Source organism: Ixodes scapularis, unplaced genomic scaffold (assembly GCF_016920785.2).
Source record: "Ixodes scapularis isolate PalLabHiFi unplaced genomic scaffold, ASM1692078v2 PGA_scaffold12__126_contigs__length_90152505, whole genome shotgun sequence".
In the NCBI taxonomy this organism is placed as follows: domain Eukaryota; kingdom Metazoa; phylum Arthropoda; class Arachnida; order Ixodida; family Ixodidae; genus Ixodes; species Ixodes scapularis.
The window spans coordinates 31,442,483-31,649,962 of NW_024609838.1; the positions used below are offsets into that span (position 1 = coordinate 31,442,483).

Genomic DNA, 207,480 nt, shown 5'->3' on the forward strand with positions numbered 1-207,480 from the left:
CGACTACTGTTACGACGTGGCAGAACCCGTCGCGAGTAAGACAGGCGTCCGGTGGTGGCTGAACGACTCCGAGGTTTATGGGTGCTCTGAAGACAAAAAACGAGGATCGAATGCCACGTGCCAAAGCGAAAAACCACACGATGTAAAGAAAAAGAAAATATACACACGTGCTTTGGCACGTGATGAACATGATTACAAAATACACAAGGAAAACTTTCGTAGAAAACAATAACATGGGGCTGCGTTTTCTACAACAAACAATGTTGTCGGGCAAGTCGTTCCAGTCAGCAATGGCGGATGGAAAAAACGAGCTGAAAAACAAGGATGACTTACAAGAAATAAGTTTAATCTTACGTGAGTTATCGGTGCGGGCTGAAACATAAAACGGTTGAGAGAGAAGTGATGAGTGAAGTGATGGCGAGTAGTAAATTTTATGCAGAAGACATAGCTTTGATACCCTGCGGCGTATCTCAAGTGAATGAAGGTCAGCACGAGTTTTAAGGTTAGTTACACTGGTATGACGTGAGTAATCAGAAAAAAATGAAACGAACGGCTCGATTTTGAAGTGCTTCCAGTGAGGCAGCTAAGTAATGATAATGAGGGTTCCAAATGCTGCAAGCATATTCTAGTATCGGTCAAACAAACGTGACGTATGTTAGTCGTTTAAGAGAAGATGGGGCAGAATTAAGGTTACGTTTTAAATAACCGAGGCTACGGTTAGCTTTTGAAATAATGTAATTAATATGCATGTTCCATGATAGATCCGAGGTTAGGTAAACTCCTAGGTATTTGTAAGATTGGACTAATTCCAACTGGGTATTTTGAATGTGATATTGACTGGGGTACGAACAAGAATTATTAGGACGAATGAAACGAACGTGCTTGCATTTAGAAGAGTTTAAAAACATGAGCCAGTTAGTACACCATGAGGTGATATTTAGTGAGTCGTCTTGAAAGGCAGTAGAATCTAATGGGTTACTGATCCGACGATAAATAACGCAGTCATCGGCGAAAAGACGAATTTGTGAGGTCAAGGAGTTAGGCAAATCGTTAATATAGATAGAAAAAAGAAGCGAACCCAGCACACTACCCTGAGGAATACCGGAGGTGACGGTAACAGTATTTGAGCAATGGTTGTTAGCGATAGTGTACTGGGTCCTGTTAGGTAAAAAGTCTTTAATCCATTTGAATACATCCGGGTCAATAGTTAGTGCAGATAATTTCGAGAGCAAACGCTGATGAGGAACGCGATCAAATGCCTTAGAAAAGTCGAGAAAAATAGCATCAGTAACCTCATTGCAGTCCAAATTAGTGTGAATATGATGCAAGAAACCAGCTAGGTGTGTCTCACAAGACAGTCCTTTTCTAAAACCATGTTGATGAGGTGAAAAGAAATGATTGTTCTCAAGAAAAGTAACGAGGTTAGTATAGATTATATGTTCAAATAATTTACATGACACACGGGTTATAGATATTGGCCTGTAGTCATTAGCAGATAATTTATCACCACCCTTGAAGACAAGAACGACCCGCCCGATTTTCCAATCATTGGGCAGCCTACCTTCTAGCAATGACTGGGAAAATATTTCAGATAGTAAGACACAGCTAATGTCCCTAGTACACTTCAGTAATTTTGAGCTAATGCCGTCTTCACCAGCGGATGTAGAAAGTTTAGAGCTGTTAATAAGGTTAAGAACACCGTCCGGTGTAATGTTTACGTTAGGCATGTTATTGCTTAAATACGAAGGAAAGGAGGGGATTGCCCCCAGTGGTTCCTGAGTAAACACGGCACCAAAAGTCATATTCAACAGCGAAGCACACCCTTCATCAGATACAATGTTTCCGTTACCAGTTAGGTGAAGTGCGGCATTAGCTTTTGGATTCACCACCTTCCAAAATTTTCTTGGGTTATTCAAGAGAAGTGACGGCAAATCTTGAATAAAATATTTTCTACGGGCTTTCCGACTCTTCCCCTTGTACAAACGATGGCACTCCCTATAACTCGCCCAGTCAGAACCGGAGCGGCTTCGCTTGGCTTTCCTGAAGCGACGCCTTTTTTTACTAAGATATTGAGGTGGGCTAGTTGGATATGCATGATGTAAAAATTAAATAGCGCAAAGGTTAGACAAAGGACAAAGGACAGAACATGTAGACGCCTTTTTTATTTAGTATTAGCTTCAGGTCCCGGTTAAACCAGGGCGCAGAATGGTTTGTTCTAATGCTGATTACGGGAACAAATTTTTCAACTAGGTCAAGCATTGTATTTTAAACAGTAGCCAGTTCTGTTCCACAGTATGAGAAGAAAAATCGAAAAAAAAATCTTGAGCGAACACTGTCAGATTAGCATTAATTGCATCATAGTTACCCTTTGCGTAATTTCTTATAACTTTTCGTGAAGTTACATTAGCAGGCACCGGGAACATGGCATGAATGTGAATAAGCTTATGGTCGCTTAAGCCATCGAGGCATGATATATCTGAAAGCACGTCGGGAAGGGTAGTCAAAAGGAGGTCTAAAATAGCGCTACAATCCGTGGTAATTCTGGTAGGACTTTTAATGAGTTGGGTAAGATTAAATTCAAGGCACAACTCAAGAAACCGTCCCGGTTCTGATCTTTGTAGCAGAGGAGGATTAGTCCAGTCAATTGTAGGAAAATTAAAGTCACCGAAAAGTGTGATGGATGCATTGGGATAATTGGCAACCAGCCCGGCAAGCGCATCATGCAGCGCATCAACGAAAAAGGCATCGCAATTCGGCGGGCGGTAGCACACTCCGACAAGATGGCGCGACTCTTTGGTATTTATACATATAAAAAGTGAAAGCCGTTTACAAATCCCTGTAACGCCGAATTGGAGCGCAGCTCTTGAGGAGGAGGAGTGAAGGGTACTGAGGAGAGGGTAGACCCCCCCTTCTCCTCCTCCCCTCATTCTTTAATATGCTCCGGGGGGGGGGGGGGTCACGTGACCTCGGGAAAGGGGGTGTCACGTGACTTCGGGGAGGGGAGTCACGTGACCTCGGGGAGGCGTGACCTGGGGGTCACGTGACCTTGGGTGTCACATGGGGGTCACCTCAAGGTGACGTGACCCCCAAGGTGACCCCCACGTGATTTCAGGGGGTCACGTGACCTCAGAGGGGTCACGTGACCTGGGGGTCACGTGGGGACCTTGGGGTCACGTGACCTTGAGATGACCTTGGGAGGGGTCACATGACCTAGAGGGTCACGTGACCTCGGGGGCCACGTGACCTTGGGGGAGACCACGTGACCTCGGGGGTCACGTGACCTCAGAGGGGTCACGTGACCTCAGATGGGTCACGTGACCTTCAAAGGGTCACGTGGGGTCATCTTGGGGTCACGTGACCTTGAGATGACCTTGGGAGGGGTCACGTGACCTCGAGGGGTCCCGTGACCTTGTGGGTCACGTGGGCTCACGTGACCTTGAGATGACCTTGGGAGGGGTCACGTGACCTTGAGTTCACGTGACCTTGGGATGACCTTGGTTACGGCGACGTCTAAAAGCAATTCGAGGTTAGTGGCTGGCTATGTTAACTAAAGCAGATGCGATGGTCTTTCTGATTCCTATCATGACGCCTCCTCCGCGCGGACCAATCCTATCGCAACGATAAATGTTAAAAGATGGAACGCAGTCAAAAAGTTCTCTGTCGTCAATAGAATCATGTAGCCATGTTTCCGTGATAACAATCATATCAGCACTGGTGGAATCAATAAAACTTTGTAATTCATCGCGCTTGTGCATGAGGCTTCTTATGTTAGTAAATAAAACAGAAATGGGTTTTTCAGGTATACGTGAAGGTGCTACGCATTGTTATTCAATCTCGGGCACAACCGTTTTGCTCACAGGATCATAAACGAAAGCGTTATTACCAAGGGAAAGTTTATTATAACGGAGCTTAAATCTTTCACTTTGAGCTTTCGCAAAGGTGAGCAAAACTCGTCGCGCTTCACGCACTGCTGAGGAAAAATCTTCATTTACAGAGTATGCCGTACCTTTTAACTTGCGGCCATTGTTAAGAATCAAATCCTTGTGCTTAGTAGACAACATTTTTACTATTACTGGGCGGCTTTTGTTCGGACCAAAACGACCCAATCTGTGGGCACGTTCAATCCAGCTCTGATATAAACTAAGGCCAAGCTTCTCTGAACACATTTTTAGGACCACTTGTTCGGTGATCGGCCACGTTTCATTATCTGTATCAGGTAAGCCATGAATAATCAAGTTGTTACGCCTTTGTCTATTTTCGGCATCTTCGCAACGAGCCTCAAGAACAGAAAGACGCCCCGTCACCCCAGATAACACTGTCCCAGATGTCACAATCTCTCCACGCAAATCGTTTAGTGTTGAAGCGCTAGCGGACGCTTGCGTTTCAATAACTGTAACTCTAGAGGACAGCTCGGTAACCGATTTATTTGTACTTTGCAGATCTTTTTGGAGTGTCTTTAATTCTTCGATTACGTTCTTTTGCCCTATTTGCAGCTGCTGGGCTATAGCGAAAACGGAAACCAACTGTTCCGCCTGTTCCTTAGTCATTGGACCCGGATTGCATTCAATATCACCGCTAACGAGAAGCAGGAGGCGCATGTACATGGAACAGACATAGGTACGAAGCCTATGGCACAAAAAACGCAAATGGGTTGGGCACGACATCGTGATCAAGAACAGGTCATCACTTTTGAAACATGCATGTGAATGTAAGCCTACCGGTATCAGAGGTACACGTATGAACATCGTTCCAGACCCGGTGTCGTGCCCCAAGTGGCGTAGCGAAGACAGCTGTTTAAATAGTCCCGAGTGCGTCAGTGCTGCGATGTTGCCAGACGAGCCACGTTGAAGTGTCCGAAGTTGACGGTGCAGTAATGTTCGCGCCCTGCGTAATCACATTCGGCAGCAGGGAGAAGGCGGGAAACGAATCCAGGCGCCCGTGTTCCACCGAAGACGTTGAACGCGGTAGGCGCAGGTCCACGGGCAGTAGGGACATCGAAAGGCCCAGCAACACCTGTATCAGAGGTACACGTATGAACATCGTTCCGGACCCGGTGTCGCGCCCCAAGTGGCGTAGCGAAGACAGCTGTTTAAATAGTCCCGAGTGGGTCACAGTGCTGCGATGTTGCCAGACGAGCCACGTTGAAGTGTGTATGTTCAAAACGGCGGCAAGTCAGCCATCCTCAATGGGCATCTGCTGTTTCCTCTGCTTATGAGACATTTGGCGAGTGCATGCAACAATTAGCCTGGGGTTGTTAACGTGCATCACGCAGAAAACACACGGCAGCACTATGCGCATCCAAACTGAAACGAGCAGGGGTGGGATCATGAACCCAAGATCCCTGGGTTCAGCAGCGCGAGCTTTCGCGCCATGTGCACCGAACTGCTGTTCACTCGCGAACGTCTAACCAAAACAAATGCATGATATCGCTTTAATGAGGTTACGTGTCAATGGGACGCCGCACTGCTTACTGGAATCTTTATAAATAAATATGAGTGGAACGTGATGGCTAAACTTATAAGCTCCCGCTCGTTCCCAAGCCGTGTAAGCCTGTCTGCGAGGCCTAGACGCTAGCGTGTCTGGCTCGCAACCGAAGGCTGTCGCCGGTGCCGCAACAGTCGCGGCTAGTTTTTTTTTTTTTTTTTTTTTGGCGAAAGTGAGTCGCCGTCAGTTGAGAATTTGAGATACTAGCTGCGTTCAATTTACCTGCATTTCCTGCACTGGTGCAGAAAAGTGTAGGGCAGTGTACTTAAGGAATGTGTATTCAAATACGACCGGAAGCACACCGCCCTACACTTTCCTGCACCGGTGCAGGAGGTGTAGGCAAACCGAACGCAGCTAATGTCTGACCGGCGCCACAGACGACGCTGCTACTTGTCAACTTGCCCCAACGTTACTAAAACACTCAGTTGGGAAACTCGCGCTTGAAATGTGGGCCGCTGGCGTCCACCGAGACTGAGCTAAATACGACAACAGCGCCACTCTTAATCTTTTGTCTTTACTGTGGTCACCTTAAGCTTTTAGAAAGCATGTTTCTGCGTGAAAACCAGCGGAAAAAAAACTTTTTGTAGTAAGTGTTATTGGAGTTTAGTACATAATGAAGGGCGCGTGATGATTTCTAAAATATTTAGTTTGCAAGGTTTTGCGGCTCAATTATTATTATTTTTATACAACATGCCTCAGCGGGGATTTCAGGTAGCGCGTCCCGACCTATAGGCGCATCCTGACTTCGGCTGTGATTCGCAGCGCGTCCGCTTGGGAGACGGGGGTGGCGCCCCCGTCTCCCAAGACGGGGCGGCGTCAAAATGGCCGATTAAAGCCAAAATAAAAGTCACGTGCAGTTCCTCGGGTGGCCGCTGCGGGAGAAATGGCGGCATTGCGATCACCAATAGCTCGGTTCTCGAGTACGGTTCGGCGCCACTTTTTTAGAGCAGTCTCTATGGCAGTTTCCCAACTGAGTGGTTCTAGACTTCTAGTAACGTTGCCTTCCCCTCTGCCAGGGGCTCTGAGCCCGTCATCCACGGTCAAGTATTTTGTTCTACGTTGCATTAGAAGACATAAAAAAAATTCTCCTGAACTGAAGAGCGTGTTGGTAACAATGACTGGCAACAGGAAGAATAAAACAAACTCCGGACAAGGGACAACGAACATTTCTTTCAATCGTTGCCCGGAGTTTGTTTTATTTTTTCTGTTGCCAGTCAGAATTCTCCGTAATGCCGAATCAGAGCGCAGCTCTTGAGGAGGATGAGGGGAAGGTACGGAGGAGGGGGGCGGAGGGCATGCCCCTGTTCCCCTTCCGTACCCTTCCCTACTCCTCTCCTGCTCCCCTACCATTTAGCGGGAAATTTTAACTAAATTTCCGCTAAATGAAGCGAAAATTTGCCCGCTGGATTTAGCAGGACAATATTCTCGCTAAATTTAGCGGGAAATTTACCAACGTTTCCCCGCTAAATTTAGTGGGGAAACTGAATTGGTGTTGAGGTCACGTGACGTCAATTTCCCCGCTAAATTTAGCGAAACTATTTCTAAGCTAAACTTAGCGGAAAAATTTCTTCGCTAAATTTCGCGGAAAATATTCCCTGTTAAATTTAGCGGGGAAATTTCCCCGTTACATTGAGCGGAAAAATTTCCCCGCTCAATTTAGCGGGAAAATTTCCAGCCAAATTTAGCGAAACATTTTTCTGCTAAATTTAGCGGGAAAATTTCGCCCTCGCGACGTCACCTGTGACGTCATTATGGGAAACGTTCCATAATGCAACGCGCGGTTACGCCGACGCCGACGCCGACGCCGCTCAACCTGGAAACAAACGCCTAAGAGCTGCGCTGCAAAAGAAAAGCGAAACGCATTCCGAGACGACTTTCTCTTGTCTCTGTTCGCTTCTATCCTTTCCTTGTTTGATACTAACGGTCGTGTCTACGTTATTCAGTTCCAAAAATAGTTTAGCCATCCGCTTCACTCCCTATTTTTGTAATGTACCCGTCTGTTCATCAGCATCTTCCTCTCCTGTCAGCTGAGAAAGGGGAACAAGAGAGCTCTTAAAGGAAGGGAAAGAAGAAAAATAGTTGGATTGTGATTAACCGTTAATTATGGCTCAAACACGGAGCTGTCATGAGTGACGAACGGCAGGTGTTACCGTGGCCCGGCTATGAACTGCACTATGACCTTGTCGAATATTAGCCCCGAGAAGTTCGCGTGGCGCCCCCTTACGGCGAACCGGGGTGACGTCACGGCGAGGAGAGAATTTTTCCCCGACTCGGCCCGCTCGCCCTGTGGAGGCTGTGACGACGCTAGCTGTCGGCGCGCTCGTTTCTATTTCACTTTTTTTTTTTGGCGTGTTTTTCCTAGGAAGTATAAATTTTTATATGAACCTTTATTGAGGTACGGCCTGCAGCTACAGGCGAAGCTTCAACCAACATTTTAAATATGGTTGACAGGGCAGGCAACGCATAAATCACAGCTGGTATATGAAAATAAAGAAATATGGCCAAAATTGCAGGAGCGTCACTATAGATTTACATCTCGCACAATAAATGCTGCTGATGGTCTGAATGAATTGGCAGGTTATGTATACAATTTTTTTTTGTATCTCTGTTTTTAAACAAGATCGCCGAAGCAGAAAAGCTGCATGCTGCTCGAGTAACATGCTAAATACAGTCTGGGCTATCAAGAAAAAATCACAAGTAAGACAACCCAAGTGCAAAGCCAAAAAGTAAAAAAAAAACAAAAAAAAAAAACAAGAAACAAGGAACATTTATTATATACAGTGCTTGCATTTAACCTTTGCTGAATTCGGATAGTATTTCAATGGACTACACGGGTGGTATCTGTGGACTTGTTTATATCAACCCTCAAGTAATGTATAACAAACGTAAGCGAAGGTTTCTAGCTTGTTATTAGCCCCTTAAGCCCTAAAATTGTTATTTTACTTAAATCGAATGGTCCTGAAGCTAAAATACCAGAAGGTTTTCTCACGCAGACTGTCGCCCTTCACAGGTTCCACATTTTCTGCTACTAGTGCTGCATCTACCACTGGACAGACGTTCGAATGCTTGCTTTTACTCCTGTTTTCCTCTGTTGTCAGAGAGTCCAGCTGTAGGGAGTTTGGAGGCTGAGGAAGCTTTTGGGGACCTGCAGCAGTGTCTCTTTTAATTGGAAATAACAATTCAAACTAAACGGTGTATTTTCGGAATAGGCTGGAATAAAGAATGTCAGGAAAAATTATAAACATTCCATATTACGGCACTATTGTCGTGCATGGTTTGGCAGTTCAATACATATCATATAGACAACTGGGGGCAATTCGGCCGTTTTCGCTGCTACCATACAAACTAATTTCCAGTAAGTGTGCAGCTTCTAAGAAATATGCCTGCATACGTGTATAAACTATTAATTCACGAAGAAGCTACATTTATGTAAAAGAACCCTGTTCCACGAGCACTTCAAAGAAAACATCTGCGAACCAGCGCATGCAGAGTGGCAGCGCAGAGTCAGGGTCGCGAGCTAATTTGCCGACCACCCAAAAGCCCATGATATAAATGCCACTTCAAATGCCTTGAAAGCGGGATGTAATATCGTCTTAAATCATAAAAGTGCAAGGAACAGAATTCCAGCGTCTGAAACGCTTGCGCCATCGCTTCACCGACCTCTCGCAAGATTGCCTTGTGTCGTGTGGACGGACGAGGAGGTTCATCGGCGGAATTGCCTCCGCCGATAGCTTTCGGGATTTGTAACGCAATTTTGAAGGTAAAAGGGACAAGCAGGCTTATAAAATGTACGGAAGCACGTCAATATTAGCCTAACTCAACGTCTTGTACACCGGGTAAACGAAGTCCAGCTTTTCGAAGAGCTTGCGGCACACAACGCCAAACCAGGAAACGGGTGCTGGGAAGCGAGCCGATGCGAGATCGCGGAGCGGAGTACTCGCCCTGACGTCACGGTTCACCTCACCCAATCCGGGCGCGGCGACCGCAGCGACGCCTGTGCTCGCTCTCGGGGCTAATAGTGGCGATACCTTCACTGCTCGCTGCAAACACTGACAAAAAGTATACGCAGCCGTAAAGTCCTCTTCCTCCAACCTTCGCAAGCACCTCGGGGAGAGTTTGGACTTCCTCATTTCTGGACACCAACGATGGAAGCCTGAAACCTCGACAGCGCTCTCCAGCCTCAACGGTTTTCCCACCACTAGGAAAGTTTTCTGTATGAAGGTCTCCCAATCGAATCCTTAGATCTGAATACTGCACTACCGTCCAGCGCACCCATTGAGCGCATCTTTAGCAAGGGGCGGGATATGTTCAGCATCGAAAGTTGAAAGTAAACTGATATCTGAAAAACAGTTTCTGCTACATTACAACATTAACTAAATAATTTATTTAGTCAACCTTGTATCTAAGGAGGAGACGCTTTGATTCAATAAAGTCGTACGACGGTAATATATATCTTAAAAAGTGAAATGAGAGTTTTCTGAGAGTTTCAAAGAAAATATAAATCGTAGTCATTGTGTGTTGTCATAAATGTCTTAACGGCAAAATTAAAAAAAAAAAGAAAAGAAAAACGAATGTATCTTGAATGCAACTGAAGGTTTAACATTTTAGATAGAACCCCGAGACTAGGGTGAAGGACACAGCACGAAGTCTCAAACACAGTGAGCTGTGTTTGAGACTTCGTGTTGTGTCGTCCTTCCTTCCCTCCAGTCTCGGGGTGTTGTCTAAAATGTTATACCCAAAACTAGTCGAGGGTTCGAATTCCACCTCTGCCTAAACGTCTTAAAGTGTATTCTTTAAGGAAAAATAGTTAATTTGTAGAGTACGGGGACATTTAATTTGCATTACCCATGTCATGTTTTAATCACTTTCATTCCACCCCTGACGTCACGTTTCAAGTGAGCGTTCGGGGTTGTTTGAAATCCCCACCCCCCACCTCCAGGTCACGAGGCCGTGACGTCACGGCCCTATCGACCAATTCCCGTCCCACCGACACCAACGCCGCCACGAGCTCGTTAACGCTATCAGGTTAAAACTGCAGTCACCATCGTTTTGAACAGCGGTTTAATGGTTGCCTAAGCAACACTGGAAAAGCACGCTGCGCTATGACGTGAATATCGTATACACTGCGATTGGTTTTCTTGTGCCTTTCGCTGCTGCTTGACTCTACCCGTGATTGGTGCTTCTTTTCGCACTTCCTGCATTTCTGTGATGTTCTAGCAATTCTTGTGAACCTCTGACATACCTTCTTCAATATGTATTTCTTTTTGTAAGATATTTTGTACGATTTACAAAATCACGCAAAGCTGAAGATGTGGGTCGATGCCGTTCAAATGGAGGCGGGCGAATGTGAGGACGCGAGAAATACACCGGTTGAAGAAGCCCTCCAGGTACCATATGGTAACTGTAACGCGGCTTAATTCTGAACCCCTAAAGCCACGGTCCCTCCTCTAATAGATCGTACAAGGGACAGTCTGCTGACATTAGGGAGTTTTGGGGAACCGTTCGCCCTTCGCTACGAACTGCGCGTGTGCTACCGGAGAAGATTCGCACGTGAGAAGTTTGTATACCGGAGTGCCCCTCGCACCTTATCGGACGTGCAAACACGGTTCCCTAAAACATCATACTCTCTGATGCGTGTTTCTTTTTCGTGTGGCGGTCCTCTCACGAGGGTTACAAAAACTGCCTGCCGACATGATGGAAGCATACATATTGTGGTTCTCCTTTGGGCCACTGCCTTTGGGAGTACCACGTTCGCGGCGAGACGCTCTACCGCGAAGCGGGTTCGTACTCGCGTGGCATGCTGCTCGTCGAGCGCAATGAGACACCAGTCACGTTGGTAACGGTGATAAACTGTTTATTTACAATGAAACAAAATAACAACAACACAGCGGCTATAAGCTGGTGAACGCCGTCGGTGTGGAGATCGCCCACGGCCGAACGGTCGTTCACAAATGTACAAAGGACGGGGTAAACGCTCACCGGTGCGGCGGAAGGTTACCCGTTGTCGCCGCCGCCGAATCCCAGGAAGAAAAGGAAGCGAGACTGCTGTCCGCTGGTTTTAAGATAACGGCGGGGGCGAAGTGGCCAATCAAGGAGCGACACGTCGATCTCCTTTGTGCGGGGGTTCGTTACGGAAATCGCCCCAAGGGGGAGAGGAGGAAGCCACTCACAGTGGTAAGTAGCGCCACCTCTCGCTACGCCAGCGCGGCCGCCACGGCGCGCCAAAACGCTGACGCGACAGAATGTTGAGGGATCACAATCCCCACAATATGTATGCATGAAGCAAACTTGATTCAAACATACTCGGGGAGGGTCCGCAGAAAATTCCGTCATCATGACTATAGAGCGAGGAACGGCGTGTCTTGTGGAAGGTGCACAGAAGCCCTGTGCTGCTGCGGCTCGAAGCCTGCAACCAAAATGGACGAGTAAATTTTTGCCCGTCATTAGGGACCGACGACGATATATAGACAACTTGCAATGCTGTTTGGTTTGGCGCCATCTGGCGACTGAAGCAAGAAGCATTGGGTGTGCCTGGAAGTGGCGGCCACTGCATTGTTCTAACCTGAACTTTGGTGGCGTCGCTTAGCCTAGTGTTCGTAGCAAGAAATGCTGGGTTGGTCAGGAAGCCGTGGTAGTATAAAGTGCAAGTACGGCAGAAGCTATGGCCCTTGCGGGCCAGTCGGAACAAAGGCGGGAGGCACGTGAATCTATCGCCGGAGTGCACCTATACTGCGAAGAAGTGTCAGGCATTTCGCTGCGTCATGCTCCAATATGTGGGCGTTGCGCTCGTCTACGTAGCGCATGTCGAAGCCGTCGCCACGCAAAGTAGAGCGTAGCGTTAACTCTTTGCCAAGTTACAATGAGACAGGGTTATAACTTGGTGAACTCTCACTCTGCCGGCGCCGCCTAGCCGTTGCCGACTGAATACTGCTCGGTCACCGCCAATCAGGCACGTAGCGAGGGGGGAGGCCCATAAGGCCCGGCCAGCGCCCCCCCCCCCCCCCCCCCCCTTTCCCGAAACAAAATCCTGACTAGGTGCCTGCCGCCAATGCTCAATATTTTTTTTTCCAAGCTCCAGAAAAAAAAAGTAACAGAAAACGTCAAATACCACCGAACTATTCGCGCACAGAAGACAATATAATTAACAACGAACAAAGAGAAGACACGCTGAGCCGTTAACCGGACGTCACAGACGTCACCGCATGCGTACCGGGGGCAAAGCGGAGCGCTATCTTTCAATGTGGCAATGGTCCGTTGGCTGCATCAGAGCTCGCTCAGGCGGCAGCTGAGAGTTTTCACTTAAACGGGTTCGTCCGCCTTATTTCTTCTTGGTTCTGCCATGTTTTAGCGTCTCTTCCGGCTTCACTTCACGAGTTCGAGCGAGAAGAACGCCATCCCGGGGGGGAACATCGGGCCGCCGTGAAAACGGAACGGCACAATTCAAAACGACGAGCTCTATTGTCCGTGGTCGTGGCCGCATCTTGCCTCTCGAAGCACGCTCTGGAAACGGGAAGCTGCGGCGATGGCCCGGACCGAGCGCGCGGTTTCATTATGGTGGCGCCCGGAAGAAAAATATACAGCCTTTCGTCGAGAAGATCTTTGTGTGTTTGCATCCTGAGTACGTAAACAGGAAGACTTCTTAAAGCGATGGCTTCATAAGGGAGCCCTCCAGGAACACTTCACGCTCGCGTTGGTCTCACCGCGTGACGTCATGTGTTGCGTGTTGGTCTCACAATGTTACGTTACGTCATAGCGTCACGCGACATCCCAGTGTTACACGATGTCACAATGTCGCGTGACATGACGTGACGTCACGATGTCGCGTCACAGTGCCAGTTACGACATCACACGGCGGTGTCTGTCATGCCATTTGCTGTCGCAATCGGGGACCACGGTCGATATACATCGTTCCAAAGAGGCAGCTATAAAAAAAAAATCGTGGCTTAGTTTACGACGTTTAGCCGCGAGTTTCTCCAAGTCAAACAGTCCAATCTTGTCCCAGAGAACTCGTTCCAGACCACGAATACTTGAGCCCCTTGAACTCGCGCGGCAGCGCGCACACGTATACGCCGTAGGGGTTACTGACACACGCGTGCCCACGCACCCCACCGCGAGGGCAAACACGAAAGTACGAAAGTAGAAAAAGAAAGGTGTTGGTGTAGATAGCGCCTAGTAGTACTAACCCCCACCGGTCGAACACACCGTAAAACAGGCGCCGACCGACCGGCCGCGGCGGTCGCAGCTATTCTCCGTTTCAACCTACGATGGACCGCAGTGGTCGTTAACGATCCACTCCTGCCAATCAGACCCTGTGAACGCATCACGTGACTGTACGCCCCCCCCCCCCCCCCCCACACACACACGCACGTTGCTGCGTTCCTTCCAAATATCACGTGACACTCACAAATAGCTTGATTGGCTCAGATTGCTCGTAGGAGCGTTCTCCGTTGTCCATGTAAGGTGATGTAACAAAGTGTGCATAACACGACGTACGAACATATCCCGGACTTTGTCAGCGGGTTACGAGGAGGGGGGGTTGGATTCGGAAGTTTTATTAGAGCTCGTGACCCGTCCATAGTAGCGGCGCGTGCATCGCGCGCCATAGCAAGAACATTGCCTCCCTTGGATTGCCGCTGCGCGCAATCTTTCCGGCAGTTGGGTAAAAAAGAAAAAACAAGAGAATAAAAAACCAAAGCTCAGGGGGTAAGCAACTTTGTCGGAGTACCTATAGGCGTGTACACTGGTTCGCTGCTGTAGGTAAATGGTGGTCGTTGCCGCCGCCGCCGCGTGTAGGAAGACTCATGTTCGGTAAATAAATAAAAAAAAAAAATAACAGAAAAACACACTTTTTTTTTTAGCCGAATGCGCGCGGCATTTGATGCGGTTACTAGTCTCTTTCTTGTCGAGAGATAGGGACCGGTGTACTCATTCGTTTTCTGGAGGAAGGATTTGCGATGTTGTCCACGTGCGTCTGTGTGGTCAACCGATACCACGTGCATGCAGCGTTCATCGGTTCATTGCTTCCTTTCCCTCTCATCCCCTTTCGCGTTTAGCATGCATCGGCCTCACATTTGGTCTTGTAAGAGGCTATTTGATTTTCTTGTTTTTTTCTTGTGTACTGTTAAGCTGCAGTCGCCTAGCTAATAAATAGTATAACAGACAGCAGGCACGTAGCCAGAATTTTGTTTCGGGGAGGGGGGGGGGGGGGGGGGGGGGAGGGGCCGCCCCAGACAAAATGCTGTATGAGGGGGACGGGGGAGAAGAGGCCCCAGCAAAATAGAAGATTTCGGGGGGGGGGGCCCATGGGCACCCTCCCCCTGGACACTTTCTGAGGTGTGGTTCTTCCTCGTGTCCTATTGGTCATTCAAAAACTGTGTGGTGAAATGTTGGAAGCAGAGATACGTACGAGCGCAATTTCGGTACGAATCGTGCAGGAAAAAAATGGGTCATATGTCTCAAAATCTTATGAAAAAAAAAAAAAAAACCATCCAGCAACGCTTGTTAGGTTACATTTTATGACTTAAGTTACATATAAAATGAAAGCAGAAACAAACATCTATTCAAGAACTACACCGTGGTTGGCGTCAAATAAGGTTATCCTAATAAAAACAGCCGTTCAATAAGAGTAGAAACTAAAATTACCGATTTCTATATGTTTTTTTTTTCAAAACGATATGGTTAGATATGCTTTTTTTTTTGTATGAAGAACCTTCTGTATGGTTTAAAGCATCAATAAAAAACAGATGTAATATATGGGTTGGGGATATAAATACGTATATTTGAAAAATACAAAATGTTTCAAGTTCCTGCTTGGGATGCGAAGATGGTCCTCCTCATTTGTACGCCTATTAATTCATGCCCCGTATCAAATGATTATGCTTCAATTCAAGACGCAATCGAAAAAAGTAATGCTGATGCGTACACGAGATGTTGGGTTTAATACATGACGGATTTCATCCAGATTTCCAATTAAATTTCTTATTGAAATAAAAATCGAAATTTATACTTTTTGTATTGATTTATGAGAAATAAATGCTTCTAAATATTTCCCGCCCAATTCCTTTTTTTTCCCCCGAATGATAGAGTTTTTGGAGGAAACAAAATATTTTCTGTGTGCCGACAGCCCTAGTATGAAACTTCAACTTTTTCCAACTGTCTCTTCTCCACTTACACTGACCCTTTTAAGAAGTTAAAATCTACCGATATTAGTTTTCTTTTTTTTTTTTTAAGAAAGCTTGCATATACCGTAGAAAAGTACAGGGTGTCACAAAAAAAAAAAAATTACAGGGTTTTTTTTACCGCAAAAATAAACTTCGGCATCGCCGAACGTTCATTCTCCGCCCAAAGGTAGCGCTAGAGATCACAATCAGATGCCAAGGTTTCAGCCCGATCTGATACCTTGTTCAAAAGTTATAAATGATTTTCTTAAACGTTCAATGGGAAAATGAAGGCCGAGCCGACAGAGCTTTCGAATACATGGGGCTCTATGGGCACCAGAAACCGAAAACGGGCAAAAATGGGCTCCATTTTCCCATTGAAATTTTCAGAAAATCACTTATAACTTTTGAAAAAGGTATCGGATCGGGCTGAAACTTTGGCATCTGGATGTGACCTCTAGCGCTACCTTTGGGCGAAGAATGAGCGTTCGGCAACGCCTAATTTATTTTTGCGGTAAAAAAAAAATATGTGAATTTTTGTTTGTGAAGCGTGTGCATACAGTTGTATAGATATCTAGTAACTCAAGTTAACGAGAACCCACATGCCCGAAGAGCACGGTAACGGCAGGTTCTCACACGCAGTGAAGCGCTGAATTAGCGCTGCTCCCGTGTCGTCAGCTATACTTATCGTCTGCCATGAGCAACAGTTTTTACGGTGCGACACAAAGCTGGTGAACGCTCCCGTCAGCACGCGCTGCATGTGTGAACAGGCCTTTACAGTCGATGTTTAGCTATTTGTTTATCGTAACATTGAGGAAGTTCCGTCCTTGATTTGAGCTTTCATTCACAGATGGCATGACCGAATGCTCTTGCCTGAACTTACAGCATTCCGTTTTTTTTTTGTTTTTTTTCTTGGCATGGAGGTAGTGGGTTTAACGTGCGGTAATGGCATGCGGGGAATGCTAGGTGCGTGCCACGGTGTGCGAAGACCACATCAAGCCTCCTTAAACAACGTCAGGTTACCAAAACTTGAAACAACTGGACGTGTTGATGACTTTTTTCGGCTGTCGCCCTTGAAGCGCCTGAAATCATTCTTTCGAAAAGTAGTGACGGCCTGGAGCTGAGCCGGTTGGTTAGACATGTTTACTTGAATACCAGCTGCACAGCTGAACGTTAGGAAAAGCGACGGAGAGAAGAGAACAAAGAACCGCACTGCTGGACTATCAATCTTTTAATAAAACTTCCTTTTCCTCAACCTTATCCTAAAGGGTATCTTCTCTTCATCAGTCAGAGCTTAGATCTTAGACAGAAACTTCCCTTTTCTCCACACTAACCGTGGAGTTTACCTCTTTTTCAGCTGTCGGATCTTACAAAACTTCCTTTTTTTCTCCCCTATACTTCCGGCAGCGTCAACTTCTTTTTACTCTGTCGGATCTTGGAGTCAAATAGTCCCGACTTGGTTGCCTCCGAGGGGCCGCTCTCCTCAGATACATTTTTTCTTTGGGCAAGAGCGCAATGGAGGCAACACTTACGCATTCTCCCTCCCTCTCCTCAATGGCCAGCGACTCGAGGATCTCCCTTCCAAGCTGCTTCCGGTGTCGTGCGACGACAGTAATGTTTGTGAAATCAGGAGCACATTTGCAGTCCCGACAATGTGCCGAAAGGTGGCCCGCCGACGTTAGTGCGGCCACAGAGGCTGCATGTTCTCTGGTGCGATAGTTTATGCACCTCCCTGTTTGCCGTATGTAGCTTTTGCCACATGACATAGGGATCTTGTATACGACTCCTTTTTCGCATGGGGCGTAGGGTGTTCGATGCGCAGTGCCGCAGGTCGTCGTCACGTTGTGGTCGGTTTCCCGGTTCACCCTACGGCACATGGCGTACGCCTTGTTGGGGGCGGAGCACAAAACGTAGATGCCTTGTCGGCCGGCGATCTTTTTTAAACGATGAGTGATGCCGTGTATATATGGTACCACTACGAAAGGCTTTGGGGGTTTCTTTTTCGTTGTTTGATTTTTATCAGGATTATGTCGCACATGCTTACAAAGCTTCTCGCATATCGGTACGAGGAGGGTACTCGAGTACCCGGAATCCTGGAGTCTACAAAGCTGTCTTTGAAAGCTGCGGCTCACCTTATGAGAGCAGGACTTCTGTAGCGCCGAGACGAGAGCTTTGGTGGCCAGCCCCCGTTTTACATTTTTTGGAATGCTCCGAGTTACTCGGAAGGAACCCCTTACATGAACGGGGTTCGTAAATCCAGCACACGTGGGAAGGTTGAAACTCCATTGAGAGATCCAGAAGACGTATGGATTGGTTTACGGGAAGTTCATGGGTAAAAGACAATCCATCGCAGCTTTGTTCGAAGTTGCGCATGAGCACTTCTAAGCACCCGTTACTCTCCTCATCTGCATCAAAATTGCATAGTGTGAGGAAGTCGTCAACATACCGAAAGATGGCCTCGACGCGTTGATCCTTTAACTGGTCTTAAATGTTCCTCCGCGCGCTGCTAGGTACAAACCGCTCAAGCATGGGGCCACTCGCGAACCGATGCGCACCCCACTTTTCTGTAAGAATAGCTGTTCCTGGTGTGACACCACCGTCGCAGAAAGATAAGCCGTCAAGAGCTCCAAGAAGCTGTCGAGGCTCATTCCTGTCAAATTTTGAAAGCTTTGAAGACCTTGCTCCTCAATAGTTTCTCGGAGGATCTTGAGGAGAGCCGCATGGGGAATTGAATAGCAAAGGTCTTGGATGTCCAAGAAAAAACCTGATACAACATCAGTTGTTGTTGTTGTTGTTGTTGAAAACATCTTTATTGCACAAAGGCAGGAGAGGGGGAAGGGGGTTAGGGGTAAAAAGAGATAGAGAAAAAGTAGGAGTTAGCTGTGTGACCCTATTCCAGGACTCCACTTGCTTGCGCCGCCTTGGCCCGCCGGATTAGCAGCTGTTGCTTAACCGGGTCCTCGCTTGCGAGCGCCGCATACCACTCCTCTTCGCTTGCTTCACACTGTGAAGTTTCTTCATTCTTCTCGCAGGCCCACACCATGTGGTATGTGTCTGCCTTTTGCTATCCGCACCACGGGCACGCTGCCGACGCGTATCTGTCCGGGTTCCAGGTGTGTAGCTTGTCTGGGGTGAGAAATGTATCCGTCTGTAGCCGTCGAAAGATGTGTTCCCCTTCCTTGCTCAAGGACTTATGCGGTGCTGGAAATTTCTTACGTGCAAGTCGGATGTCCAGTAGACATTTGGAGAACGACCACCGCTCCTCCGTGCCTGAGGCAGGAATAGAGTCCCGGCTCGGAAGAGAATCTCGGGCTGTGGCGTGAGCCACCTCATTTCCTGGATGCCCCATATGGCCTGGAGACCAGACGATCTGAGCCGCCTGCGGGGGGTGTCTTCTCAGTAGCCCGGCCGCCACCTCCCCCACGCAACCCGCGGTGAAGTTGCGAACGGCGCCTTGAGAGTCCGATATTATAGTTGCTTTTGGGTTGCAAGTGATAGCCAGTGCGATGGCCACCTCTTCGGCTTCCGTAGCACAAGACACTCTGAAGGAGGCTTTCGTGACGATCTTGCTCCCGTCTGAGGTAGCCACGGCTGCCGTGGCTACCCCACTAACAGGCCCCGCGGCGTCAACGTAGAGGGTGCCTGGTCGGCTATCCCAGGTCCGAGCGAGGGCCTCGGACCTTGCCATACGCCTTTCCGCGTCCCGTGACGGGTTCATGTTCCTTGGGATTCTGCTTGTTCGAACACCGGCTCGAATATGGTCATCCAGCTTGATCTGTTGTTGTAAAAAGGCGGCGTTCGGGTTCGCCAACTCCAGCTTGTCGAGCAGCCAGCGACCGCTGTCTGTTCCTCCGAGTCTTCTGATTTGCGCTCCAATCTGGGCGTTGGCCAGCTCCTCGAAGGTGTTGTGAACTCCCAACTGAAGTAGCCTTTTAGTGGCTGCATATTGCGGCAGTCCCAGGGCATTCTTGTATGCTTTGCGAAGCAGCACGTCGAGCTTCTCTACCTCCTTCTTGGTGAGGTTTAAATGTGGGGGTCCATACATCACCCTCGACACTACAAACGCGTGCACGAGCTGCATGGCCTCCCTTTCTTTAAGTCCGTGTTGCTGGTTGCGAATTCTTCGCAACATGCCGTTGATCTGTACCGTCGCCTTTGTGAGCTTGTCAAGCGTGCTCTTGTTGTTCCTTCCCTGTGGGATAAGCTGTCCCAGGATTCGCACCTCCTGCGGCTTGGGAACCTCTTGTCAGTCCATATTGACATTAATGTGAGTTATGAGTCCTTCCCGTGGGTTCCTCAGGACCAGCAACTCCGATTTCTCCGGCGTGCACTGAAGCCCTCGGCTCCGCGCGTACTCTGCCGTAATATCGGCCACTGCCTGTAGCCTCTCCTCCGCTTGACCATCGCTCCCGGACTTGCACCAGATCGTAATATCATCGGCATATATCGCGTGCTCCACCTCTGGGATATTCTTCAGCTTGTCTGGCAAATTTATCATTGCCAAGTTGAAAAGTAGGGGGGAGAGCACCGCCCCCCGCGGCGTGCCTCGTGATCCCAGTGTTAGGGGGTCCGATCTATAATCCCCCAGTGAGAGAACCACTTGACGTTTCGAAAGAAAACTTCGTATGTAGTTATACGTTCTTTCCCCGCAGTTAATTTGACTAAGTCCTTCTAGTATACTACCATGTGTAACATTATCGAATGCCCCTTTGAGATCAAGCGCTAAAATGCACCTTGTTTGCGCCCGCGCCGGGCTCTCGAGTAAGTCCTTATACAGCCACAACAACACATCTTGCGTCGACATGTGCGAGCGGAATCCAAACTGTGTATGAGCCAGTAACGAATTGTCGTCAATGTGCTTGGTTAGTCTCGCATTGATTATCCGTTCAAACACCTTTCCCAGGGATGATGTTAAAGAAATTGGTCTGAGGTTCCCGAGACTTAAGTCTTTTCGTGGTTTTGGAATAAATCGTACCTCAGCTTTCTTCCAGCTCTCCGGGGTGGTACCCGTCCTCCAATATTCCTCGTTGAAGTGGCGCACAAGCTCCCGCAACGATCCTTCATCCAGATTGTATAACTGCCTCGCTGTGATCATGTCCGGCCCAGGCGCCGAATTCTTCTTCATCGCCGCCAGTGCAGCCTCGAGTTCCCTCAGCGTTAATGGCCTATCGAGCACCTTGTTCGGTTTTCCCTTATAGTCTGGTTGGTCAAGCGGGGGGTCCCGGCACAGATATTTCCTAGCCAGACGCTCCATAATTTCGTCGCCTTCAGCCCCCTCCTTATGTATGAAGGAAGTGATCTTGTTCTGTGCCACCGTTCTTGTACCCTCCGGATCCACCAGGGCCCGAAGAAGTTTCCAGGTTTGTGCGAGACCGAAGCTGCCTTGCATCCCGTCACACAGAGAGTACCAGTTTTGCCTTGAAAGTCGCAATGCATAATCCTCCGCCTCCTCATTCAGTTCCGCAATCTTCTTTTGCAGCTTTCTGTTGCCTCTCTGTCTTTTCCACCTCTTCGTTAATGACCTTCGCGCCTCCCACAGGTGCAGCAGATGTGAGTCCACTTCCGGGTTTTTCTCAGTTGTGTCCACCACCGTTGTATACCGCTCGAGGCTTTGGACTAATTCCGCTGTCCATTCCTCGATATTTTCAATGGTCGCACCGCTTCGCCCTCTTTGCTCGCGCCACTTGTCCCACTGTACAATCCTTGCTTTACCGATCTTCTTTCTGCCAAAGTCCCCGGTCTCCCAGCTCGTACACAGAATGTAATGGTCACTTCCGAGATTTTCTCCGGTGTTCACCCATCTTGGATTCCGGATGCCTCTCACCATCGTCAGGTCAGGGCACGTGTCCCGGCACCTGCTCGTCCCGATCCGTGTTGGCGTCTCCGGGTCCGTAAGCAGGGAGAGTCGCTCCCGGTCAAGCACCTCCGCGATTCTTCTGCCTTTGGCGGTAAGGTGGCGGTACCCCCACGCCGGATGCGCTGCGTTGAAATGACCTGTTATGACGAGCGGTTCCCTTCCTGCTTTGCCAGCGAAACTCGTGAGCAGTTGCTTGAGGTCCGATCGAGTGTCTCTAGGGTTACTGTACACACACAGCACATGGAGTCTGTTGTTCGTTCTTCCCGAGGGGATTAAGGTCACATACACATGCGGAATGCCCGTTATCAACGGTTCTTGTACCTCCACCGGATATTTTTTATGGACTAACACTGCCACATACTGGTCCGCATAGTGAGTAACGTAGCCCTTAATTCTGACATTCGTACACTTTCCAAGTTCTTGAAGAGTGATAACCGCAGGGGGTTCAGCCGCTTGCGCCGCCAACAGGTTGAGGCCAGCCCTTTTCCGGCCGATTCCCCTGCAGTTCCACTGCCACACACTCAGTTTCGGTTGAATCCGCATCTTGAGTCCGTGTCCGAACAGCCCGTTTCAGAGGGGGTTGGTGTACTCCCTCTTGGCCGTCTTCGCTTAAGTTCCTGGCTGTTTCTCATCTCCAGTCTCTCAAGCCTCTTGTTAGACTTGCTCTCCAGAGTCTGCATTCCCGTCAGGAACATCTGCATCTGCTGTTGCATCTGCTGAATTGTCTCCTTCAGCTGCGCGACTTCCGTGCGGACTTCCCGGATTAGTTTGAAGTACACGTCTCCCAGTGTGGTTTGCGGCGGCGGGATCGCCTGCTGTTTAGGAGTATCCGTTTTCCCCGCTTTCTTGCGAAGTCGAGTGTTCTCCTCCATCAGCGCTTGAACTTGTTTTTCTAGCTTCTGCTCCGCTTGCGACTTCGGTAGGGAAGGCCATTTGATTGGGTTGGCCAGATCCCTACCCTCTGTTGACGCTTGCGTCCTTCCATTCTTCATATTTGCCGCGCCTCTTTCCTGGAGGTAGTTCCTCGATCTGCTTCTCCTTCTGTTTGGCGTCACTTGTTTACGCGTCTGACTCCGTGACTTCGATCTGGGGTGGCGTGCTTTTGGGTTGAGTGACGCAGCACCTCTGGCCCACCGATGTGCTGCGTGTTATTTTACATAACATGCTTAATTATGCTCAATTGAAGCCAACCAACACTATGGGCGGGAACCAACAAATAATTATCATATGTAAGAAAGAAATGGATACGAGCTAGCTTCACACCTTAAAATCGAGCTCCAACTATATCACCTTTTCGAATATACAGATTTATATATCCAAGCCATATATGACATCTGATTTTTAATAAGTGTATAGCACTTATTAAAAATCAGATAGAATATATAAACTCTTCATAAAAAACAAAATAAAAAAAGCTTTTTGAAGAAAATTTGCTAAAACTTGTACTTTTAGAGGCACTTTCGCTAACATAACTCGGTTTTACTACGACATTGCACGTGTTGAATTGGTATTTGTTCAGATTTTCATTTGATATATAATCCAAGTCATAAAACTGAATGTAACAAAAGTTACCATCATCCAAGGTAGGTAAATTATTGTCAAAGAAGCCAGAATCCGAAGTTTTTTTTTTTTTTTTTTTTTTTACAAAAGTAAATAAATTCAACAGCACAATTTAGGAACATTAGGCGTTTTCTATGTACATTAAAAAACCACGAAAAATCCTTATCTGTTGTGTTAAAGGAATATATAACACCCGGCGAAGCTGACAAGTGCGCCACCCGTGATGATCGCCCAAAATCCGCCTTTGGGATTTTGGAAATCTAGAACTCCAGAACTTTTCTGACGGAGCGCTTAGTGAACTTAGCCGAACGCTCAAGCAGCACTGGTATCCAATCTGTTTGCCACGCATAATGGAGGAAGAATCCAGTCAACAGGACGTGCGTCTGCGAACAAGGATCCTCGCTGAAAACTAGCTGAACAAAGCGTCCCCTATAGTTTGATCCTCCCGCCAACACGCGCATGCTGCCACGGTTGAAAGGAAGTTCACTCTTGATAACGTTGTTATGTCATGAAATCGAGGGGAAGCGATTGACTGGCGGAGTAATGTGAATTCCTGCGAGCGTCGGACGTCATTGAATTCTGAAGCTGACACCGTGGCTGCAGTGGCTGGAGCAGAGAATAATCGAGACGGGTTTTGCTCGCCGATGCGCGCGAAGGAGCGCGCACGAAATATTTACACCGCCCGCCGGCCAAAACACAAATTCGTGAAAGCTGGTTTGAAAGAAAAAAAACAACAACAACAAAAAACGCGCTCAAAATCGCTATATGTTTGCTCCTAGACGTCATGTTGTTTAACCTGGGAAGCGGAGTGATCGCACCACAACCGAAAGAAATCAAACAAGTATACAAAAAAAGAAACTCCGTGGACTTCGCAGCGGCAGCTTTTGCCCTTGGCGGATTGTCAAAGGTTCGCCGAAGTTGACAATGTCGGCTCCTTTTAAGAGTCACGAAAAAAAAAAAAAATAGACAAACAACAAAAGTCGGGGTTTGGCTGAGGAAACGAAAAAAAAAAGTAAACTAAATCTTTGAGGGCCATTAGTTGCGATTCAAACGCAAATCGCCGAGAGTCAACCGCATTCAATAAATACCTTTGGTCGGCCATCACTCAAGCCTACCCGAGTATTCGCTGTGAGACGTTTGCAGTATCGCCGCCTGGTGTAATTTTTTCGCAACCCAGAGTGAGGGTAATTTAACTTCCTCTGCTGGTTCAAGCACCTGCAATGTCAAGTTTCTATGCACTATAAAAAATTAAAACATAACCGTGTGGGTAGCACGTCCCCTACCCATAGTGAGGAAAACAGAAGTGCCCCTGGTAAGCTTCATACCGCGAAAGGCAGTTTTCGCTACCGCTCGTAATGCGCCAAAAATGTTTTATTGTGATTTTTTTCTGTGTGTGTGTGGATGGTATTAGGATCTTGAGAAACACGGGGCGTGACAAGTTCCTGGCATCCGATTCTCGCTCCACAGGCGAACCAATCCCAAAGCAATGGACATAATACGCTACACCTGGCGTTCCTTAAACATCCAGTTACTATGTAGTGACTAAAAGTTTAAGAAAAACAGGGCGTGGATTTTTTATGTTCATACTTTCTACTTCGTGATTCAGTTTTTTTTTATACTTTTATCGGCCAATGGCGCAATATGATTGGTCGTAAAGCAATAATAAGGAGGTGCTTGGGGACCCGCCACTCGTTACACTCTAAGAAAAAAGCGTGCCAACTAGCACCTTTTAGGGTTCTTTCGCTTGTCCAATGGGCGGCACCCTTAAAGGTGCAGAAAAGAACCCACAAAAAGGGTTCTTTCTAATGAACCCTATTTCGGGGTTCTTTTCGGATCGTTTATTGGTTCTTCTTAATGAACCCTATTTTTGGTTCTTTTCAGAACGCTTCTGGGTTCTATTTAACGAACCCTATTTAGGGGTTCTTCTAGGATCCTTTTTTGGTTCTTCCTAATCAACCCTATTTCGGGTTCTTTCCCGAACCCTTTTTGGTGCTCTTGATGAACCCCATTTCGGGTTCTTTCTAGAACCGTTTCTGGTGCTCTTAATGAACCCTATTTCAGGTTCTTTCCAGAACCGTTTCTGGTGCTCTAAATAAACCCTATTTCAGGGTTCTTTTCGTATCCTTTATTGGTTCTTCTTATTGAACCCCATTTGGGTTCTTTCCAGAACCCTCTTTCGTGCTCTTAATGAACCTTATTTCGAGGTTCTTTACGGTTCCTTCCTTGGTTTTTCTTTATGAACCCTATTTCATGTTTTATTTGGAACCCTCCTTGGTTCTTTTAATAAATCCCGAGTTCTTTAGATTATGTTGGCGTTATTTTAGTAAACCATATTTTGTACTTCTAACCCTCTCTTATGACAAATGAGTTTTTTTTTACATTCCTAGTTAGTTTTTAGTAAATCGTATTTCGTATTTCTTGCTTTACAAGGTGCATTTTTTTCTACCAACCAAAGTGTCTTTAGATTGTTCATTAATCGGTAGCACTGGGCCTTTTCGACAGGTTGACAAACATCAGTCTGGCCAGAGTCAACACACTTCATTCCTGTACGTAATTAACTAGATGGCAGGCAGAACAGTAAACATCATGTCCAATCATATACTTTATTGGAGTAGCAAAAATTGATTCTTCTGTTCGCAGTAAAAAAGCTAACAAAATTCGAAACAGTTTCAAGACGAGACGGGTATCACTGCCAGCAATGTGCACACAGCTTCTACTGTCGTTCTGATGTCGCTCACTGTCAGGACACCGTCCAAAAAGTTGTCAAATTCATTTTCCTGGAGATGGATGAGTGGCATCAGTGTCCGGACTTCCTACAACAAGAAAGCAAGAATATGAACACATGTATTTTCCTCTGTATTATTATGCTGCGAGTTGCTCATTCGCCGCGCTTTCAGATCAATTATAATTGTATAGGTTTCACTAAGCATTTTATTTCTCGTTTAGCCTTACGCTCTAAAACATACCCGCAGATATGATTTCCTTCAAAACATTTAGTGGGTCAATCAGTGCGATCTAGAGAGCGCGACCAGCGGATGACGAAGCGTCCCCTTCGAAGCCCCCTTCGCTACAACAATGTGTAAAAGCGAAAAATGGTACGCAGCATCAAGCGTTCCCTTTCCATCCAAGAAGTAGTAAAGGAAGAAGATCGGAGGTCAATGAATTACAATATATGTGCAGTACACACGTAAAACAATGCCCAACGTGCCACCGAATTTTCTCTGCTTTTAAAAATGCCCGTGCGTCCACTCGAGGGGCCGATCAATGCAATCTACGAAGAAAACTCGGCCAATGGAGAAGCTGAAAATATGTTTGACTTAAAAATGAAGTCTGTAACGTGACACTGAGCATGAAGTCAGTACGTGAACCGCCATGCTCAGTGACATCTCTCGCTTCATTCATATGTCTAAACATGCTTTGGCCTTTTTATTCGCCGAGCTCTCTTCGTGGATTGGTGTGATTGGCTTCTCGAGTGTTCTGCGGGAAGTAGATGCACAGGAATTTTAAGCATGTTTCTAGAAACGTTGGTTCTACCCATATTTAATCCTTCTTGCCCTACAGTCAGTAACAGGTTAAGAAAAAATCTACGAGCTGGAGAGGAGGAAGCGGACAGAAGCTTGTAGGGGAGAGGAGAAACCTTCTCTCCATTTCAAGCGTCCATCGGCTTTCTTCTTTTAGATTTTTCTTAACCTGTCATTGACTTTAGTCGCTTATATTTCCTCTATATTATTTTTAGAAAATAAAGCAAGGATATGTTTTATATTACTAGCTCGTATATTGAAGATATAACCCTGACAAGTTTGCATTACCATCTGTGACAATGCACTATACTCGGGGGTGACTTGGCAACTTTTTTGGCAATGTGTAGTCGAAGTTAAAAACGCCCGCGTATCTTAAGCAATCAAGGCTATGCACATGCACTCTTCACTTCAGAAACGCCGCAGAAGTTGTTTCTGAGTATAAGTTAACCCTGTCTTAAACGAATGGCCCCGATAAGCGGTCATCAGTTCGTAATGATGTAGTAAGTTAACCCAGCATATTTATGGTGGACGAAGGTAAACCTCTGCGTCGTCGCAGTCTGAAACTTGTGCTAGATTACAAAAACACCAACTAAAGTATACCTTCAAGCAGCTCTTCGAGGTTCAGAGTGACGTTCTTTTCCTTTGAGGAGCACCTGTGTAGAAGCTGTAAATGCCTCAATCTTGGCTCCCATGTCCTCCGGATGTCTTTGCCGAACGGCAGTTTAACGTCTTGTAGTAACTGAAAAATAAACAACGAATGGACAGTGTTGCTGGTTTACAAAAGTACATTTATGCGCTATGAATTTGTACACAATGATTGTTTACACACACACACACACACACACACATATATATATATATATATATATATATATATATATATATATATATATATATATATATATTAACTAAACGACCACTTACTGTCACTATAGTGGAGTAGGGCTTGGCGTCAATTAAAATAATTTCGATTTACGTTTTCTTTTATATTGACTAGTTGATCAATTTATAGGTCGCGCTGATCTCGAGGAAAGATATTGTGTCCAGAAAAGGCCTAGAACAACCGATTTTTTCTTTGACAAGTTTTTACTACGTCTTATAAGGCTTAGTACATAACAACTTGTCATTGTGCCTCATACAGAAGTAAGGCATGGCTAACATTTCAAATAAAATATATGTACATATTTGTACAATAACAAGTTCAAATATCAACTTGCCGTTGTGCTCATACACAAGAAAAGCATGGAAAACATTTAAAATAAAATATTTGTACGTTATTATTTAAACTTCAAAACCACTCTAGATAATAATCATATAAAACACTTAAGTAGCCATGAGAGACAATTGTGTTATAAACACAAAAAAAGAATTAAATGAATATTCTTTTTACTTTTTTGTTTATAAGACTTTTCGTAACTCTAAATCCAACCAATATGCCTGTTAAACTCACTTGATTCAGAGTAAAACAATAGTTAATTAATCGGAATGTTAACTAATTGATTGCCTAGCCTTATTACGAGGTAAAATTATTTAATTTAGCACGTATCAAAAGCCCTTATCTCATTCACAGGCGATAAAACGGGTAGTAAGAAACTTTTGAAGTCCTGATGATCTGTAAAAATCTCGAAACTTTAAGACTAAATATAAAGAAGATAATATTGAGTTACCATTCCGGGAATCGTCATTGCCAGAAATTCCTCAAGGACTGTGAGGGCTCCAGCATCGCTGAGGATCCATTCTTGGCAAGACTGAAACGTCCGCATCATGCGGTCTTGTATCAAGTCGACGTTCAGGGGCGCTTTAGTTATCTCTTCGTTCATGAGCAAAACATGACGGCGAGCACTCACAGCGTCTTCACATTTGTGAGTATCAACGAATCCCTAAAACAAAAACAATTTGTTACGTTGATGCGCCGTTTACGCATGTAAGCTATTTACATAATAGTTGCAGCACTGAATATAGGACCAAATATAACAGTTATTTTTATCAAACATACATCCACATTTGTGCAAACACAAAATGCACAAAAAGTTCGCGCCTGTCGATTTCCGCACAACACTCCGAGAGCCAATCGTTGCAACCTGCGAAGTCCTCTCAGCGAATGACGACGCGGAACATACGTTTAGACCAAGAAATGCAATCTGCGCTGTTACATTAAGCAAAGCAAGCGGGACGTTTTGCATTCCCTGATGTCGCAGACAGCATCTTTGGGTCTAACCAAATGTTCGGCAGCCTCATTAGTTGAGCGGTGCCGTAAATTGCAGTGATTGGCTCTCAGAGTGCCATGTCCCTGGCCGGTCAAAAAACAAAACGTTTACAGCACCTATTCGCTCACGTTTATTGGGGCAATAAATACGGATACATTAGCTAATTAAAGCCCGGTAACATACGTTGTTACATTTACGAAGAGATATCATTGCTCATTTCATTCGCGCTGTAAATTCGAAGTTCTGTTCTTGAGATCTTTCTGGCGGAAAGCTTGAACTCAGCATTTTGTCATATTATATATAGTCAGTATTGTAGTAATGAAATCAGTGTTCGCTTCAAAAACGTTTTTTTCTTGTGTAGTTCAACATACAAGACTGTAAAATAATGTTTTTTTTTTTTGCAACGTGCTTGTTTGGACAACTCCAAGTTAAAATAGCATAAAAACAAATTTCAAACGACAAGTAGCTTAATTAATAAGAAGCCGCCCCCTGTCCTACTTATTCTGCCTATGCATCAAACAATTTCCGGCCATTTTGAGCACTACTGTACTTATAGCAATTTTCAAGATAAATTATAAATATTGCCTGATTAGAAGAAGTTTTACCTTGAAATGATGAACAGGCCGATTGCAGTTCGTTTTCAAAAAGCCACCAGCAGATGTCTCCAATCGTCCATGTGCTCATGTCCGCTGACATGTTGCAAGTGATGGCTAAGAGGAAAGGGAGGAAGGTACTTCCTTCTAGAGCTTCAAACCCAAAGGGAGAGGAGGTCAAACATTGTTCCGATCCGCCACTCGTACGAGCGAGTGTGGCACTCCCTCGAGCAACGAAACTAGATCCTACCGAAGAAAGGGTAAAAGCACAGGCGAGCTGGTGAAGAACTTCCATCGTAAACCGGCGGAGACACGGAAAAATAAAAAAACGGACAAAACAACAACAACTAGATCCTGTTGGCTCCAGTGACCTTCAGCGACCCATTCCTGTTCACCGCTAAGCTGACAGCGCGGTGGAAGCTACGTGCTTGCCGGACCAATTAGTCGCCTGGTTTTTATCACCTGACACCTTTCTCTGCGGTTGTGATCACATGGTGCAAGGCAGAAGGTTCACTGGTCAAACGAGCATGACGTTCCCAACGAACTGTCAGCCTAGTGGTGAGCAGATTAGCCCCCGAAACGTCGCTTTTGAACACATTACGGCTTATCTTCTGGGGTGCCGTTGAGCTGCCTGAACCATGGTTCGCTGGCGAAGATAATATGCAGATGTCATCGCTTTTCCGTCCTTGTCTGCCAGGAAACACGGCGATCACGTCACCAAGCATGTCCGTCAGCCGCCGGTAAAATTGTTGGCAGTTCACTCTCTTGCCAAAAATAAACACAAAATAAACAAGAGCGAAATTCTCGATTCGGCGTGACACCTTCCGGCAACGGAAACAATCAACACACTGTGTTGAGCAACGCGTGTTGGCCTATTTGGTGGCTGAGCGACTTTTGTGCCGGCAGTACGACAACGCACCTAGATTCGATGATTCAGTGTCCGGTCAGTGACGTGTTTTTTATAGGAATTTATCAAAATAGAGGGCTTGGAAACAAGATTGAATGATAATCGAGCCTATTTTGGAACTCGAAGGAGAAGTGATAATAAATCAATCAGAGAGAGCGAATTGATGTCGCTGACAAAGAATTTTTCTTCCAATCGGAGCCACCTCCGAACCGTCGATTGCCATTTCTGAACAAATATTCGCTCAGTTAAGCGCCACGTCACGGAAACGCTGGGCGTGCAGGCGCCGCTTATCCCTTTTACACTAGAAATGGGAATCGAAAACATAGAACCAGCCCAAAAACCGGAAAAATGGCCCCGGACAAAATTTTTCGAATAGAAAACTCGGACAAAATGGTTCAAATAAATTTTTTTCGTATTTTTTCTCGCTCCTTATTTTTATTAGCTTTAATTGGTACAATCCCAACATATAAAAAGATAAATATTCGTATAATGCAATACATTTTTTTGTGAAATAAACATTTCATTACACAAAGAAACTAGTTGTAAATGTGTGCTACGTTTGGCTTCACTCAAAACGTCTTCTTGTAGCTCTTTTCAACAGAGCTAGAAGAGGGAACTCCTTTAAAGTAAAACATCAAGTTCACAAAATGTAACTGTGCGGCATCAATTTAAAGCTTCGAGCGGGAGATCGGAAAGAGTTGTATCAAACAGTAAAATAGATTGTTGGGCTAGTTGGTTGATCGGCATAATGAAAAAGAATGCAAAATAAACGGTACAAAGTCGAAGAAAAACACGCACGAGACAGGTGCCTGCCCTGTGTGTGTGTTTCTACAACATTGTCGCGTCTATATTGAGCTTCTTTTTTTATAGTCTCTACAAAAGTTGCATTATAAGATCATTGAATGTACTTAAAGGACCCATGAAACGAATTTTGGGCTAAAGTAAATCAATTTATATTGGGATTTTACTAATAGCACATCGTTCAGTGGGCCAAAAGAACAAAGGTAGAAAGTCAGAAGCCTGACTTTCGCTACAAAAATTTGCAAAACATAGCGGACTATTTCGTACCTCCTTCCCTTCGTAAACTCTCCGCCTTCTCACTGTGATACATCCGCGGACCCCGCAGCGCGTCATCGGGCTACTAGCCACCATAACCGGGCCCCCGCAGCGCGTCACCAGGGCCCAAGCGCACGTCACACGACAGCGGACCTCACTTAATCCCTTTACCCCTAAGCTGACATTGTGGTGGAAGCTACGCGCTTGCCGGACCAATCAGCCGCCTCCCTTTCATCACCTGACCTCATTTTCTGCGGGTCGGTATGCGCGAGAGAGCGTGATCACGAGGAAAATGTGTGGCTGGCCCAACGAGCACGTAGCTTCCACAGCACTGTCAGCTTCGGGGTGAACGGGGTGGGGAAAGCAACTAGTCGGATTTTTGAGCGACGGGCTAATCTTCTAGGGGGACAATGGCTGTGTCCGGCTAGTCAAGCGAGATTCCGAGCAAGACGGGACTCCCCCCTTTCCGACCTCTTGGACTGTTTGGTACAATGCGCGATTTATGAGTTGAGGAGGAAAGCTAAACAGAAAAAAGTTGAAAAAGCGTTTCATGACTCCTTTAACAGAACTTCAGAGTAGCACCTTATTAAAAGATGAGTGTCTAAAAATCACTTGGGACCATTCTCTCCGGGATTGCACTTGGGACCATTTTGTCCGGGGCCGTTTCGTCCAGGGCCATTTCGTCCGAGGCCATTTGTTCTGCATCCTATCATGCCATATTGCTCGCGAAAACTACGAGAACAGCAACGACCACGTTTCTGTGTTGTTGTTTTTTCCTCATGCCATCCCATTCTCCTAACTCTTGGTGGGCGACCTCAAAGTAGCGAGCGGGGTTCAACGGCGGACGGAGCACTCATTTCTTACACTGCACATAAATTTGAACGCACAGCATATCGAAGTTTAGTTTTGCTTCACTCAAAACGCACTTATAGAATATGCCTATGGGATTATTTCGGGGGTATCCTTCTAGACATAACTGCTCCTTGAAATCGAAAAACCACCATTTACAGACTGATTTATTTTTGAAGATAAAGATGACTGCAACACATCACTTGAACCTTCCGCGCAGCAGGATTTTTGATGCCCCTCGCGGATGGGTCCCAACTCTATTTTTGCGGCTCGACGCGTGCCGCGAAACAATCAGAGGCGCCGTATTGGGAGACGGGTGGTGTCATGACTCATGACCACAAGCTAGTACAACTGCATTCTATACTAAAACAAAAAAACCAAAAAACGTTCCTCTGTTCTATTTTTTTTTTCATTCACACGCGCAGTTATACGTATATTGTTTAAACACGAAAGCAAGTTAAAAAATAGCTTTTGTTACAAAAAAAACACGACGCCGCTTAATCACCGTATCACTCATTCATCGCAACATGCACTTTTTTGTGTGTGTTGCTCATTCATCGAAGTTTTGCACCTTTGAAAATTTGTATGCATTTTTTGGGGGTTGGGGGAAATAAACTACACAATCGATTTCCGGAGGTACAGATTTCTTCAAATAAACTTTAATTCAATGACCCGTTTGGTTTATACAAATGAGTACCTAAGAGTAGCTTTATACTGACATTTCTTACTAAATAAAACACGGCGAGCAGTTACGCTTGCAAACGAACGCCAGTGTTCAAACCGCTGAAGCAGGTGGCCCGGGAGTCAAAGGCATCGAAGCCTGTTTCATCTGTGGTCCGAGGCGAAGATTATCTCGGTGTGGTAAACAACACAACGCGACTTGGTAAATAACTACGACATTCCACCTCTGTAAGCTTTCAAGGACTTGACAGTTCGCACGGGCAGCTTTGTTTCCACAGAATGGCGCACCCAATTTCTCGCGTGCGAAGCCTTTCGAGCCTGGTCATTGTGTCCCTCTATCCGGTAGAAGACTTAAGTGACCTCCTTTTTCCAAAGATCGCTTTATCTCTTTCCTGGCTGCAACAAGAACCCTTTTCGCTCTCTCCAGGCCGGAAACTAGCTCTGCATTTCTTTTTTTACTTTGCGAGGGGTGCTTTTGGTTGAGAAAGCACGCTTCTAAAGGATCTTCCCCGAAATCGGTTCTAGTTTAGCGAAAAGAACCCTTTTTTGCTCATTTGGCTCCTTTTTTTCTGAGAGTGTACTTAATTTGTTGTGGCCATAGCGAGTTTTAGAATTGCGAAAGCTTTCCGTGCCCCCCCCCCCCCCCCCCCCCCCTCTCTTGAAAAAAAAAAGAAAAAAATCGTCGTCGTTATTTCGCATGAGCGGAGCGCGAACCGCGTTTTGGATTGGCGCATGTCGACGACGCACTTTCTTTGCATACGCTACATTCTAAAACTCGCTTTGATAAAAACAAGAAAAAACTTAGGCTGTGCGCTTGATCGATTAACTTACCGATGAATCAATTAATGATTTAATCACAATTAATTTTTTTAGCCGGTCAATCGGTAAAGTCTTGACCCCCAACCCCCACCCATTTTTCAAAAAAAAATAAAAAAATACCGCTTTTATTATTTAGATATGTGGACGAGTACACACACCTGTATGATGGTAAGCTTTGGGTGAAATTTTTGACCTACAGCTACTGTGAACAATGAAAGGAGTTCGCTATCGCCGGAGAATATCTAATCAACGCACCCATTTGCCTCTGCGGCTGAAGTAATCATTTGGGAGCGCGGGTGTCTTTTGACTGAGTCAACTACGCACCATGGTTGATTTAAAATCCGAAATCGTACCTTCCGCCGTTTATCACATGCGTATTCAGCAAAGACACAATATGGAATTTAGCCCTTTGTTTTTAACTATTATGTATGAAGATGAATAAAACCGATTAATCGATTAATTAATCGATTAAAAAGTGGCAATTCATCGGGTTAAAATATTTCAGCGACGTCCAGCCCTAAAAAAAAAAAAAAAAAAAAAAAAACGATAGCGTCGGGATGTAATTTTGTTTCTTGCACCATTGCGCTGTAAACTAACATAATGGCATGCATTTTGTGGGCACGGCGGAATAGTATAATATAGTACTCGTTTTCAATATTTGTATGTGTGTGTGCGTTTTGTGTGTATGGGATGGGGGGGATGAGTGATACATAACAGCTATTGATGTATTACTTTTATCCATAACATGTATAGTCACGTGAATACATTTTTTATGGTTGCTATAAATAGCTGCGCGAATTTTTAGAGCCATTTTAACAATAGTCACGAGTGATATAGAGAAAGTAGTGCGGACACGTTTCCTCCTAGCGAAACGGACGCTCTTCACAATCCAAAAGGGCGTTCATAACAAGACATATGAAACGCTCTTTAATTTTCAAGTGGAAAAAAAAAAAAGCCAAAAACGGAAGCCCAACACACAAAACTCCAGCCGTCGTCAGTAAAGCGGCAGTCTATACTCGTACGTCGTATATACACAATACACGTTTTTTGACTGCATGAATATGATGACATAATTATCTGTTGCACACGCCTCAATTATGATCGAAGTATGTTTTGCTTCGTGCACACGCGTGCTCCGAACATGTTTGGAGACAGCTTTTTTGTGAGGCACCTTTGCTTTGCACTTGCTTCGCGAGCACCACCGAGAGACCGCAAGCCTACCAAAGGTACATGCCATCGCGTGCATATGCTGCACGTGGTTTGAAGCTTGTCCGTGTCGGTTGCTTCTGTTTGTCGCTTTAGTAGAACTCGGGCAAGATACGCGTGACCGCGGCTTGAAAAACAAATCTTTGTCCGCTTAAAAAAGGAAGAAAAAAAAAACATAAAAAAAACAATATGAAAAACGATCGGCCAAGAAGAAGAAAAGCATGGACAGACGCCGTCAGCTACTCAACCGTGGTTGAATAAAACAACGTTCCGCGAAGCAAAAACAAATGTCGATACAAACGCCAAATCTTGATGTTTTGAATTCTTACTGGGGTTGCTGCCTTTCCCGTTTATTTTTTCCGAGGAAGACGCGTTCCTCCGTGCGTGACGTCGCCGCGCGATTAGAAAAGCCATCGAAACACACTCATCGTACACCGTTTAGACCGCAACCCTAATCCAAGTTATAGAGGACAATATCTCCTCCAGTGCGAAAGACTAAGACGGCTCGGACTTAAGCTTTTGAATAAAGTGCGCCCCCTCATTTTCAGAAGGGCGCTTCATCTAGTAGCTGCGTTGCCAGTTATCCGAATGGGTCCATCTGTCATTCTTCAGGAACGCAACATCTCTGAGCGTGTAATTGGACACGAGTGTGACGTCAGCGTTCGGCGAGGACTCGGAACCATTCACACGCTTCGTGCCCAATGGATGGATGGATGGATGTTAATAGCTACACCTTTTGTAACGGGCGGTAGCTTGCGCCACCTAGCCTAAGTCTAAAATGCAATGGCAGCCACGAATGTTGCTTGACGGAGTTTTGAAAGGGGCTATCGAGAAAAAAGTCGCGTGTTCGTCCCTTCAAAGGGACGAGATTCCTGAGGTCGTTCAGCACGTACACCTATCTATAATACGGTAAGAAACCAAAGGGACGTCTGACCCACATATTTTTCTTGCTTTGTCAGATTCTAAAAACAATTAAAAAATTAACTCGACAGCGAAAAAGGCCGAATAATAATAATTGCTTTGGAAGCACGCCATTAAGATGGCAGAGAGTAAAAATATGTGCCGGGGAAGGTGAAATGATATCAATGACGGATTTAACAGGTTTAATCTGCAAGCCATTTGAGTCAAAACAATTAGTTTTATTTCTTCTTCTTTCTTTAAATGCATGAAAGACAGATATTACTTCTGTATCAATAACCGGGTTTAAAAAGCCTAAATGCACTGTTTCGAAAATGTATAAATATGCAAGCATCGGGCTCAATCGTCTATTTGACCAGAAAAACAAAATACGAATGGAGCGCGTCTGCTCATGATTGTCCTGTCTTTCCCTGACCCTTATAGTTAATCCTTTTTACGCTTTTTGAGGCTCCAGTGTGATGTAAAACAGAATTTAACCTTTTCAGTTCAGCTCAGTTTATTATACCTCAAAGATATTTAAACGAAACGCATTATAAGAGGGGGGATCAAATGACATATACAGATAGCAGAAGGGTGACGACAAGATAAATAATAGGAAAACGCAAAAAAACTACCAACTAATAGGACATATATTAAAACATAACACACAGAAAAAGTGATTAACAGATAAACATGTTAAAGATCAACACTTTTAAGGTATGCCTTGCAGAGTTCACGGAATGTCTTAGGGTTAGACTCACGTACTATGGTCTCAGGAAGAGAATTCCAGTTAATAATAGCGAGAGAAAGCGGGGAATTTTGGAATTTATTAGTTCTGGCGAATAGAGGTTTAATTTTTAGGCTGTGGTCGTGACGCGAGGAGATGTGAGGTTTTCCATACTACAATCAGTTCTATTTACACAGGTCAGGAAAAAATCACAGATATATTTCACCCAAGAATTGCTAACTTCTTCGTTAAGTTTGCGATAACGTTTAAGAATGTCAAGTTTTCAGCCTCTTTTGTAAGGATAACTAAGAATAACAAAGGATAACAAAGGATCTAATTTACTATAGGGTGCTCGGGAACCGTCACAAGTCGCGTTTTTTAAATTGTCGGTGACTATGGTACAGACCACGCCGACAGGTCAAGGGGAATACGCGAGAACGTCTTTTCGCGTCGTGATTGAATGCCCTTTCGGTGGTGGTCGGTGCACAGCGCCGCTGAAAACACCTCGCAACAGGCGCCGAGTGGGAAGCGATGAGAGAGATAGCTGGGAAGCAAGATTGCTTCCCAGCATTGCACGAAATGTAATAAACAACATGCAAAGGTGTGAAATAGGTTTTATAAGCTTCAATAGAAAATATATTACATCTCTCTTTCTCTGGTATTTAGCTTTGTTTCTTTGAATAGGATCATCCTCGTGCAGAGGAATATTTTATAATCTATGGTCAGTGCAGTTATTTTATGGTTGCGTATTGATGGCGTAAACTTCATTGCCGCAAATGCTATTTTCTCTCATGCTGGTGGGGAGGAGAACCATGTCAAACAACAATGAACTCTCTGCTTTTTTTTTCTCCCTCCCCCACTCCAATGGAGAGATACAATAAAGTTGCAAGTTCAGAGACTTGACGTACATTTTCAGTGGGCGCTCTGCTCCAGCCCACCGCCAAAAAGATTTCTCGGCAAATGAACACGTTTTTTTTTTCCTCTAAAGAATTTTGCTTGTAAAACAAACTTCTCGCCCAAACTCGCCAATTAAGAAGGGAATGGCATTTCGGCTTATGCGGCGCAAGCGGCGCAAGCGTGCGATGTATTGATCTGAAACAGGGATTTATAGGTATTTCAAATACAAGTATTTAAAATACGTATTTCAAATACTTTGTGTATTTTGCATTTATATCTAATTACGAATTGGGTAATGTATTTGAGGCGGGTATTTAAATACTAAAACAAGGGTATTTCAAATACAATTGTAATTAAATTCAATTTTGTGGACGAAAATACATCCCTCAAATTTATTGTCACTGTCCAGAGCAGGAAGAAAACTACGTTCCGCACCGAATGCAGTGTCTCTCAATCAAGCTCAAGCATTTAGTGACTTTGTGATTACGGTGCTAGTCCAGGGCAAGAATAGCGACGAAATCGACGTTCATAGGCAGACTGGCTAAATAAGTGCCTGTGACAACTTGCGGTGCTTTCCAGCCTGATTTCCATCCATATTTTTGCCTGGAACATTATGAATGTGCGGGTCGTCCAGATTTTCGTAACTGTTGCGAGTTGCAACAATAAAACATTCTCTAGCTAGTGCTGCGGGTTTTGGTCGTCTCGGTTCTTTGTTGGTGTATACCAAAATGTAATCTGCAAAAAAAGCCGCTTGAAGGTCTGTACTTTTTCACCTATTACGTCCAAGCTGATTACATTTTTTTTGTGATTATATTTCTATTACGTTACTAGAGCCTCGCACGCTAACTCCCGATTGTACGATGCAAAATCAAAATGAGGTACCCAGAAACCTGTTGCAGGTGTCCTGAAGTCGCTGACGCAAATCTTGAAGAATGTATTTGGAAAAGTATTTGTAGGGAGACCAAATACATTTGGTTGTATTTGTATCTTGTACTTGTATGCTTTTTTGGAAATGTAATTAGATTTGTAATTAAATACATTTTTGACGGAGTATTTTGTATTTGTATTTTGATACATAGTTGCATGTATCTTGCCCATCCCTGATCCGAAACTGCACGTGGTCGCGCCTCCGTCAGGAACGTCAGGGGTTAGAGACAACTGGCGCCCTCTCGGGGCTAAGCAAAGAACTGAGGCTTGCGAACTTTTCAGGGGGAACATCAGGTGTCTCTCCTTGCATACACGTTTACAAGTTTCGCACCGGGGTGTTCGCACTTTGAAAAAAAAAGACAAAAAAAAAAAAAACGTGATTATTATTTTTTTTTTCTTGTAGAGCGTCAGTTGTTATGGGGTTTTCCCACCAGGTGGAAATTATCTCCGTTTTTTTATGTTGTTGTTGTAGTTGTTGATGTAGTTGATGTTCTAGTTATCAATGTAAGGCGTTCGTCGTCCATGCTGCAAAATCCTAAAAAAAATCGCCCACCGCCCGCGGGAGTGGAACCTGGGTCCGCGGCGTGCGAAGCGGAGGCGTGACCACAGATCTATGCCGCAGAGTTAAAAGGACACTGACACCTCCCAAATTTGTTTTAAATTTTTTTTTGCCAGGCAATTCATTATGGTTTCAACAAATTATAGCCAACCAATATTAGGCTACAGCGTCACGTATATTTTTAATAAAACCAAAATGCACAATTGCTCGACACTCAAACTAAAAGTGGACCGGGGAGGAAGAAGAAATATAGAGAAAGCTACCGAAAATCACGTTACCATGCAACATTTTTTTTTTTCATTCAGCGTTTTTTCAGTTTTTTAGAAGCCACAAAAATTAGGTATGATATTTTCTGTTAATTTCTAGTACTGTGTGTGTGCATTCGACGACCCACGACTTTGATTATCTTCGGTGGTTGTGTCGAAACCAGAGCCATTGAATGAGCTGCGCTTAGGGTATCGGCACTCCGTTCCCCGAGATTGTTGTGGGCGCCGCCATTTTGGGGCTTGTGCAGAGCAGACGCAACTGCCGATCAGGGGCGGACGCAGGTATTTCTTGAGAGGGGAGAAGGGGGGGGGGGGGGGGTCACGTATCATACGTTTAAGACCCCCCTCCCCTTTTTCCGTTTTACGCCCTAAATTTTTACACATGCAGAATTCAAGAAGGCGGGTTGAAAATATATCTTTCTACGCACCCTATATTAACTCTCATATTACCATTTTATTGCGTTCACTTCAGTACTTATCGTAATGCCAGGCATTTCCTGGTTAGATGCGATCTACAAAGCGTGTATACATATAGAAAGTAAAAAAACAAACAAAAAAACGCAGGCAAGCTGGTGAAGGATATTCTACTACCCAAGACAATGTAGAAATGAAGTAACGGACATAACCAAGCACATCGTCTTAAATTGATACGGTGTATGTGTTGTGTCTGTCCGTTTTTTTTTTTGCCTCGTCTTAGGTAGTTGTAGTACGGACACCATATCTGTATAATTGGCAGCACTTCTACGATTATTCGTGTCCTCAACTAGGAAGTCGTTCAAAAGCTATATACTCGAACGAACTTTCTCAAAACTCGTAAATGGAAAGGTAGGCTCACCGTGGCAGGCCAGAGTTTATAGTCCCCGCTACGACGTCAGTATCCAACACGTTCGGTTTTTAACTAAACCCATTTTGTGTTGCCCGGTCTGTTCGTTTCCCAGTTGTTCAACGGGTCGTCTTTTTGTTTCGGCGGTGAATGGTGTCAGTCCGAATCCACTGCGAGCGTCTAGTTTTGTTTTTCATTATTATTTTACTTCTTATTTTAGGGGCACATTTAAAGTATAGAGCCAGAAAATGTAGACACTATTGCGTCTTTGAACAAGTTATCAATTTCTGCTTGTTCACTCATAGGCCGTCGTTTGCTATCGCTGATGCCTTTCTCCCTTGCCGATGAAGCAGGGCTGGTTTGACGGAATGATAATCGTGTTATGATGCCTATCGCGCGTTTTACGATGAAAAGTGAAGAAATGGCACGCATACACGCGTCTTATATCGTTAGTGACTCTAGTTATCGAAATCAGTGAACTGCCGCAATCGACAGGCAGCTTGTCAAGCCCGGGGGAAATTCCCTGCGCTATCAGACTTCTTTTTGTTTTTTTAAACCTTAGAACATGGCCGCACAGAAGGGGGAGAAGTAGAAGTGGGCGAGTCGGACAATATTCAAGAGTGATCGTTTGCCTACAAACCTTCGATCGAAGCGAAGCAAATCGATAGTTACTGCGTTCAATCCTAATCCGGTGGATATGAAACAATGATCCAGTTTGGAAATAGACATATATACGTCTGCTCCTATCAAACATTCCTCATTCGCTGCTATCAGTAGCCGGAAACCGAAATCCTCGGCCACGACAGCGGTCTGTTCGGGAAGGCACAACAGGCCATTATGAATCTCTTTAGTCAACGCAGTCTTCGTGTTGTCATTTGTTTCCCTTTAATTTTCGTGTGGTACGATTTTTTTCCTGCCGTAACATTGTTCACCGCTTCTACAGTACGTAAACACGATTCATTTAACCCAATTTAAGGTCTCTTGGCGCTCGCTCTGCAGGAAGAATGCCAATTTTGAGATCGAAGCGGCGCAAGCAAGAAGGGACTGACGGCACGTCTTTTGGAAAGGATACCGGATCTCGCTTCGACCACATCGGAGAATTAATCAGTTCCCTCCAAGCCGGGATCACACTACTTATACATCATATTCAAAAGAAAGTCTGCAAGCACGAGGCACCGCACTATCGGTGCTTCGAATGCCGCGCGTGCCAAGTTTCCTCCTTGAACCAATCACCATGTGACATTCGAATCACGAATCTTGCGGTGACTGCTTTCGAATTTGCATGCAGACTGACTTTTTGTACGATTTATAATACATCATACAAACGACAGGTTGCAAACACTATCAGTGGTTCGATTGCCGCTTGCCAAGTTTTCTCTTTGAACTCATTGCCATGCGGAATTCGAAGCACGGATCTCGCGGGGACTCGAGTTCGAATCTGCATGCAGACTGTCTCTTTGCACGATGTGTTAGCAGTGTGACCCCGGCTTTAAGTCGCACTGGCAATACGTCGTACAAAAGACAGTCTGCAGATACTGTCTGTAACGTGTTTCTTTCTTGTACGATGGTCATCTGCAGCGAACAAAGTGTCATTTATGTGATGTATATGAGCAGTGTGACTTGGGACTTCAAACTGTCTATAACTTCGTATCGTCTTACGATAAACCGGAGAGGACGCTTAACGAGCCATCAAAACCAGTCCGATGTCGTACGAATGTCGCGTGATGTTCGGGTTGGGACGCAGCTCACGTGATGTTTTCACAGCGCTGGATTGGCTGGGGTAAGTGGTATGCGCAGCGCGAGTTCGTCTGCTTCTTTTGCAGGCGTTGTGCTAACGTCAGAAAGATGCCGAGCTCTGATTGGCTCTGATTGAAGGATAGTGGGGAGACCTCAAAGCAAGCTGCCTTGAAGTCTACCCGCCATCCCTCCATCAGAGCCAATCACAGCTCGGTGTCGTTCTGACGTCACAAGAAGCGGACGAACTTGCGCTCCGCATTGGCTTGCCACTTCGGAACCACTTGGCAACATTCGAAGACGCGTTCCTACATTTCGTTTCACCTTGCGTCCGGAAAACCAGACTTGGGAAGTAGTGCGCTACTCTGGCGGAGGTAGACGCCGCTACTGAGCATGCGCACCGCTAGCTTTGTCTGCAGGATTCCAGGGATCATTTTCGGTCGCCGTAAGCTAGCGGGATGGCGGGTGTGGCTTGTCAGACTACAGGTGAACGAAGTGCACCTACATTCTTTCTCTTAAATACTATACTGTATTTTTTTTTTACAAAGACTACCATACTGCGGGCGTACGAGAAATGAAAATTAGTGTTGCCGCGCATTTTTGGAAACATCAAAATTGTTTTTGTTTTTTTTAATAAGTGTGAGGGAGCAGTGAAGTGAAAGTAATTTGTAACGTAACGAGTAAAATAATCCGTTACTTTTCAGCGAAAGTAATTTGTAACGGTAATCCCTTACATTTAGGCTCAATCATTTGTAATCGTGATCTATTACATTTTTCATGTAACGGGTACAAGTCTGGTCCGGACGCAGCCGACACTAATACCGCGTTTACCCTGCAGAAGCGTATCCGCAACCGCGAAGCGGATCCGCGCGTTCTCAACCGCAAAGCGGCTGGGATCGAGCGGTCGGGGCCCGTTTTTGCCAACCGCTTCGAGACCGATTTCTCTCAACCGCTTTCGGCAACCGCGAAGCGGTAACCAATCGTGACGTCGGTTACTTTCGAAACAAGATAATATCAGTCGCTTGTAAGGCGTCCCGTGGCAGTAGTCCTAGTGTTGCAGCAGACAAATCAACGAAGAAACCTGATGTTCGCGCCCGTCACTTGAATGCGCCGCGAAAATAACTGACTCGTAATTTTAACGGGTTTCGCTCCGGTGCTATTAGGGAGTTTTCGTAGATCGTTTTCGCCGCCCCGCAAGGCCCTCCGCAACCCGCTACGATAGCGGGAACTCCACAGTCAAGGCTATCGGCGCGCAGGCGCAGTAGCAACTTCTTCGTTGCGGAATGCTTAGCGGAGGAGGCAGCGCGGTCTACGAAAACTCCCTATTGTTCGGGTAAGCTAGCGTGTTTATTATTGGGGGTTTCAAAGCTCGTCGCTGCGCTGTCTTGTTAGTCTTTGCCCGTAGAACACCAGAGCCAGCCCCCGATCGACCGATATGACAGCTTTGGTACCCACTAAGGCAGTCACGTGAATTACTGAAAGCTTTTGACACTGCGTATGACCAACAGAAGGCCGATAGAGACGTCGTGAGCCTTACCGCATAGCCAACGCACTACCGCGAAGCTGTCAGGGTACCTGCGCTAGCTCGCCCCGTAACGTCTCTACTACCGAAAGGAATAAAGGGAAGCTATTCAAGAAATAAAGTGCACGTACCAGACGATGCACAGGTAGTCGAAACGGTATTTATTTTAGCTTAATATGTCAAACAAATAGCAGACTCGTTCGACGAAGACACGACCGGCTAGCACTGAACACATTCCCCGGCCTACGGTGCGCTAGTGCCGCTCACTACTTTGAGAATGATAAGAAACAACAACAGGGGGGAAAGGGGGGGGGGGGGGGGGGGAGGCTGGACTTTGATTTTGAAAACAAGGTCAGCTATTCATGCGGGAAGGATCCACCTCGAAGAAAGGGTCGGGGGCCTCCTCCTCTGAGTCACCAGGGCGCTCCTAGCCGAGCTTTGCTTGTTTGCGAATTCGTGGGAAACGCAAGCGGGTTTTGTGTGTCCATGTCTCTTTTTTCGCTGCCTGAAGTCGTGATGCGTGAGAACATCCTGAAGAAAAACCTTTAGTATCAATATTCTACACGTTGGCTTTCGATCGTGGATTAAACTGAATTTTAAATTGTAAAACAAGGTTGCCAAAAGCAAGTCTCAAGAGATCAAGCGTGATCGCCAAGAAAACGCCAACCGCGTCTTGGAGTGCCTGAACGGGACTTGTCGCGAACCGCATCCGCAAACGCTTCGCCATTGCAGCTCTATTAACAGCCAGTGTGAATGCGCTATAAGAGATGAGACCAATCGGTAAGAGCGTCAAAAACGCACCAACATGGTGCTCGTCGTGTTTCTGTGCGTGTTCTATCATCGCTGAACTAATCATCTGCAGGGAAGGCCCAGCGACATGCGCTTCCGACACCGCTTGATTGATTCCATCAGCTCACACCATCGGCCTGCCTCCGTAGCTTATATACTTAATTTGAAACGATGTATAAGGTTGTCTGAAACTTCCTAGCACTTTAGTGTATATTTTTCTATTGCCGCCGCGACTGTTTTTGTAAGGTGGTCGAGGACCATGTCAAGCTGATTTACTAGCTTTTTTATTCGGCGTGCCCCCCTTTTTTGTTGAATGAGAAAATAAACTATTTGATATTTAAGTATAGGGTGTCCCAAAAAACAAGGCTCGATCTAAAATGGACTGTAAACGGACAAAAGTAAGAATATTGAAGCATGTACGCTGTGCTCGGAGGCGAGTATTTTATGGTGTGCTGCAATCCTTATGTCGGGTGTTTGGAGATCGAATCGGTATTTGTCAAATGTTCGAACGCCGATTAAAAAAATCAAACCTACCGGAGCACCTACGGCTGAGCTGGCAAGCTTGCTCTCGTAGTGGAGTAAATAAAGGAACTTGACGTCAGTAACACCGTCCTCGAAGAAGCCCAGAACTTGATGAATAACAAAGAAGTTCCATCTCGACAGCGGATTTCCGGGAGTGAGTCGATTCCGCGTAGCAAAGCGTTCGAGCTTGTCGTCTGCTAAACCCAACTCAACAAAATCGGCACCGACTCCGCGGTAACTCTAGGTAACTCTCGCCTTGCACTACAGCGGAGCCACTCTCGACCACAAAATATATATTTATAAGAACTGCGAGGGTTGCCAGCTTTAATGTTTGTACGCAGGCTATTTGACGGGCTTATCGAAAAGCACCCAAAAAGTTTCAGTGCCAACAACAGCTTAGAAACTGGGGAAGCGGCACTTTTTCTCCTTTTTCCCATAGAGTCCCATGCATTGGCTGGTGTCAATCAATGGCCACCGGTGGCGACACTCGGCCCCAGCTGCCGAGGCCGCGGTCCGCGATCCAGGCTACTACAATAGAGATCAGTGAGCTCAGCCCCCGAAACAAGTTTGCATGTATCGTCAGCAAAGACAAACTTCCTAGACAGCATACAAGCTGCACAACAGGCACATAAGAAAACTATACTGCAATATATAACGTTCAGCCTTTTTACTCTGATGAAGAAGGAAGAGGCAGCGGAGGCTGCTGCTGCGTACGTCGCCGCTTCTTCCACACCCGGTCTTCTTTCCCCGAAAGGGCACGCGGCCGACCCATCCTGAGTCCAAACCGAAACTGATAAGAGCCTAGGGAACAGCGCGCAAAACAGACGAGGACGAAGAAGAAACAGACGTGACAAGCGCTGCGCTTTTTTTTTATTTTTTTTATTTGATGTAGAAAAAGGAAATCAGAGATGAGCTCGTCACGTCTGTTTCTTCTTTGTCCTCGTCTGTTTTTCGCGCCGCTTCCTTCCCTGAATTCTCACTAACGCGCCCAACTATTCCTTCTTCTATGATAGCTGGAAAGGTTACCGCCGGCTATGAGTGACGGCGGCAACGACACTGGTTGTCTGATCGCCGCCGTCGCTTATAGATGGCGGTAGCTGTCCAGAGGTTTGTGTATATATACCTATAGGTTTGTGCCGACATTTCTTTGGTACCGGACACAATCCTGGGAAACCTAGCCCTTAACAGCTCCGCTGTAAAAAAACGCCAAATATATAGAAAAGAATCGACAACATTGCCATTGTTTGTCCCAGGCCGTGTGCCAACAGACAACATGTCTTGACGATGTCTGTCTTCGTTGGCTGCCGGCCCTCTCACTTCCAGCTTTATGGTGTTTCGATAGATCGATCTCATCAGCTAGTTTGAGCGTACTAATGGTGTCACCATATGCGTGGTGGGAACTGTAGTCTTTAGTGATGGCGGCGCCGCGCATGCGTGGAAGGCTCAATGAGAGCGGTCAATATCATCGTGCTTATAAACACACGCCCTACCACTCAGCACACCTTACGAGATGGACCACATCGGACCGATAAGAGCCATTCCATCCAACCAAACACTGAGAAAGTATCACGTGACTTTACACGTACTCGCGTGACGAGCTCACGTGACACTGACACGTTATTTGATGCTATTAAATGATTCGTAGCGTCCTCCGGGTTTCATTATAATGTAAAACGGAGTGTAGGGGATATGGCTGGCCGTTTTTGTTGTCGGGCAAACACTTCAACAACCAAAAAGAAAGCGAATTCAATGTTTTTTTTTCCAACGGCCGACTTTAGCCGGAGGAAGATTAAGTAAACAAAGGCCAAGAAAGTTCACGTTCTGCCGAGTGTTTATTTAGGAAGCATTCGGCCACCCCATTTGGCGAAGGAAACGAAAACAGCAATACCTTTGAGAGCCTGGTGGTAGGTGTATACACACCACGCTGCGTCGATCCGCTCGCATAGACGGCTAAGAAGAGAGAGAGAAAGAGGTGGTGCAAAAACCTGCCTCTTTCAACGGGAGTGTTTTGTGCAGAGTTTGTGGACGGAGTCAGTCGTGTTGTGGTCTAGGTTTGCTTTTGGGGGCGCTAGACTACGTTTTAGTCTGGCTTTGTTCCGAGAAGATTCGACCTAAATTAAATGTCAATGTCCACCGAGCGTTATGGTGCTTTGTGTGAAAGAGAACATATGTGCATCAGTTTCACGAGATATATTGATATCACATCGTAGATGTGATGCCGACAAAGAATGTTTTTTTCCCGGCTGCGATAACGCGATATTCTAATTTACATCTGTTGTGAAGACACCTGTTATTCTCCCCTCTTTTGGGGAGCCCAATGAGTGAGGTAGACGGCATCGACTTTCATTTCAACCAGAAAGTGTAAATTCCCCCCCCCCCCCCCCCCCCCCAACAACAACAACAAAAAAGTATACATACGAAGAGGTCACACTCGGATGCCGTTAGCAATGCGCACATACCAACGTTGTTGTAATTCCTCCAGAATTTTGTCAACAACCGGTGTCACCAAATTCCGCTTCGTGAGCAAGCGTTTTGTTTTAGTCTGGCCACAACAAAGTGCGAACGAATTCTCAGTACCAAAAGATCCGGGTCATTGGACTTCAAAACATGCCTCAGAATTACGTCCGAAACAACATTTCATATGCTCGGCTGTCAGTGTTTATGGGAGGTAATTAGCAACAGATTCGCAGCAGACCTCGGGCACTTCTCCCGGTGTGGTCAGAAACGTGAGTTGTCTTCTACCCGATCAATGCTTATATGTTCTCTTTCACACTAAAGACAATCAATGCTAAGTGCGAAGGGTGGTGCCAAAACCTGAATAGTCATATCCCATCACTAAAGAGATACTTGTCCTAAGGTGCGTAAATGATCAAGACATGCTCTCAACTCCAATATAGTATTTTTATATCTAAAATTGGTTTCTAATGTTTTCTTTTTGGCCCTTCCATGAAACATGTGTGTGGTGCAAGTGTTTTTGCCCGTTCATGTCGAACTCTACGAGGTGGAAAAATTAATACTTCTAAGATACGCTATTCGCGAAACATTTGTCTACCATAGTAGAGATGTTGCCTGTTTTGACAACTCGTGTAAGATCGGTAAACAAAAAAAAAAATTACAGACGCCGTATAAACAGAAGGACAAGTAAGTTTCAAGACTGCCCGCCTCGCCACAAATTACAATTGCAAAAGACGCCATCTGGTCTACAGAAAAATACAACGTAATGTAATGACCCCTCACCACGAGAAAACGAGAACCCCTTCACCACCGGAACATCGCGTAAATGCTTCATCTAATACACTTGTTGCTTTTAAACACAAGAATGTCCAGCACCTTGTGCTAGCAAAACGCGCCAGTATAATATACGTAACACTGCAGTAACGGGAGTCCTTTGTGCGCTATGAGCCTACACCTGCTAGTAAAGATGTATCAAATCTAACTAGATTTGTTCTTTCCATGTGCTTGGTAGAATGCGTGAGAGGTAGGATGTCCAAACCAATAATTTCATTCTAAACGTAGGTGGAAGAAACATACTGTATGTGCTCTTTTTCAAGATTTCTATGCGGGCTGGACCTTTGTAGATGTTGAAAATTTCCAAATTGAGCCACATTGCAACTGTTTTCGTCGGCTTAAATAGTTAATGATCGTTTGAATCAGTTTTAAGTACACAGACATCCACTTGCCAAAGCTTTTTTTTTTAAATAATTGTCTCGTTTGCTTTGCACGTCCCCCTGCTATTTGTGCCGTTTTCGCAAAAAAGAGGCTTTTGCGTTACATTGCATTCAATGTGTGAAATTGAGTGTTGATTCCTTACACTACTCCAGCCCTGCACATATGGTGCTTGGAAAAGAGCCTAGTCTGAATTTCCGCTGGGAAAAGAGGTTAACTGGTTACATAAGTAGGCTTAGAGTGCACCAAGGAACTCTGCGATGTGACATCAAACTAAAACCACTTGCATCGTAAGGGACGCCGAGAAAACGATCGCGCGTAATGTCGAAAGTGGAGAAGAAGGTTGTAGCAGCGGTCGGTCCCGCCCAGGAAACAGCACTGGATGGTTTGAGAAGACGATCCTGCCGAGGTTGACCCTGTCCGAAGTGTCCACGTCCATAAGGGCATGACGGAGGATGGAAGTCTAGAAGTCGGAAACACCATTGTCCGACACCAGTTTCTGGATAAGTAGTACGCACGTTGGATTGTTCGAGACGTTGAAGACCTAAGTGAGAACCTTGCCCATCCACAGTTCGATGAGTGCTGTTGCTTGCGGAGCACAGAAGAGGACGCGTAGACTTCGCTGTGCGTTCAAAAGAAAGTCCTCAGGCACAGGACAATGCCGGCAGAGACTTACTCAAAGTTTCGCATACAATTTACGTTCATTGTCCTCATCAAGAAGTCAGGGTATATCTGAGTTACCGTACTCAATTTTGAATGGAAATAAATAGGGCTTAAAAAAAGCAGAATTTGTGATGACATGACAGTCTGCAATCAATCCTGTTAAAGCCAATGTTTCCAAAACGGATTAAGCTCCTTGATTTTGATCGTGTCACGTATACGTATCCATAAGAAACAACGTGCTGTGCTGTGTCTTCAGAAGTCACCGACACTTGGATGTGACTTTACGAGGCGCTCAGTAAGGGGCTGATGATGGGAAGTCCGTGGATCCTTCGATACTGTTGTCGTAACAGATGGGTTCGTCCTTAGTGCTGTCTTTGCGCCTGCGAAGGGCGAACACAAGACACGTGCTGAAGCCGAACACCTCCAGGAACAACGCCAGACCTCCGATGACGGCCGATGTGGTCGGTTCGAAGCAGACCACACCCAGCTGCTCGGCTATGAGGTCCTCCATGCTGGACGTTTTCCCTGCACAATTTAAAAAAGAAAGTGAACGCAAAAAAAAAAGAAAAACTGTTCTTGATTGCACTTTCAATATTGCTATACTCTAATTAGCATGGTCCAAAGGAAGCGAGTCCTTTGTGCACAGAGTCCGCCTTCTCAATCATCCCCTTATGAAACCGAGACGACAAGAAAGGTGACAAACAACAGAACCCGTGCATAGATGATGTGGAAGGGCGCAACCACGAAGGCTCTGTTCAATAACACAGGCTCTGCTATGGGTATTTTCCCAGGAAACGTTGACTATACCAATCTGGTATTGACAAAAGGCTTTCTTAATTATCAGTGAATTCATGCTATAACAAACTGTCTTTACCTATGGTATTATCGTTTAGTAGTAAAACTACCGACTATATATGTATATACAAGGTGTTTAATTTCAATTTGAATAGATTGTCGGTGAGTTGTACAATTAGGGGGACACAATATAGGGGCTAATCGCCATGACTAATTGGATAATTAACTAAAATTTGTTAAATGACGTTTTAATTAGCGAAAATAAACACATGGTGGCAATTGGAAAATTGCTAAGCGTAATAAAAACCAATAAATCTGCCAATTAAAAAAAAAAAAGATTTGAAGCGCGGGGGGAGCGCTGAAGTTTACTCTCGTGCAACAGGCGCAAGGGTGGGGATCAGTAAACGGGGTTGATAATATTTTCATTCGTGTTTTCGGACCGCCAATCTACCTTCCACTGCTTTTTTTCTACTAAATGCGTTCTAATTAAAATCAAACAGCCTACATACTATAACCCGGGTCATGTTTATCATCTTATGTGGTCTCTAAAGAAGAAATAATTAAAATATGCAGATGAATGAGCCGTAATGATCATGTTAAATAAATGCTACGAAGCAGCCAAAATACTATAGCTCTTGGGCTGCGTTGACCTGTCGTTGTAGAAGAAACTTTGCGTTTTTTTCTCTCTCTCAGAAACAGAACAACATCTAAGGCCAATATCTAAAATAACAATTGCAAAGGAAATATCTTTAGGCTAGGTGCAGGCGTCGATGTTTAGAGCTCACTTTACACCGGTCGAAATGTTTAGGTTGTGCAATATAAAGTGAAGCTTCCAAATGTACAATTAGGTGCTTTGAATCAAGGCCGTTCACATCGGAATCATCAAAGTGACAAAGATGCGAATCCAAATGTGATGTCAAAGTCAACAAGTACAGCAGATATTTTTGAACCGATCATTAGATGCGTCGTTTTACACGCATACCAACTAACACAGAAAGGGTGAACCCTGAATTTCGTTTTTTCAAATCCCGGAGCGTGCGAAGAAAGCGCGTGCACCATGAACAGCTTCATGAAGCACTTTGTCATCTACACGACGCATAAATCATGCATGCTCTCATTAATAAATATTTCTTATTCAACAACTTCCGGTCATACACCCTGAAACAAAACGACAGGCGCCTGTTTCCCAAAAGCCACAAATTAAACGCGACGAACAAACGGCAGTTCCGGCTTGGAGCGAGAAGGACAATTCATACTTCCTGTAGAATTCTGCTTTTGGCTTTAACCGACTTTTCTTTCGCGTAGATAAGTGCTGTCATGTCGCCTACCCCCTTCAAAAACAAACCCGAAAGTGCCAAGAACGGAAGTAAGTAAACTTTTGATCATTTCTGAGTAGACACTCTTATTACCCGACAGCTGCTCGCAAACTTTCAGACTGGTCGGCCTTCGTCCCATCCTAGTAAATCAAAACGCGTCAAGAAACCACTCCTCGCCAAGACCGGAAGTCTACGGTCTACTTTTCCTTCCCTTTACGGCCACCCAGGGGAGCTAAAAGACGAATCCGCTCAAAGAGTCCTCTTTTCCTTTTCCTCCTTTCGGAGATCCTCACCGACAAGCATATAAGCACTGCTCCGAAAATCGCCAGCGGCTTCTGTTTATTCGGGGCAGAGTCTATGCACACTTACAGCAGGAGGGGCGCACCCTGCGGACTTGACCGTATACGAATTCAGTCGCAGGAATCCCCATAAGGGCAGTCCCCATACTCCCCGGCACGGAGCGTCACCACCAACTGACGCCGCCGCTCCGGAAGACAGGCTTCGATCAGAGGAACCATTTCGGAGAGACCCGCTGAGACCAGCGAATCGTTATTCGAAGACTCCATCCGTTTTTACTGCCCGCCGGACCCGCTTCTTTCTGCCATCGGCCATCCAGGAGAGCGAACGGTCATCAAATCGAGACCTTCGCTCAAGTGCCGTCCCGTTCTTCTTCTTGCACTTTTTTCTAATGGCATCCAATGTCGGAATCGTGTCTCCTCTACTTCAAACGAGACCCGAGCTACATATCTCGGATGTCGTGCACGTCTCAAGAGGATGCAAATTCTGCCGTGCGTGTGCCCATACACTGTGGATATTCCTTTGTGTTGCGGCATATCGCAGCTGTTCAGAAGGTCGCAGTCGCGGCCGATGGATGGAATATCAAAAGCCGCCTCGGGGAAATCGAAACTATCATGCAGGTCGATGTCGCGGGCTCTTCTTCTCGAGTGCAAAAGAGCATCAAGAAAAAGCAGAGGTTGCCGAGGAAAAAAACAGAGGTCCACTAAATAAAACCAAGCGGTTCTTCGGAGCACGGTTTTACGGCTCCGTGACGGCAGTCTTGCCATGGAAAGACACTAGCAACAATATACAATAGAATGGCGAAGGACTAAAGGAGAGGGGAGGCCTATCGACTGGAAACAAAAGAAGACGACACAACTCTGAAGGGCCTTTTCGTGTAACGACGAGTACGCCGTACAGAAAATATATGCTCAAAATAGAACGAGGAAAAATAGATCCTCGGTTTACTAGGAGATGTCTTGGTAATAACTGATTATTAGACAAAATATTCAGAGGGACCTTTAAGGTTCTGGCAATCGTCCGTTCAAAGAACGCATCAGTAACTAAATTATAACTACCCCACTCCCCCCCCCCCCCCCCAAAAAAAAAAAAAAAGTTTTTACGGAGTAGTTTAGACGCATTGATCGTTTTACTAATTTTGTACCAGAACGTTTGTTTTTAGAAAGGGCACGGTTATAGACTTCTGCATGTTTGTATGTAGTGCGTGTGTGTTGATTCAATTTAACTATAGACGATTGCAAGCTGGGCGACTGGCCGCCGCCATGTCTCTGCTCGAGCAGGCACGCCCGTGCAATTACGAGCTCGTCAAAGCTTCGTTCACCCGCGCCTTGCACGCGCTTGCACGCATGGGGCACCACTTGTGGCGCCATGCTTGCAATTGTCTATATGGTATAAAATCAATAGAATAACCTTAGATCATTAAAAGCAGAGTTATGGATGTGCGCGATATTTGACCAGTTCAACATGAAGCCTGTCGTGTGGCTAAAACGTTAGTTTGTTTAAACGCCTCGGTTTAGCTGAAAGTTCCTGTTTCGCTGAAAGTTTTTGTTTTACTCAAAACTTCACTTGAGCTGAGTGTCTCAGTTTGGATTCAAACATCAAACAGCTTGAGATGAACATTTAGTCGTAATAGCTATTTCCGTCAAAGTTAATCTGCTTGATTCAGACTTCAGCCGAACTGAGCTACACTACCTCCCATAGCATGGGGTCAATAAACAGGTGATTTATTAATGGTATGACCAATCCCACGAAACAAGAAAAAGCTATAAATATAATGCACACATGGCACAGAGTAGACTGACTTACTGCGGAAAGTGACGCTAGTACACGCAGGAATGTCACTCGAGGCTGGCGATCAATTGGTTTCTCTCAAAAACAATTTCTACTGTGAAAGCGAAAGCCCCAATTGTTTCATGGAGTGTTGTCTGTAACCGTCTGTAGCAGAAAAACGGCACCCAAAAGTGAAATTTCCATTGTCTGCGACGCGTCATATCAGATGCTTCGTCACAGAAGCCGGTCGGGCGTTTAAGGTCAAAGCGGACGCGCCTCAGAAATAAAACACGAAGAAAAGCACAGCAACGCAGATGCATCGTCACAGAAGCCGTGGAGCCGGAGGGAGCGTCATGTCACCGCCGGCGCGCCGTGCGAAAAAGAAAAACGTGGCGCGCTGCTTCTAGAAATGCGCTGCCGAGTAGGAATGCTTTCGCATTCCTACACGTAAGCAGTCTTAGGCGTCTCTGGCAAATTTTTTTCATTGTTTTCGAAGTGAAGCAGTCAATTTCGGGCTTTTCCATTGTTAGAAGATGAACGAGCTTCTTGGGATAGCCTAAGCATCAGGGCGAGTTTCTTAATGTTTTTTCTCCTTCTTAGACAATTTGTGTCGCTACTTTAACGTACAAGGGTTCCCGTTACAACATCGAGGCTCAGGTGCAGCTGAGGTACACCCGAAAGCTTGTGGGAGCCGGGGGTGAAAGACGAGGCAGAGGGCACGTGACAGGCGGCCGGCGGAGAAGGCACGAGCTGGGCGAGACATTGCGAGCTGAGCGAGGCTGGAAGCTGGACAAGAACGACGGAGCCGGGGCTGCCTAGCCTGGCCCATAACGAACCCCGGAGCGGTCCACCAGCAAGGTCTGGAGCAAGACCCTTGGAAACGGCAAGCCCGGGCCATATGACCTGGGCTATGACGATCCCGGGGTGGTTCAGCAGCGAGACTCGGGCATTGATAGCCCGGGACAGCCAGCCTACGCAGCGCTGGCGTGGAAAAGGCGATCCGCAGGCCTGGACACGGACCCCGACTGTGAGCTCTGATCGACGGGCGACAACAAGGGTCGGCGGGCCGGGACTACCGGCTCTCGACGACGGGCAACCGGGAGGTACAGTAAACCCATTCGCTGTCTTCTCGTTGCAGTGTGTATCTCCCTGGGTGACGGGCGGAGCGCATACCGATAGGGCAGGATTATTAGTACAGAGGGACCTCCCCCACAAGGAAACCCACATTAAAATGGCGCCCAACGTGGGGCCCGTTCGGTACGCCTCTGCTTCTAGTCGTCCCCAGAGAGTCCCATGGATTCGTTGAGCGGGTTGTTCACTAACGCTAACGATGCCCGTTGAGACAAAGTATGTTGGAATTATGGTGACTTGTCTCAAAGCAGAGCTCAGCAGGTGTCTCCTCGAATCGAGTACTTAAAGGTCTCGAAGGACGAGGTTGCGGACGCGCGTTCTCGGGTACCCCAGAATAGTGGTTGGCAGGAGGTGACCCAACCGGGGGGAACACGAGGAGCGCGGTTAAGATGTAAGAAAGTCGTCTTCGGAGGCAGAGGAGAGCCACGGCATGTTCGCTGGAAGGCAGGATAGCGACTGGCAGGAGGGAACACAGCCAGGACTTATTCCATATTTAGGATTTAGGCTTGGAGTGATGCGGTAGGCAAGCAAGCGCTTGTCTAGGCCCGGGGTGCAGATGGGGTTTTCTCAGTGGGTGTCGGAAAGATTGCGGGAATTGCAGTCGACACCGGGAACACTGGCGGTCGAGATTGTCAGCGGGTGTTGGGTAAACTGACGTAAATCGCAGTTGACACCGGGAACGCTGGCAGGCGAGTTAAGGAGCAGTATGATTCGTAACCGCTGGGCCAAGACGGCTAGTTGCTTCGCGTCACTCCAACAACCGACGAAGGGCAGAGGGACGACTCTCCCTTGAGGGGGGTCGTTCCGAGAAAGCTACGAAATGTTTTATAGGATAATTTCTCGACTTCACTCTGGCCGGTCGTGGCAGTGACAGCAAGACTTTTAATAAGTTATGTCGCGTCATGACCTGGCCGGGGATGAGGCGGTAGACATTTAGGTGGCTTGTAGTTGTCCAGCTTGCCTTGAGGCGTGAACGGTTTAAGCGGGCTTGCTCGCTGAGCTACCGCCCCCTCCGAGGACCGAGCAGTCCCTAGAGCTCGTATGCACGTGGACGGAATGGGACGCTGACGTTTACATCGAGTAGCACATGGTATATGTAGCCGTTGCGGAATTGCGGGTATGGTATTTGGTCATCCCGCCACAGGCTTTGGATCCCTTCGCTTGCGCAAAAGATGGACTAGGTTTACGCCATCGTTACCTGTTCTGAAGGAAACTCACGCTTTGAGCAACGCAGCTAGTGGTTTTGCCGCATCGCTTGCTCCGAGGTGAGAAGGGCACCCGAGGTAAAAAGACGCGAGCGTCGTGTCTTACGTCTAGGCTTACTCGGCGAGATACAAACGAGGAGGCTTGCCCGGTTCACATCGCTGACTTGAAAGGATACTACTGTTGTCGCGATGGGGAACACGTGTAACATGAGGTTGCGGTAGGACACAAGAAATCCCCTGTTCTTGGCGACCCAGGAGCGAGCTCTGGAATGCAGACTTGCTGAGTTTGCCGCATGGTACATGAACCCGTCGGCAAGCTATGTGGCGGAAGAGGCTATGGCCACTGCCACAATCTGCGACAGAGTATTTGTTCGCTGTGTGTTGTTTTAACAGTTTGTTCTGCGCAGAATAGCTTCTTGGAAAGACGGCCGTATACAGACGGCGTAACCCAGGAAGCCCACCGGGAGGGAAGACGGGACCATTTGTTTTCTTAAGTGCTCAGGGTGGCTGACAGTTGTTCGGCCTGACGAACGGTTCAGGCGGGCAGTTCTAAGCCCGCTTTGACCTCTAAGCGGAACGGGGCAAGTCCGTCTGCGTCGGCCGGACCAGCTTAGAGCAAGCCCCCTGCTGCATCGCGGTGAGTGGGACAGCGAGCGACAGACAGGTCGGCATTGTCTGCCGGCTTCGCTAGCCACCACCACCTACGCCGCTTTCGGACGCTGCAACGTGGCCACTCCGGCAACAGCAACCGCGGCCGCCCATGAAACCCAGCGGCTCCCTGAGGCCCATGAAGTCCCCCGAAGTCCGGGCCTTGAGGGGGGGAGAGTGTGGGAGCCGGGGGTGAAAGACGAGGCAGAGGGCACGTGACAGGCGGCCGGCGGAGAAGGCACGAGCTGGGCGAGACATTGCGAGCTGAGCGAGGCTGGAAGCTGGACAAGAACGACGGAGCCGGGGCTGCCTAGCCTGGCCCATAACGAACCCCGGAGCGGTCCACCAGCAAGGTCTGGAGCAAGACCCTTGGAAACGGCAAGCCCGGGCCATATGACCTGGGCTATGACGATCCCGGGGTGGTTCAGCAGCGAGACTCGGGCATTGATAGCCCGGGACAGCCAGCCTACGCAGCGCTGGCGTGGAAAAGGCGATCCGCAGGCCTGGACACGGACCCCGACTGTGAGCTCTGATCGACGGGCGACAACAAGGGTCGGCGGGCCGGGACTACCGGCTCTCGACGACGGGCAACCGGGAGGTACAGTAAACCCATTCGCTGTCTTCTCGTTGCAGTGTGTAACTCCAAGGGTGACGGGCGGAACGCATACCGATCGGGCGGGATTATTAGTAGTGCACCTCCGTAAAAGAAACCCCACAAGCTACACATTTGCCTTTGAGGTCAGGTACCCACAAGGTGCATTTTTCAGCCTGCCCTCTACATTCCGCTTCAGCATAACTGGACAAAGGGCGAGAGCTGAGGCCGCCGAGAGCCAATTGAAGCGACATCGCTCCGCAGAGGAGGGACTGCGCACATCCACCGTAGGTTGTTCAAGGCCCCTAGCTCCCACACTTTCATTGGCTCGCCGTGACTGCGGTGTTCAATCTTTGTCAAGATACAATAAGATAAGGTACAGCATAGACAATTCGAGTTACAAAATAGTCACGCAAAAAGAGCTAGAAAGTTCGACACTTCACCTTCTACTCTATATAAAAAAAACTTTTGGATTCGTTCTTTGTTTTTGTTTTTGTTCTTATTTAGACCTCTGCTTGCAAAGCATTCACTCAACTATTCTATAATGTAAACCGTTCACAGCCTCCGACGCTGCATTTTTGAAACATACAAAAGCTTTCTGAATGCAGAAAGCCAAATAACAAATCGGGAGCATATATATTTTTTGTTTTGTTTTTGTTTGAGTAAGCCACGGGTAAGGAAACTTCATACCGGACGTTGTCGGTGCTGTTACCGGAAAGGCGTAGCTGATGTCCTGCGTCTGCCTGCCCACCCCGAACTCGTTGGCCACGATGGACACCTTCTTGGACAGCGTGGTTCTGGTCAGCTCTTCCTCTTCGGACAAGTGGTCGTCGTCCGCGCTCCTCCGGCGTCGCCCGAACGACGTCACCGTCTCGATGTCGTCCTCCCGCCGTCCGGTCGGAATCTGGCACAGCACCTGCGAGACAGTCGGAAGATTGTGGTGAAAATATTGCATTGAGGTTTCACAAAACACCATTCCACTTCCGACGAGCCGCCTGATGTCATACACAATGCTGCAGCGAGCAATTTTTCATGTTTATTTGTGCGTAAGCGATTCTTCTTTAGGGTCGTTTTTTACAGCGGAGCTGTTAAGGTCTAGTTTCCCCAGGATCGTGTCCGCCGGATTAGAAATGATGACACCGAACTCTGGACACCTACCGCCATCTATGAGCGACGGTGGCAATCAGACAGCTGGTTGCCGCCGTTGCTTATAGATGGCACTGGAGCAACCTTACTTCGGAGGAAGAAGAGCGGGAGCGGAACGAGCGGCGATGTGCGCAGCAGCGCGAATGATTCCGCAACCGCCGCGAAGCCGCTATTGCCTAAAGTTCCACTGCGCCAAGCGCTTAAGATTCCCTTGCGAAAGAAGGGCAGATCGCTCGCCTGGAAAGCGACCGCCGTGAACAGAAGGTACAGCTTTGCTGCTCTTCCTTCATCACCAGAATGGAAAAGCTGAAAGTTTCTTTTTTTTTTTTTTTATGTTCCCAGATCTCAGAAACACGGCAGTAGGTGGCTGCGCCGCGGTAACCTTCAAAAATTACGCAGTCGCGAACATAGTTGAGTCTCGAAAACTGTGTCTTCAGACCTATTTCGCTTCTTTTTTAGTAGGGTGGAGCACGAGCTCGGAGGATCGGTGGCCGAGTGGGCTAGCGCACACCAGCTCGGAGGACGTGGAGCGAAATCTCGTGCTGTAGAACCCAAGGTTCCAGGGTTTGATCCCCTCTCCTGCCCGTTTCGATCCGGATGAGCATCGTGCCGGCGTGCATTCCTGTATCACTACTGAGTGATGCACATTAAAGACCCCAGGCTAGCGGTTGTACTGCACTGACTAAACTTCTCATCTACAGCTGGGAGACGCGTCGCCCGTTGGGGCAGAGCAAGTTCTTGGCTGCATTAACTTACACACAACTCAATGTTTTTTTTTTTCGAATGGGCGGGCAAAGTAGGTTAAACGCGCCCCAGTGATACACTCGTGACGTAGTAACCGTCTCCCACTGTAACGTGTATTAGCAGTCTGAACGCAGCTTTACGCGAGCTCTATACTTTTTTTTTAGTTTGAAATGCAAAAAAAAAAAAAAAAAAAAAACTTGTATATATATATATATATATATAACCTTTTACCACTCGGGATTGACGCTAAAGAATGCAAAACGAGCCCCAATGCTAAAGAACTGACTGGATAAATGTCCGTAGACTCGGTCAATATGACCGTTTAATCACAATAGCACGCCTGTAAGCAGACCTAAAGACAGGCGCAAAGGAAATCCAAACCATAAAAGAAAAACGCAGACAAACTTACTTAAAACTTAGAAAGAAAAAAAGAAAGAAAAGAAAGAGAAACGCAATCATTTTAAACACGCCTGCATGTGATGTTCCTCCTGCGGACCTCCTGCCAGAACGGCTCTCTTATTTTGAAATGGGCGCAAGGAACATTTTCTTCAACGTCTGCTACCCTCCCCTTTGCGCATAGCGATCATTTTTTGAGGCCTACAGAACAAAGCCGAACACATGAACAAGTCCGAAGAATAACACACACAAAAAAAAAACAGCAATAACGAAAACTTCATTAAATTCTTTTTTTTTCTATCATCATCATCTTTCTTTTCTGAAACTGGCTCAGCAGCTGCCTCTAATCGGCTATGGATTTTCCCGTCCTGACTCAACAAAAAAATTGAGAAGAATAGGAAATGAGTAGTTAGAAAAGACAAGCCTTTGACAGCTTGTACGGTACAAGAATAAGCTCTTCTTTTCTTGGAAGGACACGTCCATCCCCGCGGAAGGGCGAATGAATGCTCGCGATAAATTCGAGCTGGAATAGGATGAGCTTAAAGCTTCGCGCTCAATCTCCACGCCGGAAAAACTCTCCCTCTCTCTCTCAAAAAAAAAAAAGATGATCGAAGTTGGATTTCTTATGTGGAGGAGTTAGACAGCGAAAGTTTAGTCTGCCTTGAATTGCTAAAAAGTAATCGAAGTGCAGGCTAGCTGGTGGGTATTAATCATAGTGGAAAACAACCTTGAGTTAAAGATAAATTAGAAGGGTCAGAAGAGACAACGCTTTTATATCCCTCTCACAATGCACTATATATATATATATATATATAAAGCAAGGAAGCAATCGTCGTTTTTAAGGTGACCCCCAAATTTTAAGCCGTTTCGTTTCGAACACACCATGGCAGAAAACAATAACAGGTCCAGGAGGAAACCGATCGAAACAGGTTGTTTTTGTGCTAAAGCCCTGTTTTGTTAAACCACATATCAACGAACGTCATTCCTCGGAGAGCCAAGAAAAAGATAACCAAGACATACCGCGAAGGAGTGTGTTGGTGATCTTTTTCTTTGGATGATTCAACAGCCGCGCGATGTGTATGACAGACTGTGGGACTTGCTGCTGGTCGAGGACATCAAGCAGCGGAAATAGTTCTATCACTGGCAAAACCTCAACAAGGCACATATTTATCATATCTGGCATGTGAAAAGGACACATACATTGAATTCCGTCATGCAAATGAAAGCACAGAAAGAGGGTATCTTTTAAATTAGTGGCGTCGTGGGCAAGAAGGCGCGATTGCACAGTCGTGTGTAGTGAATCCTCGTAATGAAATACTATCGTCGCAGTATAGAGAGTTTGTGTCAGTTACTCAGTCTTGCAACATTACCCAAATTGTCTTAAATCCTACACGAGGTGGTTCCGTTCCTGATCTGTTCTTTTCATCTCACCCCGACTGTATTTCCGCTTGTCATAACCTAGAATATATTTTTGACCACTGGGCTGTCTTTGTCGAGTCAACATTTTCTCCGGCTTAGCGCAGTGTCACTAGAAAAAAAAAAGAAGCTTTTTCTAAAAAAAAATATTCTAAGGTCGAAACCAACAATAAACTGCTGTGCTCTTTTGATCTCTTCTCAAACGATCGAATACCTGACCCTTTTTGACACACGTTCTGTGGCTGAGAACTGGGCTCTGCTTAGGGATAAAATCAGCGAAATTGTTAAGGAGTGCGTCTCCCTATTTTCTATTAAAAAGAACCTAAAACGCCCTTGGTTTAATAACCATCATAAAAAAAAAAAGCTGAACAAAAAGAAACTGCTATTTCACTAAGCCAGGTAAACAAATACTCCTGAAGTATTGTCCAAATACAAGGATAGTGAAAAAAACCTGCAAATTAGAAATTATAGCACAAGTAAGTTTACGTTTCTTAATCACGACCTTTCTAAGATGTTATTAACCAACGCTCGAAAGTTCTGGTTGGCAGTCCGGCCTAGTAATCTAAATCCCTCACCCATTATCCGGGACAATAGTGGAACCATAGTGTCACCTCATGACTCATCATCCATATTTAACTCGTTCTTTAGTTCGGTGTTCACGAACGAGTCATTTCCACTGCCATTGATGCCATGTCCTACCATAACGGGTATAGATAACGTGGCATCGACATCATGCGGAATTGCTAACGTCATCGAACGCTTGCGTGCTAACTGGGCTTGCGGAGACAATAACGCCACAACCTTTGTTGGAATGACTAAGTGTAAAATTGCCATTCCCTTCTGCCACCTTTTTCATGCATCACTCGATTCATCCGAATTACCTAACGACTGGAAATTTGCAAAAGTACTCAAGGTGTATAGAACTTTTCATTTCAGTAGTTGCCTGACCGGCGGGTAGAGGGCGCTGGTGCACTCGCCGCCATTAGGGTGCTTCAATTTGGTCGGTTTCGGTTTCAACGAGCAAGCGATTGTGATGCAGTTTCATGTTACTTTCGACTGATTTTGCGATATAAATTTCTTTCTTGTAGCACACAGCGAATGAAACAATAGTGTTGAGCCACTTGGCAGACCACGAAGGATTTTCGAGCCTAAATTGCGATCTTTCTTTAGAAACATGATGTGCGTCTGATTCCGTCCATCTTTAATTTCGGCCAGGTTCGGCGGTGAAACAACTGCGCTGATGCACAGGGAGGAGTCACATTGTCCACGCCGTACCCAAGGACACTAATTTCCAGAAAAAAAAAAAAAAAAAGAGCAGGACAAGCTCCGCCTGCAGAGTGCGCTCGTTGCCTGCAGCCGTGCCTTGGCTCTGCGTGCACCGAGCGGTACGGAAGGTAGATAGCTCGCGCTCAAGTCAGATATTGGACTGATCATCTTACATTGCAACAGACTATATTGCATCAGTGCTTAGTGAAAAAGTAGGTCGACAACATGATCAACAATCTGCTGAATCACCAAAAACAGATGAACTGACGAGTTTACTGTTCGATATCTGGTTACCGTACACCAACCTTTTCTAACTTCGAGACTGGAAAGGTCTTTTATAATGACTAGAAAAGTTTCATATAATCAGGTAGATAATATAAAAAAAGTGATATTGTCCCTGCCTGTTTTATTTAAAAAAATTAAGCGCTCGAGAAATATTTTGACAGACCAGCGTAGGCTGACTAGAAAATTTCTTTAACTAAAGTACTCATTAACAGCATTTCAAAATATTGGCCTTATGAAATAAACTTTTTGCTATATGGACATTTGCTTACGATGTTCTCAAGGTATGAGAATGGTGAGATAAGTGAATGCCAGACTTTAAATAAAGTCTGATATTCATCTTCCATAAAATTTGCCAAATGAAATTGAAGAGCGCAAAAGAAATTATCTCCGATCATTTCTTTTGCGCTCCTCAATAAGTACGATAAGTTTGGATGAATTCGAACGCCAGGCGCCACCCAATGTACCTGTGTAGAAAGCTGTTCACTTATTTGAAACGATGCGCTTCGCACATTTGGACGTCGCCAGCTGCTGAAAGTAACTGCCTGTTCGCCGTCGACAACCGGCTGCACTCAGGTGATTTTCATGCAGAAGGATTCTTTTCAGCGTCACATTTTGTGAATCATAGGCACTATCAAGTTGTCTGTGACAGTTTCTTACGCGGGGAGTCCAAATATTTGTGGTGAAATAAATTAATTCAAACTGCATGGTTATATTAAAAAATGACTTAAGCAATTGAAAGACTATGGACATGGGACCAAGCACGATATACAATTCCGTGGAATTCATAGATATACCGATAAAGCGAATGCATATTTCACACATGCGATTAAGAACGTAAAACAGATATAGGTGTGATATTGCGAACAGACAAGTTGCCTAATGTTAACGTACCGTTATTTATAGCATAAAAAGTAATTCAAACTAAACGTTTGTTCCCGCGTCTTGTCCACAAGTTCCCTAGTGTAATAAAAAAAAAAAAACTTTTCGATTTGTTGTAACTGCAAAACACCATGCTTTCAGGAAAAACACGTGGCTAATTACGCTGGGTGTTTTTGTTTCCTCCCCTGACACCAATGCGCACTCATATATATAATAGCATCGGGCTTCCAATTGCCAATGTTCCGCCCTTATTAGTAACCAAACCTCAGTTCTCGTAAGTTATTGGTATTTGAACCCTCGAGGCTCTCTTCAAGTCATATATGTAGTCAATGTGCGCAAGTGCTAACGCTGATTCCTGTTCCTATAAAGCCTTTTCACGCGTATCCCGCACGCCGACGGTAAAAAAATATTCAAAACGTGTTACAAAATTAACTACAGAAGTTGCGCGCACAATGATGTAATGCGATTGCATGGTAAGGATGAGTATCGGACGACACTTTACGGAGTAAGGCAAGAGACGCGGTGAAGCGCGACGAAAAACACGAATTCAACGCATCCGCCAAGGCGCGGACTGGAGAGCGGAGCAACAAGTTGAAGCAACCTAATGGCGGCCGCATCACGTGATTCCAAGATGGCAGCGCCCATGCGGCGGAGGGTGAAAAGGTCTATAAATCTAGAGACCGCAATGATCCGTCTAATTACAGACCCATTTCTGTTACAACCATCCGATGTAAATTATTCGACCACGTCATTTACTCGCAAGTAAGGAACTACCTTAATAACCTCAAGTATCTTCACCCTCACCAACACGGATTTCGAAACACCTTCCTTGTGAAACTTAGTTATTCGAATTTGTAATAGATGTGCGTAATTCCTTTAATGACTCGTACTGTGTATGCCACGTTCATTGATTACGCTAAAACACTTGATACTGTCCCTCATCTCATCAACGTATACTCCTGAAACTTTCTCAACTAAACATTAATAGCCACGTTATCAGTTGGATTTTATAATTTCACACTCATCGCAAGCGGTCTGTTTTTATAGATGACACCTTACCCTCTTCCATTACGGTGAAGTCCGCAGTTCCCCAGGGAAGCGTCCTAAAACCACTTTTGTTTCTCATTTGCATAAATAACATACCTTCACTAACGTCGTCATCCATGAGGCTTTTCGGCGACGATTGAGTTCTGTACCGCGGAATTTCCCATTCTAACGACTCAGAGATTCTTCAACGGGACATCGGCATCTTGGGTGCATGGAGCTTAGCGTGGCAAATGAATATCAGTGTTGCTAAAACGAAGCCAATTTGTTTTAATTGTTCTAAACACCACGTTCCTTTCTACTTTATTTTTTCTTCTCCTATAACATGGGTGCCCTCATATAAGTACCTAGGTAATACTTTCACCAAAAATCGGACTTGGGATGGTCACATTGATAACATAGTTAACAAAGCATCAACAACACTTGGATTTCTTCGACGATATTTGTATTTAGCACGGCAGGACGTAATAATTACTGCATAAACACTCTTCCGGTCAGAATTAGAATATGCCAGATCAATACGGTCCCCTCATTAGCAATGCCCATGAACAGATTAGAGTGCATACAAAACAAAGCTGCCCGCTTCAATCATCGTAACTTTCCCCAAGAACCAGCATATGTAAACTCAAGGCTATTTTTAACCTGCCTCTCCTTGATTCACGCCGCGAACTACCTTGTCTCACTCTTCTTCAGAAGTTATATCACAACATGCCATCGTTCATGCCCCCTTCCCCCCCCCCCCCCCCCCCCCCCCCCCCCCCCACTGCAAATCTGACGCATATATTTCACTGCGTCACGATCACTCCTTAAAAATTGCACCTCTGTTCGGTAGCACCAATAGATTCCAATATTCTCCTTCCATTATCTATTGAAAACTGGAACTACCTCCCTAACAATATAGCCACGTAAACAAACGAAGTAATATTTTGCGAAAAGTGCTTGGCTTCGATGTTATAATGCCTTTTGTTTTAAACCCATTATTTGTTCACATTATCTAGTAATTGCGGTTATTGGAAATTTTTTTCTTCAAATAATGAGTGTTGTCCTGTATAGTCTGTTATAAGTTTGTTGTCTAAACGTTTTGTTTTTCTTGCCAATGTATTCAGTGCTTTTGAAATTGAGTTGTTTTCTCTCCCCCCCTCCCCCCTCCCCCTTCTCATGTAATACGTTTGAACAAACGTTTTTGAAGGGAATAAACTTGAACTTTAATGATAATATCAAAAAAAGAACGGAGGGCCTCTTGGCCAAATGGCCTAAGCATTTCATTAATGTTAAGCCCTCAAGGTTAGATCTGTTGTCGTCTGTACAGAGGGTAGCGAGATTGGTCAATCAAGATGAAAAAGCTGCCTTTATTGATAAAACTTTAGGTAAAAAAAGAAAAACACCATGAAAAAGGACTCTTTTGCGAAGGTGAGGTAGTAATTGAGATACCGGTGGCGTTTTGGTTTAAGTATGTAAACCATGCGTCCATATGCATAAATAATAGACTAACCGAGCACAAACGTAACGTGAAAAAACAAATGTCGAATTTGGAACTAGCTACACACCTTCAGGAATGTAAAAATTGTACGGTTTATCGGTAAGGAACAGAAGTGGTTTGCAGGGAGTCTAACGACATGAAACGCGTAAAGAAAGAAACGGTTCGGATAGATATGTCAAGCAATTGCACCAGTCAAACTTCAATGCATGCAACTCGGAAACCAGTCTAAAATGTTTTTGAAATTGTAACTGGAATTGTATTATTCAACATTTTTTCGGCGGTTTGCTGTATTTGTTCTACAATTAAAACGCACTTAAACATCTTTGTGTGTGTGTGTGTGTGTGCGGGGGGGGGGGGGGGGGTTGCAACGTCCGTATTTGGAAAACCCGGCTATCTCAAGTGGCATTGTTATTCTATTCTTTTGTGTATGTATGTGTCGAAAGACTTAGTTTTGTTGAATTGTTCCGGATTGCGGTCGGATTTCCTCCTGGATCTGTTGTTATTGTTTGCTGCCCCAATAGAACAAGGATTACGTGTTTTTTTTTTGCTTTTTTTTTACGTTGTGCACGACCTTGCGAGAGGGATATAAAAGCGTTGAATAAAATGAATTTTGTCAGCACCTTGTATTTTCGTCGTTCTTTACTTTTTTTTTCGCTTTAAGCACGTAATAAATTAACTAGCCCAACTCACGACTTTTTTAACTGAGTTTGAGACGCGTGTCTGTCACCGTTCTCCTGTCCCTTCTAATTTAACTTCAAGTTTCCTTCCCAGTTTCAGAGTTTAAACATCACGATTTAATTTCTGTCTGGTTTCTCCGCTATAAAGGTACATTTTTTTTCCAGTGCCGTACGGCTTCTATATCTAGGATATTTAACGAGCCACAGGCACTAGAGATAACCAGTTTTGGGTAAGTTACAGTTAAAAGAAAATTAGTTACAGTTACAGGTAGTTTGTCAAGAATGTATTTAAGTTACAGTTGCAATTACTTAAACGATAAAAGTAACGCATTACAGTTACAGTTACTTCGTCATAGTAACTTGGTTTCTTTCAAGATGCTTTTTTCTTCAAAATTTAACTACGAAGACATTGATGACAGCACACAATATGACTACGGTTTATGTTTATTTTGAACTCTCAGAAAACTCTGATTTCACTTTTTGAGATATAGTATTACCTTCGCACGACTTTGTTGAATCAAAGCGTTTGCTGCTTCGTTACAAAATAGACTAAATAATAAATTATTTAGTTTACGCATCGCAGCAGCAACTGCTTTCCAAAGTGGTCATCACTTAACTTTCTCCTTTTGATGCAGATTCCTGTTTGTTACTAAATAAAGATGCGCTCAACGGGTGCGCTGGATGGCAATGCCCTATTCAAACGTTAAAATTGTTTTTTTTTCTAATGTAGGAAAGTTGTTGAGGTTGAAGAGCGTTGGTCAAGGTTTCATCCTTCCATCGTTCCGTCTCCATCCCTAGCGGCAGTGTCCAGAAATGAGAAAGTTGAGACTCCCCCAGAGGTTCTTGCAAGGGTTGGAGGAAGAGGATCTCCCGGCTGCGTGTAATCTTTTGCAGTGTTTGGAGAGAGCATTGAAGTTATTGCCATTATATTCGACAAGGTCATAGTGCAGTTCATAGCCAGGCCACTGTAACACCTGCCGTTTGTCACTCACGACAGCCTCTCGTTTGAACGAAAACGGTCAGTTACCATTCACTATTTTCCCTCTTTCTTGCCACGTTCGCTCTCCCTTCCTATTTCTCTTAAGAGCTCCCTTATTCCCCTTTCTCAGCTTCCAGGAGAGGGAGATACCGATGAGCAGACGGGTCCACTACAACAGTAGAGAGGGGAGCAGATAGCTGAACCATTTGGAACTGAATGAAGTGGAAAATACCGTAGTATCAAACAAGGTAAAGAAAGGAGTGCACCAAAACAGCGCAAACTCGTCTCGGAATGTGTTCCGCCTTTTAAATTATTGTATGCAACAAAGAACAAAAGACTTGAGCACGGAATCATGGGACCTGAGTCGGCCAGTAGATAGATCGTCTGCGGACCAGGTTAGACTGTGTCTTCGGGTGGCGACGCGCTTTCGCAAAGAACGCTATCGCCGTGATTGCTGCGGAACCGTCGACATAGGTCCTCGTTCGGCATTAAACAGTTCATCCGTCAGGTGTCTATGTGTTGCGTATTTCCGTGAGGTGGCTTTGTCGCTTGGCTGAACAAGTGGGTGTGTTCGATGAGGCCGGAAAGGAAGACGGGGCGAGAGAGCCACGCACGAAAAGGTTGAAATAAAGCAAATACTAAGTGGTATTTTCCGCGCGATGAAAGAAGAAAAACAGAAGTAGAAAATCGTCTGCCCTCTTCTCTGGCACTTTGCTACGACGGAAAACGTTTGGAGTTCTTGTTTTATTTTTCACGTCTTTTGTGGGGCCCAAACTCCGCGCATGATCGAACCTGCTGTAGCGTTCACAAAATAGGGTAATTTTTTTATTGTTTTCGTGAAAGGCATGTATATCTTTGCAGATACTTTTAATGCGAAAGAAGTAACTGTCCCATCGAGCGGAGCCGGCGTTGTCCGTAACCGCGAAAAACGGCAGAGAAATTCCCTCCGCGCCGTAACGGCTCTTAAAATGGTTGCGACGCGGCCCGCGCGCCAGATAGTTCCAAGGAACGCCACCCCACACTCCTGGCGCTCCTCCCACGCGCCGCTGCAGCAGCGCACACCCGCCGCTAGGCCGGCCGGACGGCGTCCGCAGAGGCTGCCCGGCCAGCCTGTGGAGATGATAGCGGGGCGCGCAGCTTGTAGGAATACGCTCCGTATACGAATGTTTTCACATTCCTACACGTAAGCAGTCTTAAGTGCCCTTCTGTAACTGTTTAGTGACTAAAAAAAGTATTTAAAGAGGAACACTGCTGATTTTCTGAGCTACCTAATCCAAAGACCTCACCTGAATGCGCATGGCTTCCTGATTCCGAAATGATATCTCGTTCCCGTAGATTCACTCTAGTTAATTAAAAAAAAATATTTTGTTCGGTACCAAAATTGTAAAATCGTTCTGCCTAGTTTTTCCCCAATTTTTCCCGCCACCCAAACGTGACATCACTGGCGGGCAGCGAGGCGCGCTGCCGGCAATCGGGTACGCCCGCTTTTCTGGCGTCTAACGGCGAGAAAACCTGTGCGTTCGTGATATTTGAAGTTGAGAATAATCTCTATTTGCACAGAGTATGACATTGGCATACGTGCTGAACTATAAAAAGGTAAAAAAACAAGACAAAACAAAAAAAGAACAGAAGCAATAGGAATTTTGAAAAAAAAAAAAAAAAAAACGTTTTTGCAACTCGGTACGTTCAAGCCGCGGCTCGCTAGTTCCGTGAAATTGCTAGCAAACGCGTTCCCCTTCAATGAGAAGCTGGCAGTTACACTGGCGAAGAAAAGTCGACAAGTCAAGCAAATATTTTTTTTTTTACAAATTGCTTAAGCACCACGAAGAATGCTGAAAGTGTGGATGCAAGCGCCAAACACGCTCCTCTTATACCTGAAGAAACGTGCCATTTGTTATAGAATTTCTTTAGAAAAATCACTGTTGCAGACGTTAGTGCGAGTAACAACTTTCGTAGCATGCATATGCTCCTTGGTGCTTAAGTAATTTACCAAGAACATTTATAGACCATAACAGAAAACCGCTTCTGGAGCTAAAATTTTCAGAAGTAGCAAGATTTAAAGCTGAAATTCCTAAACTAACTAGATTGGGAGCTCGACTTAAAAAAGAAAAAAAAAAGAACAATTTATTTTGGGGGCGGTCACAAATTGGCCACTCCCAAAACTCTTCTGCCCTATACGCAGCTGCCTACTATGCCTATATACCTTTTCCACAAGGGCGCAGCCATCTTGAATGTCGTTACTTATGCTGCGCGTCAGAACATCGTTTTGGTCTCTCCACGCCGCTGGAGGTGTTCACAGAAAAATGCGAGATTGTCACACATTCTTGTTTCGGCTCACCTATATTTTTTTTCGCGTATTCCAGGTTGAAATGTTTGATTATTTCTTCGTCCCGCATACCAGATACGAAACCCACGTGACTGAGAACGAAAGGAAACAAAAACAGGGAGCATTCACTGGTGGCCATAGTTGTGTGCGCGAGTGCTGAGCGCTTGCTGACAGTGAGCCTCCACAGTTCTTTTGCAACTTGCATTCCGCACCATCAAGATTTCCGGTCTTAGCAGCCTAGTAATACGAGCTCGTTCTGAGCATGTCCCCTAAGCATCGCTCTCAAATATGGCGTCCAGTGAATGCCCTCTGTTGGTAAGTCTGCCTGTACTCGTGCAGCCGGTTCGATGCGAAAACGCTGAATATATTTTTATAATTCGGGCTCGCTGCAGAAGGGGTAACTTTAGCGCACACTCGCGTTTCACACTTAGTTTAAGTCTTCCTAAAACTGACTGACTTGGGGAGATTTTGATGACGCTCAACAGGTTTTTAAATGGAACCATAATTTCATTCTACCTAATTAAAACTATCAGTAGTAAATTTTGGTTAATTATTGAAATAATTAGTGAATTTATCACAATCCTTGTCGTCCGTTGTGGCCGGCAGTTTGTTCCTAATAAAAGTCTTTTGTGTTTGTTTTTTTGTTTTAGGAAGTTTGGAAAGTTTTTGCTGAAACACCCTTGGTGTCACGTGACGTCAAGTTGCACCTCCGCTTCGCACCCCGTGTCAGATAAACTGGCGTGGCCTGACCCACTGTGGCATCCACTATACGTGACCCCGATACTCAGAGTGGTGGTCCGCCGAATTTAGCCGGGAGTTAGCCAGCTACATTTAGCTGGTGACGGAACAGAGCGGCTACGGCTATGACGATGCGGCGTAAATTCCCAGCTTCACTTCTGTTAAAACGCATTCTGCATAAAACAACAACAAAGAACTATCCTCGATGCTGTGCGTTCATAAATATTTTGTGTAACTCTGACCGGCTCTTTCCATAAATGAAACTAAACCTATGGGCGGAGTGTTACGCGTCAGTGATTTCACAATTCCGTGAGGTATTTATTCCCGCTGTCTGGGCCGAACGCAACAAAGGACAAGCTACAATAAAAAAAAAAAAAGAAGTCTGTGCTTTTATTTTTTGCAAAGTCCTTGGGGGAACGCATCGCTGCAATCTCGGCGAATGACAAGACTGTAAGATGTGTTCAGAGATAAAAAAACAAACAAACAAAACAAAAACCAGTCTGCGCTTTGACACTATGAGCATGATGTTGTGCGTGCCTACGTGATGCTGAATTCCACTCTGGAGACTGTTTTTATGGGTCTAAACATAAGCCCAGCCCAGTCTGATACATGTTACTCTAAAATAAATAAATAAAAGGATTTTTTTTATTTAGGATCACTTTTAGGATTAGGATCACTTTTAATTAAAAAGTATTCGACTAGATTACTTGATTACTTGACGGCAAAAGCAACTGACCATTACTCTAAAAAGGTAATCGTTACTTTTTCGATTGATTTTCAAAACGTCAGATTTCGGAAACATCTTTAAAAACGCGCCTTTTCATTTTAATCATTATTGCATTATACTCGGTAAATTACAAGCTAGTTATCTTCTCTATTCACCAATTTTGGTAGACCTTCCTTTTGTCGGAGGCGTGGTTCGAAGATTCCATGGTGTAAAAAAAAGGACGCCATTAAAAAAAAAAAAAAAAAAGGGGGGGGGGGGGGGAGGGAAGATATATACAGTCCTGGTTACAAGTAATCTTGGTACTTCCAAAGGTGATGAGACTGCCCGAGTGATTACATTGTAACAAATGTAATTGAACGATTACAAAAACTGATCGGTTACAAGTAATTTGATTACATGTATTGAACACCGTACACGTCCGATTGAGATTCGTCTTTCGTAAAGCTCCCTTAGTAGGATGGAGGTATTGACTTTCTCGAAGTGCGCTGCGGAAATGTGTCTAACACTCGCCACTCGAATTCAAACCAAACCCCGCAAGACCGGGAAGAAAAAAAAAAAATCAAACCGAACGCATGGTGGAAGATGATTGCCAACTTCGCTCCACATCCAAGCACGAATCTTTTAAACGAAATAACACTGTCAAGAAGAAAATACACACATAACAGATTCGCCTCACTTAGGAAGTACAGCACAGCGTATTTGCTTTTTCAATCAAAAAAAAAAAAGTTTCGTGTTTCTTTTTTCAACGAGAACCTTTATTAAACTCTGTTCCCTACATATCCTCCCCTTTCTCTGGCACGTTGATGAAAGGACGAGACGTGAGACGGAAAGAAACAAGCGGATTCCAGCTGCCCCCAAATTTCCGGCCGAGTTCGGGGCGGTGCAGGGAAAACGGCTCTCTGCCCGGACACGCCCAGCGCTCAAGAACAGTGCGTAATGGAGAAGAAAAGGTGCTCCTTCCGAGTTATCGAACTCGAACCAACGAGCTCGAACCCCCGAGAACCGACACCGCTATGGATTATTTCACTTCTTGTCGTGAGGCTATTGCAAGACGTCAATATTTTGGGAAAAAAAAGGAAAAAAGAAGAGAGAAATACGGGTAAAGGTACTAAATTAACAATAAAAAAAGAGGCAAAAGAAACGCAAAGTATATATATATATATATATATATATATATATATATATATATATATATATATATATATATATATCAAAAAAAGGAAATACAAGGCAGGATTGAAGGGTGGCGGATTCGTGGCGAGGGTAACCGTAAATCGACAGCTCGTTTTTGTGTCTGTGTGTGTTTTTGCGCCGAAGGATGATGGGTTTCGATCTAAAACCCGGAACACGACGAGAAAAAAAGAGATAGTCCAGTTAAAAGCCAAACAGTGCTTTTCATCTTGTTCTTTTCCGGATGCAGAAAGTGTCCCTCAAGATAGAGGCACGCGTTAATACTCTACACGCACACACACACACAAACGCATATATATACATATATACAGGGTGTCACAAAAGAAAATTTACACGGTCTTTTTTACAGCAAAAATAAACTAGGCATCGCCGAACGCTCATTCTCCGCCCAAAGGTAGAGCTAGAGGTCACAACCAGATGCCAAAGTTTCAGCCCGATCCGATTACTTAATCAAAAGTTATAAGTGATTTTCTAAAAATTTCAATGGGGAAAATTGAGCCCATTTTTGCCCGTTTTCGGTTTCTGGTGCCATAGAGCCCCATGTGTTTGAAAACTTTGTCGGCCGCAATTTTCCCATGAAAATTTTCAGAAAATCACTTAAAACTTTTGATTAAGTTATCGAAACGGGCTGAAACTTTGGCATTTGGTTGTGACCTCTAGCTCTACCTTTGGGTAGAGAATGAGCGTTCGGCGATGTCTAGTTTATTTTTGCAGTAAAAACGACAGTGTAAATTTTATTTTGTGACACCCTGTATATCGTGAGAATGGGACACCGCCACGGATCGAGCGCCACGGCACCCGACGATCACAGCGCCGCAGTAGCGTCGAGAGAGAGAGCCGCGGTATCAGGAGAGAAGAGGAAGAAGATATGGAACTGGAGCAAGGGTCGAGTGTCTTTCGGTGGCTAAATCGTGGTTATCGGTGGCTAAAAATGATTATTTGTATCCGGATTCGCCAGTCGACTGCGGATATCCTCGGATGATTTACAGGTAAATCGCGGATATGCATGGTTCTGGTTATAATAAGTAAAAGGTTTTTCAAAGTCGACGGCGAACTTCTCATCCTGAAAACACTGGAAAACCCTCCCTCTAGTTATGCAAACATTGGAAGTGTTCCGGAGCTAGATGAAAGCCCGTATTCCAGTCTCTACCCCCGTCGCAAGCGGCCACCAACGGTTCCAACACATTCGATCACGCTCAAACGTTAATGCGGGAAGAATTTGTAGTTGGGTGAGTTCATCACAAGCACCAAAGAACAAAGACATCGTGAACAATTGGAAGAAACGAGCGCATATAGTTTCCTCCAATTTTCCCAGTTGTCCTTATTTTCTGGCGCTTTCCGAATCGAAAGCATGGGAACCAGCCGTAGCACTGCCCCGTCCGAATAAGGGCACGCAAGTTTCTTCCCATATATCCTCTAAGCTCGGATGCGGATTTCCACCCAAAAGAAACGTAAAATTCAACTAGCATTCGTGTCGCAGTAAAATTTAACACGCTAATAAGGACCTGCGGTCGCATACAGAACGCTCCAAATAATCATTTAAAAACAACACATAAACGTCAAAGAGCGAACATGGGGAAAGGGGAAGGGCGTAGAAATCCGGGAATCTCACACTCGTCAGAGCGCGGGAGACTGGAGCAAGGTAAACCAATTAATCGTCATCCGGGATCGTCGCAACGGCAACAAGCGCAAAAATAAAAATAGAGAAGAAAAAAAGGAAGACGAGCAAACGCTGGAGATAACATAATTACCCGAAAGCCAATTAAGGGCAGTGAAAATGGTGATGCCTGCTTACCCGCCGTCGCCCTTTCGCCCCCCCCCCCCCCCTCCCCCAATTTATAAATGAATTTGGTTCACGCTACACTGAAGAGCCACGAGTCGTGAAGGAATGAAGAGGAAACAAGAAAGATACGAGAAGAAAGCTGGTGATCTTCTATAAACGGGGTTGGGTTGGGGGGGGGGGGGGGGGGGGTGTTAAGGGGAAGGAAGCGGGTGAGAATGGGTAGACACCTCTCCCGACGCCTTAATTGAAGCCGTCTCTCATTTTGTCACTTGCTAAATTTTGCAACTTGCTTTTCTGTTTTTTATTTTTCTGTCGTTGTCTCGACCTTTGAATGCCTCGAGTTATTATGCCGGCATTTAGTAGCTTCCTCTGACCCCTTTAATTAAATAATGCAGGACTCTCTTCCTCGTTTCTCTTCGCCTTCCCCTTTTCGATATCCTCCTTTGCCAGTTAGGGTTATCGGTGGCTAGAGAGAAGTTTTTCTTTTTCTGTTCGTACCCCTTTTCCATTTTTGTTATCCATTTTTTATTCTTTGGAAACGGGGGGCGAGTTGTGCGTTCATCTTCTGTGCCATTTTTGCTTCTCGTTCTTCTGCCGAACGTTCTGCCACTTACACTCACCGTGGAGATTTCTCGCCTTCCTATATAGTTCCGGCTTCTCTCGATTTCCCGGATGTTTGAACAAGCGAACGCTCATCTTTTTTGCCGGCGCGGTTCAAAACGGCGTTCAATAAAACTTTATCGACGCGGAGAGGTCCACAGTCACCGACATCTTAAAAAGCGCGGAATGTGGCGGCCTGAGTCCCGGGCATCTCATTACCGCTCCTCGGCTAATCAGACTGCAGCATTAGCCGATAAAAACGCCGAAGAACCAATCAGGAAGCAAGGACCGGGAACAGCGTACGCCACACTTTGCCTTTCTTGTGCTGTCAGGGACTCTAGAATTTGTCTCGAACGGAAACTGAACTTCCAGCAAATGGCTCAGCCGGGTGAGATTAGGGCAACCTTGGCACAATTTCATCTTCCTGAACCTAGGAATGTGGGAAATAATTGCCTGTCGAGCCCGCACGGCGGCGTCGAGCAGCGACGCCGCTGTGCTTGTCAAGGACCTGCAGTCCACGTGATCGTTGACCAGAGGCGTCGCTTGTTTTGGGAGAAAAAAGACATGGTAGAAACTAAAACATCTGACACCGCGCCCCTTCGAACAGAAAATGGCGAAGTTTTTCGTTTGTTATCGTAAAGGTCGAAACCGAAGTCACGATTTTCTCATGCTTGTTTCTATAATATCAAACAATATGGTGAAAAAAAAGGGAAATAAAAAAAAAAAACACGAAAATCAGTAAGGAACTTTAGAGCTCATAAAAAGCTTCCGAAAGAGCACATGCACCACGTGACTAGTGGCCACTCACGTGACAGCTAGTTGCCACTTTTCCGCGGGCTCCCGCGGGCACTAATTACAAATTAGTTCCGCGTCATAAATATAGCTGTAAAAATATTTTATTTTTGTTGTAAATTTGTTTTATGACATCCTTTTTACATCCCAAGTATTGAAAAAATAATATTTCATTTGTGTATGTTTTTAAGTCTTGGGAAGAATTACGAAGTAACGTAACTATGTTACCCACTACTAGAAATATGGAACGTATAAGTACGTTATTCAAAACAGTAACGAGTACGGTATTGCGTTGCAAAAAGTAACGCGTTACCAATAAAGCCGTTACTTGTAACACGTCATCGCCAACACTAAAAAAACTCCATATTAGCTCAAAACTGGAGCAGAAAAAAAAAACTTTTCTACGTTAGTTTTTGTTTTTAAGTTCTTACTGCCCCTGTCTTTGTTTAATGTTATGATGGTAAACAAGAACACACATCCTTAATAATTCCGCCCAAAACCAGAAAAAAATGCCAGTGGAGTAAAATGTGTAACATCTGACCCCAATTTACGTGGCGACACTCTTGTTCGCCACAAAAGCTCTGCCGTGAAAAATATGCGAGAAACGCTGCTGTAATGTTCGCGCTACCTGCGTCACGCAGTGAACGAGAAATTTACACAATAAGCATATATTCTGAAAAGTTATTGTCAAACGACAAAGACGTCTCCCTTGTGTAGATCCACGGAGTGTTTAAGTGCAACGAAAAAGATAAATAAATAAGAAATATACTACAACCCATAGAATACAAAAAGAAGCCCACACATCGTGACGAAACCTTCTCCCAACTGACGCAACTAGGACTGCTCCAGAATCGACGACTTGCACAAACCAAACTGGTCTGGCGCGAATCTACTTGGGGTCCGTAAAGAAGACTCAGCACCGGCCCATAATAAAATACCGTCCAGCTAAAGGGCTCTAATGGACTAGTTGGCAGGACACTGGAAACGGGAATAGTGCCAAAAGGAGCAGACAGGATGAGCGCCTCTCCTTTCTTCTTCTTCTGTGTGTTCCCGTCCCTCGTACCATCCGTGTTTTCGATACAAGGCGCCATAGGAGCGCGCCAAATGTAGCACACACGCAGAAATAAAAAACAAAAGGCGCAATGCCCTGTTCGTCTCTCATACACCTATTTTCAGTACAAGACACCGCAGAAGCCGACCGAACGTACCAAACATGCAAAAAGAAGAACAAAATCCCTGTGCCTTACCGTGTCGTGCAAACGAACTGCAATGTCCCAGACCACGATCTGAACAATTAAGGCCAGCCAATACGGCAAATGTCCGCTCGGGTTTTGCGCATCTCCGTCAGTTAGGCGCAGTCATGCGGTCTTGAACGCCTGTGTGCGCGAATAAGGACGGATCCTCGAATGGCTCGTATCCTACTACCCTAGGCGTGCGGCGCCATCCCACGGCGTTTGTCAGAAATGCGAGTGAACCTTTAACACACTTGTTCCATGGCAAGGCGGTGCCGTTCAGATGCCTCCCCTTTTCGCCACCGTGGCCGAGACCTTGCACACTACTGCACAGAGGCATACACTGCCGTGTTTAAGTCTAGCAGACGGTGTTCACGTGACACGGCGACGTCACGTAACGGCATCGCATGAAGCGACAGTCTGACGTCATGGGACACTAAATTTCCGCTAAATTTAGCTTACAGATTTTACCGCTGCATGTGGCGGAGAAATTTACCCGCTAAATTAAGCCAAGAAATTCCGACATCATGTGGCATGTCACCTGACACTGTGACATTACAATGTAACGACATCGTAATAGACCATATGCGAAATTGTTCGAACGTCTGGCAACACTCTGTGCGCTGCCATCTTTGTTGCGTCGAGATTCCTCCGCTGTCTGTCAATTTCGTAGCGTTGTCGGTAACACTCGAGGCCTACTGCTCTCATGCCATCGAGCCTTACCCCCACCTGCTAAGGGTTAGTATGTTTTTTGCGCTCTTCTTGCGCACATGCACGTGCTCGTCGCCCTGCCGGTCGCTGGATTCTCGATGCAACCAACATGGTGGACGTGCACTTCAGCTCGAAATTTTGCTTCGAGTGCCGGCAAGGGCACTGGCGCGGGCGCCTGGTTTTCAAAAGCGCTTTTTCTGCGCGAGTGCTTGTGCGAGCGAAGGATTTTTGAGAACATACGCTTTCGCGCCCCGGCTTTTGCCAGCGCCGAAGACAACTGGTGAGATGGAGCATGTTCTTCGGCGCCGCCATAGATGGCGCCGGGCATTGCGCATATGGTCTTTTCCCCGATAAATATGGCATATAAATTTTCCCGCTAAATTTAGCGTACCACGACGTAGACGTAACCATAGCCTCCTCTATACTCACAAAGCCATGGCGGTGTGACAACGGAGCCATAGAGTGCCCGGTCGCAGATTTGGAGCACGAGGATTTGGTAGGACAGAGCGTCAAAGAGCGATTTCTCGAAGAACCTGGACGTCAGCGCAAAGCTTTTGCAGCGGCGAGGACCCGTAAAACTTGTTCGCTCGGGAGAAGTGTGTTTCGGCATCTCGCCGCAGCGGGGCGCCAGTCACGTGGCTCTCCCCTCATCCGCTGTCTGCCGCTCCGCCTTTTCCATTTTGGCGGCCGCTTCTCGTGGCGATCTGCCAGGCTTTCCCAGTATATAGGAGGCTATGAAGTAACACACGCAGTCCACTGCAAAGACTCGCGCAGCTGAAAGTTTTAGCAGATTGTTTCTGTTCCTCCAATAAAGATACCCGATGATAACCATATGATCCATGCGCAAAAACGTTGGCGGGGTATCGGGTATCGTTATCGAAGTCATCTGAACAATCTTCTGAAAGTTCCTAATAACGGCTACCGCCGTAAAAGAAAAGGGGGAGAGGGCGCACGAAAAATGGCGACTCACGGGTTTGCAGCGTTCCAGACACGTCACCACTTCAGCCTCCAGCTCGAGGGTGCTGCTGCCGGTGAAAGCGAAGGCTTCCAGGTAGCTCTCCAGGGACTTGCTCTGGGAATCGATCGTGCGTATCTCGCGCATCATCTTCGCCTCCACGGGGCAGCTGCGTGGGGGCGACGCGGGAGAGGGAGAAAAAAAAACTATTGTCCGCAAACTGATTCGATCCACAAACAAGGCTAGAAAGAAGGTCAATGACACCCTTCCCCCTCTTTCTTCTGTTGCCTGAAGCAAATAAGGCATCAATGAAAGAGGCGTTATAAAGGCCTATCGCACCGGTCCTTGAATCGGAAGGTATCATCAAAACTATCTTTTGAGTCCTTCAGCGCGCACGATTTTGTTTCAGTGCTGTATGTACAGGGCGTTCCTGAGAAAAGAGAACCGTGTTTTTCGGTACGCATAAATGAACTTTACACTACAGAAAGCTCGATCTCCGTGGGAATGTGACTCTAGCGGATGGAATTAGAATCCGAAAGTTCGGGAACATGACACTGCCTGGATAAAAAGGTAATCAAGGAGGAATTCGCGTACCGCCGCCGATACGCCAGATCCCACGTGGTCCGTCAACAACCCGAGTCCAGCCTGGTTCTTTCATGGGAGCGGGATTCCGCTCCCCGTTTATAGGTACAATAATACACAACGCTACAAAACACTCAATTTAATCTACAAATACACGCGACATTACCCAAACATTTACAAACGCACGTTACGCCAAAGCTAAACACAAAGAGGGCCCCCGGGCCTCGTGTCCCGCGATTACCCTAGATCCGGTCGCCCTACACTTGCCTGGGCTCGGTAGCGTCCGAAGTTCTAAGAGACCCTTCGCCCCCTCTCTACCGGGTATATCTCAATCGATGGGCGAGGAGGTTTCTCCTCGCCCGCCATGGGGCGCCTGCAGCTCCATCCAGTGGCTAGGAAAGAAAGCGGCCCGTCGGGAGCCGAATTCGAGATCCCGATCGACCCCGCGGCGACACGACCATGTGATCATGTCTGAAGCGAGGCAACTGCGTGGCTGCCTCGCGGCCGAGATAGCAGAGTGGTTTGATGGGCGCTCTCGTGAATGCACGGTGCGCCATACAAGAAAGATGAAATTTCTCTGAGCCATTGTCCAGCTAAGCCTAACGTCGCCAAAACAAGCGCTGACTTTGTCGGCGAATGTGAAATTTCTACAGCCATGTCTCTGTTAATATAGACCCCGTTAATATAAATACCCCACTATATGGACAACATTTTTAGGGACAAACTGGAAAAATACATGCATCTTTCTGTCATTATTATAAACAACTCACATTATGGACGACATTTTGGGGAGAACGGAGGTGTCCGTATGAACGAGACATCACTGCACCAGTGAAAAACACCCGTCAGCAAGAAATATGATATCGTTTTCTTTCTTTCTGTCAAGTTTTTCCTTTATTTTGTTAAATGAAATAGATGCGACAGGCGCTTACATTGCCATTTCTTGTTTTGACGATATGAAAGTTAGGTTGACGTCGGCCCATAAAAAAAAATTAACTTTCGCGTCTTATTCCAACCACTAGCGTCACATTTTAGCCTAGATTGACCTTCCCGTAATGCATAGTTTTATTTACGGAGCCTGAAAAGAAGCTGGGCTTTCTTTCCTAAGGAACGGCCGCGGCATAACCGTCACAGTGCTAAATTTGATTAAATCCCCGCCCTCCCCCCCCCCCCCCCCCCCCCCCCCCCCGCGCTCCTCTCCCTTGAGTTGCTTGAAGTCAATAAATATAACATGAATGAAATCTGCACTATAAGGACATAACATACCAATTTTTTAATCGCAAACGCCTGTCAAAAGTATTTATGCGAATTCTAGTGACAGGCAATAAATTCAGTACAAGCTCTGCCTCTAACGCTTGCCTGGTGCCTTTCCCCGAGCTTTTGCTGAGTTTACACTATAGGCTATTAAACATTATGAAGGACAGAACGCTAGCGCTGGAGGCGGAGCTTCTACTGCATTTTTATTCTGCTTCTAACTACAATTGGAATGGGTATAGCACGTTGAGCGCACCACGAGAAATGTACGGAAACAAACAAAACTGAATGAAGATGAACGAGATTACTCCGCTTTGTTTACATTTCTAATTTGATTAGCAGGTTCCTTTTCCAAAATGGAAGAGATTGATCGTTTTTCGGCTACAGGAGAATACCAGCTGATTTGATGATAGTTCTAAGGAGCCCGGCTATTTTTTTTATGGATGCCACTGAGCGTTGAACGTCCATTACATCAGTGGATTTAAAGGATAAACTCGCTCGTTTTTGTTCAATTCTGGTTTTACCTTGCTTAGCTTATTGACTTGGCAGTGACTATTTCGACGTCCACCGTCGAAATATTTCAAAATTCATTTCGACGTCTGTGACGTAAGTTTCGTAAAACTTCAAAATAGTGGTTTTCTTATTTCAGTGTCCTCCTTCGATGTAGCAGCCATAGCAGCAGTAGCCGTTTTGTGGTTTCGTTTTCTTTAGTTTCTGATGGTGCCGTAGGTGTTCTGTTGGCGTTTTGACGAATAGTTTCGGTTCTAGTTGGCAGTGGAAACGTCTTATTCACCACGTGTATGGGATTGGCTCGACAGTTGACCCTTTCGGACGTGGGACGCCCGGTGGCGATGTTCTGAGCGTTCTGAGCTCGCATCACAGCACGCGTGTCACTTAAAATTTTGAATTTACAACACAGGCGAGTTGGATATTCCTCTGCCTTCCCTGCACGTCACAATTGTAAGTGCGTACATTGGGAACGCTTTTTGTACCTTTATATCGTGCGAGTGCGTCTTCGTGTGGTTGCAGTCTCGCTCCGGCCTTGTTTTTAACCGGGTCTCATGAGCTCGCTGTGTAGTTCAGATTTTCTGTTTGTTTCGTGCATAACGAGCGGGTTAACTACGAAACGATACTGATATGTTAAATGAAAGGTTGTGAATGCAAGTATTGCCTCTGATGTTTCTTGACCGGTGCGAACGAACAAAGGTTCTGGCGCGGTTGTACGAGACAGCATTTTCCAATTAACTGCAGATTTTATGACACGGCGTTCGTTCCTTTGTTTATATAAATCATGAAAAGCAGCGATGCCGAATTTTGTAATGTTTGGCGTAACCAAGCAAATGTTACTTTCGGCCAGATAGCTGATGTACCTTGGGAAGGTCTTTTTGCATTTCGCATCACTTAAAAGGTCATAAAAACAGCAGTCGACTATTTGACATATGTTTTTGGAAAACCCGTGTCGAACTGCGACGCTGCCTGCAAGGAAGAGGATATTTTATTGATCACCACCTTTGATGTCTCCCCAGTCCGAACTCTAAATCTCAAAAGTTCTAAGTTGGGGACGTCAAAATATTGACGAGAATATTTTGACGGGAGATGCCAAAATGGCTTTAAAGATATTTTCACGTCTTCAGGAAGTGGCACCACGAAGGTCAAAATGATATTCAGCTTTTATTTTTAAAGTGGTCGTCGAAATAGTCGCTGCCTATTGATTTTCTGTGCATCATTGTCGCTTGGCATCAATGTTTCGAATATAAATACAGTTTCGAGCTCACCCAGTCTTGTCAATGAGCGTTAAGTTCGTCGATCCGGTGCCGTCACGAGCGATAAGGTTCTTGACAAATATCCCATACGTATCTGAAGAGATAACAAAAACAGAAAATCAAGAACGTTTCCAATATTTGTCTAAATGTCGAAGGAGGAAGTTCAGTACAGCAACGTATCAGAATAATACTCTTTTAACCCAGACTTTATGCAATCATCTGATTTCCATTTTCCTCAAGTCGCATTGCAGTATCTTTCGAAACTTTCCTTGCTCTTACAGTGTTTGAATGTCTAAAACAAAGAGAGCATTCAGATCTATTCAAAGCGATTGTAGACAGTTGAACACCAAGTTGCAGAAAAACCGAATATTTTAAATTAAATACACAAAACAAGTTAGGAATTCATGTCCCCAAATGTATACAAGCTGATTACGTTTGCGATTCACCAGCTCGCCCGCTCACCGAGTTTTGTATAGGTTCAGTAACCTCTGAAACGTATCCAGATAGTTCTTGCGACACTTCTAACGGAAACACCCGTCGATATTTCCGAAGGCCGGTCGATAAATACCGTTGCGACATATCGCACAAGTCAAAGAAGCACTCCTTTGTTGCGACATCTAAACTAAGATTTAAAAAAAAAAAAACATTCCCTCCCAGCGTGTGCTCGAGTCAGTATTTTCGGAGCCATTTTACTTGTTTCACAGTGGGCGCTGAACTGCGATCAGCATCTAGCCAGTGCTACCGAGACGCAGCGGATATTTTTCTCCCGTCACACCACCTTGTTTCATCGTCTTACTTTTACAACAAGAAAGTTATCGGGCCTCAAGAAACTCCACATTGTCTGGAGCACAAAAATTCGGTCACCTCCATGAATCGACTGTACCAAAATCATTTTTCTCCTAAAAAAAAAAAAAAAATGTGTATGACTTATTTACAAAAAAAGAAAAAAAAAAAGAAACACGTAATTACTGACTAGTTCTTGACTTGCAAATGTCTATACCCTGCCTGAGTAAAATGAGAAAAAGAAACTGCTATGTCATCCATTTCGTCGTTTACCCTGAGACTGGGGGTTGTTTTGAAGAGCAGAAGTAACAGAAAAACAGACAGGTCTCAAACTCAGTTTGAGAGTTTGAGTTTGAGACCTGTCTGTTTTTCTGTTACTTCTGCTCTTCTAAAAAAAACCCAGTCTCAGGGTAAACGACGAAATGGTTGACTTCCACCAGCTAGCCTGTACTTTGACTCTTTTCTTGCTATGTCATGCAGTTTTTTTAGTGGAGACAAAGGCAGCTAGCATTAGGTCTACCCACTATATCATTCCAACCAGAGCTCGGCGTTCCGACGTTCCCGCACGCTCTCGTCTCCTCCTTTTTCTCACTTTCTCGTCTTATCCACCTTTTTCGCGTAGTCGTCGCCATCTTGAATCGCCGAATTATTGGTGCGAGAGAAAACATCGTTTTGTCGTTGCAGAGCAACTAGGAGGTGTTCACGTTTTGATCACGGTTGTCACACTCTCTTGTTTTGGCTCCTCTATATACTTTTTTTTTTTTTTCTAACGCCATTTTGTAATGTTTTAAATTTTTTTTTTCGTCACCGGTAACGGATGCGTGAACTGCGTGGCTGGAGACGAGAGTTAATTGAAGATGTTTGTATTTGTCATCGTTAACAAAATCTCGTGTTTTAACGCGTTCTTTCAGTGATAACTGTGACTATATGACATACCTAGTGCGCACATCGTTTTGTGATCTATCTAGCGATTTCAAGTCGAGCAAATTACAGCCGCCAGTTGGGATGAGAACTATAGGTTTGGAAGTTGCGTTGCAGACGTTTCCCTCTAGTACTAAATAGCAGAACTGGCTACTTCATCGAAAAGGAGTGAAAACCGGTTACTTGTTCCTTCTCGTAAAAGGTAACCCTGTCATTACATCGTTACCGAAAAAAAAAGACTAAGTACAAGTAACGCGTTACTTGTAACTAGGCAGTATATTTTCCGGTTTTAACTGAAAAAATCGGTTGAAACCGATAAATACCGGATTTTAAATATCTTTGCACAATCCGCAGTTTTTGCTGCCGTTTTTTACCGAAAAAGTTTTTAGTAAACGTTCGACAGGCTCGTTTTTTTTAAGGCTGTTTTTTTTGCGGTTGGCCGTTAGCATAGGTCTCCCGATAATCCTTAGTAATCGTGATGTTTTTTTTTTTTGTCATGTCAGTGCTGGTTACTCTGACCTTCCGTTTATGTCCCCAAAACTTCGGCCTTACTGTGCCCTTTTTAAGATTGCACCGTTGAAGATTGCCTTCCTTTTTTGCGGACCCTAGTTGGGTGGTTTGAAGAGTCTTTCATATTATTTTGGTGGAAGCCTATCTGGACTTAAGCTCAAACGAAGTATAGATTGAAATAATGAAGTAAAGTAATAATGAAGAAATTTTAACCGTTTCTAGTCTTGATTGTTAGTTTATATTCGCGATTTTTTTCCGTCGATAAAAGCCGCTTTAATCACAAAACATATCACCAAAATGCACCGGTATTCTGGAAATAAATAAACACCGAAAAGCATCCGCCGAATTTCGACATAAATAAACACCGAAAAGTATACGGACGTCTTGAAACGCATTACGTCTGATGCAGAGTTTGAGCGAACTGCGTCGCACAGTATAGTCTCTCGCTGAGTTCGGCGATCGAGACCTTACCTTCCTCGGACATGCGGACTTGGACCCGCACCAGCTCGCCCAGCGACACGGAGTCACGCTCGTTGCCTCGCATGTCCAGGATGTGCAGGGAGAGTTCGGGCAGCGGCGGCTTGCCTCGGCTCCGGTCCGTCTGCTTGGGATCCCTGCAGAAGGGGACGGCACACGAGAAGGTCTCGGTACCGCGGGGAAGGTCGACCCTCTTCCACACTTAACAGAAACGCCGTGTCACGATGTTCTTAAGTGGAAATCACGTGACGAGAGTACGCCGGTGAGACATTTATGTTATGTCTATTGAGTCACGCTCCCATCGCTGATACACCGCACAAAAAACAGTCAGCAGACACTTTCCGTGGCGTGTTTCTTCCATGTACATGACGTCACATTGGTGGTACAAGCATTCGAGTTTGCCTATTGTCGTCGTCACCATCATCATCCTCATCATCATCATCAACATTTAAAGAACCTTGAAGGCCGGTAGGCCATTACACGAGGGGCGAGGAAATCGGTTAATCGTTTTATAAAAGCAAATCCTATACTTTGTCTCACCTTAACTTTAGAGCGCGATGTCACGACGTCACGACGCAACGCAACGTCACAACAACGCAACGTCAGGACATTATACATAAGTCTGCGTTTGTTGGAATCCTCACTAAACCAATCGAGCACGGTGAAGGGGTTCGTGACCTTCCAGTTTTACTACATATGTGTATGTTTGTCTGCCTTCTATATATTTCACCGCACCGCTACTTATGACGAAATGTCTTTGGTTGGCATCTATATAGTTTGGTAAGCAACTTTCAGCAAAAACGAATCGCAACGGGATGCGGAATTCTGTTTTGTACTCTAATGACGTAGATCACAAAAGTTCTTACACATAAGTGAAGGTATTCGTTTAGCACTCACTTTTAGCCACATAAAAGAAAAAAAAAAAGTCAGCGACTTTTGTTTTTAGTTATTAAACGTATGGAATGCACTACCTAAAGAGCGATCGTTTAAATTTGTTGAGAAGAAATGAAGCAGCCGTTTCGTGGGACGGACAAGACAGTACTGTTTCACAATCCCTCCGCTAAATTTAGCGGGGCAATTGAGATTACGGTGTAAAGTCGTGTTGTCACGTTATGCATTCGCATTAGACAACGTCAATTTTCCCGCTATATTTAGGGGGAAACTGCACGCAGTGGTTCATCCTAACGTGCGCATGCTTATCTGATCCAGGACCGAGAGTCTGGGAGAGGGCGAGGGGGGGGGGGGGGGGGGGGGGTTAGGGGTATAGTATAGCCAATAGCTTTGTGTACGTTGTATGGGAAATCTTAGGGGAGGGTGGGATGTTGGAATGAGCCTGAGGGTAGGCTACAGGGAGTTATGCATAAGTCACTGTGTGCACGGACGGCCAGAGGAAAAATGTATGGGATTAGGGGTAGCGTTCAACAACATTGGGCTCTTTAAAAAGAACAGCATCCTGTCAGCGCTCTGTCAGAGGCAGAACAACGTAGTACTCACGAGACCTTGGCTGCGGCAAACTCGGTCTTGTTCCCGACATCGAAGGTGCAAGAGACCCCGATGGCTTTGTCCATGGCCGTCACCACCTGGTCGTTGCTCTGGATGACTAGCACGTTTGAGAAGTGGCCCTCCGTCTGGAACCATGCGCGCATTTCCTTGTAGCTTGCGACGAGGGGCAAGGTTACACTTTGTAGACGGTGAATTATCGACAGTAAAGACAGTGCGGAGAAACGAAGGTGAAGAACAAAAGCGAGAACTTCGTGAGTGTAAGCGTCGTAAAGCAGGCGAAGGCGAGGGAGCACGTGTAGCAGGTATTGTTTAAAATATTTTTGTCCGGAACTCATCAGTCGTCATTCAGTCGTCTTCAATTAGCCGGTATATCTGGTTCCTCATGGTCATTGACAAATGACCAGATTAATTTAACACACGTTCCGATGCGGACAGAAATATATATGTTTCAAGAAAAGTTGACTTAATGATGTTAATTTTGTTAAGACTCGATTAATTTGTTTGTAAATTATCTTATTAATTTGGTTTTGTTGTACTTTTTACATGTTCATCTTCCCTTATGCATTATTTGCTGGGTGTTTAGAGGTATAATGTACAATGAATTAGAAAGAAATATAGTACTTAGTCTCCAATTTGTATGTTAGCCGTTCTTGATTAAAGGGCAGCTCCGCTTCATTTTTGACGTTTAGAAAACTATGTAGCCCTCTTCAGTATCATATAGGAAGACCCCCATGTCAAATATTACGATCTGATTCCGTCTATATATTTAATAAACTGGCCAGCAAACCTTCAAGTGAGCCAAGTCGCCAAAATCTGCCAACCCTAGCGTGCGACGTGAGGCGCAATCGTCAGCGCAGTCAATGCGACGGAGTTGGAGCGGCCAACGTTGAGCCAGTACGTCAGAGGCATGACTACGTCATTCTCACGTTTTGTTTGTTTTTACTTCTCAGAGCGAAACTGAACGATGACATCATGAGTTTCTCCTCCCGGTGTTGGCTGAACGGCGTCCACGTGATCACCGTAACGTGGATGCGCTTATCGGTCTGTTTCTCCGCTCCCCTTCTCCTCTTTCGTCTTCTCCCCTTCCCCCTCTCCCTCGGGCCATCACCGTCCACGCCATGCGAAGCGATTTGCCCGCATCGCGTGTCCTGTCCCTCGTCCCCCCTCCCCCCCGAACGTCACAAGACCGCGTGGTTCGACGTGACGTGGTCATGACTCTGACGACGCGAGACCAATTCCGTTTCGGTATCAGCTGATGTTCAAATTAGGATTACACAAATAATATTCCACATTTCGCAAATCCGAAGACGTAGAGCTGTTTAGTACTGCTTTGGGAAATTGAATCACATGTAAGCCTAATTTTTTTGGAATTGAGCGGAGTTGCCCTTTAATTTGATTAATCCTGTATATGGGTTATTTTAATGTGGGAAGCCCGGACTTTGATACAAACGGCAGACTATACTACAAAAAAAAAAAAAAAGAAAGAAAAAACGTCTTCGCAAGTTGACACGGTTGCTCGAGGAACCTACAGGCGGCTGCCATTATGAGTACTAAATACTTGGTTAGATCATTCGCATGTTTGGGGGGGCATTAGTATGTAAGTTAGCTGCCCACCTGAAGATGAGCCATCTATTGAACTAAAAGCAACATTCTAGACTCTAGCAACACGATGAAAGACTATACGCGAATGGAACTACAAATCCTGCATTGTGAATTGGCGAAAAACAAATACCTCGCAGTTCATCGCAAGGACAAATAGGCTTCCCTCTGACGTGATCCGTACGCGCCACCGGGCTGTTTACACACAAGCCCGCGTATGCATATATACCAGATGCAGCGAACGTGCGCAGACACAAAATTCGCACCAAGTGAAGCATTCGCGTATATGCACCGAGTGTACACCAGCGCCACCGCAGCGCGTGATGTCGAAGCTGCGCGTTGGACTACAGACGGGGCTGTTTCATCCCAAGTGCTCCATCAAAACCTAATCGCAATACTGCGAAACGCCTATGAAACTGTATAGATGGCACGCTAAGCTTGGCATTAAAAGGGGGGCTATCAGCGTATTCTGTTCTCAAACTCCACAACGCATTTCCTAGGGCCGGATCCGTCACGGAACTCATTTAAAGTTTTGCTCATATCTCTTTTTTTCTTTTACATTATACACGCAACAAGGAGAAACCGAACGCGAGAAAATGGGGAGATCGTCGGGGCTTGAACTCTCCTACCCGACACACCTCTCGTACAAACCCTCCTCCCAACGAAGCCTCCCGACAAACCAAATGAAAACAGATTCTCCGCTGCGCTCCGACTGAACCGCACTGGAGATCCGTCTTCGTTTGAATAGCAAGCAGTCCCGGAGCAAGACAAACATCGAAGAAGCACGTACGCGAGCGCATATATTTCAGGAGAGGCCACGAGCGAAGAAAAAGAAAAGAAAAACATGGCTCCCAAATCAGCGCACCGACAAACTGGGTGCAGTAGTGAGAAAGAGACAGGGGGTGGTATCAACAAACGAAGCATGGGGGAGGGGGGCAGCAGCAGCCGAGAAAGTATATCGTACATTCGGTTCTTTAGCTGATGCTGGTCGTTATTGTTGTTGTTCTTGTGGTGGTGATGGATGACAACAGGGAGATGCAATTTGCGAGTTCGTGCCCGTGTTTTCTCGTCCGCACGCTGGCCGGTGACCTTTTGTGATCGTGAATGTGAAATGGTGGTATGTGGTATGGGAGAGATTTCGTGCGGCGCGTTTCACAATGATGTACCGGGGAGTCGTGGAGTAGGCGCCGCCTGCAATGTGGATTCGCATGTGTGGGACATAGATCAATGCTTTTTCTGGAGTGGATTTTGTGCACATGCCGACGTGGACTTCATATTTTGTACGCATCTTTGTTTTTCGTGATATCCATGTCGCGAAAAGTATTTGTAATGGTAGTTCGCACCGAGTCAATTGTTGGACGGCAATTGAAGTGACATACCATGTGCAACAACAACAAAAAAAAGTGATGAACGACAAAGATTTGTCGATTGCCCCAAAAATATTTCGCACGGTTCCGCACGAAAAATGTTCTTCGATCATGTTGATTACCCTTGAGGTTGGTACACCATCACTTTACCCCCGTTTGTTTACAGGTTTACCCCTGTTTGTTTATGTGTTTTATTTTCTACACGATGCGCGAAACGACTACTATATTAGCCCAGATGCGTTCCATCAAAAAATTACTAAATTGAATAAAGGTTTCTTGCTTAAAGATTGCGGTTGCTGTTCAAATTAATACCCCTTCAGAAAAAAAAAATCGCTCACCCTTTATTTGATAAAAACATATCTATTTCGACATTTGTTGTTTCCGTATTTCGTGGAATTAAACCGTATAAAGTGATCTGTTCCCACAATGCGCTCGAGATGAGATCATAGGCAATAAGAGTACACTGACACTAGTGCTCCAGTGCAAGCGCGAACCTGTTTGCATTTGCAGCTAAGCTTGCAGCAGAGCGAAGTTCGTGGGCACCATATCAAATTAATTAATTAACCTAATTGTTCGATGATACCGGGGACGTGGAAACACATCCAGGAGCAACGAGTTCAAATTTCTAGCTCTTCCAGCGCGATATATTGCGAGAATTGCCTCGTGTTGTTAGCCTCGTGCTCGATCACGTAGGCATTACCCCAACGGAGACGTAAGATGTACAGTGGTCAAACAAAGTCGTTCGACTTTGTTTGACCACTGTACATCTTACGCGACCATCCAAACCATCCAAAGCTTTGGATGCTTTGGATGGTCGCGAACGCTCGTATGTCACGAGACGCCAAAGCGTTATCAAAGGTAGGAAAATCGGGCTGGAGGCGGGACAACCGAAGGACCTCCCTGCCGTTCTAACTCTTTCAGTGACTCAAGTTGCAGTCATACCGCCTGTAATTATGCGGAAGGCACGGTGTTCGTTACAGATATAATGGGGAGTTTTAGTGAACCATCAACGTGTTCCGGGTATACCCCACCATACCGGAGTGCGGTACGCGGAACACGGTAACGGTTTGCTAAAACGCCCCCAATGACAGGATTATCTGCGAACGTATGCTTCTAGCATTTTTGCTTCATACGTGTGCATGTTTCGAACATGTTTGCAGACTGTTTTTTTTTTATATCCAGGGTAAGAGGACCTTTGGACAACGCACCTTGCTGATGGTGCCGCAGTCGGAGCCGGACAGCTGGATGGGAAGGGTGAAGTCCATGCTGCTGCTGATGTCCTGCGAGCAGGTCGTAGGTCGTCCACGGGCGTACACCTTGCCTTTGAAGACCATGTTGCTCTTGACGCGGGCCTTCATCACTTGAGGCTCGCAGTCGACGAACACTACAGACAGTGGACAGAGAGGGTGTCTGAGTCTTTTAGCTAAACGCTCACCATTAAGGCAACTTGGACAGGGTTGTCGAAGCGCGGTTACTAAATGGAAAATGAAGGTGCGTTTCCATTGTGTACACTGCGTATAACCAGACTGTAGATTTGACAGTATTTGCGCGACCAAGTCTCTACACTGTCCATGAAAATAACGATTGCTCGTAACATTGGCAAAAGCATTTGAAGTCCGCAGTTAAAGTGTAATACATAAAAGTAAATTAAAAAATTTACGTAGATTGCAGGCACCCCGATAAGGGGCCAGTGAGGTCTTTCGTTGTGAGCTGTCATAAGCGATTGCGACGCGCTCGGTAACACTCATACGCAAATGTGTGGACAGGCCGCAAGTGTGGTGTTTACGCAGTCGCAGGTTAGAAACGTAAAAATTAACGTTCGCGGCCCATCACGCAGTAACAAGAACATGTCTCGGGCTCTAAGCCTAAGGCACAAGCCCGCTCCACCTCAGGCAGACATATTAACCCGGAGAGCAAGTCGTCCGCTTCTTGCGCAACGGCTGCGTTGACGTCAGAGCGACGCCGAACTCTGATTGGTTTCGGTTGGAAGGATAGTGGGTAGACCTCAACATTACATGACTTGAGGTCTACCCACTGCTTTTTTTTTTTTTAATCGGCCAATAAGAGCTCGGCGTTCTGACATCATCGCAGACGAACTTGCACTCGCAAGAAGCAGACGAACTTGCACTTCGTATTGGTAGACAAGGCAGCTGCCAAGGGCGACCAAATTTATGGGCCGGCAAATTTTGAAGGACGGCTATAGTGGCCTCAACCCTTGTCGAGCTAAGCCCGTGACCCACTGCATCACGAAGGAAGCCCATGACACACTCTTAAAAGCGACTAAGGAATGGTGTGTGCACGTTTGTTACCGATGACCGGGGGAAAGCGGGGCACTTTAATGATCGTCTAGGGCGGCCAAACGCTAAATCTCTCTGGCGCCCTAAGCCAAAGCTTTCCAACCAATCCCATTGTCCGCAAGCCTATTTTCACGCAGTTTGTTATTTATTCATGATGTCGGCCTTTTGAGGACAGCTACAGGAGTGTGAAGGTTCACAAGATAACAAAAAGAAAAACATCGCCTCGCATGTTCCACACAAAAAAAGATATATATATATAAATTGCAGTAAATGTGCATTCTCGTCGTCCGTGATTATTAAAACGCTAATGGATAGCACCGAGAGAATTTCGCTTATTTCTTAAAATCAAAAATTAAGTTTTTTCTTTCTTGTTTTACAGTAAGAATGACACTACGAATAATCCTTAGGTAGCTAGCTACTCTTCTCATATCATTTTTGCTCGAGACCACTCAATTTCCAAATGCATAAACCCACTGCAAAAAAAACAAAAAAAGAAAGAAAAAAAAACGAAGGTACAAATTGAAGTCTAACATGTTAAACATGATAGACTCGGTGTTAAACCCAACATAACACTTCTGCGACTATCGCCACTGCCAGCTTGAGGAAGGCAGGGCGTGGTGAGCCCCGAATGTCTTAGCGTTTCTTCGCAGCCAATCAGATCGCTGCATTAGCCGATAAGAAGGTCGAACAACCAGTCACGAAGCAAGACGCATGAACCTCCATGGGCCATACCCTGCGTTTCGTATGCGGTCGGTGACCACAGAATCAGACACGTCACGCGACGCCCCATTAGGCACCCTCACTTGACCACCATTTTCGGGTGTTCCCTTTTACGGCGCACTTCGTGGTTTCGCGTCGTCGACCGCGCTCTATATCGACGTGGGCCATTTTTGGCACTCCTCCAAAACCATTCCACGGGATATCAAGCTAGCAAGTAAGTAATATAGCATGCATGGCCATGCATGGTATACAGGGTAGAGTGCATGGTCAGTAGAGACAGTCACTCGCCGGGCAACCTGGCAGTGCACTGGGATAGCTGTCTATGCGACCCAGAATTAGCACAAACAACATTTCTCGAAACATACGCACATAAAACTGCCTTAGAATTTTACGATTCATTCTGTATCAGAAGGCAAGGGGAAAACAAGTGCGTTAGCGCCCCGTCAATGCACCTCACAGATAAGAGTTTCATCTTCTAAACAAATAGCCAGAAAGATGGTATGAATATTGCGTGTTTGTTTCAATAAACCTTTATTTGAGAGTGCACTTCGTCTTGTCTGCTTCCTTGTCCCTGTTTATTCGCCGCTTTTCGTTTAGCACGTGCGACTCTTTTTACCGAAGTGAGGTACGAAAACACGCCGCCATATTACGTGTACTGCTAAAATGCTCTCGACTGAATACACCCCAAATGGTTCCCAAACGCTACAAAATTCAGGTCCGGTGTGTACTCAGTTTAATATGAAACGCTTATGCGGAATCTAGGTTGCGCGCTCAAACCTTTACCATTCATTCAGTCCATCTGCTCCGAAATGACTCCTTAGCGGCTCCGACGTCGCACCTCGGCTTTCGCTGTTTCATCTTAGGGGTTGCGTCTTTACAATTTTCTTGAACGCTCGACACGTAGAAATTGAAATGTAATTTCTCATCTACAGCTGGGAGACTCGTCGCCCCTGTGAGGCAGACCAAGTTCTAGGCTGTATAAACACACACACAACCCAATTATTATGAAATGTAATCATTCCCTGAGATTAAAGTTTGAAAGGAGAAAAAAGAATTCAAATTTATGGAAGCATAGTGCCCCGTGAGCTGTCAAATTTTCTCTCATGTAGTGCTGCGTTAAATGTTTGGTTACGTTATTAAAAATAAGATATAAAAGAAGGTGATCAAGAATACAGATTCAAAAGATTGTAGTCATACCTATACGGACACGTAAAAAGACACACTAGGGCGAATGTCACAGCTTCACTAGTTATTAAAATATACAGCGGTTTAGTGCACTTCCTTTTAATTTTTGTTGGCAGATTAATCTTCTTTTAGACACATAAGAAATAGAAAAAAAAAGAAGAGAAGGTTGGCATGTTGATTAAGGTCTCCATTTTGTGTATGCTGTCTGCCTTCGCGTTATACAAATAAAAAAAAGAAAACAATCATACCATCTGTTGCCGGGCCATTTTACAAGAAAGAAAAAAAAAAGTTCCTACATCGTTTTTACGAACTGAACCAATCTCAGTTTTCGACCATACAACAGGCTAACAAAGCACTCCAGCAATTTTTGTACCGTATATTTTTCTTTCGTTCAGTTTTTACTTACAAGAAATTACACGAAAAATAGCACCGCGTACCGAATCCACCAGCGGAAACGTAGCATTAGCGTTCTCATTACAGGACAACAATAGATAATAAAGGAGTTGTACTGGAGTCACCCTTGAAATAAAGTTTGCGACAAATTCCTGTTCCAAAAAAAAAAAAAGAAAGAAGCAAGTGCAATCTATATATATATATATATTAAATCTAATCATGTAGCAAAAAAAAAAAAAAGAGTTAGATTTTTTCTTTTATTTTTTAGTACGAACACGACGTGGAGGGTCCAGCGAAAGGGAACAAAAGGTATTCAGGAGAAAGACAATGGTACTAGAATTTTGCTTTCTCGTTCATCGCGCACGCGGCCTGACAAAGCGCTTCGAGGCACGAGGGCGAACAAAGGATTCCTCAAATTAGCTAAATGTGCCGCCACTCGACCGTAAGATGGGGAGATAACGTCCGTCCCGCCTTTGTCCCCCCGCGGACCCCCCAAAAAAAGCGCGGGATGAGGAATGTACGTGACGCCGACATGCCGTGGACACAGCGAGTAGCTCTCTCTAGCCATGCACTCTCCAATCGAGTCACGAAAATACCGCGTGCATAATTAATAAAACTTGGAAAGAGATACAAAACACGCAGTCAGTCTGGTTATTGCTTTTAGAGGTAGCTGAAGAATGTTTCGCATTAAAAACATCGAACAAACAGTTCACAACAATATCGCGTCGACACGTGTTTCAAGAAGGCTACCTCATTCTTATGTAAACAAATCAAAATTTGACTTACGCATGTTGCGTCTTCCTTTACTATCTCAAACGCTTCCAGCAGTTCTCTCGCTGTTTTGTCAGCCTCTTTTGATACAGTCACAGTTTGGTTTACATTTGCAAGTCACACAGTGTAAGGGCAGGTGTCCTCGCACAGTTAATCTCAGTGACAGCGCGTGCTCACGTTTTGGCGCAACGGCCCGTCTTTCCTTTCCTATCAGATAGGAAAGGAAGGCAAAACATGCCACAGTCAAATTTTGGTTTGTTTACACGAGAATTAGGTAGCCTTTTTGAAGCTCGTGTCGACGCGATAGTGACGGGTAAAATTTGTTGAATTTTTTAAATTAAATAATCAGTTGAAGTCCAGCGTTTATCTCAAGTCACGTCTTCATCATATTTGTTATTTGTTTGCTGTTTTCAGTTGAATCTGAAGCATGATACGACTGGTAAACATGTGAATGCAGCAGCTCGAATGGCTGCTAAAAAGTTCTGCTTTTTTGTCCAGGTTTGTTCTGCTCCTCCTCTTTATTTAAAAAAAAGCCTAAGAATGTCTGCTTGCTGCTATAGTCATGCCCACATGCCTCGGTGTCTTCCTTTGTCATCCGTTCTTATGCGTTGCCGAGCACATTTCTGTGTTTATTCTCGCGGCATAGAAGTGTTCACGATGCGAAAAGGATTCTTTTTGATTGAAAAGTAGAGCGAAATTCAGGTGCTCCAAAGGAATATATGATTAAACAGCATAACGATTAGCCGCCATTAGGGGCCTATCAGTGGATCTAAACGAGAGACACGACGCAGTATTGAAATCTGAATCGATGAAGCAAAAGAAGACCAGAAATTGTTAGATTGGAAAGCGTCCGATTGAACCACTAGATTAGCCGCCCTTGAAGAAAACGTCAGCTCTTTCGAAGGCCTGAGTGACGAATCCAATCTGGAAGACATGGTGATGACGATATTCCGAATTTAAAATGCCGCCCTAATATCACAATTAGACGACTACGAAGGCCGGTCTCCGAAGGGACAAGTTTGTGTTCTACGGCATTACTCATAGAAACACGGAAACGTGGGCCATCATCGAAGAAAAAGCGCGGACAGACATTTTTAATTCATTCAGTATCCAGCTACCTGATGATGGAATTTCTCAAGTTCACAGGCTTAGAACGTTCAACGTTTGTAGCTAACAAATGTCGCCCAGTGATTTTGCACTTTACGTAATTCAAGATCAGAGACACTATTCTCTCCCAAAAAAGCTAAACGGCTTTTCTGTCAACGACGACTTCCTTAAAGCAATACGTGCGACTCAGAAAGAGCTTCTGGACGTTGCTAAAATCAGCGGGCAATCTTTCTCCTTCAAGTACAACAGGGCGGAAAATTTGCCAGGATACAGTTCTCCCATTCTTTCGTATACAACGGAGGGTGCACACGAAAGAATGGGAGAATAGTATCCTTGCAAATTTTCCGCCCCCCAAAAACGGAGTTCTGGATCCGCCCCTGCTACTTATAGTGAACTTATCGTTCCGAGAGAGAGTTGGAGTGTTTTAAATTATGCCTTTTCATCTTTTTTTTTTTTCTGGCGTTGCATTGCTTGCGTTTTTAATACTTCTGCCTGTGATTTTTTCCCAGTGAATTCCATAGTTATTGACTGGTATGGGATACGTAAACTTATTCAAACCTTGAAGCTTTCTTTGTGTCCTGGTGATGAAATTTCTAAAAAATACACTCAAGTTTGTTCCTCAATATTAGTGTCAGAGATTTTTAACGCAGTCATTTGAATCATCTCTGCTTCAGGACATCTGGAGTATGGAAAAAGTAGTTCTCCTGCACAATTGTGGTAGCACGCATTGTCCCAATAATTATCGTTTCATTTACCTAACCAGTATACCGTGCAAACTTCTGGAACATGTAACGTACTGTCATATCGTACAGTTCCTCGAATGAAATTATTTTTTTTTTTGTGTTCATCGACATGACTTCTGGAAAAAATACCCATGCGAGACTCATCTTCTATCTTTTACTAATGACTAATTCTCTGCTATAGATAGTTCACCAACTGTTCACTGCATTTTCATTGACGTCTTCAAAGCTTTTGACACTGTCTACCATATATTGCTTTTGTACAAACTAAGTAAACTTAATCCGGATCCTATCGTTTTAAAATCGATTGAATGCTTTTTTGTCTAACAGCACGCGATTTGTAGTTGCTAATTAATTTAACTCCTCTCCGTTCTCTGTATTGTCTGGCGTACAACAGACGTCAATGCAAGGACCCCTACTGTTTCTCATCTACATTAACGACTTAACTGTTTGCATTTCCTAGTTAATAAAATTGTTTGCTGATGGTTGTGTAATATATCGAAACATTACGAGTACATCTCACCATACCATCCTTCAATCTGAACTAGATAACACATCTTCTTGGTGCGACACTCGAGTCATTAAACCGAACACTAGTAAATACAAATTCATGAATTTCACGTCATGCCTCCGCAGCTCATAAAAATATCTCGGCGTTAACATAACTGATAACCTTTCGTGGCGAACTCAGATTGACTACGTAGCAAGTAACGCAAACCGTACTCTCGGGTACTCATGGCGAAACTTTTCTTAGCCTCCTATCGGTGGAACCTTCTGCGTTATAAAACTTTGGCTAGACCGAACCTTCAATACGCGTCATCGATTTGGGACCCCCATTTAAACTCGCTGATTCTTAACATAGAAGCCATCCGAAATCGCTCTGTGCATTTTATTTTTTATAACAACTTTCGCACAGCTAGCGCCGCAGAAATTTCGACCTCGCTTTACGCCGTACAATATTTCGACTTTGCCTTTTTCACAAAATCTACTATTTTAACCCGCTTCTCAATGACTCACTTTCCGGCCGCCTTCATACATCTCAGCCCGCAAGGACCATCATTTCAAGGTTGGCGTGCCTACGAGACGAACCAATTTGCATTTATGTTCTTTCATTCCCACCATATGCAGGGACTGGAACCACCTCTCCGCCTCCATCGCTTCCGTTACACACAGCAACCTGTTCAAATCTGCCATTTATATTGTTATATAGTAACCTTGCCTATTTGTGTGTTTAGTTACGTTGTTATACCTTTTTACCCACCCTCTCTTAATGCTTCGGACCTTGAGAGTAAATAAGTAAATAAAGAAACTTGCTCGCGTCGCCACCTTGGCTTTCGTATTTAGGAAAAGTATCGAGTACTGAGAATGTTTTATGTCCTGGTGCTCAAACAACGCAACACGCCCCCTTTTCGGAGATATATCAAACAAAGGGGCGTGCCGCGATGTTTCGTCGCCTGTTTATGGGCGAAAAAAGGCAAGCCAGATCGTAATTTTGGGTTTTATAGGATACCTAGCGTTTGTAGATGGAGTTCGCGTCATAAAAAGATGATCTGCAAATCCACCTTAGTGCCCCTAATATGAGAGGACACATTAAAATACAAAACAAATAAAATCAGCAGTAAACAAATCAGACAAGATGGTCTAGTTTCGTTATCTCGCTTCAGACAATTCTGCTTTTGTAAAAGATGTTGACAACGTAACACCTTTTTTTTTATAAGACTTCCTATATTTGTGTTTTCTTTTCTTGCTGAGTATGCAATTCCTCAAGGAAGGAAACCTTGGGTCGGTTTTGCTTGCTTTTCCCATTTTTTGTTCAATTCAATTCTTTTTTTAAAATTGCTTTTTAAAGGTTTGATGCGTAGTTCATTTTGACAGGAAGGTTAGAGCATTGTTTTTTCGTGAACAAATAGACACTCTTTTAACCCGAAAGCGTCAAGTGGTATACTATTCTTCTGAAAACAGTGACATTTCTACACCTCTCGATTATGTGGGGTCTTAGGGTGCGCACTGACAGAGCAATCGATTTTGACCTTTGCATGTCTGCTTTAACAAACTCTGTTTTAAGTAATATATTCGCTGTCTTGTGGCACTTAATTCGGTGCCAAAGTAATTTCGTTTCTTTTTTTTTCTCTTGAAATACACTGCAGGATAGAATTATAATCATCAGTTGAAGCCACCCAGCAAGCGGATGGTCGCACTAGATGAAAGGTATTCAAATATATTTATGCATTCGTATTCCCACATCGACGATCGCTTCTCCTCACACACTCTGCAAGGTTGCAAGGGACTGTGAAAACGGTTGCAAGGGCGACCTGTTTTTAGGAGCGGATGGATAGTGACACGATTCTTGTCCACGTCTGTAAATGCCAGTTTTATGTACTCATATTACTAAGCCCTGCGTGCCTTCGTACTAGTCAGAGGTTGTGTCGATTGTCATCTGTATTTTAATTTCCACTGCATACTCCATATCTTCACTTTAAATTCACTTGGAACAGTGTTTCAACCTCTCGAAACTACGGACTTTCTTCTTCAAAGGCTAACAGTAACGATTTCGAGGGGCTCATTTTCTAAATTTAATTATTTTATGCGTAGCTTCTTCTTTTGTGCAGCAAGCGTTTTACCGTCGGTATGTATGCGCAAATAGAAAGATGTACTCAATTTCGTTTTGTCCCTCTTTGTTCCGGTCGCATAGTTTTGTTAGTTCATAATCAGAGCGAGTACGGCCTCTTACCGTGGAACAGTTACAGAGATAAATTCTTGAACGAGCAACAAATCTCCATGCCAATCCTGATATAAAAAAAAAACCTGATACGATTTGTTTATAAGGCAAATAGAAGTACTCTTACCATTTTATATGAGCTTATATATTTGTTTATTGAATAAATTCGTGTACCTTTCTTTTTTCACTAGTGTTCGAACATTTGTGTTCCAAGTTTGTAGGCTCACACCCACACTTATGAACGAGAACTAAACAAGACACGCGGCTAAAAGCTTCAAAAATCATGTCTTCACAAAAAAAAAAAAAAAAAAAATACGCAGACAAGCATGTTTTATGTGCCCACCACTTTTCGTCTGTCTAATATACTGTCGGGTTAATGCCACGATAGTTCTCTTCCCATAAGACACAGTTTTACGTTTAGGCCTATTTACTTTTCTGAAATAGTGAGAGTCATCGCTACCATTAAAGAATCATCCTCAAGTTAAAAGAACGAGACAGTCGCAGAATAGCAGGCTATTTATCAACGATACCGGGGCCCAAAAAAAATTATTTCCTAAAAAAAAAGGGGGAAAAAAAAAGCCACGAACTTTACAGTATGTTGCCTCCAAAACGAAACGTCTGTCAAAATTGCATTCCAAACGAAACCCGCCCTTCCGCAACCCCCCCTTTTTCCAACACACACACAAACAAAAAAAATAAAAAAGAAGAAACTTAAAATTTAAAGTCAAATCTAGAAAAGAGAAAATACCGAAACCTATCTATAGATAACTAAAGTAAAAGGGATTAAAAAATGACCCTATACAGGCGGCACCTTGTCCCACCAAAATGTCGAACTCAACGACAGGTTTTTCAGCTCCATGGCCCGCGGGAGGAGGGTGGGTGCTAGCAAGGGCTTCTGCGATCTTCCAGTCCGTTAAGCAGGGAAACGGCCATCCGCTTTCCTGTAAAACAGAAACCAACAGCTTCTTTCCCATAATTCAAGAGTGAAAAAGGGGAAAGGGACCTCTAGCACTCTTCCCGAGTTTATTTATTATTATTATTTTCTTTTTGCTAGCTCGCGTGCATGGAGCGTGTTGGTTTCTCTTCGACCTTTTTAAAGGAATTGTCATTTTTACTCCCTGACACATGATAAATTCTTTTTATTTACCTTTACGTTTTACCTTTTTTTCTTTTTTTACCACATTTCTTTTTTTTTTTTTTTTTTGTCAAAAAGGCGGCTCCATTGTTCGCACCTCGTCAGTTTTCTTCATCCATCCGAGTAATAGCGTGTCTTTATTTTTTTGTACATTCGAAGCGTATCTTTTACAAAGCTTTTTTTTATCTCTGTTTTTGTTGTACAGCCAGCTCGTTACGGTTTGACACAGGGTGCTGTCAACCCCCATCACCCCCTTCTCCCCTTGCTCTCTTAATGCCACGCTTGTCAGCGCGCTTACGCGCTAGTATGCGAGCGTGCCTTTCTGTTATTTGATACGGTGGAATATTTAGAGGAGCTAAATAGTACCATTCGCGAGCAGGATAAAACAAGAAGAAGAAGAATCAACAACACCAGAGACAAGCGCAAAAACACGAAAACAAACATAAAAAAAAAAAAAAAAAAGAAAGAGCGTTCTTTTAAACACGTCGTAACTCTCGACTTCCGACGTCTAGGCGTCCGAGTATGAAGCGACAGGATGACGCGAGCAGCAAGCTTCAAAAACTAAAAAAGAAAAAAAAAAAGTGACTAGGGTGTTGCGTTCATATCACGCGCATACACGGCGTCGGAAACTTTGTCGGGCGGGCGCTGTCTAGGAGAAAAACTTTCCAGATTTCCCTTTTTCTTTTTTACTTTGTCTTTACGTTCCTTTTTCTTTCCGTTATATTCCCGTTTTCGAACACTGACACAAGGACACGTCCCGAAGAAACGAAGCATCTTGCGCGCAGACTCGCGGAAACTAAAAATAAAGAATAACGAAGAAAATGTTTGAGGGCGGTCCCGAATTCTGAAAGTGCGAACCGACGTTTTTAGACCTAGCTATTCCCCGCGGGGTGGTGGTCTCTTTTTTTGTCCCCACTGTCCATTTGGAAAATTGCGTTTGGGACAGAGCGCGCAAAAAATAAGAAGCCCACGTTTTCTTCCTGCGGAAAATAAAACAACAATCGTTGTGGGACAAATAAAAACTAAACGTTTTGCCAAGGAACAGTCGCAACTGCGAATTTTTATTCAGTCATTGAAAGCTATGAACTGTCTCCCGAACGCCGGATCTTTTATGTATTTAGCATTTGTCAAGTTTTCGCCGCAACTTTATTGTTATCCGACCAAGGCGCGTTTGGCTCGAGAAAGTTACAAACAACACGTAAATAGTCCAGGCGTGCCAAGTTAAGTGGTACGACTTTTTTTTTTTTTTTTCTTTACCATCACCACGGTTCTTACGTGTCTTTTGTAGAAGGTTCTCCGTCACGTTATTAAAAAAAAGAGAAAAAAAAAAGAAAAAACTTTTCATCGTAAGAACAAACTGAACCACAGATGTGTTTTCGCCGCCTGCTATACAGCGCTCCACAAAAGGGTTTATGGTAGCTGCTTTTCTAGATGTTGATGTGTTTAGCAGGTAACACCATTTTCTCCCCAAAATAAAAAGGTTCCGTACTAATTTTTTTTTTTAATTGAAGGCTGAGGGTCCCTATTGTTTCATTGAAACTCGTTTCGTGGAATTACGTTTCATGGACAACTTTTTATGGACACACTTTTCATCGGCACTTGTTACGCGAATTGCACGCTGGAGGGACATTTCGCCACGCGTGTATCACTGGGGTGCGCGCGCGACGTTAAAAACTCCCCGACTTTTAAAATGTGTGACAATAAAACTTAACAAAATGTGTGGCGAATAGAGACTGCATCAAACCGTTTCTCTACATTTTTAAATAAAATATCACGAATTTCTATGGGTTCTTAATGACGTGCCAATAACCTTTCTGGCACCCAGAAGGCTGGAGTAGTATTTAGAATTGTGCTTTAAGGAATGACATACTCAACGACAAGACGGACCTCATTTCTGAAGCACTCCGTCTACCCGAACGTCAAGACAGGCGGTGATTTGCAGTCTTTGCACTTTCGCTATGTAGTTTTCCGGAGGATGTTCGCCTTTATGGCCTAAGTTGCGTTGCTATACTTCGTTTCAGCTTCCGTCCAAGCGCACCCAAAGCTACGTGTGGCCGAAGCCAATCCCACGCCAGCAATAGGTCACGCGATCTCACCTGCACTTTTGTATCACTCCGCTGCGCCGCCGGTCGGCTGCGCCGCCGGTCGGCCGCGCCGTCCGCGCTCACGGAGTATTTCGTCGGCTACGGGTGTATCAACGATATCGTCTGCTACAGGTTTAGAACTTGCCCTTTCACGTTCTGAAACTTACTCACAGGGGATGTCAGTACGTAGGCTGGCCGCTGGCATCTGTGTCCGAGCTTTCCACCTGTTCGGCATAGCTTCGAGTTGTAAGTGCACGTTGCAAGGTCCCCGATGACCCGGCCGTTGATGTTTCCTTGTAATGTTTGGATATACCAGGGCGCGAGGCGCAGTCCTTTCCATCAGCTTCTCGGCGTTCAATGTGATCGGCAGGTAAAGGGGTGTCCTGATTTCGCCGCGTATCTGCATTGTAGTGGCCCGGACGCTTTGCTTGTTTACAACGCATTCGCGGTACGACGCGGCCGGAGTCTCCTGCCGAATTGGAAAGTAGACATTCATCACGACTTCTCGCGCCTGACACCCAAACGTGCCTTTGCGAAAGGACGTTTTGAAGCGACTCGGTGAGGAAAGCAGCGAAGCACATGATTCGGTGGTTACGGGAACGAAATCACACAGAAAAACCGAGTGCTGCCGCCATGTTGCGAGCGGATATACATGTTTTAACCAAACCACATGCATTTACGTATTAATAGAAACATAAACTTCAAAGATTTGATTCCCTTAGTTGCAAATCATTCTCAGCAGTACACATCTGGAACATTGTGCAGTTTTTACGCACAAAACAGTTATTTTAAAAGAAATTACTTTTGTGAACTACTTTGTGGTGCGTAGGAATGCTCTTCTCGAAGTTGCGAACCGTCCCTCAGCCTTTGGCTGCGCTCGGACGGAAGCTGAAACGAAGTATAGTGTATTTTACCTCCTGGGCGCTTTAGTTGGATGAGGCGGTCGAATCGTTAATTTCCTTTCACTCATGGTAAAGTTTTGAGTGTGGTTCAGGACCCGGCATCTGGTTTATCAAAACATCAAATGGCGAACCAACCTCAATACCAGTTTATAAAGAAAGGGTAAAGGGTCCCATGAGACCTCGCGGCAATTGTGAATTGTGAATGCACGCTATAGAAAAATGCACGTAATTCATTTAACAAAAGCAGGACTTATAAAGCAAGACAAACATCTTGATGTGATCGTCAGTACGTTGTCAGACCAGAATACTTAATGACCCATATCGGTATTGTTTTACTCGAGGTAGAAATTGACTAATATCAGGAGTTCTCGAAGTGAATAGTATTGCGATTATCATCTGTGACGTGAAATAGGCAAGTCCTTCCTTTAATAAGTGCAGAAATAATTCGAGCAATTTAGTCACATCATTGTGCCCGATAACAACTAAATACTTTGCAAAATTAATATTTTTGACAGTTGAAACATTTAAGCAGCTTCATTCTTTTATATACAAAACAGGAAATCAAGCTGGTTCGTACATTACGATGAAAAAAGAAAAAAAAAGCAAAGCACAAAGAGAAAAAGAATGTGTACACACGGCACTGTTTTTTGTGCACTTTTCCAATTTTTCAGTTAGTGCTTCGCGCTGACTTTTCGTCTCTCTCTTTTCGCCACGATTTTATTTGTAGTCGTCCTAAGAAGAAACATTACAAATAAAGTCCTAGAAATGATACTGCCGGTAAAACAGAAACACACTAAATGTTTTAGTGCATGTGTCGTTTTTACAAGCAGTCTCAGAGTTTTCGTTATGCTTTATATTCACCAGCTAGTGTGCGCCCTTAGATTAAGTTGAATGAAGTCTTCTAGACTCTATCCATAATCGTCGTTCTTTTTTTCTTTTTTCTTTCGGCGAATCAATCAATGAGGAGCTGTGGACGTGTGCTCCAAGCAAAGCCCCTGAGATTAGCTGTTCACTCGATCGACTTGCGGTAACGTCTGCATAGCTAATCAATGGAGGTTTAATTCTGATGAGTGAACTTCTTTCTCGGGCTCCGTCATAGCGCTGGTTACGCACAGTGTCATCAAGGCGATACAATAATTAGTCCGACGTTTTCGTTCTGCTGCGAGACAGCCGCCTCTGGCACGAGCTCTATTTTTGGCGCTGAAACGTCCTTACAACGCTCGGTATTGAGGTCATCTTGGAAGCAGGCTGCTGAAACAGTCGCGTATCTCCTACGTTCGTAGCGTCGGTGGTTCAGTGGTAGAATACTCGCCTGCCACGCGGGTGGCCCGGGTTCGATTCCCGGCCGACGCAGTTTCTTTTTTTGTTTTTTTAACGTGTTTTTTTTTTTTGGGTTTTTGAGTTGGACGTTGATGACACAAAACCTTTATCACGGAAGTGACGTCACAAAGATAACTCCGGAGCGCTGACCTAATTGCATCACCGAGCTCCCCAAAGACGTTCCCTCCCTGAAAGCCCATCGGCTGTTGTGTACCCTCGCGTCCTTTCTTATCTGCTGGCTCGCTCGTTTGCTCGCTTCAACGCGACGCGCTCCTGTCTGATTGAAACGGCGATAGACGCCGCACCGGCAGCCATGATTCCGAAATCTTTGCTCATCGCTCTGGACAGCGGCCGAGCTCGCGTGCTCTACGGCACGGGCAGTTCACGCGACCCTCTCGCGCGATTCAGCGAGACGCACGCAATTCCGTGTATATGCGCCTCAGAGACGGAGGCGCGGGGGCTGCACATATGCTTCTACCGGACTCCGAGCCACAGGCATTCGCTTCTTGCGCGCACCCGACGTCGTCATGCGGCAAAGGCCCGTAAACGTTTCTTCAGTTGTGGCCGTGGTTCTACGGAAATTTGTGCCGCATTGTAAACCTATGCCCCGACCATTTTTTTTTTTCAAGCCGTAGAATAGTATTTGGAAGGAAAAAAAAAAGAAAAAAACCTTGTACCAGAGTTTCTTTACGCTATTAAGTGTTGCGCTTTAATTTTAGGGAAAATTAAATGGCCTAAAGTTATTCCCTTATATGTTTCACACGCTCTTCATTTCTTTACATTGTTGTTCCTTCTGTAATTCAAAGGGAATGCCGTAGCGCGTCAGAGATCTTAGAGGCGAGATAGATATAAGGTAACGCCATTCTCTCAAACAACTTGAAGAGATAAAGTGAGGTGGGAACTTAACTCGAACTTCTTCTACCAACACCGGTCATATTTGCAACCGTAGTCCGGTGCATTTAATCACCTTTCCACTGTCTCCAATGTCGGCCAGCAGACCACGCCAGGTTTCGCTGCAAGCTTGGATAGGCGATAGCTGCCCGCCCTTCTCTTTCACCTCCAGGGGTCCTAAACTCGTCAAACACAAAGTTGTAGCCGAAAGTTCGCGAAGCGCGCCGATTGGACACCGGCGACAAAAGCACGACGTCATCATCGTGATAGTCCAATCGCTGCGCTCCATGAACTTTGGCCCGAACTTCGTGTTTGACGAGTTTGGAGCCCCAGCCCTAAAGTTTCATGATCGTTTAGAAAATTTAATAGTGCAAACATATGGCGATAGATGGCCCTAGGTGGGCCAACAACGAACGTCGGTGTGGCGTAATTCTCGTTTTTAGAGAGCCCAGATTCAAGGGATAGAGCAACTCAAACCAAGGAGCGCGTTTGCAATTTAATGGCGGACATTTCCTGCACAGATTGTTTGCTCACGCGCATGAAGTCCGTTTCCCTGTGACGAGAAATGTAGTGGAGGGAAAGGAGGATGAGCAAAGCTTGGAGACGTTTCCAGGCTATCGACGCTTTCGCAACGCGGACGGTGAACCACGTGAACTCCACCAAGTAGTTGAGGACACTCTTAAATTTAGGCACACTAATACTTTCACGATACTTGTGGCGCCTTGGGGCGGTCAAATTGCTGCCGCCCAGGAGTACGAAAACGAGACAAATGACAAAGATAAATAACGACACTATTAAAAAATGTGTTTTTTTTTTACTTTAAATTAGAATAATTTGATTTAAATCAGTTTCATTTGATTTAAATTAATGTAGCTAGAAATTAGTGATTCGTTATCACTGCATATATTTTTAAACATGGCAAATTGATTAATATATCCGTCCGATCACTGATAACAATGCGGAAGAAGAAATTACTGTAGATTTAAAGTACGGTTAATTAACGCCTTCTTATTGATGTAATCTCCGCCATACTTGAAGAAAAATAGCCTCATGTAATTAGTTGGCTAAACGTTTTATTTGCTTTTCATTCGCGCGCTCATAGGCTTGCTAGAAGACATTGCTTTCCTAGTTTATTTCTGTGTTCTATTTTGCTTGCAATAGCACGTTACGTAATTGACGAACAATGTGGAAGGTAGATGTAGAGCTTAATGCTCCGATTTGCTAAGAGAAGTGCTTTCTGCTCGTGCTCCGCGCCTAATATAGATCTTTCTTGCTTGAAAAATCTTGGATTTCAGTGCTACACATATCATTCACGTAGAAAGCATAAACACAAACTCAACTCTGTCACGTCAGGGCGTGGTGGTGGGGCGTCGAGCGCACTTCCGGTCTGGGGCTGTGGGTGGAAGTCACAATGCGAGACGTGCATTCCTGCGTTGTTTTGGAAGGTACCAGACAAAACCCTGCCTTCTCGTCATAACGCCGCGACTGGGGCTGTACAAAAATAGTCGAGGAAGGTATGAAGGCCAGTTTTCATGTGCTCGGATGGTCCGAGAACGTAAATGCAGTATGTGCCGTGAAGAGGAAAGGCCCGACGCCGTCAGACCACGATTGCTTGGGCGGGAAGCACTTTGGGTTGAATTTACGGATACTTGTGGTCATCAGATTTATTTGTCTTGCTCGAACATGAACGCGGGAATACTGTCAAGTTGTACGGACAACCTGCCCACTACGTTCAGGGCATCTTCAAGTTCAAACGACACCTGATCGTTGGAACTGCAGTTGGCTCTTTCAAACGTTTCTGCTTGTCGTCTGTTCTTTCAGACAACACCGACCCATAGAAGTGCTGGCATCAAAGACGTTTAACTTTGAAGTTTGGTTGGGGTGAGCAGGCTCGATGTAAACAGTAGATTCAAGGAGATGTTGATCATTGTTACCAGACCATCACCAACTTGTTATGCCTAATTCACTTGGTCAGATTCTGCTTGCGATTTTCAGTATCGACGTCGACCATCTCAGATACGGTTCACGCTTTTGCAGCTCGAGTGACGTCGCGACTGAAAATTGCGAGCGGAATCTTATCATACGAATCAGGCTTTAGCGTCCATTCTGCGACGTCCACGCGGAATGAATCTCCACATGTCACATTATTCACACGAAGTTTTGCGGTGTAACGAGCCTCAGTAATTTCGCTGAGGCCACTTAAGTAGTCAGACATTGCCCAGGAAGACGTAGAATCAACAATTCCAACGCGAAAGAGAGCACGGGGACACATACCAACGCCGAAAACATCGCATTCATTTCAATGGTAAAACATATAAAATAGCGCAACAGAAAACAAGGACAAGAAGTAAACAGGACAGCGCCTGTCCTGTTTACTTCTTGTACTTCTTGTCCTTGTTTTCTGTTGCGCTATTTTATATGTTTTACTAAGATGAACAAACTAGCCCAACAACGTACCTTACTAAACTACATTTCAATGGTTTGTTTATGGGCGATAGCGACCTTCTTGCCTACACTCCATAGCGCATGCGCGGTACCGATGGCGTCCGCTAGGGCCGCTCCGGTTTGTTTGTTAACATGAGTTGGCCTATAGTTAGACAAACGGTAAATAATAACTATTTTCGCGATTACGTTTTGCGGAAAAGATTTGATTTAAATCAGGCCTGATAGTAAAACTCGTCCGATTAAAATTACGATTTAAGTCAAGCTTCGGATCACGATTAAAATCATATCGATTTTTATTTTCCGACCCCGTGGGTGACGGTGCTGTGACGCAGTGTCCCCTACATCTGAAAGTGTTTCGAGCTGTTCGATGGTCGGTCACGTGGTTTAATGGACGCGCTCACAATATACATCAACACACCGTTTGCAAGCAAGCCCGCGTCTGACCAGATTCGCATCAGGCCAAGATTCTACGCATGCGCAGAGCCGACAGCAGAGCCACCACAGTGGAGTGACGTCAGACAGTTTTGAGTAGGTGTATTAGGCTGCGAGGGGGGAGGAGAAAGCGTCGATCGTCTGCAAGCGTCTCAAAGCTTTCCTCGGCCTCTACGCCGGCTAAACCTCCTCGCCATTCCACAGCTCACGCATGCGTATACGCACCTGATCTGCCCAGGAGAGGTCCGCCATTATATTGCAAACGTCCTCCGTGGTTTGAGTTGAGCTTCGCCCCTTTAATTTAAGTAACGCAGCTAATACATTGTACAAAAGACATTCGTCGTACAAGAACTGTCTGCAGACACGTTCGAAGGAATCATGTATGTGAGGCGAACATGCAGAACCCTGTCTTGTATGGCATATTACCGCGCGCATGGCCGAGAGGGAACGCTTCTCCCTACTTCGAGAAGATTCGCGTTCGACGCTCGAACATTCTAGGTCGAATGTTCGAGATACCGAGCGTAATAAGGAGCCCAGATGAACTCGCCGAGTCACTCTCGCACTAGCCAGCTGTCACGGCGATACCTCAGTGCTCGCACTGCCCCTTGGACGGATCGTTCTTTCCTTTGTTTCGGTCACAAGTTCGCCGATAAACCTTTATCTTTAGTTTTACGATTGTTTGTCCTTTTCAGTCCGCGACAATATGAGCAGTGCGACCGCAGTTTCTGATCTTTACTGTCACGTGAAAAGGGGGGGGCGCCACCTTGTTAATGCTGTACGCCCACACGGACTTACCGTCAAAGCAGGCGCCGAGCTCTACGAGGTCCGTGCCCGGTAGGCGGAGCGTGGCACCGTCGGGCGCCGATTTGCGCGTGTGGTGGCTGAGAAAGCAGGTCTGCGTCTCCCGCTCGAAGCTGAAGGAACGACACACAAAGTCCCCGCTGTGCAGGCAGCGCTGGAGACAGTCCTCCTGGGACTGAGTGCCGATGATCAAGTCGGCCAGGATGAGTTCCTGGTCCCGGTACTTCTTGGTGTTGCAGAAACCGCGGATCTCTGAGGAGTGGGGGATCAGGATTCAAGATTCTATCCCGACAAGCCACAGCTCCCAATCTTTCTCTCCGTAGAAAGATATCTCGTGTATTAAATTTATCAATAGTGCAAGAAAACCAGAACAAAGATCACGCAGAAAGACAAGAGCTTCATCGGAACTTGAGGAGGTGAGACTCGGTGCATAGCCCAACAGGTTAAGCTATTCCAGGACAATAGACCGTTTTCACAGGTTCGTCGTGGAACCTTGATTGCTATCATCATTTCATTGCATTGCATCGGTGCCTAACTAATGACGGCGTCGTTGAGGCTACGGAAGAAAGAGGTTGAACATACTACCAATTGGAGAATATACAAGGACTGTACGTTCGAGACGTCAGTGCATCACGACACACGAATTAGATACACGGCTGCGTAAAGGGTTATTTCAGAGTTTGGTCCAATCAATCTCTTGGTACAAAGTTGGCTCTAAAGCCTTTTTATGACAAAAATCTAGTCAAGGGGCTTATGAGTCGCTAGTTCTTATGTTCAATAAACAGCTCTTATGTTCACACCATCGAAACTGAAACAAATCAAGAAAAATTGTGAGGTGATCGAAGAGGTTATGTTAATCTGCCTTTGACCCGTGAAAGTGACGGCGGTGCCCAATGAAATACAATTTCGTAGGCGCCATTAACTTGTCGAAAGTGAAAGTGCATTTGGAGCCACCAGATGGTGCTGAATTCGGAAAAGGGTCTACAAAGGATCAAGAAGAACTAAGTGTAACGCTTAATATAAAAAAAAGGCCTCCGACAAAGTTCACTCGTTTCTCTCCACCAAGATAGTTCAGTGATTTAAAAGGTTAAAAAGCGCAAGAAAAAAGACAACAAAAAAAACAAGGAAAATAAATTCACGAACACGACAGGAAGCGCGCTAACTCATAACTAGTTTGATTGGAAAAAGCATCGTCACTTGTATACATAAAATCGTTTCCTCACACCTGCAATACAACCAATCACCACTCTCACATTCAGGTATTTAGAAAAGTTACTTCGCTTTGGTGCAGAAAAAGAAAAGCATGCTAACGTAGTTGTCACCTTTCCTTTTTGATGCAAAAAAACCCCTCCATAATCTCTCTCTCGGTTTTATCTTTTGCCACTTTAAAAAAAACTTTGTTGCAACTAAAAAAGGCTTACAGCCAGCGCATCTCCTGCAGTTGTCAGCAAGATGTCCCCCCGCGTTGTTGCGCATCATCATCATTGCCCAAGTCCAAGTTTTAATCCAACATAATTAATTGGTTGGACCCAGAAGAGAGAAACTGTAGGGCTATCTCTTTTGGCGAGAGTCAATAGAAGAGAGATACGTGTCAAACAAAAGCCGTATTCAGACCCCACTGCTGGGTGCCAACGACGAGGATAATAAATTGACGGATATGCATAAGTAGCAAGATCTGCTGCAACCCCGCCTAGTACGCAACTGTAGTGACAGGGGGAGCACTTAGGGTACTCGCAAAATGAAACGAATTAGCAGAGACCTTTCTGTTCAAAGTTCTATAATACACGAAATGCTGTATTTGAAAAGCGATAATTCAAAGTTATTTAGAAGACATTAAATAGTCGCTTTGAGGAGTGAAGAACGAGTGAAGAACGTGTTCTTAATTTATCCGCTCACATCAGGCGACCTGAAGTCACGCTATGTGGTCACGTGACGTCAAGTATCAGACGACATCGCGGCGTTACATCACGCGACCCTATTGCGTGACATCAGAGCACATGATCTTGCGTCACGTGACCTGACATAACGGCGTCAAGGAATTCTGTCACGTGATACCATAACGTCACGTGACGGTCATTTTCCCGCTAAATATAGAGGGAAATGCACGAATGGGGGGAAGTACGAACGGACCAATATTAGGGGGTTTGGATTAAGAAGTATTCAGTGTTTCAGATGTATAATTGAGTAAAATGCAGGCGGAGGATCGTACCTTTGAAGCAGTTGTTCTCGAAGTAGTCCACAACGAACTTGGAGTCCTCCAGCTTCGCCTCGGCGGCTGGACTGGTGAAGCGAGAGTACGGGCTGAGCCTGCACTCGCTCAGCTGATAGTTGAACTCGGCCGAGTGGCAGAGGAAGTCCCTGTGGGCCAGACAGGCCGCCTGACACTCCTCCCTCGTGTTGGCTTCCACGATGACCTTGGACGTGGCCGCGCCCAGGGCCAGCTCCTTGCCAGGAACGCGCTCGAAGGCCCAGTACTTGTCGCACACGTTGCCCGCTGTGCCATCGAGAGAAGACGGGCTTTAGAAGGCACCGAAAAACTGCCAGTTTCTTGTCGTGTCCTGCGAATGAACTACGGCGACAACCGAGGGGCTGCACGCTCACCTGCGCATAGACTACAAGCATTTACACTGCACAATAGCCATGACGCCGTGTGACGTCACCGTAACACGTGACGTAAAATATTACGTGACGTCACAGCGTCGGTAATATAACGGTATCACGTCACTGTCGCGTTAAGGTCTCACGTGTTGTTCAGCGGAGAAATATTGCGACTAAATTTAGCGGAAACATATTTTCCGCTGCTTTAGCCGACAGATCATCCCGCAGAATTCAACGGAGAAATTGCTTAGCCACGATGACACTACAGGAAACACAATTTGGGATACGCTACGAAACCTTGCCAGTGGAGAGTTTTAGTAGACTGTTGGGGTGACTCCAATGATGATAGGCGATACTCCGCCGACGCCTTAGCGTATGCATCTTATCATTATCGGAGGTATCGGTATGATATATCGAAGCTCCTTAATAACGGTTCTCGCTGTAAAACGATGGCGTCAACAAGTGTAAATACGGCGCGTAGTACAATTGGACAACATCCAATTTCAAACCATATTCCTTAAGATGCACGGTCTGGTATACAGCACCTGCGTCTGTGAGTAGAGCCTCCTTTCTAAAAAGTTCGGGTTCAGGATCTGTATCATCGCGTGTGTAGACAAGAAGCACGGGCACGGGCTGTCTCTTTAAAACTTGTGTTGTTATGGTTACTCGTAAGTTAGTGGAACACGAGCATATTTTCGTACCGAATCCTTAGGAACTATAAGATTATAAGAACGATAGATTAGTCTTTTCCACAGAAGCGAAAAGGCATTTCCCCGGAAGAGAAAAGACAAAGTCATGCATGTTGATCAAGTTATCGGGAGTCATATGACGACACTTTTGCTCTTGGCATAACTGCAAAGAAAAACAGCGGAATCAAATAATAGCGCTGTTTTACGGATATTTCAAATGCATTTGAGACTGGAGGTCATTGTAGAATGGGCAAGTCGACTCGCGATCTTGACCCTGTGCTGTCCTCTTGTCGTGCGCTGGTTTTGGCGGTTCTTCCAAGGCCTTTGTTTTGAACGTCTCTGAAATGCTCGTAAAACAAGGCCGCTATATTACCGTTAAAATCCTGGATTAACGTCCGCTGTTGGGGAGAGATAAAGCAGGAAAAAGAGAAAGCGAGGTCGGAATCCCTTTTCGGGGTTGTAAGGTATTTCTCTAGCTTATCTTGGAACATTCCATAAAACGGAGGACGTTTTAAACACCAGAAGTTATCTCATTCGGACATACTAACAAAGGGCCTCTTGAATGACAGCTCAGTGGATTCACGAACATGGTTTTTACTTACTCGAAATGCAGACCTTTTCGAAGTAGTTCATCTGCGGGTCGTTCTTGACGTTGGTGTCGGCGCCCGTCCTCAGCGTGTCCGAGTGAGCGTGGCAGAGGCGGCGTCGGTAGTCGTACGACACCGAGCGGCACTTGGGCTCGCCGCGGCAAAGGTTGAGGCACTCGTGGGCAGAGGACGTCTGGGACGACTTCATCGGACGGTCGGTCATGTATTTGCCCGAGACCAGCTCGAACTTGACGTCTTCGTCATCGCAGGCTGTGGACACGCCATAGGATAAGCGAACTCCATAGAAGTTCTTCGGTCATAATCACATACAGTCGGTGACAGGTTAAAAGGCGAGTAGATGCTCCACCTCGGCGCGAGCATTCTGCCCTTGATAGGAATTTGTCACACGCGCAGCCAAAGCCCGGCAAAGAAAAGGGGCCCGTGCTGGGGGCGGAGCTTCTCGGTTCTTAACCTGTCTCACTGTCAAGGAGTTTTATAAGGAGAAGAAAGTACAACTGATGAGTTTAAACTAACGTTCTTCCCCTACTAGCCCCTTTCCTTATCAGTTAAGGACTACTACTAGTCATTGACTAACTTATGTTTTCTCCTTCTACTCGTCCTTGTCCCTTTTCCGTTGTATTCATTTCAATATTTTTAACTAACTAGCATACCAGTTTGTTCTATATGAGACAAAGGGTCAATGAAGGAGACTTGTGTGTCAGTCTGGTACCGCGTTATATTATTGATTGATTCGATTGTTTATTTGTTTCTTCTTCGTGTTATGTTTTTTTTTTTTTGTTACTCAGAAATTTATTTAGTGGGGCATCGTCAGGTAAAATATGTTTATCTTCTGAAATTCTCTCCCCCCAACCCGTCACTCAAGGAGTCTAACAAAGATTATCATTATTACTGTCCTCCAGTTTAGTACTAATCAGTGCCGTTCGTTTATTGGCCCGAGCACTGTCTAAATAGTAGTTGCTGATTGCTCAAGCAGAGAAACTGTTTATTGCTCCTGGCAGTGATTGGACAAACTGGTAGCCGTAAACTGATACCAGCAGTGATTGTATAGTCTCCAACAATAGGAAGGTGCCCATCCGACAAGGTAATATCAGGCGGCTTTGCAGGATTTGCTTTGGTCACGCTCAGATTGCTTAGGGTAAGGAAATAAACAAACATTCGTTCTATTCCCCTTCTAAAAATAAAATTCCCCTGGCCAACGATGTCATCCACACGAGATATATTCGATGTTTCTGTCACGGAATTGGCTTTCCTTATACATCTGGACAATTTCGGTTACTTCTCAACCGTCACTAAGATTTATCCCTTGTTTTACGAGTTTCGTACGCCTTCCTTTGGCTTTACTGCACCGTTTCATTTGAAGGGTGTGTGCGTACTTCGTAGCCCTGTTCGTGTGTCTCGCTGCATTTTCCCCCTAATGATCCAGCCGAACAACGTGTATTGCCCTTTCTAATCGAAACTGCCGACGTAAGGCACATCTGGGATATCTGGTACAAATTGGATTGTACCGAGGCTTTCAAAACAGAAATAAGGCTAAAAGAAAAAGAGGTGCCTATTTGTTTTGGCGATATTCTTATGACACCGATAATGCATCACAGTGCGCTGTGATGCATTGTCGCAGCGCTGCGCCAGCACGCGCTGCCGAAAACAGCCGCGATCGTCTCATTCTCACAGTCGCCGGATATACGTCTGCTTGATCCGCCAGCAAGCGAAGAGCAGCAATCTGATAAACAAAAGGGTCAAACCTTCTTCTCATGTTGATTTTATCTATATCCCTGACACTGGTGAATGTCGTCCCATAGAGGTGTGGATCATCGAACTCACAAGAGCTTCGTAGAGGCACATTCCAGCACAAGACAAACGGAACAGTATGGCGGTACGTTGCCGTCGTCGCCGCCCCTATAACTGCGGAGGTCACAATGAATCCGAGCTCCGAGCAACTCATGCGGGTCGAACGACGCGAGAACCAGCTGCCAAGCAACGCCGGAGGTGGGTAGGTTTCCGAGTGTGAAGGTGCGAAAGCTTTGTAAAAGGTTTGCACCTTTGTAAAAGGTTTCGCGTTAAACGCTAAACCTTTACGTTGGAGCGAAATTGAGAAACGGGGCCGCCGGTATACGCGCAGACTCGGCCAAGGCGCTGCGGGCACGTCTGCGTTTCTTAAGAAGTCACGCCCTACGTTTCGTCAGCTCGTATACTTCGCTTGAGTTGTAGTCCAGACGCAGCCGACCGAGCTAATAGGGCCAATCAGGCAGCGTAAAAAGCGCAAGTCACTAGGCCCTCTTTGTATATGATTGGTTCCGCGATGGTAGAACACGTACAGAAGCAAGACGAACACTATATGGCGATGCGCTTTTGACTCTCTCCGGTCGGTCCCATCATCTTGTAGCGTCGGCTGCGTCTGGACTTACGATGAAACAAAGTTTCATTGATGACACGAGGCCATCTTAAATTTGCGCTTAAGGCACCCCGAGACAATATGCTTCGCAGAATCGCGAAACACGCCAGCGCGGGTCGGCATGCTGTAATATTACGAAAACGTTTCTCCTGGTGTGCGCCGAGAAAGTGAGTGAGAGGGGGAAACGAGAGCGCGCGCGGGAGGATTAGTGGGTAGGCCTAAAGCTATGTGGATCGCAAGTTCGTCTGCTTCTTTTGCAAGGTTTGTGTTGACCTCAGAACGCTGAGCTCTGATTGGTTCTGAATGAAGGATAGCGGGTAGAGCTCGAGACAGCTTGCTTTGAGGTCTTCCCACTATCTTTCAGTCAGAGCCAATCAGAGCTAGGGGCCTTTCTGACGTCACCATGACCCCTGCAAAAGAAGCAGACGACTTGCTCTCGGCATAGTAACGGACATGAAAATGCTGCTCAATAGTAGAATATATTCCTGGCCTGTCACGGCTATAGCTCGGGAATGACAACTGACTCCACGCCACCAAAGCTGAGGCGCTTTCATTACCTATAGGAGGAGGAAAAAGAAAGAATGATTGACCTCAAGAGAGAGCCCACTAGTTAAGTTGCGTTGAATAGCAGCAATATGGGAATTCGAATAATGACAAAAATGAATAAAGAAGGCCTAGAAAAGATTGTCCATTAGAGACACTGAAAACTAGAAAAGAATACAGAGACACGTTTCTCCACTTCTAAGCAGTGATGTACATATTCGTGTATTCAAAAAATGTCAAACTTCAGTAAAAAAACAAAACAAAAAACTTGAAGGCAAGACAGGAAAAAATTGTTTGACAGAAATACTAAGCATAAAATTGGGGCTAGGCGTCGAATAAATATTTTACCCCATTCATCTCTACCCTTCTGTTGATTAATAAATCGGCCTCAATGCATGAAGTCTAAAAATAGACAAATCTACACATTTTCATTTTACCTATATTTTTACTGTCATCAATGGTGCAGCTTCATTTGCACCTTGATACTAACCACACTTAAAAGCACGGGCAAAAAATTTTAAAAAGCAAATGTTTTACTCTTTCGATAGCAGTCATACAAAATGCTAGTGTTTTACCACGGAAGACCTTTTTTTTTCTCCACAATTTTTGAAACTTCCCGTGTTTTCTCTTCGTGTCTTTCTTTCTTTTTCCTTTTTCTTCATCAATAAAAAAGATATTCGAGATTAAAACACCAGTCGACTAATCGGCAGGTTAATCGATCCACTGCCCAGCCCTACCATACATACTGCATATATACATAACAATACAAACTCTATCGGCGTGCGCAGATTCCTAAGGGTAAGTAAATATAGAACATTAAAAAAAAAAAAAAAAAAACGTTCCTTGAGCGCTGCCGCAGCAAAGCGCAAAAAAAAAAAACAAAAAAAAAACACTACACTAAAACTAGTATTTTCAACTTCCGAATAAGAGAGAACATCCGACTTGCGGACCTTCTGCATAATAAGCAACAGCCCAGCGGAATTGTAAAGCTGAATTCCCGCTGGGCATGGGAACATAATTATCTACATAGGCGCAGGTTGATGTCGCATTGATGGGTTTTCAAAGCGGAAAGCCGCGGAACGGAACTAGTGACTCATGAACAACCTTTTCCTGTCCACATTTTTCACGTCGTTCTCGAAAGTTCTATTTCGAGTTTGTTGTTATAATTTCGCGCGTTTCGACTTTTTATATGCCCTCCAATAAGTTCAACAAGAACAATGCATTAAACTGGTGCATGCTTGCTGTTCGTGCGATAATAGAAATCGACGACACCCGATGTTTCAGACGTAAAGCGTCTACACGGGCATGGTCAGGTTGTCACAACTTAAAGCGCAAGGGCTAGGCCAGGTCCGTCTTGCAAGTGTTTACACACTGATATATTTTACGCACGTAAAGCTCGTGTGACACTGCTCAGGTATGTTCAAAGCACGTTTGCTTTATACATATGTCTGCGATTCGATCATTTCTGTCGACTCTTTTTGGATGACCAGTTAACATGACGTCATACAAGCATGTAACACGCCTTACACACTGTCTTTTACATGATGTATGCTAGCAATGCGACCGCGGCTTAAAGGGGCAAAAAGGGTGTTCTAGAGACTTGCACCCTAGATTGAGCCCTTTCAGTACCCTTATCCCATGTAAAACATCTCTAACCGTAAAAAAAAAAAAAAAATCTTTTAGCCTTTCCACTTTGGCGAAGAAGGAAGACCAGCGGAGCAGTACAATGGAAAGTAATGGCCGGCCGCAAGTTGGCAAGCCGGAGTGGATAAAATGCCGCCATCTATGAGTGACGGCGGCAACCAGATACGTGGCTTGCCGCCGTCGCTCATAGATGCCGGCAGGTGTCCAGAGTTGGGTGTCTTCATTTCTTTGCGGAGGACACGATCCTGGGTAAACTAGCCCTTAACAGCTCCGCTGTAAAAAGGCGCTCCACTATGGACCACCTTTCAGTTTTGAAGGGGGCAAGAAGACCTCCTCAAGACGCAACCCTTCTCACCGTCCAGGTTCCTCGCGATCTCGTAGTAGTTGAGGCTCTGCGAAGGCTCGAAGCTCCCGGGGTTCTGCAGGAGTCCCGCCCTGTTCTGGTGGGTGAGCCCGCAGAAGGTCTCCCGGTCGGAGCTCCGGCCGAACAGGAAGGAGCGGCACGGGAACAGGGCGTTCCTGAGACACGTCTCGCCGCATTCGCTGACCGAGAGGCCGCGGTACTCCACAAGGCTGTACGGATGCTCCACGTTGCCCAGCAGGAGGATCTCGGCCGTGTGCCCACCGCTCACTGGAACATGTCGAGAGAAGGGCGGCCGGTTTTTTTCCAAGAGATATGACTCGCTAACGGAATCAGTTAATAGGCAAATGTTTAGCCCACCATCGGAGAACGACGCACGGTGAACCGTACAGCAAGGGTGTTGTTGACTGAGCAAAATATCGCTAAAACTTAGCAGACCACAATCTATACAAGTTGTATTGAACCCTGTTGCAGGTTACAATATTACAGGAAGACGCTTAAGCTTCTCCTTGAAGAGTGGAACGCGATAGCTAAATATAAACCTCTGCTCGTTCCCAGGCCCGCAGACTGGGTAAGAGAGTCTGCGTCCCCCTGCCGGTTGCGTGACTGGATCGCAACCGAAGGGTCGCGGGTTCGAATCCCGCCCGCCTAATGTTCCTCAGTTTACGCCTTTAAGGCAAGTAAATCACTTTATAAAGTAGAATCATTTGGGACACTAGCGAGATCATATGGCTGTGACGTCACGACCCTATCGACCATTCAAGATGTTCCCATCCGCCACCGACGCCGGCTTTTCTGCGATACGAGCTTCTTAAAGCTATTGATTTAAAAAGGTAGGACAAGATCTTTCCACTTTACAAGAGGGGACGACAGAAAAGAGCCAATACTGGCGAGGAGGCAATACGAGGCGAAGAGGGACTCTATTCTCCGGCGTTCGCTCTGCCAATTGGAAAGGGTGGAGGATTTGTGGGAGGAGCTTTTTCTGTTTTTCGTAATCTGCAACAGGGTATAGTGACATGCTGACACTATGCTTAAAATAACATTGAAAGGCCGACCCTCCATAGTAAAAAATAAATCACGATATGCGACGTAATATACTTCGCGTTAGTGAACTATGCACGGTAAGCCCTCGAACGCTGGAAATTAGCCGCGCCTCTATTGAAGGGTTAAACTTTCTGGGTCAAGCTTTGTGTCATGTTTAGAAACAAACTCACACTTCCTCCTTACTATGGCCACTAAGCTGGTCGCATGTTTGTCTGTGTTGGCGGGCAAACTGCAGGTTAAACAGCTTTCGTCCTGGGGCTGTGACAGTTAACTGAGACTGGCGAAAGTTAAACCGGTTGACATTTTTTAGATGCCCGACCTTTGCATACGAATCTTTTATTTTAACACTGGTATCCAAACCGGCGCTGGAACGGTAATATATATGGCCAGGAAGCAATAATGTAGAGGAAAATCAGTGTCACTGTGTGTAAACGAAAGCTTGAAAAAATATATAAGGATCATTAACATGAAATAGGTGAAAATACAATAATATAATTATACTTTTTCGTCAAAAACTGCGTTTTATTTTCTTTCAATTGTGCCGAATGTGCAGTCAAGTGTTTAGGCTAAAATGTCTACGCAAAGTTCAGCACCAATAGAATAATTTGTGTACGTGCTGAATGAAGTTGGAGGGCGAATAAATAATTAGTTTATGTTTAAAGTGCATTAGCATTGTCTGAAACACTATGGAACACACCATGCCTTTAGATTACACCAGAGTTTGACGCTAAAGTGAAGTTTAATTTGGTCATGGCTTGGAACCAGGCCATGAACTCGAAAAATGTAATGGATTACAATTACAAATTTCCGACCCTCAAATCTAATGGATTACCGTTACAAAATACGTTTGTTGAAAAGTAACGGATTACTTTACTTGTTACATTATTAATTACTTTCACGTTACTTTTCCAGCACACTTATCAAGAAACAATAATAACAATTGTTATGTCTTCAATAATGTTCTGGAACACTACGTTCCATTTCTCATACGATCGTATTATGGTAGACCTTGTTAAAACAAAGCACCGTTTTTAAGAGAAAAAAAATGTAGGTGCGCTCCATTCATCTGTGGGCTGAGAAGACAGCGAAAGCTGCAACCACATCTGCCATCCCGCTAGCTTACGGCGACCGGAAATGATCCCTGGAATTCTGGAGACAAAGCTAGCGGTGCGCATGCTCAGTAGCGGCGTCTACCTCCGCTAGGAGATCAAGAAGACAACGACTACGGTTTTTTAATCTTTGTTTTCGGCATATTTGTATATGCATTGGATGTTTTTCTAGTAATTCTAGTACCCGGTCATGCAAAAAATCGTGTTCTCTTTCCGGTTATTCTCTTCTTCAAGGTGATTTCTATTTTGTTGAACTTGCTATCTTTATGCTGCTGAATTGCCTAATCATATAGGTCCAATTTCTGTAATGTGTTCATTATCCTTTTTACAAACGTAACGAGTTATTGAAGTAATCCGTTACCAATATTTGCAACGAAATTACATTACAAATTACTGCCGAAAACAAAAAAATGGAACGAGGCAATTACAAAATTACTCGAAAAAGCAAAGGATTACAAGTGATCTGTTACTTGCAAAGGACTACTTTCCCAGTCTGTTTGGAACCGGCTCCAGCAACAAAATAACAAAATAAAAGAGGGCGACCGCGTTACGGCACACGTAGGCAGTAACAATACTGTCGCCGCAACCTACATGCTTTGCGAGAAGGTGTGCACATGTCGACGCATGCTCGAAAGCAAGGAATGTTCCTAAGTTTCAGAGTAGCCTCCTCAGACTAATCAGCGAGAAGAACGTGTGAATGCATACAAATTCCGTTTTCCGGGATGTCGGAAGACGTTGTTGTGTGTTTTATTTTAGGTGCGGTGGTCCGTGCATGGATAAGTGAGATAAGTGAGGTGCGCGCTAATGGTGTTCCCCTTGGTTTAAGAAGTTAAAAGAGCGCTCTGGCATCATTTTGACAAGACGCAGCATGACTCCTAGAACTTAAGAGGAAAAAAAAAGAGTTTTGAACTCACAGTTTAAAAAAAAACCAAATAGGTTCTTCAAAAAAAAAAAAAAAAACATTAGTCAGAGGTAAATTTTAGAGTATTTTAATTCCGGGAATCTGAATACCACGTTCGTTTTCCCCGTAGATGTAACTAAACACGAGAAAACACGAACCACCTCCGACCAGACGTGACGTCATACTAGGATCTTTGGGCCGCCAAGTTCGTGTCGCTCGTGTGGGCAGCGCGTGCATTTGCAAGCTTGCTAGGTACAGAGGCTTTGCAGCAGCTGTGCATGGGAGCCGCCATGACCGACATTCATTTCTTGTTTCCTCTTATTCCGTTTACTTAACTTTGTCATCACCATAGCAGGCCAGGCCACTCTCCTATGAGGTTCTATAGTGTTCTTCTTCCCAGCATAGGCCTCTGTGGAGGTTCGTCAACGCCCGTTTCGGTGTCTCGGTAAAACCGAGAGAGGGTCAGCAATGGCGGCTGTAATCTGGCGCGTGTGTAAAGGGTCTATACTCCCCCGCGCCGACATCAGTCGGGACGTCTTTTTCTGACCTTTTTTTTTTTTTTAAATAGCAAAAGAGCGTGCGCATTTAGTATATAGATTTGATAGGGGATAAAAAATCGCGAGAGCGGAGATTCCGAGAACTCTGGATATGACTTCAATCTACAGGAAGGAGTGGCTTCGGCGGTACTTTAAAAATGATTTTCTGCAGCCTCGACGCACCAAATTGAAAAAAAAAGATAATCTTGATAGTCGTGATCCTGGAGGTCAAATGAAGAAGATTTGAGTATTTTTACTCAAATACAGAACCACTTCAGATCCCTTTGAAGTTTGAAGCTTATTTCTTTTGGGATAAACCGAAAGGGGAACAGAGACTAAAGAAAAAAAAAAGTGCCTGACGAAGGTCTTTGTCCTTCTTGCAGTTCGTACATACGGTAAACCTTTCTTAAGCCAAAAAAGAAAGAAAAAGAAAACCGTATCGTACGGATATATTTCTCATGAATGCAAAAAAAAAAAAGGATCTCGCAATATAAGAAAAATCGTCTGCTGAGAACGCTTTTCAACAACTATAATAGTAATAATAAATTTTTATTTCTCCATCACATTAATGATGAAAGGAGACCGAGGAAAAAAACTGCATAAATGCAGCTTGACGACTCCTCGCCCCCCTCCCCCCCCCCCCCCCCCAATCACACGACAGCCTCGACACAACGACCATCTTTCTATTCAAATGAACACACACACACACACACACACACACACGCACACACACGCGCACACACACACACACACATACACACACTATGCAACTTTTTTTAATAAAAACTGAAGTTTTTCATAAAAAAAAACTTTATCTTAAGAATTTTTCTACGAATACTTCTTCAGACAACACATTTTAAATACAAAAGAACAGTCTGAAACTCTCCTAGAAGTTTCTTAACGAGACAGAGAGACGGTGAAAAAAAATACAACTCTGTAGACGGCTCGCACACTTCGATCCTCGGAGTACGACGTCAATACAGCATATCTCAGATTCGTGTTTATTCGCGGCATACATTGATCAGATCTTTCTTTCTTCCGTATTTTCGTTTGTACGTTCTCAGGTTACTCGACATTGCGAGGCAGCTCTCCAAACAATGTTGGGGAAAGGAACAACCAAAGCATCCCAAGACAGGCAGGCAATTCTGTCATCCGACGCCAAATACACACGATGTCTTTGCCAACGAAGAAGTGACGAGGCGTTGATGAAACCCGAAACGTTTCTGGCAACAGGAATGCAAAATGCATAGAAAAAAGCAAGCGTGTGTACCCATGAGACTTGGTCCTCAGTTTTGGGTGTCTTGTTTGTCGCTTCTATGTGAAACCACGTTTTGGTGTTTGTTTTTTTAGTACTGTCTCGCGTTAGATTTCGTCGAGAACGTACCCACGTGCCAGCACTCTCGCACCATCATGTGGACGGGTATCGCGTTACTGTCCTGGTTTCCTATGCCAGGAGAATAAGAAAAGAAAAGTTTGGCAACTGCCGGCTCCTGCCTTTTCATGTCGTCGAGCGTATGTTTTTTTGTTTTTTTTTTTACCATTCTTGAATGTTGTATGCTTTAGCTATCATGCGCTGAAATCTGAACAGCACGGCAAAAGCGTCTAACGCTCACTGAACAGCTTTACATTTCAAACAACAGCAACCGCTTTTTTTCTCAGTCACGAATGTGTTTTTTTTTTTTTTGGTTTTTACCGGCGGAATTTACAGATGCCTAGACTAATCAAACCAGAGGCAACGCCATCACTTATTTCTGTTTAACATTAAGAAAAAGCGGTCATCCAGCGAATTTAATATTTGACTAAATAGTACTACGAATCAATACCAAATGCCTTTAATATAAAGGCTGCTTTTTTTCAGCTTGTGAAGAGTGGTGTAAGGAACAAACAAACAGTGGTGTAAGGAACAAACAAACATGAGAGAATAAAATGTCTTAGTACACAAAACTCAGATACATACTATAGTAACTTCAAGTAAACACCGCGCAAATTTAGGCACTTGTCATTTTTGGATTCCTTCATCAAAGAAAGTTCCCGCCTGCATTCTTCTCAGTCATTACGTCACTAAGAATTTCAGTCACCACAAACGTATGTGTACCGAGCATAGTGTGGGGGAGGTAAAACTTGCGTTCATGATGATGGGCAGGGGGGGGGGGGGAGGAATCAAGAGAAAAAAATGTCTATGGCGTCGGACACTCTTGACGAGTGGAGGAATGACGAACACCAGCGGTAGCAAGAGGGACAAAGGACAAACACAGCTTTGTTTTTGCCCCTCTTGTTCCCTTTCTCCAGGGATTATTTTCGTCATTCTTGTCCAGCTCGCTTGCACCTTTGCATTTAATAGCATTATAACCATAACCAGCGGTAGCCTTCTTTGAGAAGGGTTTCCTGTTTAAGTATCATGCTTATTAAAACATTTTTTTACTTTTTTTTTCTGACTCATCAGAAGTTAATGAAATTGGGCAGAGACACTTTAGACCGCTTATGTGTAGGAATGAGCATCCCTACAAGCAGCGCGCCACGTCTTCTTTTTTCAGACGGCGTTTTGGCGGTGAAATCACGCTCCCGTGCATTCCGCAGGCGCGAGGAACCCCGCCGGCTACACGACGGCTTCTGTGACGAAGCATCTGCCTTGCTGTGCTTTTCTCTGTGCTTTATTTCTGAGGCGCGTGCTTGATAACGTATTAATGTGATCATCTTTCGGGCACAACGCCGCCGCTTTTGCGCCTAATGGGACAAGTAAGGCTATCGCCTTAAAAACAAAAACAAAACAAAGAAACCGCCTTGGTGTTTCTTTGTTTTGCATTGTTCAGCGTCAAAGCATGAAATGCTTTTTGACGCTATTTAGAGGTGAAATTGATATCACGTGATATATACACCGATTCAGTTTCCCCGCTAAATAATCCACGAGTGCACACGAGAAAGCGGTAATTCTATATATGACTTTTGCAAAATTAAGTTTTGGTTTGGCGCAGCTTTCGTCAGCTGCAAATTCACATGCCTACCCTCAACGATGTCAATAGTTTCATGACTTCCACAACTTTTCAGCGCTTTATAACATTTCTCCGCAATCGAATAAACTAAACACATTTTCACCATCTCTTCTGCGAGAGAATATTGCACGCCAACCATTTGACCAACCAGACAACTGCTTTATCGTGTAATAATGGAGCTCAGCACCTGCTACCTAGACCTCTGTAATGCTAGAACCGAACAGATATGAGTCGAAAGTCCTGTCTAAACTAAGGCTTTAACTATTTTGAGACGTTTCACTTCTCGTCTTCAACTAATCGGCCGGGTGAGTGGAACTCTGAGAGTAACTCGAGCTACATTCGAAGTCCGAAACGGATACAGTGTTTTATGGAGAGAAAAGAAATCACTGAAGAAATTGTGAACGACAATTGTGACTGCGCCAAATGTCGGCTATTGTGCTGAAATATCCACTATTTTTCCTCGATATTATTAGCGCTCCTCTTTGGACGGATGTCGCAGTGGTCACAGCCGGCTTGAGTCTGCGCTTGCCGCTCTTGATGCTGTTCCAGCTGCAGAAGGACACTCAACTCCCAGCCCGCGGCTATAAAATATTCCGAGCATAAGTAAGAATGTTTCATGTCACACTAGTTCTCTCGTCACACAGCTCGCACAAAAGCACCTTGACGAGTTGCTGGCCTCCATTGTTGCCGGAAAGCGCATTTTTTTGCCCCACAAAAACAAGGGTAAAAGAAGCCTTGGCAGGCACTGTTCCTACGGTCTACCGCGGAGCAGAGATTGCTACCCACTGCAAATGAACCCTCAACATTGAAGCTGTAAAAACAACAATCTCGACTGCTGCCTTCCGGAAAGCCGCTTCACGGCTGCCCAGTTCTTCGTCCGCCTGCCTACCGGTCACGTACACAAGTAGGGAAAAGCAGGGATTTCTCATTGTTGCCAGTCGAGAGTCTCGTCCTGAAACCCTCGCGGCCTTCAAAACTCAATAACTTCGCGGAAAATTTATATTTTTACAAAATATTCTGGTAATCAGTTCAGAAAGGTTACTGATGCGGTCTGCCAATTTCCAGCCAAATTGAATACAATAAAAAAATCGGCAGAGTTCGGTCAAAATGGCCACAATATATGCGACCAGAACAAGATGCCACCAGAGCAACTTCGAAAGGTGAATTAAGCATGGTCATTTACTGCCCCAGTTACAAGCCCCCCCCCCCCCCCCCCCCCAATCGTACTCACTGAGTTCTGTAGTCGACGGATCCACTCGCCATGGTTGTGCGTTTAACAAACACTAATAACGACGCCTATAACACAGCGTCTGCATGCAAACTGATGGGCAGAGAGGCGGACGTTATTTATCAGCATGGTGAAACGCGGCCTGCCGGAAGTGAAAAAAAAAAAGTGTTTCATGAAACCGCCGTACACTCTAGCCTTATGCACTGAATTACTCTTGTATCAAACGCACAACGTAACATTAAGCTCGCTTAAGTTTTACCGTTAAATCCGGACAGATCGTCCGTCTCATATTTGTCCATTTGATTTCTTCACTGTGCACGGGCGTTTATTCAAGCTTTTGGCGGTAATTAAGGCAGTATTCAGAATTACCGCGATTAATAGCGAGCAAACAAATAAAATCTACGTTAATTACCGGTGTCTTAAGAAAATAGTAAACGGATCCGGTACCCGGGCGAGCTATACAAGTTTTATTTGTATTTTCTGATATTAAGAAGCATTTGAAGATTGCAACACTGTCTGCTCGAAAGAAAACATCAACAACTACAACCAAAAGTGCGGTTTATGAAACATTTATTTAAACATTCATCGCTCCATTTCTGTCCCCCCCCCCCCCCCCAAAAAAAAAAAAATAATAAATAAAAAAATAATTCGCTCTTTTTTGTCCACCGCTTAGTTGTCGAGAAGAAAGACCAAAGATTCAGAACGCAATTTCAGAGGGAGCAGCGTAAGTAACGTTCGGGCAAACCTCACATTCACTTCGCCTTCGTGTTATATTGTACTTACACCGATGGTAAAAAAATATTCTAGAAAGAAGTTATTAAAGCTCAGCGGGCTTCCAATAAAAATAAATACGGAATAAAAGTACGGCTGCTAGGAACAGCTACAGAAAAGCGAATGCTCGCGCACATTTCCCATTCGTCCAGTCGCTTTTGAATCCTCAGTCGGGCATTGAGAGCAAACGCTCGTTTTCCCTCTGTGCGTCTGTTTCTGGAGCGAAAGGCACCCAATAAATCATCTCGAAACTCTTTTCATTCGTCCCAGCGTGTATATCTCCGACGAGAGCCGCTCGCTCCATGACCGAAGTTGCCACGCCGGAACGAGGGAAATGGTTTAATGCCGGAACCATGTTAGCGTCGACTTTCTTTTTCCTTCGTAGATCCCTCGCGCCGAGGATGGAGGAACGAACGGGATGATGTAGCGGCGGTTTTGAATGCGGGGGCGTTCCATCCGACTGTCTGCACTCTTTTATTTGGTGGGAAGCTCGGTTTGAAAGCGACATGCGGGTAGCCGTCTTTAGCGTGCAGCGACGGACTCGTCAAGAAGGGAACTTTCGCTGTTTCTTTGCGGGAAAGCGGGGCTCGCGTCAGTCGCAGGGTGCGGTGTTGTAGCGTCGATGAACGAGGAAACGATAGTTGTACTGTAGCGTGGCTTTACAACTTCGTGTGTCGTCGATGAGGGTGTCGCCGAGGGCGAATCTTTGTCGCTCTTTTTGCACTTTTATGCATCTTTCGTACTACAGTTTTTATTTTTGTACAGATTCTTTTTTTTTTTTAGAACGTGAGAAACAACTTTTATCGGTTGTAGTTTATTTTAGTTTCAGAGTCATGCAAGTTTCAAGAGCGGATTTTGGATGCGGTTCTTGTCTATGGGGTGCATTGTGCATCACTCTTCGACCAATGACGATGTGTGCATTCTTGTTAATTCAGCGCCAGTGAACCACCTAAACGCAAGCACTGTTATTTTCTTCGTGGGTTGTGATCCATAGCATTGTAGGAAAGAGCAACAGAGTACTAGCTGAGATCATGTTTTTCAGTGTGGAACGCAGCTTAGAAAATATCACAAGAAAATGGGATGGAAATCAAAATATGCGGAAATTGTCCCGCCCTACTGCAAAACCTTTTATTTTGGCGGCCCCTATTTTTCGCGAATCGGTCACAAAGGACATAATCGCGGCAACTAAATTTTGGGACTTCCAGACACCTGCATTGAATCGCTTAACGATCGAAAATTTCGCGTGCCCTTAAATTTCGCGAATTTTTCAATTCGCGAATTTCGCGAAAGAATGACTCGCGAACATTAAAGGGAAGCTACGGAGCTTCTTGGAAAAAATGAGTTAGAAGTAAATTCTAGTGTATTTTTACCCCGTGAACCCGAATATCCAAACCATTTGCTGCGTAAGTATTGTTAAACGCGAGAAAAACGCGAAAGACAGTCGCTGTCCGTGACGTCATCGACGGCTCTTTTGGCTGCCCAAGGCTAGGAGGGCGGGGCTTCAGCCCTATTTTGAAATTGCTCTTGTGGCTCTCCGGCGCGTCGCATTGAAACATAATTTTGATATCTGTTATTCTAAAGGCCAAATGAACGCATTTCAAGCGTTTTTTCTCAAATGTAGAAGTGCCCCATCTTCCCTTTAAGGGTTTGAAAGTATTTTCTTAAATAAAACATTACGTAATAAATGCGCGGAAATACTCTTGCGTAGCTTAGTTTCTTACATTACGTGACAAGGTTTATTTTTTTATATATATATTATTCGATACCCATTCGGTTTTCGCCTTGTTCTTTTTTTTGTTTTTTTACACGTTTTTGTGGTTAGGCAGGATAAACCCAAAGATGCCGATCTTATGGTAAGCCAATTATTCTAAGTGTTGCCTCTCTCGTGACTTTAATCAGTTCAGCAATAACATTATGTTGTAGACTATGGATCAGCAGAGCCTGTAAGTTGTGCTCACAAGTTAATGGCTGTTTTTGACGAAAGTGAACAAAGTAGTCCGACGATTCTTCGACTTAAAAGCGGTACTACTCCAAGGGATTTTTTTTTTATTCGCAAGGTAACAAACAGAATGCCAGGGTGGTGAAAATGGAATACCAAGCTGTGGTTCTGACAGAGCGAACGCTTTGAAACAAACATGATGAAAATCTCACCGCCTGCCGAAAGCGAAGTGTTTGTACTGTTCGTAAAGTTTGGATCGACTGCAATCTCTTACGGGTGCTCACGGGTAATCAAGTCCAGCACGTTTCTTAGCCTGTTAATGGAATGTTAACCTATACCACTGAAAACGCATATGTTGTTTCTCTACAATGGTCAGAAGAAGAAAAAAAAAAAAACAGACAGAAACTAAAAAGAAGAGAGTGAGACACATCGAAGGCTGTATAACCAAAACAAGGAACAGTATATATAATATATATATTCCGGTACGCCCGTTGAAATTTTTGTGACTGCTGCCGCAATCCCTCACGCCCACGTACACGTGTCTCATTTTTCAAGGCCTGTTTTCGTTTTTCTGGTTCGAACTTTCAGCTCTGGTTGGCATTTATTATATTTTTTTTTTCAGTTTCCACGAGCCGTTGGTCGTTTCTCCTTTCAGTACTGCCTGTTTTCGGCCTTGTATTTCTTTCCGTTTACTTACGAACAACCGAAGCGGTCACCTCCGTGGCCCACGCTTTCCATCAGCGAAAGACCAGAAGCGCCAAGGAACCGGCGGACCGAACATGTTGGCATCGATAATGCCCCAAGATAGATGGGGCAGGTTGCCTACCTCCTTCTCACCATTTCTCATCCATTGAGTTGCGATAAATCATACGCTGCAAGCTTTTATTCTGCCCGCCGTGCGGTTCTTGCGCTCTTTCTTGCCCTTAGCAACACTTTTTTTTTTCACGTGTCATGTGACCACACATAAGGTCAACCGCCAAGTTTTCTAATCCAAAAAAAAACAACAAAAAAACCTTCTGACTTCCACGTCCATTTTTTTTCTTCTTATTTTACTTTGTCCGGTATGGTACTGCATATCGCTCATCACATCATAGGTGCCGCTTCAGGATGCCGCCTCAGAACCGCTGGGTGCCGCCTTCCTGTACGTTGTCTGAAAAACATCTCCTCCCTAACAAGGCCTGCCATGCTGGTGTTTAAACGTCACCAGGAGGAGGCCTGGGTCTCGAGCTCAATCGGTGACCCCGCAAGCCTCTCAGCAACAAGGCCCTGAACGCTATCGGGAAGACAGTCCCTCTTAGGGTGGCCAGAACCCTCGGGAAGGAAAACAGGATTAAGGGGGGGAGGGGGGGGGGGCGAGGCAGGAAGAAAAAGCTTTCCTACTATATCTATATACATCCTAAGTTTTCATTCATACAATGGATTAGGCAGGGAAAATAAGCCGCACTAAATGGCTTGACGAGATCATGTCCCCCGTTTATGTTCTACAGCAGTGACAGAAATGAGCAAATGTATATGATACCCTGAAAATACACCCCTAATCGAGTTTCAGTCTCAAAAGACATTGGGTGTTAGGTTAAAAAAGAAATATATATATATATATATAAGTATATACTATATATATGTATTAGAAAGCAAATGCTGCAAATATCAGTAGGTCAGAACAAAATTATACCTAATTCCAACATTATTATTTCATTCAATGAAATAATAATGCCAATTGAACGTACAAGCACATGCTGTTCCAGAGTCCTTCATTAAAACAAAAACAAAAAGTGCCTGCCTCTCTTCCTCTTTTAAACACTCTTCCCCTGTTGCCAAACGAAGCATGCCAAATTCAGTAATACAGGAGAAACATGTCCCGCAGTCATCGCTATATTTAAGATATATATATATATATATATATATTCGCAGAAGTAGCGATGGAAAGAGCTTTAAATCGTGCTGTACGGGAGACAACATTTTCATAGTACGTTTATAGTTATTAAATTACGTCTCGAACGAGTGCACCTTGTTTAAATCTTCTTCCATTCGCTTGCTACTAATTTAGCGATTGCACGTCCCGGTCAAACCAAAACTTAAAGCAACTTCTTTTTTTTTTTTTTTTTTTTTTTTTTTTTTTAATGGTGCGACAGCAGAAACGAATCCCTCGAACGGTATTGTAGCGGCCATAACGAAAGGTTTGGTCTCCCTCAGTTCTGAGAGTATTGGGGAGTTTTAGTAGACCGTTTCCGCAGCCCGCTAAGCACCCGGATAGCGCTCCGTAATCCGCCAGAAGACCTTGAACTATGCAGACAAGGCTAGCGGCGCGCATGCGCAGCTGCGGCGTTTTCTTCATGGATACCGTAGTGGAGAAAATAGGGAGTTTTCGTGGATCGCGTTTCCTCCTCCACTAAGCCCTCCGCAACGAAGAAACCGCTACTGCGCCTGCGCGCCCATGGCCTTGACTGTGGAGTTCCCGCTATCGTAGCGGGTTGCGGAGGGCCCTTGCGGGACGGCGAAAACGATCTACGAAAACTCCCTAATAGGGAGTTGTAGTAGATTGTTTTTCTCATCCACTACGGTATCGGCAAAGAAAACGCCGCAGCTGTGCATGCGCGCCGCCAACCTTGTCTACATAGTTCAAGGTCTTGTGGCAGATTACGGAGCGCTATCCGGGTGCTTAGCGGGCTGCGGGAACGGTCTACTACGATTCCCTATTGTTTATAAAGAGTAGGCGAATACAGCCCCAAAGGTCCTGCCCACTCCTTCCCGGTACTCGTACAGACAGAGCACACAAGCTGTACCGGCACAAAGGACTCTTTCACACTTTGTGTGTCGAAGATGGCGGAGTTCTGCACCCATTTTGCAAAGCCAATTAGCGCCCCCCCTCTCCACTTCCACCTCATCTTCGAACCGCTTTCAATAGCCCCAATTTCTCGAAACGCCCACTGTAGCCGCGTATAAATTATAACTAAACAACGAGCAAAAAAAAGTAAACATTACAGGGAAAGGGGGGGGGGGGGGGGGGGGGGGTTCCTTGGTTCCTGTCACAAACAGAGCATGTTCCTGCAGCACCGCCACAGAACACGCCCTTCAAACAGGAAAGCCACTCGTCGCCGGCCAACACGCGTCGCTGGATGATTAATAAGCTTCCCACACAACCTTCTTCCCCAAGCGCGCGGGGAGCTCTGTTGGCCGAGGCCCTGAGAGATACGTCTGAACTTGACAACCATTCAGCCAGGAAAGAATTGCACCAGAAGCAAGGCACTTTTCCTGCGCAGCTAAAGCAATTTAGCGACGACGTAAACCGCAACAAACCCACAACCGTCTCGCTTCTTGGACGAAGAAGGAAAAAAATAATAAAGAAAAACATCAGAAGAAAGCGAGTGCGTTTGGACATCGTGTAAGGCACGATGTCCGACACGGAATTTAGAAGAAATAAGTTCTCGCTGTTTTTGTTTCTTTCGATAGTGCGTTTTGATTAGATTTTCTTTTTTTTTTTTTTTTTGGTACTCGAAGCATTCTTTTGGGGTCGTGGCTTTCTGATGTTGCTCCCAGCGACGGGACTGGTGTGCGTCGCTGTGCTGCTAGGCGCTAATGGAAATTCAGTGATTCGATTGGCGGGGTCAGGACGGCGGGTTCGTTTCAGCTGTTCTGCTCGGCTTGGGGGCGTGACTTGTTCTACTGGAAATAGAGAGCCCGTTGAAATGGAATTTTCGGGGTTGGGGGTTCCAAAAGAGGGGGAAAAGCAAAGCTCCCCGCTTCTTTGTCTCTCTCTCTCTCTCTCTTTTTTTTTTAGATGTAGAGAGGAACTGTGTCGGGGTTGTTCGGGCCTCTCACCGCACCAAATCGAATTCGTGCCCGCTGACAAGCGAAGGAACTTGTTCCCGCGTAATGCTCATCAAATAGCCGGGTCTGAGTAGGAAGGAAACGAGTTTCGAGTTTCTCGTTTTCGGTTTGAAAATATTTGGACGAGGTGCTTTTAGGCGGGAGCACGTCGACGAAGAGACGCGACAACCGAATCTTTTGGTTCGCTCCTGGCTCCCGGCAAAATACTCTTATCTTTTAGTTAAGCGAGGGCATAGCGGGGACGTGGGACAAGTAGCTGCGTTTCCCGTAATTTCTTTTCTTTTTTTGTAATGTAATAACATTATAAAACCGTAACCTATAGTACCGCCAAAAACCATTCACCAATGCAAAGCGAACATATTTTTATGGCGATTCAAGCGATCTTCATAGGGCAGCTTGTTTTCATGTCTTTTTCTTTTATTGCAGGTGAACAAAGTTGACCCCCCCCCCCCCCCCCCCCTATGCCGCCTCCATCGCTGCCATCTCAGATGCCACAAATTTTAAGAACACGACAACAAATCCCATCTGTTATAACCACTCTTCTCTGTAATACGCTTAAACCTTGAAAGTATAAAAAAAAGAAAAAAAAAAACCTGAAGTGCAGGCTTTGTGTACAAAACCGAGGCGAAGCGTCTGCGCATGCGCAATGCCGACAGCAGCGCCACCGCAGGAGCGTGACGTCAAATAGTGGAGTTGGTCTATGCACGATACATAACAAGCGAAACGATTGCAGAAGTTATGCCTTTAGTGGTTTACTATACACGTTTTCACCACAGAAAAGAGAAAAAAAAAAAAAAAATTTGCGTATTGTTTATACGCCGCGCGAAGTATTCTTACAATATTTGGTTGTTGAGAAAGAAGCGATGCTTTTGGCGTTTCAAACGTGTGTATACACGTATTAATACACAGTTTTAACATAGCGTTCCTGGCTCTGACGTACGCAATACGCAATAGTATATAGTGTAAGCTAAAAACTACCTGCTCGAACCGATTTTAGTTGTGCGTTCCCTAAACTTTGCCGAGTAAACATCTTGCATAATCTTCTCGATTTAATTTGCCAGAGCGGTAATATTCCGCGTGCTTACAGCACCACCCATGCTCCTCAAAATAAATATAAAACAGAAAAACGTTTCCAATCATTTTATTTCAAATTAAGCCAAGCCGCACCTGTCCGGTCAAGCGCGCTTTTCTGCGGGGTAAGGAGGCTACCAGTACGACTGCGTAGCGAAATTCGATCACGGAGCCTTTGTCGATCGTCCCGCACCTTTTATCAATGCTAGCGCGGGAAGAGATCTATAACCTACTGATATCCAGTGCGTGTCGACGACCCCGCGTAATTTCACGTGACACTAGAACTTCGCGAACACCATGCATGTCACCCATGCCTCGCCAGTCGAGGTAACCGCCATCTTGAAACTGGTCTTCCCGCTGTGCCCGAGATCTCTCGAGAGCTTCCCGCAAAGCCCGCTATCCCGAAGTGCAATATCCCCAGCTGTTGCGTGCGCACGCAGTGCGCTAGCCCTTACATTGCGCTCTGCGCAGGCGTACTCCCGACCCGCAAATTGCTTGCGACGGTCCACTAAAATTGTCTCATCAGATAGTAAATATCTAATCTAGAATGAACCTACGTATAACTTAATTCTCTGTATAAACAAAAAAATTTGTAATGCACCGCAAAAAATCTGACTTTTTTTTTTTTAGAGCGCAGTTTTTAGGCGCTTGTTTTCGCGTATAGCGGCGAGTTGCCGTCGCCGTCGGCGGAACCGGCCCTCTGAATTTAGCGACAAATTGAATTGGTTTCGAGTTCACGTGACGTCAATTTTCCAGCTAAATCTAGAGGAGAAACTAAATTTGTTAATGGTGACGTGACACGAAGCCACGTAACGTCATTTTCCCGCCAAATTTAGCGGAGAAGCCAAATCGGTGTTAAGGTCACGTGGCGTCAATTTCCCAGCTAAATTTAGTGGGGAAACTGTGGGAGGAAAGGAGGGTAGGGAAGAAAAAGAGGGTGGGGTACGGAGGAGGGGGGGGGGGGAGCAGGAGTAGAGGAGAGCAGCAGAGGAAGAGGAGAGGAGGTACGGAGGAAGAGAAGGGGCATGCCCTCCCCTCCGTACCCTCCCCCCTCCTCTTCAAGAGCTGCGCTCTAATTTCGCATTACAGAGATTTGTAAACGTTGGCCTCAGTCATGTTTACTTTTAAGGAACAGTGTATACTAATCTCGTGGCGTGCAGGTTTCGTCATTTATATTTTTTCGTTTTTTCCCTTCGCAATCAGGAAATAGAAACAGGCAATTCGGGACGATTCCCGGCGACCCGCCGGACCAATTTCGATTAGCAGGCATTACGCAATTACCCGGAACGACCGGGGAACCTATAGAAGCGTACACGCGAGCTCGCTCGTATAACTCAGTGCGCCAATAACGAACAACTGCCTATCCAGCAAGAGGTTCGCGAAACGAGCAAACAAACCAACAAACCGTTCTACCCCTCCCGCGCGAAGCACCAACAAAATTCTCGGGGGGAGGGGGGGGGGGGGGGGGGGGACGGGGACAGCCAGCACCCTACACCCTTACCTACGAACCTAAGTATATACCCCTACCTATGCTCCGTTTCAACCCTTACGATGGAGCGTAGCGGACCAGGCCAGCCGTCCCAGCCCATCCAGCGTTGCCAATGTACCACGTGACCGCGAGCGCACCGTAATTGCGGCACTCCCGAAGATCACGTGACGCAGCACCGGGTTGGTGCTTCGATGGCTCGTAGCCTCCCCTGCGGTCCGTGGTAAGGTGAACCGGAGTATAGACAGCGGAACCGGAAGTGATCGGCGCCAAACGAATTCTCCGGGGGTGGTTGGGAAAAAGACCCCAACTCCTGCCGAACCAATATTATTTTCTTTTTCTTCGTCCCGTTCATGCATTGTCGTTGGGGCGTATGTGTGTCCTTAATTCGATTCTGGGCAGGAGTTATGGCTCATGTCTGGCTTCTCAGGAAGAGTGATGCCGCTGGCGAAGCTGTCCGGGATTTGGTGGCGGGGTAAAGAAGAGGGGACATCCGGACAACCAAATCAAATTATCGGAAGCTCGCAGAACGGGACAGGCGGCGGTGGAGCCGTCGAGGGGTGCTCGTTGGGGTATCGCCGGCGTCGGGCGACGCGAATCTTTTGGGGTTCAAAAACGCAAATGGACTGAAGAGGAAGCGAAGGAGAAAAGTTTGGGGTTTGTTAGCTGGTGTCGTCCGGTTGAAAAGAGGGGTCGTTCTCGAGTGTTTGAATGGACTCTGCCTCGGCACTGATGGTTCTCTTGCATTGTGAGTTTGTACGAAAGTTTGATGGAGTGCATGGGTTCTTCACTATGAAGGAGTTATGGTCTTGTTCGGACTAATGGTCGGCTCACTCTTGTCGTATAGATCCGGTAAAACTATTTGTCGGGGACAGGTTAACAATACATGCAGATGTTCCACCCCCAGCGCGAGCTTTGTGCCTTTCATAGAACTTCGTCGCACGCGGATTGAAAACTCAGCGAAAGGGAACGAACACGTACTGTAGGGGAACTTCCACTCCATTCTTTGTCTGTCACAAATTTCAAGTTGTTGGCAGCTCTATAGCACTTCAACCCAGGACTGAAAACAAAAACAACAGCAGGAGTGTTTTCAAAGTGTAGGCACAATTGGTGAAGAGATAACTAATGGTAGGCTTCCACGAGTCTTGCATGGAGGGAACACTCTAGTCCCTAAAGTCACGGTTTCCCCTCTCCCCCCCCCCCCCCCCCCTACGACTCAATACCAATCAGCGTCCAGCCTCACGGCCACGCTTTTATCCAGGCTTCACTTTTGGTGTTCACGAAATGCCGAACACCTAGCCAAAGAAAGTTGCACGTTAAAACAAGAGAACAGAAATTTGTTGTCTGTTTCTTTTTTTATATTTTTCCTTTTTCCACAGTTATTTTTCGACAATATATGTCGCCGTCCGCTTCGCACGCTCTGGGTTATTACCACGCGTCTCTTTTGACCTGAAACTTTCTCTGCATCGTTGGCACCGCCGATTATCTCGATGCCGATTGGCTGATTGATTTGGCCGCAGCACCTCCTATACCATAGTTCACTGACAGCTTAAGTCACAGAGTGTGGATTATTATGATCTCGCTTCATGAATCCCTCGTCGTCGTTCTTATCGGAAAATACCTGAATCTAACTGGACTGCGGAGCGATAATAGGATCCTCAGGACAGTCTGCATGGACAATCTCGCAGGCACGTTTCTTCATTGTATGGTGGCACTGTCACATCGGTCGTAAAAAAAGTCTTGTTAGACATATTCGAAACACACACATGTATCAAGCAATGACACTTGGAACGAGCTTGAGGTGTGTCCCCGGATAAACATCTCATCATGTCCACATAGAAACTCCGCGTTGGTTTGTAGGATGTAAACATATAGCAGGGCCATTGCAGCTTTAAGCTGCACACTGGTAGTCGCCTTCTAAATCGGACATAACTATAGACGTCTAAACTGCGCACCCCCTTTGGGCGCCTCACCTGGCTTGTACGCGCAGGTGTTGTCGAAGTAGCTGACGGACGGGTCGGCCCTCTTGAAGTGGATGTGCCTGGAGAAGCGATCGTAGCGGCTCAGTCGGCACTCGCGCGCGTTCTCGTCGTACTCGGCGGACCGGCAGACGAAGCTCGTCTCGGTCGAGCAGGCTTCCAGGCAGGCATGCTTGGACACCTTGTGCAGCATCCGGTTGTCGTGGCCTTCCAGTTCCATCCCCTGAATCCACTCGACCACAAACAGCCGGTCGCAGGCGCCTGCGAGAAAGAGAACCACCGGATGAGGAACGTTTAAGGTCGCGGTGTTGCCCGCAGTCTGACCGCGTCTTGATTGGTCTGTACGGGCTGCGATAGAGAAAATGGTGCCCGGTTGTACTGCCCGCGTAAATAATCTCTACGAATCGTAGAACTCCAAGTAAATTTGATTAATTAACTTGCCTTTCACTGAGATTCAGCGCATTGCCTTCCTTTGTAACCGCTTAAGACGTGAGAGAGTCCGTATTACAGAGAGTTTCCAGCTGCTCGATCGGGGTCAGGTGGTTTGTGGGCCGCGTTTGCAATACGAGCTGCGAAGAGGCGATGAACGCGTTGGTCGTCTGCGAACACCTCCGCCTTTCCGCCTGCTTTCCTCCTTGCCACGCCAAAACGCAGCACATGCGCACTTGCGACAAATCTCCGCCGTAGGTGTCCGCCATTAAATTGCAAACGCTCCCCCGTGATTTGAGGTGAAGCCTCTCTTCAATCTAGGCTCTCTGCTTAATACGCTAGTACGCTGGTGCCTTCTATCGCTGGTTGCAAAAGGCGCCGAAGAAGATGTGGACCATAGACAAGTTGGAGAAGACAAAAAGCGCACTAAAGTAGAGTTCCTGTAATTTACAGCGGCATTTTGTTTAATCGGAGTTTCGTCTCTGTCCGTCCTTTTTTGTAAACATGTAGCGAGGGGACAAAATGTTATTTGATCAGGGTACCTCCCTGATCACATAACATTTTGTATTCGGATTTCTGCTGATGACTGCGTAATATAGTGTTCTGTATCTAACACGAAAAGTCAGATATCACAACAAGCTGACCTTTAACATAATAGCTGACTGGTGTCGAAAGTGGAAAATGACAATTAGCTATTTCTAAAACACAGCTCGTCTCTTTCAAGCGTGCTCGTAGTCCTCTCTGTTTTACTTGTGCAATGTGCAGGCAGCGCGTTACCAAGTGTCCGTCATACAAGTACCACGGCGGTCACTTATTTAGCGACCTTTCATGGAATACTCACATAATCCGTATCTTGTCAGCTCTAACCACCCTCTTGACTATGTTCGACGTCATTTAGTACTAGTACCGTCGTCACTGAAACAACTGGCCTAGACTCCACCAGTAAGGTCGCAACTGGAATATGCGTCAACCGTTGGGTGCTACTGGCAACATTCACCGGTAACAAGCGTGAAGGCCGTTCGAAATCGCGCCTATCAGATTCATATTTTCACACAACCCTCCAGACTCCCAGTATAACTTCCCTGAAATAAAATTTAACCTCGATTCTTTTTCATTTAGGATAACATAATCACGCCTGTCCATTTTTCACAAGATATATTATCATAATCATGATATCATAACTTCATTGTCATACCCACCCACTCCATATTTGCTCGACACTGAGGACTCGTCTAAAGTTCGGCTAATTTTCGCTTAAACAGTCTCCTTTCTTAACTCCACCTTCCATTAACAATAGCGGACTGGAATAACCTAACTAGCAGTATTGTGACCTTGACAGATCATACCGCATTATTTTCACAGTTAACAGCTTATTTGAAGTTGCACTAATAGTAAACACTTAATTAGTATAAATATTTCATTTCCAATGTATTCCGTCCAAAAACTCAGGTTTTCAATTTGCTTGAGTGCGCATTTTTTTTCTCACTTATGTAAACACACTTTGCAGCATCCCATCTCCCCTTGTGTAATGCCCGCAAGGGACTTCAAGGAGTAATGAATAAATTATGACAATTATCTATCGGGTAGGCCTTAATACACTTCCAACCTGTGTATAAACCAGAGTCCAAACTCCCAGCCCCGGGCTATAAAAATGGGAAATAGTAATCTCAAACGCAGGGTCCTGTGAAGAGAGGGGCTTTGGATAAAACAACATTTTTGCTTTTTACGGCACTCTTGGCATCGGTGTTGTTCTTGGAGCTTCGGGACTATGCATTTCTGACGTTCTTCCACTAAGATATGTGCGAAGATTCCTAAAAAAACTGAGTCCTGCAAAAAGCGCGGCTCCCCCCCCCCCCCCCCCCCCCTTTTACTGTGCCATCCCGTCAGCATAAAAAAACATGGCAGCGCCCGTAGAACAGGGCAGATACTGGTTATACACCAACTCATGTTTACAAACAAACCGGAGCGCCCCTAGCGGACGCCACCGGTGCCGCGCATGCGCGGTGGATGGTGGGCAAGAAGCCCGCCGTCGCCCATAAACAAACCATTGAATTGCGTTGTTGTCGGCGTCGGTGGGAGTCCCCGTGCTCTTTTTCGCGTTGGAATTGTTGATGCTACGTCCTCCTAACAATGTCTGACTACTTGAGCGGCTTCAGCAAAACTAACGAGGCAAAACTTTGCGTGAATAATGTGACGTGCGCCGATTCATTTCACGTGGACGCCGCAGAATGGGCGCTAAAGCCTGACTCCCACGATGAGATTCTGCTCGCTTCTCTCAGACGCGACGTTGCTCGGGCTGCAAAAGCGTGGACCGTAGCTGAGATGGTGGACGTCGATACTGAGAACCGCAAGTAGAATCGGGCATTACAAGTCGGTGATGCCACTAGTAACAATAATGATAAACATCTTCTTGTATCTGTTTACACTTAGCCTACTTACCCCAACCAACCTTCAAAAGTGTTTTGAGGCCTGCACTTAGTTCTTATCGCAATTACCGGGTCAACATTTGGTTTCCGGGCCGCTGTCGTTTGAACGAGCTGACGACAAAAAGCAGCCAAGTTTGAAAGAGCAGACGACAGTTCGAACGCATCCGTAATGGGGTACGGGCAAGAATCAACAAACCACTCGAATGTCACGTTGTCGGCGTCTGTGTGAGTCTGCCTACTCTTTTTCGCGTTTTGTCGATTCTACGTCCTCATCGCAATGTCTTACCACTTTAATCGCTTAAGCGAAATTATCAAGGCTCGTTACGTCGCTAAACTTTCCCTAAATAATTTGACGTGCGGCGATTCATTCGCATGAACGCCGCAGAATGGACGCCAAAACCATGATGAGATTCTTCCAGCTATTTTCGGTAGCGACGTCGCTCGTGTTACAAAAGTGTAGAAGGTAGCTGCGATGATCGACGTCGATACCGAAAATCGGAAGCGGGAACAGACCAAGCGTAACAAGTCGGTGATGACCACCGGTACCAATGATCAGCACCTTGTATCTACTTTTTACACCGAGCCTACTTAAAGGGACCATGAAATGATTTTAAAATCGAGTTTCATCCACCGCACGTCGTAAAAGGTGTGAAAAGAAACACAAAAACACAAAAATAGGGAGCCCAAAAAAATTATTTGCTATAGAACTTTTAAAAGAAAACTGGACTCTTTTGCGCCTTCCTTCCTTCGCCTGTTCACTACGATGCATACGCAGAATCGGTGCACGTCAGCCGAATCCACATCGCCTATTGGGTAAGAGCCTACCTCACCAGCACCGCGATCGTAAACAATAAATAGCCGGCGAATGTTTCCTAAAAGTTTTGTTAAATAATATTCAGATCCACATTTTGTAGCATAATTAGAGATGTGTGGCGAAAATTGCCAAATTTGATAATGCTGAGAGCCAAGCGCCATCTATCGTGTGGTAAACGAAGCAACTACTGCGCGTGCGCAGTAGGGCAGGGCCGCCAGTTACTTGGGTGACGGCGACCGACGAACATTTATTTTCTTTGTTTTCCTTCCTCTCAAAACTCTGACTGACTGAACGTTTATTTTTCTACGTGTTCTTCCCGCGCGTGCCGACTTCAAGCAGCAAGAAAACAGTACTTAAAACAGACCACGACGAACAAGAACGCTGGATTCACCGACTCCGACGAAGCGTATAGGCCTAGCAGGCATTCCGACTCGGCGCTGCGTTGCTTCGTCGCAAGACCGTCTGCCTACGACCGGCTGGCGTGCTAAATGGAATATGCCCGCGCGACCCTTGTGGACCCTTCCCGTATTATAGTTTGATCACTGACCTCAATTCTAGATTAAGAGGTGAGGAGGTCAATCTCTTCCCCTTGTTTTCCGAGGCAGCGTTGACGAACACTCGTCGAAAAGGGACTCTCGTCGATTCTATCTTCTTGTTTTGTGTGATATAGAGCTGAAATAAACGCCGTATGGATTGCCTTCGTAACACGGTATGTACACTTTGTTATTGGTATGCCATTTTTATTCTGACAGACTGCACGTCACTGTCGACCCCGATCCAACCTTTCTTTGCCGAGTGTCGCGTCAGTATCGAGTTGGAATCGTAAAAGAACGGTCCCGAAGCGCTTACCAACAGCGCGAATACAAGACTTCCATCAAGCGCGCGCGTCCGCTCCGAGTGTAAACAGGTATTTACGTGGCTCTTGCTGACACTCGTAGTTCAAACGTATCTTTTTTAACGTCGGCTCGCTCCTGCATCTCTGAGGCCGCGAAAAACGCCATCTACGTCGCTTTGCAAACGACTGACACGGGCCGGCCCTTCTGCCAACAATGACGGGGTGGTGACAAGACTCGCTGCACTTCCCAACAGGCATACCGGCGTATGGGACTAGTCCCATGCTGTCGCTGTAGCGCAACATATCTCATTGAATTTCGCTCAGCTGCGATGCGGCGATGAGAGGCGCCGATACAGAAAATACGTCGGTGACATCAGCGCAGTAAAACCTACCGGCGCACCCCAACTCGTTGCCGCTAACACTCCCATTCTCCTACTGCCGAGAGAACTTCCGGTTCCGGAAACGGTCTACGTCACGGCTTCTTTTGCGGTCAGTTGGAGAGAATGAAAAAGTCGATATTTCAATAATTTTTTGTGTAAAAGTTAATAAACCGAGACGAAAACGGATGCCTGTTCGGCATTCAGTGAACATTGACGGTTAAATGTAAAAGTTATCTGGAAAAAGTAAAAAGGTCATTTCATGGTCCCTTTAAGTCTTTTGAGGTCTGCAATTACTTCTTATTGCAATCACCGGGTCAAAGTTTGGTCCACGGGCCGCTTTTGTTTGAACGAGCAGACGACAAAAAGCAGACGTTTGAAAGAGCAGACGAAAGTTCGAACGATTAGGCGGCCGTATGAATTTAAAGACGCACTGAACCCGTGGGTGGTTCGGACAACTTGGCGGTTTTCTCCCGTTTATGTTGGAACAAAGCTAATACATCTGGCGACCACAAAGTGTTGCCCGCGCACGCAATCGTAGTTCGACAGCGTCTGGTTTGCCCTTTTCACGGCTACTATCCACGTTCTCGGACGAACGGAGGGGGCAAAAACACATGAAAACTGATCTTCAAACCTTTCCAGACTCTCTTGGTACAACCCCCGTCGCAGCATTTGGACGAGAAAGCAGGTTTTTTGTCTCGTTTCTTCCAAGGGAACACAGGAATGCATGTCTGGCACGGCGACTTCTGCCCACCGCCACAGACCGGAAGTGCGTCCGTCGCGCCACCACCGCGGCGTGACGTAGGAGAGTTGAGTTGGTGTATAACCAGACTGGAGGTTTTTGAGTATTTGCCAGATGAAATAAACGCACTATATATGAGGAATGGTCGCTTATAAAATCGTCGGAATTATTTGAAGTCCATGAAGTAGGAACGATGTGTAAAACGTTATGAATGTAGATACGCAGGTTCCAGGACTACTCGATAGATGACGCTACGCACACGAGCACACTCGAACGCAAATGTGTGAACCATTCTTGACCGTAGCGGTAGTGATAGAACGCTAAAGTTTTAGAACATGGTGGGTGCTACAAAGCATAAAAGAAAAATAAATCGAAATTTAGTTATAAGCCAACGTCCTTTGTCAAACCAAAAAAATATATCGTGGGGGCAGGTGACATTAATTTCAGTAAACAATTCATAAAAAAAACGAAGATATTTTTGCCAAAATAGAAAAAGGGTTTCATTTTTTTTTTCTATCAGACCCTCAGTTATCAAGCGTCTTTCAAAACGGGGCGCGCGATTAATGTAAATAAACTGAATACCCTTCTACCTTGAAAAGAAAACAAGAAAGCACTTCGTGACGAAGGACTAATCGTATCTGCACTCCACTTAGATACTGCTTCAGCAATGTTGAAAAATTATTACAGTAATATAGAAGAATTAGTACAGCAATATAGGATCATTAATAGAGCAATATAGGATAACTAGTACAGTATTATCTATAAATAGACTCAACACATACATCCAAAGGCACACACGTCTACATAATCAATATACAGTATAGAGGTTTTTTGCGCGACACAGGAGACAATTACAAGCGAGTAGACACGGACAAGCGCAAACTTTCGACTACTTTATTCGTGCGCAATCGACCACGAACATCCAGAAAGAGCATGCGCAGCGCGCTACACAGACAAAAAAAAAAAAAAAAGATAGTAAAGTCATTTACCAAGACACATTCCATGATAGTCATTATCGAACCAGCAACCCGGATAAAAACTGTACTTCACTTTCAAACAAAGAAACCGAGGTATCACTAACACAGTCATGGTTCTTCTTTATATAAAAAGCTTCCATCAATTCTCTGGCTGTGCTGTCTTTGCTTCTACCCAAGATCCTAATCTCCTGAAACCGCGCATCACACCCACAGTCGGCACAGTGAGTAGGCAAGTGTGCATTGCCTTTATTTCTGATCGACAATTCTACCCGCTTGTAATTCTCCCCTGTGTCGCGCAAAAAACCTCTATACTGCATCATGAACCAACTAGGCCAACAACAAGTTTTAATAATCAAGGTAGTAGAGATCTGGCCCCCTTGTGGATTTCCCATTACCCACAGGCATGTCTGCCGTATATAGAAGCGTTTCGTTATACACACTACATTTCTCTAGCGACAACTAGATGGCCATCCCAATATTTGTCAGGCCTGGAAAAGCAAATTAACGCTCGACAAACCTGTGACACAACATAAACAAAGAATTGTTGATGTTGAGTCATCGTGCAAATTATTTCTGCAGATAACTGACATTCAACTTGCACACGTTACTAAACGTGCTGTAGTATACATGTGAAATTGATTGTTATAAATCGTCGTGCCAGATTTTCTCATAGAAATGCTTTTCCTTAGTGTTCGGGCCTTCATAAACTTGCTTTCGCAAAAAAAGAAAAAAAAAAGAAAGTCAAAACATGGACAAACGATTTTTTAGAGGGCTTTAAAGATGCCGGTACATTAAATTATAAACAATGCTTTCGTTGATACGCCAGACTACACAACGGTATAATAGTACGTTCCTACCATGTAGAAAGCATTATAAATTAAGTTTCACCACTGGTATCTGTTCGATAGCCACGTCATTTCTACACACATGTACAGTCACGTCAGACGCCAAACGTTCATGATGCCTGTATGTCCTACTTTAGAACGTGACATGGGTTCACGTAGAACTCGGCTACTCTGTTTCTGGCGAGGAAAAGGAACAGGCACACGAAAGAAGCGCAACAAACTCATGCGAAACTTTTCTGTTGTCTCTTCTTTGAGAAACTCACAGCTCCAGGTTTATTCAAAAAAGAATTCGTCCCGCTTGAAATTGGGGAATCTATGCGCTTGAACGCACGTAGCGCCAACTCTCCTCTAACAGAAAGGGACAGAAAGATTGAAACGCTTGCGAAACGAGAGGCCGAACTACAATGAAACCCGTCGCGAATTGTCGGATACCGGCATCAAAGGCAAGTAAAAGTAAAAAGAACAGACAAACATTCCGCGCGTTTTACAAAAGGCCGGTTCGTTCCGACTGTACCCGTAACTTGTGATCGCACCTGCTCACGCTTTACCGGCTCTATTTGATGCATCTCGTCTTTCGTAAGACGCGAATCTTTGTACAAATTCGAACCGTCCCCATAGAGAACGAAAACTACAGGTGCTTAGATTTGAGAGCGTGAATCAATTTGATGACGCATTTCGCAAGTTCCGCGAAACTCTACGAGCTGAACATGTTGGGTGTGCAAACAAGTGCAGATGAGAATAAGAAGCAACGGCGCGCTCTGAGCCGGAAACGTTGAACGAAGTTTTGGGTGTCGGCGACATGGGCTGCATTCAAGCAATTCCGCCAGTACTCGTGTCGTTTTTTATCTTCATGTACCGGTTGGAAACTCCGTATGCAGAAGGTACCAGCTCGAATGATTCGACGGTGCCGGATTCATGGCCCTGCCCGAACGCCCCATTGAAAGTCAACAACTTCGACGAGACGGCAGCAGGCTCTAACGAAACGAGCTGCGAATCGGCAACGCCGAACTGCGATTGCACTACGGGAGATGTGGATGCAGCTAGCGTGAGTATTATGGGACTACATGCACTTCATCAAACTTTTTCGGCAGCAACCGTGTCGCACGAGTAACTCAAGCCGTTAGAACTCCATTTGAACATTCGAGATAACTAACACGATTATGTGGGAGGTCGAAACCCGGTAACGCGATTGTGTGTGTGTGCTTGTGTACGTGCGTGTGTGGAAAGGGGGGTATTGGCATATCTCTTAACATAAAAGATGAATAGATTAGGATTGGCCATTATTTCGTAGAGAGATACGATTGCATTGCACATATCAAGTCCACCCGACAACCCAAATTGTCTAGCATTCTTATTATATTTTTAAGCTGATGTAAATTAAAAGGTACTATAATTAAGGGGATTCCTTCTAGAAAGGTATATCTAGTACAACTGCGGGACGTATCCCTTGTACGCTTCAAGGACGCACTCCTGGGGTGGTCAACATACTTCCCAGGGACACAATATTACGCCTGAGTCATATTAGACTACCCGGGTTATGCTCTCCTCGTACAAATCGCAAGTTTTCAGAGAAACCCGGGTCAAGACATGGAAGCGAGAAAAATAAGTTGGTAGTTTTGAAGATCAAGATATAAAAGCTAAAAATTCAAAAGTCATATTCTAAACGTAGCCTGACGTCTCGAGCTCCTTTTAATATCTTCGAAAACACTATTTGTACAAGAAAACAAAAAAGGCAAACCAATTAAATATTAGAAAATAAACTGCTCTGTTTATGAAGAACTGAAATGCGAACTAGATTACTCAGTTCGTTTAAAGGCCGACGCACAACCTCGGTTTTCTGCAGGGAAGATAATTCTCTTGGCGATCTCCTCTCCTAAGCTGCAAGCGGCAAGGTAAAACGTGGAGAGAATATAGGAAAGTTGGGGCAAGGTAAAACGCGGAGAGAATATAGGAAAGGAGGAGGAGGGCAAGAGTGGAAAGCGCAAAGTGAACGTCGGCCTTTAAGGCTGAATTAGCTTCCGCTAACCGCAATAAAACCGCGTGGTCAGTGGACGCTTTTGTGTCTGTTCCTCCTTACTCCTTTCAGCGGCTCGAAGAATAGTTTTGGAACGGGAAAAGTGGTGATGGCGGCTCAAGTTTAAGAGATCAGCGAATGCATCGGCGTAGAGATCAAGAAAATCCGAGGTTGTCTGATCAGAGCATGAACGAGCTCGTCACTACGTCTTGGTTTCAGATTTTGCCACAAGCGACGAAACCGCTCGGAACGACGAACTGCCCATCGGCGGTCCCGGTACTCACGATGCGGCACCGAGCGAAACGCAACCCCCAAGTCGAGTCATCGACCCCTACTCCTCCAAAATCCCAGACGACGCGACGACACTTATGGATGGTCCTGAGACGAAGATGCTTTTGGTGTCGACGGCCGTCGATCAGGATCGTTCCGATCCGAATTCCCATGATCGTTTGGAGGCGCCCGACGAATAAAACGGCCTCTTGACGCTGAATTTCGGATGAGGTATCGATTTTCAACTCGCGCGCTCACTGGAGCGCTGTGTTTCCGGGAATATTCAATGCTCTTTCCGGAGTGGATAAGGAAGAAGAAGTACGTTTCTGCTGAGACGTAAAAGACAAAATAAAACTTAAAAAAAACCTTGTATTTTCTTTGTTTTTGTGTTTGTTTTTAATGGCAAGATTAATTGGTAAGCACGTTCTTGGTATAATTAAGTTATAACTTGTATGTTATTTCCGGTTTCCTGTATTTGCATAAAACTCATCTATATGTCTACCTACTAAGATTTAACGAGTTGGCGCGAAACATGAGGCATCGCGGCCTTATTTGCATGTAACTACACTTTGGATGAATTTAGAAACGGTATGAGGGTATGAATGTAGAACTCTTTTATATCTGCTGCACTTTCGCCTATATTCGAGCCCTACGGTGACGCGAGTTTTTCCCCAATGTAAGTCGAAATACGGTCTTAATTGGTGACTTAAATACTCCCTCCCTCCCCCCCCCCCCCCCCCCCCCCGAGATAAATAAATAAAAAATTAATAGAAAACAAAAAATGTGAGATAAAATAAAAATGACATATTGAGGCGTCCTCATTGGTTACATTTTATGCACTTCCGGAACGGAAGATAGTCTATACACCTTTCTAACGCTTATCATGCTGGCGAAAAATGATGAGCCGCAGAGCTGTGAGCGCATGCGCGAGGTCTCGTCTTATGCAGAAGAGCATTACTGCGCGTGCTGAGAACGCGTTCCAAACAACGACGGCAGCAAGCAGAAGCAATACCAGCTACAGCGTGTAAGCTAACGCTTTTAACTTTAGACGGCCCGCAAACATCGGTTCCTCAACGTATCACACTTTAATTTACTACAGAGGTGCTAGCAGGTATTCGAAGTTCATGCTACTGCGCATCGAGGGAGCGCCGGCCTATTCGGATTATGGTAGCAAACGATCCCGCAAAAGAACCCGAATCGACCGGCGCTCCCTCGACGCGGCGAAGGCCATCTGTCGGCAGCACTTTTCCCTACGCGTGCATCGTCTGCGAAGTGGCGGCGTAGATTGCCCAGGGCAGGTTTCGTTTGCTTTCTTCTAAACGAGGTAAGTTCATTCCTTGCTTTTTTTCGCTGTAATCTTTCACCACCCGCTTGCACTTCTCTAGTAAATTACAGCGCGATACGTAGATAAACTGATTTTTGCGGGCCGTATAAAGTGCCTTAGAAAAGCGTCAGTTTACATGCTGTAGAATAATCTAAAACCGCGCAGCAGCAATTCGACGTCATCACAGTGAGATGGAGCGCAGTCACGTGATTGGACACGAGTGCCGCGTCAGCGTTCGGTTGGGTCTTGTGTCCAATCAACGCGTCGAAGGACTGCCGGGGTCGGGATCGGGCGGCACCGTCTGGAATAATCAAGGCCTCCTAACGAACGTCCCACTCTCCCTCCATGAAACGTCACCACAGTCGGATGGTGCCAACTCAGCAAAGGAATCCGAGCGCGATGCCGAGCACTGTCGTAGGCAGAGCCGAACGTAGTACCGAGACACAGCCGAGGCACGCGGGGCATACGAGGCCCAGTCTTGTCTCCTTCTCACAGTGGTGACGTCAAGATTTGAGTGCACGAGCTTTGATTATTCTACAGGGTGTTTCAAATAGCGGCCAGGCTCTTTAAATTGACAACAAAAATCGGTCTCTTAACCTATTGAGCTACAATTTGGTGCAGCGTTGTCCTCGGGTTGTGAATTTTTTTCTATAAAATTTGCGAAGAGCGAACTTATCTGAGGAGGAAGTAAAAAAGAAAAAGGCTTAACTCCTATGGAAACGCAGCGAAGCCACCGGTCTTCAGACAATAGGGCGCCCTATTGTTTTTAACACCGGTGGCTTCGCGGGGTTTCCACATGGGTTAAGCCTTTTTCTTTTCTTATTTTGCTTTTTCCTCAGGTTAGTTCGCTCTTTGCAAATTTTATAGAAAAAATGCAGCACCTGAGGGCAACGCTGCACAAAATCGTAGCGCGATAGGTTAAGAAACCGATTTTCGCGGTCGATTTAAAGAGCCTGGCCGCTATTTGAAACACCCTGTACGTGGCGTTGTAAAAACGATATTATTGGAATGGTTCATGGGAGCACCCGACATGTACACGTTTACTGGATAGAAAAAATTTGACTAAATACCGTTACTTGTTAGTCGATCAAAAAGTAATCACTAAATACCTTCCTCGTTTTAAAACAACAAAAAAAAAACGCTGTAGTTTAGCTTAAAACTAAACTGTTAATTTCTCGGTACTCTAAATGAGGCGGTTTCTGAAGTAGTTGCGACCTTACGATTATTCTGTGTCCTTAATAATGCCTAGATCCTTAATGCACTAATGGGCATCATTTGTTTTGTTGTTTTTGCTACGGTGTTTTTTTCTTGTGTTTTTTTTACGTGAAAGTTACATTGGCGAGCATGGGGCGAAAACTAAATAATAGGGCAACTCGTGTTGTACACGTTCGTCTGTAGAAGTAGCTATAGATGCCGTCACTGATTAAATAATCGAAACTTCACGCAAATACGTTGCTCGTTCCTTTTCTGGGAAAACCAGCTAAATATCTACTTTTATTACCAAAAAAAGTAACTAAATCGAAGTAACTTGTCGTTAAGCACAAATTTGAGGAGGACCCACCTTTCAAGCAGATCTTTTCGAGGTAGTAGACGCCGTTCACGGGAGACAGCATGCGCTCGTGGGTGACCATGCCCGAAGCTACCGCGTCGCCCATCAGCTGGCAGTACGTGCTCGTGGCGTTCTTCACAAACGTGAGCGACTTGCAGTGGGGCTCGGCACGGCACGATTCGGCGCAGTTCGTCAGGTTAACACCGTACACGCCGGAGAAGACCTTGGAATCCAGGCGAGCGTTGGTCGCCAACATGAACACCTCCTTGCCTTCCGTGCATGGGACGACCTCCTCTTCTGCGAAGTTGAAAACAAAGAGAAGGACGTGTTTGGTTAGGACACAACATAATCTCGCCACAGCTGTGGACGGTGAAGTGTCGTTTCAACGTTACCGCAACATCGATGAATGAATTTGAATAAACGCTTAGGGACGGAAAGTTACGCACAAGGCCCTCTTGACTTGAGTCATCTGGGTCAGCGTCGTGGCAACATCGATGAAAAATTGTGTGAGCAACTATTCCACATTATCGTGGCGCTGTGCGGACAGGCTAAGAAAAAACAAAGTACTTGCTTCTTATTTTCGTGGTTTTTGCTTTGCGATTCGTTCCGCGGCGTCCTTACCAGCCAATGGCGGACCCTCGTCGCCTGTGCAGCGATATGTGGAGAGCAAGTCGTCTGCTTCTTGCGCTGGAGTTGCGATGACGTCAGAACGATGAGGAGTTTTGATTGGCTTCGATTGAAAGGATAGTGGGTAGACCTCAATGCTGGCTGCCTTAAGGTCTACCCATTCGTATTTATTTATGGTTTTTGAACAGCCAACAAGAGCTCGGCTTTCTGACATCATCGCAACCCCTTTGTAAGAAGCAGACAACCTTGCGCTCCGCATTGAGATGCTCGGGCCCCGCCACGCCAGGCGCTTCTTAAGTTGTCGCTGACTCGAGTAGGCCTACTGCACTGGCACAATTTTTATATTCACACTGGAAGAACCAGCTCAGAAAAGATTTATATCTTCTGAAAAAAAGAAAAAACAGTTCTTCTATTCGGACAGAACAACCTCCCAAGATTTCTTCAACTACAATTGCCTCATTCTATCTGTCCGCGATAATGAGCTGTAGATATACAGGGCTTAGTTATCCAGAAAGTAACGGTATTCAAGGAACGCCGTTACTTGCGCTGCGTTTCGTCAACGCTTCCATGGCACCAATGGCGTAACGCGATGTTCATGAGAGCCAAAAAGAAGCCAACCCGCTTTTTAACACGTAGCGCTAAGGAGCTCGTGGCGAAGAAAAGCCGGCGTCGGTGGCGTCGCGACGGAAAGCTTCTGATTGGTGGATAGGGTCATGACGTCAAAGCCACATGACCTCGCGCGGGAATGTCAAGCAACCCACAACGCTCAAGTGAACGTCACGTGCAGAATGAAAGTGATTAAAAACATGACATGTAATGCGAATTCACTTTATCAAGTTATTTTAGGCGAGACTCGAACCCTTCGGTTGCGAGCCAGGCACGCTACACACTAGACCATGTCCGCCGCCCTTTCTGCTCACTGGCAGGAAGAGCATGAGAAGTGAATGAGAGGGCGATGCCAACGGGGCCCGGTATCGCTATCGCGTCTCACTCTTTAAATGCAAATTTTAGAGCCGTGTATAGAGAGAGTTTGGTCAATGAGAGGTGCGGGCAAAGCCAGGGCGTCCACCAGACTCGGAAAAAGGGCCTTGCATACTCTTTTGAGCAACCAGAAGTCGAAAGGAATTCCATAGCGGTGGTAGCAAGAACCAGTTCTGTTCCAAAGTATATGTTCCTATATGGTTTTAATAAGCGCGTCAGACTGAAGCATAGTAACTCTTTGTGGTTGAAACTAGGGTGCACGTGATGTTTCGATCATGATCATGCAGAAAGATGTAAGAAACGAATGCGCCGCTCAACTCTGTTTTGCTCGGACAGCGTGTGACCGCTCGGACGGCAGATTCCGGGCACTCGGCTCTTGGCATAAGGATTATGTCGATCGTTCTGCTAGTTGCACTCTTCCATTGTTATATATGGCACACGTGATTGAAACATCACGTGTGGCATATTTTCAGTCACCGAGAGTTTCTTCGACGCACTTATCAGGTTTGCTTCTCGTGACCACCGCCAGGGTATTATTTCCGGCTTCTCGTTGGCCATATTCGAATTTCTGAAAACACCCTGGAACATGCCCAGCCCGCTTTCGGCCAATGGTGCCTCATCATTTGTCTCCTATACTTCCCAACGGATGGCCAGACTCTCTATATTTACGGCTCTGGCAAAGCTTAAGCGTCCTCCTAGTTTTCCCACATAAGGCGTGGGCACTGCACGCGCACAGAGACCAGATTCGCATGAGGTGAAGTATCTACGCATGCGCCGTGATGACAGCCGCGCTACCGTAGCCGCGTGGCGTTAGACAGTTGAGCTGGTTATAACGCCGGCATGTAAAGTCTTGAAGGGGTACTCCGACGTTTTCTTCGTGGTCCTCGATTTGCCTGAACATTTACTAAACACACCAACGGACATTGATAAACTAGCAACCAAATATTAGGCCTAAATAGTTTATTTTTCGCGGGGTTATTGAATTTACCATTTTGGTCCTCACCGTGTTTTTTTTAAAAAACTGAAAGTCTCTACTAGCTGGCAACAATGAAAAATTGACGCCAGAGACAGCCAAGGAGTTCTCTCCTTGGAATGTATAGACTTCGTTCCCAACTGATTACAAGCCGTTTAATGGTGTGAAATGGAGGCTTTGGAAGCTTGCTTTATAGCACCCGCGCAGCAGAACAAAATAAGTGACCGGCATATAATTCATTTTTTAGACTGCCTTCTTGACCTGCGAGTAAGCATGCCATTGACGTCACGGCACTAAAAAGTGGGACTATATTTAAATGTTGGTTTCGGCATCGTTTTCATTTGCTGATTTCACAATAACTGTTCTGAATTTCAAGAGACTAAATAGCATACTGAAAAGGGTAAAGATTGTGGATTCAGTACTCGACCAGACGAAATCGGGTGCATAAACAAGGATTAACACGGACTGAACAGAAAAACACGGGTCTACCCATCGAGACACATGAGGAGAAAAGATTCGGTTGCACCAGACACACAACCCGAGAACAAAACAGATGGCGAACAACGACACCAGACCAGACAGGAAGCAAATACAAACGCTAGGAGAAGCGCCGAAACCTTAGCACAAGGGCCGAGCATCAAAATGGCAAGTCGGGCACGGGCACTGATAGGGGCAGACAAGCTTACACTGCGCCAAGCCTAAAAACTACAAACAAAAGTCTGCCGCCTACGAAACACGCGAAGTGCATTGGCTTTTGGTCGTTTTGAGACTGCAGTCGAGAACACTTAGTTGGAAGGCAATACGCTGCGCTAATGTGTTCCAACGCGCCAACGGAGGAGCCGTGAAAAGGACAAATGTCGTCACCAAGGCACTCATACCTTTTTTTTTTTTTACATTGCCTTGCTTATACGAGGTCAAACAAAACAAAACATGACCGAAAGTGTCCCTCGACGGCACAAATATGTCGTGCCATGTTTGCAGAGTACCGTCCATCCCAAGACCGCTGTGTCCTTGCCTTAAGCGTACATTGTTCCTAAAGAACCCCTAAAAAGAAAAAAAAAAGTTTTTTTTTCAGGTTAATTGAGGCACGCGTGTTAAAAATTAATCTTACGCGAAAATAAAAATTAGAGCAATGTTGACTGCGCGAGACGGGATTTAGTCGGTAGTCTCCTCTTTTCCACTTGTTTTCTCTCTCGGCATTTCGGGCGCGTGGAGGAGGGGTGGTCCGGCTTGGCCATCACATTGATGTGGAAAGAGTGAATGTCCTTTCCGTGACATCATGGAGTTTGCCCGCAGAATTTAAAATAAATCTCGGACCGTCAATATTGCTCTAAATTTTTGTTTTCGCGTAAAATTAATTTTTTTGACACGAGTGTCCCAAGCAGACTGTAAAAGAAAAAAAATATAGGCTCATAGTCTAAGAACTGATTTTTCACTTCGTTTTAAATTTGTGTTTTTTTATGAGCGGACATGTCTGCCTCTTTGATTTGATGTCATCATATGATGATTACCTTATTTAATCAACTAAGACAGTCATGACGACCTAAACATCGGCGCTAGCGGAACAGAAAAAAAGCCCCTATACTTCATCTCACCTTAGCACGGACTAACTGCGAAAGCTGTACAAGCGCGAGCGGCTATAGCTTCGACTGCCTTGACTGGAACACTCGCTGCACGAGCGCTCGTGCAGTCGCCGAGGCTTCATCCAAAGCAACTAGCTCGGGCTTTTGGCACGCGCGGTTAACAATAGTCCATGCTAAGGTGAGACGAAGTATAGAGGTCTTTAGACACAGACATGATCTCGTGCTTAGCGGCACTGATGGCAGAAGGTATACAGCACATCGCTCATTCAACATGTATCTATAAAGCTACAGTCAGACTGGTCATCATCATACAAAAGACAGGTTATTCGCTGTAGATATGATATGACAGAATTATCTGCGAACACGTCTCAAGCATATGTTCGAAGCATGTTTGGTTCACACATATGTATGTTTGTAACATGTCTGGAGACAGTTTTCTTGTGACTTCATGACAGGACCGCCATACCAGGACGAACCACGTCTCAGACAGTGTCTGCTTTTTGTATGATATATATTAGTAGTGTAAACCGCTGCTTTAGGACTATCCTAGCAACCTAAGACACGCTGATAGCGGAGTAAAGAGCCCCTATAGATGTATCCAGAAACGGATAGGATTCTGTGGTTAGCAGCATATGGAAGCGGAAAGAAGAGGACACCACGCATTCCTAAATGCATGTAAGACATTTCTTATCCTCCCTATATTGGACGCCTTCCTCTTTGCGTTATGCTAGACAAACGCAGGCGGCCAGGAACACGTTGAAAATCGGAAGCACCGTGGTCGGACATAAAGAGAGAGAAAAAAAAAATAAAGGCCGACTAATCAATGAAGATGTTAAAACCGACAACTTCATCCATCAGGAGCAGGCGGCCTCTAGGAAATTTAGTGTGCCGAAAGAAGACGAAGAAAAAAAAAACACCGAAACGAAAGTTCGTGATAAAGAAGCGAGTGGTCTTCGGAAGCTCTCAAAAGGCCTGCGGGCTCGTTACGGATGAGTCGCGTTCTTATTTCTGCCTCGCGCCATCATCGGGTTCGTTCTAACAAGCTCTCCCACTTGTCAGGGCACCCTCCTTCCTTATACCCGCTTGCCCTTATGGAACTTTTTTTCGTCTCTCGCGCTCTTCTTGTTTTTGTCTTCATCCGCCCCTTAACTCCATTGTTAGCGCTTCTTACAAAGGAACAACAGGGCTTGACAAACAGAAGCGGCACAAGGGCAACTGGTTGCGGGGTCCCTGGAGAAGACACCGCAATTTAGGATTTAGGAACAGGGTTGGGAACCTTCCTTTTTTTTTCGTTTTTGGTTGTCTCGAGCGTTGCAGTGGTGGTGATCCTTTCCGCAAATGAACTGGCATGGCCTTTCGCCGGGAATTACGAGGATTGCCCCCCTTCCCCGTCCGCTCGTCGATTCTGTTTATCAGGTCGTAACACTCCTAAGCCGGCGTTTCGTTTTAGCTGCAGCTCTTTCTTAATCCCCGCGTCTGCCCGCCGTTCATTACTCTTGTACGCGTTCTTTTTTTGCGCTTTTGTTTTGTTCAGACATGCGCAAGGATGAAACGTAACTGGTTGGGAAGAGCTTAGAGGAAAGATTGAGTGTGTACCGCTTGGGAGTGCACCACATATCTGAAATGACGGAACTTCGGGGGTACATAAAGAAGGTTCAAGTCCGAGGGCGGCGGGCCATAGATCCATGACGTGTACACACGTGCGTCATCAAGTAAGGTTCGTGTATATACGTCACAACAAATAAAGGTTTCATAGTAAGTTGTATAGCGGTTCCCCAAGAGTCAGTCCGCATTGAAATAAGAGGTGAGGTTCCTGCTCTGCGGAAGGGCAATTAAGCGAATGCAGCCCAACGGCTAACCTGTAGTCTTTACCATGAATAAAAAAAATATATATCTCCCGATTTAGGCATTCCATGAAGCACAATTACTTTAAGACGGCACGAGATGGCGCTTTGGACGAGCAGCACTTTCTCTCTGAACCATATGCAAGGTGACAAATAAGGAAATTATAAATATCTACAAAAAAAAAATGAAAAACGTTTACAACTCCTTACAATGCCGAATTAGAGCGCAGCTCTTGGAGGGGGGAGGGGAAGATACGAAGAGGAGGGTATGTCCCTCTTCCTCCGTCTCTCCTCCTATCCTTCTCCTTCTCCTCTCATTCTCCTCCCCTTCTCCCCCTCCCTCTCCCCCCTCGTGATGTCACTCATGTGTTCGTGACCTCACTCGTGGCCCTAGCGACCCTCCTGACGGTCACTCGTGAAGGTCTGACCTTCACGATAAAGGTCGCGCGAAGGTCGTGAGCTCTACAAGTGAAAGTCACGTGAAGGGTCACCTTCACGTGACCGTCACTGCGAGGGGTGTGACCTTCGTCGGGACCTTCACGAGTGACCTTCGTGACGTCACTTCTGACCCGTGTGACGTCACTCATGACCCTCGTGACGTCATGTGTGACGTCATTATGGGAAACAACCCATAATGCAACGCGCGGGACCCTGATGACGTCGCGTATGACGTCATTATGGGAAAGGTCCTATAATGCAAAGCGCAGTTACGCCGACAGCGACGTCGACGGCGACACCGACGCCGCTCAAGCCGGAAGCGGGCGCCCAAGAGCTGCGCTCTAAAATTGCTTTTTATCTTCATATATACATCTCTTTTTCGGGTGCCCTGCATAATTTTCTCTGAAATGCCACTACACGTACAATCGTATTGTGCAATGCCCCTGCGCCTATATACTAGACTATTTTACTACTACGCATTCCTCTCCTCCTACGCAGCCCCCAGTCCGCAGTGGAGAGGGGGGAGGGGTTAATGCACTGCTTTCCTCCGCGCGGGACGCTACGCCATTGGTCGCGCGCGCTGTGACATCAAAGCAACAGCTGCCCGCCGTTACTGACACTCTCTTCGAATCCCTTAGGGAAATCTCATACCTGGGGCCAGGGATGGGCAGTATTTCAAATACAAGTATTTGAAATACGTATTTCAAATACTTTGTGTATTTTGAATTTGTATTTAATTACAAATTGTGTAATGTATTTGGCGTGTGTATTTAAATACTAAAACGTGGGTATTTCAAATACAATTGTAATTAAATACAATTTTGTGGGCGAAAATACATCCCTCAAATTTATTGTCACTGTCCAGAGCAGGAAGAAAACTACGTTCTGATCCGAATGCTGTGTCTCTCAATCAAGCACAAGCGTTTAGTGACTTCGTGATTACGGTACTAGTCCAGGGCAAGAATAGTGACGAAATCGACGTTCACAGGCAGACTGGTTAAATAAGTGCCTGTGACAACTTGTGATGCTTTCCAAGCTGATTTCCATCCATATTTTTGCCTGAAACATTCTAAATGCGCGGGTCGTTCAGATTTTCGTAACTGGTGCGAGTTGCAACAATAAAAAACTTTCTAGCTAGTGCTGCGCGTCTTGGTCGTCTCGGTTCTTTCTTGGTCTATACCGAAATGTAATCGACAAAAAAAAAACTGCTTGAAGCTCTGTACTTTTTTCATTTACTACGTCCAAGCTGATTACATTTTTTGTGATTATATTTCTATTACGTTACTAGAGCCTCGCACACCAACTCCCGAGTGTGCGATGCAAAATTAAAATGAGATACCCAAAAACCTGTTGCACACGCCCTGAAGTCGCTGACGCAAATTTTGAGGAATGTATTTGGAAAAGTATTTGGAAGAGACCAAACGCATCTGGTTGTATTTGTATCTTGTACTTAAATGCTTTTTTGGATATGTAATTAGATTTGTAATGAAATACATTTTTGACGAAGTATTTTGTATTTGTATTTCGATACATATTTGCATGTAATTTGCCCATCCCTGCCTGGGGCATATCTGGTCATATCATACATAATATGTTTATATACCGCCTATATACAGCTTATATGGAGTATATACAGCCGTATCTGGTGTATATACAGCCCTATCTGGCGTATATACAGCCTTATCTGGTGTATATACAGCCTTATCTGGCGAATATAAAGCCTTATCTGAAATATATAGAGCCTAATCTGGCTTATCTGGACTATATACAGCCTTATTTGAGGTATATGCTTCGTTATCTGGCGTATACACAGCTTTATCTGGCGGCCAGTTTTCAATAAATAAGAAAGTTTTCAAAAAGTTAAAAAAAAGTGCTTTGTTAGCAAACTGTGGATGACTCATTGTTCGCGAGCTAAATATTAGCACAAATAATCCCAAACTTTAGCTTTGGCAAGCTTAAGTTTGGGATTATTTGTGCTAATTTTCACGAGGATTTCAATGTAGCGTAATTATTTCGAATTGTTAACATTACGCCCGTTTAGACAATTTGCTAAATCCTCCAAGTGCCTCGGCCCGTACTCGAGGAATCATGGGGACGGTGTTCCTTCATTTGCCTAGTGATCGGAAATTTCGACCAATTTACGGTTACACAGTTTTGAGTGAAATTCGGAGTCACCCTGAACAAGTGCCGTATAGAACCGAAATGCCTGTCATATCACTTTTAATCTTTCTCGCCAATGTCAGTGCTGTGCATTCTGTCCAACCTTCAACCTGGATGAGCTGCAGACGTATCTCTTACATTATTATCATTCTCGTACAGCTTCAAAGACGCTGACCTTGCGTTAGAAACTCTAACAATGCTATAAACAGCTCCGCTGTATCCGAGCTAAATCCCGGATTCGGTTGTTGTGATTTCTCGGCTTTTAAGTAATTCCTGCTAAAACAACAACCACGAGAATGATAATATTGTAAGAGATTTCTGCGGCTCAGGCCAGGTTGAAAGGTGGATCGCATGCACAGTATCATAAACGCTGCCTTTGATGAGAACATTTAAAAGTGATATGACAGGTCTTTGAGACCTTTGGGACACTTGTTCAGGGTGACTAGGTATTACACTCGAAATTGTGTAACCATGGAATTGGTCAAATTAGCGATCACTAGGGAGCAAGGATCACCGTTCCCATAATTCCTTGAGTGCGGGCCGGGGCGCTTGGGAGAATTGTAGACAATAAAAAGATATAAAGTGCTGATTTCAGGCTGACCAGATCTCGAATTTCCATACTTAGCCAGATCTCGTATTTCCATACCTAGCCAGGAATATTAGACTATATCTGGCAGATATACCATATCAGGTTATATGTGGCCACTTTTTTTATGGCCATGTCTGAAATATTCATATATGGTCAGATATAAATGTTTCTAAGGGGTGGCTTTTTTTTCGGTGTGGCTTGTACACTCTCTCAGGAGTTGTTTAAAACAAAGATTTGCTTTCCTTTCGCTAATGCTTGTGAAAGGAAATCAAATCTGAAAGCCACGCGTTCGCGCTTGTGCTTCTGACTCTGCTAACTCGATGAGATGGATGTGACCAACACGAGCAAGCGAGGTCCGTGCAGGGTTCTCATATAACGTCGTCAGTTTAAAAGCGACGAATACTGAACACTACTCAATTAAAGCTCCAGTGATAACGATCCTAATAAATTCTACCTATAATCATTATACTTAGCTACCGGGAAAAGAGGTCTCCGGCGCGGTAGGAAGTTTCACATATTTCAATGTCATTGGTCTCGCTTTTTTCGGCGACATTTACATCTCATTACAAGCACTTCTGAAAGCTAAATTAGTAAGATATCTAAAATAGTCGTCCGTCCAATGTGAATTCCTCAATATTCAAACGCACCGTTGTACAAAATTTACATATTTCATGGGCGCGTTCTCGCTTCAATCTCGCTTTTGCGCCTTTGGGCCATGCCCGAAAACATGTTAGATTGCTGAATGGGAACCAGTCTTGTCATCTGCGATGCCGAGCAGACCGGAATAATCATTTTCGAGACTCTGGGGACTGACTAACATCAAAGGACGTCGTGGAATACGATCGCCGTCTCGTTATTCACCCTCCTCCCCCCATTTATTAATAAAAGATTTCGGCGTTCACAGTAGACCAGTGGACATGCTCTTTGATCTCTTCGCTTGTGAGTTGGCTGTCCCTGTGAGGAATAGAAAACCTCCGCCCGAATAAATTAGTTACAAGCACAATCTGTGCTTGTCAGAGACCATGGAAAAAAGGTATGTGATTTCTCTTGGCTCTTGTTGCCTAGCCCTTAAAAAACAACAAATGCTCCCCTAAAATCAAACAAATATAAATACCTGACTTCAAACCACAATGTTTCACAAAAAAAAAAGAAAAAAAAATAAGTTTCTAAATTTTTTGCAAAGCTCAGGAGAGCCTATCGCTGCATTTTACGGGGAAAGGGGAGGGGGGGGGGGGGGGGAACAAGAAATATGTTTTCATGTGGAACCGTGGCATGAATGAAAAACATTAAACAATTTAGAAAAAAAAGAATGCATGTGAAAACATTGGTCAACACAAAAACATAAAACGTTGGCATACACAAAACATAGCACTTCTGCGCGCGCTTAGCCAAAGCACGACGGAAGGCAGTGAGCACATGCTGGACGAGGAGCATATTCTCCCGCAAATCTTACGTTGCAACAGACTACAGTGCTACAGTCATACGGTTTTGCCTCAGTATTTTCGTTTCTCTTATATTTCTCCCATTCTCTCGCTTCTAATCATTAGTGACCCTACAGTATCTCGGCACCCGTCCTCGTTGTTTTTCCAGTGTTAGGCAAGACCGAATAAGGATCGTTTTCTCTTTTTGCGGGTCTCCCGGCACGCTTCTCCCTAATTCCCCATGATTCCGTGTCGTTGCGCAGTAGCCATTAAGAGGATCTGCGGGGTTGCGACTATTTTTTCCCCAGAAGTCGTCCCCACGCAAAATAGCAAAAGCAAAAGAGAAAAGAAAGCAATAAATAAATAAATAAATAAATAAATAAATAAAACGAAACTTTATAAAGACAGGCCTTTTACGTTGAAGTAATGCAATATCTAAAAAGAGGAAAATTATTAAAAAATGACACCCGTGGGCTGTGAAGCGAGGAAGTGGCCCCACCGAAAGCAGGAGTGAACGACAGCCGGGTCTAAAGGTCGGTGGAGAAAAAGACGAAGAGAAGACAGAAGGCGAAATAGATATTTAAAAAAAAAGGCATAAAGCAAAATAGAGAAGGACCAAGCTAATGTTAGGAATTAAGAGAGAAGGGAAGGAATGAGGGACCTACACACTCAAGACTCTGAACATGGAGCGGATGCCTTAAACAGGGGAAGAGACATGAGATATAGAGAAGAGCGAAGAAACAAACACCTTATTAGGCACACAACAAAAGAGAGCCCAGAAAAAGGAAAGCAGAAAGACAAACGCAGACCGGCAAACGGTTAAACCGTTGATCAAATAATATAAAGAGCGAAAAGAATGAACTTACGCGACAAGTGGTAAAATAAAGGCTGAGCTCCAAGGAGCGAATATGCGGCTAGGAACCGACGAACCTCGCACAGCGGCGCGTTCGCTTTGAGCGTGGCGCAACAGCAGCTCTTCTGACACCACGTGCAGGGAGAACGCCGCCGGGCAAAATTCGACGTTTCTTTTTTTGGTGAAGAACGGGGATAAGATGGGGAGAGAGCGACAGAAACAAGCAAGTACTACACACAAAGTTGAAGTAGAATGAAAACAGAGACAATAAAAGCTGGCTGGAACGAGAGCTTCGGCGGTTTTTCTACCTACCCAACAAGCTTTTTTTTTTTTGGAATACCCGGGATTCACTATTTGGGGCGTGCTATTTATTATCTTTTAGTTTGAAATAGTCATCGAGAAAACGGCAAATAACGATGATGTCAAAATCAACGCCAAAAATTTTTTCCTGCTTTCCAGTGGGACAAAGTCGCATGTTGAAAAAAAATGAAGATCAAACAAGCACTGCATAAAAAAAAATGGGTAGGTTGCGAATTTTTATTGTTTTTCTGGAGTGAGCTTCGACAGCTCTCATTTCACACCATCAAACGTCTTGTGAGCCGTCAACAACAAGTTGAACTGCCTAAACTACAACATATGTCGTCACGTTGTTAGTGTTGTTAATAGGATCTTTCAGTAAGGGGGAAAAATGAAAGACGTTTACGATTCTCTGTAATGCCGAATTAGAGCGCAGCACTTGAGGAGGAGGAGGAGAGGGCATGTCCCTGCTCCCTCTACTCCTCTCCTGCTCCCCTCCCTAATTGAAAATGTTCGCTAAATTGCCCTCTAAATTAAGCGGAAATTTCCCCGCTAAATATAGCGGGGAAGCTGAATTGTTTTTGAGGTCACGTGACGTCCCTTTCCTCCCTAAATTTGGTGCAATATTTCCTCGCTAAATTTAGCAAAAAAATTTGCCGCCAAATTTTGCTGAAAACTTTCACCCTCGTCACATCAAACGTGACGTCAGTGTGGCGTCATTATGGGAAGCGCCCCACAATGCAACGTGCGGTTACGCCGACGGCGACAGCAACGCCGACGCCCCGACGCCGCTCAACCCGGAAACATAAGCCTAAAGGACCATTCAAACTCTTGCAACCGAGTACGACCGAGAGAGACGAGACTTGTCAGAACCTCTTAAAATTTCTTAAGACGAGAGAACACACTGGCACGCTGGCGCCATCTATGCGGTGACCCTGGAACTGCATTTCACAAGAGCGAAGGTTTTGCGGTATTTCCGAGGTCAAATGTGCGTAATACCTATAAGAAAGGCTCGTTTATAACGTCGGCAAACGTTTTTCGAGCCAAGAAAAAAAGGATAATGCGCGAGAGAAACAGAAAATATGCCGGACCGCCAAGTTTACACTGCAACCCAATAAATGGCGCCAGTGTGTCCTCTCGTTGTGAGAGGTTTCAAGGGAAGGAACCCAGTTTTAAGAGGTCGCAAGAGTGCGAACGGGCCTTAAGAGCTGAGCTCTATAAAAAGAAACTGAATACTAAATTTTAGAGCTAACTTGGTGAAAAACATCATTTTTTACCTATAATTTGGGTTACTATAGATCAGCCGTGTCGTTGCAGAGTCCAAATCGTCTGCTTCCGTGACGTCAGAAGGACGCCGATCACTGATTGGCTTTTATTGTAAGGATCAGGCACGTAGCCAGGATTTTGTATCGGGGGGGGGGGGGGGGGGGGGGGGGGGAGGCGCCCATGACAAAATGCTGTATGAGGGGGAGGGGGGGAAAGGAGGTCTCAGCAAAATGGAAGACTTCGGGGAGGGGGGGAGGGGGGGGCAGGCCCTCCCTGGCTACGTGCCTGGTAAGGATAATGGGTAGACCTCATTGAGGTCTATCCCCTATTTCTTCAAGACGCCAATAGAGCACGGCGTTCTGTCGTCATCGCAACCGATGTGCAAGAAGCACACGAACTTGCGCTTCGCATTGACGTGCTGAACCAACCTCGAGGCAATCAAGCGGCCTAACACAGAAGATAAAAGGGACAGCGATATCCAACATTTTATGCAATCTTGTGCGCAGCAAGGACGAGAACAAAAGGGATAACAGGACACAAAAAGGCGCCTTGTTGTGTACTGTTCTCCCTTTTGCCGTCGTCCTTGCTGCGCACAAGATTGCATAAGATGTCAAACCAACTCGCCCAAACCACCACTCTTGAATCCAACAACAGTACGTAAGAGAGTCAAGCCTCGACATAGAAAAAGAAAAAGAAAGAGAGAGCTGGTGCAAGACACGGCCCCATGTTACCTGTCGCAGAGCATCCTTGCAGCCACAGCAGGCCGAGCAGGAGCGCAGCAGAGGCGATGGCGTGATGCGCCGCCCAGGCCGTGCCGGCGCCGGTCATCGTACTCCTTGCCTGAGCCGCCGCCAACCATTAGAGGAGGCCACCGAAAAACAGAAAAAGGAGAGAACGAGTAAACTCGGTGAGTTGTCGCGAAGTTCCCGTCCGGTCAACGACTTTATTTTTCATTGTTTCGTTTTCCCCCTATAGTAAAGCATGGATTCAAATTTTAGCGGAAGCTAAGTCTCGGCGCCGTGTTTTGTGAAATTGGCATGTGTATAAATGAGAACGGAAGGAAAGTATTTCCAAATGTCCCGCGTCCAGAGCGCGCGCTTCCCGACTTCGATAATACTTGGGCTCGTCTCGTACAGTTGGGTCGTGCACCCGCAGAGCATACGTGGCGGAAGGCAGCGATCGAGGGTACGCTGGAGGATATAGGGGCGCCCGAGAGAGACACGCCGTGGCGTTTTTAGCCTTTCCGCTTGACAATCATAAACGAGAATTAGATTTTGAGCGGGACGCGTGTCAGGTTGGTACTAACTTTCGTTCGGCAACTAAGAAGAATCCCCGTAAGTTGCCCGGATTATATAAGAGAAAACAAATGTTAGAGAGCTTATCAACAGTGAAAAACAAGAGATTCGAAGGAATCGGGATTAGGACATCCCCAACTTTCTGGGACATCCCTCCCTCGGCGTTCCTCCGATAAATGCGCAAAAATGATAATTTGAACCGAACAGCAACAAATGATCGCAATGTTCCCCGTCGGAACATTTTAGATCACAGTCGTAAAATATCAGTTTGGCTTTCGCATTCGAGCGCGTGACAAAAGATCGTAATGTTGACGTGGACTATAATTGCATGAGTGTCATAGAACGCAAACCATTTTAGAATTTCGATATCTCCTAAAAAAAAAAAAAAAAGATCTATTATTCCATGTCTCAGAACGTTGGCCATGGAAGTCAAGATGGCGCCAGGTTTATCTACAGCAAACAACATTCTCTAAGACAAATCTGCAGCTTCTCGCCACAAGTGACAGCGACTGCTATTGCTGCGCCGCACTCACTTTTAGGCATATCCACTTTCTAATCAATTCGATCGTACAAAACGCAACGGTCACCAGTGCATGTATACCACACTGCACAAATGAGTCAACATATCTACCCAGAAAAGAACAAAACACGCTAGAGAATAAATAAACGCAGACGCAAACATGCAAGTACATGCAACACACGCAAACACTCGCACAAGCACGATAACAAAGATTGGCGAGGAAACGTATACCTTGAGAAATATATGTACAACCAGCTCATACACCTTTTCCACAAGGGCGCAGCCATCTTGAATGTCGTCACTTTTGGCATGCAGTAAAGCATCGTTTTGATCTCTCCATACCGCTGGAAGGCGTTTAGGATAAATGCGCGAGTGTCGTACATTCTTGTTTTGCCCCACGTATATTTTCTTGAGTATTCCATGCTGAAAAGTTTGAATATTTCTTTTTTTCCTCATACCAGACGCCGAACCCACGTGACTGAGAACGACAGGAAACAAAAAACGTCTATACTTATAGCTCCGGGGAGTGGAAGCTCGCAAAATGGGACAAAATATGGGTATGTAAGTGTGATCACAGGAGTGCAGAAAGATATGGCGGGCCTCACTTCCCAAATGATTTGTTCGGCAACAATTATTTCGGTTCCAGCTCCGCAGACATTGACCTCATGTCGAGACTTGAGGGCTAACGACACGCCGAAACTCAACAGACCCTCTTTCGAAAGTGTGCGCAATCTAGTAGCAGCTGAGTAAATTATTCGAATCCGTCATTGTTCGACTACCTACTCCGAGCTCGTATTGGCATATAGGTATTGGCATAGCCTGGCAGTTTGACGACGAAGCCATAAAGTGCCCGATCGCAGATTTGCAGCGCGAGGGTCTGGTCGCACAGAGCATCAAAGACCCATTTCTCGGGGAACCTCAACGTCAGCACGCAGCTTTTGCAGCGGAGAGGAAGGACCCGAAACACACTTGTTCGCTCAGGAGAAGTGTGTTTCGGCGTCTCGCCGCAGCGGGCCGCCAGTCGCGTGGTTCTCCTCTCATCCGTTGTCCGCCACTCCCCCTTTGCCATTTCGGCGGCCGCTTCTCGTGGCGGTCTGCTAGGCTTTGTCAGTATAGAGGAGGCTATGGTATTGTACATGAGTGGCGCGTCAGCGTTCTGCGAGGGCTCGGATCCAATCACAGGCGTCGTATCCAAGAAAGGGCGGCCGCCAGTGTTGCTCGATGGTTTCTTAGAAAGGACCCTTTGACGCGATACGTTATTTTGGTACGTACCGACATACTGGTTGTCTACATAATATATTTACGCTATTTACGGGAGACGGGAAAGCGCGTTGTAGGTTGCGGCACATCACCGAATCGTGGAATCTTTGCGCGTGAGGTTTCCATCCGCGCCGCTTCTCGCGTGAATCCGACTTTTCCTCGTCCTTTGCCTGTATAGCAAAATAGAAAAAAAAAAAAAGACTAAATCAGATTCCCTTTTTTTTAAATTTAAGCCTAAATTATTTATAGGAATCATTTTTTATTAAACTCAATTTTAATTGAGTTAATTCAAATAAATTTGATTTAGATCAAACAGCTACCGTGATTCAAAATCACTGTAGCTAGAAAAAAGGGATTCTTTACGGCTAGCTGTATTTTCCAACATGGCAGCTCTATTGGTTCATCAGTTCGCCCCATCACTGAAAACAATTAATGCGAAAGAAAGAACTACTGTAAAGTACCAGTTTAATCAGCAACGTTTTACTGATGTAATCTTCGCATCACTAAAAGAGAAACGCCTTGATTTTTTTTTAAGTAGATAAAAAGAATTTTTTTTTCTTGCTCGTTTTGACTCGATTGCAAAAAATACATTACTTTTCTAGCTTGTGTTTCCTCCTTTTGCGTTCTGATGTTGTTGCAATCTGGACAACGAATTGGAAGGCAGAACTCGAGCTCAACGCTCCGATTTGCTAAGACGAGCACCGCTTTTTGCATAAATGTTTCTTGTTCGATGATTCACCGATTTACATTTTATAAGATGCGCGTAAAAAGCTTCAAGCGACACGCGAATGGTGAATAAAAATATTTTCGGGAATATATTTACGGGAGGGTTTTTATTTAAATCATCGCAGTAAGACTGGTCCGATTTGAATCATGTTGATTTTTATTCTTCGCCGTGACCTGTGCCCTGTAGCTCAGGGCTACAGATGCAAATTGGCAGACCGCACGTACCGTGCATATATGGTAGAAACAAGACAGCGGGCTGCAACGATTCACTTCGGGGAGTCGTCCGGCCCAACAGTCTCGGCTTGCGCAGACACCCATCTAAATTATCTTTCTTCGCGTACCCCCCCCCCCCCCCCCCCCCCCATACCACTAATTATTACGAAAAGGAACGGGCGTGGCACTGAACTTGAAGGCAAAGCCATATCCATCGCAGAAAGAAGGTATATGCGTCTCGTTTTTCTTAATTACGGAGCTTATGAAACCACATGCCCGATTGCTTTATGAAGCAACCGTGGACACCGCGCTCTCTCGCTGAAATTGTCACGCACGTGCGAACAACGTCGTCGCAGGAACCGGGTCCCTAGAGAGGCCCCATGGCAGCTCGCCACCCAGATTAGAGGTGACAGCTCAAAGTTTTGGGTTACGCATAAAAAACAGAAAACTAAAACAAACAAACAAGTTTCAGAACACTAACACCTTAAACGCATCAACGTCGCGAGCGTGGCTGCAGTGTAAAGTGAACCATAAGTCAAGCTCTAAGCGACACTAAAGGGTTGCCTATAGAAATTCTACTCCGTTTCAATTTGCGACGACCGAAGCGGACGCCGTAGGAGTCGTCGGAGCAAATCCCATGCCGTGCGAGTGTCACCTGACTTTCGGGAGGGTGCACCCTCCCGACGCGAAGCGCGAGGCACGCAGTCACGTGACAAGTTCTCGGCGCTGGATTGGCTGGGATGGCTGGTAGCGTTCTCTGTGGTCCATCTTAAGGTGAAGAGGAGTATGAAAGTCGCGAGCTCGTGTCAAATACTCGACTCCCTCGCCTTCTTTTTTTTTTTTTTTCCTTTATCTACAGGTAATATATATATTCCACGAAACAAGCAGACCGAAATAAATGGTAAAAGTATAACAATATAGACGAATATGTTGCGAAACAGAAGCGTTTTAAGAAGATGGCGCGTCGCTGCGGAGCGCTGGGGTCGCGAGAGACCATTCTGGAAACGCCATTAGCGCTTAGTCATCCGACCATGATCCCGCGGCATGAAAAATTGTTCCGCGCGAACCCGGTGTCGCCGAAGGTTAATGTTCGCGGGGGAGTTACGACCCCGGTTTGTGGGGCGAAGTTGGTTGGCGGCTGGGAATCTTTACGAGGGAAGATAAATGGGCCAGTCTGCGCGCGCCAAGTTTGTATAGTTTGTATAGTTCCACTTGGGCAAAAACCTGAGCCAACGATATGCCAGCAAGCTTTAGAGTCAATCGCTGTAAACCTTGTCAGTCGGCTCTTTTACGTAATTCGCCGATCAGTGTACGGTCGACTGCAGGCATTGAAAGTGAGGACGGGAGACGGGTCGTTAAGTTGTCTCACTTCCAGTTTGAGCTTCGTACCTTCGGTAGCACTTGAACGGGTATGAGCTTGGAGCGTGAACTCACAGCTCAAGCACGGCGGAATGCAACGAGCATTTGCCGGGGGCAGGGCGTTCGAAAGGAAAGCCCTGACGTTCTCATACTTTCATTGACTGTGGACGATGTAGAGCACTCGCCTATTGCGTTTCTTTTATAGTTGGTGATGCGTTAGGACTTCACTTGAAAGAACGTCCCCGCGGGTGAACGAGCACTCGAGTAAAAGAAAACCTAACCGTTTTCATGTATTTCTCCAAACGGCAGTAACCCATCTCACCAAGCGTTCGGCGCACGCGTGACTCCGTCACATGTTTAGTTCACAGAGGCATAGCAGGAGACAGGCTGCAGTGCACAACACTGTCGATTCATGCTCTGCAGGCGCAAAGATCCAGCGAGGTCGACACTTGCAAAAATACTAAAGTTCCCTAGATGCATCGCGGCAGCGGAGGCGTATTAGCCAAAACGTTGGCTATCCTATAATCTATTGTAGCAGGCTGGATTACGGAAGGATTGGGGTTTGTCTTGCAGGGGTCGAGGGGCACCACCGGCAGCCATCGCTTGACACAGCGGCTAATGCATGGCACTCTAGGGGAGAAATGAGAGAAAACTGCAATTTCTGACCATAGTTACGTTGCTCTCGACGATGAAACTTTATCGTGTTTACCTTGATCGACAGGTGAAAATATAAAGAGCATTAAAATACCATTTTTTTAATATATGTTTTGTGGTTAAGGTTTGAGGGTTGCGACTTTGTTGGACATAAACTGTGATGCACTTCAATGGAACAAGGGCTGCTGCCGAGAGTCAATGTGGAGTCGTTCGTGATCTCGACGTCATCAGAGCTTAGCAGACGATAAGTTAGAAGGCCTTTACCGGGTAACTATCGTTTCAAGCGCTTGTACAGAGTACTTCTACTGAAAGCTTTTGCTTTGAACTGCAGTGAGGGCTTCTGTGACGAACTAAAATTCGGAGCGTGTAGTTAATTTCTTGAACGTGTCATTTATTTAGTAACTGGCGCAAGCTACACCGGCACAGTCGGTGGTGTTTTTGCACACTTGATTTTTTAATCGAGTTTGAACCATTGACAAAGGCCGATTCGATCTTCACGCACCCGATCTAATGATCGCAAAAGAACTTGTTGTTGGGCTAGTTGGTGTTGACTGTATTGAACCATGGTTAAAAGCGCTAAAAAAAAAGACGTACACAAGATAGAAGACAAACACGGGCGCCCGTGTTTGTCTTCTATCTTATGTACGTCTTTTTTTAGCGCTTTTAACCATGGTTCAATACAGCTAATGATCGCAGCACGTCATAAAATACACGCCTTCGAGCACTGCGTACAGGCTTCAATAATCCTTATTTTGTGTGTTTCTTCCATAGACTTCCGTGTATTGCCTGGTGTCAAGCAATGACCACCGGTAGTGCAATCGAAGGGCTCATGATTCGCGATTCAGCCAACTACAATAGAATGAGCCGATCGGCTGGTGAAATCGGTTTATTTTGTAAACAGTGAATCCACCTTTTTAAAAATAACAGTCCATGAAGTTCCATAAGTCTAACTGGCAACATGTTATAATAATATGGAACATAAAAAAGGCGTACCCTTTTACATTAGTTTGTGTAAACCCTTAGCAGAACGATACGTCCTATTTTCCTCAGGACAAGCTTGCTTTTTTAGGGGACGCTTAAGCGTGTATTTGTAATAATTGTGTACTAATGTTATATAGAATAGACTACATTTTGTCAACCGGCAAGATCCGTAGCGACAACATCTTTAGGTCAGTTTCAAGTTCAGCAAACTTAGTTCAACATCCAATGTTTCTTCTATGTTTCGCAGAATAATATAGAATTTTCTCTTTTTTATAATAGGAGCAGGAAACGTAGACCGCTATTGCGTATCGTATAGTATAGACTCCCCCAGTGCCTGATATGTCTTATATCTAGTACGCGCATCGGTTAGAAAACGAAGGCGGTATCTATAAGCAGATATCGTTCGTAGGCGTCTTGCCAGGTAGTCTACATGCGCTCCTACAGATACTAATCGAAAAGCACGCCGAGATACCTTGTAGATGGCACGTATTCTAGTTTTGCGCACCTGCAGTTTTTATAGGTGGATAAGTGAGGGACTAAGGGCGGTCCGCAAATTTTATAATTTTGTGCGGGTTATCAAAGCACATCAGTTTTGTTTTATCGACATTTACAAAAATGTGATTGCTAGTGAACCACGCCAATAGGTAGACTATGTAATTTGGAAGAGATGATGCAGCTTCGAATTCATCATATTCAGATAAAACCAGAGCGGTATCGTCGGCGTACTGAAATACCCGCGAGGAAAAGTGAAGCTTCCCAATTTCATTAACGTAGTATATACGTTAAAAAGGAGAGGTCCTGAAATAGATCCCTGGGGAACATTCCACCAAAGCGTCACCAACTTACTCTTAGCATCACCAGTATTTACTAGCGGTTGACGCCTTGAAAGATATAGTCAGTCTGGAAATCCTTGAATGTGCCTCTGAAACAAAAGTGCTGTCATTTATGTACAAGCAACCCGTGATCAACTCTATCAAATGCTGTTTGAGGTCTAGAAAAAGAGTTTGCACAAAATTGTTACGATCAATATTTTCGTGGATGTGATCGGACAGGTCTTCGAGTAATGATTGTGTGCTTGCGTTTTGATGAAAGCCGTACAGGGAACTACAGAGTAAAGTGGATTTCTCACAGAAAGACGTCATTGTTTTGAAGACAAACTTTTCCATGATAGATACCACGGATAAAATTGAAATGGGCCTGTAATTCAACATTTCCCTTTACGTCTTTCTTTAAAGATGTGCCTTACAACTGCAACGTTTAGGCCGCTATTTATAAACGAAAATTACAAGTTTCCAAGCGATAGGCTTGTACTAGTAGTCGTGGTTTGCACGCGCCTACTCGGCCCAAAAGTATTTCGAACCGGCGATTTATCGAAAAGGTGGATTGTAGTAGAATAAAGCTAACACCGGTATTTATTTTTATACTGAACACATCATGATAGAAAGGTTGGAGTTGCATAGACAATGCCTGCGTGAAACCTTATTATGTTTAAAAAAAAAGAAGAGTATGTAGCTTGAGGATTGTGTAGGTGAAAATGATACCCCGAGTGTCAGTCCGTCCGAACGCGTGATGGTATATCGATGAGTAAATCTCAGCACTGCAGTCTGTCGCTCGTCTCTAAATATAAAACCGCAAACAAAACTGAAAAAAAAAAAAATACAGCTCGGAAGATTTTACGCCGTTCGTCGGTCTTCCTTGTTTGTATGAGTGAACGATTCCAGTATCCTCATGTACGACGAGCCTAGATTGAAAAGGCTCGCGTGTTTTTCTCTCCTTTAAACAACAAACTTAAATTCTTCGCCACACTCCGGAGGAGCTCTCGAAGTGGGTGGATTACGTGCCGGCACGGTTGAATCGTTTCCAAGAAGATCTGGGCCGGTTCCGACCAATCAAGTTTCGTCTCCTGAGAAACAGCGAGTGGTTATGTAGCGATTTCTTTCTGACGCATAAATAAACACGCGCACACACACAATTAGACGGGCTGGCGCTTGGGGAATCGTCGTGTATACACGTGCCCACTTCGGAGATTGGTTCTGGGCCAGCGCCTTTCGAAATTAATTGCACAAAGCCGGGGGTACCGCACTTCCCGTACATCATACAAAAGAGAGTCTGCACGAACACGAGTCACCGCAATGTCCGTGGTTCGAATGCCGCCGTGCCACGTTTCCTCCTCCAACTTATTGCCACGCGGCATTCAAAGCACGTATCTAGCGATGACTCGCATTCGAATCTCTGTACACAGTGTCTTTCGTATGATGCATAAGCAGTGTGAACCCGCCTTTGGGGGGATACAGCGGCATCGGCAGGAGGTGCCCGTAACAAAATGTATCTATATACTCCATACAAAAAAATTAAAAAAAACGCGGTCTTACTGCTAGTACAATATACAAAGGACACTGTGCGGACACTAGCTTCACTGTCTGCAGAAACATGGAGCAGAAATTGCCTTCGCTGCCTGCTAGCCGGACACGAACGCGGATACCAGCCTACGGACGACCGAGACCTCGCAAAGAGATTTGTTCTCCGATTGTTTTTTTTTTTTTTTTTTTTTTTTTTTCCAAGGCGATTGTTATTTTGGTCCCCATCAAATCCTTGAAGCTTCGAAAGGGTCGTTCTGAGCCAGTCGAACCAAGATCGCTATGGGGTGTCGTCGTACTGAAAGCATTCCTCTTCAATAGAAACGTCTTTGGCACTGTGAACTGTAAAAAAAAATGTTTGCGATGCAAAGGGAAATATCCGAAAACATTTTGGTCAAAATAAGGAAATATTTTTGTAAGACTGAAATAAAGACAAAGTTTATCGGTTGAAATACAGAACTTGTGTTATTCGTCAAGAAGGCAAACTTTTGATGAATAACCGGCCTAAAGATACTTGTATCATTACACTAAAAAAACGGTGTTTTTCCTTAACAGCCTACAAACTTTGCCGCCACAAAGTTTGTAGACCGTGCCCTCCCTCCCATATTCGTGGTGGAACCCACAGCGGCACTGCGGGGGTAGTCCATATTAGGCATGCCCACGCCGGGCCCACGTGTGACCAACGTGGGTTTCGTAGGGGCCGCCCGAGCCCTCATTGCTCACATGGACCCCACCTGTTGTGCTACCTGAGGAATGCCGTCCATTCCCTATTTGCTTTGAGGTTCGGAGGATGTTAGATGAGAGAATAATCGTCGCGTTAACTGAATAATTAACTAAAATCTAATAATTCCTATAGCCTCTAATTAAAATCAGCGCCAATAGTACGTTTGTAACATGATTCATCACATCAATATTAAAAGTGAGTTGATGGATTTTAGTTAATTATTCTGCTGTGGCTTTTCTCGAGGCGCTGGATTAAAAGGTATAAACTGTTCAATGTGAAAATTTCGGAAACATATTAAGCAGGTGTAATATTTGTTCAGCCTGTACGCTTTTATGCGAGAAATGTCGCAGTCACCGGCCAAGTTGAATTCAGAGACAGCTATCGGGTGAATGTGGCATGCGTAGAGGAGGGATGCGTGATTGGATTGTCTGTTGCGCGATGTTGTTGTTGTTTTAGTGTTGTGTGTTGCTCTGTTTGTATATGTGAGTTCAATCTATCGTGTTTTTCCCCTTTTTGTGTATTTAGAACTTGAATGGCGGGATGAATACTTGCGACACAGTTTGCTGTAAAACCTTTCTCACATCCTAAGAAATTTTCACAAACTTCCAAAACAGAAACCAGCTTTCTTTTTTTTAAAAAAAACTTTGTAATTTTTAGGGGCAGAAACAGATTTTTTTATATAAAACGCTGGGGGAATTACTACAGGTTCGCTGAGCAACAGAAATTCAGTCATTTTACAGACAAGACCAGAACCGAAAATGTTTTTTTAACAAAAATTATGGAAAAAAAAAAAAAAACAGACGGATACACCATTTGTGGTAGGAGAGCTGCTTTTCTGTTTTCTTTATTTTTCGCACAATTATTTTTTACAGCAATCAACTTATCAATCATTCTAATATCTACAGATCTCTCATAATGATATTGTTCTTCTTACATATTTCAAGAGCGGAAAAAATATTTTTCAATGCCGCCAAGCACCGATGCCGCGGCGGTTGCGGTGCGAAGATGTACGACTGCTTCCCCGGCGTATGGACATCAGAACCTTGGTATACTATACTTCGTTTCAGCTTCGGTCCGAGCGCGGCCGATGTTATGAGCCGAAGGGCCAATCAAACAGCGCAAAAAGCGCAGCGTCATGGTGTGCTCTCAGCGCTTGATAGGACCAGCCGACGGAGGAGCGCACACAGTGAGACGGCGAATACCGGCTGGTCCTATCAACTGCAGAGAGCACGCCATGACGTTGTGCCTGTTTCGCTGTTTGATTGGCCCTTCGGCTCATAACATCGGCCGCGCTCGGACCGAAGCTGAAACGAAGTATAAAAATGTATTCGTCAAACAACCTGTCACTGCGAATTTCGGTAAGCTCACTAAAGCCGGGAACACATTTGCGAAAAACCGAACCGAAAATCGGAGAGAAATCGGAGGCTGCGAAAATCGTGGCATGCGATTTTCGGATGACGAGCCACATGAGGTGGAATGCGCGGCGCGGAAATCGCAATGCACTGCGGTTTTCGTGCTCCGACTTCAGGAGGCTGTTCGGTAGTCTGGCGAACTGGCGTCCCATATTTCGCGCCTCTTTAAAACTTCAGCTATTAAAACCTCGTTGCAAGCCACGCGAGCCTTTCTACCACCACCCTTTGATAGAGACAGAAGGGGTTTTCTACGCTGCGCTGCTTCCGAAGCTGCGTGAGCCGCCATGTTGCGAGCCGATCGTATCTTTTCGTTCCGTCCTGTTCCGGGCTTTCGCTCACCGAGCTCCTCCGCCCCGAATTCGGAGGCGCCGTGCGAAAATATCTGGCGCTGCAGATCTTTCGAACCGCTCCCGATTTTCGGAAAAGGGGAGGAGCCTAGCTGCCCTGCGATTTTCATGTGCGGTTTTCGCACAAAATTCGGCTTTTTTTCGCAAATGTGTTCCCGGCTTAAGGGTGCAGGTGTCAAGAAGAAATTGCTATTTCATGGTCCAAAATGGCAACTATACGGGGAGCAAATGGCGCTATATATTTTCACAGGATCTAGCGACTTGAGGATGCTCGAGACCCATTAAGAGCGACAAAGAGAAACAGCTGACACCTAGAAACCTGAAGCAAGTGCATGAACTAAGCACGAATGATTGCAGGCGTGGAAAAAATACTCTCGCGTGCACGCTTCTTGAGGTCTGTTGGTGTCCGTTGTTTCTGTTTGTCGAGGAACTCGGGCAGGACTAGGACTTTTCTGTGTCTCATTGTTCGTGACCGTCTCTGTTTGCGCGTTCAAGTTTTCTCGGCATTATGCACCAACTAGCACCAACAATTAAAACAAAATATCTAAAGCTAGGTTGACTAAGACTAAGACTAAGACAAAGATTAGCCACCCACATAATGTCCGCCTGGACGTATAACCCACCTGTACAAACCGCATTAGTGTAGCTTTCACGGATTTTTTAAACAAATGTGTAAGAATAGAAAAAAAACCACCCTGTATATGGCATGTCTATTTTATAGACGCTCGTTAAAAAGGGCAATTGCCGCCAGAAATACATACATACATACATACACACACAGACATATATATATATATATATATATATATATATATATATATATAACTTTTTCCAGGTTGAAATGCTGTTTTTTCGTCGCCTGCGTACCCTATATACAGAAACCACTCGTCTGGAAACGAGGGTAAAAAAAACAAAACATGTCTGTCCTTCAGATTTTTTTTTCTTCTTACTTTCTTTTATACCGCACCTTTACGAAACTTAAATAAGAAAGCTCTGCGAGGTTCGCCGACTGCGTCCAAGCCAGGGCACGTACCTATATTTTTGACGGAGGGATTGCTTCCCCTTATGACGCCCATACGAATCAGAACCGCGCAGTCACTGACAACTATGACCGAACTATACAAGGGATTTCTGACCTTTATTCCGGCATGAAAGCATCCGTATAAATAAAGCAATGAACGGAGTACACTGAATCTTTTCACAAACGTGCCTTTAAATATTGTAGTTATCATACTCGATCTTCATACCTCTGGGCGTTACGAAGAAAAAAAGAATAGATCCAATAATACTGTTTTGTTTTGTTTGAACAAGGAGGAAAACACTAAAAATTGTCTGATTAACTCTGGTACTCATAAATGGTACCACACACACTCGTGTTTCCTGGATCTTCTTAATGATGTAGATCTCAAAGAAGCTTTCGCGTTTTCGCTTCATGTTAAACCACAACGCGGTTTTTAACGTTTTCTGCCCTGTGCCCCTTAGCGAAAACTAATACAATTGAAATATACCACATTCTAATTTGAGTGTATTTGAAATACAGTTCATAATTTTAAGTACACGAAAAATAGACCGAAAATATAAACTTCTTTTTTTTTACTTAGTACTGAAATATACTTCTATAAATCATTTTAAAATACCTTTACTTAAACTACATTTGAAGTTCCCTTCATGCGTTTTGAAATATGTAAATACTAAATTAATAGGCACAAAATACCTTTCACGTATATTTCTTGAAATATTTATTTAATTCATGCAAAATATACTCCAACCCTAAAAAAATGGAGCAATCAAAAATACGTGCAGAATACTCTTAAAATACCTGAAAATCGTAAATACTGTTGTGTTATACTCTAAGTACCTTTTGACTGCAATACTTTGGTAGTTTGACTTAAACTACCAAAATATTGAAAAGCTCCCCTTCTAGAAGTTCACTTCAAGCAGATACAACATTTGATTAGTTTATCAATTGAATTGCGCAGCATCGCACTGATAAATCAGCCCAGTTTATGTTATTGTTTCCTTTTTTCTATCAAGAACACACCTGATCAGTTCCTTGCACACCAATCACAAACGGGGTTCGGGAACTACAACCACAACATTTGCTGATGCTGGAAAGCTTCAGCAGGTGCTGTGAACAGATACGTTTGGCGTGGTTTTATTAGCACAATGTTAGTTCACTGAACGTGTACACTCACCATTGTACGTGATGTGAATAGTGACTTTAATGCAGTGACATTAACTACCATATTAAATAGTCAACTACTAAAAAGGAAAGGCAAAACAACTACTGTAAAATATTTATTTTTCGCGGGCTCAATATTTCGCGATTTAGGTCAAAGTTGGAGTTTTGGAATGATTCGCTAATTCAAATTTTCGCGACGCGCTGGGATCGCAATATAGATTTTAATATTTTTGCATTTTGCCGGAATTGTTCACGGGACCTATTCTTCGGAATTGTAGGCGATTCGCGAACTTTGCGAGAACTAGGTCCTCACGAAAATAAAGTCGTTTACAGTATTTTAAAGTGAAGATACTGCCTTGATTCGCTTCGTCCTGAGTGGTTCTACGCAGAGAAGCAATAACATGTATTTTATGAGCCGTTTGTGTGGATATTGTTTTAAGGACTGCGCCGAATTGTTATTAGTTGTACCAATGCCTTTTACTAAGAGATATCGTCCACGAACTTCAAAACACTGTTTCCCCTTTGACAGACTCCCGAGGAGAAGATCGAATACTTGGAACCTTAATAAGCGCAGAGGTGGTCACCGAAAAAATGATTACCTTCAATATGTAGGCTATATAAGGCTCTAGAGCAGTCAACGGGACTGTGAATGAGCTGTTCAGTGCGTCGTGGTGTTTGTGTTTGTGTTCGTTTCCAATGTAGCTTTGTGAGATGTATATAGTAGTGCCTTCAAATACCACAGGGACACCATTTGCTGACAAAATCGAAAATAAAAAAAAATCGTGTAATCGGTTTTTAATGCACAAATGGCATCTTGAGTGTGAAGGGATAATATTTTTGGTATATCTAAAATATATTTTGATTGATATTTATAATGTATTTTGAATACATTACGCGCGTATTTCGAATGCGGCCAAAATAATACGGAATAAATACAAAATGAATATTCGTACTAAATATATTTCAACTTCGTTTGAAGTACGGCCTCTTTTTGCTAAGGGGCCTTACAGAAACAAAAAATTTCTTAGTCTTATTTTTTTTTCTCTCGAACACCTACACCCATGAAATTTGAGTATGATTAATGCACGACCTAAAGACAACCTTGGGAAATGTTTAATTTGACTCAATTTATTGGTTTATTTATACAAATATTTTTACACCCCAAGTGACGTTCGGAAACGTGATATACACAGTGACAAAAGAAAATCGTTACGTTATTTAATCTCATCATCCTTATTATCTCTGGATGTCTAGTATATCTTGATTTTTTTTTATTCTATTTTATTGCCGACCTCGCACATCTGCAAGGAACGAAAACTTCCGTTCCACGAGGCGGCTTAGGCGCTCGGCAGATCATTAGCCGCACGAAGGGGCGCAGTGGCGCGGCCTGGCTCTAAACCCTTCCAGGAATCTGGAATGCGTAATTTTGGCGATCGTCCTTTCTCTCCCTCGTGCGAGGCGAATTTGCCACACCCGACATTTCCAGCTCGCACTCCGCCGTCATTAGGAACCGAGGCGTCAGGAGACATTAGTCGAGCGACGTTTGTATTCGCTTCGCTCCTCCCTGTCTCTCTTGGTAGTCCCAAGAATCTCTCTCGGTCGCGCTTTTACTGAAAAAACAAACAAAAAACAGGTTACTTATTTGCACTTTCTTTTAGAGAGGAGATCGGTACCGCCGTGCCCCTAGCGGCTAAGTCGAGAGCTAAACCTGTGTGGACAACAACGACGTGGAGTATTTGTTTGCGTTTATGACGCTTGCGTTCGGTACACAACACCGGTCGATGACAGGTCAAAAACAATGCTCCGTCTCTACTCAGTCACGTGGGTTCCGTATCTGGTATGCGGAAAGAAAATAGCGGGGAATTTTTTCCGCTAAATCTAGCGGGGAAAATTTTTACGCAAGATTTAGCGGAGAAATTATTCCGCTAAATCTAGCGAGGAAATTTTTCCGCTAGATTTAGCGGGGAAATTTACCCATAATGCACCGCGCGGTTACGCCGACGGCGTCGGCGACGGCGACGGCGACGCCGCTCAAGCCGGAAACGGGCCCCTAAGAGCTGCGCTCTAAAAAAATTCAAATGTTTCAGCATGGAATATGCAAGAAATTACAGTTGTGGCAGAACAAGATTGGGTGACAATCGCGAATTTGTCGTAAACACCTTTTAGCGGCATGGAGGAATCAAAACGATGTTTTACCGCATACCTGCAGAAGTGACGCCATTCAACATGGCTGCGCCCTCGTGGAGAATGTGTATATAGTGGCAAAGCCTGGCAGATCGCCACGAGAAGCGGCCACCGAAATGGAAAAAGTGGAGCGGCAGACAACGGATGAGAGGAGAGCCACGTGACTGGCGCCCTGCTGCGGCGCCAGTCACACTTCTCCCGAGCAAACAAGTGTGTTCCTGGTCCTCGCCGCTGCAGGAGCTGTGCGCTGACGTTCAGGTTCCCCGAGAAATAGCTCTTTGATGCTCTGTGCTACCAGATCCTCCCGCTCCAAATATGCGACCGGCTTTGTGAGTATAGAGAAGGCTATGCCGCGGCTTTGGCTGCACGTGCGTGTCATCAAAGGCTGGAAGCTCGCGCTCAAAGCGAATAATCTATATAGTCCCAGGGCAGTCAACAGGAGTCGCCTCGGTCGGCTGCTAGTCAATGCGGCTGGTGGCCAAAATGGGCAACTTTTGGGAAGGCACAGGCGTACCACCGAGCGATCGGACGCGAGCTGCGCGTCAAGAGTTCAGCAGAGCATTCGCCCGTCGTTTGAGCTCAAGACCGTGTCTAATTAATGACTGCGGTCACGGGCCATCTCAGATTTGCAGAAATCCCGCATAAGGTGGCGACACCTGTAACCGACTACAGAGCAATCGAAGCGTGTGAACATCCTCCTCTAAACCCGTACGTAAGGATATGACATTCTGATGGCGCCAGCTCAGCATTGGACACTTTTCAAAAGTCTGCGCCACAACCTGTCCGCCGTTGCTTAATCACGTACGTAGGCGGAGCGCAAGTTCGTCTGCTTCTTGCACAGGGGTTGTGAGGATGTCAGAACACCGAGCTCTTATTGGTTGATTGAACAACATAGTGGGTAGACCTCAAGGCATCTAGCATTGAGGTCTACCCCCTATCCTTCCAATCAGAGCTCGTCGTCGTTCTGACGTCACCTCAACCCCTGCGTAAGCAGACGACTTGCTTTCCGCATTGAAAACGAGTGCTGCGTCAATATTCGACTGGGGTTAGGTAAAGCGTAAGTTCAACGCGAGTGCCAGCTGAACGGTGATGCGGCCACGACGTGTATCCCACCGCTCGATCAGAAAGTCACGTGATTTACGTACCGCGTGTTCAATCCAAGGTGGGAGAAGGAGGCAAAAGCGCCCATCGCCCGCAAACGTCTCCCAACACCTTCTAGCTAAGAGAGTCGCATAGTGCTTGATTTTCTACATCACCTGTGGGAGGCCAGTACCACGAGCTCAGATTGGACACAATTAAGCGGGGATAGGAATTGAAGCGCAAAGCTAACACAGCACTTGTGTTTTCGTGTTGGCTAGGAAACTCATCAAATAACCTTCCGATTAAACGATTAATGCTTTAATCATGATTAGTTTTGTTTGACTGGTTAATTGCTCGGCTTCGGACTTGACCAGTCCCAAGAAAAGAAGACCTTCTAGCGGTATATCGATTAATCAACTAATCGGAAGCGATTAATCGGGTTAGAATTTTTAGACCATGACCAGCCCTATATGTAACAGATTTTGTACTAAGAGATCAAGGTTATCTTCTGAGCCGAGTCTGATAATCAGTCAGAAACACTATTTACTATACTCCTAATGAACGTGAACTCCCTAACAGGTGATGCATAACTCGCGAGCTCTAATCCAGCGGCTTTGCAATTTGGAGGACGCTTTACTTCGTGGCACGACAGCTTGAAACCTTACAAATTTTCCCTGATGGCTTGAAATTCCATCGCTTTCTTTTTGCCATAGGCGACAGTTCCCACTTTTTTTCGCGTGCTTTTTCTATTAGCGGCGAGATGTTTCGGTGGCGCCCTCGTTCGGTTACCTTTCGTGACGTCATTACCTTGTGAACAACAAGTTCGATGGTGTTTGTAATGGGCACGGTGGAAGCCTGAAATCATAGCGCTCTCAAAGCAACACTGTCAACACCGTCAAAGTTGAAGTTCTTACATTTCTCTTATTTCCGTCGATGAGACATCCTTTGCTGACGTCAGAGTTATCATTCGGCCAATTATGGTGGGCCGACCACAGCGACGCTTTCGATCGTTCACGTCGCCAATAGCTAGAGCCACTAAATGAGCTGCTCTACAGTGTCGGCACTCCATTCGCCGATCTGCTAGTGGGCGCCGCCATCTTGTTGCTTAGTGCAGAGCAGACGCAACTGTCGATCGTCACAATTAATAAATGCGACTTCCTCAGCTCTATACGAATCGTTAGGGAAGCTCAGCTGATATCGTTTTGCTTTGTCGCGAACAGTTTTAACATGTCTGGCGGACGTAAACGCGTTTCCTGCTATTTCAGATAAAACTTAAGAAAACTGGCCATCATGATTTTAAGCACCAAGATGGCTAGAGTGTAGATACTCCAAAGCATAGCTTATTTAGTCATTCTAGTCAGAGCTACTCCCTCCCGTCTATTATCTAGTACGTAAAGTCAGCTCAGTGTGGGTGCACGTAAGCACGCGCAGGCGAGTACAGTTATGAGTATAAATAAGCTAATAGACCGACCTCACTAGCCAGCTTCGTTATCCCACCGCTGCTGGTGTGCATCGTGGGAACTGTATATAGGGTATGGTGGCAGGGGAGGTGTGCCGAACAGAAAATCGATAGCATGCCACTTCTTCATAACGCCGGTGACACCGGTACCCTGCGCCTGATGCCATCGAGCGGCGCACAATGGCACCACGCGTGGAAGTGCATCCTGCACGAGCACGCGTAGGACGAGACGCTCTCGTGCGGCCGCTCGCTCGCGCACAACACTTGAGACGCATCACGCCACGCCCCTTCGAGCAGAAATGCGCCGGTAGCTAAAGCCTCTCTATCTTGGAAAACCGTTTAACAAACCTAACATCTACAGAGTAAGTTAGGCTGGTTCCGCATCAAAGTGATAGTAAGGAATCGCACTATTCTCAGAGCACCAACTATTCCCCGGCTCTTCTTACGCACCGCTGACAAAATCTAAGTAGCGAAATCGATTTCCAGTGCTTCCTGAATAGAAAATCAGTAAGAAAGTGCAACGTTTCCGACCCTTCCTCCTCTCCCCCCCCCCCCTTACACACACACACACAGAAACACACGCACTCTACTGATCTTCTGAGTGTCTTCTCCAAGCATTTTTTTAGTGTTTCGCAAAGTGCGAGGAAAGGTCAACTTTCTCAAAACTCTTCACACTTTATTTTTTTTTTAGAATGTAGCATTACAGGGTAGGGAAGGGTAAATACCAGTCAAAGTTACTAAAACACTCAGTTGGGAAACTCACTCTTGAAACCCGGACCGCTCGCGTCCACCGAGACCAAACTAAATACGATAACAGCGCCACCCTTCAGCGACTTGTCAAAACATGGGAAGTTAATTTATATTGCGTCTGCGAAATGGCACTGCGAGATGGCACCACCGGCCCTTGCGCGACTCGACCTCAACCGATACGTGCAGACGTGCAGTTTTCGGAGCGGCCACTGCGGGAGAAATGGCGGCGTTGCGATCGCCGTTGCTTTAAAGCCCCTCCATCCGAGGAAAAGTGGCGACATTCATTGTTTGGGAAATTTCATTTCATTTCATTTATTGTTCCCTTAAAGCGCCCGTAGGGCTTTACATAAGGGGGGGCTTTGGCAGCAAACAAAAACAACCAAAGAAAGGAAAAAACAGGATTAAAGGTTGCTAAATATCGAGAAAAGTAGCAAGTGCAGCTCTGAATCCAGATGAGTCTTGAATTGTAACAATATGTTCTGGCAGAGAGTTCCATTCTGAAAGTGATAATTGCAGTGGAGAGAATTTAAAAAGGTTGGTCCTTGGTGTTACCAGATGAACTTTCTGAGAATGGTCTGTACGAGGAGAAATGTGATGAGCCGCTGGACAGTACAATTCTCTCTTTAAATGTTTAAATGTTCGAGACACGTGCCGCGCGCCACTTCTGGGAAGACCATGGAGTCTGAAATTTAGCTCAGTGCTGCGCTGTGCCGCAATGATCTTCCCAAGGACTGCACGTTGCACGTGCCTCTTGCATCGACGCACTTCGCTCATCTCCACTATTCGCGACGTGCGCCATCGAAGGCGTCGCTGCGGTCGGCCTTCCACGATTAGCAGAATGCTGACTGTGACGTCAGCAAAGGATTTATCATCGACGGAAATGAGAGGAATGTAAGAAATTTAATTTTGACGGTGTTGGCAGTGTTGCTTTGAGAGCGGAATGATTTCAAGCTTCCACCATGCTATTTACATACACCATTGAACTTGTTGTTCGCAAGATAATGACGTCACGAGAGGGAACCATAGGAGGACGCTACCAAAACATCTCGCCGCTAATAGGGAGCTGGATGGCGCATATCTGCTCTCCGAGCCCGACGCAAGTGAAGCCACCGGAAGTTCGATACCTCTACCGGAAGTCGGGCGTGTGCTGAGCTTCCTAGTGCATTCAGGCAATATTTTGGTCCATGCTTTTTTCTGTCTTTGATTGGGTTTTAATAACCCCGTTGTAAATTAAATCCTGAGAATAAGGCATTTTAACGTAGGACATACGCACACGTGATCAACTAGAATCTCAAAACTGTTGCATCGAATGGCTTCCCAGGGGACTTCTTGGGTCCGCTTGCACTGTTACTGCGCAGCAAGCAGGCTCTCTTGAGATGAAAAGAAAAAATCCAGCGCCCTAAACGCTGTTCGAACCAGCACTCGGAAGAGTTGAAAAGCCCGTCAAGCGCTTACTTCCGGAACAAGCTGCTTACTTCCGGTGGCTTCATACCTGCCTGCTCAATACGCTACCCAGCCCCCTATAGTGGAGATCACTGACGCACTTTGAGCTACTTTGAAAACATGAAGGGACTTTACATTAGTTCGGTTCTCGAGTACGGATCAAAGCCACTTTTTCAAAGCAGGCTCTGCATAGAGCCTCCTTTGAAAAAGTTGTTCCAGTAACATTGATCAGTCAGGCACGTAGCCAGGGGGGGGGGGGGGGGGGGGGGGGGAGGGCATGGGGCCCAGACCTTGCCCCCCCCCCCCCCCCCCGAAATCTTCTATTTTGCTGGGTCCTCCTTTCCCCCTCCCCTCATGCGGCATTTTGTCATGGCCGCCCCCCCCCCCCCCCCCCCCCCCCCCGAAACAAAATCCTGGCTACGAGCCTGATATCAGTGCTGTGGACGTGACCAAATAGACGTAACCAAATACGTTACTCATTACTTAAAACATATTTAAAAACAAATTATGTCCACGCAGAAACTTAACATAACTAGTATTTACCTTACCTTTTCTACGGTTTTACCTAAACCCTCACGACGAAATACGCGAAGAAAAACGCGAAGACAAACGCAGATTCAAATAACGTGGCGCCTAAAAACAAAACTGATGTGTGCTTTTTTATGTTAAGTTTTGGGAAGATGTAATGCTAGCGCGACTACGTTTCTCGTTACTCAAAATAAGTGCCGTAACAACGTTATGCGTTACCGTTTTGAAAAAAAAAAAATGTAACAAGTATGTTATGCATTGCTGTTTTGAAAATGTGACGAGTACGTTATACTGCGTTAGAGAAAAAAGATACCCGTTACCTGTAACGCCGTTACTGGTAAGGCGATACCGATAGCACTGGTAGGTACCGGCATGATAACACAGACACAAAATACGTGCGGCTTAACGAAATTGGCCACCCCTCATTTACCATGCACAAGCGAATAGGTACTTTAAAAAAAAATTAAGAAACTTCAAGATCGACACGACGCTCAATTTTCTAGACTCTCGGCATGCAGTCCTTTCGAATATCAAAACACATGCTCGAAAATCATCACAGATATCCTTTGGACGGTTTTGTTTTCCCTGTTCTCTTTTTATGAACCCGCTAAACGACATCAAAAAACCATCGTCCAATAAAAACAGCAAGGCGCAGCGAATGTCGTGCCATTGCCAGATGCGTCTCAAAACCCCCTTCCCAAGACAAACTCAACACGTGGGAGCAAATGCGAATTAAAAAAATATATATATATATCTATATATATTCAGGGGCAAATAAAAAATATCAGCACAAAACAAATTGTCCGGGTGTATATTTTTTTCTCTCTCTAAGAGACAGGACGACAGAACTTATTCCACGAGCCTATTACGTGAAACTATACGCAAAATGAATAGATTCATATAAATCAGACGGTGGGAATGCGTGTTCGTTCTGCCGCGAACAATGCAGCGGAAAGACAAACACAAAGTGACAAAACCTAAAACGCAAAAAAAAATGAAGCCTAAGTGATGATGGAACGACACAGGAGGAAAGAACGAGTGAGCCAGCGAAAGCACGAAAAAAGCACTGCGAACAGTGAAGGGCAGTCGAAAGGATGGAAGCAGAAAGCAGTCATCCAGCAAGCAACGAAGGAGAAAGAAAGAAGGTGCGTGAGAGAGTTTTTCTTTGCACGGATGGACAAAACGAGAGGAGAACGATCATCCTTCCTTCCAACTCGAAATTATCACGGGCGAAGTTCGGCGAGGATGGAGAAGAAAAAAAAGCGGAGCAAGGATTCTAAGGGGGCGAAAGGGAGAAAGAAGACAGACGTAAGAGAGGAGAAAAGAAAAGAGTGTTTAATAAATAACCGGGAGTTGAAAGGGGGAAACGGAAGGGGAGAGGAGACAGGTGGTGCTTATAATCGAGTTCTTGGGCAAGGTCAAGTTCGCTCGGCTGCCAGTCGTGCTTCGCTCGCGCTCGTCCTCGGCAGCGGTGAAGGTACTCTCGGAAAGGACTGAACCCGTCTCGGAGAAGGAGAGAGCGCGCGAGAGGGGGAACGGGGAGACCTAAGTTTTTGCTCTTGGAATACCGGGCACGAGAAGACATGGAGCGCAGGAAGTCGGGCCGGTTCGCCGCTGAAGCTAGCGGAGGAAGCATTCGCTTGTTTTATGTGTAATGAAGTTTCTTTGTTCCGCGCTCGCAACAGGCGACATATGTATGCAACGGACCAACACAAACACTGGAAATATTAGCGCGAGGAATTTGGGCAGTTTTCACGATGTTGGCTTTTAGATCTTCGGTGGGTATACGAAGTGCACTCACGCGCATTTAAATTTCGCTCAAACCCCGGATGAGCTCAGGGAACGATCTAAGGCGGCAACTTCATAATATATCTATGCTCTGCTCGAACAAGTAACGTAATCTCAGGAGACTATCACAAAAAGGTAGCTAGTCAAAAACAAAAAATCTGATTCTTACTGATGTGGCCCATCTCCAATATACATGTTGCCTTGACGCGTATGACACGAGATAACTTGATAAGGTATCGTGAAATTGCTTCCAGTCCTTTCAACACGTGCGGCACAAACCAAGACGTGTAATCCCGAAAAACAGTGCGGCTCCAAGTTTCAGGCAGCCAGGAAAAGGTTATATACTGTGAACACACAGATTAGCCATTCCATTATCAAACTAACACTCACATATGCACTTCTAAGTCGCAAACCCCTATATTTTGCTTTGCATTCTAGTAAACCAACATTTGGCGCCCAACGTGGGGCACCTAGTTTTCATTTTTTTACATTTAAGATTGATTGAATAAACACGTAGAGGATCCACGAAGTGAAACTACAGAAACAGCCACCACAGAAATTATCGAATCACAAAAAAAAAAGAAAAAAAAAAAACAAGTTAAAGAAATTATTGCATTCACGAGCCGGACGCGTACGGCCCCCAAAAACTCACCCTTTTCCTCCGCCTGCTCCGCTCAACTTTCCACTCCGACACGACGTGGCCCTCGCCTCCTCTCCACACCAAGTCCCAACATGAGCCTGTCATCCGTTCCTCTTCCTTCAAAGTTGGCCAACAAAAGCCCCCGAACCAACACTCGCCGCGACAACCAGCAACCGAACAACCCCCACCGTCACCACCATCACCACAAACCGCGCGAAGAAACCACCACCGAAAGAAGTGTCACCACATCACCACCGCCAGCCGAACATACCACGCACACAGCTTCAGGCCGAGCAGACGAAGAAGTGGACGACCAATTAAATGTACTCGATTCTTACGTACTGCGATAACAACAAGGTGTTGTTGGTCCGGCCGTGGTGGTGGTGGTAGTCAGTGCGACGTGTTGGTAGGATTCCCGTGGCAAACTCTCTGGCTCACGCGCGCGAGAGTGGCCGGAGCGAGCGTCCGAAATATTTCGGCAGGAACCAAGTTGTGGAAGGCTTTCGCTCGCGCTCTCTCTCGCACGGTGGCCCACAGGATGCGCCGGCGTCCCTTGGATATTTTTTTGGGGGGGGAGGGATCGGGCCCGCCCGTACACTGTCGCCATCTATCGTTCGCGGGCGGCAGCGGCGGCGCGGAGGCGAACCTTTTGGTTGGCTTCACCGCGAGGCTTCTGTCTGGTGTGAAGGAGGGGGAGGAGGAGGTCAAGAGAAACTGGTCGGGTTTCGTGGTGTGGAGAGATGGTAATGTCTGCCTCTTCACGTTCGATTTGGGAGTAGCCTAGCGCAAGAGGCGACGACAAAAGTCAGTCGTTATTCGATGTTTTTTTTTCTTCTGATAACACGGTGGACCAAAACGTGTTAAAAAACCACTGAAAAGACAACAAAAATTTTAACAGTTTCGGTGGGACACGCGTGTCAAAAAGTTAATTTTTTAGAGCAGTATTAACGGCGCGAGATTTATTTTCGTTCGGTCTGAATTATGCGCGCAAAGTTCATGACGTCACGAAATGGTCAAAGACTTTTTCCATCTTAACGAGATGGTCATACACTTTCTCCCCTTCAACGTGATGGCCACAGCTTCTCAATGCCGCGGCTTCTCTCCTCTACCCGAAATGCCGAGAGAGAAATGTGGAAAGGAGGTGACTAACGGCTAAATTGCGTCTCGCGCCGTCAATATTGCACAAGAAAAAAATAATATTTTTTCGCATAAAATAATTTTTTGACGCGCGTGTCCCAACCAAATTGTTTAAAAGACAAAAAAAAAATCTCTTCAGTGGCCCTTTAAAGGGATACTACAACAAAATTTCGGCGCTTATCTCTCTGTCTATACGTGTTCCAAAAAGCAGTATCAAATCGGACACACCACTATCTCGTTAAAGAAGACACGAAAAGGAATTTTAAAACGAATTAATCGACTAGCAAAGAGCACCTGGTGGATGTCGCTATGGCCTCGTTTATAATGCTCGTCTAGGAACCTTGACAGGTAGTGACGGAACTGTCTCGCTTCCCGCCACGACGAGAGAGGAGCTGAAGGAGGAACTCCCCCCTTCCCGAGACTCTCTTGTGTGTGTCCGAGAAGTCGCTATTGTCCCTCTACATTATTATACGTGGCTTGCACATGACGTGATTTCCGATGACCTCCAGAGAAAAGGCCCTTACAAAAATAATCAGTGAGTACCAATTGACTTTCTATTGTGTTCCTATAAAGTCAATTGAAACTCAATACAAACTCAATGTCTAATGAGTTTAATCCTTAGATACTCATTTTTGATTCTATTGAATTTACTCATTAGGAATGCAATTGAGACTGATCATAAGAAACTCAATTTCGATTCTATTGACTTCACTCACTAGGAATGCAATTGAGTCTGATCATTAGAAACTCAATATCAATTCTAATGAATTCACTCATTAGGGATACAATAGAGTTTTATCATAAGAAACTCAATATCGACTCTATAGAATTTACTCATTAGGAATGCAATTGAGTTTGGTCGTAAGAAACTCAATATCGATCCTATTGAATTTACTCATTAGGAATGCAATTGAGTTTGGTCATAAGAAACTCAATATCGATCCTATTGAATTTACTCATTAGGAACGCAATTGAGTTTGGTCGTAATTGTGGATTACTGCACCGAACGATTATTGCTTGTACCAATGTTTTTCTATCAAGATATAGACTCCAATACGTCGAAACATTGTTTATCATTTATGAGACTTCCAAGGAGGAAATAGCAAACTGGCAACCTTAATAAATGCTGAGGTGGTCACCGGCCAAATGGATACCTTTCTTATGTAGGGTATATAAGGCGGTGGGGGTAGTCAAGGGGAGTACGATTAGCGGGTTGTGAGTGCTTAGTTATGATGTTTGTGTTCGTTTCCTCCATGTGCTTTTTCTTCATGTTGCATGCTTTAAGGAATCCTACAAAAAAAAATTCTCAACCAGTTGCAATTTTCTTTAAACGCAGTTGAAATAAATTCTTTTGAAACACGTTGCGAAAATTCAATTGAGACTCAACTGCAATATTCTCATTGAAGCTCAATAGCAAAAGTTGTATTGAAACACTATTGTCAAAGTTCAATTGAAATGCAATTGCAAAAAAATTCAATTAAGACCCAGTGCCCAATACCCTGGTACGGTTCAATAGGGACTCATTAGAAAAAGTCAATTGAGTTTCAGTTGAGACTGAATGCCGTCTATTGAGTGAGTCCTTTACACTTTCAATTGAAAAGCAATTCATTTTTTTGTAAGGGGGGAAGAAGGAGCTCCTCTCTTATCAGGATCCTCCTTTGTACCTCCCAGATTTGCATAGGCGTCGCTATTCTCCTCCCAGAAGATTATAGAAGATTAACCTGTCACTCAAAATTCTTACAAAAGCAGCTTCCCTTTCCTCCTTTTACATGGTGTTCAAAAGTATGCGATGTGACGTCAGTACAAGGTGACTATAGAAGATTAACCCGTCAGTCAAATTTCGTACAGACAGCTTTATGGTTACTTGAGGTGGCCCAATCGCTGGTGTGCTTGGGCTGCTTTCAGCGAATACTACGTGCCATCGGGGCCTATCAAAAGTCATGCGAATGTCACGTGACCTTAGAGAGGGGCCACAGCGACGCGCGGAAAGTGTACCACGGGCTACGTCCACAGAGCGGGATTGGCTGGGATAGCTCGTAGCGTCCGCTGCGTCCTGACGTAAGGTTCCGAGACAATCTAAGTCACGATTGCGGTGGATGGGACGTGCTCTCCGTTGGCTGCTGCTCGAGCGTTAGCCAGAGTGGGCCGTTTGTAACAAAAACTACAGCCATCAGCCTCAAACTACAAACGTGCGATTGTCATTTACGGATATTGTGTATCATATTGAGCCTATTTCTGAACACGACGGGTATATTTCAAATTTCGTTGAAATATCCCTTTAAGGCCTGTTCAAACAGGACACTTCAGAAATCGTGAGGCCACACGGTTCCGGCAAAAATCGTAAAAGTTGAAGCATCCGGCAGTCCGATGTCTGTTTGAACACCACCAAGCCCAAATCACGATTTTCCTTCTCGCTTCAACTCCGCTTTTCGGTGACCTCGATGCTCGTCAGACTTGACGTCACGCGCCACCTGCCAATGCTGTCCATCTGTTCTGCTGGGCCCTCGTAACCTTGGACGTGTTCTAAAATTTACTCCGCCTTACTCCAAGGTAAAAGTTTTGTACCCTTACGTTCGAAAACCAACCAGCGTTCAGCGACACTCTCTTTTATCACGTGACACGACCCGCCGGAGTAGCTCGGATCTATGTGGGTAATATTTCGAACACAGCCCTCCCCTTTCTCGTTTTCGGGACTCGAAGAGAAGCAGAGGCCTTCAGCAATTGACCGACAGCCAACAAAGCTTGTGAGTGGCTGTCCGGACTCACGTGATGAGCATGCTCAAGGCCCCCACATCAAACACTGGCGAAATATAAAAAAAAGATGGGTACGACTTATGTCGGAGTCGCGTCGTCTCATGATTCCTGTTCGGACAGGTCCTTAGATCGCTGAGCACATGGTGATTTCGACAGGGATCGGTGGCTAAGTGTGTCAGCGCACAGCAGCTCGAAGCACATAGACAGACGACTCACACTTACAAATCCAGAGGTCCTAGGCTCAATCCCCACACCTGCACGTTTCGATGTGGACGAGCATGGAAGCGGCATGCTGTCATCTATCACCGTACCCCGGAATGAAGCGCCCATTGGAGTTGACCATGTTCACTTTACCTGAAATACGAGCAGTTTCTTTCACCTACGTCATGCATGTAAACTAAAACGATAAAAGAACTAAACGATGTACTTAAAAAAACCTCCCACTTTATGTTTTTTTTTTTTTTATAATCTAAACCGCAAGGAAAAAGAAGTAAAATAACGTACAAGACGGCACAATATCTCAAACTCAGCTGAGTTTATTCAGTCAGTCAGAGCATTGCAGAAGGGAAAACAAAGTAAGTGTTGCGAAGCCAGTGGCCTTTGAGTTTATTCCCGACGGGACAGATTTTAGCAGTCCACACAGACAGGAAAGAGGGAAGACAAAAAAAGACATCACAGCAAAGTTGGCGGAACTGAGCCAGGCTGACTGGCCTCCACTCAGACACAACACCACCAGCAAACACTCGCCACCAAGCTACCCGGCATGATAATTCCCGTCAAGGCTATGTGAACCGGGTGAAAGACCGCAACCCCCCCCCCCCCCCCCCCCCCACCCTTCGACAACTCCAACAGAAACTCACGACAGAAGGAACTTTATCACGCGTTCGTTCAAAGCTATTAACGGTGGCACACAGAATTTCCTTACAGTCTTTCAACTCTGGGTTTTCTTTAAGATCATTTTGAAATAATCGCTTTCTTTGCACATGCAGGATAGAAATCTCTTCCACTATTGGCGAGCACGCATTACATTCAGAGATATGTTTGGCTAGTTTAGATGATGAAGATGCATTTTTCACGCTTCTTCTGTGTTCACAAGAGGCGGACAAGCACGAGCCTTTTCGTGAAGGGGAGACTGGCTATCGAGCAACTCCTCCAAATGGTGTTTCCGATTGTGAATAAACTCAGCTGCGTTTGAGGATTTGTGTCGTCGTCTTGTACGTTATTTCTTGTACGTCTTATTTTTCCTAATCTCAGGGGTTAGATTATGATGTATCCTAACCAGTCCGCCTGCATACTTTCGTTCCTTGCAAGTCATGTCTTTTTTTTTTTTAAACAGTCATATTGTTTGTATTGTTTGTGCGTATAATAGTTGTTTGTTTCTTTGCCCTAGACTAGAGGATCAAGTTTGTCCAGTGGAGTGTGACTGCTAAATGGGGTTCTTTCAAAGATGCTTGCGCGGTAGTGCAAACGAAAAAAGCACGCGGGTTATACACCTTTTCCACAAAGGCGCAGCCATCTTGAATGTCGTCACTCCTGGTATGCGTTAAAACATCGCCGTGATCTCTCCACGCCGGTGGAAGGTGTTCACAAAAAATGCGTGATTGTAACACTGTCACAAATTCAGGCTTTTCTTGATTTTGTTTTTCATTTTTATTATCTTTTTTTTTTTTTTTTTCTCGGACCACTTTAAGTGTCGGTACGGTCCGGGAACGGGGAGTGCCGTGCCGCTTTTAATCTCCAGTTCGTCCCGTCGTATTATCCTTTCTACGTCCCCAACGGGGTTGCTCGTTTTCGGGGTAGGTATTTGTGGACGGGCGACTCAGATTAGGCTTCAACCCGGGGCAAAGTTAATTTGTGTCTTGGCCTTCGCGGACGGAGGGGTGCGTTTGCGGACTCTGGTGCCGATTTGACACGCGAAGGCGACGCCGGGATACAAAGATGTCTAAGCTGGCTGGCGCGCCTTTTGAAGGCGGCGACTTTCTTCAGTCTGGCGCCTGTCGTTGTTGTCGGGTTCTACGTATCGACGATAATTGATGTTTTTGGACTAGTACGGGGGAAATGGATGGCCTGTATGTTTTCCCATTTGGGTCGGCGCCGGATACCTTTGCTTTTCTGGGAAGTGGACTGACCCGAAAGGCGGGAAAACGGGAGGTTGGTCGGTAGTCGAACCTATAAAAAGGGGTTCTGGAACAAAGGAGGTAGTGGAGCCCCGGAGCTGGCCGGGGTGCTGCTCGACGCAGTCACTCCCTGCACGTGAGTTTTTGAACGTTTAATTTTTCGGCTTCTGCCCTGCCTGTCGGGCAAGTGTTTGAGTTGGTTGTGCTGAAGCGTGCGTGGATGTGTGGTGCGCGGTGTCGACCTCATCAAGCTTCTAACCGGACCGCCTGACTCCGAGACATCGTTCTTCGGCCGACATCTCCAGACAACGGACTGCTCTGGACTCAGCACCTACCGGAAAGCTAAGCTGTTTTTTGTTTGTTTTGTCTACTTCATCCTCCGGCTCTGAAGTACGAACTGTTGAACTTTGGGACATTTTTATACGTGGCGCTACTTTCTGTCGCGACTGTTTTGGGGGATTAGGGAGTTTTCGTAGACCGCGCTGACCCCTCCGCTAAGCGTTCCGCAACGAAGAAGTTGCTACTGCGCCTGCGCGCCGATAGCCTTGACTGTGGAGTTCCCGCTATCGTAGCGGGTTGCGGAGGGCCTTGCGGGACGGCGAAGACGATCTACGAAAACTCCCTATTGTCCCTTTTGGGTAGCGGTAACGTTCGAGTTCCGTCTCGGTTTGCCCTTGTTTTTGGTTAGTGTTGGGATTTCGTCGCGGTTTTGTCGGCTCGATCCTGTTTTACGAGTGTCGTGACTTTTTTAGTATTAGTTTCTGGCCCGCGGGACCCCATTGCGTTTAACTGGAGCGAGGTTTGTGTAGAGTGCTCTTTTGCCGTCCGCGGCGTAGTATTTCACTTTATTAAATTTTTAATCTTTTGTTTGCTTATCCTCCCGGTGTCATCGTCTCTCTTTCCTGATTTTTCACCTGGCGTGGACCTAGCGCTAGTCACCGGTCGAACTTAGCTCTTTTGTTCTTTTTCCGTAATTTCTCGTTTATCCTCAGAGTGGATCATTGCTTTATTTTTATTAATTTAACCACCCACTCCGTGACAAACACATTCTTGTTTTGCCTCAGCTGAATTTTCTCGCATATCCCAGGTTGAAATCTTTTATTATTTTTCTTATCCCGCATGCCAGATACGGAACCCACATGACTGAGAAGGACAGGAAACTAAAAGCGTCTATAAAGGGCGCTTCCAGGTCGAAACTTGCAGGAATGGTATGTAGATCATTCTGTAAAGAAGCAGCGCCTGCCATATCGTCTTTTCGACGCACTATGGTAATACAACGTAGGATGCGGAAAGTGCTACCCATAATAGAAGGAGCCGTTCATGCCTGCTTAGCATTTCGTGATTTCAGAACACAAAACAAGGAAAACAGTAGCATAAAAAAATAATAAGAAAAATAGGGTGCGTATAGGCCTTGTTACGCGTGGCGCACTGTTTGATTTCTGTTCTGAACTGGCGGTGGAAAGAGAAGGGGAATCGAGCCACTCACGGGACGGAGAAAGCGTTCTACTCGGACCGAAAAAAAATATCGGGTTATGGGGATATTTATAAAGCGTGTAGTTGGTCAGCCATTAAAGTTGCGACGAGTCGCACGCTGTAGATGAGCAATTTAGCCAGTGCAGTACAACCGCTAGCCTGGGGTCTTTAACGTGCACCACGCAGTAGCGATACACGACCGCACGCCGGTACGATGCTCATCCAGATCGAAACGGGCAGGGGTGGGGCTCGAACCCAGGATCCCTGGGTTCCGCAGCGCGAGCTTTCGCTCCAACTCGGACCGAGCGTACATCGATGTGTGTTTATCGGGCTCGGCGAAAATTGGACGGAATGATAACGCAGTCAATGTTTGTTAATCTAAAAAAAAAAAAAAGAGCATTGAAAAGCAGCCCGAGTTTTAGATTAAGCACGATGCGGGGTTTTGTGTGCGTGTGTATTTGTGTGTACAGCCTCCCTGATGGGCACGCGCGTGCACTCGCGTCACACAAACACAGTAAGTCGCTAGAGATCTGATCTTCAACCAACCAGAGTCAATTCCGAATTCAAAATCATATACGTGAAGAGTAGATTGCGGGGGAGGGGAGGGAGGGGGGGGGGGGGGGGACTGTAATGCGTAGGGAAGGAATGGGACTGCCAAAAATCTCGAGCCCTGTAGCTCTCACCCGATCTGACATCTCATTATTTCCGCTCGCAATTCAAGGCCCCGCGGGTACCGTAGACGCGAAAAATTCGGCTCTCTATCCCACTTCGGAAGCGGATTAACTTCTGTCTCTTGCCATATTCCCTCGGTTCTATTCAGGTCACTGCTAAGCTGACAGTGCGGTGGAAGCTACGTGATCACGTGATCACGCTCCCTTCCCATAACCACGCGCAGGGAGAGGAGAGTCGGGTGACGAAAAAAAAAGCTGCTGATTGGTCTCCGGTGAGCGCACATCGTCCACCACACTGCCAAGTTTAAGGGTGAACGGATCGTAGCGACGTTCCCCATACTCCCGCTTACTATTCAACATTTTTTTAATGTTATCGGTGTCTTCTATTGTCGCACGGCGCGCCGAACACTATAACAATGTAAAGCGACATTAATTGACTTGGGCGCCCTCGGCACGCGAAGCGACAAGACTGCGCGCGCGCGCGCGCACGGGCGCGGCAGAAGCTATATTTCGTTTCACCTTACCGCGTGAACCGTAGCCGATGTTACGAGCCATATCCCAGCCAATCCTGCGCGGCAAAATAAGTCACGTGACTAGGTGCCCCTGCTTTTTTCCCCTAAAGGTCAAGTGGCACTTATGGGGTATCGGACTGGCGTCGATGGCTCGTAGCGTCATCCACGGTCTATTGCAGTCGGGCGTTGCTAACTTGAGTGGCTGCATTAAGACGGTTGGGGACGCTGTGCGGCTCCTCCAATCCGCGCCCTCGAGAATGCCTAATAAAAGCAAGATAAACGAGTAGTACGAGAAAGCTAAGACGAGGGAAATCTTTCCGGGGAGGTGGGGAAGAGAACTTACATGCAGATTAAGTTACTGTCAACGCCAGGGCGAGTCAGCGTGTGTGCCTGTTGGGATTTCGGCCGCTGGCGAAGACTTCATTAAAATGCGCGTCCTTTCGGTTTTGGGGAGGAGGGTGGAGAGTCGGTTCAAAGGAAGGAAAGAGAAGAGGAAAGGCACGTGGGGAAGAGTACGTGGGAGTTAAGAAGAGGGTGAAAACGGACCGGAACCGGAAGAAGCTGGATTTTATTTTTTGCCGAGGAGGCCTCGAGAGAAAGTCTCGCGGTGGCTGGCGCCTGCGAAGCGACCTCCTAAATTTGCGAGGCGAGAACTTATTTTGTTGTTCTTGTGGTTGTTGTTGTTGTTGTTCTGTTGCTTTTATTGGGGGCTGAGAAAAAGACGGGATGTGGAATCCGGGGCGGAAGTTGGAATGACTTGATCTCGACTCGTGGGTTGCATTCTCGCAGAGTGCTATAGCACTCTGCGAAAGAATGTCTAATGCGTTTCCTTAGTCGATGGAACTTTATATCAACGTGGTGAACGAGTGATATTCTTCGAAATGAAAAAAAGCGTTCATAAACGTTCCAAACTCTACCCTCTAAAAAAAAAAAAAAAATTTTTTTTCGAGTTAACTTTTTGCGGAACAGGGAAACAGTTAATCCCGGCGAACAATAGACGAATCCCAGCGAATTACGAAACTCGGAATACGTTTCGGCCGCAAAAATGCAATGTGCACAGTGTCAACGAGCACGCCCTTTCACTTGCTCATCGACTCTCACCTCAGGAAAACTCACTCATGAGTGAGTTTATAAACCCCGAAATCTCGTGAGTTTGAGGTTGAGTGAAGGGTGTGAGTTCGGTGATTTCATGAATTCATGAGTTCAATGGACGTGTGTTTGTGAGGTCGGTGAGGGGCGTGAGTTCATGAGGTCGGCGAGTTTATGACTTTGCCGAAGCATAAGATCCCTTTGGGGAGGCCATGGGTTGGATGAGGGTTTGCGGGGTGACGTCCATGAAGGGGGGGTCACGTGACTTCGTATATTTCCGGGGAATTTGAGTCGACGCTCGCTTCGCAACGGCGCCGTCACCTCGTATACGGCTGGTTCTCTACGAGTGATGGGAAAGGAAGAAAGGTGCCTACTCATGTATCTGCGCTCTTCGGCTTCGGCTCGCTTCGAGGCGGATTCGCGTGGTCATTCGCCGCCGGTCGCCGCTTCGTGGCGGGATGACGAGAAAGAGGGCCGGGCTCTCCCGCTCGTCTCGGACGCTCTCGTGTAGACTGCGTGGCACGGACATAACGCGCGGAGTTTTGTTGTTTCGTGAAGGAGGCCAAAGGGCGCTGCGCCGGTTCGCCTGAAGGCAGAAGTTGCTATTTCGAGTGCGCTCGTCTTAGACACGGTCGCTAATCCTTAAGCGAATAGTAAAATTAAAGCCTGCTGGAAACTGTCGCGATTCCCCTGTATACTTCTTTGTTCAAGTCACGTCCTCGTGCTCGAGTAAGCCCTAAACGCCGGACCTGTTCGCAATAGACCATTTGCAGTCCTCCCAAGCGCCCCGGCGCGCGCGCGAGGAATCTTGGGATCGGTGTTCTGTCGGCCCCCGTCGTCTGGCTGCTCTCCGTTGGAATCGCATCACCTCGCTCTAGACATACTTTTCATCTTCGTTGTTTATACTTAATAATCCTCTTTTTTATCTACTCCAGTGTATTTTTCTTGTTCATAAGTGTATCTATTTCGTTCAGCGCTTTGTATTTCTTCTGTATATTACGTGTTTTTGTGCATATTCCATCGTTTTCGACGCGGCCGTCGACGGACACCACGCCGCTTCGTTCGCCGCTCCCGGGGTGAGTACTGACTGTTGCCGTTACGCTCTATCCCGCTCCTAGGCCGTTCATTTAACTCGTGTGCGGTCGCGAGAGAGCAGTTTCGAACATCACTACAAATGTCACCGCTGTAAGCAGAGAAATAAAGTAGTCATCACGAAGCGAAGGCCGACATGCCTTCGCTTCGTGATGCGCTCGCCCTGTGAAATGTGAGCGTGGGATATCGAGTACTGCTTGCGTGCTCAACATTCGGGACGGTGCTTTGTCGTTGCGATCTTTTTGCCCTTCGGACGCTTGCGAAGCTGTACCAGCGGTCGGCGTGCCTCGGCAGCGCTCGTCAACAACCGTCCGCGCGGCGTCACTTTTCTCGCGTTCGCTGACCGTCCGCGAGCGCCGGTGATTCATCGTCGCGGCTGGTATGCGTATGTAGTACATCGCATAGCTTCACAATCGCTCTTAACAGCGGTTGTGAGTTGAGCGGGCCCTTAGCAAGCGAGTTATGTCAGCAACTGCAACTTTGAAACTGATGGTCACTTCACTTATTTATTTCACTATTCGAGATGTCAGCTGAATGTAGTATCTTCTTAGGTCACCCTCAGAAGCCACATGACGGGCGGTACAACCTGCTGTGTACCGGGCTGTGCCCACACCACTCTCACTGCCAAGCATGTGTCCTGGAATCGCTTTCCGAAGAACAGCCATCTACGCAACATTTGGGTACAGCGAATCAACAGGAAAGGTATTTACCATATTTTTTTACTTGTTATCTACACTTTCCTGACAATGATCAGGAAGGTACAGTGTGTGTACTGTCCGACGTGGCCCAAGTCATTTTACCCATATGTACAACATACCTGCGAAACACATTTTTTTTAAATATAAAAATAGCATTCATTATTTTTGACCTATAAGTGCAACATACGACTGAAACAAAAAAGACAATCTCAAAGAATCCCAGATGTTGCATGTGCCCTTTTCACTCTCTTGGCCACTTCCACCTGCACCGACATACCAATATTTGATTGCATCGCAGGAATGTCGCTTCATCTCACTACCCTACAGCTAAAGCAAAGATACTCTCACAGTGCTTCTATCATTTTCAGCGTGCATCCACTCCAGGTTTGTTAGGCATAAACTATGTGCTTGTTCTTAGTGCCCGCTGCACAATGGTACTGGAAGTGTTTAGAAGGCGGTGGGGTGACGATGGGGGAGGAGGAGAACTGAATTCTACCCCCTTGCCCGGATAGTTTACTGACGCCCCTGTTCAGACGCCACGGCTGCTGCATCCATTCTTACCACTGAGATTGAGTTGCACTTGCTCCAAAGTTGAATGGGTGAATCTTAATATGGTGCTAACTGCTTCTTTTGCATGCAGGTACCACTGGACGGTTCTCTCTGTGGACGCCAACCTCTGACAGCAGAATATGCGGCGCTCATTTTAACGAAACTGGGAGAAAGAAGTACGAGGACAAAGCTCCCCGGTTTTTTCCAACCAGGACATTTCCGAAGTGTATGTTATTTGCCTATTTTTGTTTCTTTCTGCAATAGTTGTTTTTCCCTGCTTATATTCTTGCTTGTGATCACTGTATACATGGGTCGTTTCTCACGTGAGCTACGTCACTGCTGGTGGCGTCTGGTGATTTGTGGACAGCGGTGCTACCCAGTGAGCATGGCGAAATACGTGACCTACGGAAGCAATCATCGCTCTCATAGAAAAAGACGGAGCTTCAAGCAATCGTAATGTCAGATTTTGTAGAGCTGCAGACATAATAACAATGTTTTGTCTGAATACATGAGATCTCTCAACGGCTAGACGACGCAAATGGACTGCAATCGAAAAGAGGTTTTGCGACGTGCGGTTAAGTAGCATCAAGGATATCACTGAAACTGAAAAAGTATAACATTCTCGTCCGTCATTAAATTTGCAGTGGGAATAGGTGGCATATAAACCTACTGACTGCCTTTTTCAAGGATTTGGCTTGGCTTAGCTAGCTTGCTGCTCAAGGCACCAGGGGATGTCGCTCTGCTGCCTTCATCTCTGATGGCCCCAAATGACAGCTTTTAATCCAGCTCTCTCGTTGTGGAAAGTAGTGAAGGCTCTGCATGTTTCCTGTCGTACATTGAAGTGCCAGCTCATCTCGACTCTAAATAACAGCAGTGTGTTTGAACGGTACCAGACGATGCTTCTTTATATTTCCGACTGCTCTATCTGACACAGTCGGTCACAATGCAAGAGGACTTCAGCGAGCTGGAAAACACTCTCTTAGCACATAGAAAAACATAGGAGAAAATGTACCAACATGAATTCTAGAAATATTTTGAGCGAAAACTGACGTCAGGTGCAAGGACTCTATAATTACTGTCCACCGTGTTTGCTTGACTAGGCAGCTTCCTAGTGACCATTCAAGCAGATAGAGTTGGACATGCCTTGTCAGGAGTTTGCGGTCGTAATATGCTTGAGCCAACTGCTTTGTAAGAAGTTGCAGCTGTGCATATCGTTCGTGTCACAAATGGAAACACATATGAATGCGGAAATATAATTATGTTTAATAAAGGGCCCTTTAGGCAAGTATGGACAGCCTAAGATGGCACCGAATATAGTCGATTTCACAGTAACATGGCAGGTGGCAGACTCTATAACCCCTGTGAACTGATTGAAGTGTTGAAGTCAAATGTATGTGACAGCTCTTTACTAGAGAAGTGTACTCTGATTGGCTCGCTTGGGACAAACCTTTTGTTGTGTGCCAAACTATGTTGAATAAGGATATAAACTTTGTTCCCTTCTTTTATACGCCGGTGGCTGTTGAATGCACTTCGTCTCAGAAAGAACTGCAACAATCGCTATTTGGCTACAACATTCCAGACCAGCTACCAAAGGGTAGAAACAGTGACCGCTATTGATCCAGCTGAGCTCTTGGTTGTTTGACATGTTATGTGCTCCGTACAGTGTAAGCTGTGCCCTGTGCTAGACAGAATTCCAGCCGGTATGTAATGCTTATAAAATAATTGCGTGAACAATTGCCTTATCCTTGCCTGCAGATGTTGCGGCCTGCCCAAAGGTCCCAAACATGATCTGCGCAAGGAAGCGCCATGCGCTGCAGCCGCTGCCGGCCTACTTTCTGTCGGACCTTGACCTGGCACAGACCGTGACCCTGCCTGCTAGCCAGGAGCCAGCACAACCCGGCAGCCCCTTGGCCTCCGCTGGTGCCCCTGACACTGATGATGTAATAGCTAGCGGTAAGCTCCTAACATTGAGCATCAGTGTTGCTCGTCTGTTTATTTGGCATCCCTGTCAACTGTGCAGCAGTCCCGATAGGTGCATGGAACACTTACATGCAGTACGTCGAACTTTACAAACTGTACTAACTCAGTCACCGCTGGCTATAGCACGCAAGTTGTGGCCGTTCCATACTCGCAGCACCATATGGCACGGTGCACTCTAAGATACCGCACATGCAAGGTACCCGCGGAGTTGTTCTTTCAGATTGCGGTCACACCCTCACTTCATTGTCTGCCAGGTACAAAGGAGATGCTGCCACAGCCCTGCTTGCATGTTATTTGCCTCAAGATCCAGATTGAAAAGTGGGGACACATGCTTTTGTTTATCCATTGTTTCCTACAAGACAAGCGGCGATTCTCTGGCGTCCACAAAAAAACCATCCCCACTTTTGTTATGGAGCACGGGCAAGGCTATGCATGCTCTTAGAATTCGCAGTTGACTCCAATGCATGCGCACGAACGCTGCACCGGAGCCTCTCAGGGCTTCGAGTTAGCGTCCGCAGCATTCTCCGTGCTCCAAGTAAGTGTAGAACAAAGCTTAGTTCCGCATTTCCCCGCAGCACCCCTGACGATCGGATCTCAAGGCGAATAGCCAGCATTCCCATTATAGCTCCTTCGTGTGGAACAGAGCAGCATTAAAGAGGTCATAAACCGACTCAGTTACTTCTGCTAAATGCTGCTGTCGCACAATAAAGCTTGAGAACAAGCAATATTCTGCTCTTCCTCACAGCCAGGTAAAATAATCACATGATTACTGTTAGGGGTTAGCTGCTACTGTTGGCGCAGTGATTAGACACAAGCCCAAGCCCCAATAGTTACCATGGCATTGATTGTAACCAAATAGTCAGGTGCTCACTCAGTGCTTGGGTCCAGTTCATAAGCCGTCTGTATTCAAGTGTCGTCACCCTGGTGTGAACCCTAGGCTTTCTCAACATTGTGATTTCTGACTGTAAATTAGCCTTCTATTCCTCAGAATATAACCTTGGCAGGGGAGCCTCTGGTTTGTGGTATATAGATTATTATATAGATTATATTTGTGCTACAGACGTCAGTATGCTTGTATGAGGTGCAGAACATCCAAATGCATATCGTTTCTTGGCCCCTTTAACATGTGATGCTTTTTTTGTATGGCACATGATATGCTATTTGGCAGAGCCAAGGCAATTACAAGGAGAAAGCCTAGTTTTTTGTTTTGATATTTGACTGCAAAAATGATGTGATATTTATTTTGCTATCTCCCCATCTGGCAGACCACCAGTACAGCATCACAGGATGTATCGATCAAGCCCTGCGTGATCGCATCAGGCAGCTAGAGGAGCTCGCTTCTGCAAACGAGAAACTGCGCAAGGACAACGACCGTCTACAGAAAGAAAATGAAGCTCTGCGGAAGAAAGTAGCCCATCTTGAGGAGATGTATGACAAAGCAGAGGAGGTCATCGATGCTACAATCCCCTTTCAGAACTTCACGCTCACAGCCGTGCAACAGGACCCAAAGAAACTGGCCTTCTACACGGGATTCGACTCCCTGGAGAGATTTCTCGCCTTTTACAAGTTTGTTCAGGCAGGTTATGAAGCTCACAAGGAAAGTCAAGGTCCGCAGAGAAGGTCACCTTATCTATCCATGGATGATCAGCTGCTGCTCGTGTTGTCCCGCCTGAGGGTGGGACTTTTGGAGCAGGACCTTGCATACCGGTTTCGTATCCACATCAGCACAGTCAGCCGGGTGTGGACATTCTGGATTGGTTACCTAGCGGACTACCTTGCTCAACTCAACTACTGGCCGTCGCGACAGGTTGTGAACAAGCACATGCCGGAGTGCTTCATCGAGGCGTATCCATCGACGAGAGTCATTCTGGATTGCACGGAAATCTTCATCGAGACACCTAGCGACTTCAGGGTGCAGAGTGATACCTACTCAAGCTACAAGTGCCACAACACTGCCAAGGGACTGCTGGGCATCACCCCCAATGGGTTCGTGTCGTTCGTGAGCGACCTTGCCCCTGGCCGCGTCTCTGACAAAGCCCTGACCGCATGTTCCGGGCTATGCAACCTTCTTGAGCCCGGAGACTCTGTCATGGCGGACAGAGGCTTTTTGATCACTGAAGAGGTCGAAGCTGCAGGGGCTAACCTGAACATTCCACCTTTCCTTGGGGGAAGGCTACAGCTCTCCCTGGAGGACGAAGCGAAAACTAGGGCGATTGCGAAGGTCCGGATCCACGTGGAACGAGTGATTGGACAAATGAAGTGTTTTCGAATCTTGAGGGGTACTTTCCCAAACAGTATGAGCAAGAGCCTGGACTCTATCTGGAAGGTCTGTGCTTTGCTGTGCAATTTCACGAGAGAGCCACTGCTCAGTCGAAGCTAGAGCTGCAGTCTTGTGGCTTCGTAGATGGTCGTGGAGAAAAAAGAGGCCATATCTCTCTATCTAGCTCACTTCAGCTCCGGCAACTTTTTGTGCCCACACGCCCTCATGACCCATGACGACCATTAGCACCGACTACGGCCCTCGGGACTTTCCTCTACCCAACGAAATGGACTCACAACCCACCGAGGCCACGCTGGCTTCTCCCGCTGTCTGAAGCTTACCGCTCAATGCACCACCCACAGCCGGTGCAACCACTCCTGCCGTCACGTCGCTTCTTGATGCACCACTTGTTGCCGCGTGAATTCAACCTGCGGTCTTTACTCAGAATCCATTCTCCATCCTCGGCGACGATGATCCCGAAAGCAAGTTGTCGCCCCTCAACAACAGTTGCCACATCCGCACTGCCGCCAATGAAACGAAGCGTGCTCGTGGCATTTTTTTCTTCGGCGCCGCTGCGACTAAGCTTACCACCTCACCCCGGTGCATCCAACGTGACTCGAACCCTGACTCGTTCCCCCTGGAGGACGGATGGCATCCTGTCTCTCGCCGACGTAAGGCGGCCCCGCCCGCGGCGCCTCCAGCAGCATCGTTCTGCAGTGAGTTCTCCCACACTGTCATTCTACGGCCGGCCAAACCATGCCGCATCATGGACGGGGTCTTTCTTGCCATTGACTCTGCAGTTGCTGCACAGATAGACCTCAGGTCTCCTACACCATTGCAGCCCCCTACCAAGTGAGGTACCTCGACTGCAGTAATCAACTTGCAGTTGATGCTGCTTTGTCTCAAGTGTGCGATGCATTCCTCAATGTAACATACATCCCGATCGGCACTCTGCAGGTCTCCGTGCAAGGCTACGAGGCCATTCGCCGTGGCCAGGTTCGCGGATTCATAAAAAAAGTCTGGCGACCTGGATTCTGCGTCCTAAAAAACCTTCATTGCCGGAAATCTGCTATCCTCCAGGCCGGTCCTCTCACAAACTCTGGGTCGGCACTCATTACATTCGACGGCACCAGCCTCGCGTTGCCCAGTGCCCCAACAGCACCCAAGCCAACGGCACAACACAGCGTCGTCAGTTGCCTTCATCAACATCCAAAGAGAAGCCGGCGTCACCACCAGTGACGCCTGAAACTAGCTCCTGCTCAGCAAGCTGTGCTGTTATCTGCGCCCAAAGCCCTCATCGCAGCACCGAGGTCTGCGAAGCAGAAGACTGACTCCCGCCCGGTGCTCGCCACAAAACTCCTAACGCCGGCACACAACATCACCGCCGACCTCACACAAGTCCCAACATCAGAACCGCCTCGGACCACCTTCGCAGAATCAGCGAGAGCTGTCAACAGCACTAGTGAGACGCCTGCCCTACTTCCGTCAGGGTCAGACTTTACTGGCTTGCAACAACAAATCACCCTTTTCACAAAACAAATGCTGGCAGCCACGCAGCGAATTCCGACGATGCAAAACTCGCTGTTTACTCTCGTGGATACCTGCACCCGTGCAGTAATCGGGCGCCTCGCGATGCAGGGCATCATTCCGTTCGGCGGCCCCCCACTATCACCACGCAAACATGGTTAGCGCCCCCAGGATTGTTCAGTGGAACTGTTGCTCGCTTAAACAGAAGAAGGCAGACTTCATCGAAAAATTTTATCTTCACTCGTCATCCGACATGGCCGCTGCGTTTGCTCTACAAGAAATCAACGGCCCCCTCCCTTCTTTGCCACAGTACGATGGACTTGCTCCGAACATTGAGACTAGTGCCCCCTTGCCTTGGATTCGTTCCGCCCTGTACGTTCATCGATCAGTGTGCTTCACTCTTCTCGACACCTCACAGAGGTGCTCTGCAATGACCAGCGTTACGGGTTGCCGCCAATTCCTCAACGGCCCGTTTTTCTCTTCTCTGTCTATGTGGCTCCAGACACATCGCTAAACCGCTGGACAAGGCAGCCGCTAAACATCCCTTTTTTTAAGCACTTCGCCCGTCTTTATCCAAAAGACGACGTTCCCGTTTGCGGTGATCTTAATGCCAAACACACGCATGGGGCTACGACATTGACCTTCCCCACGGCACGCGGCTTCTTGCAGACCTCACAGGGCTGAAACTTTCGTTCCTCAACATCCCAGACACCCCCACACGTATCAAACAATCCTCCCAACAGCAGGACACCTGCCCCGACTTTACCTGTGCTCGTTACCCTCGACGCTGGAGATGGCATGTCGCCGGCGACCGCCTCGGCGGTGATCACCTCCCCATTATTTTACGCTACGACTTCCTATCCGCAACCCTATCTCACTGTCGCGCCTGCTGCGACACATTCTTCACTAAGTGGGACAACTTCCGAGCAGCTCTTTCTTCTGTCATGGAACTTGCTGGCTTTTCCGACATTATACAAGCTATCCAGTCCGCCCACAAGTCTGCCACAAAGCGGCTAACCGTACCGGACGATGCCGCTTTGACGAGCATTTACTTACTGGACCGCCGCATTCACCTGTTGGCCTGTTACCGCCGTTCTCGCAGACCACGACGACTCCTCAAACCTTCACATAAACTCCAAAAGACTATCTCGTGCTACACTTCGGAACTCGCTTCCAACTGCTGGACTTCCCTGTGCAGATCCATCTCCGGCAATAGCCATCTTTCGAAAGTTTGAAGGCTCCTCCGTTCTCTCCTCGGGGACCACAAACCTAGGCAATTTGCTGCCACTGTTGCCCTTCGCAAAGGTGTCTCTCCCGAGGAGCTAGCTGAACGGGCCTCGGACGTCTTTTTTCCGCAACCAGCGCAACATGACTCTGGATGCTACACTTGTGTTCACCCTGTCACCAAGCTCTTGGGATGGATTGCCCGTTCACCCTCCACTCGCAGTGCACCTGGCCCCCAACAACGTCACAGTCGGGCAACTTCAGAACCTCCCTACGGCACTCAAGGAAACCATACTCGCCGAGATCAACCAGGTGACTCCAGACTACTGAAGCCCCAGGAGTCCCTGATCGCTGCCACTTGTCTCATTCGCCCTGGAAGCTCCCGAGAAGATTAAAAGCTTTTCCTCTTTTTATGCCCAAACAGCAGGGCAGATATGGTGGCCACTTCTTTGGTCGTTAAATAAATGTTTCAAAGCAAAGGTAGATGGTCATGATGAAAGAAATCAAGGACGTTAGGATTCCTGTCAGAAGTACTCAACGCAATAAAATGTTGTCCAAACTTGCCAGGTTTTAATTTTAGATTGGTTGCACACTACACGACAGAGTAGCGAGCATTTGATTATTCTTAATTTTTAACTAGGACTGATTAAATTAATTTCAATACTTTTGGATGTTTTATTTTAATACACACATATCCTCTAAAAAGGGCGGAAATGTAGTGGTTAATAAAGAAAAATAGACGTAATGGTGGGGCCACAGTCGACTCCTAGCAGAACTGTTTGGTGGGGCAACAGGCAGACTGAGATTAAAGCCCCTCTATCCTGGGAAAAGTGGCGCCATTCATTGTTGTGGAAATTCTCGAGACACGTACCGTGTGCCACTTCTGGGAAGGACATGGCGTCTGAAATCTAGCTCAGTGCTGCGCTGTGTCGCCATGATCTTCCCAAGGGCTGCATGTTGCACGTGCCTCGTGCATCGACGCACTTTGCGCTACTTTTAAAACATGAAGGGGCTTTAACTGAGATGCCATTGCGTGTGCCACAGGCAAAAATTCAAGATGTTGAAAACAAGCTGTTGCATTGTAAATTGTGCGAATTACTAAAATTCTCCGTCAATATGCCCCAGCAAATGAAGATTAGAGGGTTTACAGATTAAACCAAAGGAAGATGTCTGTCACCCCAGAGGAAGAACATGTGGGGACCTTGACGTGCAACCAAAATTTCACCATCAATAGCGCTGAAATCAGTAACGACACTACCGTAAACCAATTTTGCTCCCAGGTGGGCCGCCGGAAGCGGCGTTGGTAGCCACAGCACATGGTCGTTGTTGGAACTTTCGCGCATAATGCAGAAGAGGATCATGCCCTCTTTAGGTGTCACACGCTCTCATACCATCTTTAGTGTTTGTGTGTATGGCGCGTGCTTTGGACGGTTTCACAACTGACGACCACGCGCATGCTAGGCTGTGAAGATTACACGCTGGGGCGTGGGTTTGTAAACAATGGAAAAGTGTATGAAATTTAGCATGCACAGTGCACAAACTCTATTTTCAGTACACAAATATTGCGACTACTATATCGGACAGAGGTACGCGCTACAGTTTGCAACAAATTCTTGTGCCGACATGAGCAGTCTGAGGCATTCCAACTACTTGTCATGACAGCCACTTTCAGTTCACAAAAGTTGGTTTATTATATGTTCTCCAAGTCTTTGGCATTAAAAATGAGGTTGATTCCTTTGTGACACTGCCGTGCCGGGCTGTGGCCGGCGGTGAAACTGCACAGCCCACCAGCGACGGCAAGCAACCAACTGAGCGTCCAGAGCTAGGAACCAAAAGGCACCTTTATCACACGAGGCAATGGCTTTTTACACAAGACGTGGGCACAGTGTTTGCAACCCGATTACCGAAAGTGTCCAAACTTGGCACTAGCACCGCCCGCAAAATCCCCCCTTTAGAATGTTCAAGGAGAGTATCGGACACCTTGGCTGTGAAAAAAAACAAAGTTTTACAGATTGAGTCTCTTGGGAGCGACCACTTGTCTTCCAGAATGGGTTGAGTAGTGTCGGCCCGTACCATCACCACGAACACGTGGTGGTGATGCTGGACGAGGCACATCACGATGACGCGAGTAGACAGGTCCACCTGAGGCCGAACCGTCGACGGAAGCTAGGGGTGACGCCGGCCTCGGAGAGACACAACAGCACCTGCCGCAGGCGTTGGTCATGTTCCTTTTTCGTTCTGCCGAAGACTAGGATGTCGTCGACCATGTTGACCAATCCGTCTAGGACTTCCAAGATCCACGCCACCTGTCGCTGGAAAAACTCAGGGGCCGACGTGATGCCAAATGGGAGTCGGCAAAAGCAATAACGCCCATACGGCGTAATGAACATCGTAAGCTCTTGAGAGTCCTTGGAAAGCTTGACCTGATGGAAG

At 45.6% G+C, this 207,480-nt stretch overlaps 1 protein-coding gene and 1 non-coding gene across 2 annotated transcripts; one reads left to right on the forward strand and one right to left on the reverse strand.

Moving 5' to 3' along the window:
• Positions 1 to 46,377: 46,377 nt before the first annotated feature.
• On the reverse strand, positions 46,378 to 186,448 carry LOC8025447. Its single transcript, XM_042289275.1, has 15 exons — positions 185,977 to 186,448; positions 162,794 to 162,902; positions 149,043 to 149,327; positions 136,423 to 136,689; positions 117,541 to 117,816; positions 112,601 to 112,855; positions 110,921 to 111,205; positions 108,706 to 108,963; positions 89,978 to 90,153; positions 85,795 to 85,928; positions 84,295 to 84,437; positions 81,622 to 81,703; positions 78,026 to 78,179; positions 57,334 to 57,559; positions 46,378 to 49,414 (listed from the first exon to the last, which is right to left on the reverse strand). The coding sequence occupies exons 1-15, from the start codon at positions 186,067 to 186,069 to the stop codon at positions 49,182 to 49,184; spliced, it is 2,976 nt and encodes a 991-aa protein (XP_042145209.1). The 5' UTR covers positions 186,070 to 186,448; the 3' UTR covers positions 46,378 to 49,181.
• On the forward strand, positions 104,105 to 104,175 carry Trnag-gcc. The gene has a single exon. It is a non-coding gene; the product is annotated as a tRNA-Gly (tRNA).
• Positions 186,449 to 207,480: the final 21,032 nt, after the last annotated feature.

Excerpts from the sequence above, each read along its gene's own strand:
- LOC8025447 (XM_042289275.1), bottom strand. The coding sequence starts at position 186,069 with ATGACAGGCTCATGTTGGGACTTGGTGTGGAGAGGAGGCGAGGGCCAC. Across the intron at positions 117,817-136,422 it reads CACCTGCGCGTACAAGCCAG|TGAGCGGTGGGCACACGGCC; the intron begins GTGAGGCGCCCA and ends GACATGTTCCAG. Across the intron at positions 108,964-110,920 it reads CGAGAACAACTGCTTCAAAG|AGATCCGCGGTTTCTGCAAC; the intron begins GTACGATCCTCC and ends CCCACTCCTCAG.